The sequence below is a fragment of the Crinia signifera genome, chromosome 4, assembly GCF_055691185.1.
Source record: "Crinia signifera chromosome 4, ASM5569118v1, whole genome shotgun sequence".
Taxonomy (NCBI): Eukaryota; Metazoa; Chordata; class Amphibia; order Anura; family Myobatrachidae; genus Crinia; species Crinia signifera.
Window position 1 is genome coordinate 259283812 of NC_139220.1, and position 288358 is coordinate 259572169.

Consider the following 288358-nt stretch of genomic DNA (forward strand, 5'->3'; position numbering starts at 1 on the left):
GCCAATCCCTTAAGTGTCTGAATAAGGCTGCATAATTATATGTGGTGATGTCAGGAAAATTTATGCCTCCATTGAATATTGGTTGAATAAGTTTTCTCATGGCTATACGTGCCCGTCCATTTTTCCAGATACATTTTCGGAAGAGTTTTGTGATGTTTTGGGTGTCTTTTTTCGTTAGCAGTACAGGGAGCATTTGTATGGGGTAGAGTAATCTAGGGATTGCTACCATTTTCAATAGATTTGCTTTTCCTAGGTATGAAAGCGGGAGATGTTCCCATCTATTGATGTCGTTGGTTAGGGTGTTAATAGCTTTGGTGATATTCAAAGTGTATAGGTTTGCAGGATTACGTGGTAGTAAAACCCCTAAATATGGGATATGTGATGTTTGCCATTTAAGTGTAAGGTGGCTTGCCCACAGGGGGGGGGTATTGGGTCCATATAGAAGCATGGCTTTCGATTTGTCTATGTTAATGCTCAGTCCAGTTATAGGTTCAAAGGATGTTATTTTATCCAATAAGAGGGGTAATGTGGTCTCCGGGTGGTTTACGTAGAGGAGGATGTCGTCGGCAAATGCCGATAGTTTTAGCTCCTGCGATCCTATTTTTACTCCTTTGAATTCTGGCCAATTGTGTAGTGTACGTAAGATGGGGTCCAGTGCGATATTAAATAGGAGGGGTGATAAAGGGCATCCCTGTCGGGTTCCTTTTTCTAGTTTGAAGCGAGGTCCTTTACAACCATTTATTAATAGTGAAGCCTGTGGGTTTTGGTATATAGTGTGAATGAAGTTTATGAATTCTGAGTCAAATCCCCTTCTTTCCAGAACATAGTATAGATGTGGCCATAGTATTGTGTCAAATGCTTTATTTGCGTCTAAGCTTAAGAGCATATTTCTAGAGTGAGGGGAGTCATGGGAAGAGATAATTGCTGCTATTGCCGCGCGTATTGCTTTAATCGAGTGTCTTCCTTGTACAAATCCCATTTGTGATGGGGTGAGTATGTCCGGTAAGATAGATTGGAGTCGTAGGGCTATTATTTTAGTTAATATTTTGTAGTCGACATTTAATAGGCTTATGGGCCTATATGAAGGCAGTAGTTTAGGGTCTCTGTCTGGTTTGGGTATGAGTGTGATATGGGCTTCGTTAAAAAAGGGTGTTTGGATGTTATCTTTGTATATGTTTTGGAATAATTCTAGTAAGGTAGGGGCAATTTGGGGTTGGAGCATACGATAGTATTCACCAGAAAGTCCATCCGGTCCTGGTGATTTGCCATTGGGTAGTTTGGATATTACTAAGTTAATTTCATCCATTGTGATGTTTCCAGTAAGGGCAGCTTTTTGTTCTGGTGTAAGGAGGGGAAGGGCTTCATTGGGAATTAGAGATTCCTGGGCGACAGGGTCTACAGGCGAAGAGGCAAATAAATTTTCAAAGTAGGTTTGGAATTGGGAGGCAATTTCGGAGGTTTTGGTTATAACTTCTCCGGTGGTTGGATGGTTTAGCGATGTGATGATATTGCGTCGTTTGGGTGGCGCAGATATCTTCGCCAATAGTTTGCCAGCTTTGTCTCCCCACCTGTAGTACCTGTTTCTGGTATAGTCTATTGAGTGCTTTGCTTGGGTAGCCAAATAGGTTTCAAATATTTGTCTGGCCTGTTTATATATTTGTAAAGTGGAATCTGATGGGTTAGTGGAATAACTATGGAAGGCTGCTGTCATTTCTCTGTTAAGGGTGTCATGTCTAACCTTGGCTTCCTTTTTCTTTTTGGCAACATATCCAATGATGTGTCCTCGCATGACTGCTTTTGAGGCCTCCCAGAAAATGTCTGGGCGGTCCCAATAGGCTAGGTTTTCGTCCACATAGTTGGTCCAATTGTATGTTAAGTATGATTTAAAATCATCCGAGTTAGACAAGTAGGAGGGGAATCTCCAGATCCGGTCTGTTGGGTGCATATGTGAGTGATTCAGTGCTACCATAATTGGGGCATGGTCAGAGATTATTATGTCATAGATGTCAGCTCTGCTTATGTCAGTTATTAGTTCATTGGCTATTAGGAATTTGTCAATACGGGAGAGGGAGTTATGGGTCAGTGATAAGTGCGTGTGTGTTTTGTCTGTTGGGTTTAGTAGTCTCCAAGGGTCTGTTAATCCTAAATTAGTGTTTAAGGATAGTAGATATCTGCTTTGGAAGTCTGTGGTTCTAGGTAAGCGTGGGGTTCTATCCATTGTGGGGTCTTCTACCATATTGAAATCGCCACCCATAATTATTGGGTATTTGGCTTTGGTTTGAAGGATGTGTTCGAAGCCTTGGATGTATGTGTGAGTATTTATGTTAGGGGCATATAAATTCACAAGAGTATATTTAGTGTTGTAGATTTCAATGTCTAGGATTATGTATCGTCCCTCTGGATCTATGGTTTCTTCTAGAATGGATATTGGTAGGTCTTTTCTAAACAGGATTGCTACACCTCTGGCTTTTCTATGAAAGGACGCAGAAAGGCACGAACCAATCCATGGGGCTTTTAGCATAGCTGGCTCTTCAGATGTCCAGTGTGTTTCTTGTAATAATATTATGTCGGGGTTAAAACGTTTAAGGCGGGTGACTATCCTTTTCCTCTTGATGGGGCTGCGTAAGCCTCCAACATTCCAGGAGATAAGGGTCAGGGGTTTAGGGGGTAGTGCGGCAATGGATGTAGGAGACGGCATGGCTACTCACCCACTCCAAAGATGGCATAGCTGGACTTCTCCATGTCGTGATCAGTTGAGAACGGGCATATGTCAGGGCCTCTGCGAAGAGTAGGGGGGGTCAGTGGGACTGCGGCACAGTGCCAGGGAAATAAAAGAAAAGTTATCAAGATCTGACGGTTGGATGGCATTTTCAATGATTCAAACAATTCAAAAGTAATCATACAATGTCTCACAGTAACATTTTCTAAACTTTTCCATAACTTCCAACAAAGAATTGTGGGCACCATCCTTTTCAAGGGGTGCGCACTTCTAACTATTAAGCTAAGATAACCAATAATATATAGCAAACGTGTGTGTATAAACTTCATCATAACTTTCTACCCTGGGGGTGTAGCGTATTTGGTGATAAGTGCTTGTATCTAAGGCAAGGTTCACCTATTTGGGGATCTTCTAGGTGATTTATCCTGCATGAAGTGGAACCTCGCCTCTTCCAGGTCATTGAAAAATAGCGGGGCACCATTTTCTACCACTCTCAGTTTTGCAGGGTATAGAAGGGCAAACCTCACATTGTGCCTATGTAGGTAAGTGCATACTTCGGAGAATTCTTTGCGTTTTTGAGCCACCGCTACTGAGAAATCTTGAAATATCAAGACTCTCTGGTCACCCATTTTGAAATCTTTTGTTTTGCGGTATGCCGCCAAGATATTCTCCTTTCTCCTATAATCTAAGTAGCGGGCAATTACCGGCCTTGAGCGGTTAGTGGCTTCGTCTCGGGATGGGCCCAGTCTATGTGCTCTTTCAATGTGTGGTATATCAGTGGTGTCTGTGATGCCTAGGGCCCTAGGTAAGTCCACACTTAGGAGAGATATAAGGGCATTACCCGTGACGGATTCTGGGATACCAATGAAGCGCAGATTATTTCTGCGTGATCTATTTTCTAGATCCTCTATCTTTTCCTGCAGTTGTTGTACGATCCCCTCCTGAGGGGCCGCGTCATCCCGATATTTCTGCAGGTCATCCTCTACATCACTAATACGGGATTCTAGAGCAGTAATGCGAGTAGCATTGGCTTCAATGCGTGCCAGTCCCGCATCCACGCTAGCTTGCAGATTATTAAACCTTTGATCTAAGAGTGGTAGCATGAAATCTGAGATTTCTTTAGCTGTGAGAGTGGAAGGCCTCCCTTCAGGTAGGTCAGGGGAGTCCTCATGAGTACTGCTGGGGGAAGAGGGGCCAGATTTTTGGTTTGTACCTCTGCTTCTCCCTGGTTTGCCAACATTAGCAAGTGGTTTAGTAGGCATGTTTTTTTTAATGAACTTATCCATACCCCAGGGGGTAGGGATTATGTGGGTGATTTGTTATTATCGTTTATATAAGTATGATGTATCTTATTGTTACCCAGTAATACAAGCACAATATTTGTCCCAGGTGTAGTATTGGTTGAAAAATCAGGGAGACATTTTGTGTGTTCCTAATACAGTTGAATTAAATAGTTGTGATATACTACCTCACCGCTAGGTGTCAGTATAACATCAGCATCAATGATGTGTACTGAGAAGAAAAATGAAAAAATAGAAAAAAAAAAAAAAAAAAAAAAGAAAAAAGGAGAAATTCAAGCAAATAACTTATGTAATATAGTCAGCTATTATATTGGAGTCGGTTAAGTGACACAATAATTTGGGGGGTATAGTGTCTTACTTCAAAGACCTATCCACGTCCTGGGGGTCGGGTGTGTGCGGACAGGTCAGTTGAAGTAACGTTGGGGTAAGAGTAATAAATTTTCCTCGGTTCAGGGGTGTTTAGAGGTTCGTATAAACACCGGGGTGTAGTTACTTTCTGTTATTCAGCGGAAATAGGAATATTGCAAGTGGAAGCAGTGAATGAGGGTTACAGTTCTGCTGACATATAGTTAAGGGAGCAGTGTTCCTTTCATTCCTGCTGGTGCAATTGTTGATGGTTTGGTTGCAGGGATGATGATAATATACTGCTGTTGGTGTATTGTTGTTAAGTTATTTAGTCTGTAGAGTGTTCCGGGGGCAAGGGTAGTCGGCAAGTTCAGTTTGATCCTCTCCCTGTGCTCTCTCCTGTGTGGGTTTCTATTGCTGTCCACTTTCCAGCAGTCTCTGCCAGTAATCTCAGCTACAGTCTCTGTGCAAGTTACAGGTGGAATGGGCTTGAATGTGGGCTTATAGGTGTTTTAACAATAGCTAGGGGTTAATGGACAGGGCAGCATTGGGAGGCTTATGGTGTTTCTCCCCAGCCAGTTCTTTTTTTCTTTTTCTTCCCTCCTTCTATAGCAGGCAACTTTATCCCTTCACCCACCTCGAATATATGGTCAGGCAGGTGTGTAGGGTACCCTCAGGTCCAAATCTCTGGTCTTGGGTGGTTTCAGGGTGCCCTGACTCCTTTAGGGTCTGTAGGTGCCTTTTCTTTTTACTTGTATGTGGTCAGCACGAGGAGTCCGTCTCCCCGCCTGCTGAGAGTGTTCCTCGGGCGGGTCGTCAGCTTTGGGGTTCCCTCCGCAGCAGGTAACGGGAGGGGGGGGCGAGTTGGGGGCTTTATGGAGGGGAGACAAGGGGGGCTGGTGCGTGGGCTCACCAGCGGTCGCTTAGTGCCTCAGGCGTTCCAGTGCGCCCGTTCAGCGCGTCAGTCCCGGGTCTCCCGCCGTAGCAGCCTGAGGGAGCGTGGACAAGATGCGGCACTCTGATGGAGAGGCGAGGGGGGGACGTCGGGCGGGTCCGGCAGCAGCCGGTCTTCTCCTCAGACCCTCCGGCGCGACTGTGCGGCGCGTCAGCCGCGTGTCATCGGTCGCGGTATCTGGTGATGGTGGGCAGGAGGTAAGAGGTCGTCAGGTTTTGCTGGTCTGGTAGGGGGGCAGGGGAGGGCGTCAAGCGGGCTTACCAGCTGTTGAACGCTGTCGGCCGGGATCCTTTGCACACTCCGGGCACACGTGTAGCCAGCTTGTTTTATCGGGTCCTGGCTTCGCGTCCGATTGCAGGCGAACAGGCAGGCCTCTTGATTAAAGGCCAGACTCCGGCATTAGACTGCTCCCCCGGCTCCAAAAGGGCATCAATGTGGCCAGCACAATGTTGGCTCCTCTGTGATGTGTTTTGAGGGCAGCCAGGGTGTAGCTGGAGGGCGATGATGAAGGATTACCTCCACAGCTACAGGGAGCTCCATTAAAATGCGGCTGCACAAGGCATCCCGCCCACCGGAAGTCTTCTTGTCTCTATTATTAGTAGCCCCCTTGTCCACTGATCTCGGAAGGTGCTGGACTGCTTTTGACTGGTGGTATAAACATCGATATCACACTCAAAAAAATAAAATATTTTATATATATATATATTTATATATAAAAGAAGTGTATAGAAGAGCGCTCTATATATTCACCAAATAATAAAAAGAATGAATAATTATGGAATAATGAATAAAATTTGGACAAATAAAAAATAGTTTATTCCATTTTTTCAACAACAACAAATTGTCAGTTTTTCATAAGATTCCGATTTCTGATCCAACACCTGAATGACATCAATTCATAAAGGAGACCCTACGCGTTTCGTCCAAACTGGACTTCTGCAGGGGTAATCAGGATCTAATCAGATCTAATGAAGGAGATACTTTTTCTCAAATTCAGGAAGGGTAAGTGATGGTCTTAAGAACAGGGTGTGGCAAATGTTGCCATAAATAGAAGAAATTGCTCCTAGTGCCAGAAAATGGGTAGTAACTCAAGTTTAAATCTCCTGACTTTAAATTTTAAACAGAGTGGCATGTGCCTGCAGTCCTGGCCTAGCCACCCAGGGAGAGCCTGTGCTCAGTGTATCATTGTTTTTGAGACTGACATCCCCCTGTTTTTGGGATACAGTTAGAAAGAAATGCACTGGAATATATATATATATATATATATATATATATATATATACATACATACATATACTGGGAGGTATGCAAGAATACACTGTGGCGGCACTCTAACGGATTTGTAATACAAAATGAATGCAGACCTTACTGCAGTTGTCGGTCTGCATTATTTTGTATTACAAATCCATTGGAGTGCCGCCACAGTGTATTCTTGGATACCTCCCAGTATATGATTTCTCTGGAAGGCACCACAGTTGCTGAATTCTTTGTGGAGTGCCGGACCATGCATATATATACATACATACATATATATATATATATATATATATATATATATATATATATATATCCAACAATAGGCAATTTGAGGGGATTGACTCCAATATCTGTGCTGCTTCTAAAAGCCCATACACACTAGACGACAGCAGGCAAACGACGATAAACGAGTCCATTATATTCACCTCCCTGTACGACCATGAAGGACGTCGATCAGGGTCGTTCTGGAGGTGAATCGTTACATATCGTCTACTGTGTATGCCTTCAACGACGGGCGACAACCGATGGTGCGTGTACCCGCCATCGTCCATGCATGCAAGTCAATTTGGCTATGGTCGTTAACATTGTGCAGGGCGAACGTTCTTCTGAATATTTATGATCTTTCACTTTCCCCTTCAAGGGAGAAAGTGAACGATGGTCATTAACGATGTGTCGTAAGTGACACATTGTTGTGTGTGTATGGGCCTTAAGATGTACAGTATATTCTACTACATCAGCACTGTTTAAAGAAAACATTTTTTTCCCACTTTCCACCAGGAGGCAAGGGTGGGCTATCTCTGTGCCCTCTAGTCAAGCTCTGGATATTTACATTTTGCCAGATTCTACAAAGCTTCCAATTCAGAAGTGTTTTACTAGTGCTCAATCATGTTATGAAACCAGATTACTGATGAAGGATTCCCCAGCTCATTCTGTCTGTTCTAAATGTAAATTCCTTCTTTTCTCCCATGCTTTTGTGTTCCCCTAGTTTACCCAGGGCTGCTTCCCTCCCTACTGGATTGTATCTTTATAGCATTTACTGTATATTGCCTTAACAAGGAAAAGGAGCATTGTTGTCCCTAATTTGTGGCTACTTTTCTTTGTATTCCTAATATTCCATTTTCCCTATTTTGTATCACACTTATCTTTGCTTATTAGAAATATTTAGAACCCCCACACTACCACCACCACACACACGCACACTACATGTGGGTCACTATAACAGCAGGCTGGAATACACAGTCCATTCTGCTTGTCTGCAGAGCGTACCCAGTTCAGAATACATAGTTCATCAACTGACAATCAGTTTTCTATAATTACTTAGTTCAACAACACACCCTGATTGAATTTGGTCTAGTGCATTCCCCCAGGCTTTCTGTGTCCCAGTGGGAGACAGACAAGGCTGGATTAAAAAGTAATGCCTCCATGGCTATACATTTTTTTATTTGTGAACACTTTTTTTTTGTACATGATAACTCAGTTTAATCCTCTGTATAATGCACTATTCACTTTTCAACGTAGTCCCCAGGGCTAAAATTTGTCCTGTAGAGGTGATTTCCCCTGACAACGACACCCCCCAATAGACGGAGCCTGGGCTAGTACCAGGGTTTTTGGCACCCCCGTAAATTATTCATTTGTACCCTACCGCCAATACAATATAAAAGGAAGGGTTGTGGTCACATAATAGTAATGCCAATTAAAATAATGCCACATAGTAGCACAATCATATTCACATTACACCTATGTAGTGCCCCTGATTTATATTACACCACATACTAGTGTATCTTATTTAAGTTATGCTACACAGTAGTACTCCTTAAACATAATGCCCACAGTAGCGTCCCTCACACACATAATGTCCACAGTACTACTGCTTATACACATATCTGTCTCTGTCACTCTATCAGCTCACTGTCCCTCCAGCAGCTTCCCCACCTCTATGTGTCCTACCATTTCCCCCTTTTACCCTGTCTTCAGCATGCACAGAGCCTGCAGCTCTTAGTTGCCCCTCCAGTGGCAGATCCAGAAAAAAATCCCCATGGACAGGTTTTTCTGCTGGAATTACTTACAGGGCTGTGGTTATGGTGGAACTCAGTTCCCATACTATTAGAAGTGGTGGAACTCAGTTCCACCTCACTTTAACCCCTGGTAGTCCCCATCCCTTTCCACGCATGTGCGCCAATGCTTGACGAGTCAGGCAAACCCGTCGGAGAAGAAAGCTGGTGGTTGGTGTCAACGCTGATTGCCGATTATACCTTCTAAAACTTATTGGATATAAATATTCCATCTCTTCAATCCATATCCCTCCATTTTAAATGGATTCAGTGCTCCAATAAAGGCTATGGAGGTAAAATATAGCGCTAATGAAGTAAACTGCTGGACTGGTTTAAATTACATGGATTTTTACACACATTGTTGACTATAACCGAGTCAAAAATAATTTTTATACTTTTATACTGACCAGAAATTATGAAAGTTGCTTTTTATAAAAATTGTTTTGATTTATTTATGAATAAGATTGATTGTATGCTTTTTATCTGAGCACTTTCTCTGTATGATTAATTGTTCTAAGAATAGTGTTCCAGTAAACTATTTGGGAGCTGCTGTTTGGATAAAGCATTATATTTATGGGGTTTTTTTTCGGTACTTGTTTAGTTTCACGGCGGCAGTATGGCCGCCGTGAACTTCCAGCTGCTGCGCTCACTAAACTATCAAAAATAAGGTAAATGAACTCTATGCCAATGAAGATAGTTCATACCCCTACTATCCACGTTGGCATAGAGTTAATTTCAGATAGCGTGGCGAGCGCAGCGAGCCACCGAGCCCGCAGCTTGGGCGAGTGAAGCGAGCCCCGCAAGGGGACTCAGACGCACGGCCGCTGCCGCCGTGAAACTAAACATGTACCTTTTTTTATATTATTATTATTATTAATAAGGTATTTTAGAAAGTTGTATATTATATATAAGTACAGAGTGTTATTGCTTGAAAAATGGGGGAACACCCCTATACTGTAACACCCTATAACATATATCCATGTCAGACTTGCCCAAGCTCCTGCTTTTAGCCCAATTATCTCGCTGCCCCGCACATTGAAATGCAGCTCATGTGTATATATAGAGTGCGAGTGCACTGCCCAAGTCCGACTCTGGAATTAACGGGGTCGGGGGCCGGGGCTGTTATGTAATTTATAGCTACTAGGAGCCTATAGGAAGGAGGTAGCCCTGCCCCCCATAACATCACTTACCAAGCGCTTCAAACAGCATGCCACCGGGTTCGGCAGCTACAGAGTCTCAGCAGATTTGAGGAGCTTGTGCTGCTGATGCACAGTAACAGGAAGTTCCTCCAGGCACCAGTCTCCTCATCTGTTCGGCATGTCCAGTGCCAGGCACAGACATGCAGCAGAGCCTCAGCACAGGGTAAGCTCTCTATGCAGACTTTATTTCTTTTACAGGGTCTTACTTTCACTTTCTCCCCTTCTCTGCGGCACCCCCTCCCCCATGCATGGCCCCCTGCTCCCCCATCCACGGCACCCCTGACCCTCCCAACCCCATCCACAGCACCTCTATAACATTTATCCATTTGCGCCCGAACATTAGTCATAACCATTGGTACACACCTGCATATTGGTAGTATGCCTGGAAATTTTACGGGACAGCCCGCTGCGGCAGCACAGCTGAGCCCAGAAAATTTCCGAACATACGACTCAAAAGATTAATATCACGAGCACAGCCTCTTTCCTAAATCCCTGTTTTTAACATTTTTAGCTTCATTACCCTCCATTTGGACGTACGGCAGGACGCCTGTGAGTTACCCAGCAACAAGCCAATGTCAGCAGTCCGGTATGCCCACGGAAGTCTTGACCCGCGTCCAGCAGTCTCCTTCAGCGTTTTGGAAGTGTGTTTCTAAATAAGTCTGTTAATATTTGTTATTCTGCTTGTTTTCTTGCACTCACCTTGTTGTGTTAACTATGTCAGCCGTCCTGAAAAAGGGGCTACGGCCCCAAAACCGTTAACGATACCCTGACCTTTTCATCTTGTTTATTTTATTTTAATACACCGTTATTATTTGGAGAGTGCCGCCACCTGTCTTAATTTTTTTAAATGGAGCACGCATATATATATATATTGTCCAATTAGGAAGACATATATGTGGGGTGCATTGTGCGAGTGCACGGACGCACCCGTGATGTCCCCGGCGTGCTTGCGCAATGCACCCCTGAAAATAAAAAATCCAAAATATTTGTGGTCCCGAGCATTTTGGACAAGGGATACTCAACCTGTATGTGTGTATATGTATGTATGTATGTGTATATATATATATATATATATATATATATATATATACATACATACATACATGAATCTCTGCACGACTCTAGGTCACATTGGTACATGTTGGACACACAATGCACACTACAATGCAGGTAGCACTGTCACCCTCGGAAGAAGTGTGCCCAGTTTACATAACAGTTATCTGCTGCAACATTATGGACACATTATAGACACCTGGCAACAGACCTATTTTTCTGCAGAAATGCTGAATCAGGGGATCCAAGAGGTCACTTCTTGATTTGATTTACACCGTGCAGTTACCAGACACTGACACTAACCCTGCATCACAATTCTGATTATAATCATAATGTACATTGTAGCTGTGTTTGTAGTATCACAAGGGCACCTAGGTGTTAAGTGACAATAATGAGCAATTTGATCATCTGAACAAGGGGGACGGTGGTGAACGGAGATATTAGGCCCAATATGTTCTTACTGAATTTAAAGAGACATTAAAAGATGATTACTTCCCTTAAGGTACCATTAACAATATAGGCTATGCTTCAAGATTTTGTAAGGTTGCTCTAATGTGAATTTAGGTAGTGCTTTGGCGTAACTTAAGTGGAGTCCATGATGCAATGTGCAAATAATATCTGCATAAGTATAATTGAACAATATTTGTGTGTGTGTGTGTGTGTATGTGTGTGTGTATGGATGTTCCACAATAACTCTCGAACGCTTTAACTAATCTTCTTCAAACTTTGCACACTACCTTATCATCTTAAGGGACAATCTAATACCCCTTTCACACCAGCATAAATTCCCGGGTTGGGTCCGGGAACAACCCGGTTCTAGCGCTGGTGTGAAAGGTTCCCGGGACAAATTCCCGGGCTAATTTGCCGGCAATCCAACCCTGCTAGGTAGCAGGGTTGCTCCTGGGTCCGTCCCGGACTACTGGCTGGTGTGAAAGGTGCGGCCGACATGTCCCTGCTTCCCGTGTTGCCTCTGCTGATGTCAGCTAATGCTGATTTGCTAGCAGGGCAACTTCCTGTTGTGCTGGACGCTCACAGACACGCCCAGAGGCAGCATACAGCATGCAGGGAGACAGAGTGCATGTGCTGTGGCACCAGAGAGCCGAAAATTCAACCGCATACATGACCGCAATCGGAATAAGAGTGGGGCTGCAAGGCAAGATTGGATCTTTTATGAGCTGTGCACAGCATGTTTTGGCAACACTGTGCTGAGTGACCCCATCAGCCTGTCATCCTCCAGCTCGGCCACTCCCTCACCAGTGGTTGATGTTGACAGTCATTCGCTGGACAGTACCCAATCTGGGCCAACCTCTCCGATACTAGTCGCAGATGACCCCGATTTGAACTCCTCCGTTAACCGTGCAGATGACAGCATATCCGCCACCTGTACAGATGCTGAGACCATTGATGAGAGGGATGTGCCCACAACACCTCAAGCAACACCCCAGAAAGATCTCCCTGTGATGCGCACCAATAGTAAGTATTTATCCTTGCTTCCAATAATTAAGGTCCTAAGCACTTGCATTCCAATACACAGTAATGCTGCACTATACGCCACCATAACCGTCCACTGCAAAGCTTGGTGTCGCAGAGTGTATCAAGTGTAGGTGGGAGTAGGCCACAAACACATACGATCACACCACTGCTTTTTCTTATGCCTTTTTCTCCTTCTTTTACTCCCCTTGCAGTATGTACAGTTCCCCACCGGAAACGCAAAGTCACCAAAGTAGAGCTTTCAGCACGGGAAATGATCAGGGTGCTCTGTGAAGAACTGCGCGATATGGACAACAACATGCAGTGACAGGAGGATGCCCGGCAACTCCGTTTCATAGAGGCAGAAAGAGAGCTGCAGCAGACCTTCATAATGCAGATAATGGGACACCAAGAGCTCATCTTGCACAGCTACCAAGACTGTCAATTCCAGTTCCTGTAACACATCCTGCCTCGCTTTGTGGGTAACAACATGCACCCAGCTAACCAAGGCCCTACTGTCCCTGAGCATAGCTACCCCCTGTATTCCAGAGGTCCCTACTATGACCCCCCTAACCCGCCACCACCCTCAGCTGAATACCCTATATACAGACGGGTGCCGGACGCGGTCCCGACAGTCGGGATCCCGACTATCAAAACGCCGACAGACAGGTGCCCGACGGCCACCCGCTATTTTTACTTGTGGGGGTCCACGACCTCCATAGAGGGAGAATAGAATAGGTGGTGAGCGTAGCGAGCCACCGTGCCCGCAAGGGGCTTTGTTGCGCTCACCATGCTGTCTGAGTCCGGGCAATCGGGATCCCGGTGTCGGGCTAATGACACCTATATAGTATCTCTAAACTGCAGGCACCCTGTGCGTGGTCAGGGAGGGCAGCTGACATTGGGTGTCCCCGTGTCACGGCCTCATTAGAATGAGAAAGCCCAGCATTCTCATGGGAATGCCCATGAAACATTGGGCGTTCCCATATGCTAATGGTGCCGCCAGGCGCCCCCTGCCCGCTGTTTAGGGTGCATGCACCCGGCGAACAGAATGCACATGCACAGAACCAAATCAATTAGAATAAGGGGTACTCTTTACCTAGAACAGCGCCCGCGATCAGAATCGCGGGCGTCGGGGGTAAAAAATCGCGGTAATCGCGGGCATCGCGGGTACATCAAAATCTGGTACCCGCGATTACCGCGATTTTCCCATAGGGAACAATGTTAAAAAGCCTGATTGACCGCGATTTTACTGTAAAATGCCTCAATGCCCGCGATTTTCCCATAGGAATCAATGTTAAATGGGCTACAGAGCCCAAATAGCCCCAATTAACCCTTAAATGTCCCCCCAATTTTTGTACGCCACCCCACGATCAACGCCAACCCGAAGCGTGGCGAGCGCAGCGAGCCCGCGAGGGGCGGCGGTACGCGTCCTCCGACCTTTTCATGCCCTACTATCCACGTCGGCGTGGAGTTGAGAATAGAATAGTGTGGCGAGCGCAGCGAGCCACCGAGCCCGAAGCGTGGCGAGCGCAGCGAGCCCCGCGAGGGGACGCGGATACCTTCACAGGTAAACGCGTCCCTTCGCGGGCTTCACAGGTGTCCGCGTCGCCACGGACACCTGTGAAGTCCGCGAGGGGACGCGTATAACTGTGAAGGTATCCGCGTCCCCTCGCGGGGCACGCTGCGCTCGCCACGCTTCGGGCTCGGTGGCTCGCTGCGCTCGCCACACTATTCTATTCTCAACTCCACGCCGACGTGGATAGTAGGGCATGAAAAGGTCGGAGGACGCGTACCGCCGACCCTCGCGGGCTCGCTGCGCTCGCCACGCTTCGGGTTGGCGTGGATTGTGGGGTGGCGTACAAAAATTGGGGGGACATTTAAGGGTTAATTGGGGCTATTTGGGCTCTGTAGCCCATTTAACATTGATTCCTATGGGAAAATCGCGGGCATTGAGGCATTGAATGCAAAATCGCGGTCAATTAGGCTTTTTAACATTGTTCCCTATGGGAAAATCGCGGTGATCGCGGGCATCGCGTCGCGGCCGTTTATGTGCTGCCCGCGATGTCGCGATCACCGCGATGGGCGCCGTTCTAGGTAAAGAGTACCGAATAAGGTCCTGTGTACGGATGTGTGTTCCCAACCATGGCCCTTAAGGCACACTATAGCTGGGTATACACATGCAGATTTATCTAGCCAGTCTGTCTGGTGGGAATAAAAATCTGGTAATATATGGGAGCAAATGACAAACAACCAATTCCTTCCAAATGCTGTAAAAACGACAGAAATGAATCTTCTGAACTTCTGATAGATTTGTTAAATCAAACAAATGTATCCAATTTGTCTGAATGGCCATTGCCGGTTTTCTAGAATTGTCTTTTGCTCCCATACATTACCAGATTTTTGTTCCCACCAGACAGATTAGACAAATAAATTTTTAGGTGTATACCCATCTTAATGCAGCATACACACTAGGCAATGTGTGTACCTGGCAACCTGGAGACAGCAGAGACGTGGTACAGTGCCGGCATTGGCAAATGCATACTAGACGAAAAGTAAAAGTGCATTGGCCTTCAATATCTTTTACGTCCTCTCCTGGTGTGTATGGGGCTTCACAATAAAGGTTTTAATGTTGGCTATAATTATTTATTATTTATTTATTGTTTATATAGTGCAAGAAATTTAGTTGCGCTTTCACACTATACTAGAGTTAACTTAATTATATACTATATATATATATATATATATATATATATATATATATATATATATATATATACTAGAGTTAAGTTAATTAGGGGCAGATTTATTAAGCTTGGAGAAGAGATAAACTGGAGATAAAGTGGAGAAAAGGTAAAAGGAGATAAAGCACCAGCCAATCAACTCCCAACTGTCTTTTTTAAACACAGCTGATTGGCTGGTGCTTTATCTCCTTTTACCTTTTCTCCACTTTATCTCCAGTTTATCTCTTCTCCAAGCTTAATAAATCTGCCCCTCAGAGTGTGCCTTAATTAGTTACATATGGAGCTAGATAGAATCGCCAACCTCCAGAAGGAGGTGTGCACGTAGCAACCCCCCTCCCCCAGCTGCCCCTAGCTCCCCACGATCTCTGCCCATCTCCCTGAATTGAAGACAGGCAGGGAAAGTGCTCCCTGCTCTCGTGTTGACGGAGACGCGCGTGAGATGCCTCTCCACCAGCCTGCGCCAGCTAAGAGAATCTGGCGATTCTTAGCGCTGGATGAGAGGCGCTCCATCTTCATTTTAATTTATTAATCTGTACTCAGACATGGATATCACTAACACCTGCGGCCAAATGTAATATCCTCCGGACAGTTTTTTGAGGGCCAATCACTTAAAAGGCATGGTTTTGCCTTGCAAGCGATTGCCTCTTTAACAAAAATGTCAATATTAGGCCGGTAACCCAAACAGTTGCCGATCTCGGCGGCTATTACATTTGGCCCCTAGATTGTTAGGGGGGGGGGGGAATTACTATTATTTGTGTCCATTGAAGAAAATGCAGTTTTTCTCAAATACTGCATCTTGATTTACTAAACACAAAATCTGGCAGAGTTTGCTCAAATATGAAAGAGACACTAACCCCTTTCAGACCGCACCACAGGACCAGGGTTGTTGCCCTGTCAAAGAACCCAGGATTTCAACCCAGGTCACAACCAGGGCTCAACACGGCTCTGACTACTGTGCAGAGTGTGAATGGGTCCTATTCACACTATGGAGGAGACAGAGCTTTGAGACAGCGCCAGCCCCAAGTGCTGCCTCAGATGACGCACTACCGCTCCGACTGGGTCGATGTGCTAAGCTTAAACCTTGCTCCCAGGATGGACCCGTGTGAAAATCCAGGATGCGACCCTGCATTTGCGGTCTGAAAGGAATATAATAGATATTGTAATTAAAGAAGTAACAATAGTACAAAGCAAACAACCTAGGGCTTAATGTAGGTTCCCACACAGTTCTATGAAAATCTCTGTAGTTTAAGAAGCAACGGGGGCGACGATGATGACACAATGGGGGTGTGAGTGGTCCAGACAATGCAGGTGTGCTGTCCGAACTGCCACAATGGCTGCGTGACATCACACACAACCGCTGTGACTACAAAAATTCCAATCCTGCGCCTGCCTTTGCAGCTACGCTAGGCAGCCAGGGGTCAGTTGGTAATGTGCGAGCGCCTTGCTCTGTAGCGAAGCACTTGCAATTTATCGATGTGCTCTAAAAATGTTGCAGCGAGTTGACCTTGGCCGGTTCTGGGTGACCACCCTGCAGCCTAGCGCTGGCAGTTGCAGTTATAAAAAGTTTAGCAAATCTGCAACTGCACTCCACACCCAGGAGAAAACGGTGGCTTACGGTGGGACAGTGCCTCAAAAGCGGGGCTTTCCCACTGAAATTATGACAATTGGAAGGGGGTTATTAGGTGGGCTTCAAAAAAATATATTTTATGTAAGCCAGGAAAGATGTTTTTATAATAAAGAGTGTTGTCTATTATACAACATTTCTGTCAGAACAGGATAATGTTTATCATTTTTGGAGCAGTGTTGATCCTGTTTTGCAGACTTGCTTGAACGCTACCTGCGCACAGCATAATGTCAGCTCAGTGTGGGCAGTGATTTTCCGAGAACACGTTGCTACAGTACGGGGATTCATGTTTCAGGGTTTTGGAGTAAGTTTGCAATCCATAATGCTTCCACGCCATCTAGTGAGCCTGTGTATAATACATTAACAGACACATAAGCGTACTGGGATACAGAAAAACATCATTGACAATTGCAGGATTTCTAGAGTGCCCTTCACTTGCGCCATTTAATAGAATGCGATTTTAGTAACATTTCAAAATCGCACCTTATCGCACTTTTTCAAATCGCTTTTTTTTTCCTAAACTGATTATTTAATGGGATGCGCTAATGCACCCCAAAAGTGTGGCGAAGTGCGAAGAAATGCAATGTGGTGCGATGTGATGTGATTTTATGACACAGTAATGTGCGATTGGAGTATGGAGAGGAGAAATGTCTGGGAGAGGAGTGGCAGTAAGCGCAGGTGGCAGAGACAGCAGCGGGCCAGTTACAGGCAGCAGCAGTGCCAGTGGAGCCAGGGGGAGAGGCAGCAGCGTGCCAGGCAGCATGGCCACACCAAGGCCTGGGCCAGGACGGACCCCAGAGGATCAGGCACAGCAGGAGGAGGTGGAGGACCCTCTTGCCTCCCCATCTCATTCACTCACACAGGAGGACCTGTTCAGTCCGAGGAGGAGCTGCAGGAGGGCCACATCTCTGAGGTCGACTGGCCTGAGGTGGAGGAAGATGGAGGTGAGGAGGAGGAGGGTGATGCTGCCCTGGAGGAGGAGGGAGACATGGCCGCAGAGGAGGTGGAAGAGGAGGCAGAAAGTTGCCACACCCAAAGTGGCCGTAAGGTGCAATTTTCCAACAAGGAAAATGCGGCCCTTGTCCGTGCCATAGTCCCTGTATTTGACAGGCTGCTCGGGAAGCATAACAACAGGACAACTTCGCAGCAGAAGAGGGCCATGTGGGAGTCTATTATAGGCACAGTCAACGCAGTTAGCAGCCACAAAAGAAGCATAAGAAATGTCAAGAAGTGTTTCAATAACATAAAAAAGCTACTCAAAGCCAAGATGGCCACCGAAATAAAAGAGGCCACTCGCACTGGAGGAGGCACCACCCAACCCGTGACATATACATCATATGAGAAGAAATTCAAACGAATAATGCCACCAGAGGTCCTTCATGGGCTCCATGTGGCGGACACGGATAGGCCAGCAACGCCACCCCAAGCTGGTAAGAGTGTTTGGGTATATGTATGGGGAGTTTATGATTAAAATTAAGGACACCTGTGTGAAAATTAACCATTTCTGCATTTGACCAAAGTTGCTTTTGGGTAAATTCGCCCATCAGGACCTGGTCTGCATCATTGGCGATTTTTAGACACTTTTGAATTGCAAATTCCCTTTGCGCATTCCATTAAATAAGCGATTTGTATACTTTTCTATGCGAAAACATCTGGATGCGATAAAAATGCAAATTGAAACTGGCAAGTGAAAAAGTGCAAGTTATCGCACAAAATGTGCGATTTACGCGACTTAGCGCACCCTATTAAGTAAGCGATTTTGCCCAAATGTGCGAAAACGACATTTTGTAGCCTAAAAATTGCACAAATTCAACTAGCGCATTCTATTAAATGTCACCCGGGGTTTCAATTTCTCGATTTTATAGTAAATGTGACTAGCCCATAATACACAGACTTATTTTATCAATTAATATTTGATGAAGAAAAATACTTATTTTGTGGGGAATCTGCAATTATTAAGTATCCCCGGCATGTACATTATAGTGGTCCGCCTCTGTAGACTGCATATTGTGGCCGCAGCTCTAGTATAATCATACTACCATACCTAATAACATGACCCATTCCAGGAGGTACACAATGCTCTGTTTCTGGACTTCCCTCTGATTGCCACCCCTGTTCAAAACAGTTTGATTGATAAGAAAGGTGCTTCACCACAAGTGAAGCCCAGGAGCAGAGCATTCTGTCCCTCCTGGAAAGAGGTCATGTTGGGAAGTATGTACTACTGTATATACTACTGGTATTGTAGTCATGATTTGAGCTACTGGCTGGGAAGAATGGTGTTCATATTGGGGTTCTGATTAACTGGAGAGTGAACCCCCTTATTTCATTTCGACTTACAACCAGAGCAGGATTATTGAAAAGAATTGGGATATAGAAAAATGGCGCAACAAAATACTTGAAGTTTTTTTCTTATGTTACAGGCTCCTCCTTAAGCGAGATGAGGTTGTTCTCACGCAGATATAGATTACCGGATCATAGTGTTCAGTGGAGAAACATAAACAATAAACAATTAAAGTAAAAAATTGTGTGTGTGTATCTTTGTATAGACCATTAATTAAGTGATAATTTAAATAAGGAGGTAGGTTTTAGTCCCACAGGCGTACCAAGACTCACGTTGTTTTGAGATGGTATTCCCCTCATAAAGGTTTCTTTGGTACGATCTTGGGGAACTTCACTTCTCAATAGGGTTATTCTCCGTTGTAAAGTGATCAATTGTTTTCACACGTGCTCAAAGGAAGAAGATAAGTAGTGTCTAAGACTCAAGTGTGATCAAATTTTTTCATTTTAAATTATATGAGTGAACAAAAATGATGAATTTTGACAGCGTACCTCACTTATGTTTTTTTTAAACTGAAGAACACATGTAAAGGTTTCTTTACTTTAGTAAAAGAGGGAGTACCCCTACTCACGATGTAATCAGAAGATTTCAAACCTGTAAAGGTTTCTTTACATGTGTTTCTCCCTGGTGCAATAGGTTATACAACTGTGCAGATCTGGTATACATCTACTGGCCCGGTAACTCCAAAGATCCAGATACCATAAAACAGAGAGTTTCCAGATATAACTCCATACAACAAATCTTTACAATATTATAAATGATTTGGGCACCATATAAAATGGCGTACCTTACTCACCCCTTTTAATGGGGGAAACAAGCCCGTAGGGGTTTCTTTAGCAATAGATCAGCTGCTGGTATGCGATTATGCCAAATAGAGCCAGGAAACCAATTTGATAAAAAGGTATCTCCACAAAGTTTAATCCAAAAAAAGTTATTTATACATGTCCCACACAATAGACCTTGTGGGCCAAACCACAAGATCCAACACGATAATTCACAAACCAAATAATTTTTTTTTAAAGATGAATAAAAACAATACATACATCCAGAAAAGTGTGTGGCTGTTCACTCTCCTCTGACAGGATCTACGCGTTTCGGTCTAAATGACCTTTATCAAGATGTGTCAGAGTGGAGTGAAGAGCCAGTATTTATGTAATGAACAGCCAATAGGAGTAGGACAGGAAGTGACATTAGCATTCCTTCTATACTGTCCATCTCTAATTAAATTTGAATGCAAGTATCCACAATACATATTAAATATATGTTATTTTCCTAAAATGACATTAAAAATCCAAATTATAGTATATTTAGGAAGTCCATAAAGAGTTTGGTGTCCGTTGTCATGGAAACCCGCCCTCACATCCGGTTTAGATGAGGGCATAATATGATGCCTGAAATCCATGTAAAGATTCGAGGTAGCTACAATAAGCCTGATCTCCTGCATACACAAAGGCACTTTCTCAAAGGGAAGGGAAGGCTGGATGTTTGTGGCTTCCGCGATCTCTGTATCACGGAGCTTTTCCGAGACCCGGAAATGCCGCTGGAATGCAGGCGGCCGGAAGTATTGTGCTCCCATTGGATTTCCGCTGTGGGGTTTGTGGCTCGGCGGAAAATCAGTTGAAACGCACGCCAGGAGATCAGATGGAACGCACGCTGGGGGAAAGGCTAGTGCATGATGGGATGTTGTGGGGAACACCTTCCGGATATGATGCCGGGTTTCCACAGCAACCAGACGCCTTTCTAAACACAAGTAAATAAAAAAAGGAGGTTACAATGACATCAAAGATCAGTGCATGCATAATCCTTTATTCCCATAATGAGATATATACAAGTGCTGTCAGCGGCAAATATCTAATCAGCACCTTCATAAAACTCTGTGTATTTAACGTTTATGAGTGGCGCATGCTGTATTCTGAATATCCAGCTGCGACCATATTATCCGCCATTGGATGTGATATATCTATAGCATTAATTTCTGGAATTAATTTACAGGAACCTGAGTACCTATCTCCCAGCGGACCCAAAAGCTCCTATAAGAACCAAATGCATTTTGTACAAGATTGAATCACATCTCGTTCAAATCGCATGACATACGCTACACTTGCGTGCAATTTGAACTATCTGCGAACTAAAAAGTTAAAAACGCATCTGACCCATTGCATGTTTGGGAACAGTAAGGTCTAATTTTAGGCATAGATCAAGAAAACAGGCGGCACCCCTAGGACTTATTGCAGCAATATATTAATGTAAAATTATAATACTGCCATAAAAATTATCAACGTTTCTAGGCCGGAGCTCCGTCATCAGGATTAGCAGGGAGGCGACGTGTAAGTGCTGTTTTAGCAAAAACAGCGCTTATATGTCACCTCATTGCTAATTGTTGCACTAAGTCCTTGGAGTGCCGCCTGTTTTGTTGATTTATTCCTGAAGCAACTGGGGGGTTGAGAGGGAGAAACAAGTGGTCTATGTTGTAGAGGATGAGGGTGCTCTGGACCTTAGGTTGATGTGCCGGGGAACCCTCCTTGAGAAAGATATGCTAATAGTTCTCTGAGCCATGATATTCAAGGAAGAACAGAAGACACTCCACGGACTTAGTAAAAAAAAATATTTTTGCAATTGCATTTGTCATTGTCAGCCTTCCTGAGGCAAGGTCTTTTGCCTTGAAACGTGCTGTAGACGTAACTTCTTGCGGGTGGAGGGGGCCCCTTTCAGAGAGCAGGGCCTAGGGATACTGTACATCAGATCCGGCTCTGCTTACAACAAACATGGGAAAATATAAGCTCCTGAGGCCCAGGTGTCTTCCACTTGCCCTTTATCTGCATGTCCTGTGCCCCTTCGGCTGAATGCCCAACCATTGCAGGAGACACAATGGGCCAAATGTAATAGGGTGAGAGTTTCAGAAAGTGAGAGATTTTGGGAGAGTTTCCCCATGTTTTTTAAAGCAGCAATCAAATTGCTGCTTTAAAAAACATGGGAAAACTCTCCCAAAATCTCTCACTTTCTGAAACTCTCACCCTATTACATTTGGCCCAATATTTCTGGAATTAGCCTGGACCCACGGGGAGTGGCCCGATCTCTCGCATCCACCCAGCTTTCTGGGAATTCCAGCCCTGAATGGTGGGGACAGGGCTAAGAGGCTCATTTAATAACATTGTTTTTACTACAATAATATGAAAAGGGATGTTTTCACACCATTTTTGCATTATTTTAGTATAACCTGAATGTATTGATGAAAAACTGCTCCAGGCCCTTTAATTTGCATTTTTTTCAGCAAGCAGTCTTTAAGATGCCAATAAGTTGTCTGTTAGAGAAGCATTCACTCCCCCCTGATCTCCTACTGGTTAACTGACTTGCATAAATGAGCTATAAATGTGCTATGTGGTACTAAATCAGAGATAGACTTCAAGGGTGACACTCTACGGGATGCGATTTTTTTTTTTTTTTACGATTTTTTTTTTTGCAAAAACGGCCGAAATCGCATGTTTTTCCATTTTCGCATATTTAATGAGCTGCGAAAATGTGAAAAAAGTGCGATTTTGGCCAACAAATTGGACATTATGGAAATGCGATGGCTGTTTTTCGCAGCACATCGCATCCAGATGTTTTCACATTGAAAAGTATACAAATCGCATATTTAATGGTATGTGATTTGTATAAATGTGTCTAACATTCGCCCAAAAATCAGACCAGGGCCCTTATTCTGATCGGTGCGGATATTCCCGCATTCTTACGGTGCGGTCCGCACGCCACGGTGTTTTGCCGCGTGCGGCCATCGTCCGTAGAAACGCCCACGTGTCCTCCGCATTCGGACGGACTCACTCTTTAAGAACAGGGCGTGTTTACGGACGACATACAAACCATGCGTGTGCGGGAGAAACACTCCGATTCGGCACGGTATTACAGAGTATTACAGAGTATGCTCGGGAATACCGCATCCGAACGGGAGCCAAGCGGTGCTACCGCACGTAAGCGGAGTATTTACGCCAAACAACCCACTATGAAGTATCTTCTGCTATACATCACATGACCCACTTATTCAATTACCTATCCTCATAAAAAACTGCTTATTTGGAATTGGAATCAATTAGATTCCAATATATCCTTACAAGCATGCCTAACACATGCATTGCACACATTAACCCTTACAGCAATTGAAGCAGCAATGGTTTCAATTAAAGCACTGACAAGCGTCCTATTAGTGAGTAATGAGTAAAGGAGTAGATTCTATTGGGTTCAGGTGTTAATGGTTGTAGTCATTAGGCGTACGTTCGCCTACCGCATGAACGAGTGGTGTACGCAAAGCAATAGTACACTTGTGGACACCGCACATTTCTGCCCTTTTTGATCACGTGCATTCGGAGTGGTTTCCGAATGTACGCCCCCCAACATAAGTGTACTCCCCCGTGTCCGCCCATGTTTCCGCCCCGTTTTGCCCACTTTGAAACTACGCCCATGTGCCATTCCGCATGACGCCCATAATACGCCCATATTTCCCGACTGATTGCGGCCAACAGTTTTGGACGGGATTTTGCCGAACTGGTACGGAGTCTAGGCGTGGCACATGCGCGTTGCGTTCTCCACGCATGCGCAGACGGCGAAAAGACGCGATCCGTAAGAATGCGGTAAAGTCCGCGTCAATCAGAATAAGGGCCCAGGTTCTGATGGGCGAATTAGACAGAACCCTGCACAGATCATTGAGATCTGTGCATGGTTCTGGTGGAAAAAAAGTGTTAAACAGTTTAAAAAAAACAAAAAAAAACTTGCGGGGTCCCCCGCCAGAGCATAACCAGCCCCGGGCTCATTGAGCCGGTGCTGGTGACATAAAATCACGGTCCCCAACAAATAAGGGTCCCCTTGATTTAATGAAACCAGCACCAGGCTCAAGGTCCGGCGCTGGTTCCCAAAATACGGGGGACAAAATGACTAGGGGTCCCCCGCATTTCAAGAACCAGAACCAGACCCAATCAGCCAGCAGGGTAATGCCACAGCCGGGGGACACTTATTATATAAGGTCCCGCGGCCAAAGCATTATCCCCCTGGCTGGTCAGCATGGGCAGGGGTCCTGGGGAAGTGGGGACCCCCCCCAAAGAAGGGGTCCCCCCCCTCCAGGACTTACCAGCCCATGCTGAAAGTCCAGGGCTGTCCCCGATGCCCCTGGGCGGTGGGCATCGGGCTGATGAAAAGTGTAAAAAAAAGAATAAAAACTACTGTCTTATACTGTAGAACTATGAGTCCCAGCAAGCCTACCCCGCATGCTGGGACTTGGAGAACCACAAGTCCTAGCATGCGGGGCATTAAAGGGCCCGCTGGCACTTGTAGTTCCACAGTACAAGAAATAGATGTGAGGTGAGTGGGGGTTGGTGCGAGGCGGCGGTGGGTCGGTGCGGGGAGGCGGTGGGTCGCGTTAGAAGGCCATAGGCTTCTATGGGGCATCGTCAGATTTTTCTGCCGATGCCCCCCCCCCCTCGCGATAACCCGACAGGTTAGAGCATCCCAAAATGCGGTAAAACCCCAGATAACGGGGGTTTTACCGCATTTTTAGTTTAGAGAATCTCCCCCATAGAGACCCACACACTCTCACACTCACACATCCATATATATATATAGTGCAGAAAATTATGTTGAGTTTTACAATTGGAAACAAAAACGGATAATACAAACCTGGGTAATAACAGGCAAACATATAGGTAGGAGAGTCCTGCTCACAAGCTTACAATCTATAGGATCTAGATAGATAGATAGATAGATAGATAGATAGATAGATAGATAGATAGATAGATTCCCACAGCAGGCTACATAGCTACAGTAGGTGTGTGTGGGGTGAGAACCGCCTATCACACACACAGTGGAGGAGAGAGAGATGGAACGGGGCGTTCTCTTCCAAGGTTTCAAAACATCTAGTAAGTGGGCGTGGCATTGCTTGGGGCGTGTCCTTTGGCCGCGCTCCTGAGCCTCATCCTTCGCGGCAAGCCGATTCAGGAAAGTGCCCGGCTCTGCCCTGTGATAGGCCGCAGTCATGCTGAAGACAGAGCGGATACTGCACCTGAAGACGCAGCGCGGCAGGACCCTGAGAGCCGTGCGGGAACACTATCTGCGGGAGGACGTGAGCTGCGGCAGCCCGCTCTGCACTGCTTGTCCCAGAGGTGACTTATTGTGTGGGCTGTGAGCGCCCAGCCTGTCCCAGGGGTGTGACCCGGGCAGTGGGGCTCTGTGCAGTGAACTGAACAAGAAATATATATGTGTGTATGTTATGTATACGAGCTATAAGATGACCTTTATGCTGCACACACATTACTATATGGTATGGTGGTCAAATACACGAGTGTACTAGATAACGGGTGTCACGCTGCATTTTGGCAGGTGATTGCACATTTAGTCTGCCAGAAAGGAACCTAATCCTTGTTTCCACTATGACATTATTGTGTACATAAAGGATTGGTGTCTAGATACTATTTGTCCCATTAAATGGCTCTGTTAATTGCACCCAGGGATGAAAGCAGCAGGGAGAATGTTGCATGTTTACACTGAGATCTTCAGTGTTTTGGTAATGACGACACGCCTACTTGTATGTCACAGATGCCCATCTCACTGCATTAGCCACGATGCCTGCACTTGTCTATTCTGTGCCAAGTCACAGAAGTATTTGCTGACATCCATCAAATCATGCATAGTGATGGCTAGTTGTCCTTGCATCAGGACCATTCCCGGAGTGTCTGCAGCTGAACGTAAGCACGTGGCTATCAGATGGGAATTGCAAAGCAGCACCTGGTGTCTGGCAACCATCATAAACCCACTATTGATGGAAAATGCGTTCCTATTGTATCTGTAACAATCAATGGTCCCTAAGGTTGCTCAGTATGTCCTCTGCATCCAAACCAATAGCATGTTGCTGTATTTAGCAAGCCCCAAAGCAGGGGTGACACCCCTCCATGTTCTGCAATACACCCTGTCACTGACCCAAAGGCCTACAGTCTGTCAGTCAAGCTGTGTTTAGAGCTGCACCGCGAACACCAATGCAAGATAGTGGTGGAACATGTGTTGTGGAGCTCAAATGCATGCACACATCACCAAATCTGCGACCTTATCTAACCTGTGTCTACCTCTGAGTCAGGCTCATTGACCGCAAGGATCCTTTCGACTGTGCATCCTCTGTTACTGCTTTTATAACATGGCATTGGTTTTATTCTTTGCACTGGGATGATTGGCAATATGTTTTTGGAGTCATCTGTAACTGCTTAATTGTTTTCTCTGTGCTCCTTTTAAGATGGTAAGCTTTTGTCTGAAGAGCTGACGCACTATGTTGTCCCGGACTGCCAAGTGTTACAGGACTACCAGGAGGTGTTGGAGTTCTCAGAGCTACGAGGCATCATCTGTATGCAGACGGCATGCCAAGCCTTGCAGTATCAGCGAGGACGCAGGTAAATTACCCATCCATGTAGTCTCTCTGCTGCCTACAGATAGGAAGGCCCACCTCTTCACAACATCCTACTCTTCAGCATTAGAGAATGGACAAAGGGTACATTTGTTTTGTGCCACCACAGACCTAGTAACATGCTTTTACAATATGGCATGGAGTTTAGTCATGGCACTGAAGCGATTGGTATTGGGTGTGGTGGAATTTGGGCATTCATTATCTTTTCTCCAGTGATAACAATAATTTATACAGGTCGATTATCCCTTGTCCGAATATCCAAATTATTCCGAAAACCATAGGATATGTACAGGGCCGGTGCAAGGATTCTTGGCACCCTAGGCAAAACTTCTGCTAACTGCCCCCCCCCCCCAACACACACACACACAGTTAATTACCCACATAAAAAAAACACATATGCCCCCACATAAAAAAATAATAGCACATCAGTTTCAACCCTTCACCACCTACTTAGGAATAATCATTAGCTTCTGGAGGGGCTATAGTGATGCAGGACGGTAGAGGGGTGAGAGATAGGGTGGTAGGGAGGGGGTAGAGAGTTGCAGGGCAGTAGGGAGGAGAGAAAGCGACACAGAATGGCAGGAAGATGATCAGGAAATGCACAGCTGTAGGGAGAGGATAGAGAAGGACGCACAGCTGTAGGGAGAGGATAGAGAAGGACGCACAGCTGTAGGGAAAGGATAGAGAAGGACGCACAGCTGTAGGGAGAGGATAGAGAAGGATGCACAGCTGTAGGGAGAGGATAGAGAAGGATGCACAGCTGTAGGGAGAGGATAGAGAAGGACACACAGCTGTAGGGAGAGGATAGAGAAGGACGCACGGCTGTAGGGAGAGGATATACATCCTGCCCTTAGTGAGAAAATTAGATACCAAGCGACAGGGACTTGACAGAGAGATGCAGGGCTGCAGGGAGGGAATTGAGAGATGTGGGAGGTAGGAAAGGGAGACACCGCAGCACCTTTGAATAAAATGCAGTGAGAGTGGAAAAAGGCACATATATTCATACATCAGCCTTCTGCTGACTCTACAGCATTTGGCAACAATGACATCCAAAATCTTCTAAAGAACTCTCTGATAACTGATCTGCTGACAGGCAGGAACAGGGGCACCAATGTGGCTGTGCCCGGGCTATGGGTACCATGTGGGTCCACACCTGCTGGTTTCCCTGCATACAGGAAATACAGTACATCCATCCATAAATCCATTGCCTCATACATACAGTACATACATAAATATACAGCCTCCATACATATACACACTGTACAACATATACTGCTTACATACATACATACATACATACATACATACATACATACATACGGGAAACGGTCATCTGTCAGGCCAGACTTAGGTCAACAGTCATTAGGTCGACCCCGGAAGGTCGACTGTCCCCAAGGTCGACAGGGTTAAAGGTCGACATGGGCAAAGGTCGACATGGTTTTAGGTCGACAGTTATTAGATCGACATGAGTTTTTCACTGTTTTTTGAGCCAACATGCAGTATTTCATGCCCTACCATCCACTAGGGCGTGGTGGGAGAATAAAATAGTGTGCCGAGCGCAGCGAGGCACCGTGCCCCAAGCATAGCGAGCGGCTGCGGTTCGACTCCAACTGTGTCCATGTCGACTGTGTCGACATTCGGGTCAAAAAACAGTGAAAAACTCATATCGACCTAATGACTGTCGACCTTGGCCCATGTCGACCTTGAGCCATGTCGACTTTTAACCCTGTCGACCTTGGGGACAGTCGACCTTCCGGGGTCGACCTAATGACTGTAGACCTAAGTCTGTTCTGACCTGACAGATGTACCGCTTCCATACATACATACATACATACATACATACATACACTGCCACCATAAATACACACATACATAAAGTAAATACATCAATACACACACACTGCCAACATACATACTACATACAGTACAATACCTCTCTCATACATGCACAACCATAAAATGCATCCATTCATACATACATATATCCATCCCGCCCAGTCCCCAGTCTGGACACACTGTGACAATTATCACTGCTGCACCACAAAAAAAGTAGAGTAGAGCACCCTACCACTGATCGGCACGGTGCCACGGGGGGGGGTTACTGCACTCCGCTGCTAACTCCTTCCAGCTCCCGATGCCTAGGGCACCGAGAGGTTACTGGTGCACAGCCGCTGATACTGATGATTTGGAAGCACTGCTGCTCCGTGATGCTGCTTCCGGCAGTGGGTTACACTAAGCCGCTGTTACTGCTGCTCAGCCGCTGGGGGGTTAGTGCAAAGCTGCTGCTGCTGGCGGGGAAGCACTGCTCCAACCCTGATGCTCGATAGCGCTGGTGAGGGCGGGCCGCTACTGCCTGATTACTGGAGTGCTTGCCACCAACCCCTGGAAACCAATGAATTATAGTTAATTTAAATGTTGTTCTGAAAAAGGGGTGCCCTCCAGGAGCCAGCGCCATAGGCAGCTGCATAAAGCTGCCTAGTGGCGGCGCCGGCCCTGGATATGTAACTGGCGCTACTGGGGACAGGATATGTAACTGGCGCTACTGGGGACAGGGTATGTAACTGGCGCTCCCGGGGACAGGGTGTGTAACTGGCGCTCCCGGGGACAGGGTGTGTAACTGGCGCTCCCGGGGACAGGGTGTGTAACTGGCGCTCCCGGGGACAGGGTGTGTAACTGGCGCTCCCGGGGACAGGGTGTGTAACTGGCGCTCCCGGGGACAGGGTGTGTAACTGGCGCTCCCGGGGACAGGGTGTGTAACTGGCGCTCCCGGGGACAGGGTGTGTAACTGGCACTACATATGTGCAAAATAATGATTTTTTTTTAACCATGCAAATTCAGTGCCTGAGATATGACGCAAACGTTGGGCCTGATTCAGACCTGTTAGCCTGGCTGCATATGTTCGCCGCTTAGCGAATAGGTAAACTCCACCCGACCGGTGTGGCCACCGCCCCCCCCCCCCCCCCCCCCAAGTGAATCCCCTTGTTTGCATGGGAGGGGATGTGTGCGCTTACACTGACCATCAAATGATTTCTGCAGCTTTCAGTCTGAAACGCAAGTCAATACTTAAATGCCCGCTGATCTACGAATTGACATATGCCACCTGCCCCGAGCAGGCATCGACCTGCCTGCGTTCCCAAGGGAATGCCCAGCATTTTTGTGGGGACACCCATAAAACACTGGGGGTTCCCCTGCTCCTGCCCCGGCCCTCCCTGTCTGGAGTGAACGGCTCAGCAGGTGTGAAACTCGCCAAAGCCATTCGCTCACCGGGTGCGCATACAGACGCCCAGACCCCAAACACCGGGGAAAGGGTCTGAATTCGGTCCCGAATGAACGGGTCTGAATTGGCCCCTTTGTTTCATGTTTTGAAACTTTTTGTCATGTGTTTGATGCATATACAACATAAATGCATTTTGTGTTTACACACCGGTCCTGTCCTCAAGATACCTCATTGAAATGTAAAAATGTTCCGAAATACGGATTAATTATCCAAAATGCTTCTAGTCCCGAGCGTTTGGATAAGGGCTACTCAACCTGTACTGGGCAAAAGTTTTAGGCAGGTGTGGGAAAAAAATGTTGAGGAATGATATGAAAAATAGAAGTGTTAATAGTTAAATTTTTTTCTTTTAAATTTAAATAAATATTTATTTAATTTAGATTTCTCTACTGTCCATTCATTTTGCATTTATGTTCTGAAAAAACAAACCTTCTATTTTATAAACCAGTCATGTGCAGTACTCCCAGGAGAACAAATCCCAGTGGGCAAACCCATTTGTCTTCTCCTATGAGTTCCGCACCTGACTGCTCTGTATAATTTAATCTGTGCAATGTGAGAGCACCAGGATATTGTAATTGGTTATAATTAGAGATGAGCGGGCCCGGATCTCCGGGATCCGACAGATCCGAATATCGCGATCCGAGTCTCTGGAGTTCCCGCCTAAATTCCGGACCGAAAGCGAGGCAAAACGTCATCATCGCGCTGTCGGATTCTCGCGGGATCTGGATTCTATATAAGACGCACGCGCATCCCACCATCTTTACTCCAGCATAGGAGAGGGAAGAGGGTGGTTGTGCTGTGTGCTGTGCTATAATAATAATATATTATTTTGCTGCTGCTCACTCGGTCTGCAGGGGCTGCTGTACACAAGTCCAGTGTACAGGGGCTGCAGTGGCCAGTGTACAAGGGGCTGTGTCCAGGGGCTGTGTCCAGTGTCCAGGGGCTGTGTCCAGTGTCCAGGAGCTGTGTCCAGGGGCGGTGTCCAGAGGCTGTGTCCAGTGTGACGGCTGTGTCCAGTGTACAGGAGCTGTGTCCAGGGGCTGTGTCCAGTGTGACGGCTGTGTCCAGTGTCCAGAGGCTGTGTCCATTGTCCAGGGGCTGTGTCCAGGGTGACGGGCTGTGTCCAGTGTCCAAGGGGCTGTGTCCAGTGTCCAAGGGGCTGTGTCCAGTGTAAAGTAAGAAAAATAAATAAAAGTAATAAATAAAATAAAAACACATTTTTGGAGGATGATGGAGGAGGAAATAGTGGGAGATCAGCAACCTGATAGAAGTGCTGAAGCTGCTACCACCAGTCATGACAAGGCCGATACCTCTTTGTATTTTTTGCTCTTTGGAGCATTTCTCTTTTTTTGGGATAGTTTATTAAACTGTCACCCTGTCTGCCCCTGCAGTGCCGCTCTGCTTCCAAGATGTGCCAGGTTGGAAGTGTAAGGTCCACATGTATGTGATGCCCACTGCTGTCGCTTAGCTTAGTCATCCAGCTACCTCGGTATACCCTTTTGGCCCAACTACAGTAAATGAAAACCATTTTGTAAGCTGTGAAGTGATCAAAATTGACTAGAAATGAGTGGAAACTAATGTTATTGAGGTTAATAATACTTTAGGGGCAAAAACAGGCCCAAATTCTGTTATTTTAGCATTTTTTTCATAAAAATCCAGATCCAAAACCAAAACCCACAAGGGGTTTTGCCAAAACCAATCCAGATCCAAAACACGAAGGGAGATCCAGATCCAAAACCCGAAAAAGTGGCCGCCGCACATCTCTAGTTATAATGGAGTGACACACACTCTTCAAGTGCCACTTATTTTATGTATTGTACATTGGACAGGATACATTTTTATCTGATATAGATATATAGCGCACACACATTCCACAGCACTTTCCAGGGAATGTTTGAACATTCACATCAGTCCCTGCCCCAGTGGAGCTTACAATCTTTATTCCCTACCACATGCACACACACACAGACATTCTAGGGTTCATTTTTGTTGGGAGCCAAATACCCTATCAGTATATTTTTGGATTGTGGGAGTAAACCGGAGTACCCGGAGGAAACCCATGTAAGCACGGGGAGAATATACAAACTCCACACAGTTAGGGCCATGGTGGGAATCGAACCCCATGCCCTCAGTGCTGTGAGGCAGTAATGCTAACCACTACACCATCTGTGCGGCCCATAAAATAGGTCAACAGGGTAATATAAACAAAACTCTATGGGTTGCAACTTGTATTGTGCTGGCACCAGTCAGCAAAATGCATCAAAGGATTAGTTCCCCAGACTAATTTCTGTTTAATAAGCCTAATGCAGTTTATATCTGATGTGGAAAGTGAGTCGAACTGACTGAAACTAAGCATTGATCAATAAATAAATGAACACTTGCTTAACATTAATGAAGTTCACAATTGGTTGAACATTATTCATGTTTTTCAGTCTTGAATGGAAGAAGCCCGGTTTTGTGTTTTACTGCCTAAATATTACACCCGCACGGCTGTTTCTGGAGTCGCTAAGGCTTCTTCTGCCTACATTCCCCTTGCAAACGCCTGCCAGATGGGAAAGGAGGCAGTGGAAATGTGTGTTACCTGTATTTAGTGACCGGGAGACAATGGGGGAAATTTACTATGATGTTTTTTCTACTTCACATATGATATTGCTATGAGCAACCAATCAGATCCTGTCCACGCTCTTCTAGAGGGTGATAAATAAATAAGAAGTAGATTCTGATTGGTTGCTCATAGCAACATCACATGTGAAGTAGAATACACATCTTAGTAAATGTCCCCCAATGTGACCTGTTTCAGTGCGCAATATGCTCCTGTCAGGCTGCTGGAGATCTGGAGTGTAACATTGTAACATTGTAACACCAATGTAGATGAGGTCTGCTCAGCTGGGCTATTCGTCCAATCAATTAGAATGGAAGAAATCAATACTTAAATCAAATGGGAGTCTAAAATAAAATGGATCTGTCAGTTGTAACATTTCTAGGAAATAAGGCACCTTGGACAGTGAAAGGGAATTATAAATGAAGGAAGTTAGCAGTGCAGATTATTGAAGGCTAGAAAATATTACTACGGTAGCAATGCGGGAAAGATCCTGTAATCGTCATTGCATTAGTGTGTTCTGCATAAGGAAGAGAACGTGTTTTTATAAATCAATTTCTTTTCATGCTGATTAACGTGAGGGACTCAAGATGGGAAAATCTGAGAAATGTCATCTGAAGATACAAATGCAGAGATATCCAAGTGTTAACTGAATTAATGTTCTGGTACTTGAGAGCTGTTTATCTGGGTCTTGAGGCTTCTATTATGGGGTATTAATAGAGAGAAGGTGGAAGTGCACTATTGGCAATGTCCTACCAGATGTTGTGTCGAACAAAACAAATTTGCAGCAGTTCATTAAGAGTGTACTCTGTATGTATGTATGTATGTATGTATGTATGTGTGGGAACATAGGGACTGTGTCCCAGGTCAGTACAGTACATCTCCTTTTGTGTGCACTTTGGGTGTTCAAGAGAAGATAGCTGAAACTAAAGATACCTTTATGAGAAAGTAGGGCTTGTCCCTAAGGTCAGTGTCAACCTATGAGATTGGAGGGAACAGACTTAAGGGATAAAAGAAACCTTTATATGAACATAGGCACCAGTATCAAGGTCAGTGTGGCTCCATAGCTTACACTTGGAGACAAACCTGATATTGGTCACCATCATCTGGTAGCGCCCTTTGGATCACACCTTGTTGGTAGAGATTGCAGCAGGGCCCTTTTACCTTTTTTAAGTCGGTCTATTGTTACCCAGTTTGTTTGATCACTGTCAACATTTGTAAAGAGCAATGGAGTCTGCTGCGCTATATAAGAAACTGTAAATAAATGTTATGGAGTGTTCAAGGATCCGCAATTTTCACAAACCATAGCACTCAAGAATGCAGTATCTCCCCTATTGCAGATAACAAGGGAAGAGAATGGAAACCGACATGGTGCAGGTCAATTAAATAAAACAAATTTTAATTTGCACATTGCACTTACAATGAAGTTACTTGTAATAAAAGCCAAAAGGTCCCAGGCAAACAGCAGGCAGGCAGATGTTATGGGGTCCACAGCTACAGTCCCTCAGTCCGGACAGGAACTCCAGTCAGTGATCCCAGCCAGTACAGCCTCCACACAGGGTGCCGCAGGTCCGCATAAAGACAGTACACACGTAACCCGTTTCGGTTATTTCCTTCGTCAGAAGAGTGTATAGAATGTCCAGGGTTGTAAGTATCTTAACACCGCTGATGGTACTCACTGCTAAATGCAGCTCCCAACTTCTGATTCCTAATTTCTCATTTATTCAAGATGGCCGGAAGTATATCACCACTTGCGTTCTAGCAAGCGGAAGTAGCTGTTGTATCGCACCTGAATTGCTCCCACCTCTTTTCAGAAGACTTGATCTATTTAGAACATAATCAAATGCTCATAATACTTAAAATTACTAAAATAACAGCATTTAACATCCAAATATAAAAACTTTAAATTTAGTAAATCGGAACTTGTTCACAATAATGGCGGATTCAGGGTGGTTCATAGTACTGGGAAAAAAAAATCAAAAATACATAATTAATATACCAAAAAACAACAGGATAACACCAACACCAGTAGTATATCGTGTGTGAACTTAGTTATAGGGTGGAAAAAGAGAGTTTTTAGGTAAGGAAAGATTTTAACTCGGAATCACCGTTCAGGCGCATTGGTACAAGGGTACCCAAGCGATAAATCCACCACACCTCCGTTTCCAATAGATATTGTGATGTGTATGGCCAGTATTCAATGGTTCACGCACGGCAGCGAATTCTGTTTAGGATTCGCCAGCATTCTCCAGTCTGGACGATTCGCAGCCAGCCATCCCTCCGCCCCAGTGGCGTAACTATGAATTGGGCGCCCCCCCCCCCGCCGTTAATGGGGGGGCTCCCCCATCGCACCCCCGTCCGCAGCCTTACCTGTCTTGCTGGTTCCGGCTCCCTTGCTGGCTTTATTCTTCTGCTATGGAGACGGACCAACACAAAATGTCCGCCCCCATACAGCAGACAGTTTCAGAGAACAGTCTGTTATATGGGGCGGACATTTTATTGTGGTCCGTCTCACTAGCAGAAGAATGACCGTCCACCACTGAAGACAGTTAGGGCGGCGGATGGACGGGCGGCGGGCGGGCAAGCGGCGGACGGGAGGGGGCTAACTATAGCACCGCAGCCCCTCAGCGCCCCCACATGCACAGCGCCCCCCCCCCCCACGACCGCGGGGGCTGCGGTGCTATAGTTACGCCACTGCTCCGACCTATTCAACGCGTCAGGCGAATTTCATGCCCCTGATGGTGAATTTGTACCCCCCCCTTACCCGGGGAATATCGCACAGAGCCGGGAGGACGGTGGAAGGCAGGGAGATGGCAGCACGCTGCACACAGCAGCAGCAGGGGGAGAAGGAGGGCTGGCGGGGAGACAGGTAGCAGAATCTGCAGCCCCGAGGAGACAGGGCAGGCGGGGAGGTGCAGGGAGCACTGTGCTGGTCCCACTCGTGCATATGTAATGAGCGGGACTCAGCGCAGTGAATATTAATGAGCGGGTCCCCACCCCCTGCTTACCTTATGCAGTATGTATTTAAATAATAAAATTACTGATTTTTTTTTTTTACACCAAAAAAAGTAAAAGAAAACCTTTTATTTTAAAAGAACACATTCCAGTTCACCTAAAAAGATGTTGAATGCAAAATGATGAAACTCAGCGAAAATCATGGTGAAAACAGTTCTCCATTCTAGCATTGAATACACTCTTGGCGAATTAAAGTCAAAACCCCCTTGATATACACCATCGAATTGCAGCGACTATGAAATGGAGAACTGGCCAGCATTCACTGTTCGCTTTTGTCAAGCAGTGAACATTGAGTACAGTGAATATCATTTTCGGAGAAAAAATTCAGTTTCACTGGAAAATAGTCCAGTTCCCCGGGAAAAAGTGGTGAATCAAGAGCATTGAATACTGGCCTTTATCTGCAGTACGCCATTTGGGTTGAATTTGCTCAATTCTCCAAAAAATTGTTATATAGCATTCTTTAGCCTGATGAACCAATTTTCAAACACTGTTGTTTCCGAATATTGTATACGTGCTCGGCCGCACGGACCTTCAGTTGTCTTGATGTCTTACCGACATATGAGAGTCTGCAGCTGCACTGTAGCTCGTACACAATATTTTTAGAAGTTATGAATTGCATTATATGGAAACTTTTTTTTTGTTTTCTCCGTTTTACAGGGAACCACAATGGTAAAACCTCTTAGTCCTGATACTATGAGGAGTAGCAACCTCAGTATAACTCCGTACTAGGTAGTCCCTCAAAGACCTCACCCTCCTATAAATAAATTGTGGTTTGGGGGCAATTTTCATCCAATGATTGGGTCATTTGTAATAAATGCCAGTTTTGACGAAAGACTTCGTCCACATCCTTGTGTATGTAACTATATTTACTGATGAATGCCCATTTATATCTATCCTCATTAGAGTCAGATTTTGATTTATTGGTTTGTAAGGTGGTACGGTTAATCTGATCCACGCTCAATCATGATTTGGTCAAAAGTTCCTTTGAGTAACCCTTAACATCAAGTCTTTGTGTGACTTTATCAAATTGAGTATCGAAAACATTTTCATCTCTGCAGTTGCATTTTATCCGCAAAAATTGCCCAAATGGGATGGCATCCAGCCAGTTTGGATGGTGTTGGCTTGAAGTTTGAATATAACTATTTGAGTCCGTGCTTTTCCTAAAAAAAAATATGTTTTTAGGTTATCGTGCTCCACATAAATATTTAAATCCAAAAAACAGTCTTACTTCTGGCTTAAACTAAATGTCAACTTAATGTTCATCAGGTTATTGTTTAGGAATGAACAAAAAATATCAAGCTTAGAAAATAAATACTTATGTGGACCACGATAACCTAAAAACAAAAACTACGGACTCAAATAGTTATATTCAAACTTCAAGCCACCCTGGACATTCTATACACTCTTCGGACGAAGGAAATAACCAAGCGCCTTAAACGTGTTCTGTCTTTATGCGGACCTGTGGCGCTGTGCAGGCCTGTGTTACATGTCCATGTCCTAATATGACTTATTTTATATTGTTTTTTTTTTTTTCTAGGTACACACTGTGTAATGTTTGATTAATGTAGTCTGTGTAGCACCTCACAGCATTAATCCCACATCTCAAAAGTATACTTTAATAACTTTCTAATTTATAAGTAACGCAGTTTCTTGTGGGGATCAATAATGTCTGTGCAGTTAGGGCAAAGCCGCCTTGCTTACCAGGTCCCTCTCCGCTATGTGCCCGCAAAAATTTGCATAAGTGTAAGCACATGATGGCAGCTCCCTGGCTGGAAGGCCATGTTTCAGGTTGCAGTGTCTGCATGTGATGTCACGAAGCCGCCACTGCCAGGAAGCACCTGCATTTTCCAGGCTACTCCCACAAAATAACATGTCCAGCTCCTGCAACGTCACCGATCCCATTGGAACTTAAACTGTGATTGCAGTTTAAGTGTTCGCACACTGGCGCATACGCAGATGTCCAAAAATCACGATCTGCGATTTTTGGACATTTTTAATCAACTCTGAATAACCCCCACTGTTCGGGATTCATATTAAGAGGGTAATATTCCCCCATAGGCATTTTTTGTGTTGGAGAACATCACCCTTGCAGCTTTATGTTTTGCTTGGGGTACCTCTTTGAACTCTTTACTATTCATTTTGTGGATATAAAGACTTGTTGTTCCTGCCGTGTATTGTCTTGCTGACTAGAATTGTAACTCTTGACTTGAAGCAGTATTTCAGTGCACTGTTGAAATTAATATTTTGTGAGCTTTGCTAACATTCAGGACGTATTATCTAGTGCTGTGTTTTGCTTGCCATAACATTGAAGGGGTTAATCTATCTAATAAAGGAGTCCCTCCAACATCTAAGTTTGCCATGCTGGCCAAGAGACATACAAACACAATTAACATTCATTGCACACTCCATGGACAGGGTTTTATCCAAAGTGGCCATAGGAATGATAAATATGCACTTTATCTCTGCAACAAATTTGATTTGTGTAACGATTTCCGTTCAGATATGGCTATCAGTGATCCTCACAGCTCTCCCGTTTTATGGCAGCTGATGGACAGCATCCAGTCCCAGAGACGTGCGCTGGGAACCCTACACTTCTTTATTGAGCTGTGGTTTCTCTGCCTGTTCAGTTATGTTTTTAGCACATTTCTAATTGATTAAAAAAATGAATAAAATGCTTTTTACACCTATGGTAATATTCGGAAAGATAAAGCTGAAATGTAGTTGACCTTAATCCAGTTCCCTTGGGATTTCTGAGTGTTCCATGATTTAGTCAAAAAGAACTGCAGTAATAACCCTTCCACTGTCACTAGTTTCTGCTAGAATAATGGGCTGCATTCATGTGGCCGCCACTGTCTATAGGTGGTGATAAGGGCTCTTTAGGAGCCTTATTATAAGTGTGTGTGTAATAAATATGCCATTCTTGGGTGTACACTGCTCTCTGATATACAGACGCTTGCATATAGAACAGTGCGGGTGCACTCCCTAGAGGTATATGTATCTTTTAAAATGGTCCCTGTTGTGATGAAGTAGTCAGTGGCATAACAATAGCTCTGCAGACCCTGCGGTGGCTTGGAGGCGCTAGGTAAGTTTGTGCACCGCTGGGTATGTGGAAGATATTGGTAATGGGGGCGCTAACGATTACCTTTGTTGCTGTGAGCCGCCGGGACCAGCAGAGCTTCCTGCTGTCTGCAGTCCCGACGCTCCTCCGGCGTTTGTTAGAATGTCACTTGCAAAATGGCCATCCCCTCACAGCAGAAGGTTATTAAGGATGCTAGAGCAGGCGGAGACCTCCTTTGCATCCTAAATAACAGTCTGCTGTAAGATGGCGGCCATTTTGCAAGTGACATTCTAATAGGAGGAGCACCACGCTGGGAGGCAGACAAGAGGATCAGGCGGCAGATGCAGGGGAGAGGGGGGGGCTCGCATATTTTATCGGCAGGGGGGTGCCCAAATTGTAGTTACGCCACTGGAAGTAGTTTTACATGGAGATGATAGGGTTAAACATATACATATGAGGAGGAAAAAATAACTTTGTTTAAGTGTTTTTTGTGTTCTCCTTTACTAGTAAGCCTGCTCGCAGCAAAAGCTTTGAAAGCTAGTCTGCTACCTTCTATGTTTGTGCATGTGTGAGAAAGAGATGTAGTTTCACTCTCTGCCAGCAGATGGCAGTGTTTTAGAGACTCACGGACACCCCGATGAAGTAATTTAAGTGTTGCTTTCTTTGAGCATACTCACCTGCCAGTGCTGACATCACTGTTATGTTATTTTGTCATTTTGATGGGCTAGTAGTTTTTAATGAATAAACATTGCCAGTTATCTTTGTGAGTATTGATGTCTGGTCTTTTGCGGTATGTTGTAATTCTGCCATTTTTTTTTTTCTTTCTGTATCATATTTGTTTTTTCTGTCCAGTGAGGCAGGGATGGGCCACTGTCAGTTAGGTGGGAATGGGCTGCTGTCAGTGAGGCGGGGATGAGCCACTGTCAGTTAGGTGGGAATGGGCTGCTGTCAGTGAGGCGGGGATGTGTTGCTAGTCTGTGAGTAGTGTCTCTGTGAGCTTTGCTATTGTTTAGAGTTGTGAAGTGATACTGCTGTGACTTTGTGATGACATTTTGATCACCGTGAGAAATAGTTCAGGCGTGCGGTCAGGGTAGAGGTGTGTGGTTGTTGAGAAATAATGCACAATCATGTTAGTGGGATTTCCATCATTTTAGCAGACTTTATAAGTATGTATATTTTTTTTTTCTGTGCTTGTTTGACTGTCTACATTAATAACTTACAATAAAATCTTTTATTCTTCTTATTTCCAGGCAGTATAAGAAGCTACGTTCCCTGCTTCGTGATGCCCGCCACGATTGCATCTTTTTTCCAAATGAATTCCAACATTATGCTTATCTCCCCCGTGAGATGGGGGAGTCTGTGGAAGACTGGCGGACAAGGTATTATTCCTCAGAGGCTGCTGCACGTACCTCCGACTGAATATCCTGGCTTAGAACCTTCCTCATTCTGACTGTCATTACATAGTCACCAATGTCATACTGGTCTTTGTCCCTCTGGCATTCCCAGGTGTATTTACAACTCCTGCGTCTGGTACTATCAGCACTGCCGGGCAATGCTACCTGTCATTATGGTGACTGAGAACACAGAGGTGATAAGAAGATACAGCAATGAGACTGAAGGTGTTTATGTCTTATCGTTTAAGGTCAGTCTGCATCAAGAATGACATTTAGGAAGAAGCATTTTGGGTATTCAGTGGTTCTCAAACGCAGTCATCAAAGCACCACATCAGTTCAGGTTTTAGGGATATTCCTGCTTGTGCACAGATTGTATAATCCAACTAACTGAGGGTACTAATTAAGTCACCTGTGCCTAAAGCTGGGGCTTCACACTGTATTTCTTTTTACAGGTATGCACAATGATCTTATTAACCCTTTGCAGTCCAATTTTTTTTTGCAATTCAAACAGTCTGGTTTAAATGTTTAATTGTAATTTTTTTTTTTTTATTCAAAAATGGTATACATTGAATGTTGGACGATGTCCAATCACAGCAGCCCCTGTCAATGAAGCACTTCTAGAAGTACTGCATTTACCACTGCATTTACCATTTACTTTACTGGGCATTTTTAGCCAAAGGCTTAGCCCCGCCCACTGGCGCTTTATCCCCTTATACACTTGTTAATAGGAGGCACACTTATCAGTGCCTCCCAAACTATTTTACATGGTACAAATAACCATATGGTACAAATACCATGTATAAGCCTACTTTTTCAGAACATTTTTTATGCTGAAAAAGCCCCCCTCGGCTTATACTCTAGTGAGGTCCCGCTTGAGTCAATACGTTTTCCCAGGTTTTTTTTGTAAAATTAGGTGCCTCGGCTTATATTCGGGTCGACTTATACTCGAGTATATACGGTAATAAAATAATATAGAAAATATTTCTTACACAGAATGTGTGCCATGGGTATATTATTTTAAACAAAATGACAGGGGAAGCACTACCTACCCTGGGTGGTGGGGATCCGGCAGGGTGTGGCGGGGGAAGCGGAGACAATACTGCAGCATTGCCGTTGTTAACAAGGACCTCTCTTGTCAGGACAAGGGAGGGGGTCGTTACCTATGCACAGGAGCTCACATTGTTAACGATAATTGAGTGTATATAGATTTAGTCATAGATATCGCTCAGGAAACTCACTTTTACTATATCTTCTAGTCTGTATGGGGCTTATGTCCGTTAAATAACTTACAGCCCTCTATAAAGACCATTCTGATTTAGATGTACTGAATGATCTTTTTAACAGAGTTACTTGGAGACCTTCTGGCCAGATCTGAAGGGTGCGCTGGAGCTATATGAGTCTCTCCGACAGGCCCAGCAGGAGAGAGAGATTGTGACCAGAGAGGGTAATGGTAAGGAGTACCAGGAACATCTTCCCGTGGAGATTCTGGAAGCTGGCATAAAGTCTGGTAGATATAAGCAGGTAAGTTGTGTATTCTGTTGCTCACATGTAAGTAGAGAACAGTTACTTTAGGATGCACTGAACTTCCTGTCTCTGTGCAGGGTGTACTCAACGTGAACAAGCATCGCTCTCAGCTGGAAGCCTTTGTACGACTCCAGGGCCTCGGAGGCAAAGACACAGGTTAGAAAGGTGCACCGCTTTCCACAAATTTGTAGTCTTAAAATATTAGGGTTGCCTGGAACAAAAAAGTTTTAACTTTTTTTTTTTTAAGACCTCTCAAAATGGTGAAGGGCTTCATATCTTTTCGTTTTGAATGGAAATTTTATTTTCACTTTATTTTTCTATATCATAAAATGTACATCTCCCTGTTTCAAGGGATAGGGTGTAGTTACTATGGGCCTGATACAAATTTGTAAGTAAAGTTAAAAAAGCAAGTAATTGCGTGTCTGGAACAAACCATATTGCTAAGCAAGGGGAGCAAATAGTTATATTTTTTTCTATGCATGGTAAGTACTGGCTGCTTTTGCATGTAGCTCACTGACCACTTGCATGTAGTTAGACCACTTTTTATTTTTATACTGCAATTAAGATTTCTGTTTGAACATACTCCACCCAAATCTAAATTCCTCTGCACATCAGAGCCACTTGCAGTGCAGCATGGTTTTGCTCAGTTGTTTTGCATTTTTGCTTTACTTCCAAATATGAGTTCTGCCCAATACTGTATATCTGGGTTAATAGTTATTGTGGCCAGAGTTGCAGGATTTATTTCTTCCCCTTTCCTTGTAATTCATCATCTCTCGTCTTGTCCTGTTCCTTATCGGGCTGTCGCCATTTCTCCATTCCCTATCTTTCTTTCTTGACCAGTGTTCCCCCCTCCCTTTTTTTGTCCTATTTCATACATCCCATACACAGCTCCCACTGTATTTGCTTCTGCCTTTGTTCTGATCTAATGGGCCCCATACATCAGCAATTAATTGTGACAATCCTCAGATCTGGAGATGATTGTCATAATTAATCTTTAATGTATGGGCTCCCCTTTTGGCGATCCCGATCAAAAATTGATCGGGATCGCCAATCGATTGCTGAATCAGATTTTTAAACATGTTTAATAATCTGGTATTATCTGCGGTTCTTTTTTTATATGTGTGGGCGTTCCCGTCTGGTCTTCTTCTTCTATTTAAATTATGAAAAGAAGTAAAACAGCTGAAATGACAATCGATTGAGGTGATGTATGGGCACTTTCCAGATATGAAGATGCAATCTTTAGATGGAAAAAAAAATCTGCCGATCACTGAAATAAATCTGTAATGTGTGGGCAAATCAAATAGATTGTAGAAACCATTTATCTGGCCAAAAAATCCTGGAAAACCATTAATTGTGATTGCTGATGTATGGGGCCCATAACTCTCAGTTGAGGTAATGAGCCCCATACATCAGCAATCACAATTAATGGTTTTCCAGATCCAGGGATTTTTTGGCCAGATAAATGGTTTCTACAATCTATTTGACTTGCCCACACATTACAGATTTATTTCAGTGATCGGCAGATTTTTCCCATCTAAAGATTGCATCTTCATATCTGGAAAGTGCCCATGGTACTTGTGTATTATCACGGCGCCCCCAAGACTTTTTAAATCGCATCGGGTGTATGGCATGCGATGCGATTTAAAATTGTATAAACCCCCTATACAATTTTCAATTGTATAAGCACCCTAATGGGTGCTTACAATGTTAAATGCACCCCCACGCCACCCCCCAGTATGAACGCCAACCCGAAGTGTGGCGAGCACAGCGAGCCCGCGAGGGGCGGCGGTACGCGTCCTCCGACCTTTTCATACCCCCCCACTATCCACGTCGGCGTGGAGTTGATCTTATATAATGTGGCGAGCGCAGCGATCCACCAAGCCCGAAGCGTGGCGAGGGGACGCGTATTACTTTACAAGTATTCTGCGGGGCTCCCTGCGCTCGCCACGCTTCAGGCTCGCTGCGCTCGCCACACTATATAAAATCAACTCCACGCTGATGTGGATAGTGGGGGTATGAAAAGGTTGGAGGACGCGTACCGCCGCCGCTCGCCACGCTTCGGGTTCACGTTCATCGTGGGGGTGGCGTGGGGGTGCATTTAACATTGTAAGCCCCCATTAGGGTGCTTATACAATTTAGCATTGCATCGCATTGTATGCCATATACAATGCTATACAATTTTAACATTGTATGACATCGGGGGAAATCTCGTCGCATCGCATCGCATGCCTTATGGTCTGCGATGCGATGGGCGCCGTGATAGTACACAAGTACCATGCCCATACATCACCTCAATCGATTGTCATTTCAGCTGTTACTTCTTTTCATAATGTAAATAGAAGAAGAAGACGAGACGGGAATGCCCACACATATAAAAAAGAACCGCAGATAATACCAGATTATTAAACATGTTTAAAAATCTGATTCCGCAATCGATTGGCGATCCCGATCAATTTTTGATCGGGATCGCCAAAAGGGGGAGCCCACACATTAAAGATTAATTGTGACAATCCTCTCCAGATCTGAAGATTGTCACAATTAATTGCTGATGTATGGGGCCCATTAGATGAGCACATCCAACCTCAGAGATGGGTGGGAGAGACCTGATGCAGCCCACTACACCTACATCCAGTGGACTTCCTACTAAGAGCTGTGCGAGGAGGTGGGTCTCCTCATCTGTATATTTTCCAAGTGTGAAACTTGTTTTTATGAAGGATAAGCAAATGATTAATGTAAAATCTAATTAGAGCTGTGCTCCATGGTCTGCATCGCCTTACCATCTTGTAGCTGCCAGCAAATATGGTGATTTTTACTAAATATGAGTCACTTAAGATGTTCTGCATTCAGCATATGAATGCTCATCCAAAATAACCTAAACGCAATGGAATTTTTTTTTATTTTTGGCGTCTCAATAATTCTTAAAATGCAGCCACATGCATTGTTCTATCCTCCCGAACCATTACAGATAGGACATGTTAGGAATCATGTCACTGACCTATGTTTTCTCCCGCACGTCGGCCTTTTCAAATACAGCTCATTACTTAAGCAATTTTGTGTGTGAGAAGTCCGCATACAGGCCTCCTAGATAGAGACCCACCTGGTACAAATGTAGACACTTGGCTATATCTCTCACAGACCTGCAGAGTGATGTTCTCATCCATGGTACCAAGACCCGGAACCGAGCAATCCATGGGGATGTGGTGGCTGTGGAGATTCTTCCTAAATGCGACTGGAAGGGGAGGACCAGAGCACTGTGCGAGAATGAGGCAGATGAGAGATCTGGGGAGGCGCAGAACGAACTGATGATGACTGGTAGGTTGAAGAGCAGTGAAATGTGGATTTTTGGGAAGGTGAGCCAATTTTCAGTGCATTGGGTACATGAAGAGGGGCACATTTAGCGTCACTTTGTCATGTCGGTTTTCAGGTCGTGTGGTAGGAGTGCTACAGCGGAACTGGAGGGATTATGTGGCTACTTTTCCATCCAAGGAGGAGATCCAAAGCCAGGGCAAAAATGCCCAAAAAGTACTCGTAACCCCTTGGGATTATAGAATACCTAAAATCCGGATCAGCACCCAACAAGCAGAAGCTCTGCAGGCAAGTCAAACACACATGTAATCTATGTATAACTAAATAGAATGTGAGTCGTTGGGGTAATCTCTTTTATGTTTCCTCTAGAACACTCTGACCATTGCTTCCACACTGAATGAATAATGATACACCTTTGTTTTGGCTGTTTAGGATTATCGTGTTGTTGTAAGAATTGACTTCTGGGAGTCCTTCTCTCTGTATCCAAATGGACACTTTGTGCGCGTCCTAGGGCGCATTGGGGACCTGGAAGCAGAAATAGCAACTATTTTGGTGGAAAACAGTATCAGTATGAAGCCGTTCTCTGAGGCTCAGGTCGGTTCTCTACTCATTACGGGCATAGTTCTTACAGGCTATAAAAAGGAAAATTACCATATAAAATAGCCACTACTGCTGTTCAGTCTGTTGGTTTGGAACCTGTAGTTTTACTATACAACTTAATGTATTCTGTGAATACCAAATCTATGTTCGTACAGCATACCCAAATATGCCACCTATCATACATTGTATTAGTATGTAATGGATCTGACAGCATGTATCTGAGGCATGTTAGGCCCTTGGTACTGCATGTTATTTCTTGTCTGCTAACACCACAATATGGCATATCCACAGCTAGAAGAAATGCCAACTAACACACCAGAAAGCCCATGGAGGGTTGCAGCAGAAGAAGCCGGTCGTCTGGATTTGCGAGAGACCCATTTAGTATTCAGCATTGACCCAAAGGGCTGTGAGGATGTGGATGATGCCTTGTCCATCCGGGCACTGAACAGTGGGCACTTGGAGATGGGCGTTCACATTGCTGATGTTACACACTTTGTGAAGCCTAACTCGTACACAGACCTGGAAGCAAAGTCCAGGTTAGTGTGAACAGATTGTAACATGCGGTGGGGTTTCAGTGCTCCGCCATACAGCAGCTAAACTGGCAGAAGTGTTATCTGCTGAGCTAGTCAGTGTAACCACTGTGCTGTAAAGGACCATGGGGTAAATTCAATGGATGTCGAAACTGCCGTCTTGCCGAAAAGACGTCCGTTTTTTACATGAATAGATCAGAAGGGGTTCCGATCTATTCAATGCTAGCTGTTTTTTTTTTGTTTGTTTTTTCTGGCAGGTCAAATGTTCCGACCTGCTAAAAACCAGGTGGATTGACGGAATAGCCACTAATCCACCTGCTTTTGACGGAAATGCAGCCAAAACTGAAAGGTTTTGGCCATGTTTCCGACAATCTCAATCTGACATGAAAAGATGTTGGATTGAGCCAGGAAGGACGGCGCCGGGTGGGCAGCAGCAGCTTACACAGCGCCATCCTCCTGTCCGCCACCTCCCGTACTCACCCACCGCACTGGGTGAGAATAGCTCACCCTGCCCTGTCCCGGCTCCCGCCGCTGCGCTAACCTGGTCCCCGTGCTGGCCGGGTGAGCATCGTTCAGCAGCCAAATACGACATCCGTATTTGGCCGCTGCATTGAATAATGGATGCCGGATCCATTCCATCAAAAGAATTTTGGAATGGATTCGGCATCACTTGAATATATACCCATGCCATCTAATAAAGGCATCCCTTAACACTTACCAATGTGGATAAGCTATGCCGGTACATGGTACTGTGTGAAATTTCATGTGCTCTAGCTGCGGGATAACCTATTGCCCTGTTACTTTCTTCTTTAGAGATTGGAGTGGCTTCTCTGTTGCCATGTATGATGGCAGTCTGATGAGCATACATTTCCCACAGAAATCATAGGAATGTTTTAATAATCTACAGTTCTGATCAGTTTGTTACTTGGGGTTGTATCATTCTTTGAGATAGGTCTGTCATATTGTGTTGTCTTTTTTTCCATAGAATGGTATTTGCCGGATTATCCAATTGTACTATATAATGGGAAGATTTGTTTTTTACACTGCTTTAGATCGGTGTATTCTTTACTTACTCCTACTCCATAGGCTTGTCTGATGAATCCAATTCTCCTTCCCTCTTCTCTGTCCTTATACAGGGCCACCACGTACTATCTTGCTGACCGTCGCTATGACATGCTGCCTCCTATCCTGAGTGCAGATCTCTGCTCCTTGCTGGGGGATGTTGACAGGTAATACTGTTTAAACTGTAAGCTTTATCCCATCAATAATATAAATTCAAAAACAAGATCAAGTAGTGTTGGAAATAGGCTTGACTCAAAAACAAAAGTGGAAGCATCAAATTGGGCTTTATTATTCCCTCCCCAAGCTACTCTTACGTATTGCCACCACTGGCCAAAAGACTCTCCATGGACCTAATTCAGCCTGGATTGCTAATCAGAGGATTTTTAGTGGACCGGGAGCAGAACGCAAAGAGAGCAAGATAAAACGGCTCTTGCAAAATTGCTAATGCATCGCAAACAACAATGTTTTTGCAGATCCATTCCAACTTTTTTTTTGTTTTTTTCCCCATCAATGTCAGTCTAGGGCTTCCACTAATCTGCAAAAGAACCAGGCTAAAAGTGGTCATTGCTGAAGTCTGAGATCCACACAAAAAATGCCCGGGAACACCTGTGTTTTCACAAACTCACCCTGTAAATGCCATGCGTCCGCCCCTAAACACCGGTTTCCTGTCAATCAAACTTCTATATTTATGCATACAAATATTTTTTTGCTATTTGGGCCTGCGCATACACAGAAGTTCGATAATTGCTTGATTTGAAATTCTCTGATTAGTGATACAAGCTGAATTAGGCCCCGCCTACTGTAATGAGATGCCACTTCTGCTTTACATTAATAGTTATGTATAAAATTTCATTTATTGCAATACAAGAGTGCCACCTACTGCCATAAATCTGAGCAACTTAAACCCCCATTCAGGACTTGTGCTTCACATAACCAAAAAAAACATGTACCTTCTCATGTGATGTGTGTTTTTTAATATTATCATTCATTGACATCTATGCAAATAAAGTATTTTATGCTGACTTTTTATTTGTACCCAGGTATGCAGTGAGTGTAATATGGGAGCTGGACCGCACAACATCTGAAATCCGGAGAGTGTGGTACGGCCGAACTATCATCCGCTCTCGCTACAAGCTCAGCTATGAGGTGGCTCAGCAGCTTCTAGATGGTGATTTAGAGCCACTGAACACAGAGCCTGAGCTACAGCCTCTCTTAAAGGACTCTGCTCAGCTGGACCGTCTCCTATGGGCAATACGTAATCTGACTGAAGTTGCTCAGGCTGTCCGGTCACGGAGAGATCAGGGTGGAGCACTGGAACTTGAAGGGGTTGAGATTCGGGTTCAGTTGGGGGAGGGAAATAGCATTGATGACTTGGTCCCCAAGCAGCCTTTGCAGGTGCATGAAACTATAGCAGAATGCATGATCCTAGCCAATCACTGGGTGGCAAAGAAGATCTGGGAGTGTTACCCTCAACAGGCATTGCTCCGCCTCCACCCGCCTCCACGGCAGGACTTCTTCAAAGAGTTGAAAGAGAGTGCACAGGCTAAGGGGTTTCATATCGACACACGGTGAGTTACTTTCATCTAGGCCTATGGATTATTACATGTGTTGTCTACCAGCTGCTGGGGATCTAGGTCTCTTATGGAAAATGTGAATAGAAATAATGGGCTCATGGGCCTAAATTCAGCCTCTGAACAGCTCCTTAAGCGGTACAGGTCAAGGAGGGAACAATTACGTTTGGGACTTATTACTGAAAATCTTTAATGTTAATATACATTGTATACACCTTCTTTGTCTCCATTGTCCACCCCAGATCGAATAAGTCTTTGGCTGATTCTCTAGATAAAGCGATCGACCCATCTGATCCTTTGGTGAACCGGTTGCTGCGAGCGATGGCCACACAAGCCATGTCCAACGCCCAGTATTTCTCCACCGGCTCGTACACGGATGATGAGTTCTACCACTATGGTGAGTGGGGCGTGAAGAAACTGGGTGGGGAGGTACAACGTCACTTGACACATGCACACTTTAAACAGTTCATGACTTTACTAATGTTTTTCTGACCTTCATTTGCATTACATTATGTTCTATACTTTGCAGTAATGCATGATACTACAGCTACCACGGCTTTGCATATAAAATGTAACCAGGTCAGTTTGCAGTACAATCAGATGTGTGCTTGTACACCAGTGCCGCACTTCCTTCCTGGTGCGACAGGTCCCTTGTGACTCCTCTTGCAATGAGAGCGTTTCTGTCACATATTTTTGTCCCATGTTTACATTTTAGTCCCAATGCTATGTGACAAAACTGCACCACACTGCTTTATTTCTACACTGCAATATAGATCTCACTTACAATTAGATTTGGGTGGGGTTTTTCTTCAAAGTGAGATCTATATTGCAGTGTAGAAATAAAGGAGTCAGTATTTTCCCTGCACAGAAACAAAACTCACCCAAATCTAACTCTTTCTGCACATGTTATATCTGCCCCACCTACAGTGCACATGATTTCGTCCATTTGAGAAGGAATTTGCCTCTAAGAGTGAACTAGAATAAGGCCCATGGTGAGGGATGAGGAGACTTGATGGTGCTTGACCTTAAATGATATATGGTAGAAATTTGCGTCTTGGTTTAACATGAAATGTATACTCAAGCTTCTAAAACAGTGATGGTGTTGCCTATAACAACCAATCGGATTGTCTATTGTTTTCTAGAATTTAAAATAAATTATAGCTAGAATCTGGTTGCTATGGGAATTACCACCACTTTTAATTTTTAGGCGCTTTAGTAAATCTTTCCGTAAGGGTGCAAGATGTAAGAAGAGGGTAGCTTTACAGAGGAAAGTGGTAAGTCCGTTCACGTTACCTCTGTTCCAGTAGTAACCTTGATAGTGTTGGTCCTGATTTACATGGAATATACATAGTTTATCTTTGATTTTCCTTGTGTGTACATTGCTCTGGCAGTTAGACATGTCTGTTGTGTGACTTTGTTCTAGGCTTGGCTCTTGACAAATACACCCACTTCACCTCCCCGATCCGCCGTTACGCTGACATTATAGTGCACCGGCTGCTTCTAGCTGCCATCTCCAAAGGCCCAAAAGATAGTCTTCTTGGAAATAAGGACCTGGAGGAGCTCTGTCGTCACATCAATGGTCGCAATCGGGTGAGCAGAACAGCGAAGTCTTGCACGTTAAACATGCATTTCCTACCCAGATATAATGTTTTCTCTAGTGACAAAAGAGTATTAACTGCCTCGCCTAATTGAAGGTTTGACTTGTAAAGTGAAGGGTCCTGCAAATGTTCCAGGTGTTCTAGTCCTAATATTTGAAAGTTGTATTTCATGACATCCAGTCTTGCATCTGTATTTGAGGAAAAGAAGACTGGGTAGTGCTTCGATAAGATGTAACTGTTCCTTTTACACACTGCAGGCAGCCCAGCACTGCCAGAAACAGTCCACGGAGCTTTTCCAGTGCATGTTCTTCAAAGATAAGGACCCGGACAGCAACGAGCGCTGCATTTGTGATGCAATGATATACTCCATCCGCACCAATGGAGTGTTACTTTTTATCCCAAGGTAAATGCAATGCTAATAATGTGTATAACTGCTTTTGGCTGCCACTGAAAGACATGTCCCAGATTGCAGTAGTGACCATGTAGAGTTGATCTGGTAAAGATCATTCATTAAGAAAATTAAAAAGAAATTCTGTGTATCTGGGACAACCATGTGTTTTGAGGTGTGAAGATGTAAGGGTATGGTCACCTAGGGTACAGCACCTTATTGCAGTACCCTACCCAAACTGTGTGCCTAGGTACCCTGTGGTGCCTGAAGACACTTACAGGAGTGCCCTGGGTTGGTGCTAATTTTAATTAGTTATGATCAATGTAACAGACAAAACCAGTGCTGGTGGCTGCCAATCATAACATAATGCTGACAAATCCAAGCAATTCCTGTCCCTTACTACATAACTGATGCTAAAATTGGCTTATAAACAATATTTACTGTAATAATTTTTTCTGAATAAGAAACGATTGGCCTAGGCGTGCTGTGGTTAAAAAAAAAAAGTTTGAGAACCAATGCTTTAGTGTATCCCGTAGTCACACGTATAATGAAATAGGATCTAGCAAAATTAGGGCCAGAGACTAGAACTACAGAGGTTTCCCATAGATTATTTTAGAATAAAGGGTAGGGGTCATTGGTTCAACCAACCCAAGGTCGACCACTGATTTTCAACATCGCTTAGATCAACACCTGAAATATTTCGACATGCCTAAGGTCGACATGGGTGGAAGGTCCACAGTCAAATGGTCGACATGGGTTTTTCAGTTATTTATTTTTGGTCCAGAATGTCGACATGGACATTGTATCGGTGCACCGCTGTGCTCGCCATGCTTCGGGCACTGTGCCTTGCCATGCTTGCCACACTATTCTATTCTCCCTCCACACCCTAGTGGATGGTGTGGAATGAAATACCGCCTGTCTGATAAAAAAAAAAGTGAAAACCCCAAGTCTACCCAGCCATTGTCGATCTAAAGCTTAGGCATGATTTACAAAAAAGAAGAATGTGACAAAGTGCGGTCTGCGCTCAAATTAGCGGCTTTTCATGAATGATACGGTTTGCTATAAGGATAAAAGCGCTTGGATTTGGTAATGTTATGTATAAAACTGTGCTTTTCCGCTCAAAAGTAAAAACAAAAGTGAAAGTAAAAACAATGCAATTACAATGTTTACAGCCCTCCGTGGGTAATTTGTGGGGTTGTTGGTCAGAGTAGTGGTTCAGATATGTGGCACTATCTGAACCACTTCTCAGACCAACAACCCCACAAAATACCCACGGAGGGCTGTAAACATTGTAATTGCATTGTTTTTACTTTCACTTTTGGTCCTTAGACATGTCAACCTAACCCAACTTCAGTGGTCGATCCAATCCTTGTCAACCGAACGACGGTATACCAGAATAACTTTGCCATTGAGTGTAACCAGGGCCGCCGAGAGGCAGGGGGGGAGGGTACATTTTACCGGGGCCCGGGCCTGTCAGGGGGGCCCGGGTCTGGGGACACACAGCCACACACTTGCCACACAAATGTAGGTAGCCGCCGCCGGGTGGGAAGGGGGGGGGGGCGGGGGCACCGGGGAGAGCGGGACAGCACAGCGGCAGGGGTTTATATGTTGCTGCAGTCTGTACACAGTGAGAGGACGACGTCCACCGCTGCGGAGCTTCTGCAGAGACATTCTGGCGAGATGATGATTTCATCACCTTTCGAGTCTGTGTGTCTGCACTCTGCAGCAGCTTGCACAGCAGCACATTAGGGGGAAAGGTCAGGTCAGGTGCCCACGTGACTGATGAGAGGGGAAGGAGCAGTGATGGCTGGAGCCAGAGGAGCTCCTGAATCGGTCTGACTTGACAATCCTGCCCTGTAAGTTAAATTTTTCTGCCCTGCCTGGCTTAATATCGATAGATACATCTATATATCTATCTAGATATATATATATATATCTAGATAGATAGATAGATAGATAGATAGATAGATAGATACATCTATCTATATATCTTTATATATCTATATCTATATATATCTATATCTGTGTGTATGTATATGTATATATATATATGTGTGTGTGTGTGTGTGTGTGTGTGTGTGTGTGTGTGTATATATATATATATATATATATATATATATATATATATATATACAGAGAGAGAGAGAGATCGATTGATTGATCTATCCATCTATAGATATATTGATATATGGGATATAAAATAAAGGCAAAGACCTCTTGTATAGTAAAAAGGATCTGTATAATATCACTGCCCCCCCCCCCCCCCCCCCCCACGTGCCCGCTGCAGGAAAGGAGACAGGACCCAGCCACAGATGCTAGAGTGGAAGAGAGCAGGACAGGTATCTAACTTTACTCCATCCTCTGCCTGCCCCACCGCCAGTATGCTGCCGGCCGCCCGCTTTTTTTTTTTTTGTGGCCTGCCGACGTCTTGCCGATTGCTGCTTCTGAATGCCCGGGCAGACAGAAGCAGCCACAAGTATACAGTATGTATCTTGTATGCCTGTCTCCTTTTGGTAAGTTCCACATGTGTATTGTTCTAGTATGCGTGGCACACTACCCTCAAGGACACGCCCCTTTTAAAGTGGCCACGTCCAGTTTTCTGGAGCGCACGCGCCTTCGGCGTGCACATAAAACAAACCTTCATTTTCCCATACACCCACTTTACATTTTCCACTTTGACCATATATATATATATATATTCCAAAGATAGCGGCACTTGGTCAGACGGCAGCAGCCACCAGATCACACACCCCCCCCCCCCTGTGGAGCGTGTGAGCGTCGGGCCGCCTGGGGTGCTCGGGTGCCACGCACCAGCGCCGGGAATGGGGGGGCCCTGGGAATTTGTTGTACCGGGGCCCAGGATTTCTCTTGGCAGCCCTGAGTGTAACTTGCAATCACCCACCATGTGCTCGGTCTATAAGGAGTGTTTCCTGCTTAGAATCCCAAACTGTGGCACTAGAGATTGTCTTTCACATTAACACTAACTTGAGACTAATACAAGTGTGATTTGAAGACCAATAGAACTATTATATACAGTTAAAACTGTATTGTACTAGCATGGCAACGTATTACTAAACATGGTGGTCACGGACCTCCATATAGCCTAACCTGTTTGTCTAGTGTCAAAACATCCCGATAGACGCTACTCGCATTAGTAGTTCAACCAGAACAAAAGAAGTACTGTGACCTGTAGTTGATACTGACTTGAGTATATGCTTTCCTACAGGTCCATTTGCATAATGTTTACAATAGCTATTAATCTATTTCTGCACATGCTTGTATATCCCATGTACTAACAGATATGGCATAAAGGGAGCAGCCTATCTGAGAAATACGGAGGGACTTGTATTATCCTTTGCTGGCAACGGATGTAACTGGACACCTGGAACCTTGCAACGTCAATCTGACCGAATCACAGTGGTGACCGAGGGAGGGGAGCAGACCTCATTCTGCCTTTTCGACCATGTGACTGTGAGTACAAATGTTTTTGTTATACTTGGCCACTACTGCACCACTATAACCATGATCATTATTGCAAAATATGGGACATCTGTTGGGGTAATAAACATTGGCCGCTATCTGGTTTACAGATTAAGTGAAGCTGCTTTTCAACATTTTACTGTGTATTGCTGAGTATTTATACATAGCTAAATATGTCCACCATAATCAGGGCCTAAATAAAGGTCCCCATACACTGTGTGATTTGGGCCTAATTTCACCCAATTCGGATGGATTGGGCCATGAAATACAATGAATGGGCAGCCAGAGGCTTCCCATTCATTTGTATGGGCTTTTTTTTTCTTGGCTCCTTGCTCCCTCTGCCCGGCTCTCTGTTCGCCGGCATCCTCCACCCACCGCTTCTCTGCAGCTCCCCGGAAGTTGCAGGAACCATCAATGGTTAGAAAACATTCTATCATCTACTATTGAGATGCTGCGCATGCGCAGAAGAAGCTTTTTTTCCTCTGCGCACTCCCTGGCGGCTGGTTGTTATGTGTTCCCATCTTCTCTCCTTCTCCCTAACTCAGCACGTCACAGCTCACTGGGGATCCATACAGTGCAAGGGCTGTCACTCATTGTGTTTCTAACACCAACCCTCCCATTGCCTCTTAGGACCAGCTAATCATAGATTTGCATTGTAACACATGGTGCTAAAACAGCCATTCACTGTCCAGCGTTGGGCAGCAGCCTGAGTATCCCCCCCCCCCCCCCCCCCCCCAGATTACCTCACTGACGGACAGGCGGCTGGACCAATCGGGAGGCTCTTCTGTGTCTGGGCACACTGTGGCTAGCCAGTCAACATGCAAAGCAGCGGGACTCATGACTTGTGTGACTCTTGTGAAACTCTCTCTGCCCAGTGTTGAATTTGCGGCCATTAATGCCAATTTGCGCACCGCCTGCCGGCCGTACCTGGCCAGGTTTGTAAATATGTGGGGCTTTTTTTTTTTTTTTTAATAGGGAATCCTGGGTTTAAAAAAAAATGCCCTGGGAATGGCTTCCCTAAATGAACTAAATCATGGATCAGAAGCTTTCTATAATCGTCAGTCAGGGAAATTCTGTATGTTAAAATTGGCGATCCAAATCATTTTTGGCCTGCATGGGAAAATCTGGAAAATTGTACATGTTGAATATTCCACGTCCCCCACTCCATGCGTTTAAGTTTAATTGGTTGTGTTTGTGCTGATGCCCCCACATAAGTATAGTCTCTGCTTGAAGATCTCCAGAAAACAATTTTGTCACTGTAGCTAACTGATGAAGTTACATAGAGGTCTACAATAAACTCTTTAATCTATTTTTTTTTTCCCCCTTATGGTAGGTAAGAATTCGGACACAGGCCTCCCGGTTTCATGCAGACAGTATTCGCTTGGAGATGATTAGCAACAAACCTCATGTTTCCAAGGAAGAACAGCCCTCCATAGCTAGCTCCAACCTTGCCAGGAATGACCTGGTCAGGGAGGTTACTCGTACAGCAATAGAGGCCCAGCTAGCAAAGGAAGAGGAGGCTGCAGCAAACAGAGCTGGAAAACAACACCGAGAGTACAGGCAAACCCAAGGTCGCAGTCTGTACTCGCTACTGGTGGAGCTGCAAGACCTGGCATTGCTTGATGTGGCTGAAGAATAGTGGCACAGCACAGGACACCAGCCTTTTTATTGTAAAGTTGTACAGTAGAGAACGACCTGTTCTAATGGGTTCCCATTCTTACGCAGTGGTGATCATGGCGCTTTCCATTTTGTTTTTAGGTGATTTTTTTAAGTTTGTGTAAATATTGCAATGTTCATAGCAATCATCAGCACAATATAGTTCTCACAGAGGATGTTACAGCCCAAGGCTCTGACACAGGAAGTGGAAGAATCCATTTCTCATTTGTACAGGGGATAGAACATTTTATAGACGCTCTTAAAAGTTAGATATTTTTCTATTTTTTTTTAATTATAATAAAGGATTTAATTTTTATTCTCCTGCTGTTGTGTGTATAATTTGTAATGAAATCTCTGTTGTAGTTTCTCCTGTGCCAACAAAGCCGTGTTATATGCTAAATGTTATCAAGTAGTTCTGACCTAGCAGCAGTATTGGGATAAAACAATAGAAAGGATAGGCTAGAACCTTACCACACATTGGGGTAGGTGTATGAAGGGGTGATAAGGGAGGGGAAGCGGCCCATGGTAACCAATCAGCTGCTCTGTATAATTTTATATTATGCAAATTATAGATGTTACTTCAGTGCTGATTGGTTGCCATGGGCCACTTCTCCTCTGGATCATTTCTCCTGCCTTATCACTGCTTCATACATCTACCCGAGTCATCTGCAATGCCCACATTCATGTAAATCAGCCATGATTTGTGACACTGAAAAATTCACAAAGAATAATCAGGTGCTTTGACAGGGGCTGGATTTCTGGGTAAGCAGCTGCTCAGAAGAGGGGCGGGGGGGGTGTAGTCAGTCCCCACGAAACAAAAAATACACACACAATCACGCACAAGGCATGTGAGCAGCGCTGTAACATAAGATTCTATAGTTCACTGGTGTTTGATATAATATTAGTTTTACTTAAATTTATGACCACATAAAAAGAATAGAATGAATCACATAACAAAAAATATTGATAAAATTAATTACACTTTCACGTCTCAGGGAATGAATCGGGGGTATAGATAGGGGCCCAGGTCACAAGGTAAGTGCACTTTACCAGTTCTTGTGTATCGATATCAGTGAGGTAGGCTCCACTCCTCATGCAATAGTAGTCCTCACTATGGTTACGGAGCTGTGGGCTGCCGCTGGAGGTGGGTAATTCAGGCTTCCGCACACAAAGACCAACGTCCTCTCACACAGGTGGCCAGTTGGAATTGTAAGCCACCGCAGGGGTCCAAGGAGTGGTGTCTGCCAATTTTGGAAGCAAAGGGGAGGCAATGATGGATGGAAAAAAACGGAGCCAAGATGTGGTGATTTGTGACACTGCATGCATCTAAATCTGTCACGTGACTCATACATCCCTCGATGTCTACTGCCCAGTTCCACGAGCATGTGCAGGATGGGTCCTCTGCCAGGTTAATAAGCAGAGGTGTTCAGGAAAATGGGACCATGTTGCAAGGGCATGGCAGGGTAAAGGACTGCATCATGAGCACAGTTTCCTTGGCCTTGCAAGGGTCCCTGCAAACTGGAAGCCTGTGTAAGGTCAGGGACATCACAACTACTTTTTGCAATCACAAATGCAGGCAGGTGGTGTTGTATATCCATAGCCATACGTAGCCTGCATGGCTATGAATTATATTGCCATAACTGCTGCAAGCAGCTTATTATATGCAATCGGTGCTGAATCAGGCCCACAGGCCTAAAACAGATTGAACAGAATTGGCGTTGGAAAGTATTGGGCAGACATAAGATATTCCATCTGATGGGTTTGTTGCAGGAGTGGTTACAAACTCTGCTGCCTAATTACAGTAATGGTTATACTCTGGCTGAGATTCTGCCCTTAGCATAGGATGATAATGCTCCCTCAGCAGTAAAACCGTTTCTTATAATCATGGAACCCTAAGAAAGTGTGTCTATGAAGCTGGGTACAATCCAATCTGTCTGATGGGAACAGAAATCTGGGAATATACTGTAATTGCGCAAATGCCAATCAACCAGTTGCTCCCAAATGCTGGAATACAAACAATTTGTTAAAGCCTTCTGATTTAACAAGTGTCCAAACATTTCTTTTTTTATTTTATCCATTTTCCAACATTTGAGAGCAAATGGTTGTCATTTGCTCCCATATATTGCCAGATTTTTGTTCCCACCAGACAGATTGGACAGATAAATCTAGGTGTGTATCCAGCTTAAAGTAGTCTCAGGAATAAGAACCTGCATATTTAATATATAAAGCTAGCTACAGGAGGGAGTTAAATTGGGAGCAAGGTTTAACCAGGCAAAACACATTGCACGCAATTTTGGATTCCCACAGGTATGAACACACTCTACATTAATGGTAACCAATTGAAAACCAAGCAGAGCAAGTGAAAAATAAATAATTCCCAGCTCCCCAAAGGGAAGAGCACTGGACAGGTAGATTTAGTTCTCCCAGCAGCTGGCTTCAGGGGACATGACCCTACATGCAGGGGTTATACAATCACACACTACAGTCACCACTGCTTCAGAAGGTGAGTAATTAAGCTAATTGGAAACCTTTCTAGAGATTTCACCATGTTCAATTTTATGTCCTTCACATGAATAACCAAACCAACACCATGGGGTTTTTTCCAATCAGCCAAAAGGGGATACTGGGACTTATGGGGTATGGTGGACTGGAAGACAGACACCAAAGAGAAGTGCAGAGGCTCTTCCTTCCCCATAACCTCTTCTCTAACCGCCAAATTTGATTATTTTATTTTTTTAACTTTTTTCCACCACCAGCTTCCAGGAGCCTTTGCGTGGATCTTACAGCTGCTATCATCCACCACCCCCGGCACTTTGAGGAGTGGTGGCTAATGTATTGAGAGCAGAGAAGACTGCTCTCTATTCCGACGGCCGTCAGCGCAGCTACACTGTGGTGCAGTTATTTGAGCCACTGCTAGACCACCAGGATCGTTAGACTGCATACAGGAATATTTGAAGCAGCGTGTCTCAAGTTCCAGGAAGGGATGGAGCCTTCCTTATAGCTCTGCCCCCACCCCGTGTCTTGTCCAGGTTCCCCACCAAGGGGACTTCTCTCCTCCTTCCACAATGGGATTGGTGGACATTTTACTGCACTGGGGACTGGCTGCCCATCAGAGAGGAGTGCAAGCTTTGTTCCTTTAGTTTATACCTCACTGCACCGGTGTCCGGTTGAACTGTCCCTCGCCTCACTCCTTTGTGTTGGAGTAGCACCATGAAGTGCCTTTACCGTTTAACATATATATATATATTTTTTATTACTATGTGTTTGTTTATATTATTGCTGCCTGCTGTTTCCGCTAGCAATAGCACAGGCTGTGTTGGGGCCGACTACAGTACCCAGACACTTATTTCTTTGTGTTGTGTGTGTGTATAGTGCTCTTGCCCATAGAGGAGCTGCCGGGGAAATAGGGACCTGGTCCAGATCACAAACTGGTTGTTCTGATGTATGGCCAGCTTTAGAGAATGAGGTGTGGAGACAAGCTGTCTGGGTCCTGTAGACAATGGCGTGTATAGGGTCAGAATACTGGCAGCTCCATACATTAACTATTTACTAAATGGGGTGGACTTTCCTCAAACACCGCAGGTTCTTGGCTCATCTTTGCATGTGAGTCTCTGGCAAGATGATCCCGTTTCGACATGATGGAATATGGCCAATGCCATTATAACTCTAGCTTCTCTGGGGCTGGAATCACTCACAACTATGCCTCGGGTTCTCACACTATCTCGGGAAGCGCATCGCTTGCTACTATGGTGGCTCTTCTTACCACAGACGCCAGTCTCCGAGGATAGGGAGTAGTGATGGCGAATCGAACTATTCAAGGTTGGTCAACCCAATCAATGTCCTGGAACTATGCACAATTTACTGTGCTCTCTGCCAAGCATGGTCACTTCTCAGTAGCAGGCCCATACAGATTCAAACTGTTAATACAACAGCAGTTTGTCAGCTGTTTACATTCCAAGAGTACAAAACTGGGAAGTGAACTCTCACAGTAGGCAGGACGTCCATTCTGGGGAATGGTCACTTTACCCCAAAATGTTCCAACGCTTGGAAGTTTGCAGAGGTTGGCCTCAGGTGGCTCTAATGAAGTACCGAGACAACCACAAACTTCCATTGCACAGGTGCAGAACCAGATATTCAAAAGCTGGTGGACGTGCTTTCGGCTCCTTGACCCTTTCACAAGGTATCTTTCATTCTCCCTGATTACCCTTCATCTGAGGATTTTTGCAACGGTGAAAAAGAAAGTAGGTCTTGATTATTTGAATCACCACTGACAGGCCTAGTACTGATGCTTTAGCAGCCTGTCCATAGCACCTCCATGGTACCTGTCACAAGGTCAGCGTCTTTCCCAGTTAGCTTGATGGGGTGGCTATTGAGATGTCACTCATGAGCTAGGGGTTTCTCCCATTCGGTCATCCAGACCATGCTAGCAACCTGAAAACCTTCTTCCACTAGAATCTATTATAGAGTCTGGCACAAATATTTCCAAAGATGTGGTGCCTGACATTTCAATCCGTGAGTATAGTCTTTTAAGAGTCTTGTCCTAAATCTAAGCCAGACTGAAGAAAGGTTGTCAGTCCTATTGTTGCGGCTCCAATTAAGTGTATCTCATTCTTCTACAATGCATACCTTCTTACAGGAAGTGTTGCATCTCCAGCCCTCCCCCACCTCCCTTTTCTCACTCCGGTAAATCAGTAGGCTCTATCCCTCATTCTTCAGAGACTGCAGAGTGCTCCCTTTAAACTCTTCTATCAGCTGCCTTACTTATAAAATATGTTCCTATTGGCTATTGCCTTGGCACGCGTAGAGTCTCTGATTTGGGTGTGCGGACTCATCGTCCCTTTTTCTCTTGTTTCATGAGGACATGGTAGTTCTACACACTCTGCTAAACTATCATCCCAAGGTAATCTCCGGTTTTCATGTCAAATTGTAGTACTGGCTCTACAAACTTTAGACTCTGTTCCAAGTGGAGAATCTCTGGATGTAGCCCTGAAGATAAATGTTCGCAGGATTACACCATTAAGAAAAACTGACTTTTCCTCTACAAACATGGTTGACCAGCCTCTAAACCAGGGACAGGGAACCTTTGGCCCTCCAGCTGTTGTTGAACTACACATCTCAGAAATGCTTTGCTACATTTTTAGCATGGCCAAATAGCAAAACTGTAGCAGTGCATGCTGGGATGTGTAGTTCAGCAACAGCTGGAGGACCAAAGCTTCCCCATCCCTGCTCTGAACAAATGTTGGTTATGTTTCACCATTTGGCAGGCTTATCTGTTAGCTCGGAGGATAGTAAGGGCTTATTCCACTCTGCAGCTGGTCACCCTCAAAAGACCAACAGACAGAGTTTTGGCAAAGCAGTCTTGGTCTTTTGCAAATACCTTTTATAAATTGTATCATTTCAACACCTTTGTCTCAGCAGATTCTGCTTTGGGGCATGGTATCTTAAGTGCACCTCAGTAGCATTTCCGCTCATAATGGGACAGCTTTATAACATCCCGTAAGTCCCAGTATCCACCATTGGTAGGATAGGACAGAATGGAAATTTTGTCTTGCCTGTAAAATCCCTTTTATCCTGAAGCCATGGTGGATACTGGGCACACTCCCCACGCTCTTTTTGGGGCAAGTTTATTTTCAATGTTCACAGACTGACTTTGTATGGATGCGTGTCCCTCTTTCTTTCCCATTTCTTCCTTCCTATAACTGTTACTAGGTTTGTTAAATGTGACTGGCTGTTAGGGAACAGGTGTGGAATGGAGTTGGAGCAGTCTCTGCCGCACTTCACAGAAGCTTTAACTCCTTGGTGCCCAATTCCTCCGGTCCACTATACTCCCTCATTCCCAGTATCCACCATGGCTTCAGAAAAAGGATTTTACAAGTAAAACAAAAAATACCCTTTTTTAATTTCCTGCTCTCCCACAGACTACACGATAATCTGACCAATAAGCAGTTGTTCAGTTTGATAATCATGTAGGCAAAATAGGCAATACAATGGTCCAAAAACTAATCCTACCTATTATCAGGAATGAAACAATAAGGCCTTCACATGGGGAGATTTTGCTGAGTATTCTGAACAATGTTTGATCGCTCAGCACACAGCGATGTGTCAGGGCCTGTGTTCTCCGATGACAACACTGGCCCTGACCGGCGATGTAACTAGATTTATCCAGAATGCTGCATATTAATGGCCGGGCAATGTCGACGCATGGGGCCGCTCATTGCTATGGCCCCTTGTAGGGATATTTTCTAAGCGACCTAGTGAGATCACTTAAGGTGCGTACACACGGGGCGATATATCACCGAGTGATATATCGCTCAATGTCTCCTTTTCATCGGCAACCAGAGATGGTCGCTGATGAAAAGAAACCTCTGTCAGCGGAGCCGCAGAGGTAATCAGCTGGTCGCAGGAGCATGCGATTATAATGGGGCTGAAAACGGGAGCACGCACCCGCCGATTTATCGCCAGGGACACTCCAATCACTGGCAATATGGTCGCCAGCGACCATATTGCCAGCGATTTCAGCACATATTGCTGCCGTGTATAGACTGCTTAAGAAAATGCAATAAAATCGCCCCAGGTGTTGGCTTCATATGGCAGTCATGATCTAACAATACTCTTTAGTGTTTGGTCAATCAAGATAATTAAATTGTACAGTTGATCAGATTGATAGTAAAATTGCTTGTTAATAACCACCTGTACTAGTTCTCAGACAGGGTTTAAAAGAAATAAAAAAATAATAATAATTATATGATGCATTTTAAGAATAGCTTTTTTGGGGGGTATATTAACGAAGGCTATCACTCAAGCTTGTGTGTTGTATCATGAAAGCAGCTGGTGAACGAGCTTTGACACCTGAGCACCATATCATTTATAAACTATTAGAAAGCTCACAGGCTGGCAAGGATGTATGCAGTATGTTAGACACATAGGGCAATATGAGGAGTGGTCTGCAGCAAATAGGTTCAGACACTTTTTAAAGTGTTTTGGGGAAACGACAATCAGAATAGAGATACTATTGTTTCTAGCATTTTTTTCTGTTGTGCTGTAAATATCTAAATCCAGTTCTCAAAAACAAAATCCAGAGTTTTTCAAAAGTGGTCCTAAAGGCACCCCAACAGTTCAGGTTTTAGGTATATACCTTCTTGTCCAGAGGGGATTAGTACCTCAGTCAGTTTGATTTAACCATTTGTACTAAGTCATGGATATTCTGTACTTAAAACCTGGACCAAGGTTGCCTTGAGTTCAGTTTGGGATCCTCTGAACTAACCAATAACCCATTAAACCTGTATTTTATATATGCAGATGTCCGGGCTGCAGCTGCCAGCTCAATCTTACACAAAACTGTAAGCTTCCAAACCATATTCCTTTCATTGTAAAGGTGTGTACACATGTTCAGATTTATCTGGTGGGAACAAAAACCTGGAAACGTATGGGAGTATGACAATCAAAAATTTCCACGCAAATGCAGGAAAAAAATATATGCTTTGATCAATTTGTTATATCAGAATGATTGAAACAATTTGTCTGACTAATCATTGTTTGTTTTCAAGCGTTTGGGAACAATTGTTTGATTGTCATATGCTCCCATACATTTCCGGTTTTTTATCCCACCAGATAGATTGGACAGATAAATCTGTACGTGTGTATGCACCTATAAAGTAATGACCTTGGTTTACTGTTTGGATTTTTGTTTTTTATCCTTTTGTTACATGAATATTTCATGCTTTACGTGCATGTTATTTTATTCTAAGTCAGCAAGAAGCCCCAGTCTTGCAGCAGCTTTATTAAATACAGAAGAGGAATACATCACCTATGTGTAGACAGTAAACACTTACCAATATTACTAAAAAAAGTGAAAATCTGCACTAAAATTGAAGTACAAGGTAGCAGGTTGCTAGGTGTAACAGATTAGACAATCACAGCAAACATCTGCTCATGCATTTAGTGCACATTTGCACCAATTCATAATATGCATCACAAACAATCTTCTAGACGTACATAACTGTATAGGTGAAACATTAAATAAAATGGTTTATTAATTAACATATAAAAGATACATTAATCTTCAGTGTCATTTGACATCTCAGAACAGATTACTGTGGGGGGCTGTTCCTGAACTGTAGGACTTTCATCTGTCCTTGCATTACTGGTTGGCAGCTCTGATGGTGGGGGTAAAGTTTTCCCTGCTTCATCTACAGCCTCAACCAAATCCACATCCAAATCCTCAGGAATCTCCTCCAGATCAGGTGTTGGTGCTTGAGACAGAACCAGGGCTGAAATACAATGCAGGAAAGATCAACAATCCATTCTCCATCTCTCCCATAAACTGACACTCATACCGATTCACAATAACGAATGAGAATCATCTGGGCTGCATCTGTTTGGTTATTCTACCTCTACAGTACTTGCCACAGGTTAATTGGGACATATACTGTACTGTGAATGGGATTCAGTATTAAATCCCGGCATTCAGAATCCCGACACTGGAATCCCGATCGCCGAAATCCCGACAAGGGGGGGGGGGACGTGGATCGCCCCCCCTTGCGGGCTCGCTGCGCTCGCCACGCAGCGGGCCCGATGCCTCGCTACACTCGGCACACTAATTTATTCTCCCTCCGGGGGTGTCCACGGGAGAAAGTGTCAGGATTTCGGCGGTCAGGATTTCGGCAATCGGGATTCCAGCGTCGGAATTCTGAACGCCGGGATCCCGACCGCCGGGATTTACACTGCATCCCTGTGAATGAGAGGTGTTAATTCAAGCTATTTTTGTGTAACACCTCCCAAATAACAAACAGGATTTTTATATTCATTATTATATATTTTCCCCCAATTTCATGGGGTTCACTGTAAAAAAAGGTGTATAGAGCTGCCAGTGCTAACACTCTTCTACCCAAGCAATGGTAATGCTAAACGGTCTTACATGTCAGTTCACGACTCCAAAGGTTCAAAAAGACCATGACCAAATCCAAAGGGATCCTCACAGGAATAATAGGGGGCTGTAAAGGTCACATCCCTATTAAAGGTGCCCATACACAGTACAATTTTTGTATACAATATCGCATCTCATCGCATAGGTTTTGATCTAGTACAAAAAGTATGTGCAGCACATACTTTTTGAGCTGTGTGATGAGGTGTGACAGGAGCGCGAATCTCATCGCACCCAGTAATTGTACTGTGTATGGACACCTTAAGCCAACCCTGAAAAAGGGGCTGGCTACGGGTCAGCGTACAGAATAATGCCCAGTTTCCGGACATTTGAGGGGGGTTAACACTTTTCTCTGAAACATAAAAGGAACACAGCTCCCAAACCTCTCTGACTGGTATCCACTATAATTTGCATTCAGACTCAGATGGAGAGTGGCTGATCCCTGTTGAGGTTGTTGTGACTCAACCAAAGAGACCGATGTATCCTGGTTGTTAGCTCACAACACTGACGTTACCTACAAGTGACATTTGCCCCATTTCTAGAAAACCTTTATCAAAAACAATGTCATTGCGCCATTTCAATAGTGGACCACATCCTTTGGCCATTAAAAGAAATGCCCTTTTCATTTTCAGGGTTAAACATGCTGAGGAGCAACTTGCTAAATATGCCCCCATACATTTTTGCTGTAGGTTGTCAGTGGGTTTAGGACCTGGATGAATGCCTGCCCATGGACAGCTTCCTTCTAGCAGTTGCCCGTAGGGTGACAATCTGCCACACAAGGTTGTATGGCTCCTTGCTGTGCACTTTGGAAGGCAAAACAGAAAGCCAGTGAATTGTAACTGTTACTTAAGACAACAGAATTTTAGAAAGCTGTGGTGGGAAGTAATTAGAACATTGGCCCTGCTCCCTTGGGAACTTAGAATCTATAGATTCGCCCCCTACAGGAAAAGCAGGATGCTGCATCTTTGGGATGTTCCTGGACTGTCTTTTGTAAAAATGGGCATAAAGGATGTCGAGATGTATTGCCTTGCTATGTTCAGGATATGATCTCGCTTCTTTAAATTGCTGACTTTAAGATAAAGCTAAAACAGATTTCATATTAAATGATCATATTATGCTCTGAACCTCTTTATTCCCCAAAGGGAGATCCATCCTCAAAAGGAAGAGAAACTATTCTTTGGCTGCTAGTCTGCACCCATTGGCATAACCAACTCTCATGGCTTACAGGTTCACACATAAAGCTTTGAATCTGGCGGAGTCGTTTTCTATGTGACACACAGAAAAATAAACAGATGCCATGACCACACTGGTTTCTACACTAGAACCCAGACAGAAGATAATTTAGTTTAAAATATATTCCATCAGTAGCATCCCTCATAGGAATGCCATCTTCTAATGGATTCATTGTATTTAATAATAAATCAGCAAAAGCTGAAACAATTTTTGGTATAAAAATCAGATTTGTCAAATTATTAGGCAAAACTGTAGATGAGATCTAACCTCTTTGCATGGAATTGCCTATTAGCAATGAGACTCCACTTTTTATCCCAAAAATCCATAATAATTATTTAATGTATCACAAAAATAGATGACTTATCCAATTTTTCACCAAAATAATCTTCCTGAGCTGCCAAATTGGTTGGAAGATCCAGTGCCGCCAAGAGAGGGGGGTACTAATTACCCAGGCTCAGGTCTAATGGAGGGGCCCCAGTTACCTGGCATTAGCTGCTGCAGCTACCTTAAGCCAGCAAATGGGCATGCGTGCAGGGAGGGGCTTAAAGTACTATTTTTTTTCTAAGGATGCATGGCCAGGCTCTCTACTGCCCTGGGAAGATGCTGATCTCCATAGCAGGGGTTCTTGGTCCTCAGAACTCCACACGGTTCATGTTTTCTAGGTCACCCGGCAGGTGCACTCATTACTCATTGATACATATTAGAAGATCCACAGGTGGAGCTAATTATTTCCCTTGTGATTCTGTGAGGAGACCTGCAAAGCATGCACTGTATGGGGTCATGAGGACCATGTTTGAGAACCTGCGCCCCATAGTACTTACATTTTCTTCTTTAGTCTCACCTTCTGTACTGTGGGGGGGGGGGGTATTCAATAATAATCTCAAAATCAGACACCGGAGTTCAAAGCTTTTCCTCTTAAATCGAAACCAGATTGTGACCTACCCCTATCCTGACTGCTTTGGGACATCATATTTTCCTCTTTTGAGGCAAAATATTTAATTAATCAACTTATGAAAGGTCTTTGTTGCTCAGGAATGGATTTTCTAGGAATGCAGCTACAGTAATGCTGATCACTGTGACCCTATGGAACAGTCTCATCACAGGCACCACAGACCAAAATACCTGGTATTGCGGCTCTGCTCACCCTTAACTAGCGGCATGCTACCTCACGTGATGTGTGCCCATCAAGCCTCTGTCTGCACTGCATCTATTATTAGTATAGTTCAGACTAGTGACCTCAGCATTACCACCATTCCACCTCAGTGGTAGAAGCACCAGGTGATGTCCTGCCCCCTGGTGCACTGACCATCTACTGAGAAGACCGGAAATTATCATCTCTCTTTGTAGATGAGGATTTAACATATTAAGACAGTATTGCTATGAATTCTGTAAAAACAAACACATGAATATTGTTTATTTTAAATGGGCATAGAATATAGCTGTGGTCAAACATGCCTTTCCATAATGGTCATAAAACACAACTAATCATACAACTTTGCTTAGCCTCTGTTTTATAGCACAGACGTCTCATGACATTATCAGATACTGTAGAATGATGGGAAGAAATGGACCCCGTTCAGTGTATATTTAAGATTTTTTTTAAATAGACCAATGCATAAAACAGCTAAAGTTTTCCAATCAGTTTTAAAAAGCATTACAGGCTTAATGCCAAACAGTTTTTGTTACAAAGTTCTGTAAAACTGGACAAAGCGTGAAGGAATGTGTCCTAGTGTTGTCGGAACAACAATCATGATCCAAGGATTATATGAACAAAATGCTTTTGTAACCTGCTTAATGCGACTTTCCAGCACTGAATGGCGCAAATATTAAAATAGGGCTTGGATATTGGGGATTTGGAGTGAAATACTGCCCTTTCTACCATTATAACATCACAGAAAGCGCAGTCTGGTGGCAACTGATGCATTATACATAGACCTAGACAAACACAGCTTTGACTATTGAGGATCATATCAATCTCGGTTTAATCATGACTTGCGGTTTGCATACATACCTTGACTATCCACTTGGGCCTGCATCCTCTGCATTCTCTTCTCCAAGGCCAGTTTTCTGTTTCTTTCTATCCTCTGAAGGGTCTCCTCACTCAGTTCAGCTGTGCTGGGTTGTGAGCGAGATGGGGGAGATTCAGGGGGTGCAGGAAAGTCTTCAGAGGCTAAATCCAGACTGTTATCCTCCATCTGTACTACAACTAAAAAAAAAAATAGAAACATTTTTTTTTTTTAAAGTACATGAAGATGGTATCCATAGTTATGCTGCCACATTACCCCTGTGTGTGTGTGTCCGCTAAATTTGCTGCCTAGGAACAGAATATAAGAAAGCAAGACCCAGATCTCCCGAAATCGAGGCGTAAGAAAAACACCATGTCGACCTTCCCCATGCCAACCTAATGCTGTGTCGACCTAATGACCCTGTCAGCCGTATCCCCCTATGAAAGCAGCCTCACATATGGAAAGCTTACAGTTAAAAATGAATAAACCGTTTCAAATAAAGGCTTGAGATAAACTGAGTATACTGTAGAGATACATACATATGGAAGTTATTCCATACGGACAGAAAGGGTCAGTGATATAAACACAGACAACTCCCAGTGACAGGACAAAACACAATACATAATAAGGAATCTGTTGTGATGTGCACTGAACAAAGCCACACTAAACACAACAAGCATATGGACGAATACAAAACCTCAATATTGGTCTTTGTCCTATATGCACAATACGCAAGACATAATAGGAGGAATGTTGACGTAATTGAATTCATAGTACGCAGGAAACATTTAGGCACAGTATACAGGAAATATTTTATCTACTAAACATCAAGCATACATATGTAGGTAAGCTTTACTATTGTAAAGCGCAACGGAATCCGCTGCGCTATGTGAGAAACTGTAAATAAATAATAAATATAAAAAAAGGCTGCCAGACAAGGTGCAGCCAACAGCTAGCCATTGTATACAGCCTGTTTCTGGGCCAATTCCCAGTATACCTTATAACAACCATTTACCTAGCTAATAAACAAGTGTTAAAAATGTGGCCACATTGGGGAAATTTACTAAGATAGGATTTCTATTTCACATATGGGCAACCAATCAGATACTATCTATTCTCTTCTAGATTGTGTCAAATTTGCAGTCTTGCAAATCCACCAAACCCTGCCCACCCATCCCCCACTCACAGCGTGGGTTCGCCCGCACAGGCTGCGAATGGGTGTTTAGCATAAACATCCATTCATATGCCTTGGGTAACCGCCCACATCTTTCGATGGTCAGCGACCATCGAAAGATGTGGAAGGTACACGCATATAAAAGTGACTTTTAAGTCACTTACTTATGGGTGTACGCTGGCACAGATATGGGGGGGGGGGGCAGCTGTCAGCTGTCAGCCCCCTGCTCCCGCGTCACCACCTCATTACCATGAGAACGCCCAGCATTCTCACGGGAACGCCCATGGAACACTGGCCAGTCCCATATGGTGATGGGGCAGCCCAGCGCCCCCCGCCCTTCTCCACCCCCTGCACGCCGTCATGGGTGCACGCACCCTACGTCTGCACATACACGCACAAACGCATCTGTGCAGACGCGCAACATCGGTCCTCCGTGCCAATGCACGGAGGACCGAAGGAACTTGTATAGCCCCCTCTGATTGGTTGCCCATAGCAACATTTCATGTGAAATAGACCTCCCATCTTAATAAATTTCCCCCATTGTCGCTTAAGCTGGCCATACATTTGTCCATGGTGGCAACTTTTCACCTGAAATAGGTCCCGGACTGCTCAAGGGGGATCGGCTGTGACTTCCCCTTGGAGAAGTCACAGTAATGTATGGGGACCTTAACACAGAACATACTGCCACTGGCTGTAATAGGTCAAAAGGGGTGTAAAGTTTTAAGGACAAGATGCACAAAATATTCCGGTTTTGACTTTGGTTTCTGTGGTGGCAGAGCTCTTTATTTGATTTTGTTCATCATCACTTTACATCTTCTCAGGTCTCATAATGAGGATACGGATGCTCTTTCAATGCAGTCTCTTGCGAGTTTAGCATAGTGGGGTATAGTCATGGGGGAGGGGACATGGCAGGCCCATACACACCCAAATATATGACAGAGGTAGCAGAGACAACACCAACAAGGGATTCACAAAACGACATTGATTGCGTACATTCATTCCCCTGTGCTAGGCACAATTAAGCACAGGGCAATTAAGATGTTAGTCTATTTGTATGTGCCCTAAGAGGCCATCAAAACAATTCTAAAACCGAATGTATGGAGCCATCGCACAGGAAGCCCAATATCTCTTCAGGTCCTGTCGGCAGGAACCATTTTGTCTGTGTGGCAGAGTGAAGTCGCATTAAACTGCTCAATCAATGCAACTATGAAATATCTGCCACAGAGGTGTTATCAGGGGATTGAACTCAGAACCTTCAGCATTCCCCATAGAAGCACAAACCAGCTGAGCCACAAGTAGGACAGACAATCATGCTATTGTTTCAGACTGTGTCATGGGAACAAAGAAACCACCTCCTTACATAACACCTGGGAAAACACCCTGGCACCATGCAGCTCAGAGAAATAATATACTATAAACAAAATATAGTATACATTTTAAATGATATATAAAAAAAGAATTGAAAATTGACAGCATTCAAGTGGTATAAATACACAGTGAATACCAAATAAATGGATATTAAAAAAAAAAATATAATATATGAAGATGTTTATAATATTTCTAATCCCCCAAGCCCAGGTACCAAAACATAGTGCACAATGCCACAGCAGATTGTATCATACCCTCAGATATGCCCCATACATATTGTGCGATTCAGGGTCACTTTCAATTCGATTTTGACTATATAGTAAGGGGTTAAAATGAAATTTTCTCCTTTTAAATTTTAAAAATTCAGACCGCTTTCTATCCATTCACACAATATTATAATTTATAGTATACCACTGTTTCCATTTGAGTTCCATGGACTTGACCTTTACTATTGATTTTAATTGGCTGGTTTTTAAGCACGGTTTGACTTCAGCATCCAATAATATGAGCTACATTTCATTGTGACATGGGATATAGATTTTTCCCCTCTGAGCGCTATGATTATTTTTCCCCGATGCTGTGCAGGTGTAGTTAAGTTATTAGGACTTTGCCAGCTTGTGCTTCATTCATTTAAATAAATAAAAAAATACCTTCTTCGCTGTTAAAATCATCATGTACAATGGGCAGATCCATGCGTATTCTTTTTAAGCAAGTCTAAAAGGGGGAAAAAAAAGGTTATAAAGAGGTACAATCTGGCATCTAGATGCCATGTCACAGGTTATGTTTACTGTAGTACCAAGGTAGTCTGGATACAGGGGTGGAGAAGAAAGCAGTTAAGCCGGAAACAGAAGTGCGCTGAACAGGCAACGGACTGCACCGGTGCCAGGCGCACTATCCGGAAGTAGCGGCTACGCCAGACCCCCGCTGGAGATGTCACTACACACTGGCTGGACCGCACTAGGCTCCACACAGAATGCAGTTTGTCCGAGCCACTGGCATCCGGATGCAGAGTGGGTCCAGGGTAACAGCGCCGCCGACCCCGCCCCAGATACAGCAGCAAAACCGGCCTACTGCAATAATAAGGTAAAAACATTACGCCTATCCTGACTACTCACTAGCTGGAGACTGGAAAAAAAGACTGGGAGGATGAGGGAGGAGCAAAGTTATCTATCTGAGGTGGGCGGACCCTAAGAAAATTTTTTACCTGTCTAAAAATGGGGAAAGGGGGCCTAACTCAGAGGTTCCCAAAGATTATTTAATTACAGCGCACCCTGAGTATTAGAATTTTGTTCATGGCACCCTGAGGCCAAGTTTCTCAATTATAAAATTTGAAAAAAATATTAAAATTAAGTAAATTGTGTTTATATCTCATCCTTAGGGCCAGTGATGTGGTAATGGACATGATTTACTTCTATTTGTCCACAAGTTTCCTATTACATCGGTCATAAAAAAAAAAAAAAAAAAAAAAAACATTTTAATTTGGTCATGAACTACCAAACCAGGCACCCCTGAAAGTCCCCTAAGACACAGTTTGGGAAACAACCCATTTGAGGAGCTGCCATGAAGGTTGCCAGCCAGGAACAACTTCCTTCTCTGGGCTGCAAAGTCTCCACAGAAATTAGCAACCTTTGACTACAGACGTCTTGCATGGAAATGTGACAAAGTTCTTATATGTCGGAGCAGAAGTTGCAGACTTGCTGTACACTGCTGCAGTTAACTATAGTCACAAAAAGTAGATCATTTGTGACTGAAGACAAAGGGATCTTCTAGTACCAAAACCCACTTTAGCCTATAGGATACTTTTGGGGTGATTTTGTAAAGCGATTCAAAAAAACAAAAAAGCTAGCACAAAACAAAAATGAAAACAGGAAAGTGTGTGGGAAGAGTTCTACCTTCTGAAGCCAAACGTAACAGTATTATCAGTACATGATACAGGTACTCCTATACAGGTTACACACATACCTGCACTTCCTTCTTATTCCCCAATGTTTCTAGACGACTGAGAAAGTCCTCAAACTGCAGCTTAGGAAAAAGCCTGTTTGCCCAATTCTCCATCTGCCTAATGAGAACCTTCAGGTCTTCAGCCTGCCAGACATGAACAAAAAAAAAGCAATTAAATTTTGTACAATACCTTCTAAAATGCTAGTAAGAAAGCCCTCTCTAAATGGAGTAGCAATGTCACTCAAAATAGTTTTTCCTTATTCAGTATACTGCAACTCACTGGGATTATACATAATGTTAGGAAGAGGACTTTTGCATGAAATAACCTGTTGAAAACCGAGAAATACACTATTAATTCCAATTAAAAGATGGGATGCTAGGGAGCGGCCTGGAAAAAATGACAAGTAAGCTAGTGAGCAGCTATGGCAGAACAGAGTGTTGCGGGCCGGGGGATTTGTCCATTTACGTAAAAAAAAAATTCCTTAGCCATGCCGGTCAATTTGCCCTGCAAAAGGGGGCTGACGGCAATGCAAGGGGAAAAAAAAAAATTGGACACGCAGCGCTGTGTGTCAACCAAAACAAGGTCCTTTGTCTCTCAGTTTTTAGCAGGTGATATAAGGAATGCATTATGAAACTTTTAAAGTTTAAAAAAAAAAAATAAAGATTCTCTTTTAAACATACGGTATGTCCTCTTGTTCATTTAATAAAGACATTTGGTAATGGCAGCTCACCTCATGTCCTTTGCCTTTGAACTTTGTGTTATCAAACATATGCCGTAAAGCAGGTAATCCACGCTGTGAAGTGAGCCTGCACAGGACAATAAGAGAGTGAGATTACTGGATGTAGTTTAGCATTATTAATACAGCTATCAATTTAACTATATATTATACGGTTAATGTTCAGGCAAACACAACGGAATACTGTATAATGACCAGACAACCTAGTTATTTGCATGGTAGAAGCAGGGCATGAAAATGAAGCACTGAGCTCTGGATAGAAAGATTTCTAAGTAAAACCAAATTATTTTAATAAAATAAGCAAAATGTCTTGGATGTGACAGTTTGTGTAATTATTCAGAACCCTTCCAGGAACCAGTTACAAGCCAAGGAGCAGCTTACCAATTACCTATATGAGTGGAATAGAGCTTAGTCACAATCATATCCAAAGTACAGGTAGGTGTCTTCACAGTCATTTTATAAACCAGCAGTGGTTCCAAAGCTGTGTCGTGGCAACTCGGGACCCTTGCAGGGTTGCCTCGGGATGGTGGTCCAGAACCAATTCAAATTAATTATGGTCTGTGTAATAGGCAAAAACAGTGCTTGAAACTAAAGATACAAATTGCAGAGCTTGGCGGCGGGTTCTGTTTCCTCACCAGACTCGCCAAACAGCAATTTCCACACTTCTGCGCCTAACTATACCCGCCTCTCTTCTTACTCGTTAATTGTTCATCCTGTCCAATGGCAGCTCACCCCTGGTAGTACATGTACAATGTATTTGAATCCCTAGAGCTCAGCTATATTGCTAATTGTTACCTGGGCTCTGTTTTGGCTTTTCAACTACTGTAATGTTTATTTCTGTGTACCCTGTATTGTACTATGGCACTGTGAACAGCAAGGAATGGTCGGTTAGGTTCACAGCCCTCTGCCACTTCTGCACTGCAATTCCAACAGCCTTGATTTTGAGTAGATTTGGGTCTGGGGCGTGATGTGTCATAAGTGCTCTGCCCCACAGTGCTTGTTTTGGCACAGTCTTTGTTTCTGGGAATCCTCTGCTCCAGGCATTTTAGGTTTAGAAAACTACTTTTATTAGAATATAGGGATTCACATAATACAATTAGTGGCTAAGGTCTGTATTGCCGTACATGGATGGCCACTAGAAGCCCTACATTTGCTGACTGGCGTCGGCTAATGAATGAAGTGGTGGGGCATAAAATAAAATTTCTTTATACGAAGTGTAACTTCATAAATAAATATGAAAGCAGATGGGGTTCTTGTAATGCTTCTATTCATTATGTTGCTAAGGGGAGTGGGGACCCCCCCAATGGAGGGTTGGTGCTCAGCAAGACAATCACAATGATGCTTCACGATTTCTCGTGATATTTAATGTACGATTGTTTATTATCTAGACAATGATCTTGCATATAATTAGGTATTTCCTGTTTTTCTTTTTGTCGAGGCATTGACTTTAACGCAGGCATGTCCAAACTGTGGCCCTGCAGCTGTTATCAAACTACACATCCCAGCATGCCTTGCCATAGTTTTAGCATCCCTAATAGCAAACCTGTGGCAAGGCATGATGGGACCATTTGTCTGTATTGTGTGGGAGGAAAGTTTTCTAGCTAAGGGGACGGGAACTATAGTCACATATTTTGCTAGGTGATGCAGCAGCTATTTATTGTACACAATTGGTAAGGTTTATAAATACACACTCAGCATAGTTAGATGGAAGAAGTCTCTGGTTTGGGAGCACAAGATACACACCGCAGAGCATCCAGTTTAGGCTGTGGCCTCTTTACTGCCCTTCTAGCTGGTTTAGATTCTTCTTCATCTGTCTTTTTCTCACCCATGCCTTTTGTCCAGTCATCTTAGAAGAAAATACAAAGTATAATTAATTGCTAAAGAAAAGCGAACACCAAGACAGGATTAATCAATAAAAGGCCTGCCAGCTGAAATGATAAAACTAGCAAGCCGTGCGACAGTTTTTAAATGCCCATACAGGAAAACAAAGACAGAGCATGCTGGGATGTATAGTTCCACAGCAGCTGGAGGGCCAGATAAAAAGACGCCAACTGTTTCATGGTAGTTAGAAAGTGGGTCTCCAAGGTATTGTTCAGACACAGTGACATTACATAAATTATATGACTATACTGTACATACAAACTGGAGAATGCCACTGTGTGGCCTGGACCAATATTAATGAAAATGCAGTCTATTTACTAGAAACTAGTGACATTACTTATGTTTGCGGTACAATGCGGCTACCTTTATTGTGTGCATGGGTATGGATCATTCGATCTACGGTTAGATGGTTGATGGTCTACAGTTAGATGGTTGACATGTCAACATGGACACTGAAACATAGCACCGCGTCCGCTCGCCATGCTTCGGGCTATTTGATTTTCCCTCCACACCCTAGTGCAGGGAGGTGGAACCTTTGGCCCTCCAGCTGTTGTTGAACTACACATCCCACAATGCTTTGCTACAGAATTAGCATGGCTAAATAGCATAACTGTACCACTGCATGCTGGGATGTGTATTTCAGCAAAAGCTGGAGGGCCAAAGGTTCCCCATCCCTGCCCTAGTGGATGGTAGGGCATGAAATACCGTCTGTCGACATGGACACTGAAACGTAGCACCGCTGCGCTCACCATGCTTCGGGAACGATGCCTCGCTATGTTTGGCACAATATTTTATTCTCCCTCCGCGCCCTAGTGGATGGTAAGGCATGAAATACCGCCTGTCGGCACCAAAAACAGTAAAAAAAAACATGTCGACCTTTTGACTGTCTACCTAGAACCATGTCAACCTAATGGTGTCGACCATCTTGCTGTAGACCTAATGACCATATCCCGTGTGCATGTTCCCAACTCCAGTCCACAGGCCTTGTGACAATATGACAATTAGTGACTGAACCGGACAAAGAAGTACGTTAAAGGCCAGTGCCAGTATTCAATGTACTCTTGCATTTTAGTTTTGTTGCAATAATGAAGCAAATAAGTCACATATTTTGAGGAAAAGTCTCTGGCGGGACACTTGGCATGGGAAAGAAAGAAAACAACTGGGCTATTAGGCCTAAACAAAGCTATTTTTTTTGTGAGCTGAGTAAAGCTGTATGTGGTCACAGTTGCAATGGACACCAGCAGCGGGATATAACGGAGTCCAAGATCCCCAGACGTGCAGGATGCTGGATGATATTGGATGTTTTTTAAAGGGGCAATCATTTACAAGAGAAAACCATGCATTCTAAATGATTGCCCCTTTAAAAAAAAGTCTGATAATCAGCCGGTATCCTACACGATATCGGACTCCATTACATCCCACATCTTTATTTACCTACTGTACTGTAAAGCAACCAAGTATCTGAAAGGATTCCATTTCTGTCAGGCTACCTTCCAGTTCGTCAGCATCTCTGTCCAATGCACCAGGAGAGTGCGGTGCTGGTAATGGTGGGAAATCTTCATCTTCTGTGTGCTCATAATCAGGCAGGTCAAAAAGGCTTTTTTCCAAAGGATCCATCGTTTGTGCAATGGGGACTAAAAAATAAATCGATTATACAAATATATTATTACAGTTGCATTGATCTAATCTAACATCCCCAGTATACTGCATTGATCTAATCTAACATCCCCAGTATACTCACATAGATGAGTGAAATCAGGGACATCCATCCTTTATATAGCACAAGCATTTTTCCTTAGCCATTTACAATTCCGCTATTATATTTTACAGTGGAAAGACCTGGACAGACTGAGCAATGTGCTTCTGTTGCTCTATACATGGAAAAGTAACCTTGTGCCTGCCAGGACTAAGTAGCCTGACTTGCCTGAAGCACAGTACTATAATGCTGTGTAGTCAGACAGCCTGTCCCTATCTAACAAAGCTCCATCACGCAGACAGACAATGTGACCTATCAGCACAGCCCGGAGAACATTGTGGACCCAACAGGAAGACTCACATGGAAGGAGAAGTGGGTCAGCCAGAGCTTGTGGAACCTTCTTACCCACTAGCAATGTATGAGCAGCAAGCATCTCTAGGAGTATGGCAGCCATGTGTTTTGACAGTCAAGGTTTAGCAGCCATACAGAAATGAATAAACAAAGCTCAAACAAGTGTCTTGTTACAAGACTGTTCTTGCACCTTATGTAAAATCAATTTATCCTGATGGTGTGTTACTCCCTGGGAACATAAGCGGATAGCCAGCACCATGCTCAGCATAATTGTTACAATATTTTTGTAAAACCATGAGAGAGGACATTTTATTACAAGGCCAATTTACTGGTTCAAACGGGGTTGGGTATGAAGTTACAGCAGCCAGTGTCCTGACAGTCATAATACCGACAGCAGGATCATGATCAGAATCCACACTGAGGACTGCATTTGTACTCTACCCCTGCTGTAGCCCAACTCTGAAGGCCCCATACAATAGGGTGGTTCACACCCAATGCAATTTGGGATTTTTTCATTTGATTGTGGCGACCAATCACGAATCGGGCTGGGAAAATGCACCAAATCGGATGTGTTAAACATTTCATCCAATGCGTACGGGTCCGCGCATCGGGTCGCACCCTACAGACTGAACCTACTGCAGGTTCAATCTGTCGGATCGGACCCATCAGCTGCACATCGCGGGTGCTTTTTAGCGCCCACGATGTGTTGGTCTGATCCGTAGGTGTGTGCAGTGTTTCTGCTAGGCTGTTTTAGCGGGGTGCTGTGCCCTGCCCAATTTTTAAAGGGCAAAATTCACCCTGCCCCTTTTTGTGACGGCACAGCCTGGGCACGCCCCTTTAGCGACCTTGGCGGGCCGGTCCGCCCCCCTTGCAGCAGCACCCTACCCGCCCTGGTTTAGGTGTGTGCCAGCGATGAAGCACCGCTGGCACACACCTATAGTGTTCATTCTAGCACCTGCCATCTTTGAAAACCCATGCAGTTCCTGTTCCCTTACTGGGGTGTCACTGTCTGATGTAGTGCTTCTAGCATAGGGTGGTCTGTATCTCAGCACAGTTAAGCAAACCAGACCTGTGCTAGAAATACCACAGCAGAGACCCAGGAGAGCTGGGCAGAGTCACCTTGAAACGCATTGGTGTTACATTTTAAGAAAGGTACATGTATACAGTCCAGGATCTGTGTAGGGTGAGCGTGTCTGGGTTAATTTTTAGCTTATTGCAGTAAATCCTGTTACACTGTATTCCATCATATGTGGTACCTATATTTTTACCTGCATTATGGAATAACTTTTTTTGAAGTCTAAAGAAACCGTGATGAGGATACACAGCAAGCTGGTGTGAGCATCTATGATCTGTGTATGACATATGCAAGTACTAGAAAGAAACCTTTACAGTATATGCTTAAAACCAAAGAATGAGTGTAAGCTTCATGTGAGCTACTTTTCGAGTGAAGACACTGGGGTGATCCAATAAAAGGAAAAGATTTGACACTACCCATAGTGGGGGGACTTATTGGTACTTGTGTATTTTGGCGGCGCCCATCGCATCGCATACCATAACGCATACGATGGTATGCGATGCGACATCGTACGATAGTGTACGATGGCATACAATTTTGAAATTGTATGCCATTGTACATGGCATACAATGCCATACGATGCGATGCAATTAAACATTGTATAAGCACCCTAATGGGTGCTTATACAATGTTAAGCACCCTAATGGGTGCTTACAATGTAAAATGCACCCCCACGCCACCCCCCCACTATAAACGTGAACCCGAAGCATGGCGAGCGCAGCGAGCACGCGAGGGGCGGCGGTACGCGTCCTACGACCTTTTCATACCCCCACTATCCACGTCGGCGTGGAGTTGAGAATAGAATAGTGTGGCGAGCGCAGCGAGCCCGAAGCGTGGCGAGCGCAGCGAGCCCCGCGAGGGGACGCGGATACCTGTGAAGCCCGCGAAGGGACGCGTTTACCTGTGAAGGTATCCGCGTCCGCTCGCCACGCTTCGGGCTCGGTGGCTGCAATGAACACTACACCTATGTGAAGGGGGGGGGGCAGCATGAAACGCCCGGGGGGGGGGCAGCATGAAACGCCCGGGGGGGGGGGGGGGGCTGTGGGTGCAGTGGTGGGACGGGCAGTCCGCACGAAAAAAAAAAAAAAAAACTGGGCGGCGTGAAACGCCCGGGGCTGTGTCTGCAGTGCCCGGGAAGTGCTCAGTGACAGACACTGTGGACAGTGGCAGCAGAATTTGAAAATTCAAAAGATAGGCCAGTCGCTGATTGGCTGAGTGTGCTCTCAGCCAATCAGTGGCTGGCCTATCTTTTGAATTTTCAAATTCTGCCGCCGCTGTCTGCTCACTGCGCTTCCCTGACACTGCAGACTGCCCTGAGCGTGTGCTGATAGGTCACATTGAAACCCCTTTCAAACTAGAAAATGCAGGGACTAGGCTGGTGTTAAAGGGGCCAACCCGGGAATGCATGATCCCTGGACTGTATTCCAGGTAAGTCCCTGCATTTTCTGGTGCGAAAGGGGTATAATTTCACTGGATAGCAAACACAGACAGAAATCGTACAAAAGTTAGCCAGGCCTTTTAATTATTCAACACGCTTGTTCAGCAGCAATATGCAGTAGTAGTGTGCTAGAGTTTGTACAAAAAAAATATATTATTCAAATACTCATTTTTGTGAAATCAAAATAAGTGTTGTCTTGACAAGTCTACACCATTATATGACATACGAACAGCCTGCTACTGGAGAAGAAGTGTGTACACATGCACACCCGGTCATCTTCTGCATCATGCAGAACATACTGGAAGTATAAATCCATGGAGAGGTATAATGCTTTACCATGCATGCGCTTACAGGATAGAGAACTCCATGGCCCGTGCGTAAAGTGTGCAATAATTACTAACAAGCGTAACAAGTGCTGAATTTTCCAGTCTCTGAAGAACTATAGGTCCCAGCAACCCTCCCAAGCAGCAAATAGGCTGTTACAGGACCGGAGAGCCTCAGGCATTTTATTTCCCCTAAACCAACCGGCCCCACACGCCGTGGAGATCAGTAACCTCTGTACCTGCCAGTGCGTGCAGCGGCAGCCCGCTGCTCTGTTCCAGACCGGAGTCCCCTCTCCAAAAAACGCGCGCCTTCCGGGTACGTGACGTCACGCACTGGAGGAGGAGCTCAAACCCTGGCTGCAGTGTTGCCAGGTAACGGCTTCTACAGACCGGGAAGTTCTAGCACTCTGCTGCTCTTCTCGTTGACCAATGCCTTTACATTCTATCTACGCGGGTATGCTCTCTAGCAAGAGCAAAGGTGTAGATACTGTATCAAACTTTTTTACCTATAGGACTCGCCCTAAATAAGCTTCTACCTGATATTTTATGGAATGTATGTGATAAATGGTAGCAGCTGTTTGCTATGGGCAAAGTCTCCACTCTTTTCAGAAAGTACTTAATATTTCTTTCTGTAAACTGAAGATTATTCAAGTAGTCTCCCTGCAACCCATGAACAGAAGTAGTTAGATGGATCTCCTGAAACCCCGCCCGGCCACATACAGTGCTATATGGAGGGGGTGGGGCGAAATAGGGTGAAATTGTGGCCTTAACCCCCCCCCCTACATTTTGCAGAATGGCTTGATGGGATGATCCGGCCACACGGCCTGGCTGTCCGAGCAGTGCAGCCTACCTGCACTCAGCTAGGGATGGCCATCGTTGCCTTTGCCATCGAAGGCAATAGTGCAACTGGCCATCGATTGTGTAATACTATGCAATGGATGACCATCAATGTTTTTACATATCGACGGTCATCCATTTTCTTTGGCTGATTGGCCTGTGGGCCAATCAAAATATGGGGTGAGACATCACATGTTTTGGGGGTGATGCTATGCTCTGTGTCCCAGCCCCTTGGGGGTGGAGCTATGCTCAGTGTCCCAGCCCCTCTGTCCCGGTCCCCATCAAAGGCAAAACTATTCTACATAAGCCATAAACAATCGATGATGGTCAACCCTACACTCAGCTCGGCTGCCTATATAACAACAGATACTGTGTCCTGTGCAAGCAGACTACTGACAACACATCTAAGGGAGGTTAGTTGTTGGGCCACATTTAGTAAATCTGACAGCATCGCAACCCCCCAAAGAAACCTATGCAGCTATTGTTGGAAATGGAGGGACCACAGCAGCTACTTCAGTACTTCCTCATCTTTGCGCCCACTGCCTACGCTACAGAACTTACGTACCCCTCGAGGGCTCTCTTCGCTCGCCATGCTTCGGGCTCCGTGGCTCGCTCTGCTTCGCTCACCACAACCTTTTAAAGGTCATAGATGGTGGCGTGGACACAGGAGGATGGTGTGAAAGTACCTTTAGTTCTTGGAAACAGATGGCCAGGCCTCAGCAATTGCTTTCAGAATAGCGGCTAACGTAGCTGGCGTAGCGGTGGCCGCAAAGATGAGGAAGTACCACTACTTCTTCATACATTAGGGCAGGGGTAGGCAATTATTTCAGATGGGGAGCCACTTAAAACATCCAGTACCATGGCAGGAAAAGGGGTCGCAGGGGGGGATGGGTGATTTGCATTTACACTCTTGGAACAGTGGGTGGGGTGCCGTATCTGTAAGACGGGAAGGTGATGGATAAGAGAAGCAGGTAGTGACAGGTGACAAAACACACACAGATGGTTGAATAACAACCTAAATGGGCGCTGTGGTGGGTTGTAATGTGGAGCAGCTACTAGGGGGGGATTGAGAGTCCCCTGGGATAGACAAGAAATATACAAAAAAATAGTAGCGCTAAACCAAAGTAAAAACAATATCACATTTAATGTATAAAGTGCACAAACAATTTAAAATGGACTAATTCATAAAACAAATGCACCAGCACCTACAGAAATTAATTGCCTGGGAATAGGGTCCATTCCTATAAACGTCGCCTGTTTCCGGAAAAGTAGAGAGTCTCTTCACATAAAAGGTATGAATGATATTTACCGCAGGTAGTCCCAAATGTGGTTCTTAATCCTTCTTAGGATGGCATTAGAGCAAGGTCCAACAATTGGTTTTGAGGGTGTTACCTCAGGACTCCATTTCAAACGGTTTGCCATCCTAAGAAGGATTAAGAACCATATTTGGGACTACCTGCGGTAAATATCATTCATACCTTTTATGTGAAGAGACTCTCTACTTTTCCGGAAACAGGCGACGTTTATAGGAATGGACCCTATTCCCAGGCAATTAATTTCTGTAGGTGCTGGTGCATTTGTTTTATGAATTAGTCCATTTTAAATTGTTTGTGCACTTTATACATTAAATGTGATATTGTTTTTACTTTGGTTTAGCGCTACTATTTTTTTGTATATTTAGTGACAGGTGACAGACTGATTGTGAGAGACTGATGTACAGTAGAGGCATAGGGTGATACATACATGCACTGACGCTCTCATTCATCCATCCATACCCTGACACTCTCATTCATCCATGCATACCCTGATCCTTTAATATATACATACCCAGACGCTCATTCATACATATACTGATGCTCTCATTCATACATACCCTAACACTCTCATATATACATACATACATACATACCCTGACACTCACATACATACATACATACATACATACATACCCTAACACTCTCATACATACATACATACATACATACATACCCTGACACTCTCATACATACATACATACATACATACATACATACATACATACATACCCTACCACTCTCATACATACATACATACATACATACATACATACATACCCTGACACTCTCATACATACATACATACATACATACATACATACATACATACATACCCTGACACTCTCATACATACATACATACATACATACATACATACATACATACATACCCTACCACTCTCATACATACATACATACATACATACATACATACATACATACATACCCTGACACTCTCATACATACATACATACATACATACATACATACATACATACATACATACATACCCTAACACTCTCATACATACCCTGACACTCTCATACATACATACATACATACATACATACATACATACATACCCTGACACTCTCATACATACATACATACATACATACCCTAACACTCTCATACATACATACATACATACATACATACAAACATACATACCCTAACACTCTCATACATACATACATACATACATACATACATACATACATACCCTGACACTCTCATACATACATACATACATACATACATACATACCCTAACACTCTCATACATACATACATACATACATCCATACATCCATACATACATACCCTGACACTCTCATACATACATACATACATACATACATACATACATACATACATACTGTACATACCCTGACACTCCATACATCCATACCCTGATGCTTTCATATATACATACCCAGATGCTCATTCATACATATACTGATGCTCTCATTTATACATACCCTAACACTCTCATACATACATACATACATACATACATATATACATACATACATACCCTAACACTCTCATACATACATACATACATACCCCGACACACATACATACATACATACATACATACATACATACCATTCATACATGCACTGACACTCTCAAGCAGACACACTGTACACTGACACTCTCATACATACATACATACATACATAGGGGGAGATTCTCTAAGCGAAAAATGCAGTAAAAACCCCGTTATCGGGGTTTTTACCAGCATTTTGGGATGCTGTAAGCATCCCCCGCTGGGTTAACGACCCCCCGCCGCCCCGCACGGACCCCCGCCGCCCCGCATCGCCCCCCTCACCTATGTCCGGGCAGCACAGCGCAGTGCTGCCCGGACCTTTGACCTCCTCCCTGCACTGATCCTCTTCCGGGTGCAGGGAGGAGGAGAGCCCGGCGCAGCAGCAGCGCCGTGTGTGTGAGGGAGGGGGGAGCCGCCGGGACCTGCTGGGACCCGGCGACTCTCACTGTAAAGGACAGATCTTAACGCAAGAGCTGTCCTTTGCTATAATTATTGCATATGTTAGAACATATGCGATAATTATAAATGCGATGGGCGGCGAAGGGGGGCGGAGATTCTTAGAGAATCTCCCCCGTACATACATACATACATACATACATTTATTTTATTTATTTACAGTTTCTTATATAGCGCAGCATATTCCGCTGCGCTTTACAATTGGAAACAACAGTGATTAAACAAACTGGGTAGAAACAAACCGACATAAAGGTAGGAGGGCCCTGCTCGCAAGCTTACAATCTATAGGACCCTGATGCTCTCATGTGCTTTACATACACTGACACTCTCATGCTCATACATACCCTGATGCTCTCATCCATAGACTGACGCTGTCATTCATACACTGACACACTTATTCATACATACACTTACGCTCTCATTCATACATACTGGGCCTTATTCTGGTTGGAGCGGCCGGGCCGTACGCGGACGTCCCGGGGTTTTTTATGATCTGCACATGCGTACATTCGCTAATGCGCAGGCGCGAACACTCCACAACGCTTACGGACGGGTCTCTACGTGCGAAAAAACCTGTACGCGAGTGTACGGGCATTGGGGGCGGCATAGGGGCGTGATGAGGGGAGCGGCCGAAATAATGAGGGAAAATGGGCGTAAATATGGGCGTACACGGGGGTGTGCACAAAAAATGAGCGGTGCTACTACCGCACGATCGACTACAGCACCGTTCATTTCGGACACAAAACAGGCGGCCGCCAACCGCCACCTCAGACCACCCCTACAGATACCGCATGCCAGCGTGCGCCTGGGTTTGCTAATTTACGCTGCTTACTACCAAACACATACACCTGAATGTAATAAGCAATGCTGCAGTCTATTAAGTCCAAACCATGATTTCACTACCTGCAAGCCACACACAGCACTCAAACACATTGGAAGCTTATCTTTCCATACTTCTCTACATTTAAAGGTTTGTTTAATTTAAGGTAAGAATCTTTTTAAGACCTGCTTATATATGCTAAGGTAGGTATTTGTTAAACAGTTAGACACATTCACTATGTGCTTTCATAGACTTTACCCAGTAGCACACTCAATCTACACAAGTCGACATGTGTCAACGTGTTCACTCTAATACAAACATAGGTTTTGTATTTATGATACAATAACATAAACCACATCTAACACCTACAAAGGATGTTTCAGCAATGTTTTAAGCCCATGCCCACTATTTTGCACATTAATTAATTCAATCAATTAATTAATTTTCATAATTATAGTTGAAAGGCAAGATTTGCAGGTCCATATATGTGAAGGGTATGTCAGCGTACACGGACGTACGCTCACTCTCACGAGCGGTGACATAAGCTGACTTTTCTATTGAAAACTATAGGGACCCGTCCGTGCAAGCTGGCGTACGCTCAGATAGCCGCAAGAAGTCGGTGGGAAGACGGCCGAGAGACGTCCGTAAACGGTGGTGTACGCTCAATTGTACGCCAGTTGTCGGAGTGTAAGGGCTGGCCCGTCCGTGTACGTTGGCGTACGCACATTTGTACGCCACTCCCCTTCGACGTTGTTTCTGGCCGTACGTATGCGGCTGAGTTGTGGGTGGACTTAACCCCAACGGCCGCGTGCGGATAGCGTACGTTAATAGCGAACGTACGCACGTTTGGCCGCTCCAACCAGAATAAGGCCCACTGTACACTGACGGACTTATTCATACATACCCTGATACTCTCATTCATACACACATTGATGCTCTCAGTTATACAAACCCTGATGCTCTCATTCATACACTGGCACAATTATTTATACATACCCTGATGCTCTCATACATACATATATACAAACATACATACATTCATACATACATACATACATACATACATACACTGACGCTCTCACTCTTACATACCCTGATGCTCTCATTCATACAATGACATCTCACTCTAACATACCCTGTCACTTTCATTCATATATACCCTGATGCTCTCATACATACATAAATACACTGATGCTCTCATTCATCCATACATACCCTGACGCTCTCATTCATACTGTACATGGACATTCTCATTCATACACTGACATTCACATGTGATGTTGCTATGGGCAAACAATCAGAAGCTACTTCTTATTTATTTAGCACCCTCTAGAACAGGGCTGGGCAACACCGGCCCTCCAGATGTTGAGGAACTACACATCCCAGCATGCCTTGCATCAGTTTTAGCATGACCACATAGCAAAACTAATGCAAAGCATCCTGGGATTTGTAGTTCATTAACATCTGGAGGTCCGGTGTTGCCCAGCCCTGCTCTAGAAGATAGTAGCCAGGATCTGATTGGTTGCCCATAGCAACATCACATGTTAAGTAGAATACACATCTTAGTAAATTTCCCCCACTGTGTCTCTCTCCTCTGGACGCTGCACTCACTTCTCGCAAGCCCAGTGTCCGCAATGACACGCAGCTCAGCCAGTCGGGTTGCTTGTCATTGCGCACTGGTGGGGGGCAGTGGGCTATGCAGGATTGGGCCGTATGTTGCCCACCCCTGGGTGATGCTAAATATTTGCTGATGTCCTGCAACTATTTTTTTATATATTCTTTATTTTAGTTTTTCAGAAATAAAATCATTACAGACATTTCAAACATGTAAAGATGTACAGACTAAGATATTATCATGACAACATACAGTACAACATTATATTTGCAGCAGTACAGTGAGGGCAATCATTTTAAATCATCCAAAGATACAATAGATTTTGTCCTTGTACATTAGAGAATAACTCTATTTATATAACTAGTTTGATGGAGCACTTAGAACATAATGCTTTGAAACTTTAGTCGTATTAACAGCAAAATTGACAAGACAAAGGAGATAGAAAGGGGGAGGATAGAGTTTGGAAAGAAGGGGAGGTGGAGTTATGGGCATAGGAGAAGGATAGTTGAACCAGTTGTGTTTGGTAGGTAAAACTTTCTCTGGCCTGTTTGATTTATATTGGCAGCCAGAGTTATGGGGAATCTATTGGTATATGGCAGCGGTTCTCAAACTGTGGGTCCTGACCAGAAAGTGGGTCCCGACCTTCTCAGCATGGGGTTGTGACTCCATGTTGCTGATCATCAGGCTGATGACTTTTCTAATCTCAGTCATGCTGCTTTCAGACCGCAAAACTGGCTTTGACCAGGTATTTTGAAACGTTTCCAAAAACGGGTCTGCCAGGAAAAAACCCCTTTCACACCGCATCTCTTAAACGGTATATTACCATTTAAGTGCGTTTTTTTTTACACTGGCAGACCCGTTTTTGGAAGCTTTCCAAATACAGGGTCAAAGCCAGTCTTCAGCGCGCCGCCCCCCCCCCCCCCTGCCGCGGGTTAACACGCACAATCCCCCCCCCCCCCCCACAAGGTACCGGACAGGGAGCCCCGGGACGGTATAGGGGGGTGGGGGGGCAGTGATGGTACATTACCTGCACCCGCCGCCGCCGCTGTGTCCGTATCCCTATCGCCTGGTACCGGAGAGTGAGCCCCAGGACGGTATAGGGAGAGCAGTGATGGTACATTACCTGCACCCGCCGCCGCCGCTGTGTCCGTATCCCCGCCGCTGTGTCCGTATCCCCGCCGCTGTGTCCGTATCCCAGCAGCCGCCGGACGCTGGACGTTGCTAGGGAGCGTTGCTAGGGAGCGTTGCTAGGGAGGTACTATGTGTTCCCACCTCGGGCTGATGTATGAACAGGGAAATGTGGGCACAGGAGCTGACGCTCTATTGGGAGGGAGATGTATGAAGCAGGGAAGTGTGGGCACAGGAGCTGATGCTCTGAGGGGGAGATGTATGAAGCTGGGAAGCATGGACACAGGAGCACATCGTGGGATGTTAACCCGCGCGCTAGGGGGGGGGGGGCTCGGGGGGGCGGCTCCAGTGCTATGAATATTTAATGAGCACTCATTAAATATTCACTGCACTGAATTTAGGACCCAGCTCATTGGCTGGGTCCTAAATACCGTTTCAGACCCGATTTTGATGCCAAAATACCGGGTCTGAAAAGGGTAGGACCCTCCATTTTAACCGTTTTACAAAATCGGCTTTTGTAAAACGGTAAAGTGGTCCTGCACCTTTCAGACCGCACAGATTACCGTTTTAAAACGGTAAAAAAACGGCAATATACCGGTTTTTAAGTGCGGTCTGAAAGGAGTCTGGAAAATCTGTTGAATTGTCTGTTATTTTAGACTCCTCCCATTATGTTGTGCCTCCACAATGCTGCCATGTATGTGCTGTCTGTTGACTACACATGTGATGTGATGTGATGACCTTCTGCAGTAACTTGCTGGGGTCCTGCAATTATTTTTATTGTATGATCGGGTCCCAGAACAAAATAGTTTGAGGACCCCTGGTATATGGCCTTTATAGGTGGTAGTGATTTTAAAGTTGAGCCAGGTGGCTGTGTAATCTGAGTGATTTTCTAATGCTGAGTAATATATATCTTCCATGGCTCTGTAGAACTCCATTCTCTGGAACCATTCTCAAACCGTGGGAGGATCTGGAGACCGTCAATGGACCAGAATCACAGCTCTCACTGCGTTGTTAAGGTTTTAAGAAGTGATTGCTTGTATTTTGATAGAGGGTAGTGTGGGAGAGTAGCCAGAAGTCCAGATTAATGGGGGTTTGGAACCCCAGTATTTCAGAAGAAAGTTAAATAACCTTATTCCAAAAGACCGTAATCAGGGGGCAAGCTCAACATATATGTATAAGGGTTCCCCGTTCCCTGCCACATCGCCAACAGAGGGGGGAGACTAAGGGGAAAAGTTTATGCAGGAGGGGTTAAGAATGCCTAAGTATTTAATATGGTTGGATGCCATGTGAAGGGGAACATTGGGCTTAGGGACGAAACGGTACTTATATGTTAGTTGGATGCCCACTATAGTTAGTACGCTCATACCCCCACTATCCATGTCGGCATGGAGTTGATTTTTTATAGTGTGGCGAGCATAGCGAGCCACCGAGCCCGAAGCGTGGCGAGCGTACGCGGAAAACTAAGCAAATAGCTTAGTGGGCACCCAACTAAAATATAAGTACATACGAAACTAATTCAACAGGTAGAGAAATATTTAGAGCTGTAAAACGGGAGAATTCCTTCATAAGGTTGGGCAGGGACACCGCAGGATTTGTAATAACTGCCAGGAGGTCATCAGCGAACAGAGATATGCGGTGTTCTGTATTACCGACTGTCAACCCGTTGATATCTGGATTCATTCTAATGGCTCTAGCCAGAGCCTCCATACATAAAACAAATATTAACGGTGACAGTGGTCATCCTCGTCTGGTTCTGTTTGAGATGGTTATTGGGCTGGAGAGTAGAGTGTTAACTCTGACCTGAGCTTTGGGAGATCGATATAGAGCAAGGGTTTCTTGCAAAAATATTTCACCTATTCCCAAGCATAGCAATGTCGCCTCCATGAACACCCAGACTATACGATCAAAGGCCTTTTCAACGTCCGTGGAAATCACAGGGGTCTTGGTCGACTGGGCATGTTCTATCACATCAATAACCCTTATGGTGTTATCTCTTGCCTCCCTTCCATGGACAAAACCAACCTGATCTGGGTGAATCACCCTTGGTATCAGTGGAGTTAGGTGGTTTGCCAATAATTTGGCATATAACTTAACATCTACGTTTAGTAGGGAGATGGGCTGGTAGCTGGACAGCAAAGATGGGTCTTTGTCTTCTTGCGGTATAATGGTAATATGGGCTCTCAAGGACTGGGTAGAAAAGGGGGACGTTAAGGAAACTGCATTACAGGCACGGAGAAGAAGCGGCAGGAGTTTATCTTGAAACGCTTTGTAGTACGTTATTGGGAAGCCATCAAGGCCTGTACTTTTGCCAGATGGGGAGGACTTTAGGGCCGCCACCAGCTCCCTCTCTTTGAAAGGTTCTTCTAGGACAGACGTTATGTTATCAGGGAGAGCAGGAAACGCTGTCTCCTCCTATATGTCCCCTCCTCCTAAATATTTTTTTACTGCAGTCTCATGTACTAAGAGCTTACAAAGGGAGCGACGGGATGACAAATTATAGAGAGCTGTATAATATTTATGGAAAATCTCTGCCATCTTGTTGTCAGTGACATGTAATGCACCAGAAGAACCCTTCATTTCTTTTATGTAGGTTGGGCTCGTAGGGCTCTCAAAAGCAATTTCCCCGGTTTGTTTCCCCATCTATGGTATTTATGGCGACAGCAGCGGAATGCCCTACGGGTGCCCTCATTCAATAAATTATTTAATGATGATAGTGCTTCCTGTAGTTCCACCAGAATGTCAGGGGTTAATAAGGACTTATGTATTAGTTCCAACCTTTTAATCTTGCTAATAGCCAAGAGGTGTATCCCGCACTAGATAAGGGACCTAGTTTATTTCTATAGTGAGCATAAATATGAGAACCAACTGTTAGTGATACATTTTGTAATCAAATAATTTTAAAGTGGCTGGAGGTTCCCCCAGAAATTTGAATATATAGAATTCATACAGAGGATGAATATATGCACCACGGTTGAATACATTTTGTGAATGTGTAATCTGATTGGAATTTATTTGATCGCGAACTGAGGTCAAAGACAAAGAAATTTCTTGGTGGAGGCATACTTTTAAACTTTAGAATAGTGGATAATTTAAAATATAACTTTTATTACACTCATGCTAGAAAGAAGGTTTTAAAAACATACACTTGATATATGACCTGTCTTGGAAAAGGCTCCAATGGACAATATATAATTCATATAAATTCAAAATCAGATTAAACATTCACAAAATGTATGCAGCCGTGGTGTATATATTGAGATACATAGTAGATTCACTCCAATTCATAGGATGCTGACAATGTACTATAGTAAAATAATCTATAGTACATTGTCAGCATTCTATGAATTGGTGGGAATCTACTATGGGGTGAATTCAATGCAGCCGGCGAGGGGGTTAAACAGAGGGGATCACCAAAAACAAGCAATCCTCGCCGTTTAACCCCTGCGATGGCCGCTCCCCATATTTAACATTCTGGGAGAATTCTCACTGTCGGAGGACAGCCAGGATTCCCCCAAATGACTAATGCAGGGAGCCTGCTGCATTTGGCCGCAAGTCTCACTGTTTTAGCGGCCACACACACCATTTCCCCCTCGCTCCAAAAACCTAACGAGGGGGAAACGCATACTTGCCTACTTTTGAAAAGCAAAATGAGGGAGATTTTAGATGCTAGCAAAATGCACCAAGCGCAGCGTCGCGCACCATTGAAGGGGTGTGTCATCAACCAAATGGCGTGTCTAGTGACTTGAACTAAGGAGATGCAAATATCAAATTTACTTTTTAAATGCATGAACAAACTACATTTTCTTGATGTATCAATCACTAAAAAAGGCTAACACTTTGCAGACGTTTGTGTATACAAAACCGACAGATTGCAATACATTATTGTCGGCATCTAGCTTCCTTCCCACACCCCTCAAAAATGGTCTCCCCTTTTCTCAATTCCTCCCGGTCCATAGAATATGCAATGATCCATCTGATGAACTGCTACAAATGAATAGGATGAAAATGAAATTTGTACAGAGGGGATACCAGACCATGCACATATGCCCCCCATACCCACAGTCACCGCCCAGCATTACACCTCATATATACACACCTGGGCACACCTTCTAAATTCTCATGCCTGGCACATATACCCCCATACCCACAGTCACCGCCCAGCATTACACCTCATACATACACACCTGGGCACACCTTATACAGCCTCATGTCCGGCACATATACCCCCATACCCACAGTCACCGCCCAGCATTACATCTCATACATACACACCTGGGCACACCTTATACATCCTCATACCTGGCACATATACCCCCCATACCCACAGTCACCACCCAGCATTACACCTCATACATACACACCTGGGCACACCTTATACATCCTCATACCTGGCACATATACCCCCCATACCCACAGTCACCGACCAGCATTACACCTCATACATACACACCTGGGCACACCTTATACAGCCTCATGTCCGGCACATATACCCCCATACCCACAGTCACCGCCCAGCATTACACCTCATACATACACACCAGGGCACACCTTATACATCCTCATGTCCAGCACATATACCCCCATACCCACAGTCACCGCCCAGCATTACACCTCATATATACACACCTGGGCACACCTTCTACATTCTCATGCCTGGCACATATACCCCCATACCCACAGTCACCACCCAGCATTACACCTCATACATACACACCTGGGCACACCTTATACAGCCTCATGTCCGGCACATATACCCCCATACCCACAGTCACCGCCCAGCATTACACCTCATACATACACACCTGGGCACACCTTATACAGCCTCATGTCCGGCACATATACCCCCATACCCACAGTCACCGCCCAGCATTACACCTCATACATACACACCTGGGAACACCTTATACAGCCTCATGTCCAGCACATATACCCCCATACCCACAGTCACCACCCAGCATTACACCTTATACATCCTCATACCTGGCACATATACCCCCCATACCCACAGTCACCGCCCAGCATTACACCTCATACATACACACCTGGGCACACCTTATACATCCTCATACCTGGCACATATACCCCCCATACCCACAGTCACCGCCCAGCATTACACCTCATACATACACACCTGGGCACACCTTATACATCCTCATATCTGGCACATATACCCCCCATACTCAGTCACCTCCCAGCATTACACCTCATACATACACACCTGGGCACACCTTATACAGCCTCATGTCCGGCACATATACCTCCCATACCCACAGTCACCGCCCAGCATTACACCTCATACATACACACCTGGGCAAACCTTATACATCCTCATGTCCAGCACATATACCCCCATACCCACAGTCACCTCCCAGCATTACACCTCATACATACACACCTGGGTTACACCTTATACAGCCTCATGCCCGGCACATATACCCTCCATACCCACGGTCACCTACCAGCATTACACCTCATACATACACACCTTGGCACACCTTATACATCCTCATGCCCGGCACATATACCCCCATACCCACAGTCACCGACCAGCATTACACCTCATGCATACACACCTGGGCACACCTTATACATCCTCATGCCCGGCACATATACCCCCATACCCACAGTCACCTCTCAGCATTACACCACATACTGTACATACACACCTGGGCACACCTTATACATCCTCATACCTGGCACATATACCCCCCCATACCCACAGTCACCACCCAGCATTACACCTCATACATACACACCTGGGCACACCTTATACATCCTCATACCTGGCACATATACCATCGATACCCACAGTCACCTCCCAGCATTACACCTCATACATACACACCTGGGCACACCTTATACACCCTCATGCCTGGCACATATACCTCCCATACCCACAGTCACCGCCCAGCAATACACCTCATACATACACACCTGGGCACACCTTATACATCCTCATACCTGGCACATATACCCCCCATACCCACAGTCACTACCCAGCATTACACCTTATACATCCTCATACCTGGCACATATACCCCCCATACCCACAGTCACCACCCAGCATTACACCTCATATATACACACCTGGGCACACCTTATACAACCTCATGCCTGGCACATATACCCCCCATACTCCCAGTCACCTCCCACCAAACAAAAAAGCAGGCTTAGTGGGTGGGGGGAGAGAGGTTGCAGACTGTTATACTTACCGCTAGTCGCTGCTCCCGGCTCCCGCTGTCACTCACAGTCCCGCTGCCATGCACAGTTGCTGCTCCTCTCTGTCCACGGTGCCCTCCTACTCCGTGCGCTTCCCGGCTTCCGCTCACTCTGCTGCTGCCGGATACCCACACAGCCCCGCGCGGTACCCGGCATGCAGCTCAATGACACTAGGGCCCCGCCCCCGAGACATGACGCTCGCGCATGCACAGTGCATTTGGGGGGGGGGAATGGAACAAAAACCGGGAGAAACGGATGGACTTGAGGGAGAGCGGGAGGAGGAGTGAAAAATCGGGAGACTCCCGCTAAATGCGGGAGGGTAGGCAAGTATGGGGAAACGACGTGTGCAAGAGGTCAGTTGAATACTGGCCCTGCGAGCTGTGACAGCTCGCAGAAAGCATTGAATACACCCCTATGTATCTAAATATATGCACCACGGTTGAATACATTTTGTGAATGTTTAATCTGATTGGAATTTATATGAATTATATATTGTCCATTGGAGCCTTGTCCAAGGCGGGCTATATATCAATTGTATGTTTCTAAAACCTCTTGCTTGGAGAACTCAGCCTGTAAAAAAAAAAAATATATATCAATTCTGCCGCTGCTGGCTGCAGTTCGGCTCAGCGCTTCCCTGACACTGCTCCTCCCGACACTGCATCGTCTCCGCCGGACGCTCAGCGCAGCCCGGACCCTGCCGCTGCACAAAGGTGTGTGCCAGCAGTGCTTCACCGCTGGTATACACCTACAGATCGGACCAACACTAAAAAGCATGCGCGATGTGCCACTGATGGGTCCGATCCAATTGGACCTGCTGCAAGTTCAATCTGTGGGGTCTGACTCAATGCGCACAGATCTGCTATGTATTGTCACAACAGGATTTGCGTCAACCTCAGAATCTGGCTCACGTGATCACACTGCTTCCCCATCCCCCACCCAGCTTTAAAGTGCTTCTCATTCTATTTCTTATTCTCTACTTGTTCAAATTATACAAGTGTATAATAATGTAAATTCGCATCCATTCATTTACCTTCACATACAGTATTTGTATAAATGCTTTTCTGTACAACATCGATACCAGCAAGGCTCAAGGTTGTTTCCATTTCTCTACATTTCATTGTTGTATGCAAAAGTCATATGCAAAAACACATATATAGACAGAACAAGATTCAAAACTTTATGCAAAGTGCTATACGGACTTCATATACTTTGTCAGTTTCTTATTGTTAAGTTTGGATATCTATATAATATTTTAATTTTGTCTGATATACTCCTTGTATGTGAAAATGAAAATAGCTGTATTCTGTATGAGACATATTGTAGATGGAACAGCAACTGAGGGCCCGATTCAGAGATTCCGTAAATATTATATTTATTTAAATCTCCAATGTTTTATGATCTGCGGATGCTCAAGAGCGGCACCTGCACATATGTACAGATCAGGTACTGCAATGCCGCTCGCAGCGACCCAAAAGCTGCAGCATGATTGACATGTTGCTAGTGTTTGAGGGTAGTGATGAGGAACGTTCCAGGGGTTTGGGTCATTGGGTCAACACGGTGGGTTTTTTCGCGGTGGTTGACGTTGATGGCTTTGATCTCCATGCTTTGGGCACGGTGCCTCACTACGCTTGGCACACTATTTTATTCTCCCTCCATGCCCTAGTGGATGGTCGGGTATGAAAAACTGCAAAAAATCCTTTTAAAAACCATGCCGACTTTTGTCATGTCAACCTAAAGTCCCTGTTGTCCTATACCCCATGTCAATCAAAGCCATGTCGACCTTTTATAGGTGTCAACCTAAGGGTGTTTATACACCTAATAGGTGTTTGCCCACACCCAGTTTTATTGGACTGTTCCAGACCAGCCTTGGACCCTTTCTTTTTGGACCACTCCTTGCCGCACTTTGGTCATTGCCCACCATCTGGAAGGACTCCATTAACATCATTTGGACAATCAAGCTCTGGGTGACTCCCCTACTTTGGAAGGTGACTCGCCCCAAATTCCAACTCGGGCCTTGAGTCCCAGGGAGAGACAAACTACACACCCCAGCCTCCTATCTACAGGTGGACGGTAACCCTAAACCCTTTGTATGCATTTGCACTTTATGGTCCTGACCCCAGGCACGATAGGAATGGACAGTCCTCATATTGCTTTTTAAACCCCCCCCCCAAAAAAAGCCAGTTACAATTTGTACCGGTTGATTTATCGTTTTTATTGGTAATGTTATAATAAAATGTATTGTTTCTAAATTGTACAATCAGTCCAATCGTTATCACATACATTACATAGCCAGCGCTGCTTCCCCCTTTTTTTTTGTATTGCACAGTTCGGGTCTGACTAACCCGACATCTAACAGCAGCTGCTAGTGAATCAACACAGGTCACAGCGCTACCTTCCCCCTCTCCTTCCTTGTGGAGGAGTACCTTTCGTCAACCTAAGGGTGTCGGCCCAAAATATGTTGATATGTGTTCCAAACAGAGCTTCTGAGTAACACTTTTGCCCCACAAAGTTAGACAATGAAGCCATTTAACGACCTACTAGATTGAGGTAGCAGGCTGAGGCATGCCCCAAAAATGGTCCTGACATGCATGCGTTTTTTCCACCACTGCTGCATACAAGTGGCTCCTGACTGTCACTTTTGTAATAAGGCAGTTATTCATACTTAATCGCTGTTGTGCAAATTCATAATCCTATGGATTATATATTTACAGTTTCTTATATATAGGGCAACATAAACAAACTGGGTAGATGCAAACCGACATGGAGGTAGGAGGGCCCTGCTCGCAAGCTTATCAAATGACTGCGCATGCCCAGGGCCATCCTAACTTATGGGCCCAATGGGCAGCTGCCCAAGTTCCCCCCAATTCTAGATGCTTTTGAGCTGGGGCAGATTGAGTTGTGGTTATCTTCCTTCTGAGCTTCAATCCTGCCATGATTGTGAATCACACACAAACAGAGCGACCAAGCAGCATTCTCTTCCTGCTTCATGGCTGAAGCTATCCAGAGTGCTGACATCATTCACTGTATGGAAGCATATGGAGAGGTGGCATGTGACTACCGGAGGGGCATGTAATTGTTTGGTTTTGTTTACATTTTTTTCCCCATGAAATGGGTGTGGAGGGGACTCAAATGCACTGATTTGCCCCATGTCATGTAATGTGTATAGGGCTCTATGGCCTAATTCAGACTTGATTGCAGGGCAATATGTTCTCAAAATAGACAAAACAATGTGCCATGCAGGTGGGGCAATAAATAACATGTGCAGTAAGAGTAATGGGGCCTACACACCGGTTGATTTCAGGGCATTTTCTATGTGCTCTCACTAGATGCCCTTACATCACTCCATGTGTAGGGGCCACAGCGATAGCCATGCACAGCCCTGCGCATCGCTTACTCCTGGCAATTAATATCCAGCATGCTGAATAAATTTACTTAATCGCCAGTCAGGGGCCATTGTTCTTACAAGAGAACACTGGCCCTGACAGATCGCTCAGAACGCTCAGCAAATCTCCCCGTTTGTAGGCCCCTTTAGATTTACGTGGGGTGTGTTCAAACGGAAATCTATATTGCAGTCTTAAAATAAAGCAACCAATATTTACCCTGCACAGAAACAAAATAACGCACATAAATCTCTCTCTGCACAGATTACTTCTACCCTACCTGCAGTGCACATGGTTTTGCCCGTTATAAGAACTGCGATCAGGTCTGAATTAGGCCCTTAGTCTCCCTCCTGTTCGGTAAGAGAAGCTGCATTCATCGCTGTCACAATAACATCACATAAAAACTTTTTGGCAATTCAGTCACCCCTACCTAGCTGTCACTGTGAGAAATGTGCTGAGCGGTACCTACTGGATTTAGTACAGCTAAGGCTGTAAATATATTCATCACTTTCAAAGCTGGAGGGTCTGTGATCAGGAATATGTGTTTGAGTCAGTTCTTTACAAATGGTCAGAAAATGTAGTGACAGCGACATTAAATAATATTTTTATACATCAATCGCAAAGAAAAAAATACAGAATGGTAAAAATCTACTATCCCATGACAATGCATCAGTCAGCAACCAGTGTAAGGACTACAGAGTATATTTATTATCCTGTGATTAGCCCAAACTCCATAGGAAACTAGCACAGGACAGCATATTCGCACATGAGGATAATGTGGATGATCCAGTCCAGGTTTTGGAGCAGCAGCAGCAGCAGCAAGGAAACTGTGTCAAGGTTGGGCTGATTAGCAGCACCTTTGCTCTCCTGATATTAGGGTTTCCAGGGCAGAGGGTCATTGCTCTTGTTGGTGGGTTAGCTGCCCAAGTGATCGGCTGTGGTGTTGGCTACAATAGGGACCACTGGAGCTTCCTGAAGTGTTTGTACTATGCGGTGATTCCTGCAATGCTGTAACCATTCTTGTTGTGCCGATTTTCCTGGTATGCTGTTCACCTGAAACAAAAATCAAAACCAAAAGACCAAGACTTCTTCTGATCCAGTGTATGTGATTCCCTATCACAAGTTGTTTCATTAAAAGTGCACTCAATAACAGATTTATCTGTGCGTAACCCAAAGACATCTATGGGCACGTTGGAAATAGATAATCACGTGGCAAAAGTTAAGCCATTTCGCTAAAACCTAATGATCTTCTTAGGATGACATTAGCTATGTCTGTCAATGGGTTACTTTATCCAGGCGTGGACAGTAGCCGCACATGCGGATATGACTTCTTCCTTTCATTGGCTGCATGAAACTGCCATTGAACAGCAGCAGGATTTTCACTGGGGCTCCCGATGCAACTATGGCATAGGGCCCGATTCAGACATCATTGCTGGGCTGCGAGTTTCTGAGCCCATCGATCAGGTAAATGCCGTCCACCAAGCGCACTACCCCCACACATAGGGTTACCACCTTTCCCCTTTAATTCCGGACACATATTAATTACACAGGTTCTGTTGAAGTTTAAAATCAGGTGAAATGGAGTCTTGAAGTCAGCCAGCCACAGAACCTGTGTAATTAATATGTGTCCGGAATTAAAGGGGAAAGGTGGTAACCCTACCCACACATGTGCACAGTAGCTAATGTGAACGCAGCCGAGCACATGAGGAGAAAACCATTCAAAAGCACTCACCATCAGATTCTAATGGTTTTCCTCTCTGTTCGCAGTGCCGAGTAAGCCAGGACTTACTCCATGCTGTGATGGCCATGTGGGGAAGGAGGCCACTGATGACGTCAGCGGCCCTCCCTCCCAACGACTAGGAAATGCCTGCGTTATCTGGGGAACGCCCATAGTAAATAGCAGCGGTACATTATTACTTATTACTGTGACATACAGCAGCACTTAATGGCAGTTACAGCAGCCATTGAGTAGACAATGATAGAAAGAGCCTAATTCAGACCTGCTCGCTGGGCTGCAAATTTTGGGAGCCAAATCCATTTGCAAGCTGCTCACCAATGAAGGATTTTATCACTGTGTGCAGTCTGTGCGTAGCCCAGGACTAAAGCCCCGTACACACAGGGGATATATATTGCTCAGCCATATATTGCTAGCAATATATGGCTGAGCCATATATTGCTCAGTTTCTCCTTTTCATCAGCGACTAGAGATGGTCGCTGATGAGAAGGAACCTCTGCCGGGGGGAGCCCGGCAGTGGTAATCAGCTGGTCGCAGGAGCATGTTCCTGCGACTAGCGATCACTACAGGGGTAAAAACGGGAGCGCGCACCCGGCGATATATCGCCGGTGCACACTCCCATTGTGGGCAATATGGTCGCTTAGCGACCATATTCCCCGCGATATTATACAAAATCGCCCCTGTGTGTACGCACCTTTACTCAGCAGCTGCAACAGAAACAGACTGTTCAGGCCGGAGCTGATGTCACACCACTTCCCCTCAAATGCCTGGGCACACCTGACACTCCCAGAAAACAGGCAGCCACAAAATCCAGCTTCTGTCAATCACCTTGCGTTTGGCCAGTGATAAATGGGTTATATGGGCTGTATGCATGCGCAGTCTATTGATAATTGCTTGGTCTACAATTCGCAGCCATGCGATCAGGTCTGAAATAGTCCCATAGTCGCATTTGAATTTGAAATTCAAAACTTGGCAGTGCGGCCCTCCAGCTGTTGATGAAATACACATCCAAGCATGCCTTGCATCAGTTTCAGCATGGCCAAATAGCAAAACTAAGGCAAGGCATGTTGGGATGTGTAGTTCATCAACAGCTGCAGGGCCACTTATTGCCCAGACTCATAAAAAGCCATTAGTCCCATCTATTGTAACCAGCGGCGTAGCTTTGTTTGGGGCGCCGTTAATGGGGGGGCGCCCCCCCTCCCCGTCCATCCGGCCGGCCCCCCGTGCCTGCCCCTCCCCCCATTGCCACATGCTTACCTGTCCGCGCGTCCCGGCTCCCCTCCTGGCTTCAATAAATTCTATGCAGACGGACCACGATAAAATGGCTTCCCCCATACCGCAGACAGTTTCAGAGAACAGTCTGCTTTATGGGGCGGCCATTTTATCGTGGTCCGTCTCCATAGCATTGATTGAAGCCAGGAGGGGAGCCGGGACGCGCGGACAGGTAAGCATGCGGGGGATGGGGGGCGGGGGGATAACTATAGCACCGCAGCCCCCCCGGCGCCCCCATATGCACAGCGTTCCCCCGCGACCGCGGGGGCTGCGGTGCTATAGTTACGCCACTGATTGTAACATAGAAATATATAATCCTAGAATTTGACAGCAAATAAGAACCACTTGGCCCCTCTAGTCTGCCCCCTTTTTTAAACATGTTACTGCAAACCATACTTGCCTACCTGACCCTCTCCATGAGGGAGAAAATGCTCTGTTCCTGGACTTCCCTGGTAATGTACGATTGTCATCACCTGTGGGGAGCTAGGTAATTGATAAGAAAGGTGTTTCACCACACGTAATGGCAATCGTACATTACCAGGGAAGGCCAGGAATAGAGCAATTTCTCCCTGAAGGAGAGGGTCAGGTAGGCAACCATGCCTAAAACCATATTTTATCCTTATTTCTTTGTAAGGATATCAACATGCCTATCCCAAGCATGTTCACATTGCTCTACTGTATTTGCCTCTACCACCTCTGATGAGAGGCTATTCCACTTATCCTCTACTCTTTCTGTGAAGTAATTTTTCCTCAAATTTCCCCTGAATCTTCCTCCCTCTAGTTTCAGTGCATGTCCTCGTGTTCTGTTGCTCCTCTCCCTGTGAAGAATGTCTCCTTACTAAAGTGTGCTGCAGCCCAGGAGCAGCAGAGCAAAATAAAGACAGATGGAATTGGGGGCACAGGGGGTAAGTTACCTCAGCCCACCACTGTCAGGCTCCCAAGTGTTTTACCAACCCAGCAGTGCAGCCAGGGGCCCGAAAAGGGGACGGAGCTACACGGCACTGTAATGTACAGTGTACAGCCACGCCCAGGGCCGGTGCTAGGCACCGGAGCGTCCCAGACGGGGAGGGGGGTGGGCGCCCCGGTGCTCAAACACTTACCCGCTCCAGGGGGGCCACGCTGCCGGGTCCAGTGATGCGGCGCATGGCGCCGTGACCTTCGCAGGGGCTAGCTGTGCGCCGCCGCGACTCTGCCCAGGGAGGGGAGAGGAGGGGGGTCCAGCGCTGTGACGTTCCATGGGGGGGGGGGTGCTTGCCGTGCGATGCCCAGGGATGGGAGGAGAGGGGCCGTGACTTTCCAGGGGGGGGAGCTTGGCGGGTGGTGCGGGTCGCAGCGACGCAATGCTCCCCATGGAGGGGGGGCGGCTTGCTGGGTGATGCGGCGCGGACCAGCTCCAAACTGTCGCCCTCCAGCAGCCGGCGCCCTAGGCAAATGCCTAAGGCTGCCTAGTGGTGGCGCCGGCCCTGGCCACGCCAGTCAGCAGCATGAGCAGGGGAGGAGACCTCCAGCACCAGCCAGAGCCACCTTAAATGGTGAGTGTCACTTGTGGCAGAGGCATTGTATGTGTGTGCTATAACTATAACAAGCAGAAGGTCCGGCACTCCAAACGGGTGTGGATCGTATTGTCGACAGTCATTAGGTCGACACCGTTGGATCGACAGGCATCTAGGTCGACAGGGTTATAGGTCGACAGGTGTCTAGGTCGACATGGGACAAGGTCGACAAATGCGTTAGGTGGACATGGGTTATGTCGACAGGTCGCGTGGTCGACATGGTTTTTTCACTGGTTTTTTTTAACCCGAATGTCAACACAGTCGACATGGACACAGTTGGAAGTCAACCGCAGCCCCTCGCATTGATCGCTTCGCTCGCCATGCTTCGGGCACGGTGCCTCGCTGCGCTTGGTACACTAATTTATTGTCCCACCACGCCCTAGTGGATGGTAGGGCATGAAATACCGCCTCTGGGCACATGTCGGCTCAAAAAAAGGAAAAACCCATGTCGACTTCGCGTCCTGTCGACCTAACCCATGTCGACCTAGCGCATTTGTTGACCTAAAACCATGTCGACCTTGTCCCAGCCTAGGAGTACACTTGCAGCAAGGTCTTCTAACATGGTCAGTTACGCGTGAGTCTCTCCTTTATTGGTAATGCTACGAATCAAATCATCATCAACATAACTGATGACAGTAATAATACATGTAGAGGTAAATATACTAAGATGGGAGTTCTATTGAGGATGGGATTTGGCCCATTAGCAACCAATCAGATTATACATCTTATTTATTTAGCACCTTCTAGAATATAAGAAATAGAATCTGATTGGTTGCAACATCCATGCCACGCATGCGCAGTGTGCATCGAGGACGCGATCCAGGACGCATCTAACAGCTCTTCATCAGGACAAGACAGCTCCTATCACAGCCCATCTCCTGCCAACAGAAAAATTATAAATATGCTTCAAAATTTTCATAGTGCGAATCTAAAATTTCGCATTGTTGTAAATATGCCGCTAAAAAGGAGACATAAGAACACTCTTTGAAATAGTTGATTTCACTGCAGGTTTCTCTTCTATAGATAGGGAGAAGACAGAAATCGGCTAATTGCTGGAGAAAATACATTTTTATGTTACAATAGTAGAGACCTAACTGTAACTGTAGGTCCGAGTCGTCTCTTGTAGCCAGCAGAAGTGTGAATGTTTGCGACTAGGGGGCGCTCTCCCTCTCTTCTGCCAGCACAGGGTGACGCGCTTCCGTGGTCCCTGTGTATGTGCGGCGGCTCCGCCCATTGGCTGCTGATAGCAGAAGCCAGGGAAACAATGTAACACAACAAGTGTCCCCGCCCCCCGGATGCAGCAGCTTCAGCAGCAGCGAAGAGAGAGTGACAGCAGCAGCAGTAGCCCGGGGACACCCGCCAGCTCTCCTCCTCCTGCATCACCAGGACTCCTGCACACCACTCTGAACAGCAGCAAGAGATAAACAGCAGCAACAGCAGCCATGCCTAAGAAGAAGCCTATGCCCATCCAACTCAACCCCACCCCTGATGGCACTGCTGTGAACGGGACCCCAACTGCAGAGTAAGTGACCCAGCAGTCTGGCACCCGATGCCAAGGAGGAAGGGTCTGCATGATGGTGATGTAACTTCAGTTAGTTAGCGATAGGAACCTCTGGTTGCACACTACATATCATACATGAAACATCAAGGAGTAAGTGGCATTGTCCTGTTGCATGTCCTGTCTCTGCCAATACTGGTACTGTGCTGGTCAGTGACTGGATGACAGGGACCCTGGATCATGTCAGGAGCCTGCAGATGCTACAGGCAGAGATACCTTTCTACTACTGCAGGACAGTGACAGATGCAGTTGACCGCAAATGCAATCACTGCAGATTACAGGTCAGGGGTTTTCCAGTGCATATGCACAAACACTGTCACTGATTATCCTAGGCTTAATTAGCATAGGGGTAGCAACGAAAAACACATTTTAATTGTGTGTGTGTAGTTCCTCATATTCTGTTATGAGTCAATACGACTTAAGTATTTACAGCGCAGATAATGACCACTTGCATGGGCACTCAGGCAGGGTGGTGTCTCATTTTAACAAATACAATGCACTTATACATGCACTTGATTTACTACAGTAACCCCTCACTGCATATTTCTTACAGATTCTCTAATGATGAAACTTAATTCTTTTGAATGCATTTTTTAATGTAAGATGGTTTCGATGACTTCTCTATAACCGGTTGTAGTATTGACTATTTGATGGCCATGTCCAGTAATGCATAAGATAGAATTACTGCGGGATATAAAAAAAAAATCACTGTAACCTCTGTGAAGCCCTTGAGGTCACATAAAAGGATGAATTGGTCCAGTGCACTGTGGTGCCTGGTAGTATGGGATCTAACGGGCGCTCCCTCCTACCTGGGTGTGTCAGGCCTGCAAGGTGTGGAATGAGCAATCTCTGGGACATGACAGGAATGTGCGCAGTACAGTGTCTAAGCTACAGGTTTCTTAAGTGTTCAGACATGCAGTGCTGGGACCCTCTGTCAGTCATACCAATGGTGCAGTTAGTGTGCAGTTAATCACGCATGACCAGGTCAGATATCCCAGAAACTCAGTTTCCTGTTTATAGATTTCTCCGTACAATGTGTTTGTGCCCATCATGCTAGGACAAGTCTGTAGACTGAAATTACTGCAAGAATCTAGCAGCGCAGTAACCACATCAGCTGTCAATATGGTCCCTAAACTGTGTATCTTGATGAGAGTGATTGTATTTGCAATGTGCAGTATCTGTTGGAGGAATCAGCAGCAAGTACTTATTAGCTGAGCCTTTCCTCCTTTACTGCCCAGCCCATTTTATGCACCCTGCGGGTATACTATGCCAACACTGCACTGTCGGAGGAAGCAGATTTATATGACTAATAATCACATGGCTTCCTAAAGCTACTGATTTGCACTACCGTATGTTTTTGTTTGCATTGGCTTTTTGTTGTAAAGTCTTGCGTAACAAAGCGGAGACGGTGCTTTCATATATTTGATCCTCTTAGGAGTTTTGAATCAGATATATAATCTGTTTCCATTTCTTCCGTTCCTAGCACCTGTGTTATGTTCCTCCCCTTATCTTGTCCCTTAGGATACTGATTCGCTGAGAGGAGAGGTATGCAAGATTGCCATCTAATTAAAAGACATTTAATTATGACTATTATGGAGCGATCTCTGTAGGGCTCGTTTATATCTTTGAGCACCTGTCTTGCTATTTGCTTACTTGTATAGCTGTATTCGGTATAAAAATTCTACCTTTATTCAGTCTACCATCTTAATTCTTCCAGAAGTTGTTCTCTAAACAATACCATATTTCTAAAAAAAAAGTCCACCACAGACTCTACATGGTTCTTGCACTGTTAGGACTTCATAAAATTGTATTTATTTTCTGGGTCTGAGCTTAGTAATTGTGCAATGTATCAGCTCAGTATATTGCGTAAGTTTTTTTTTTTTTTTTCTGTACGCTTGACAGACTATTTGTAAGCGCAACAAGATGTATATTTCTATCCGTGAAAGTAGAGAGGGGGGAGGTGCAGTTGACTAGGGGGCTATGGTGTGTGGATGTGCCTGTTATTTCCCGTTGCTTAGCAACTGAGCCATTTCAAAAGACCAGAATCCTTATAAATACTACTCTAGAAATGTCTTTCCACCTACAGAACACATTAACACTCCTCTCTGCAGAACAACATTAGCATGTTTTTTTTTATGCTCAGCAAAAGTATTTATGCAATTATATATAATAGAACAAATCTCAGCATTCAGCGTTACGACATGAGACAGGCGTTAAGTAGCTAGAAATTTGCTTTCTCCTTTATTTCGTATTCTGTCTTGAACGCTATGTGCACATAAAGAGTTAAAAGAGTATGGGTTAATATTACTCACACTGTGGGCGGGATGCACTAAAACCCCCGCTTTCGAATGCACTAAAACCAGCACCCCAGGGTAGCGCTGGGGTATCTCCTGCTTATATGGGCTTATCTCCACAGCGATGTGGCTGGCGCGGTCACGCTATGCATGCGCAGAGGGACTACAGGGTCTCAGACCCAGAAGTTCAGGGATGGCGCCTCAATGCACAGGACAGATCTTACTGCAAGAGCTGTCCTTTACGTTAATAATTGCATATGTTAATGCATAATCAATTTGTTATGGATGAGAATGCCGGTGAAGTGGAGCCGCGGATGTTAGCGCATCCCGCCCTGTATCATTTTTCATACACATTATGTAACAGTAGCAGGAAAATGAGGGCTGCAAAGCCCATACAATGTGCATGTGTGAGAGGATTGGTTTAGCTCAAACAGTTACATGGAGAAGTGGAAATAAAAATTCTGGGCAGGTTTATATACAGGTTTATATATACACAGCATTATTCTGCTGGGCACTCCTTAAACTGCCTGTCGGAGCCACACCAGTAATCAGTAACCATAACCATTTAAGGTTACACAGGTCAGACCAGAGCTGATTTATGGGGAGTGGGGGGGCACGTGCCCTGGTGCCCTTTTTTTCGCAAGGGGTATACAGGATCACCGGTCTGATGTCCCAATCCTAGAATGCACAGTGGGTTATTTGCATCAGCCACGGACTGCACACTCAGCGTCGCTCACATTTGTTATATAAATTCAAGAAAGAAAAAAAAAAAAACCTTTATAAGGTAAACATTACAGTTCATTATGATGGTTACAAATGATTGAGTGGCAATTTTCACACCTATTTTGTCAAATTCACTTGGCACTCAAAGGGTTAAACATACAGCACAGCGCAGGAGCAGATTCATGCAGAGCAGCTTAGCCATGCCCCCTGCGGAGGTACCACATAGACACTACTGGACATGCCGCGGATTGAGCTTGTAGTATTTTTTTTTCTCATTAGACTCCCAGACTGGTCAGATGTGGGACAAAAATCCTGATGTGGGGTCTTCTCAAATGGTTGCTAGACTGTGCAAGTTATAAACCCCCAATGTTTGTCTGTTACAGCCTGTGAAATATTCTACATGACCTTGAGACCTATTACATGATGACACTGTATTTTTATTGCCCCCCCTCCATAAAGTCCTGGGCTTTCCAGCTGCGGTTCAGGCAAAAGTAACCTTGTATATCGCACTCATTGAAATAAATATCCGCCCATAATACGCAGAGTATTCCCATGGCCCAGCGCCGCCACCTGCCCTCCCTCCCCGCTGTGAACAGCCCATCAAATGTGTAACTTGCCGCTGCCGTTTGCTGTTGGGGTTTGCACATGCGTAAACCCCGCCCATTGTGGCAGGAGCCGAATTCGGATGACTGCAAGTGATCCTGAATCGGTCCCTTTGTACAGAGAACATAAAGGGCTGCTGCACACCTCACCATGCATTCTGCTGACTCCAAGCGACATATACTAGTAAATGGTTGCATTAACAATGTATAAGATTCAGGATATACCTGGTATGGTCAATGTTGCCATATTTTGAGCAAGATCAGAGGATTGTGTTGCAGTAAGAAGATGCAATTAGGTTATCTGCCGCCAAGGGTTGCACTCAAAGTATTGTCTTTACTAAAGTCTTTGAATTTGTTTGATATGAGGTTTTTTTTTTCTTTTTAAATAACCATCGATTTGAATGGACTTCCACTAGTTTGCATATGAATCTCATTGCCATTCAGGGCATTACTTGCATTATACTGTGATGTGCACAATTTTGACAGTAAATAAATAATTATTTACCTTTGCATGACTGCTAATCAAGTGCATTTGAACAGTTTTTTGATACAGATTCTGGTACAGCCGGCAACCCCTCATCCAAAATCATTGTAAAAAGAGCTTTGGGATTTTGGAAGAGATATGCAGTCTAATTGCTGGAGAACCAAGAGATCAAGTTATAGGCAGGTATTCAATGAGAGATATCGCTGTGTGCAGGGAATCTTGTTTAGGATTCACTGCACATTCGGTGACTTTTAACCCCCGCGGCGAATGCTGCAGGTAGCCGGGGGACGGCGGAAGGCAGGGAGATGGAAGCCTCCCTGTCTGCGCCGGACACTGTGGGGGTGAAGGGAAAAAAAAAAAAACTGTGAATCGCGGCGAAAATCATGCTGAAAGCAGTTCTCCAGCCTAGCATTGAATACACTCTCGGCGAATCACAGTGAAATCCCCATTGAAATACACCAGAGAATTGCAGCGGGCATGAAACTGAGAACTGTCCGGCATTCACTGTTTGCTTTCGGCGAAAAAAGATTCACTGCAGAGAGTGAAAACAACCTGTTTCGCCAGAAAATAACAAAATGGTGAATCGGGAGCATTGAATACTGTCCTTAGTGTATATTTCCAGTGTTAAAAAAAAAAAAGAAATGTTTATTATATGGTAAGGGGCTCACTATACTCTATCCACTTCATAAGCATGTCATTTGAGCACTGTAAATTATGTTCTTGTTTGCACTTATGCAACCCATATGTCAGAGCTTAGGAGCCCTTGTGGCACCGTATATTTAAGATACTCATTAATGGTGACACTAGAAGGTTCCTATAGCCCCTTTTACTCCAGAGGACGACTGGCACGTGTCATCCACATATACCTTTAAAACGGTGGATTAGGAGTCCTGCTCATCGGCGAAAGTAAAATGCCCACTTCTCACCACCGGCAACAATGGATGCTGGGGAGACTTTTGGGACAGTGCGGCTGGTTCTGATGCAGTACCTCCTCTTTTTTTTTAATTATTATTATTATTACTACTGTATATTGCCGTCTTAAGAGTAGCGACTTTTAGGTCTCAACTCTGGCAAGTAGAGAGATGGGGGCACCCGTGTTCTACAAAAAGTTCATTGTGTGTATGTATGTATATATATATATATATATATATATATATATATATATATATATATATATATATATATATATTCCAACCTGACGTGGGTCTTAAGCTGAGAACATGAGGAATGTTAAAATTTCGATATTTCGAACGCCAGACACTTAAATCATAAGAATCCACGGTTATTACAGATATGTAGCAGTGTCTTTTCCAGGCACATGAATTCATAGAGCACAGAGATTAGGCTAATACGGCCTACACACATGCCGATATTAAGGCATTTTCTAAGCGATTTTGCTTAGTTTGGCAAAGTCGCTTAGAAAATGCCCTCACATCGATGTGTGTGTGGGGACTATATCGGCAGCAATGCTCTCGGCCCGCGCGTCTTTATCGCTGGCCGAGATTGATGGACAGTGTCCATCAATCTCGGCATCGGCAGGGTTCTCCCACCGGAGAACACTGGCGCTGTCTGCTCGCTTAGCACACAGAGCTGACAGCTCGCTCTGTGTGTGGGCTGTCAGCTCTGTGTGCTATGCGATAGCGGCGCAGCACAGCCCAACCTAGCATAGCTAGGTCTCCCTACACACATTGCTATGCGTGTAGGGCCCATAATACATTTTTTAGGATTTATTGTGAAAATATTTCCAAGGTTAATGATAAGGAAAACAAAAGTATATAAACAAGAAAGACATTTACGGAATGCACAGATTATCTTCAGTAAATCAAAAGGAATAAAAAGGCAGAACCATAGAATTACCTAACGGTGCTGATACACAATTCCGATATAGCGAGTGAAATCGGCCCAAATTGGTCGTGGCTGGATCTGATGCACATTCCCGTGCGCTTCAGATCAGATTCTGCAGATCATATGTGCAGCACATATGATCTATCGCAGTGGTGGCTAACCTTTACACTCCAGCCGTCGTTGAAGTACACATCCCAGCATCAGTTTTTTTTAGCAGGGCATGCTGGGATGTGAAGTTCAACAACAGCTGGAGTGTCAAGGTCAGCCATCACTGATGCTTTTTTAGAACTTGAACTCCCCCCGCCAGCTCCCTGTGATTTATCACATGTAAAAAATGTGCCAAATCAAGTTCCAAATAAATATGTAGCCCTCTCGGAAAGCTGCCAGGGAAGTTGAAGGGACCTGTGCATGGGATAAGTTGGACCTGTGTATGGGGGCCTTTACTCTGAGTTTTTGGCAGTCTACGTGGGGTCAGACCACATAAAGCAGAAAAATTGACCACTCTTACCACAAAGTGACTCATAAACACAGCCTCTCTCCAGCATTCCCGTCTCCACAAGGTCTCTGGCTGATTACATCAGGAGCCACCGCCCTGGAAGGACCAATCAGCGGCTTTTGGATTTCAAAAACCCGGGTAACAGCCGTTTCCACTGCTCGTCACCTGTGTTTTACACGCTAAAACCCCTGTTCGTGTCCCAGGAAAAAATTTGTGTCCCAGGAAAAAAAAGTCACTAGACCCGGGATTTTTTCCTTGTAGCCTTTTCCACTGAACTGAGTCCTGGGCCAACTTAGCAAAAACATGGGTTTTTAGACCGGTGGAAAAGGTATAGTAGAGAGTGCTTCTGATCCTTACAGTTCTACATCCCCCTAGTAGGCCCCATCTCAGGCTATGCAAGAGCTTGCTTTGTTCTCAAAAGACCTATGCAGATGGAATTAGGTGTCTCCAGGTACACCACATCATATACTCCTACTGGTATACACTATTAACGTCGACAGGCCTTAGATTGACACAAGCATTAGGTCGACAGTCAAAAGATCAACATAGGTTTTTAATTATTATTTTTTTTCTTTGCAGACATGCGCGTCGACAGGCGGTATATCATGCCCTACCATCCACTAGGGCATGGAGACTATAATAGTGGGGAGCCATGCAAGGGGACACTGTACACTTTTTTGGTGTGCATGTTGACATTAGGGACAAAACCCCCAGAAAAACTAAATGTCAACCTTCCCAATGATTGCGACCTTTTGACCCTGTCAACCTTAGACATGTTGACATTTTCATGTGTCGACATAAGGCCTTGCGCAGCCTTATTGTCTACAGAGACCACAGTTGTAAAGGAACGTGTCACATACACTGGACCTCATTCTGTCTCCGCACAACCAAATGCTTAGCGCAGACCCTGGCTAGTTATTTACAGGCTTGTGCAGTAGTTTTATCATGAGAGGGCATTTGTCATACAGAATACACATTTTGGGAGCACTATATTAGTTTAGGTCATGGTCGGGTTATTAGGGCAGGATGCTGACCACCAGGCAGGGTGTGACAATTTAGCAACCATTTCCGCCAATGCAGATTCGGCTTAAAAAAAAAAAAAGGTCTGCTAAATTGTGGAATTTGTGGCTGTTTTTCGCCGATCCGCAGCCACATTGAGTAGGTGTGTGCCAATATTTCCACCTGTCAGAGAATACCCCCCCCCTTGGTGATCATCAACAAACTGACACTTGAAGTGGAATTACTGATCGCATAGGATCACTACCACTTTTGATACCTCTATGCCTTTAAGAAATTGTTGTGGGGCTGCACTGGATATAAGAAGACACACTTCTCTTTCCCATCTTGTCAGTTCTTGGGGGGGGGGGGGGGGGGGTAGGATTCCTCATGGGGCCAAATGTATAATTTGGGGGCCTTTTTTTACAGGGGCATTCATTCACAAGGCAAAACCATGCCTTGTAAATGATTGCCTCTTGAAAAAAAACCTCAGAGTTCGTCCGGCGTCCTGCACCGCAGCTGAACTCCGCTATTACATTTGCCAATAGTGCAGGACCACTGGTGCACCTTTTCAGATGAATTACCAGGCACATGGAGGTAACATTTTGTCACCTTTTGCTTATGGCAACTATAAGCCTTCTGTATCATTTGTTTATTCATGAACTATTCCTTATGTAGTGTTAGCATGTTCTGTTGCATTTACAATTGGAACATACAGTGGGGATCAAAAGTTTGGGCACCCCAGGCAAAAATTCATTTTAATATGCAAAAAGAAGCCAAGGAAAGATGGAAAAACCTCCAAAAGGCATCAAATTACAGATTAGACATTCTTATGACATGTCCGGTGGGGGGCAGTGGATGGTCGCATGGACATGGAGCTCCGATCTCCCATCCTCGGCCCCCGGAGAAGTGAGGTGGACGGAGGGGAGGAGGAGGTAGGACGGAGTGTGCAGAGGAGACTGCTGAGTGTCTCCGGCGCAGGACGCGGCGACCCCCCCCGGCGGTGCCTCGGCCCTGGGATTACCGCCAGATGAGGCGACCACCATTGGACGGAAGGATCCCCTCGATGAAGACCACCGGGTACATTCCACCCCAGCAGGATCCCCAGCCGCGGCTGCAACACCTGGTTGCGACACCCGGCTGGGACAGTAGAGGAGATTTCCGTCCAGTAGGCCCCAGGCCGCAGACCTCCAGCAGACTGAGGGAGCCCGTCTGCCTCCACTCCACTCAATGTTCCAGTTCTGGGCAAAACCCAGGAGGAGCCCCAAGGGAGGAAGAACGGTTCCACTGTTGGAGGGGAGATGGCCTTTTGAGTCCTTCGACTGCTACTCTGTGAGTAGCAATGTCAACATGGTGCTACTGGTGGCTGCCTACGATCTGTCCACTTTTTCATTCTCTGCACCCAGTTTGTGCACTGAAGAAAAAATGTGCGACATTGCTGTAGTGCCTGAAAACTATCGGGTGCACTCTGCAATTAAATAAGAAAACAATTTGCAATTTTGCACTATGGAAATAATTCCTAATTGAATTGACCCCTATACTGCACTTCACTAAACCTTTCAGCAAAGATTTATTTACCATAGAAAACTCATTTACATATAGCATAAACAGCATCTTTACTCCAGTTCATTATATTGTACAATATTCTTATATATGTTAAATTCTTTCAGTTACAGATGTTTTGTAGGAGTTAAACTGAGTTCTTGCATTTTTACTTTACTTCAAATTACAATAATTTTGGCCCATGTCCACAGGAAAGCGTCGGTAAAAATCATCAATATTTGGAGGCGTGGAAAACCAAGTAGGTTAGTAAATCTACCCCATGACTGTAAATGCTAAGCCAGCAGCCATTTGCAAGCATGGAGTATTTATTAATTGCCAAAGTCACCTTGCGGACATGGAGGAAGTGGTCGGCTGTCCTGTACGCACGGATGCACTATACATTGCAAAGCTGGAATCCACAATTATGTGAACGTTGTTTTACTGTAGGAGAAGGACTCCACACAGTGGCGGAACTTGTAGGTGGTGAGCCCATGTGCTAAAATATAATTTATGCTCCACCACAACCCAAGTTGTCAATATGCAACATAGCAGTAGGTGACAGGGGCAGCAGTGGGCCCCTTATCCCTCAGGCACCCCAATTAGGGTGGCCAATCCCGGGATCGGCGGGATCCTGGGATTTGGCTCCAAAAAGTCTGGGATTTCAATCCCCGGGATTTCTGGATTAGACTGCGCATGAGCAGTCTAATGCTGGTCAGCGTCTGAGCACATGCTCAGACGCTGTCCGGCTGTTCTGACCCCCGGCTTGCGGCCTGCGCAGCATAACCATAAGAGGTCACCCTGCGCAGGCCACACCACCCACTCTGCTGCCATCCTGTAACTGTGCCCGCCCACTCTCTGTTGCTGCCATCCGATGGTGGCGTTGCCCACCCCTTCTCCAACTGCTGAGGACGTGCACGCGCCCGGAGGCACGGTGCACTTCCGAACCCACTGATGTTTGCTCCACTCCTGGCCGGCCACCCGCTCGCCAACGTAAGTAAATGTGCAGGTCGGCTGGTGTTGGGCTTGGTATGGGAACACGGCTGCTAACTAGGGATGACGATCCCGGGAATCCCGGGATTGAGCATTTTTCAATCCTGGATCCCAGGATCTAAAAAAATGCCTGGGATTGGCATCCCTAACCCCAGTGCATTGCACCTGCTGCACCAATGGTAGTCCTGCCCGTTCTAAAAAAGACAATGGGTGGTGGTGCTCATCGCATCTAATCTGTTTCTAGCTATTTTTCTTCATTGCACCCTAGATAATACTGAACAAAATGTGTCGGTTGCCATTGGCAACGCCAGTTGTCTATTTTGAATGTATGCATATCTGTGACAGCACAACCGCTATGCTCTGTTAAATGTCTGCCATCATTAGTGGGGTATACTATTCCAAGACAGAAAAAAACAAACCCTTTAGAAATACTTTTACGTGTTTAAGTTTCTTAAACTCCTGTGGCTTTATGCTAATCCCGCGTCTGTGACTTTATGCTAATCCTGCTACAGAGTCCTTTCCTGGTGTATAGCTGTACTTCCAAATGTGCAGGGTGCACACCAGCTGGTGCAAATTTTGAAGAACCCTAAAACTTGCACCTGCTGTGTGGTGGGTTCAGTTTCCACAGTTTGGGCATCTTTAAACGCAACTGCTTTCATCAACACTTCCATAAGACACAACAGGGTTTGTTTACTAAGATGGGTGTTCTAGTGAAGATGGGATGTTTGATATGGGCAGCCAATCAGAATCTACCTCTTATTTATTTAACACTTTCTAGAAAATAATAGAATCTGATTGATTGCCCATAGCAACAACCCATATTCACTAGAACTCCTATCTTCGTAAATAAACCCCAACTTCTCTGTGCCATCCAGTCTCCACCCTGGAACACTCCTCACATTTCTGCTGACGTGTGCCCAAATTTATTCTGAAACCCAAAAAAACAAATTGGGAAGTATGTGGCTCAGGTACATGCGCAGAGGAATACAGCTGCTGTTTGTGTGGTTATCGGCCTAGAGTATGAATCAGATTTAGGCCGTGTATCATGGCATCAGAAAACGTTTATTTCACTTGAATTGATCCTCAGTGAATCTGAATTTTTCTACTTTAATCTTTAAATCCTCAAATTATTTTTCAAATCACTTCAGACACACACTCACAGAATTACCGGATTTTCTATTTACGGGAGACACTTGGGGTGAAAACCCAGTTTGGTTTGCAGTGTAAATGATTGCCGCTTTAAAGAAACTGGAGGTTTCTTACCAAATCTCTCACTTTCTGATTCTCTCACCCTATTACATTTCACCCTTGATGCGGAAGCTGGATACAGACATTTGCAGCATGTTGATTAATACTATGTTCGCACTGCTAGTGTGAACTACCCAGCTTTTACCCAGCATTTAAATGCAGGGGGACTGCATCGCCGGATCCCTGTTTTTACGGCTAGGCAAATTACCGAGTGAAGCAGCTCTACCCGGGGGTTGGGATCATTTAGTCTACAGCAGGCATGTCCAACCTGAGGCCCTCCAGCTGTTGTGAAACTACACATCCCAGAATGCCTTGCCATAGTTTTACTATTAGGGAATACTAAAACTATGGCAAGGCATGCTGGGATGTGTAGTTTCACAACAGCTGGAGGGCCACAGGTTGGACATGCCTGGTCTTCAGCATGATGGTCGATAGTCATTAGGTCGACATGGGAAAAGGTCATAAGGCCATTAGTTCGACAGGTCATTCGTTTGACAGTGCCTAGGTTGACAGTCAAAAGGTCGACATGGGGTTTTTCACTGTTTTTTGACCCGAATGTCAACACAGTCGACATGGACACAGTTTAAAGTGTACCGCTGCGCTCTCGAATGCTTTGGGCACAGTGCCTCGCTACGCTCAGCACACTATTTTATTCTCCCACCATGCCCTAGTGGATGGTAGGGCATGATATACCGCCTGTCGGCACTTGGGTCAAAAAAACAGTGAAAACCCCTATGTTGACCTTTTGACTGTCAAACGAATGACCTTTCGACCTAGACCCATTCGACCTAATGACTGTTGACCATCATGCTGTAGACCAAATGACCTCCCTATCTGGTAACATGCTTGACTTGACATGTTTGACCCGGGAATTTGCCTAGCATTAAGAACGGGGTATAAATCTAGTCCTAACCATTAGTAACTCCATGCCTTTTAATTAGCAGGTGTCTTATCTACCCTTCCCAAATTCTATTGGATGATGTTCAGCAGGGTAGAAGTAGGAAGCGGTGATAAGGGAGAAGTTATACAGTGCCTGGTACTTTATCAGCGGCCAATCAGATCCTAACTGTCCCTTTTTTAAACCCAGCCTGTAACTTAACAGTCAGGAGCTGATTGGCCGGTGATAAAGTACAAGGCACTTTATCACTTCTCCTCCCATATCACTGCTTCACACTTCTACCTCCTGATCGCAACTTGGGTTCATAAAAAAACCAAACCTCTTTTTGTGAACCATACAGATTTGGCATACACAAGTCTCTAGCTGCACATGCTTTTGTATGACTGTAGACATAGGCTCTTATTCTGGTTCTCTCGCAAAGAGAAATTCCTTCTCAAATGGACAAAACCATGTGCACTGCAGGGGGGCAGATGTAACATGTGCAGAGAGATTTAGATTTGGGTGAGTTATGTTGTTTCTGTGCAGGGTAAATACTGGCTGCTTTATTTTTACACTGCAATATAGATCTCACTTTGAAGTAAAAACCCCACCCAAATCTTATTCTCTATGCACATGTTACATCTACCCCCCCTGCAGTGCACATGGTTTTGTCCATTTGAGAAGGAGTTTGCCTTTGCGAGTGAACCAGAATAACCCCCATAGATTCACAGCGAGTTCTTGCAGTACACGTTACGAACACATTACAGTTAATGGTTGGATAGAACAGACAATGGTATTCAAGTGCATTGGTCAATCTTTAACACAAGTTTTATTTAAATGACAACACATAAATGTATGCACAGACTGCTCCTATACTATCTGAATTTGGAGCATTTTAGTTGTGTAATATGAGTTTTATTGTACATTGTAACAATATTATGAATATTAACTCCAACAATGTATACATGTTCTGTATTCAAAGGGGGGAATTCAACTGGTAGCGACTTGTTTGAATTCTTACAATCTTGCTCTGATGTTTGGTACTCACCGGCAATTGAATTCCCCTCATGGCATCAATAAGCCTCAATTGGGTTGATTCTATTCAGCGTAATGTGAATAGTGCTGGGAGGTAGCTCCCGAAGCTATTCCAATGGCGTGCTGTTGTCCGACTTGTGGATTTCTGCTCTCACCCCTCCTGGACAGGGAGACCTAACCTCTTTTAGTTAGTGCTACAGGGATTGTCTCTTTGGTAAATGAGACCCTAAAGCTGGCTATACACTATTCCTATTTGGTCACTTTTCAACCGATTTCGACTGATCAAACCAAGAAAAATGGCCACATCCCATGTGTTTGACATCCGATCCAATGCGCGGTCCCTTTCACATCAGAGTCGGACCTGCTGCTCATCTTGAGGTCACATGATATATCACATGCAAAAGGACCACATTCTCAAGGGCTATCTGCTGTAACCTCTCTGAGGGGAGAAGTCACAGTAATGACTTTGACCTACAGTATGACTTTCTCATGGTACCTATTATTATTATGTTACTGACATTGGTGCTATAAATATGCTTATTATTGCTGCTAAATCGCAGGGCACATTGCAAGGAGGAACCTAGCTAGAAGGGCGGATGTGTCCTGTATGGGGTGCCCCACTGCAGACTACCACTGGCAGTTGCCGTTTTGTGAAATTTTGCTAAACTGCAACTGAGTCTGAATCAGGCCCATTGTTTGTTTGTTGAATTGTAATCTAGCTGCGGCTTTATTCACCCGTCCGTTCCTGTTTTCAGAGGCATATTCAGCATAGTCATTCTGAGTGACGGTGATAGAGTCTTGTGCCCGCTGCACATGAGCAGGTCTTTGCAGAAATTGCACGGCAGTCCTTTCTCCTGCCAATTCTCCTACTGCACATGCATGAAACACCAGGGAAATGCCCACTGTGCCGTGTTCCCGGTGATTTTGCAGGATTGCTGCACCAGACACTGGACTCGGAAGAAGGAGAGTACTAGACAAATGGGTAGAGCGTGTGGTTTGACCCACCCCTGGACCCGGGGGGTCTGTGTGCGCCTCACACACTGTACCTATTATAGATAAACCACTGCCTGTTATGTATTTATTTCCCAGTTGTTATTGGGTTTGCAGATTTTCCCCTGTTCTTGTGAATTTCTGCAGATTGACTTTGGCAGTAATTAGCGCTAGTTCTATTCCTTCAGGGAGATATTGGAACTGATGGAATATGGGCTTTATACGCCCTCATGGCTCTTGCCACACCCACGCACACAGCACCAGTCTTGCCTCCTCTACTTCTCTTATAAGTAGGCCTTGATTTTTTTTCATTCTCTGGCCCATGTGGTCCTTTATCTGGCCCTGCATTGCACATGGCTATGTGACTTGTAGAACCCCGCTGTAGACGTTTCAATACGCTTGTATTAAATGTTGTGACTTTTAATGTGTGTGACCAATCAGACACTGACATCATCACTGCTGCATTTGCACCAGGTAAGAGCACCTGCAGCACACCTATGTGTGCTGGCCATTGTACAGTAGCAGCACTTTGCATATGCACACCCTCACCACGCCCTTTATATACTTTGAGTTCCTAAGCATGCTCATTCCAGCCCTGATCTGAGCTCTATTACAGGTACAGCGCATGCACATTCATAAAAAAAATCAACACTGGTAGTCGCATTTCCCTCTCACTCTGAATAAGGCCCATTGTGACAAACCTGTTATGTTGTAATTAGAAACTTAGAGACCATTGTGCTCTCCCTTGGATGAACTTCTTAGGTTCCATCAATGAGACCTTTTCACTGTGTCCTGTGATGCCTTACAGAGGTTCTTACTACACACAGGGTTATCGTGAAACAAATTGTTTCTGATCACCAGGTTATAGGAATCCTTTTTGAGAAGTACAAAAAGGTATCACATATACCAGGGGTGCTTATAGAGAGGAGGGGGCCCACGTGCAGACTCCTTTGGGGCCCCTCCTCTTCACCTGGCTTCACTGTAAAAAAAAAAAAAAATCTTTGCATGCACAAAACATAATTTTCCTGTTGAGTTCCACAGTGTTGCTGTGTGGGGCCCCTGTGCACCACACACTCTATACCCAATATAAATATGCCTATGACAACATATTCAATTGTTTTCTTTGTCAGATAGATTATTTATATATATATATATATATATATATATATATATATATATATATATATATATATATACATACACACACACACACACACACACACACACACTCCTTGTAAATCAATTCAACAGCTACCGCGGTGCACAGCCCAAAATTTTCATACAGACCAGTTCAAAGGGGCAGCACCCATTGGTTTTAGCAGCAAAGGAATCTCACAGTGCAGTTAAAACATCGCTGTGTGTTTTTAATAATTTTGAGGCATCAAAAAGGAGGATCCCGCTAATTACAGACCTGTTAGTTTAACATCAATAGTGGGTAAACTATTTGAAGGATTTTTAAGAGATGGTTTCCATGAATATTTAGACCTTCATAGTTTACTCAGTCATAACCAGCATGGGTTCGTGAAAAATCGTTCATGCAAAACTAATCTACTTGGTTTCTATGAAGAGGTTAGCAAAAACCTTGATAATGGAAACGCTGTAGATGTGATTTTCCTAGATTTTGCTAAAGCCTTCGACACAGTACCACACAAGAGGTTGATAAATAAAATGGAGGACATGGGATTAGGGGCAAATATCTGTAGATGGGTAGGGAACTGGCTGTGTAATAGAGAACAAAGAGTGGTCATGAACAGTGCCATATATAATATGATACCAGTACTAAGTGGAGTGCCACAGGGTTCGGTTCTTGGGCCCATTTTATTTAACATTTTTATTAACGATATTGGGATGGGGTTACTCAGCAATGTATCCATCTTTGCGAACGATACAAAACTGAGCAGAGTTATTAAATCATCAGAAGATGTCACCACGCTTCAAAATGATCTTGACAATCTAGATGAGCGGGCAAAAAAGTGGAAGATGAGGTTCAATGTGAACAAATGCAAGGTCATGCACCTTGGGAGACATAACCAGTGTGCTAGTTATAACCTAAGTGGGGATGAATTGGGTAAATCAGTACTCGAAAAGGATCTAGGAGTCCAAATAGACAACAAACTGGGGTGTAGTGCTCAATGTAATATGGCAACAAAAAAGGCCAACAAATTTCTTGCATGTATTAAAAGGGGCATGGAAACTAGGGACTCAAAAGTAATTAAGCCTCTGTACAAATCATTGGTTAGACCGCACCTCGAATACGCAGTGCAGTTCTGGGCCCCGCACTATAAAAAGGACATCATAGAATTAGAAAAAGTCCAAAGAAGAGCAACAAAGCTTATTAGGGGAATGGAGAATTTAAACTATGAGGAAAGCTTAAACAATTTGGGCCTATATTTACACTAGAGAAAAGACGTTTAAGGGGGGATATGCTCAACTTTGTATAAATATATTAGGGGATAATATAAGGAACTGTCAAACACCCTTTTTTCTACTAGAAAGGAATCTAGGACGCGAGGGCATGAGTTTAGATTAGAAGAAAAAAGATTTTGTTCATCTGTAAGAATAAATTTCTTTACAGTCAGTCATATGTTTAAAATAAGGTTGGATAAACATTTATTGGTTAAAAACATCCATGGGTACGAATAAGTAACAAAATCTGTCTTTAAAATATCATAACATACTATACAACAAGGGATAAGCGACTATAAACATAGGTTGAACTAGATGGACGCAAGTCTTTATTCAGCCTCACCTACTATGTAACTATGTAAAATGAATATATCAAGACTCAAAATTTCTGTAAATTATTAAACCCACAGCGATGTTTTAACTGCATTTCAAGTGTGGTGAGTGCTTCCCAACTTTTAGGTGGAATCCAATTGCTCATTGAAATGTAATTTATTGTGCTCTAAATGATCCCCCAGAGCTACCCAGTTAGCCCTGAAGGCAGCCTGATGCACCTATCAAGGATTTTTTTTTTTGGGACCCGTTGAGGTCCTAAAATAAATTCCCCCAACAGTGCCCAGTATTCGACGTTACGGACATGAAAACACATAGGTCCAGGAACTTTTCCCGATTCCTATATGTATTTGCCTGAAAACTGTATGTTCTGGAATGAAAAAGGGCTAAAATTGCAATGCACCCACAAAAAAAAAAAAATTTACCAAAATAATTCTAGCCACAAATCATATTAGACAGTATTTCAGAACTGTATAGGAGGAAATATTGTTTATGACATTATAATGTAGAATTTTTTTTTTCTTTTGTACTTCATATCATATCTTTTGTTATCTGCAATGACTGGACTGACATGCGTTTCCAGGATTTTCCCTGATTTTGTCATTTGCTTCCATCCTCTCAGAACAAACCTTGAGGCCCTGCAGAAGAAGTTGGAGGAGTTGGAACTAGACGAGCAGCAGAGGAAGAGGCTGGAAGCATTCCTCACTCAGAAGCAGAAAGTTGGAGAGCTGAAGGACGATGACTTTGAGAAAGTTTCAGAGCTTGGTGCCGGCAATGGTGGAGTGGTCTTTAAGGTTTCCCACAAACCCTCCAGTTTAATCATGGCTAGAAAGGTGGGACATTGCCATTCTCTCTAAGTCAGTTTGAGGGCCAAAAGACTTAAGTCGAAGTTTGCAAGGGCCACATCTCTTCCAAGAAGAGCTGTATATATTTATTTATTTATTTTATTTACAGTTTCTTATATAGCGCAGCATATTCCGTTGCGCTTTACAATTGGATATATTCAATGTTTCCACTTCTTTCCGATTTTCAGAAGGAGATTTCACTATTCAATCCCGGCCGTTTTTCTCCAGGAAAACTACCAGGATTCGCGTTTACAGTTGTGGCTCTTTGAAAAACTGAATCTACATTTGTGGAAACGGCCGCTAAATTTGTGGATTAGCGTCTGTTTCTGCAGAAAAAGATGTGGATTCGCAGGAAAAACATTGAATAAGCAGGGACAAAATAAAGTCATAAACGGTCAACACATGGTTTGGGAGTTTTCACATTTTAGCTACATTTTTATTTACTATTCACGCGGACATCTATTGGGAATCGTAACCACTAGCGAGTGAAGCGATTCATATTGCCCAGCATATGGCGACCATGACAAACCTGTGAGGGTACACTTTTGTACTGATGGTAGTCACATAACATTACATTACATATACAAAAAATCAAAATTAAATTGTCAACCATTGTCATGTTGATATTCTGAACCTGTTGACCTTTATCAAAGTTGACCTTCATCTGTCGTTCTTTTGTACATGTCGACTTGATGCATTAGTGTTCACTTCACTAGGTCCTGGGTGCTGATCAGGGTGGAGGGCATATTTAAATTTTGATGTTTGTCAGCTCCCTGCCCCTAAAGCCTTGATGGCTAACTTTGACACCCCAGCTGTTGTTGAACTACACATCCTAGCATGCTCTGCTTCAGTTTTGCTATTTGGCCATGCTAAATCTGATGCAGAGCATGCTGGGATGTATAGTTCAAAAACATCTGGATTGTCAAGATTAGCCATGAAGGCCCTAGAGTGAACCCTATGCCTGACTGTCAGCCTAATGACTGTCCACCATTAAATTATTGATCCACACCTGTAGTCTAGATGTGCATTCATTTCCTGGACCCTGTCCAGGAAGGGCATTGTAGACAAAATCAAGGGTGTTATTCAGACCAGCCGCAGTTTGACTGACAGGAAATTGACGTTTGCGGGTGGTAACTGGACATTTTCAGATATCAGGAAAAATGCAGGCGTGAGCGTGTGTGACGTCTGCTTCAGCCTCAATCAGCCGGTCTCTATCGCAGACTTGTGGAAGTGTCAGATTTCTGCACAGTTTACACTGGCAATATCATTCCATGGTGAGGGAGTTGCAAATGGATCTGCAGCTGTTCGACAATCAGCGATAGTTTCGCAAGCCATTCCCAGACTTGCACAAAGCTGGTCTTCACTCTGTCTGGTCAGTGGCTATCTGATTGCAGGGCTCTGCATAATCGCATGGCAGCGATCAGGTGCGAATAACCCCCAGAAATTATAAATCCGGCCCATGGTTCACTCCTGTTTTGTGACACAAGTTGTTTCTTCTTGCAGTTGATCCATCTGGAAATAAAGCCAGCAATCCGGAACCAGATTATAAGAGAGCTGCAGGTTCTCCATGAGTGTAACTCCCCATATATTGTCGGCTTCTATGGAGCATTCTACAGTGATGGAGAGATTAGCATCTGCATGGAGCATATGGTGAGTAGAGAGGCAAGGTTGGGGTTGCTTGGCAGAGTAAGAGCAGCGGTGCAGTGAGTAGAGACTCAATTAGATCTGCAAATGTTCAGAAAGATTTTTGAAGATTAAGGAGTCCATACAAATTAGGTGCAAGTTTGTGAAAGTTAGTTTGTATCACAAAACTTATATACATCGCCACAATGCTCGCACCCAAGAAATGTGGTATCCAATTAGAATTGGCAGTTGACTAGTCGTGGCAAGATTACATTTTTGGGTGGGGTGTACCTGAGGTTCTGCACTATGTACCTGATTCAGGTCCCTAAGGATCTGTGGCATGAGATGCAAATGACCAATATTTGAGGTAAGGTTATTATTATTTTATTTATAGGGCGCCACAAGTGTTTTGCAGCGCTGTACAAAGGAACAGTACAGGGAGACAAAACATAACATTATAGTAAATAAATTACAGAAATAGATTACAGGAAAAATGAATGCCACACAGTTCAATACACATTACAGCTTAAAGAGGACTTGATCAATGTGCTACTAGGGACAGGTGGTCAAAGATGGACACTGAGTGTTTGAGTAAGGGAGAGCTGTGAGTGAAATGTGAAGAGAAGAGGGCTTAGATGACAGGAGGGAAGAGGGCCCTGCTCTGAAGAGCTTACAATCTAGTAGTAAGAGGCAACAGACCGATTACATGAGGTGCAAGCAGGAGGGAGGAGGGTTGATGGCAGCATGTAAGCAGGCAGAGACGGTCAACGTGGTGTGGCAGGGGTCAGAGGACAAGCCTCAGGACTAAGTTATGCATCTGAAGGGTACGCTTTGATGAATAGGTGAGTTTTCACTGCCCGTTTGAAGCTTTGCGAGGTCGGGGAGAGTCTAATGGAGCGAGGGAGTGCGATCCACTGAAGGGGTGCAGCATGGGCAAAGTCCTGAACTTTAGCGTGGGAAGCGATGATCAGGGTGGCGGAGAGTCGACAATCGCCGGCCGACCAAAGAGGTTAGGAGGAAGTATGAATGGAGATAAAGTTGGAGATGAATGGAGCAGTGGAATTAGAGATGGCCCTGTATGTGAGTGTGAGGAGTTTGAAGAGGATTCTGTAGGGGAATGGGAGCCAGTGCAGATTTTATTTTGTTGAAGGGGAGTGGCTGAAGTGGAGCAGCGTGAGAGGAAGAAAGGCCTGGCTGAGGAGTTAAGGGCAGATTGGAGAGGAGCCAGTTGGGAGCGAGCAAAGAGAACATTGCAGTAGTCCAGCCATGAGATGACCAGTGAGTGTATGATAAGGTTAGTTCCACTCTGGGAGAGTAAAAGCCTGATGCGGGCAATGTTGTTCCAATGACATCTGAATCAGGCCCTTTGACCCAACATTTGTACCTTTTAAAATTTAGATTCTATTTTCCTCCGCTTTGTACTTGTTTATGGGGGTGTGCACAAAAACCAGTGAATTTTCTTTGAAAAAATGCAGTGCTAGTTTCAAATTTGAATATAAAATTACAGTGCTAGATTACTGCAAGACAGGACCCAATTGGAATGACCCCAAAATATTATATCCATAAAAACCACTCAGTTAACAAGAACACTCCAGGAGGGACAAAATGTTCTCTACCCGGACTTCCTTTTAATGATCGCAAGCACTTGTGTTGAAATCCCTTTATTATAAATGAAATAGTTCAACACAGGTGACGCCAATCATATATTAAGAGGGAAGTCTAGGAACAGAGTATTTTGTCCCTTCTCGAATTGGTCATATTTGGAGGTATACTTAATCTTGTATACCCACTCCCCCTTCCCCTGGGCCTCCTGTCTTAAGTGCCCTGCTCGCCCCCCCCCCCCCCCCCCCCAAGCCTTGATCCAATGTCAGTTTGATATAGTTTCTAAAGGGTACAAAATGGTTATTTATAATCAGTTAAGCTGTTGCTACTGCTGCTGCTTAGCTGCAAACACTTCGCAAGGGTCCCATTTATCAACAAGTGATAACACTTGTTATGTGGTATAAATGGTGCTTCAGCCAATTTGCTCGCAACTGCTGTTTTCAAACACATGGCAGTTAGGGGCTGACTGACTGGAGAACCATTTGCCATATGCAGGTTTTATCAATCATTGATTAAATAAGCCCCTAATGCTGAAATGATGCTGGTTCAAATGCTTATATTTGTTCATTATCACCTTTGGAAACAGATTTCTCTGTATCATTGAAACCGCATCGTGTAAAAATAGTATGCACTAAATAACCACAGCAATTTACATTGATTTTTAGGTGTAGCTCAGATATGAGAGGCTGAAAAAAAAAAAAAATCTGTATGTTAAATGCTTTATTGGCAAGGTCGTAGAACTAATGCTATGTGTGTAGGGCTTCCTAGCTATGCTAGGTCAGGCAGTTCTGCGCCTCTGTCGCTCAGCACACAGAGCTGTCAGCTAACACATAGAGCCAGCTGTCCATTCTGTGAGCTGACGGCGCCAGTGTTCTCCGGTCAGAGAACACTGGCGATGCTGATATTGATGAACATTGCTCATCAATCTCGGCCAGCGACCGCGACGCGCGGGGACGCACATTGCTGTCACTATAGCCCCTACACACACACACACACACACACACACACACACACACACACACACACACACACACACACACACACACACACACACACGCACACACACACAGATGTAGTAGCAAACTAAGCAAAAGTCACTCAGAAAATGCCTTAATATTTGCACGTGTGTAGGCCCTATAAGGGTAAATTTACTCAGATGGGAGTTCTATTGAAGATGGGATGTTGCCCATAGCAACTAATCAGATTTTAGTAGAATCTGATTGGTTGCTATGGGAAACATCCCATCTTCAATAGAACTCCCATCTTGGTATATTTACCCTTCGTGTCCATTGGATGGAGCCATGCAGTGATGATGAGTAAAGTACCAATTTGACATTATGACAATTGATGGCTGCTTACTCAAGTCTTGTACTTGTTCCATCAGGATGGCGGCTCGCTGGATCAGGTGTTGAAGAAAGCCGGGAAAATTCCAGAGAAAATCTTGGGAAAAGTCAGCATTGCAGTGAGTATTGCCCAGTAGTGTGATCATATGTCTGGCTCTATGCTGATAGAAATCTATACAAGAACAAAACGACTGTTGCCTGAAATCATCTGATAAAAACTCACATGCATACCTATACCTATGTATTTGGCCAGTTCTGAATAACTGACTTTTCTTTGCAATGAGCAACTGATCTGATTGTCAAATTACAGCAACAGTCTTTATCTGTGTTTGCAATAGCCAATATCAGTGTAATGGGGTGATTTCAGAGCATTTTCAAAATTCCCCTACATCGCTCCATGTGTAGGGGCAATAGCGATGCGTGGCTCCATGCGTCACTATCACCCAGCGATTTAAGATCCAGCATGCTGGCTAAATCTAGGTAATCGCTGGTCAGGGTCAGTGTTCTCACTGGCCCTGACAGATCGCTCAGCACACAGCACTGACACATCGCTGTGCAGCGCTGTGTGCTGAGTGATCTACATTGCTCAGATCGCTCAGCAACATCCCCCTTGTTTTGGCCCCTTTAGTCCTGTAAGTTGTAGTACCTAGAATAGTACTACTTATATAAAAGACACCAATCTGTTCTCATTTGTGTGACCCTTTCAAGTCCATTTTAAATCTGTCCTTTTAAACTACACTGGGAAGACCAGAGGAATGTATAGTGCATGCAGTTTTTGTAGAATGTTCATTTTTTTTGTTTCCTTCATTTTAATTTAGGTTATAAAAGGTCTGACTTACCTGAGGGAGAAACATAAAATCATGCATCGAGGTAAGAATATGGTTTAATATATATATATATTTTTATATTGCTTACATTTTTTTGGAACTGAATAAATTAATAGTTGTCACAGAACATTTGTCTGCTGTGGCCAAAATATGATTCAAGTAAACCTATTCTTGATCAGTAATAAATCAACTCCTATGGTCTGCCACCATCTTTGCCACTAAGTTGCACCATGCATCCCGCCACTTTTCACAAAATATGCGTCTTATTCCCATTAGTGGCATCAGGTGAAAACATGTAACAACTGCTTGGATGGTGTCACTGAGTAGCAGAGAGCATGGGGAAAGGCTGGGGGCTGCCCATCTTCAAGAGCACCGGGCAAGCCTCTAGTGCAGGGGTAGGACAATAAGTGGCCCTTCAGCTGTTAAAGAACTACACATCCCAGCATGCCTTGCATCAGTTTCAGCATAGTCAAATAGCAAATCTAAGGCAAGGCATGCCGAGATGTGTAGTTCATAAACAGCTGGAGGGCCCCTTATTACCTACCCCAGCTCTAGTGTAACAAACAATGGGAGATGTGCCATGTGACCACACCATGAACAGGCATACACTAGGGGGTGTGGCTTCTCTGGTGCAATGCCATGCCCCCTTTCAGGAGCCCCTTCAGAGCGCTCTAAAAATTCTACTCTGGGGGTGACGGGGTGAGATACCGCACTCGGGTGACACCCACTCTAGTGACGCTACGGATGTGCATGGGTAAACTTGGTAAAAAGGAGGTCCTATACATGGTGGGAACATTGGCACAGCTCATTTGTATTGTTATGCTTAATCTTCTACTTTATACAAAAAATGTTGTGTCAAAAATACTGATTCTAAGTACTTTGTGCACTATAAGCAACTTTGTGTTTGTATACAATGTGCATAAGGTGCAAACCGCTAGCCGTGGCAGAACTTAGGGCTGTGCCATACATTTTGCACCATATAATGCCAGAAGGAAATGATACAAGCACACCTCTATTTACTCATTTTTTTAACCTGCACAAAATGTGGGTTGAATTACAGCTAAATTCCATCAGCTGCCATGTGGTAAAAAAAACTATTATAAGCAAATTAAATAAAACGGCTGAATCATGATTTCTAATTTAAAAACAAACAAACTTCATAAATAACATTCTAATCATAAATCCCCCAAAACACTGTCTGGAAAGTGCTTAGTGTTAAGGGTCTGACTAGTGCTCCAGTAATGACCCCAAACCTTTCATTGTAGTAGGACAACCTTATGAAAGGAATAGTCGGGGCACTAGTGATCATTCTAATCGTATATAGGCCCTTATTCTGGTTGACTTGCTCTTGCGCGAATTCGCAAGGTGGATCTATGTGCTTGCGCAGCAGAATTTCCGCGGATGTATATACTCCGGGTGCGTGTGAACTCGGTGAAAAATCTGTTTCACACATTTATTCACGTTGCGTGTCATGCAGCACGCTCCCTGCCTTTCGAGCAGGGGGTGAAGAGAGCCGTGGGGTGCTGTGCAGGACATTAGCATATGTGATATGGGCGTTCCCACGAAAACAATGGGCATACACATGGTAATGCGTTTGTGACGCACGTGCGGGTGGCGGACAGCTGACATAACCGGATGTCAGCTGCCCACCCAATTCCCTGGATTTATTCACCACCCTTACATATGTGCCTTCGTGTGCCTTCAACATCATTCGATGGAGGGAAAGATGAAGGAGGTTCCCACTGGCATGTGAATGGATGTTTACGTAAAACATCCAATAGCATGCCGGCCAAACAAACCCGGTGTGCGAAGGGGGGCGGGCTTTCCAACATTCGCAGGGTGGGTTCTGGTTGAGTCGCAAGGGTGCAAATTCACACCCGAGCGAGTCAACCAAAAAAAGGACCATAGTGTATGGTTATTTCTCAAAATTAGTACAGCTGTGTGCAGAGTAAAATCTAGCAACTAATAGTCCAGAATATAAATAAATACATATGAATGTACAGAAGCGGGGAAAGTTACATAACGGCTGTGACCTCTTGTATTGCTGTTTGTGATTGAAGGAAAGAAAATACTCCTGCACACTTCAATATATGACACGACTACAGTGACAAATTGCCATACATTGTGAACAATTGATTTACCTCTATGCAGACTCTGCCTGTCGGAGGAAAACAAGCACTTTACACCTTTCCATAAACAACGCTCAGCTTTTAAGAGTTATTGCTGTGAGTTATTACACTAGGTCCAGTCTAAGAAATAAGAATAATATACTTTGATTGCTGAGCACTTTGGATCTTCCATTTACTTTGTCACTATGGAACACTAGAGCGGCTGAGAATGGGATAACTGCGTTTCTCTGTGCAGCAGCAGCAGCGTTAATCTACAAGTGCTTTAATTGCTCCCATGGGTAAATCTTTTTGAGCATCTGTCTCCTAGTAACGGAGACATATTGTTGGTAGAGAATTCTCTAAATACAGGGTTTGTACAGGTCGGGATCTCAAATGAACGGAACCCTCCAGCACTGGTGCCATCATAAACCTCCGTTAAGCACCAGTGCAGTTATGTTACTATTATCTGATTCTCCCTAATTACTGTGATTTGTTTCCCGTGTTGCAGATGTGAAGCCGTCTAATATTCTTGTGAACTCTAGAGGTGAAATTAAACTGTGCGACTTTGGAGTCAGCGGACAGCTCATAGACTCTATGGCCAATTCCTTTGTGGGGACAAGATCCTACATGTCTGTGAGTGTCCTAGTGCCCGTTAGCATGTAAGGGATTCTTATTCCAGCACTGTGTTTCTACATGTTCTCCTCTGGCACCATCCGCTGCACTCACGCAATACATGGTTACAGAGTGATGCGGAGTCTAAACGCCTTGTGTTTTACCCTTGTATTATGTCATTTTCTCAAATTGCCATGTGGCATACCAGCTGTATTCTCCCTGCACGCTGGTTCACATTTACTCACGTTGTGTGTCACGCAGCAGATGGAGCGTTAGAGTGTCCTCCCACACTGAGGCTGTGTGTGTGTAATAACAGCTCTTTCCGATACATTCTGAGTGGGGGGATACTTGCTTTGTCTCTCTTAGAGACATTTGGATTTATTGCAGAAAACAGTTTAACTCCATGTTGCTGGGGGTGTGCAGCAAACACTACTGTGACTGTGTACCATTTATCAGTTGTACAGTGGTGACATCTGCTGGAGTTTTATGTGTAGGATGGAGTATATTTACGGACGGGATAAAGGGTGTGATGTTAGTAACATTACTCAGTGTAGGTACTGTACTGTATACCTAACATGGCAGAGTCATGGCTTGTTCTCTAGTATTTTGTTTCACCATCTCTGACCTGACTACAATCTGAAAATCCATCTCTGTTCTCCTCTCTCAGCCGGAGCGGCTACAGGGCACACACTATTCCGTGCAGTCTGATATCTGGAGCATGGGGCTCTCGCTGGTAGAAATGGCCATTGGGCGTTACCCAATTCCCCCTCCTGATGCCAAGGAGCTGGAGCAGATCTTTGGCTGTACTGTAGAGGGAGACCCTACATCATCTGAGTTGTCTCCTCATCCCAGGCCACCAGGACGACCCATCAGCTGTAAGTGCCACATGGGAAAAGGTATTAAACATGCTCCAGCTGCTGTGGTGCTACAGATTCCAGCATGTCCATGCACAGTTTTAGCATGCCCTAATAGCAAAACTTTGGCAGGACATGTAGAGATGTGTACTTCCTCATCAGCTGGAGGGCCGCGTGTTGATTAACCTGCCTTTGAAGGTCATTGTACTGCCTGCTATGCTAACCTCTCCATGTAGAGTAATTGTACTCAATGAATTCACAACACTTATTTATTTATTTGAAATGAACACATTATTGTCTTTGGTGGCAAGTTAATTGTTCCCTAAGATGTAAAATGAAACACAAAGATGCTGTTAAACTGTGTTCAACTTTAATAAAGCTATGAACGATCCAATTGGCCGACCAAGTTAGACACTGAGCCTATCACTTGGCAGAATCAGTCTTTCCTTGGTGTTGAAAGTAGATGGTACACCGTAGCAGCAGAGGACCGGTGATCCCCTACCAGTACAGTACATATGGGGTACACGGTGTACCGTAGCAGCAGAGGACTGGTGATCCCCTACCAGTACAGTACATATGGGGTACACGGTGTACCGTAGCAGCAGAGGACCGGTGATCCCCTACCAGTACAGTACATATGGGGTACACGGTGTACCGTAGCAGCAGAGGACCGGTGATCCCCTACCAGTACAGTACATATGGGGTACACGGTGTACTGTAGCAGCAGAGGACCGGTGATCCCCTACCAGTACAGTACATATGGGGTACACGGTGTACTGTAGCAGCAGAGGACCGGTGATCCCCTACCAGTACAGTACATATGGGGTACACGGTGTACCGTAGCAGCAGAGGACCGGTGATCCCCTACCAGTACAGTACATATGGGGTACACGGTGTACCGTAGCAGCAGAGGACCGGTGATCCCCTACCAGTACAGTACATATGGGGTACACGGTGTACTGTAGCAGCAGAGGACCGGTGATCCCCTACCAGTACAGTACATATGGGGTACACGGTGTACCGTAGCAGCAGAGGACCGGTGATCCCCTACCAGTACAGTACATATGGGGTACACGGTGTACCGTAGCAGCAGAGGACCGGTGATCCCCTACCAGTACAGTACATATGGGGTACACGGTGTACCGTAGCAGCAGAGGACCGGTGATCCCCTACCAGTACAGTACATATGGGGTACACGGTGTACCGTAGCAGCAGAGGACCGGTGATCCCCTACCAGTACAGTACATATGGGGTACACGGTGTACCGTAGCAGCAGAGGACCGGTGATCCCCTACCAGTACAGTACATATGGGGTAGTGGGATCACACGGTGATGATGCTTCAAGTATCACAGAAGCTAAGTGACGTCAGTGATATTGCAGCTAAATTTAAATTAGCAACCAGTTCTAAAACTGTATCAGGCCGCTTTAAATTGAACTAAAATCAACCAAGTGTTTTATACTTTTTAAAGTACATTTACATTTCCCTAGGTTGAGATTCAGAACTAGAACATATTGATTATTGCTGTCAGAAATGTGTTTAAACCCATATTTTAGGTACATACTAATATTCTCCATGGAATATAATATAAGGTGTTAGAAATTGGACATTTAATTGTATCTGTTTGGAAAGTGAATGGCATTGTGGTTTTCTTGCACACTTTATACCTCCTTTTATTATTTCAGCATACGGCCCAGACAGTCGACCTCCCATGGCCATTTTTGAATTGCTGGATTATATTGTGAATGAGGTAAATTTTATAGGAAATTTTCCAAATCTTGGTGTGACGAGGTTTCATGTATGCATTGGACACCTCCTGTTCTCTCTATGGGCCAGATGTATCAAGCTACAAAAAGTGATAAAGTGGAAAGGTGATAAACAACCAGCCAATCAGCTCCTACGTGTCATTTTTCAAATCCAGCCGGTAACATGACAGGTAGGAGCTGATTGGCTGGCTGTTTATCACTCCACTTTATCACTTTTTGAAGCTTGATACATCTGGCCCATACACCGCATTTATATGGATATGTATTTTGTTTCCCCAAGCCTCAATTGCCATGCAACGCTAGCCCGATCCTTGCACATATGTCATACAGGTATACACTGCAGTCTGAGATGATGGCAATTTGCCTTTAGTTGTAACCTATCCATGGGCCCAATTCAGACCTGATCACACAGCAGCGAATTAGCAGCAGCCAGCAATCAGGTAGATGCCACCCCGCCATGGTGAAATCCCGCCTTGCTAATGAATGCGCACGCTGTACGAATAGATATGTACAGCTAGCAAAGAATTCAGAGCAAAGCGAATATTTCCAAATCCATTCGTAAGCTGCTCACCATCGATTTGAGTTTTCCACTGGTCAGCACTCATCCCAAGTGCATTGTAGCCCTGGACTTATTCGGCGGCTACGATGAAATCTGCCTAATGGAGGCCGGAACTGATGTCACACACCCTCCCTTACACCGCTCGGGCACGCCTGCGTTTATTCAGTCATACCTGCATTTTTTTGGCACTCCCACTAACTGGCCTGTTACAACCCCAGGCGCCTACTTCCTGCCACCTTGCAAAGGGCTAGCGAATGAAAAAAGTAGCAGGGTTTCTTCGCTAGCAGGCGTTGCGGCACATGCGCAGTCTATCGATTTAATTGGCTGCTAAGAAATTTGTTGCAGATCATTTTGCACATAAGAGACAATGGTGGACATGGCACACATATAAGAAAGACACGTGGTTGTTGTTGTTGTTGTTGTTGTTGTTGTTGTTGTTATTATTATTATTATTATTATAATTTTATTTATAAGGCGCCACAAGTGTTTCGCAGCGCCGTACAAAGGAACAGTACAGGGAGACAAAACTTGAATTACATTGAATAAATAACAAAAATAGAGTAAAGAGCGCCACAGTTCAATACACATTACAGCTTAAATATAAGTACTGAGGACTCAATTAACATACGACAAAGTATGTGCGGACAAAGATGGTCACTGAGTGTTTGCGTATGGGAGAGCTGTGAGTGACATGTGAAGAGAAGTGGGCTTTGACAACACTGTTTCTGGTGACAATGACTTACCTTACCTAACAGACGGAAGTGCTGATATCTCACAAAGCACCGAAATCTGGTGCAGTCCCTCTCTTGCTGTATGCAACAGTCTCTTACTATATTCTAGCCATTCCATGTTCCAATGCTGTTACAATGTAAGGATAATTGCATGTGCCTTGTGTTTCCCCATCTACAGCCGCCTCCCAAGTTGCCTACCATAGTGTTTGGAGCAGAATTCCAGGACTTTGTGAATAAATGGTGAGTTTCATCACCACACGCCACTCACGTTGATGATTGCATGAAGGAAGGCTGGCAGTGTGCCCTGTGCTGTGTTACTTATGCAAGTGAATTCTTTCTAGCATCCAGATGGCAGCTCCATATTCCTATTTTAATCATCGATAACATAGTTTAGCAAGAGGTGTAAAAGATGTTGCTCATATATTTCTAAGCCGAAAACTGAGTAATTGTCTATAGTGAGTGATCCATAGACAAATGTTAGCTAAGAGTTGGGGTGGGTGGTTTGTTGGATAATTGGCTGTTAGTAAGAATAATCATTGAATACTGGGATAGCAATACAGGGGTACCCGTTACCCCAGCATCCTGGGACTAGGCTGGTGGTGATCTGTGGGGAGAACATGTTGCACTGTGCTTCCCCTCATTGCTTTTGCTTTGGGTGGTCTGCATTCAAGCAGAGGGACCTTGATGTGGATTGAGGCCAGATGTATTAAACCTTGGAGAGAGAGAGAGCGAGAGAGAGAGAAATCTTCCAACCAACCAGCTCCTGACATTTTTAAAACACAGCCTGCAACATGGCAGTTAGGAGCTGATTGGCTGGTACTTTATCATTCTCCACTTTATGACTTTTCAAGGCTTAGTACATCTCACCCCCAGGGAGAAAACACACTGATCATTTTGAATTTGAATCAGTTTGCTTTCATGGTACACATTTTAAAATGTATAGTGTGTGTGTGTGTGTGTGTGTGTGTGTGTGTGTGTTGTGACAAGGAATCACATACACTGGACACAGATGCAGTCTTTATTTATAGCAGGTAACAGCATTCCAGTATGTTCACAGGGTTACAGTACAGCAGCGTACAGGTGTCAGCAGCACAGTTCACCAAAATTCTCATCCCTTCCAATCCTACCGTATCCCGCAACCCCAGCCTATCACCTGGGCGGCTCTTCCACCATCAAGAGCCATTACCCTCTGCCCTGGACACACATATAACGGAAAGCCACAGGTGCTGCTAATCAGCCAAACCCTGATCACATCAGCCTAGGAAACTTTTACTGAACCCAATTATCCAACTGCTGACATACTCCAGCCACATGAGGTCTAGCACCAGCATATGGTCTCACAAGGGGTCTGAGGATCTCATCTCGGTACCTAATGGCAGTCAGGCTACCTGTGGCGAGCACATGGAAGGCTGTGCGGCCCCCCAAAGAAATGCCACCCCACACCATTAATGACCCACTGCCAAACCGGTGATGCTGGAGGATGTTGCAGCAGAACGTTCTCCTTGGCGTCTCCAGACTCTGTCATATGCTCAGTGTGAACCTGCTTTCATTTGTGAAGAGCACAGGGCGCCAGTGGTTAATTTGCGAATCTTGGTGTTCTCTGGCAAATGTCAAATGTCCTGCACGGTGTTGGGCTGTAGCACAACCCCCACCTGTGGACATCGGGCCCTCATACCACCCAAATGTAGTCTGTTTCTGACCGTTTGAGTAGACACATGCACATTTGTGGCCTGCTGGAGGTCATTTTACAGGGCTCTGGCAGTGCTCCTTCTGTTCCTCCTTGCACAAAGGCAGAGGTAGCGGTCCTTCTGCTGGGTTGTTGCCCTCCTACATGCTCCTCCACGTCTCCTGATGTACTGGCCTGTCTTCTGATAACGCCTCCTTGTTCTGGACACTACGCTGACAGACACAGCAAACCTTCTTGCCACAGCTCGCATTGATGTGCCATCCTGGATGAGCTGCACTACCTGAGCCACTTGTGTGGGTTGTAAACTCTGTCTCATGCTACCACTAGAGTGAAAGCACCGCCAGCTTTCAAACGTGACCAAAACATCAGCCAGAAAGCATAGGAGCTGAGAAGTGGTCTGTGGTCACCACACGCAGAACAACTCCTTTATTGGGGCTAATTGCCTATAATTTCCACCTGTTGTCTATTCCATTTGCACGTGAAATTGATTGTCAATAACTGTTGCTTCCTAAGTGGACAGTTCGATTTCACAGAAATGATGAAATGAAGTGATTGACTTGGAGTTACATTGTGTTGTTTAAGTGTACCCTTCATTTTTTTAGCTATATATATATATATAGTGTGTGTAATGAGCTGTACTGTGTATGAAGTTCGCAATGTTTGCTTATCAGAACATAATGCAGTTTTTACTTAAATGCTACCTGCTGCTTGAAATCAGCATTGCATGCCCATTAACATACTATTTTGTGATACATTTGGGCAAGATGCTTGTTTTAGTTTGAGCTCATAACTCGTAAATGTTGTTAAAGTCAGACACCATCAGATTTTTGCTGAATAAAGCAAGTTTGAAAAGAAAGGTTTGGCCTCATCCTCTTCCCATTTCTTACAATGGGCAGACACAGTTTCTTCTACTTTGTTGGAAAGCTGTTAGCAATTACGGTGGTATCATGGGCAGCGCTGCTTTTCAGCTAGGCATCTGCAGCTCTGTATCATTTCCTTAGTGATAAATGCATTGCAGCTAAGGGGCAATGTGTAATACCATCCTTTGGGCTACAGAAATGTAATTTTAAGCTTTTGCAAGATACAAATGAAACTAAAATGCATAAAACTAATGGATATTTTATTTACGTTTACAATCTTGCAATCGGTGGTGTTCTTTGTGTTTTCCAGCTTGGTGAAAAATCCAGCAGATAGAGCGGACCTCAAACAGCTTATGGTAATCAACTTTTTACATTGATTCTGAATAAAAACAACATTTCCTTCATTGACAGCGGCAGAAAAATAAAATTCTAGTGAATATAAGATTCAATTCTATTTAAAAGAACTTGATAATCAGAATTGAATCTTTATTAAAAATAAATAATATATAAATAAAATCACAACTATGTACATTAACACACAACGGAACCTACGGGTGACAGATAAACTCATAATTATAATCATAATCCTTTAGGAACTTTAGCGTACTGCGCAGTTAATAGGATTACCATTTTGGGTTGTTGGGGATCCTGGTTTATTATAGATAGGCAATAACCTTATCCAGGTCATTTACATCTCAGATCTTATAGGTTGAACTTGATGGACTTTTTACAACCTCACCAACTATATTTTGTCTATGAACTTGTCACTTTTGTAACCTTGATTCCAAAAAATTACTTTGGACCAGATGTACTTTAGGCTTGAAAAGTGATAAAAAGAAGAGTTAAAACCCACAAGCTTCTAACTGCCATGTTATAGGCTGGGTTTGAAAAATGTCAGGCAGGAGCTGATTGGTTGCTGGTTTATCACTCTCCATTTCATCACTTTGCAAGGCTTACTACATCGCGCCCTTTGTTCAAATGAATGGGTACAGACTTGGATAAATTTCTCAGCCTCCCAATACATCACTCTCATTATAGTGCAGTAAAAAAGTACACTGAACATAATCTATTAAAGTGAATAACAGAATAAAAGACTGAGTGGTTTAATGTAGAACATGCTGCAAAAGTTGAGAGTACAGCTTCACTTTACCACCTGCTATATTGTTCTTATGTTTTATTGCATTTACGAGTGGAATAGTTCACTTTTGCCTCTCACTCTAATCGTTTTCTCCCTACTCTCAGGTTCACAGTTTCATTAAGACTGCAGAGTTGGAAGAGGTGGATTTTGCTGGATGGCTCTGTTCCACTATGGGCCTAAAACAACCCAGCACCCCTACTCACGCCGCTGGTGTGTGAGCGAAACGCAATGAGAAATTGGTCCAGGCAGAGAACCACCACCGACATATCCTGAGCCTGCCACCCTGCAGAATGTGCCAAAAAGAAATGGTTTATTTTCATTCTTGTTACCCCCCTTCAGTCAAAGAAGGGCCTGCAGGGCACGGGTCACAAATAGATGTATTCCCCCATGTCTCTTGTGGGCTTATCCTGCAGTAAGATCCCTGCTTTTATCCCATGATGCTTTGTGGTACCTGTGATGCTTTCAGGAGAAACCCCAGTCTGTGATTTATTGAACTTTCCATTTTAATTTAGCAACAACGGTTTCAGTGGGTCAGCCTCATGTGGAACCGATCTCGGTCAGACGCTGCATTACATCTTGTATTGTAGTTTATTTGTTCAGGTTGTATAACCAGAAAGATACAATATAGTTTATTTTCGAATGATAACTAGCTAGCTATTTTTCTCTAGAAAATATTTTTCTTCACATTCCTGGTCAAATCGGCTTATACTGGTAGCCCACAAGATTGCCAAGCACGCTATGAATACTTACCAGACTGGCAAGCCTGTAATTTGTGCCATCTGCCGATATGAGCCATGCAAGTTCCATGCAGCTAGTTGTAACTGGCACCCAAAGCCATAACCAACATCACCTTTTAAGAATTTGCCTTTCGTGGGGGGATTGATTCAGGAGAAGTGATCTCCTCTCTGCCGGAGCACTGGCCTGTCTGTTGCACTTCATCTCTACTGGTACAAACCACTCAATGTCTTTATATTTTTGATGAATTCAAGTATAAATTATAAAAAAAAAAAAAAAAAAAAAGTGAATTGTTATAACTGCCAAAGTAAATGTATTGGTTGCCATGGTGTCTACATTATATACATACAGGAAATAGAAATGACTTCTAATGAGAAGACCTGCATGGGCTCCGGTAGAGAGGTTGCACGTGTCCAGCTGTGGGTCTGCCTCCTGTTTGTGCCTCTTCACCTGTCCTATCTTTTCATATTTATTTTATATTTGAATGTGATGTGATGAAACAGCGCCCTCTTGTGGTGCCAGGCTTCTCTGCCTCATTCATTTCCTACATGGAGTGTGTGTAAGCATCCTGCTTCAGTGAACACTGCCATGCAATGGTGGGGAGGCTAAATCTACCATCAGAAGCATACAGTCCTTATAATCTGTACCTCTGGAATCTTCAGATGTATTAATTTTGCCTATAATAAATATATTACAAATACTCTGGTCTGGGCTGTATGAGTGTGTAAATATAGTGACATATTTGTGCTCTGTTAGCATTATGAGTCTGCAACAGGCAGATCACTAACAAGGATTCTCCTGGTGTACTTACTCCCTGTAGTGGGCAGAGGCCAGCACTGATGTCACACTAAAAGATAGGACACTATAGTGTGCAGGTGATTTTATGGAGAGAATATTTTGCCCAACACTTATCCATTTCAATTGCTTTTCCTTGTGCTGCAAATAAGAGGCAATTCATACGTGTAATGAGCTGGGAGTGTTGCCTAGCATCTCCTTAGCCATAATGGGCCTGATTCAGACCTGCAAATTCACAGCCCAAGGGATTATTGAGCCACTGTGCACAGTGCGGGGTCCCCCTGCAAAGAAAACCGACATTGCTGGCCGTTCGCAAGATGATTGACGGACATTTATGAGTGTCACGGCAGTGTTTTCTGGGAGTGTCCCAGAAAACGAAGGTAGCGTCCGGCTGGAGGGCTGCTGACGTAGCGGCCTCCATCTCCCCACAGCAATCGCAGCACCAAGTCCAGACTTACTTGGCGGCTGCAAAAAGGGGGAAAATCATTAATTCTAAGTGATTATGGTTATCCCCCTGTGTGCACGGCAGCCATGCACATAGTCGTGAGGAATCTCTGGCAGGACAATGTTTAGCTGATCGACGGGTTCCGAAGATTTGCAGCCCAGGGATCAAGCTTGAATTAGGCCCAATATCCCTTTAGGGACACCTATAATTATCATGGGGTGGCTTAATTGAGTTCCCCTAGTTTTAATCAGCCACAGAACCTGTATAAATCATAGGTGTCCTGGATTACAATGATGATTATGACAAGCAGTAGCTCTGCACATACTGTGCTAATGGAAAATGAAAATGTTGCCTTAACTTCTTACCGATATAGGGGGTTATTCTTATCCATTCGGTCCTCTGTGCATTCGCACAGAGGACAGACGGTGCGCACAGGCGTGTTTCTGCGCATGTGCAGACATAGGGTGCGTGCACCTACGGCAAACTTTGGGTTCGTCGGGTGCACATACCCATGATGGCATGCGGGGGGCAGCGATGGGCGAGGGGCGCCAGGCTGCCCCATTACCATATGGGAACGCCCAGCATTCCATGGGCGTACTCATGGTAATGAGGCAGTGACGCGGGGGGCGGGTAGCTGATATCACCGGATGTCAGCTGCCCGCCCATATCCGTGCCAGCGTGCACGCATATGTAAGTGACTTAAAAGTCAGTTATATATATGCGTGCACGCACCACATCATTCGATGGTTGGCGACCGTCGAAAGATGTGGGTGGTTACCCGAGGCATGCGAATGGATGTTTATGCAAAACATCCATTCGCAGCCTGTGCGGGCAAAGCCGCACTGCTAGGGGGCGGCGGGTGAGCGTTCATTCGCCGGGCGGGGTTTGGTGGACTCGCAAGGCTGTGAATTTGCAGCCTTGAGAATCAACCAGAATAACCCCCATAATCCGGATAGCAAACACTTTCTGATATAGTGAAGGAAAACCTTTCTGTGAACGGTACCAAAATCTTGCCAAACTATTTTCCTGAACTAGTGAAATCACTGGTATAAAGGATAAACAGGAGAAAAGCAAAACACAAAAAGGTGTCGATTCAAAAGGGGATTGAATGTTTAATACGGCGAGCGGCCGGCGCAGGGGTTAAACATCGAGGATCGCTTGTTTTCTGCGATCCCTGCCGTTTAACCCCCTCGCCTGCCGCATTAAATACATAGAATAATGTCATTGCAAATTGGTAGGTAATGTTTTTATATGCAAAATTCCCTGCACTAAGAAACTGCAAAACATTTGCAAGGGCATAAGTAGATTTAATAGAGAAGCAGTATTGTTTCACTTAGCAACCAATCCCATTCAAGCTGTCCTCTCACCATTGCATCCTAGAAAATTATACAATCTGATTGGTTTCAAGGGGCGAAACAACTTTTAATATTAAGCTTTAGTAAATCTACCACTGCAAGTTATTAGCCTGTGTGTAATGGGTGTGGTATACACATTAGACACTCTGAGGTAGATGTATGAAGCAGTGATAATAAGGAAGGAGAATTGAGCCAGAGGCGAATTGGCCCATGGCAACCAATCAGTACTGAAGTAACCTCTATAATTTGCATAATATAAACAGAGCAGCTGATTGGTTGCCATGGGCCACTTCTCCCTTATCACTGCTTCATAGAACTACCCCTCTATGCCAGCATTACAAATCTACACAAGCTTGTAGATCTGAGTCTCTGAGTTGACCACAGCCCTGACATTGATATGTTCATAATGTAGACATGAATAATGTCAACATTATTCATATGTTGTATCTGACAATAGTTAATGAAGTTAATCTGAACCATTTGCGATTTGTATCTATATACACACACTAGGCACTGCAGACAGAAGAATCTTCATACACATTTTATTTACATTGCACAGGTCATGTATAATTGCTCAGCGCTGAACACTGTGTCTGTTTGTTTTATACGGTTACCACACACTGCATATCTATTACGGGCATCGCTTCTCGGCTTTCTATTGAGTCACAGCTGCAAAGACCTCGAGTCCTTCGCAACAAAAATTGTGCTTTGCAAGAGAAAAAAAATGGTTCCATCAAAACGGATAGTTACAGAATTCTAGAGGAGCTCGCTCCTGTCATATCAACCCCTGAGATGACAGTCTTGCCCCACCCGTATCTCCAGAGGCAGTGTACCCATACATGGGGTTGCTCAGAACACACTGCCCCATGAGTCATAATTAGAAGGTAAAGATTCAGTGCAATCCTGGTGACAGAATGATGACCATTGTGAAAGCATTGCTCACATTTGTGTAAACTTGCAATGTGCTGTTCTTAATCTAATGGCAGCATTTATAGATCTGAACATTTTAATTGCCAAGCAGCATTGAATTCCCTGTTAGAAAGGGTGCTACAAATGGAATACATGCAAGAAATGACATTACAGCCGTTTCCCATGTAGTAGGGAAGGCTATTAAGGCCTTTGACTTATACAAGAACACAGCTCAGTTAATGGGGATATTACTACAGTCTGCTTCTTGTGACATCTTCTAGGTGTCCGAATCTTCTTCCTCCTCCTCTTCCATCTCCTCCTGGCTGTAGTCTAGTGTGCTAAGCTGCAGTTCCGTCTGGTTGATCACATCTTCATCATCCACATTGAGTGTATCCTGCAGTGTTGCGGAATACAATCAGATTGTTATTTATACCACATCAAGGCAACACATTACAGGTCGAGTCTCCCTTATCCGTATATTCCAAAAGCCAAAATATTCAGAAAACCCTGGTTTTTCAGAATATTTAAAAAATATATATATTTCCCACCACAGTCCCCTTGTCACCCTGTGAGGTACCTACTACATTATATTCCGGCAACACATTTTGGCCCTCATTCAGGTTGACCCGTAAAGCTGGAAAATTCACAGCTTGCGGGTCATCTAAACGCTGCCCGCCCACAGATTGCACCCGCAAGCATGCGAATAGATGTTTTGCATATACATCCATTCGCAGCTTGTGTGCGGGGACAAAACCATTTGATAGTCGCCGACAGTCAAATGATTTTCCAAGCGCTAGCAGATATAAGACACCTCTCTGGTGTCCTACATCTGCAAGCGCCCTATGCGGGCGGCAAGCTGACATCTGATGACCTCAGCTGCCTGCACCCTCGTCATGGGCGGGTTTTCATGGGAATGCCCATGAAACACTGGTCGTTCCCATGGGTGCAATGATGTGTTTTTTTTACTAAGATGGGAGAAAACTCAAGATTTTTGCACATCAACCTGGGTGTTTGTTCAGTGTATCAGGGTCCCCCAAAGAAAATCCAGATCCAGTTACCAAGGAATCAACATGAGGAAACTTGCAGGGTATGACATAGGTAGGCCTGGGATGAGAGGCAGTGTAAACGGGTAACTTGGGTCATCTGTCCCGGGACCCATTTACAGGGGATGCAGTCAAAATTCAGACGGTGTCAAAATCCCGACATTTAAAATCCCAACATGGTCAAAATCCCGACATATAGAATGTACAGGTGAAACAGTCTACATGACTTTCATTCGACAGGTGGTATTTTCACCCGACATGTGCTGACAGGCAGTATTTCATGCCCTACCATCCACTAGGGCGTGGTGGGAGAATAAAATAGTGTGCCGAGCGTAGCGAGGCACCGTGTCCGAAGCATAGCGAGCGAAGCGAGGGGCTGCGGTTCACTTCCAACTGTGTCCATGTCGACATTCGGGTAAAAAAACTGAAAAAACCCATGTCGATCTCGCAACCTGTCGACGGAAAGTAATGTAGACTGTTTCACCTGTACATTCTATATGTCGGTATTTTAAATGTCCGTATTTTGTCCTTGTCGGGATTTTGACCGTCGGGATTTCATACCGAATCCATTTACAGCATACGGAGAACCTACACCTCTCGAACCACAATGTTCTGCAGGAGGTTGGGGGGCAAGGCACAGAATACCACTGTAATACTAGTGGTCACCTTTATAGAGATAAATACATTGGGAACATGCAATTCTTCACGTTGGGAACATGCAATTATTTTTTATTTAAAAAAAATGCCTCCATCTCCCTCACTCATCGGTGTTATTAGAAGGAACGTTACTGGTTATTGCTTAGTTATAAATAAGGCTCATGGAAAGTGACAGCAATGAGGTGAATTAGAAGATGAGCTTGTGCTGTTGGGTTATACGCGCGGTCACACTTATGCGATTTGGTCAGATATCACCCGATTCCGATGGATGGGGATCTGAAAGCAGCCCAAATCGCATGTGTTTGACATCGCATCCGATCCGATGTGTGGTTCTTCTCGCATTGGATCGGAGTTGGAGGTCGGAATTGCCTGGACGTCTGACCTCCAATTTGGACCTTCTCTCAGCAGCAGGGAACGTGGTCGCATGCAATGTATCCTGGATGGGGGTGGTCAGCTCATCACTCAGTAGATGGGCTGTTTTTTTTATGTCCGCTGCAGCTTGAGAAGTTTGGAAGATAGGCCACCCAACTACCTTCACTGGGTTAAGTAGATGCTAGAAGGGAGGGGGGTCTTCCAGCGCATATGCACAGAAAAAAGGGTTTCACATACAGTGATGTATGTAAATAAAAGCATGCTTAATTGTCACGGTAGATTCTATCATTCATAATCTGTAGTAGGGTTCATACAGTTTTTTTTTTTAAGGTAATGGTGTGTTTGCAATCAGAGTATGCATATACGTGTAACAAATATATATGTAATAAACAAATGCATAAATTATACCATACCAATACCATATATTACTATATACTCTGTGTAGATCACCCACCTCCTGAGGTTCCTCGGTGTGAGATTGGATATCCTGTCCTTCTCTAGAGTTTATCATGGATTGAAGAGCCAGTTCCTCAACCTGAAAAGTACATCAATAGAAAATGTTACTTTATTTAGACGCAAGAATGATCCAATTGACTTTTTTATCAGTAAAACACAGTGATTAAAAAATCATCTACAGACACCATGGTTACCGAACGTCCATGTCAAAATGATCAGGAATGATTTGAAAAGCATCTGCGCGTCTGCTGTATACCTGAAATGCTGTGTAGTATTGAATAATATTGTTTAAATGGAGTGTTTACACTTAACTAAATGCTTCCAGACAAGTTATATATTACTCCACTGCATTAGGTTACCAAAATAGGACAGAATTGCTCCAAAAGCCGTAACTAGGTGAATGCAATATGGCGGCACTAGGAGTCAGGTTTTGGATTTTCTTATAAAAAGTTGCTGGCTCTGGTTTATATATGGTTTATATATGGTTCTCTGTGGTTGGTCCAGAGTGGTTTCTTTTCTTTGCCTTATACAGACCTGCCCCAAAACCTCTGAGCTAGGCTGATGCTTCTTGATGTATTGTTAAATCAAGACACATTAGATATAATTTGCAAAAGTGACATTTAATTCATCTTCTACTTTCCACTAATAAACTTTCACAAGTCTCAAAAAGCACACAATGACTGTATCTGTGGTCTCTACAGCAGAACTGTCCATGCAGGCTAGGAGAGTCACATCTTGTGATATTGCTAGTTTTTTTTTCACTTAATGGGGCCTACACACGTAGGTATGAGTGTTCTATATGATACTAGATCGCTCAGCACACAGCGATGCATAGCAATGTGCTGCTAAACGATCTGTCAAGGCCAGTGTTCTTCGTGAGAACACAGGCACTAGACTTATCCAGCGTGCTGGATATTAATTGCTGGGGCTGAGCATCGTTATCACTATGCCCCTACACAAAGAGCAATGATGGGGCATTTTATAAGTGATCTAGTGAGATTGCTTAGAAAATACCCCCTAACGCTACATGTGTAGGCCCCATAAGTGCCCTATTCTTGCCTTTCCGAGCTAGCGGGTTCTATCACGAGAAATAAGCTAACGAGAAAGCATGGAGATATAAAGGAAAGAAAATACAGAAGAGAAGAAAACAGCAGGAAAAGATTGCAGTGAGGGAGAGGTGAGAAAAAAATGCATTGGTTGCAGGTAAATAGAGAGGCTTGGACATATTGGCAGAATTTATGAAAAAGAAAAGATCAGTTCCTAAAATAATGTAGCAGATGTCAAAGATTTTGGCAGGTGAGACACTGGATAAACATGGCCGTTGCTAACGATCCAGGGAAAGGATGCAGATATTGGGCAGGCCAGATCAACTTGCCAGAGACAAAGATGTGTGAAAAAAGGCACACAAAGCAGCTATACAGAGACACTGACACAGATATGCTGATTTTCTTAAAGAGAAAAAAGTCAACTTATAGCTGCAATTGGCAGAGGACAACCAGACGTCCAACCAGGAAATTGCAGAAGAGAGCGCCACTGTCCCCGAACAATGGAAAACTTTACTTTCCTCTTGGAGAGGGAGGTTACACCAAATTCATGCTTGCCACAAATGCTGTTCTTAAGGAAATAGTGGCAGTTAAAATCATAAAGAAAAGAGCACTATTCGAAAGTGCAAAGAAGAGAGAATTACCAAAACATGAGTACGTTTTGGCCAAATGTCGGGTACATCGCATGTGGTCATTTCACATGCGATGCATCACATGCGACAACGTTCCCTGTGGCTGGGAAGGGGGCCGAGTCAGAGGTCAGCCAGGCAGCAGGTCCAACCTCCGGATCTGAACCAACGCACACGGGGCATGGATGTCATACACGTGATTTGGGCTGATTTCACCCAATTTTTCATGTTAAATTGGCAGTCACTAGTTTCTGTCTATGCAGTTGTTCTGAACTACAACGTAAATTGGGGATTAGGGATACTGGCGACACCCGATTTAAAAAAAATGACTGGGCAGCCACCTCATTGGTGTGTTGGAAGAGCTGCTAATAAATTGAAGAGGTAAACCCAGGCAATACTGGGAACTCCAACTAAAGCTTAATAAAACAAAGCTGTACATTAAACTTAAGCTGGGTACACACTGAGCATTATGTCATCCGATCAGGCAGATCCAACTGGGCCATGCTGTGGCCCCCCCGCCACCCCCCAAAAAAAAAAGTATCACCCATAGGAACTTGCCTCTTGTGCCTAATGGGAAATCCACCATTGGGGAAGATGGGTCTGGGCAGTGACAGTGGAGGTTATTCAGATTGATTTGGGCCTCCATGCGCACGGAGGACCATTGTTACTCTTGTGCACACGGTGAACAGAATGTTCGGCCACCACTGCATGCGGGGGGCATGGGGAGGCTGCGGGTAGTCGTTCCCATGGGAACGCCAAGCATTTCATGGGTGTTCCCATGGAAATTACCCAGTGATGCGGGTGGCGGGCAGCTGACATCATCCGATGTCAGCTGGCTGCCATGTTCTTCTCGAGAACGAACGCAAAACTAAAACACCTCAGAGTGTACACACTCACTGGGCTATTCGTTGCAGGGAGGGGCAGAAATGGGGCTCGCCCATGGGAACACCGAGCATTTTATGGGCATTCCCATGGGGCCAATGCCAGCTGACATCACAGGATGCCAGCTCCTACCCCGTCTTCGGCGGCCACTGAAAGAAATGAAAATCGGTGACCATGGAATGATTTCTCCTGCTTGCAGACGCATGTGAGGGGATGTTAGCGAGCACATCCCCTCACATGGCACCGAGGGGATTCGGCGGCGGTGGCAGCAGCGGGGTGAGGCTGGCATTCGGCGGTGAAGCGCTTTAGTGATTTACGCTGCTTACTGAGCCAAGCTGTATCAGGCCCATGGTGTATCAGTGTTGCTCGCACTGACATATATGTAATATATATATACCACTCTTGATTGTGCTGTCGAACTCGAATATATACACGCCTTGATGTGTGTTGCTATGCACAACGCCAAAAGCATGCATATATCAGAGTGCGAATGTACGCCAAATCCATTGGTTGGGAATTATAAGTGCTGAGATGAGGTTACTCCCACAGATGGGAGTACTGACATTTTTCCACTATACACCGACCTCTAATGAGAAGAAGCTCGATTACGAACATATATCTATTCTTCAACTTTAATACATATATGACCCCCGCCCCGTGCCCTCTGACCTTTAACCTGTTGAGCTGATCGTGCAATGCCGCCTTGATCTTTAGTAGAGTCTCTTCCTCCTTTCTCAGCTCCTGCAGGCGACTCAGCATCCTGCGCCCTTAATCGGGTCACCGACTACAGCACCTCATCGCCGAGGCATCCAGCCATTCACAATACCTGTCACGAAGATCGAGACGTCATCTCAACGCGCGGAATCCCGTGACGTAAACAGTGCCGAGCCATAACAGGCTGCCGGGCGGCCATTTTTGCTAAGGGCGCACTGGCGCCAACGCGTCATTTAAGGGCAAACCGGTGTTAGCATGTATTAAATGAGAAGGACGCCACAGCGCCACCTCCTGGCTGGAAATATGAAGCGATGAATCATCACAAAGAAGTATAGGAAACGCAGTCTGATTTCGGAAAAATACAGGAATCGGGTTTGGACTGGAGCAGGTTTCTCGAAAACCGCTCCAAAAGCCATTTCATACATTCAAGAGATACAACACAACCAACCAAGTCAACTATTACTTTATATTTTCTGCGCTAATTGAGATATATATAAGGCTGGTATGGAGGAATCAATACAAATAAGCCATAAAGGATAAAATACAAATATTTATTAATTGCATCCGGTTAGTGAACTAAAATGTAAACCCAATATATTTATATAATGTGTACACATCAAATTCTAACATATATACATATTTATTTATTGGTACTTGTTTCCTAGCACGGGTCCCATCAGGTCCCATCGCATACCTTAACTTAAGGTATGGGATGGGACCCGACCAACCCGATTTCGGGCTTTTTTTTTAGGTTTCCCGACAAATGTAAATTATAATGGCATGCGATGCGACCGACCCGATTTTACATTGTAAGCATTGTATGTAATGTTAAATTCCTATGTAAAATCAGGTCCATTGTATGCCATTATAATGAAGCGAAGTGTGGCGAGCACGAGCCCCGCGAGGGGACGCATAATACCTGTGAAGTAATGCGTGTCCCCTCGGGGGGCTTGCGGCGCTCGCCATGCTTCGGGCTCGGTGGCTCGCTGCGCTCGCAACACTATATAAAATCAACTCCACACCGACGTGGATAGTGGGGGTATGAAAAGGTCGGAGGACACGTACCACCGCCGCCGCTCACCACGCTTTGGGTTCATGTTGATCGTGGCGTGGCGTTAACAATAGGGGGGGGGGGCATAGAATGAAAAATGGGGTCTGGGGGCATTTAACATTGGGGCCAATGTAAAATTGGGTCTCAAAGACCATTTAACCTTGGTTCCAATGTAAAAAATCAGGTCGGTTGGGTCAATCGCATTGCATGCAAATTGGTTGCATGCGATGGGCCCGATTTTTGCAACCCGATTGCATACAATTAAAATCGGTGGCGCCGTGCTAGGAAACAAGTGCCTATTTATTTATTTATAAAACCCACAAGCAAGGTGAATTGCTAATAATCTCAGTAAGTTCTTACCGGAGATATGAATATGTCCTTATTCCTTTCATTTCATATATCAACGGTGCACCAATAAATATTCCAGAATTTTGGAATGAATGTAACTTATTGTTCTGTGAATTCATATTAATACTGAAGCACTGGAATTGAAAAAGCATTCAATAAGCGATATATTGCTTTACATACTCTCCATCGTGGAAATATATATCACTTCAGTCCAGTTCCCAGAATCCTCCTCTCAGCCCTGAGGGATCGCTGTGATTAACCCCCTGGCTCAGTTTAAGCGTGATGCGGTGGAAATAAAACTGCACTGGATCTCCTCTTTCCATGGCAGTGTGTGGCTAAATTCTCCGCTAGTATCAATCTCGGACCTCTGTACCGGATCTCTGGCTTCTCTTGTAATTAGCTGTTTTGTTCTCCAGACTACATTTTGTCACTTAGTCCATATATCAATACCAAACTGAGGTCTTTATTCAATAACATGTTTCGCTCCTTGCATGGAGCTTTATCAAAGATAAAACTAGCCAGAGATGCCATACAGCTGCACCTTTATCACTGTCTTCTGAACACCATTGAGCAACATGTTTCCATTGAAGTTCTTTGCTCCATGGAAATGCCTATTCCATTAGATGCCAGATTTGCAATTGTAGCCAACAATAACATGCCTTCATCCAATGCCAATTAATTAGTTGTTTATGAAAGATTCTATTATATTCATAAATAAGTAGTTGCTACTTTATAAGAGACTGCATTAATTTGAAGTAGTCATCATTGTAGTGAGTAGGATCTTTTTTAATTGCATATTACCAATTTTCCATGTTTATTGTGTTATTATTATTGGATTCTTAGTGCTAATAAATGGTTTTTTATTAGTATTTTTGAAGTGTTTTAATCTATCATATTTACTACATTTTGGTAAATTAGTGTCACATGTTCATTACTCCATATACATATTTATTCATCTTTACTAGCTTGTTCAATAAGGTTTAGTTGCTAGGCGCAGTCCATGGTGGAGATAAAAGCTGTTGCCCTACTGACAGCTTCATGGGCACCTTAAGGACAGTCCTGGGGCTGGATGTAATGAAATCCGAGGTCGGCAGCCATGCGGGATGCAGGCCGAACTCAGACCTTTTTGATTAATTATAAAGTAGCAACCATTTTTGAAACATAGCTTAGCCTTTTAAATGATTGCCCCTTTAAAAAAAAAAAAAGTTAGAAATTGACCTGCATGGCCTCCGAACATGGATTTCATTACATCTGGCGCCAGGTGTTCACAGCCAAAGAGGGCTGCTTGGAGTTGGAGTGGATCTGGTCCTGGAATTCTTTTCCAGTGCAGGTAGTCTGATATCTTTCCATCTCCGGTAGGTTGGCAATGAGAAGATCTCTGAAAAGCAAATTCTCTAACGGACTACAAAACCATGTTCACTGCAGGTGGGGCTGATGTAACATATGCAGAGAGTTAGATTTGGTTGTTACGTTGTTTCTATGCAGGATAAATACTGGCTTCTTTATTTTTACACTGCAATATAGATATCAGTTTGAAGTACAAACCCCACCAAAATCTAACTCTCTCTGCACGTTACATCTGCCGTGCACATGGTTTTGTCCATTAAAGAGAATTTGCTTTTGCGAGTGAAATCAGGCCCCTAATCCTGACAGAGATGCACTCAAATCTGGCAGTCAGAGCACTGAAGGAAAATACATGGACCTGATGGTTATGTTGGGACCCCACTGGTAGCATTTGGGTAATGTCTTTGCTAGGTGTAAACTATTCCATCCAGCATAATGCAACATAGGGCCGGATTCAGGTTGGCTTCTAAAGCACATTTGGTTTGCAGATGTTCAAAACCATGTGCGCTGCAGGGGGGGGGCAGATGTAATGTGCAGAGTTAGATTTGGGTGGGGTTTGTACTTCAAACTGATATCTATATTGCAGTGTAACAATAAACCAGTCAGTATTTATCATGTACAGAAACAAAATAACTCACCCAAATGTAACTCTCTCTGCACGTTACATCTGCAGTGCACATGGTTTTCTCTATCAGCAAACCAAATGTGCTTTGCAAACCAACCTGAATCATCCATATAGAACGCCAAAGACCGCTGCCTCACCTGATACCTTTTGCGAGGGGAATATTTAAGCTACGGAAGTTATTACTCAACATGTCAAGACCAACTAGAACAATGCTTCATGTGCACTCTCAAGGTGCCCAGTGTGTATGGTGAGAGATGGGGAAATCACTGGGATGAAAAACGCACAGCACATACACATTGAGGGTTTTTCACCTGTTTTGGCAAGATTCCCAGGGTGGACGACTTTCCATAGCAGGTTATACCAGCAGATGAGTGGCCAGGCCATCAATGATGTGGGAGCGCGCATCAGCACTCACCGCTGCCCTGTACCCTGTCCTGGACCTTCTGCACACATGCTCAGACACTTGCCAATGGCTTGAGTTCTTTTAGGTGTGTGCTGCCCTTGGGTCAGTCAAGGCAGAACAATAGTGGACATTTAAGGCTATTCATGTTTAGGCTACTTAATTAGTACCTCAGTCAGTATGAATATATCATCTTTACATGTGCATAAATAGTCTTAAAATCTGGACTATTGGGATGTCTTGAGGACCATATTTGGGAACCATTGTCTTAGGTACTTGCCATTAGTTGGGAAATCTCTAAAAGGAATTTCTTGCTATCCCTCATTAGATCAAGGTAGAGGAACAGCTTTATCATTGTGGGTTATTTTACCCTGCATATGATCTTTGCAGAAGATAGCAGACACTTTGTGTCTTAGAGTGGGATTCCTAAGTGAGACCCTATATAATCAAATTGTGCAGTACATGAGTGAACCGATCTAATGCTTTTGGGTAGCGACCTCTGTACCACCCACATTGTAGGCTCTAGAAGGGATCACAGGTGTTCCCAAGATTAAAAGTTTTGGGAAGGACAGGTTCTGGTTGGTTGGGAACAAACCATATTGTCTTAAGGTACAGGTGGGACAATAGCCATTTGCTACTGATAATAGGAGCACTGAATACTACAGGTTGAGTATCAGTTATCCAAAATGATCAGGTCCACGAGCATTTTGGATAAGTGATTTTTTGGTTTTTGGAACTGCTGCAGGTAGGATCTGAAGAACGACCATACAGCAGGGTGCGGGTCACCATCGGATCGGACACGCTCACAGAGCACATCGTGCCCCCCCCACGAGCAGGTCGGACGAGACACTGACGACCCGCTCACGATGTGCATCGTGAGCGGGTCGTCGTGGTGTGTACCCTACATAAGAGTTAGGACAGAGGTTCCCAAACAGTCCTCAGAGCACACCATCAGTACAGGATTAAGTATAGCCATGGCTCAGCACAGATTGTTAAACCAAATTGATTGAGGTATTAAGTCACCTGTGGCCTTCCATACTCTTAAAACCTGGACCACTGGAGTGTACAGAGTACGGTGTTTGGGAACCTACGAGTTTGGGACTGCCTTGCCAAAGCAAATCAAGTAGCAGGGTATTGGTCCCATGCAGGAAATCAAACTCCAGTCCTCGAGAGATACCAGCAGCTCACATATTCCTTGTCTCCTCACTGAATCAATTGTGGATTTTTAAGATGTGTTAGCCAGTAATGCGTGCAACTGAGGTGAGCTGGAAAACGGTAGCTCTCGAGGACTGGAGTTGGCTAGTATAAATAACAGCACAATGGTTCATGGAAAGAATTCTTTCAGTCCACATGAAATTAGCACGAATGCCAGAATCCTTGTTTAGTTGCAAAAGGATAATAATCATTTGAATAACATTTCCCCACACGTCCCCTCCCCTCAAACCGATCATGCTTTTAAGGTTTGCTAATATTTTAAACAACAAAAGTCCTCAATATTAAACAGCATTTATTGGGAATAAATCCATAGCACTGAACTCCATGACAGATTTAGGATTTCTTTGCTGCTGCGGCTTTAGGTTTCTTTGCGGCTACAGCTTTGGGTTTCTTTGCTGCAGGTTTCTTTGCAGCTACACCTTCGGATTTCTTTGCAGCTACAGCTTCTTTCTTGGTTTGTTTTTCCTTAATCTATAAAGATTAACAGTTAATTATACTGTAACGATAGGCAGCAAGTTGCTTTAAAGGCCCCCCATTCACTATGCAATTTGGACCAGATTTCAATGGATAGGACTTAAATCAGCATGTGCGGTACTTGCGGTTGTTTAAAAAAAAAACAAAAAAAACACCCCATACAAATGAACAGGCTCTGCTTGCAGCAAAAACATCACACGCAAAGCTTGGCACATCAAATGCCTAATCCTACGAGCCCTCCTAGGAAAACCAGGTCCAACTTGTCTTAATGTATGGGGGCCTTTCTACTAATCATAAAGAACACTCATTATAGTACCAATATCTGGACACACTGCAAAATCTTTTTAAGAAATAAAGATACTGTCCAGTTGTTCCCAAAAGCAGTGATCAAAAGACCCTATGGACCCAGGATCTCTCAAAATTACCTGTTGGTGGTACTTGAGAACCACTAAAATAAAGGGTTGTAGTACAGACTACTAGAAAGTGTTATTTTAAGCATTGTAACAGTTGGATTTTGTAATGTTAAACAGTGTTGGTATTCTGGGGTTGAAATTACACCATCAATTAACTACTTTCAAAGAGGCTTGGTGCAATATGGCGAGTGCATACTTACATTCTCAGCCTGGCGCAGGATGGCATTGCGTCTTGCAGTCTTCGCATATGGGTTCAGCCTCATCATGATCCTCAAGTTCTTCAGTGGGTTCTTCTTGAGTTGTCTGCGCTTTATCCTTTTACTGTAATTATGCATTTAGTCTGTTAGTTTTTGCTATTCACAGCTTTTAACTGTAAAAAACTTTCATTACTTTAGAAAATCAGATCTTCCATTCAAGTCACAAAGAATCATAAACACGGACCAGTGAAGTGGAACTCATCATGAATAATTAAGTTACAGTTCATAAAGAACATTAACCAACTGAAGTCACCTGGGACAGGAAGTTTAGACTTACAATGGTGCACGCAGAGCCTTCTGGATCTCCTGACTCTTCAGAATCCTGCTCAGGTCTGTGTTTGTCATTTTGTGCATGGGGAGGCTGTGAAAGGGATTTTGCATTAGAGAACAGCAAATAGCAGCAAGTAAGCACTGGTTCTAATACAACTAGAAGACAGTCTAGGCTGCAACTCAGAACTTCCACAGAAATCACAGAGTTCATAAACACGGACCAGAAGTGGAACTCATCATAGAACAGCTAAATGTTTGACAGGACACAGTTAGGAGGGGAACCACCACAAACTAGCATCCTTTGAGTGGTCAATATGTACATACTTGTAATCGGCTTTCAGGGTAGCAGATTTACGCCAAGTGCCATAGAGATCATCCAGTTTGCGGAAAGCACATTCTGTCCAGATGCAGAACCGTCCGACGTGACCACCTGGTGCCAGCCTCAAAAGATTCAGTTTGTTTACATTGAGAAGCGTGATTCCTAAAGTGACCAAACAAGAGATCCATTATTTGCTTTTCCACTAATGTCATCTATGCAGTATCCATAATGTGGTATTGGCATTAATACAGCTCTAGGATTGGCTGCCCTTTGTGGTCAGAACTTCCATATAGATCACAGGTTTCAGAAACACGGACCAATGAAGTGGAAGATCATCATTCCAGGGTTCACTTATGAATCCTCAGTACCTGGGATATTTCTGAAGGCTTTGACAATGCCGTTATCTTCGTTGTAGATGACACATGGACCTTTGCGCTGGATGCGACGGCGGTTTCTCATCTTACCCTTACCGGCACGCATACGCTGTGATGCATAAACCTGCACAAAAGAATAGCCATCATAAATGGAGATTTGTGCTAGTTTTTAAATCCCAGGACATCTGGCAGTTTAACAAAGGCGGTTTTAGGAGACAATACCACATCCAATATCATGCTGTGTGAAAATTGCAGGTATTCCAATTTGTTAAACCCCATTTACACAGCCGCAAAAACCTAGGTAAGCAGCGGTGTAAATGGGTCAAGCCGTGTCCCTTTACATGGAACTTCTTCCCAGGTCCTGACCTGGGTTGAACATGGCTAGGACCTGGGTAGAGGGCAGTGTAAAAGGGTACGCCGGGTCATCCGAGCCAGCTCCCGTTCACATCAGTAGGGGGAATCCCAACCTGCGGACCGCAGTGGCTGCAGGTTGGACATGGGGCAGACAGCAGTGGAGGAGGTGAATGGATGCCTGTGTTCCGCATCCATTCAACTCCTGGACGAGGGCTGGGGGTCCATGGGAGCTGAGGACAGCCTAGCATCTTACCTTGGTGCTAGGCTTGCCATCAGCGCATTATTCGGCTGTCGCGTCGCTCGGAGACTCGTCTCCAAGCGCCTTGGGAACCAGTGCAAAAGGGACCAAACGGTGGGTCGCACTAGAGTGCAACCCAGCGTTTTGGTGTAAAAGGGGTATTACTCGTCTCCTTTACACAGTTACATAAGTTTTCTGTGAACACCTCTACATGTTCTCATTTTTACCTGCACTTGTAGAACTATTGTTAAAGAAATTACCAGAGATGACCCAAGGTACTAGCGCCCTCACTAATATCAATCTAGAACATCTCCACTAGGGGGACACCCATAATAAGGAAACTGATCTTTTGGAAACACTCCTCAAAAGGTTAGAATACAGGACATATCACATACAGCTAGCAATTTTGTACCATGTCCAACTCACCTTCTTGATGTCATTCCATGCTTTCAGTTTTTTCAGCAACAGGACAGCCTCCTTTGTCTTTTTGTAGCTTTCAACTTTATCTTCAACCACCAAGGGTACCTCTGGGATCTCCTCAATACGGTGACCTGCAGAAAGTATACAAAAAAATGTAAACATTACCCCCATTTAGAATGATGGACCTAACATTTTACAGGAAGTAACCAAGAAGGGTATATTGCGTTGGGACCAGCATTTAGGATCAAAAGTTATGTTTTTCACCTCAGAACTTCCACAGAAATCATAAGTCTCAGAAACACGGACCAGAAGTGGAACTCATCACAGGCACTAAGGGCCGCCATCTCTGCAGATGTAAGTAATTGTTACCTAAATGCTCTCAGACTCACCTTTAGACATGACAAGGGCAGGTAAGGCTGTAGCAGCCAGTGCAGAGCAAATTGCATATCGCTTCTGGGTTGTATTAACCCTACGATGCCAGCGTCTCCAGGTCTTGGTTGGGGCAAACATACGCCCTCCGCGGCACATCTAAAACTCTTGTTAAGAAAAGGTTTTTAAAGACGCTTTGTCAAAGATCCAAATGGCATGCACTCATTCATTTTGATCTGGCTCAGAAGTTAGATTTTCGTCAGCCATCCATACTAGCATAATGACAGAAGGCAACTGTCGCCAAGTGTGGAGTAAGACGCAAATTACGACATCACAGCAAGCAGAAGAAATTATGCGTATATGTCAAAGAGGGTCAAAAGGATACGTTTCCAAAGGCACCCTGACCGGAGCGGTGAGTTCCACCCCCACGGACACGGGGAATACGGGCGACTGCCCTACCAGTTCCCCATGATTCAGCACTGGTTTGATGGCCTGAAAATAGGAAGAACTGTAAACATTACACTTAAAGAGCAGATACAAATGGAGTAAATAAAAATAGTAAAATTGCAACATCAGAACTTCCATAAATATCATTAGTTTCAGAAACACGGACCAATGAAGTGGAACTCATCATATGGAATCACAAATAAGAATAAACATAGCATTACTATTGTAAAGCGCAACAGAATCTGCTGAGCTATATAAGAAACTGTATATAAATTAATAATAAATAGCATTAGTGGACAAAACCACTTCTAAACAAGTGCAAACATTAGAGAATGTGTGTTCATTCTTGGATCTACAAAGTATTTGGAGTATGGGCACATTATATAAATAACTAGTATGTTTAATGGTTATACTCTAGATTTTAGACCATAGATGGCAGGGTATACTGCGTAACATACCAGCAAGTTTGCTCACTGCATATGGCTGCCTGCTGTTCTTGCGCAGATTGGTGTGGACAAAGTTGACTATATCCGGGCGTATAGGCGCCTTAAAGACAGCCGGCATGGTGACATTTTTGCCAGACGCTTCCCCCTTCTCGGAGTACACGGATATCAGAGGACGGGCGCAGGCCTAGGGAATGCAGCACAAAAAAAAAAGTCAATGATGATAAAGTGCATCCCTACAAACTTGTACACAATGCATCATACAGTATGCTCAGACTCATGTCTCGTCAGCCCGTGGTATCCGCTTAATGACAGCAGGCTACTGTCGCTGAATACACGGTAAGTCGCAAATTACACCATCATAGCATACACAGTATATAAGCCTACCTTACATAATATTAAGACTAGACTGCCACTAACTACTGTTCCTACAAGGGAACATTGCAATTTGCCTTTACACAGCACTAATAAGACATCGGGGTAGAAGATGGGTTTTATATAGTTATCAAATAAGCTGCAAGAATAGGAGAACACAAGTTAGAGGCCAGTAAGGGACCATCTGCAGCACAGGCCTCTCCCACATGTGGGTCACAGCCACGGGCAGCACCTAAGGACTGCAGCACTATGGCTACAATAGGGCCTAGTCCGCAGCATCCTATAGCACGGCTGAGTACGCGGAGATCCACAAGTGGATGCCGGCCAGCATTGTATATAAAAGACGGGCACGAACTACTACTAGCCCCGGCTGCACTCCGGCCTCCACACATGCGGCACCAGCGTGGCATCAGGAAAGAGTATTCATGCAGCCAGGCGGCGCCGTGGACGGGATCAGCCCGGAGTAGGGACGCTTAGCAACCTGGCAGGCCGGTTATATTGATGACCGGCACCCCGCTACAGCCCTGTACCCCGCTCACCATGCTGACGGCCGGCTCCTGCCTGTTGCTCGATGGCGGCCACAGAGAGAAAAGGGAGGAGAAGGGGCGCCGCGCCGCTATATCCCCCCGCCGGGAAGAGGAGGGGCGACTGGCCGGGTATCGGAGGGGCAGGCTGTGCACAACGCAACCGGAACGCGGCACACCACGCCAGAAAATATACGTGTAGCCGGTTTACTTCTCGGAGAACCGTTATCGAGGGCGATGTGACACAGAGGTCGGGAATCGGTGCATTGTTGAACGGACTTTTTTTCCCCCTCGCGGATGAATATTTATGCGCGTCGACAACACGCTTCCGGTTGACGCTGAGTGGCTGAGAGACGGAACCGAGTTTTATTTCCGGGGCGGTGACCCGGCTGTGACAGATGCTGTAGCCCGCGCAGTTTGTAATTGTATTTACCGATTGTGTCTGGCTCCGGGCTCAGACAGCTCGGGTGGAAAAGGAGGATGTGGAGGGAGAGGCATAGGGCGGCCGGGGAGCTGCAGCTCTTCCTTAGCAGGTGTGTGTGTAAGGTGGCGGACTTCTCTGGCGGAGGAGGTTGCACAGTTTGCACATCTCCATACACATCTTATGGGACAGTCACATAGGAAGATTTAATCGAGAGTCTTCTGATCAATTTAGTCTAGATCTCCCATAAACCCTGTACACGGGGAGACGTGGCTTTTTGTGCTGAGCGACACAAAGCGATGCAGTGTGCTGAGCAGGGCTTTGCCTACTGTTATAATCGGCAAAGAACCACGATCTGGGGAAAGACAGTGTAAGCACCCAGTGATACTGACGGGATCGCACATCAACATCATATACAGGGAGCATTCCGTGCTTTTTTTGTAAGCGATCTAAACGGGGAAAATTGGCTGAAATTGCCCCGTGTGTATGCCCCTATACACACTGATGAGATTTCTGTTGAGTGACTTAGTATAGGAGATTTGTATTCAGTAAAAAAATAATAATAATAATAATAGTAGGTTGGTATTACAGGGGGGGGGGGGGGGGGGTGGCATAAAGCGCTCAAATCGCTTCTTAAAACACAGGTCATTTGCAGTCTCTTGCTAAGTGATCTGGCTAGATATATATACTGCATGCATGAATGATCTAGACTGGCAGTAGTGACATGCATTGCTATAGGGCAGGGGTGTCAAACTCAAATTCATCGGGGGCCGCATCAGCAGTTTGGTCACCCTCAAAGGGCCGGTTGTATAGGACTATGCGTCCACTCTTTATTATCGTAATAAATTATTGTCACTGCATTCAATTATTACTGTTTTGTAAGTAATAACTAGGTCTTAAAGCAGAAACATAGTCATAATAATGACAAGTAGATATTCAAAAGTGCAATTTATTGAAAAATGATTTTTGGTAACAAACAGTAATTATTTTTTTTTTTTTTAAACATACAAATATTGCCAACCACTGTTTATTACACATATGGAAAACACAAGGCATTAAGGCCCTTATTATTGGCAACCAAAACCACATATGGAAAACACAAGGCATTAAGGCCCTTATTATAGTTCACTCTTAGAGGCAAATTCATTCTTATATGGACAAAACCATGTGCACTGCAGGGGGGCAGATGTAACATGTTCAGTGAGAATTAGATTTAGGTGATTTTTTTATTTGTTTCTGTGCAGGGTAAATACTGACCGCTTTATTTGTACACTGCAATATAGATCTCACTTTGACAAAAAACCCCACCCAAATCTAATTCTCTCTGCATAAGTTACATCTGCCCCAACTGCAGTGCACATGGTTTTGCCCCTCTAGGGTGGAGTTTGCATCTAAGGGGGTTATTAGAATTCACTCTTTCTGAGAAAATTCTTCTTAGAAGATGGACAAAACCATGTGCACTGCAGGGGTGCAGATGTAACATATGCAGAGAGAATTAGATTTGGGTGAGTTATTTTGTTTCTGTGCAGGAAAAATACTGACTGCTTTATTTTTACACTGCAATATAGATCTCACTTTGAAGTAAAACCCCACCCAAATCTAATTCTCTCTGCACAAGTAACATCTGCCCCACCTGCAGTGCACATGGTTTTGTCCATCTAAGAAGAATTTTGTCAGAAAGAGTGAATTCGAATAAGGCCCTAAGAGTGAAGTTGAATAAGGACCTAACTTATTTTTTAAGTTTTCTGACTAGATTGCTGACATCGTTTTCCTGAGGTCAGTCCATCGATGTCTGGTGTTAGGTCTTGTGCTGTAGCAATCCGCAAAACAGCATGGAGGTTATCATCAGTGATGCGTGATCTGAGCTTTGTCTTGTTCAGATTCATGACCGAAAACATCTGTTCACATAGATAAGTGCTCCCAAACATGGACAGAACACGTGCAGCTTGAAGTCGCAGCTGTGGCATCAAAGCAGGGGGGAGGAGACGGTAAAAGTCGTCGACTGTCGCATCCTTGAACTTCGCTTTCAGGCTGCTGTTGCACTGCAGTTCTATTAATTCCATTTGAAGGTGATGTGGTGCACTGTCAACATCGATGTTGAAGGGATTGGCAAAGCTGGCAAAGGTTGCATTTTGTTCTTTAAAGTCATAAAAGCGTCGATTGAATTCATCAATCAGCCGATTCACTTTGGTACCCAATCGAGCACACGAAAAAGTACCTGGGAATGAGGTTGACATTTTCTGGCAGATAGGAAAGTGGGCAAGACTGTCAGTTTCAAGCTGTGACTTCCATAGGCGAAGTTTCTCTTGGAAAACTGTTATTGCGTCATACATTGAGGTTATGACTTGTTTGCGGCCCTGCAGCCTCAGATTCAGTTGGGCAAGATGCTCTGTTATGTCACACAACATGGCAAAATAGCACAGCCAGTTTGGATCTGACAGTTCTGACAAGGGCTTCCCTTCACTTTGCATAAAAAGATTAATTTCTTCCAAAAGCTCAAAAAATCTCTTGAGAACGGTGCTCCTGCTCAGCCACCTTACTTCTGTATGGTATGGCACATCTGTATGTTCCATGCTCACCTCCTTCAAAAATTGTTGAAACTGACGATGATTCAGACCCCGTGCACGCAGAAAATTCACTGTTTTCGTGACTGTGGACATTATGGGGGTTATTCTAGTTCACTCTTTCTGACAAAATCCTTCTTAGATGGACAAAACCATGTGCACTGCAGGTGGGGCAGATGTAACATGTGCAGGGAATTAGATTTGGGTGGGGTTTTACTTCAAAGTGAGATCTATATTGCAGTGTAAAAATAAAGCAGCCAGTATTTACCCTGCACAGAAACAAAATAACTCACCCAAATCTAATTTTCTCTGCACATTTTACATCTGCCCCCCTGCAGTGCACATGGTTTTGTCCATCTAAGAAGGATTTTGTCAGAAAGAGTGAACTAGAATAACCCCCTATGTTATCTAGTTGCAGAACCTTGCCACATAGAGCTTCTTGGTGGATAATGCAGTTATAAGTTACCAGCGGTGTGTGGCAATTCATTTCTTTCAGTTTCTCTTTTAACAGCCCAACTAAGCCATTTCTCTCTCCACACATTGCTGGAGCGCCATCAGTAGTAAGTCCCACCAACTTTTCCCAAGGTAATTTAATTTTATTTACGGATTCCTCCACTGCATGGAAGATGTCCCTCCCAGTTGTTGTCCCATACATGGCGACCACATCCAAGAGCTCCTCACTGACAGACAAGTCTTCCTTCGCACCTCTTACAAAAATAGCTAGTTGAGCTGTATCAGTATTGTCAGTGCTTTCATCAACAGCTAAGGAAAATGCCAGATAACTGCATGCCTCTTCAGCCAACTTTGTTTCAATATTACAGGCTAGGTCCCTGACTCGGTCTGTGATGGTGTTTCTTGACAAACTGACATTGTTAAAAGCCTGTCTCTGCTCAGGGCACACCTGTTCACATACCTTCAGCATACACCGCTTTACGAATGCACCTTCTGAAAAGCACTTTGAAGCTCGCGCAATTTCTTCAGCAACAAGATAGCTGGCTTTCACTGCTGCATCATTCTTTGCTGTCATTTTTGCAAAAATATTCCTTTGAGAATGCAGCGTACCTTTTAATTCTTTGGCCTTTCGTTGCTTTTCCTGGTGGCTAAGGTTAGCAAATTTGGGCCCATGTTTGGTCTCAAAGTGCCGGCGTAAATTGTATTCCTTCATGACCGCAACTGCCTCATAGCAAATAAGACATACTGGCTTGCCTCCATTAATCACAAACATGTATTCACTTTCCCATCTCTCCTGGAATTGCCTTCCCTCTGCATCAACTTTCCTTTTCTTGGACATTTTTGGGGGATTTGATTGTAGTTTAGGGTCCCTATACCACTGTAAAGTGACATGGGAGTGGTCAGTATATCCAAAGTTTACCGCTCCGACTTTATTGGCGACTGCTCAGACCAAATACCTTCTGCCTGAGCAGTCTCCAATAAAGCTTTCTTGTGGATGATATCAGCAGTGTGCAACCTAACTACTACTAACATACATCATATCTACTTACAGTACAGGAGAGAAGTTTTCAGGCAGCCGTTGGATCTGTCACATCACAGGATGGCATGCGCTCAATGTAGAACGGGCAGTGCCGCTAAGCAGGGATTGTCAATTTTCTTTCAAATCTAGGAGCCAGAATAAAAATGCATGAGCCAGAAAAACTAATAGTAAACCAAATCTAAATCTCTCTGTACATGTTACAGATGGAGCGGGTCTTATTATTGCTGGCGAATCGCCAGCAGCATAGCGCTAGCAGTCCGCCAGCAACCCGGCTCTCCATCTGACTTGGGCGCGCGAGACCCTCCCTCCAATAAAGGTCTCCATCCCATCCATGTCACCCAAGGTCTGACTCTGAAGTGAATCCCAAAACTAATATGCTGGTGGCATATTAAAATAAGTATATTTAATGTACTTATTTAATAAATAACTATATATATATATATATATATATTATATAAATAATATACTTATTTCATACACCAGCAATACAGACCACCATGTCACCATGTGACAAGACTCTGGGCTGGGCTGTATTGCTGGTATATGAAATAAGTATATTTAATGTACTTATTTAATAAATAAGTATATGAAATATACTTATTTCAATATGCCACCAGCAGCCCACCAAGCCACCATGTGACAAGACTCTGTGCTGCAGCTTACAGCAGGTGTGTCACTGCATAGCCAGCATCATTCATATATTTATTATAACACACCTACTGCAAGCTGCAGCACAGAGTCTTGTCACATGGTGGCTTGGTGGGCTGTATTGCTGGTGGCATATTGAAATAAGCATATTTCAAATACTTATTTATTAAATAAGTACATTAAATATACTTATTTCAATATGCCACCAGCAGCCCACCAAGCCACCATGTGACAAGACTCTGTGCTGCAGCGTGCAGCAGGTGAGTCACACCATAGCCAGCATTCTTACATTTTTATTATATATTTTTTTTTTTTTGAGGGAGAGCCACTTACTGCAATGATGTGTGTGGCAGCAGGCAAAAAGATCCCCCCTCCGTCGCGCGCCAGGGCAGGGCAGCCGTCACCGCAGCCGCACCCCACGCTCCTTTGCCTGAGGCTAAGCATACTGCGCGGGCATGACGGCATGACGCAATCGCGCACGTCGCCGGGCAGCGCAATGGACTCCTGGGAACGCTCAGCACCACAGCGTTCTCAGGAGGCAGCCGGCTTTATAGACTGGCAGCGCAGGCCAATAGACTTGGTCTGGCGGCGCGGGCCAGTAGAGTTGGTCTGGCGGGCCGGATTCGGCCCGCGGGCCTTGAGTTTGACACCTATGCTATAGGGCATACCCACTGAGCGATTTGTGCTTAGCCAAAACACTTACAAATTAAGCAGAAATCTCCCTGTGTGTATGGTCCATTACCCTGCTGTTCTCTACACTACAGGGTATCTACATCTTGTTACTGATGGGGGGTGCTACTCAGAATCTGGACTATTGTGTGTGCAGTGTGCACCAGAGCCTCCATGGACTAAGGACCCCACATTATTGCCCCTGTCACCCACTGTTTTTCCCTATCACACTCTGCCTCCATCTGCCTCTCACTCTCACCTACTGCCATGGTTCATATTGTGAACTTGGGTTAAGGTGGAGGAGAGGGGCCCAAACTATATTTTTGCACCTAGACCCACCCACAAGATGTGTCTCTTGTTACAAGGAAGGGGTTGCATAAAACCTGAAGTTTGCAGAAGTTGCAATATACCTACAGACTGATTGGGCTGCCTGCTGTCATGACTGATGTCACAAATTGGTGGGCGCATTTACGTGACTGTCCATTGAGGTGTCATTAACCACCGGCTCTGGTTTATGTGTATGGGCAATCGGATCACCCGTACCCACAGCATGATATTGGCCATCAGCTGCATTGCGCTGCCAATGCAATATGTCTTCGAACGATGCTGTTCAGACATATCGCTGGTACACACTGGCAGAACCATAATGTTTTGGTGCCGTTGTGGGGAATAGGTGACATTATAGAACATTGAGTTAGGATACTTATAATTGGCTAGTTTTAATGTCAATTGATTTAACCATCTGTGCTCAAGCATGGATTTCTTTAAAACCCGGATGGTTAGCTCACGTTGAAGAATGAGGCTGGAAAACACCACTCTAGATAATAGTAGTAATAATAAAAAAAAAATTCAGTCTGGATGGCTTTCTTTGTAGCGTGCATCTGTGAATATGGGGGTTATTTTGGTCTCTTTCTGACAAATTCCTTCTTAGATGGAAAAAACCATGTGCACTGCAGGTGGGGTAGATGTTACTTGTGCAGATAGAATTCGATTTGGGTGGGGTTTTACATCAAAGTGAGATGTATATTGCAGTGTAAAAATAAAGCAGCCAGTATTTTCCCTGCACAGAAACAAAATAACTCACCCAAATCTAATTATCTCTGCACATTTTACATCTGCCCCACCTGCAGTGCACATGGTTTTGTCCATCTAAGAAGGATTGTCAGAAAGAGTGAACTAGAATACGGCCCTATGTTACATTTTGGTCCTTACTTCAATTTTACGTGGGCCATCACATAGCTCGCTGCCCTCCTCCATTCCATCCCTTCTTGTATAAGGAAGTGCAAGTCATATGGATGTATATACGTGCGTGCGTGCGTGTGTGTGTATTCATGTGCTTTTTGTGATGATGGAACTTTGTGTTTTACCAAATTTTTTAACTTTATATCGTTACAAGGTTCCACATTGTGGTTTGAATTTGAGTCTTGTATTGAAATTGTGGTTATGGCCAGTAGGTAATGTAGCGTCCACTCTAGGATTTTTTTATTTTATTTTTTGGGGGCAGGGTGTTGACCACTGTGTAGAGCACATTTGTAAATCGGGAGGGCACAGTTTAAATTAGAAATATTACATTAGAAAAAATATATATAAAAAAAAAAAATTGCACACTGTGCCAGGATTGTCCGTTACACATTATGGCTCACACAGTTCTGACCAGTACACATTATGGCATACATAGTTATGCCAATTACACATTATGGCACACACCATTATGGCAATTACACATTATGGCACACACAGTTGTGCCCAGTACACATTATGGCGCAAAAGTGTTGCTTACCTACATGCTCGTTGCCAAGGTTTTCATGCTTGTTGCCCAGGAAGAGGGGGCTTAGCCAGCAGGAAGCAATGTGAGCAGATACCATTGGCGGCATTTCAGCACAGTGGCTGGCATTGAGTGGTGGGGTGCAGCTGGAAGAGCTGACACGCAGCTTCCAGCAGAGTGCAGCAAGTCAGTGAGGCAGGGGGTGGTGGAAGCCGGAAGAGCTGACAGTCGTGGAAAGGGCATATCAGCGTGGCTGGGGGCAGGGAAAGGGTGCACAACTGCACACAAAAGGGGTATGCCTAGCACTTACTGAGATGATCTCCCTGCACTGTGTGCTTGCGATCTTTTCACTGGCAATGAACGTTAAATTGCAACTTTTCTCACCTGTGGGACACTGCGGCCTGCGTGTGGGGATGGCAGAAGGCAGGCTGTTTCAGAGGGGACCTCTGTAGGGCCAGGGTATTTTTTTGTCATTTTTAAATCGGCCAATGAGCAGCGTCCACACCCACACTATTAAAAAGGCTAAGGCCTGGTACACACCAGAACGATCCTGATTGTTAGTAGATTGTTAGCAGATTGTGTGATGCTCGCACGATCTGTTGGGTGCACACAATCTGCTAACGATCTGCATCCAATCTGATCCCAATCCGATCTGAGTCTGTATCCAGTTGAATTGATCTTTTACAGATCCTCACTGCAGATCTGAGTCTGTATCCAGTTGAATTGATCTTTTACAGATCCTCACTGCAGCAGGTAGGATCTGTAAAACGACCAAACGACAGCGGGGACGCGTATCGGATTGGAATCGGATCGGAATTGGACCTAAACATGCCCAATCTACATACAATCTGCATCCAATCGGTCGGAATTGGATCCAGATTGATGGAATTGAGCCCTAATCGTTCTGGTGTGTACCCCCCCCCCCCCCCCTTACATAGGCCCACAGAAGAGAGAGAAATCCATATAGTGAAAAAAATAAGTCCATCATGTGACCAAATATATGCATGTTGCTGAACACTAGAGGGAGCAATACCAACAATATACTGATATGTTATTGTTATGAATTTACATTTATGAGATGTACAAGTGCACAGTACTACACTATGGGCCCGATTCAGACCTGCTCGCTGGGCTGTGTGTGTGTTCGGAGCCCAGTGATCAGGTTAACGCTGCCCCCCATCAGAGTCCCTGTGCAGCTCTGTGAATGGATGCATATGGGTACACATCCGTTCACTAGCGGCGGCACAGAAGAGAAACCATTCGATGGTTACGGACCATCAAAGTACTTCTCCTCTCCCTGGTGCTTGCAGACACCGCATGACCCAGGAGTCACTGCACGGATGTACGCATCATCGGGGTGGGCACCTACATAATTTGCCCGCCACATATCACATGGCGATCTGGTCCATCTTGGTTTTGCTTTTTAAGTGATTGGCACTTAAAAATGTAGGTCAGCCTCGGCCAGATGTAGTCATGAGCAATTTCAGTATCTGCTCTCTCAGCTTCCCCCAGTGGACTTGCGGGTAGATGTATGAAGCAGTGATAAGGGAGAAGTAATAAAATGCCTGGTACTTTATCACCGGCCAATCAGCTCGTAACTGTCCAGCCCCATCACACTCTTTGTGTAGGCCTAGATATTAACCCTGGCATTCTAAATAAACAAGATACCGTATATACTCGAGTATAAGTCGACTCGAATATAAGCCGAGGCACCGAATTTTACAACAAAAAACTGGGAAAACTTATTGACTCAAGTGGGACCCTCACTCGAGTATAAGCCGAGGGGGGCTTTTTCAGCATAAAAAAAATGTTCTGAAAAAGTAGGCTTATACTCGAGTATATATGGTACCTACAAAAACATATTTATTTTTAAAGCATTTGCTACTGTAGATCCCCAGGTATATGTAATCATGTCCATGATTTTGACTTTTAGCGTCCATGAACAAGTGAAGAATGGAGACCAGTTGAGCCCTTTTTCATACAAGGTAATAACGTTCTGTTATAGCTACATACACTTATTTCCGTTAACTTAAAAGCTGGAAATCTCCATGGGCAGTAGACTAGGAGTACCGTGTCTAATGCTAACATTAGCAGCCCTAAATGCTGTAAAGTTTCTAAGTATAGATTGATATGTGTGTGTGTGTGTGTGTATATGTGTGTGTGTGTTTATAAATCTTACTACCAGTTATTTATATAGCACACACATTTCCGCATCGCTTTAAAAAGAATATTGAGGGGGGCAACTCCCCCAGGGTCCCGGCCTTTGCTGACCAGCCATAGGTTGATGCTTTTGCTGGGGGAACTTGTATAAAGTGTCCCCCAACTGTGGTATTAGTCTGCTGGTTGTTTGTGCCCGGTGCTGGTTGCCAAAAAACAGGGGACCCCCTACTTGTTTTGTCCGCCATATTTTGGGAACAGGACTCGTCCATGAGCGATTCCAGACAATAGTTGCTAATGGGCTACATTATTTGGAAACATAATGTGTGTAAGCAGGGCTGGTGGAGATATTTTTTTATCCCTGAACATTATTTTTCTGTAGTGTAGGGCTATGGCTCTCTAATCCAGTCCTCAAGAACCACCAGCAGGTTATGTTTCCTTTAATTATGCACATGTTAGTTTGCATCCACATATTCAAATCCTGAAAATATTAGCTTATAAGGAGTACGTGAGGACTGGAGTGGAGAATTAATCTATTGATCAGAATCACTTTATTGGCCATTGTATGCTCTCGTATGCTAGGATTTTTGTGTGGATACAATGCAGCTTCAAGCATGGTATAAGAGGGATGAAATGACATACATACATACATTGCATCAGTTGCGCATACAAATGACAATTCACATGTTATGATTTGCAAGGTTAGATAGAGCAGTTAGGTGTTTAGATTAGCAGTATCTTACAGTACATTGTTCAATAGCTGAATAGCTGTCCGGAAGAAGCTTTTTGCGGTTCTTGCCGATTTAGCAGGGATGGACCTGATGCATCTACCTGATGGGAGAATATCAAATAAGTTATGGCCAGGGTGGAGTTTGTCCACCACGATCTTCCCAGCTCGCTTCTTGACCCTGCTTATGTATTGTTCCCTTACAGGGGGAGGTCTGTCCCAATAATAGTCTCTGCTGTCCTCACCACTCTTTGCAGGCTTTGTTTGTCAGATGCATTGGCCCCTCCATACCAGATTGTAATAGAGGAGCATAGAACGGACGCCACAACAGCAGTGTAAAAGAGCCGCAGCAGCTCCTGCGGAATGTTACATTTGCTGTTGAATTCATTCTAACACACTGTGGGAAATTTACTAAGATGTGTATTCTACTTCATGTGTGATGTTGCTATGGGCAGAATCTACTTCTTATTTATTTAGCCTAAATAAGATAGTATTTAGCACACTAAATAAGATAGTAGACAGGATCTGATTGGTTGTCCATAGCAACATCACATGTGAAGTAGAATACACATCTTAGTAAATTTCCCCCTCTATCTTTTATAGAGGCATCTAACTGGGGAGAGATTCAAATGAGGGGTCATCCAACTCTGTAGTGCTGCAACAGGGGTGACCCACATTCACATCTGGATGTGGTTCATCCCAGTCCTCTATTATTTTCAGCAAACGCTGCTACTCACCTTCTGTTCAAGTTCAAGTGATTTGCGTGCCGGCAGCCACTAGATGGCACAGCGCACCATTCGATAATTGTTTGAGCTGTGAGTTTGTAGTCCAGCGATCAGGTCTGAATCGGGCCCATAATATGAACTGCTTTAATTTTCCTAAAAATAAAACTGAAAAAAAGTGTAGCTAAAGGTGCCCATACACGTTACAATTATTGTATACAATATTGTATACAATATCGCATCTCATCGCATATCGGTTTTGCGATGAGATCAGATGAGATGTGCAGCACATACTTTTTGTACTAGATCTCATCTCATCTGATCTCATCGCAAAACCGATATGCGATGAGATGCGATATTGTATACAACAATTGTAACGTGTATGGGCACCTTTAAGAAGATGTTCTCAAGCTTCCTAAGCATAAAGCCGAGCAGTACAATAGGTTTGTTTTCATAAATGCTGCACAAAATACTTTCAGCTGTGTATAATATCGTGGGTAATAAATACCAATAAACGTTCAGCAGAAATAGCATTTTTATACATAGAGAGTAAGGAAAATGGTTGCAACTTGTTTAACCCCTTGGGAATGAGGAGTTACATTGCTGCACATGCACAGTGACTGTATATACAGCATTGTACACACACATAGATGCTGCTATACTCGCAATTGCTAGGAATGGGGTGCAAACGTTCTTTTATACTATGTAAGGCTAAAGCTATATATATTATGTATACGCACACACCCCCCAATCTACTGAAGAAAATTAACGAGTTTATTTTTTTCTTTCCCCCTCCACCATCCACCCAAGGATGACCTGCAGGTTCATATGGTCAGTCCTGCCAAGTGCACGTCATTGGAGTATTTCTGTAATGGAAGTGACATGGTTTTTGTCATGGAGAAAAAGGTACATTTGCTAAATGGCAAATTATGTGTTTTTTTTTTAATTTCATTAATAGTAAATACAGATAAATATTCTACATCCTGTTCTACAGCCAGTCACGCTGGAGGAAAATATACAGGACGAATCTCCCTCGGCTGGTAACAGCTGCTCCTTCAATCTCTCTCTGGAGAAACCCTGCTTACCATTGCCTATTTCCACCATGAAAGCTCGGTAAGTCCTCTAAGTCCATATTGGTGAGTAACACCATGCATTCACATCAAAGTGTGGGTACTTATTTCATCTAGATCACTGACACTTATTTCTTAACAGTTAATTTTATAAAACATACATATCCCACAGGTGTACACATAATGGCTCTGGATGCTGCATATCCGCAGACTGGCGAGCTAGACTTGCATTGAATGATTTTCTCACATGTTGACCAGCCAAGCGAGTTCACATATTGCCACTTTTTAGCAGCTGCGGGACTGTGAACCAGCCGGGATCATTTTTTGGGGTGGCATGCTTTCTAGAAATTAAGGGGGACATTTATTCTAAAAATAGGTGATGTTGCCCATAGCAACCATTTAGATTCTATCATTTCTTTGTTGCATCCTGGGAAATGATAAACATACTCTATATGCTGTGGGCAACATCACATCTTTTCTATTTAAGAACTTTTAACAAATTTGCCCCTTAGTATGTATTTGTGTTTTGATAGGGAGGTGATTTTTCCTAATTTTAACGGTTTTAGGAAAAATCAGACTTGCTCCTGAGGTTACTGAAAATGGAACCCCGTAGTTTCTATAGAAATTACTGCCTCCCGTTTTTAGTCTATAAAAACTCACCATCTCCCATTTTCAGTCCCCTGACTGAGGGGTAGATGTATGAAGCAGTGATATTGGAGAAGCGATAGTGTCCAGAACTTTTTCACTGGCCAATCAAGTTCTAACTGTCCCTTTTTAAAACCCAGCCTATAACTTAACTGTCAGGAGCTGATTGGCTGGTGATAAAGTACCAGGCACTTTATCACTTCTCCTCCCTTATCACTGCTTCATACATCCACCCCATAGTACCAAATCCTTGTGGCTGTTGAAAAATTCCTGCACCGTGGGGTTTTTCAAATTTCTCGCCAGCAATAGAATATGGCCCAAGTGGATAAATTTCCCATATGAACCAAAAGGCTTCTAGCTACAGTATCGTTTTATCTAGAACATTGTATAAGAAAAAATAAATGGTTTTGTTGCTATGGGCAACTTCTCACATTATCTTCTTGAAGGTTTAATACATCTCCCCCTTAATCAAATTAATAGAAACTAAACCATCCCAGCTCTGAAATACTTCCCTGCAAGTGGTATTATACAAGGAGAGGCACTGTAGAGCTTTCCAGTATGTCAATCTTCATTCCATTAATATAGTCTGCCAAGCAGGAGGGTCTATAGTGCATCATGGGTGTCCCTGTAGGTGAGTGGTGTGTGGTTGCCCCTTATCGATAGTCCTCACTAGGTGACTGCAGAGTGCAGCACAGTGCTGTAGTTTTGAATGTGGAGTCACTGCATCCCCACAGCATAGGTTGCTCTCTAGTTCTATAGCTACTGTATCCCTCCATTCAGTGTGTGAACGTAGACACTGGGAATAGGGCCTCTTGACCCTTTGCCGATGCAGACAGCTTCATTATCCCCTGAGGTGGGATACAGTATAAGAATACAAGGAAGGAATGTGCCCATTCACATAAACTGAAGTTATCAGATGTAATATAATCAGTAGCAAAATGAGCAATACATACATGCAGTCATAACCAAGTTAATGAAGTCATCTTGTTGTGTATTCTTATGGTCTATTGTTTTTCTGATCTGACGTATTTATTTCAAGTAAAGTCACACAATTGAGGCATTAAGCTAAATCATTTTGTTGTGTATTATTATAATCAGAATAATGTTTTCCTCTACCTCCCCATGGCAGCATACATATGGGTTACGCCCTCTTGGGTAGATATCTGGAAAGGAACACAAAAAAACAGACACTGCCCCTATATAAGGACCTCCTCCCTTGGGCTCTGTGTCTTTTTTTCCTTTCCGGGTAGATGTGCATGGCTTACCCTGTGAAGTGGCTGAGAAGAAGGCTGGCTCCCCTGCCGAGTGCAGTAAGGGGTAATGGCGTTTTTGGACCCCCGCTGTCGAGGGCAGTTGGGACGTCCATCTGCTGGAGTGCCCCGCCGCCAGGAGCGGTTGCGGGTAACGACGCCGGCATCAGCAGCAGGCATGCATACAGAGGGAGAGGCGCACTTCCGTGACGCAGCGCGTGATGACGCAGAGCGTCACGCGTGGTACATAGGAGACGCCTGAGAGCGTCTGAGGTCATCGGAAGGCGTCTCAGAGTGTCTGGATGCCGGTGATCGTGCACAGGACTGTGTCCATACGGAGGTGCAGACAAGCGGAAAGCGTGTGTTTGATACCAGCAGACTGGGGTAAGGTCCCGACAAGCAGCAGCGCTGCTGGGACTTGGTTGTTTTACTTACCTTTAACGGAGGTCTCATGTTGTTTCAGTGAGTCTGTGATAAAAATAATAATGGAGGAAGAGAAAAAACAGCCGAGTAAGCCAGGGTAAGCCACATTGAAATAGCGCTGTTTTGGCTAAGGAAAATTTTTTTTGTTTTATGCATATAACTAAAATAGGGTTTTCTTGCTAGGTCTGATACTGGCAAAGAAAAAGGAGAAGTTAAGGCTAAGCACAAAAGGAAGTGCTCATCCTGTGATAAAGTATTACCTGATAAATGTTCAGGTCCTGAATGCAGCAAATGCAGGAGCTCGGTGCAGATGGGATCTATACAGATAACTGATTTAGTGAAATTGCTTAAAACTGAGCTGGCAGACACCTTTATGTCTAAAGATGAGTTTGTCAAGTCCTCAGGGAAGAGGCCTAGAGCAGTGCGTTCTGACTCCGAAGGATCAGAGCCAGGCCCCTCTGGGAAGCCAGAGGAAGAGATGGAAGAAGGAGAAGTATTCCAGGAAAAAGATGGGGTGGAGTTTAACCCTGACTTACTGGAGAACCTACTTTGCTTAGTGCATAAGTCACTCAACATAGAGGACCCTCAGGAGGAGGGTAAGCTGCAGGATCTTTTGTTTAAGGACAAAAAGAGGAAAAATAAAGCCTTTCCATTATCTAAAACGCTACAAGAGGTAGTAGAAGAGGAATGGGGACACCCCGATAAAAAGGTGGCAGTACCCTTAAGAGTATCTAAGATGTACCCCTTTGACCATGAGCAGGTCAAAAAGTGGGATGAGGCACCCAAGGTGGATGCGGCTATAGCACGCATCTCAAGGAAAACGACGCTTCCATTAGAGGATGCGAACATATTTAAGGACTCAATGGAAAGAAAAATTGAGATGAGTCTGAGGAAGCAACATACCACAATAGGGGCTTCTATGAAGGCTTCATCAGCAGCAGCAGTAACTACCAGAGTCCTAAGATCATGGTGCCAGGACCTGGAGTCCGACATGTTGGATGGCATTAAGAGGTCAGAACTGCTGAAGGTGGTACAAAACATACAGGTTGCTGTAGAATTTTTATGTGATGCTTCCCTGGATATGGTACGGTTGGCGGCCAGATCTAACGCTACAACTGCGGTAATAAGAAGGGCCTTGTGGCTGAAGCCTTGGGCGGCGGACAGTCAGTCCAAAAACAAACTTATCTCTTTGCCCTTCCAAGGGAGTTACTTGTTTGGGCAACAATTAGACGAAATTATCACTAAAGTATCAGGTGGTAAGTCGGTATGGCTACCGCAAGATAAGGCCGCAAGAAGAGGGTCATTCAATAAATCATCCCGGTACCAGTCCACGGACTTCAGAGAAGCGAAAACATATAGGCCAGGCAGAGGCTTTCGCAGGCCTTGGCTGGGTAACAGATATAATTTTCGTGGACAAAGAGGCAGAGATGGCAGGTTTGCCTTCAGGCAAAACCAGCAATGACGCCAGAGAGAAAGTAGGCGGCAGGCTGATGCAATTTCAACAGGCTTGGCATCAGTCAGTACAGGACAAGTGGGTATTGGAAGTAGTCTCATCAGGCTACAAAATAGAATTTGTCACAGTACCAGGAAGCTGGATGGAAGTGTCACCTATCCCCAGCAATTCGGAAGAAAGAGCTGCCTTATTCAGCAGCCTACAGACCATGATAGAACAAGGAGTGGTCATAAGAATTCCCAAACAAGACGAAGATCTGGGATGGTTTTCAAGATTCTTTGTCGTGAAAAAACCGTCAGGGGGGTTCAGAACTATATTAGACCTAAGAAGGCTGAATACCTATGTTCATGTGAAACGATTCAGAATGGAGTCAATCAGATCCATCATACCAGATATAGAAAGAGGGATGTTTCTAACAACAATCGATCTAAAGGATGCATACTTACACGTCCCGATATTTCTGGGACATCAAAGGTTTCTCAGGTTTCGCCTAAGACAAATAACATACCAGTTCACATCGCTGCCGTTCGGCCTGTCTACATCCCCGAGAACTTTTACAAAAATTCTGGTGGTTCTGGTGGCCAACTTAAGGGTGTTAGGCATTGCAATCTGGCCGTACTTGGACGACCTTTTGATTGCGGCAGATACCAAAGAAATGGCGGAAGCACATACAAGGATAGTGCTAGACTACTTGAGACAACACGGATGGTTAATCAACATCCAAAAAAGTCAGCTAGTACCGACACAAGAGGTGAAGTACCTAGGGGTCATTCTGGATACAAAAGAAATGACTATAAAATTAACAGAAGACAGACGCCTAAAGCTTCTACAGGAGGTAAAAGGGATGTTAAGGAAAAAGGTGGTGTACTCAGAAGACTGCATGAGGGTACTCGGTATCCTGTCGGCCGCATTAGATACGACCAGTTGGGCCAGGTTCCACATCAGGACGCTGCAGAATTGCTTCTTGAGACAGTGGAACGGGGATGCGAAGGACCGAAGACAGAGAATATATCTGTCAAAAGGAGCGATAGAAGATCTGCTCTGGTGGTCAAAAGCACACAGGCTGACCAAGGGGAAGTCATTCGCGACCAGTCCACAAGTAGTGGTGACGACGGACGCCAGCGAGACAGGATGGGGCGCGTTGTGCGAAGAGCAGTCGACACAAGGAGAATGGGACCAGGCTATGGGCCGGCAGCATTCAAACGTAAGAGAGATGCGGGCGGTGTTCTTGGCATGTCAAGAATTTCAAGAGCTAATAATAGGCAAAGATCTGATAATAAGATCGGACAACCAGTCAGTGGTCATGTACCTGAACAAACAAGGGGGTACAAGGAGCCGGAAACTGATGGCAGAAGTCACGCTTATCCTGAAATGGGCAGAACGTCATGTCAGGAGCATATCTGCAGTGTTCGTGGCAGGAAGAGAAAACGTCAGGGCAGACGCTCTGAGCAGGTACAGGCTAGTCCCAGGAGAGTGGGAGTTGTCAGCAGCGGTGTTTACACAACTGACGAAAGAATGGGGGGTACCAGAAGTGGACCTGATGGCGACGGCAAGCAATGCAAAGGTTCCAAGGTTCATCTCCAGACACTGGGAGCCGACAGCATGGCGGACGGACGCTCTCACGGCGAAGTGGGGAGCGGAGCTGGTGTATGCGTTTCCCCCGTTTACAATCATCCACAGATTCCTGAACAAAGTACAGCGAGAGAGTGCCACGGTAATAACAATCCTGCCCTACTGGCCAAGAAGACCTTGGTTTGCCAAACTAGTAAGGATGGCGATAGCGGGGCCATGGTTTCTACCCGACCACGAGGATCTCATCGGGCAGGGTCGGTTTCATCAACGACAGCCAGCAAGCTGGAGCCTGGCGGCTTGGTTACTGAGACCAGGACACTTAGAGGGAAAGGGTTTTCCCAGAAAGTAGTCGACACATTACTGAAAGCAAGGAAGAAGTCGACATCCGTGACTTATTATAGAATATGGAGCAAGTATGTATTCTTCTGTAAAGAAAATAACAAAAACCCTAAGTTAATACCTACCATTCTGGACTTCCTGCAAGCAGGATTAGAGAAAAAGCTGGCGGCAAATTCTTTAAAGGTACAGATTTCGGCCATTGGGGCGATGTTAGATACAAAAATTGCGGACAATAAGTACATCCAGAGGTTCGTTCAGGCGATTAAAAAGATCAGGCCAACCTTCCACAACCCTATGGCCCCGTGGGATCTTAATCTGGTACTTAACACACTGACGGAGGCTCCATTCGAGCCTATAGAGGAAATATCGCTCAAGTATCTCACGATGAAAGTGGTTTTTCTTATAGCCATTACGTCAGCAAGGAGAGTATCTGAGCTCCAGGCCCTGTGGGTGCAAGAACCATTTTTAAACTTCTTCGAAGACAGGGCAGTGCTGAGGACGAATCCTACATTTTTACCTAAAGTAGTTTCCAGCTTCCATCTCAACCAAGAAATAATCCTTCCTTCATTCTGTGCGAATCCTAAGAATACTAAAGAAGAAAGGCTACACAATCTAGATGTGACGAGGGCCTTAAAAGCTTACATAAGAAGGGTACAGGCTTTTAGGAAATCAAAAAGGCTGTTCGTACTGATGGAAGGCAGGAATAAAGGGCTGGGAGCTACCAAAACTACCATTTCAAGATGGATTAAAGCATGCATCAGTGAAGCATACAAAATTAGGAAAGTGGAAATCCCGGTGGGGCTTAAAGCCCATTCGACCAGGTCCTTGGCGGCATCCTGGGCCGAAAGGGAGTCCACATCAATAGAAGAAGTATGCAGAGCAGCGTGCTGGTCATCTGCACACACGTTTACCAAGCACTACAGGGTAGACGTCACAGCATCCCAAGATGCCAGCATGGGGCGCAAAATACTGAGCGCAGTCGTATGATAGTAATACGTACAAGCTACAGACGGAGGTGGTGAAGTAACCGTATCCTTTCATAATTATGTATGTCCCACCCAGTGAAATAAAACTGCTTGGGTATACCCATATGTATGCTGCCATGGGGAGGTAGAGGAAAGTACAGATTAGTACCTGTTAATAGGCTTTCCTCTACTCCACCATGGCAGCCGTTTTTCCCGTCCCATTTAAGTATTTAAGTATTATGTTATAAGGAGCTGTTTAATAAGACACAGAGCCCAAGGGAGGAGGTCCTTATATAGGGGCAGTGTCTGTTTTTTTGTGTTCCTTTCCAGATATCTACCCAAGAGGGCGTAACCCATATGTATGCTGCCATGGTGGAGTAGAGGAAAGCCTATTAACAGGTACTAATCTGTACTATTTATTTCTAGGCAGCTACTTTCCAGTTACACCTTGACACACAATCCTAACATGAGCCAGCTCAGGAATGGGAAGTCGGTGACGGTTCTCCCGCACCTGTGGGTGCGATGTGACGCCTCTGACGCAGAGGGCACCTGCTGGCTTGCCGCTGAGCCTATTAAAACAACCCGGAATGATATAATGGGAATGAGCTTCCGCATGGTGACTTGTGCAGGTAGCTGATGGAGAATAATAAGCCATATAGTCTACAAATAACAGGCTACACTTCTCTATCAAAGTGTTCACTAGATTTATATACTGCAACCAGGATGTAAAATACCATATAGAGTATGTGTACTCACTGGGCTGTCTGCCTTTGAAATCTTCAAGTATGTTGGCTTCAATGTGCTTTTAATCCTTTTTCCTGTGTAAAATACCTTCTTCTAGCCAGCACTTAACTACTAAATAAACAGTGCCTGCTGTACCGCTGAAGTCTTTTCCGATACCATTTTAAGACCATATAGATTTTCTAAAGACCTGACAGCTGAAATATGGAGATCAAGAAGCCTCTATATGATTTAAGGATCTATCTCCATATATGCATCTGCAGTAGATGACATCTCTTATGTGGGAATGGCTGACTTTAAGTTTCCAGACATTCTTTTTTGCTGGTGCTGACCAAAATGAGGGTGACTTATTTTTGATGTTGAATTGTTACCATCTTCACCTCACCTGCCTGCAGTGACCCACTGACACACATGGTTCTCCTCTTCCTTTTTGATTGATACCAAGTCTTGCTTCCAACCTACTCTTTGCACCTTTGGTCTATATTCACTTCTGCTGAAAGGTGCTTGAAGCTATGATCTCCATGGTTGAATGCCTGATCTGATATCTACACAATGTATCCATTATTGGCCCACTGTGCATGTGTCTAGTTTGCACTACACATGTTCTGCTATGGTCATGAGGGGATATGAGGGGATATCTTTGCAAAGTGATTGACAGTCCGGAACCATTTGGGTGCTTTCTGGGGCCATGCCGTGTGACCATAGGACTACTCAAAAGTTTGATAATTGACTGATCTGGGATCAAATGGTTGTTTGTATGCAGCTGGTGGGACTGGCATAGTCACAGATGGGCGTCTCTATACAATTTCAAGTGGCTGCAGCTTGTTTATGTTTTTTGCACAGTTGCTACATAACACTCGCAGCTGCGGTGGCATTGGCTTACACTGCGTACTAAATCAGGCCTGAGTAAGTATCTGTTATCCCAGATATAGGTCCTCAGAGCTGTGGTTTTTAAACTCAATGGCAGATGATAAAGTGGCCAGTGATAAAGCACCAGCATGCATTTCAGTTACTCTTGCCTGCACACATTGGAGAATAAGGACATATGTATGAGCCATAAATTTGTATGAAAAAGTTACTTGTTATCTGCTATTTAGCCACAATTTCATTCTCAGGTCCAACTGCAGACAAAAGCTGTTTTCCAAATCTGGATACTCTCAAAAAATCCCACAAGGAGAGACATCATTCATCTGCTGTAAGTATGAGCCCTAATTTCAATAGTGAGTGCTTTACACCTTACACCCTAATAAGTATAAGCCGTTTGTACAACTATTGTGGTGTTCATTCTAACACCCGCCAACTTTGAAAACCCATGCAGTTCCTCATTCCTGCCTGGGGTGTCACTGTCTGCTGTAGTGCTTCTAGCACAGTGTGGTCTGTATATCAGCACTGATATGCAAACCAGATCTGTGCCAGAAACACCACAGCAGACAGCGACACCCCAGGCAGGGAAGAGGAACTGCATGGGTTTTCAAAGTTGGCGGGTGCTAGAATGAACACTATATTGTACAAGGCTCCCTTCATATATATGTCTCCCTAAATTACAAAAATGTAGTAAATGTGTAAAATAAGAATGCAATTTTAATAATTATAGTTTAATGGCCAACTATATCAGCTGGTGTCTGTCAGGTGATAATCATGCTATCATGATGATGGGCCTATTTTTATGTGGAGCCCTGGAGCTACAGCTCCCTCCATCCCGTTGTTACTCTGGCTCTGTATATAATGAACTAGTTACCATCCAGTTACAATGACAGAACAACAACAATAATGTCGGTGCCAGCGGCTGTCAGTGCCCTAATGGTGCAACACTTGAATTTCTCCATCAGATGCCATCTAGTGGTTGCAAACATGCAAAACACAGTGTTAGCCTTTTATTATATACAGTAGGACTAATTATCCTGTAAGACCATTGATAAATGTTTTATGAAGACAGATTATTGTCCTATTGCAGTGCATTACATACTTGCTGTACATGGACACAGTAAATCGCAGGCTGTCTTGCAGCATGTCTTTAATTGAAGTTCTCTCTTTTTGGTGGTATTAACCATAGATCTGCAATTCTTATTTCATTTCTACTAGATGCAGACAAAAGGATTCGCGCAGTATGATTTATTTAGCCACTGCACAGTGGAAAACTCCATTATAGAATCACAAACAAATGTCACAGTGGACTTTGTGTGGCATGGAGTGGACCACATCCTACAGATTCCACCGCTGACGTCTGCAGCAACACTGGTATGATAAATACAACTAATTTTTTTTTTTCCTCCTCCTATCTTGGACTTGCAGTAGAAGACTCAACTGTGCGCCAGTCAGAGGATGTCTGCTGCTTCATGCGGTTATGATACTCCATGTAGTACACAGTAATATGCCGTTTTGTGCCTATGGTGTTACGGCTCATGCCAGCTTTCTTTTTGCCACCTCCAATAAAAATGCCATCCCCAGCATTTATGTTTCACATGCACCTCGTATACACAGGCACCTCGTATACACAGGCACCTCGTATACACAATGATCTGAAGGACATTTTATACAATATTGTTAGGATTTTTGTGCATTCAACGAGAACCATCAGAAAGTCAAGTTGTCACAATCTAATTCTTGTTAAGAATATTTTTTTGTAGATTTCAAAATGTTTTGGTTATGGGAGACTCATCCTGTATGTACAATTGTTACTATACAGAATGTAAATTATGTACAGAGTGTTATATAAATGGCAGGGTATTATGCACAATAACATTGCTTGGTATTGACCTTAAGTCATTTTTCCACCTTTATAATGTTTTGATGATCTGATGTGCTATACAGATGTATTCTTTTATACCCCTTTCACACCAGAAAATGCAGGGATGTACCTGGGAATATGGTCCCTGGATCATGTAGGGACATTCCCAGGATGTGACAATAAGGACATATGTACGAGCCATAAGCGTGTATTAAAACGTTTTTGAAGATTCAAAAGATAGGCCGGCCACTGATTGGCTGATAGAGCGAGCACTCTCAGCCAATCAGCATCGGCCTATCTTTTCAATTTTCAAATTCTGCCGCCGCTGTCCAGTGTCTGCTCATTCAGCGCTTTCCAGACACTGTGGACTGCCCGGCACGCACAGCCCCCGCTTCACTCTGCCCAGACCACATGCTACCCAGGGACCACCTCACCTCCCCCTGTATCCAACCCTGGCTGAGGAGTTGGCGCCCAGCACAGAGAGATCAGGAGATGCTGCTGCATGTCATCAGCAAGCCCGGAAGCTAGGTCAGTAGCTTTCACACCAGCCAGTAACTAGCTAGCAGAGTTGAAATCCCGGCAAATTTTCTCAGAAATTTGGTCCGGGAACCTTTCACATCTGTGCTAGTCGTGGGTTGGGCCAACACGGGAATTTTGGCTGGTGTGAAAGGGGTATAACACTGCTGGCATGCGTCTCCAACTATAAATGGGAGAGTCACGGGTGAGAGATTGCAGCATCTCCTGGTAACAAACTAAACAAAAGTATAAGAGGGCACAACTGTACTTCACAATATGTGATATATGGATCACTAGCATTCAAACTAATACAGCTCCAGGGAAATCCTGCAATCGCTCCTTATATAATGTAATGTTTCACCTTTATAATGCACTTATAATACAAGATCAGTCCCCAGGGCTTTGCATTAAAAGATTTGCCGCACCTGCAATCAGGACATTTAGGGGGTGATTCTGGTTGGCTCGGTAAGCCGCGAGGATGGCAGCTTTCTGAGCACCAGAGATGCCGTGCACTGACCATTGAATGATTTCTCCAGTGCCGGAACGAATACTGAGCAGGGAGCTGGCATCCTGTGGCATCAGCCGTCCGCCTCCGGCAGGCTTCTACCCACCTGGGTACCCATGGGAACACACAGCATTTTCACAGGGACACCCATAAAACGCTGGGTGTTTCAATGGTTGGCCCCAGTCCCTGTCTTCCCGCCCCTTCGAACGGCTCAGCGACTATGCAAGTCGCCGAGCCATTTGCAAAGAGGACTTGTACATTCCATGCGCAGACCCCCAAACATCAGAACCGGGACGAATTCGGCCCAGACCGATTAAACCTTAATGCTGATTTCGGCCCGCGCCTCCTCAGACTCAAGCAGAAATCTATGTTAATTGCAGCCTGCTAGCTATAATTGAATAGCCCTGGCAGATAAATTCACCATGGTAGTTCGATAGGTTGAACTCTATGGACTAAATTTTTTTTTTCAGCCTTAATCACTGTGTTGCTATGTAATTAATTGTGGTTAATTGAATGTGGCACAAAGGGCGAGGAGCATCTTCACTGTAACAGGACTGGGCACATTTTCTGTCTTTCAGTAGCATTCTATACTATGCAGGGATTGATATAATGAACGTGTGTCATTAAAAGTTTTAATAATGTATTTGGGTTTATTTTATTTTATTTTTTTTTAGACTAAAAAAATTGCAGATATAAGCATTGTGTCTTTGTGTGGTCATTACTTTCTTTTTCATGTTTCAGAATATCAAAGTGGAGTCTGGAGATCCCAGAAGTCCTGTGTACCCTGTGTATAAAGAGCTGGATTTCCTACTGGTAGCTACAGAATCGTTTAAAATTCATTCAGATATTCTGAAGTTTAATGAACATTTCACAACCATTGACGCTGCTTAAAATAGCAACAAATGAAGACCTGTAAATACAGGAAAATTCTAGGATGGCAGAAAAACTGCAATAGTTCATGATCACTAACAGATGATTTCTGCTTTGTTCCCACCTGACAGGTTTTGGCTGAAGGTTTAAAAACTGGGGTAACAGAGTGGCCGGAGACATATAATCCCAAATCCGCCGTAGAGATGGTTCAGGAGCTACTGAATGGTGATTACACTTTGTGTTGTGACATCGGAATATTACACAATCCTTTCAAGTGTCTATAACTGATCTATGAGGAACAGATATGTCATGAAACAATTCAGGATTCTTGCCTTACAACTGATATTAATAGTCAGAGCACACAACCTGTGCATAACTAGTGAGAAACTGTGCATGAAACCTTTTAGGGGGTATTCAAACTCCCACCGCTATTCCCGACGGGGGGGAAATAGCGGTGGTGCACTATTCAGTGCTATCTGCCCCCACAGCATTGACCTGGGATCTCGGCAGAATGGACCCGACTTTAGAAGCAGTTGGGCCCGTTCTGCTGAGAATGCCCGTGGATTGTCAAACTCCCAGAAGCAGCTCGAGGATCTACGGCCGAATCTCGTGGCTACGCCCACTTTTCGGCGTCCGACATCGATTCCCGCCTGCTGATTGCCAGGCGAGCCGGCCGAGAAAAAGACAGACTCACGGCTATCGTGACTGGGATTGAATGTCACCTATGACTGATGCTGGCATTACATCCTGCAATATTACAGGAGTAAAGGGTGCAAAACGTATGCAGGTTTTAGGAGCGATTGATCGAGGGATCGTATGCGCTATAAAACACATACGATCTGCTTACGACCGCAATCAAAGCCAACTGATCATACGTGCAGCACATATGATCAGTGGAGCGACCTCTCCACTTGCGACGCATCGCACCGATATTCCTCTCGATGTGCACTCAATCGCACGGGGTTATTCAAAAATAAAGAGTAGAGAACTGAGAAGTGCAGAAGTTGTCAACCATTCAGCTTTTGAAGTAACATTTATATAAGCGTATTTTATATAATTATACATAGCAGAATTTCCATTGGCACACTTATCCACTGTTTTACCGGGATACATACGGCATGCTGACAGTCATAATACGACCCTGGTATCCCGATGGTATAAATCCCGACAGTGGCTCCAATGGCATCCTAACCCCTTTCCCTACTCCGTTAACCCTAACCTTCTCTTATAGAAGCCTGACCCTAACCCTCCCCTCAAGTACCTAAACCTTTGGTTCCCAGACTGTGTGTTGCAGCACCCTCTAGACCAGGCTTTCCCAACCACGGTCCTTAAGGCACACCAACAGTGCAGGTTTTGTAGATATCCAGGCTTCAGCACAGATGGTTTAATCAGAATCCCTCAGATACTAATTAAGTCACCTGTGCTCAAGCCTGGATATCTTCAAAAACCTGCACTGTTGGTGTGCCTTGAGGACCGTGGTTGGGAAAGCCTGCTCTAGACACTTGCAAGGGTGCCTTGGATTGGTAGTCCAAGACCAATTCAAATTGTTTATGGGCAATTAAATAGGCACATTAATATATGCTAGCTGCCAATCTTGTCCCTCACCACATAACAATCTACAGATCACATTTAAACACTAGTTAAATTAATAATTTTTTTGTAAATTTCGCAATTATAAACTTTTGTCCTAGTGATGCCGTGAAAAGATTGTAATCTCTTGGGCACCGTGATTCCCAAAAAATTGGTAACCACTGGCCTAAACCTAACCCCCCCCCCCCCCCCCCTCACAGCCTAACCCGCTCCCCTGCTTGGTGGATAAACCCTAACCCCTCTCAATTAAAGAGGAAATATGTGCTCCCTAGGGTGCACAGACAGGCGCTACCAAGGGTGCCTCACTAAGAGCTGGCACTTAAAAAGGGGTTGTCAGCCCCAATGGGCCAAAACAAAAAGAAAGAAAGATGAAGTGGCGCTGGTTTGATGAAAGGTGTATAAACGTTTAATAACAATTAAAAGTCATAGGTACAATTGCACAATATGAAAATAAAAATGAAAAATAAAAAACAGGTAAATAATAATGGTAATAAATTATTAGATCTGGACCGGAGGCTGAATTGGTGGATTAATTGATAGAAACAGTCCCAATGAACGAAGGGGTGTAACAGTGAATGAAGAAAGTGAAGGTGCCCGATGGGCTAATAGTTACCACACAATATCTCAGATGGTCCAATCCCAGGTACGATTGCGAGGGTATCCTCAAATAATTGCGGTGGTGGGTCCACAGTGGGCAATGACCCGATGATGACGTGGGGCTAGGATTGTATATAGCCAGGCTTTCCCACTTCGCTAGAGGTCCCAACTTTACGGCTGGTAGGGAGCAGGTTTCCTCAAGGTTGGTGGACTTTGATGATAATGAATTAAAGTAGCCAACCTCAATTCCTGCACTCGCTGTACAAAAGATGTCTGGCTGGGATGGTGACCGATGGTTGTGGAGTTGATGAAGATGAAAGAGTTTCACTGTCTTGGGGTGGACCTGGGATCGTACCTGCGATTGGACCATCTGAGATATTGTGTGGTAACTATTAGCCCATCGGGCGCCTTGACTTTCTTCATTCACTGTTACACCCCTTCATTCATTGGGACTGTTTCTATCAATTAATCCACCAATTCAGCCTCCGGTCCAGATCTAATAATTCATTACTATTATTATTTAGCTGTTTTTTTTATTTTTCGTTTTTATTTTTTTATATTGTGCAATTGTACCTATGACTTTTAATTGTTATTAAACGTTTATACACCTTTCATCAAACCAGCGCCCTCTCAATTAAACCCTAATCTTCGCCAATTATTTTTTTTTATTTTTTTTTTACAATATGGTTGTTCTACTAGACATTTTAAGACCCTGGACTTTTAAACACAAACAAAAAAACCTTAATGTTAACTAAACTATACTTAAAATCAAATTTCTCCTTTTAGTGTTAAGTGAATTTGTCAAAATAGGTGCGAAAATTGGCAAGTACACATTTTTTATTCAGCATAATGGCCTGTAATGCTTACCTTAAATAGGAAATATTATCTTTTTTACACATTTTTCATTTGAATTTATATAACAAATGTGAGCGACCCTGGCATTTTTAGAGGATATTTTGAACCGGGTTCAAACCAGGGTTATCATGTGGCTCATTTCACATAAGAATGCAAGTAAGTTCTGTACACAGTCAAAGGCACTGATACAAATGACTCAGTCCACCTGAATTAATAAATATAATCCTTTATCATATTGATGAACTGTGAAGATATATAAAATATTTGAATTGCACAAGAAAATTCAGTCACTCACGTTACACGTGCTGTGTGACTCATGGTTACAATATATTTAATGGTTTTCAACAACTTCCATACATTTTCAGTGTTTTACACAAGTGGTTAAACAATGCCAGATAAATAGATATCTTCAATTATTACGCAATAGTTTACGATAATTTTATTTTATTTTAAGCAGCATACTATAAAGTTAAGGATTATGTGGAATTTTGATTTAATGTATGTTCGTATATTTCAGTTGGGCAAAAGCCCATTTGTTTGTATATATGTAGTAGTGTATTATAAGCTGCTTAGACACCCTGGGTTGCCTTGAGGGCCTTTGGGTTGGTGGTCTAGGGGCTGCTAATCATAAAATGTGGACAGTTGGAAGCACAACCCTGTCTTTTACCACCAAATTCAAGCTAAGGATGACAGGTAGGGCCAATTTACTTTTAATATTATATTTTTTTCAAAAGATATCAATAAAAGTTTTGTCTTAGAGGTGTCATAAAAAAATAGGGATAGTCTAGGGCACAAATGTTTGTAAACCACTGAAATAGCGGTTTGTTGTAGTGCCACCTGGAGTTGAGCGTGCAGCTTTGATGTTTCCCACATAAACCCCTTTCACATCACAAAAATAACCCGGGTCAACCTGGCACACTGTGCGATGTGAAGGGGCCTTTTTAAAATATCTTGGTACCAGCAACCCGGCATTCCGAACCAGGTTAAAAGAAGGGTTAATCCCGGGTCGGACCCGGGTTGCTGAGCATCGTGAACGGGTGAGCCGGATACCATTTACACTATGGGGAGGCAACGCTTGGAGACCGTGTCTGCTCAATTGCTGCCTCCTCCCCCACCACCAGATAATGCGCCTCTGCCCCACCCCGTCTGATGTCAGCGACCCAGCTTATTGCCGGGTTGCTGTGGGGAGCGAAACCTTGCAAATGTTGGGTTACTCCCGGGACGGACCTGTGTCCAAATCTTGGGTGCGAAAGGGGTCACATTTGGAAGACCCACTGACAGTACATAATTACATTGCCTTCTAATGCTTTATAGATGCAAACCCAGCAGACTGCATATGGGATTAGTCCAGTGTTATAAATGCTGACCGTGCAGTTCTAGTAGTGTTAATGTTTGGTGGAGCATTTACCTTCTTGAACATAAGAGCACCATTCCCCTGGTGATTGTTAACAGCCCAAAACAATATTCTCTTATTCTTCTTTTGTATAACTAGCTTATACTAACTCATTTTATATTGTAAATTTTTTTGTTAATAGCTAGTGGTATGCAATGTCATGGGAACATTTGTATAAATACCAATAAGGAATGCTCTAGTGCAGTGGTCTCCAACCTTTTTCGGGGCGGGAGCTACTCACGACAAAATAAACCGCCCAAAATTAGAGGGTTCACCTACTACCGTGGAACTCCTGCGAGGCTACATCCCCCATTTTTTCCAATATGAGGGCATGGTCAACTCTCTAAGAGCTACAGCCACATGGGGTGCGGCCATGGAACACATATGCCCCCAATAGTACAGTGCCAGATACACATGACCCCAATAGTGCAGTCCCTGATGCCCATTATACCTATGCCGCATACTGTGATGCCCATTATAAATATGATCCGCACCGTGATGCTCCGTTATACATATGCCCCCCACATGATGCCCATTATACATATGCCCCACACCTGGATGCTCATCATACATATGCCACACACATGATGCCCATTATACATATGCCCCACAATGTGACGCTCCATTATGCAAACGTCCCACAGCGTGACGCTCCATTAAACATATGCCACACACATGATGCCCATTGTACATATGCCACACACCGTGATGCTCCATTAAACATATGCCACACACCGTGATGCTCCATTAAACATATGCCACACACCGTGATGCTCCATTAAACATATACCACACACATGATGCTCCATTATACATATGCCACACATGATGCCCATTATACATATGCCACACACATGATGCCTATTCTACATATGCCCATTCTACATATGCCCCACAACGTGATGCCCCATTATACATATGCCCCACACATGATGCCCATTATACATATACCCCACACATGATGCCCATTATACATATGCCCCACACATGATGCCCATTGAACATATGCCCCACACATGATGCCCATTATATATATGCCCCAAACATGATGCCCATTATACATATGTCCCACACATGATGCCCATTATACAGCAGTGAAAGCTGTATGCGGATGGGAGTCACAGGCAAATGCGCACTGCAGAGTTTAAAAAAAAACAGCAAAGCAGCTACGGGAGGTGGTGGCGGCAACGGCATGGGGTGAAGGCGTGTAATCTCCTGCTGGGAAGTCCCGTCACGCCGCACGATCGTGGAGCGGCAGGAAGTCACTTTCTGACCTCCTGCCTCCAAGCGAGGAACCAATACACGCCGGCAGGAGGTCACTATCTTGCGCATTTGACCTCCTGCCGCAAAGTGACGCCGCGAGCTACCGCATAACACCCGGAGAGCTACCCGTCGCTCGCGAGCGACGGGTTGGCGATCCCTGCTCTAGTGCACTTCACCAATCATTTCTGCTCTCCAGGTGGTAATGTGGCAGATCATGCCACATTACTTTTCAGACACTGTTATGCTGCCATTAGACGCACTTATGGTTATTCCATTGGTTAGGTTGGAAATACCTCTGATAAACAGAAGCTTAGTGCCAGATAATGAGATGGATGGGGGCATGATCTGGGGCAAGTACTAGTGACCAGTGTGACATGTCTGCAGCGGTTTTGTATTCCCTGCGTTGCTGTAATTTCTTATAAGCAGCCCATACACGCTGCTATGAGGGCATGCTGTACTAGCACGGATCACATTGCATTGCATTGCATGTGCATCCGTTGTGCATGCAATGCGATGCAATGTGAGGAAACCTAAAGGTGCCCATACACGTTACAATTATTGTATACAATATTGTATACAATATCGCATCTCATCCGATATCAGTTTTGCGATGACATCAGATGAGATGAGATCTAGTACAAAAAGTATGTGCAGCACGTACTTTTTGTACTAGATCTTATCTCATCTGATGTCATCGCAAAACCGAGATCGGATGAGATGCGATATTGTATACAATATTGTATACAATAATTGTAACGTGTATGGGCACCATAAGTACAAAAAGTATGTGCTTGCACATACTTTTTGTACTTAGGTTTCATCACATTGCATCGCATTGCATGCACAACGGATGCACATGCAATGCAATGCAATTTGATCCGTGCTAATACAGCACGGAAAGCACGCCCTCATAGCAGCGTGTATGGGCTGCTATACAGCGCAGCAGGTTGTGTTGTGCTTTACAATTACAAACAGGGATAAAAAAAACTGGGTAATTACAGACAGTCAAATAGTAGGAGGGTCACCCGACCCTGATCAAGAGCAGGGTTGGAGTTCTGGGGTTTAAGACCCGTGTTGATCCTTTCACACCACCGAAAAACCCGGGTTCTTCAGCAAATTACTGGGAAAACCTTTAACCCTGTAATTTGCGGGTGGTGTGAATGAGGTCCGGCTGCACCCGGCAAATGACCCGGCACTCAAATATGAAAAGCCTTAACCCGATAATTTGCTTCTTGGTGTGAAAGGGGTATTAATTAACCTTAAAAATGCTTTGGCATGTCCTTATGTTATTGTGATATTACTGCCTATTTAAATGAAAAAATAATAATATAGGTAACAGCTGCCCAGCAACCTGTTATATTGTGTAATTGCACACGGTTAATCTCGCAAAGCTCCAATAACATCTGCAGTAAGTTAAAGCAATATCTGGCGAGGCTGTCGCACCTCTCAGTCCTGCTGCAATAGTATTATCTGGTGCTGGTGCTGGGTCTTATCAGACCAATCACACCTTTTGGTTTTATGCTTTTCTAGCCTTTAGGGAATTTCCTTGTGTGTGTTGGGGGTTGTTTATGAAATGAATAAATAAATTGTATGCCCTAGTAGATGTAGAGATTTGCTGTGGTAATAGTACATATCATTTTGTCTACAAATAAATGTTTGGCAAGGGCTAGGTTGCTTTGTGTGCTTTCCTGAGCGGTCTCATTGTACTAAATGTACCTACTGAAGGGTAAAGACCTTTCTTAAGCCTCAAATATTTATTTAATCTAAAGGCTAGTTTATTTCTAATGGTCATTCATTTTCCTGACCATGATCTCACTTGCACGAGTGGCCAGGCCTCCGTCACAGTGCCTCTAGCTACTTGTGGAGACCTCATTCTGTCACCTGCATGTGGTTAATACACCGTTATGTGACTACGCTTCATTGGACTTCATAAATCTGTTCCTAAACTCTAACAGTCTTCTGGAAATGTCCCGTGTGGGAGAGAGATTCACATGTAACTTGTCCAAATGACACCTAAACAGCCAAATAGGCTTACTGCTAGGTGACTTGCTGATAATATTTGCAAATATGTATATTAGAAAAGATTGGAATTGAGTATATTTCAGATCACTGCAGCATGGTCATGCAGGCAGAAATTTTCCCAACACTGTAAATTCCCTTTCGGTGACCCCATCAAAGGTCACAGCAGTCAGAATTTTGGCATTGTGAAGTAAAAGCCAACAATAATTGGCACCTAGTATAGTAAATGTAAATATAATACAGAAGGTTCTGTCACAGTGAGTGAACTCCTGCATATGTGTACTTGTGTATTATCAGGGCGCCCATCGCATCGCATACCACTAATTAAGGTATGCGATGGGACCCGATTTCCTGGTCCACAGACCCGCACTGTACGATAAAATATTGCATCGCATGCCATTAGAAATGGCATGCGATGCGATATTAAATTGTACAAGCACCCTGATGGGTGATGACTATGTTAAATGCACCCCCATTGTTAACGCCACCCCCACTATCAACGGCCACCCAAAGCGCGGCGAGCCCGCGAGTGGCGGCGGTACGCGTCCTCTGACCTTTTCATACCACCACTATCCACGTCGGCGTGGAGTTGATTTTATATAGTGTGGCGAGAGCAGCGAGCCACCGAAGCGTGGCGAGCGGACGCGGATTACATGTGAAGTAATCCGTGTCCCTTCGCGGGGCTCGCCACGCTTCGGGCTCGGTGGCTCGCTGTGCTCGCCACACTATCTAGAATCAACTCCATGCCGACGTGGATAGTGGGGGTATGAAAAGGTCGGAGGACGTGTACCTCCGCCCCTCACGGGGTTGCTGCGCATGCCACACTTCGGGTAGCAAAACAATGGGGGTGCATTTAACATAGTAATCGCCCATCAGGGTGCCTGTACATTTAAAAATTGAGTCGCATGCGATGCGACCAAAACTATGTCGTACGATGGAAATCTTGGGCGCCCTGATAATACACAAGTACCAAATATCCTGAGTGCCACCACCATTACAACATGTGCAAAGTAATTAATGAGTTCTAAAAATATTAGCGGCTTTCCAGGTGGAACTTAGTTTGCTTTGGTTAGGTTGATGATTTGTAGCCTGGAGACAGGTACGCTTCAGGAGTTTGAACTGTAAAGGTGGCCAATCATCTACAGATCGATTGTCAGATTGGGCTGGTTGGAACAAAAACCTGGTAATGGATGAGAACAAATGACAGTTGATTATTTGCTTTGAAATGCTGGAAAACTGTCAAAAACGGTCATTCATCCATTACTAGGTTTTTGTTAAAACCATCCCAATCTGACAATCAATCTGTAGGTGTATGGCCACCTTTACTTGACACTGAGCAGGAAGAAATATGGCAAAGGCCCTGGATACTAAGTATGCAGGACACACTTGTGGTCTACTGTTTGGAAAAATGTCTTCTCTGTAAGGGACGGAGCACAAGCGGGACTGACCCTGGTGTGCCATTCTAAACATCCTCGTGCCACCTTGGGACACTAGTGCTGTCTAACCCTGATGTGGAGGGTGCCTTGAGGAGTTGGTACTGTTAAAAACATTCAAAATAGAATGTTTTTAACCAAACCTTCCCTTTACATAGCACCAGTGGGAACTACCTTTTCAGAGTTGTTCCCGAGAGGTCAACCTGTACTTGCCGTTTTACTGACCAGTTACTTTATTTATAAATTCTTAATGTTCTCATAGAAAAATTCAAAGGGACAATTAGGCCACTTGTTTTTCTCATTTGACAGTCTATTAGAGGCTTCCAGTTCCTTTCATTTTAATAACCCTTTTCTAAGGAAAATTTGGACAATAAGGAAAAATCACATTCCTATAGCTCATTTATCTAAACACACTTTTATCCTAATTATTACCAGTGCAGCACCTCTAAAGAACAGGACAAATTGGAGATGTTTGCAAAAGTCCATTGTTGTGTCTGAATGGGGTCACTTTCTGTTCAATGTTGCAGCCGCTTGGTCAAATAAAGTGATGGAACATCGGTCAAAACAAAAGTGTCTGAGGGATTACATTCAGGAGTTTCCAGAACAGATCTTTTACCTTATTTGGATCAGACCAAATATGCCTTGACGCATTTATCAGACAATTTTAAATAGATGCAGCTCTCAGCCTTCCTATTACCCCTTTCACTTTGCACCTTGGACCAGGGTTATTGTCTGGTTGGTGACAAATGGACCCGGGTTGAGGTGCGGTATGAAACCTGGGTCGACCAACCCAGCAAATCGACCCGAGTTATAAGAAAGGTTAAGCCCGGGTCACCCTCTGTATAAGTTCAGTGTGAAAGTACCGGACCCGGCTTTGTGATTTACAGGGCTATATCATTTCAGCATTAGTCACTGCAGGTACTAAGATGGGAGTTCTATTTCAGATGTGATGTTGCTATGGGCAACCAATCAGACTACTTCTCTACTACTTAGTTATCAGCTTCTAGAAGAGAATAGATAGAATCTGATTGTTGCCCATAGCAACATTCCATCTGAAATCGATCTCCCGTCCTAGTAAATAAACCCCTGCAAATCGGATGCACGCGCTGGATAAAACATTGCGAAACACATGCTGAGTCCAGTAGGGGCCAGCAACACACATTTTTACTGGATCAGTGCTGTTTAGACTATGACTAGACACCATTATTTCAGAAGCTAAAGGACAGAAAAGTTCTTTCTTACCAGTAATTAAGTTTTTTGTTGAGTTTCTGATCAGCGTTTTCATTCCTTTTAGGTCTCTAATAAAACTAGGGGAAACCCGACTACAGTCTTTTCAGGTGGACCCAGAAGATTAACTTAGAACTTAGCACCCAAACTAGGGCAACCATAAAGGAACTAAAGTGAACCACTTTCGGACAGAGCATTTGACCCACAAATTGGGTCAACCTGGGTCCTTTATCTGCGTGAAAGGTTCTATCGAAAATCTCCAGGTCCTCGAGCCTGGTTGCTGCCAGGGTTATTCTCTGGACTGGCAGCTGCTTTCTGAAAGGGTGTCATTTGGGTTTTTAAACCTGGATCTTGCTTACATGGAGCTGATCTGTGGGTCAGGAGTGCCGACACATGACTAAGCCCCGGATTTTTAGGATTTTATAGGTTTTACAAAATCTCAACTTTAGGAATTTATGCATTGCATGAAAATAAAACAAAACCATGCAACATATCATTGACTGTATTACAGATGCATCGGCCTCACTTAATCCTTCCACACCCAGTGTAGCGGCCGCTAAAAAAAGGGATTGTGGCTTTGCGGAAGGGTCGTGGCTAAGTGTTGCAACCCCAGTTTCCGTCACTCCGGATGTCTGGAAGATGTGGACTGTATGTAGTTCTGGCTTCTACACTGTAATAAGGCTGTAGCAGGACACATCCGTTTTATATGAATTGCATCTGAAAACTAATCATTCCACACATTTCCATAGTAAATGTATGTATTTTCAACTGAAGTAATATAATTGGTGTTTTAAACAATAAAACAAAATAGGTAATTTAATGTAGTAACACTCAGAGTAGATCATTTTAAGCCCCATAGAAGTTAAGTATATTGTTCCCTGGGACTTAAAGGGAAATTAATATTTTGATTGTAATAGGAAAGCATTAGAATAGGTTAGAACCTAGGAATACTGGACTTACTATGACTCATCAGCCTGTGACGCCCACTTCTGATGATTACACTGTGTTGCAGGGCTGACACTGGTTCAGCGTGAAATCAGTCAACCCGGTAAAAGTTGCGGTATGAAACGGGTATAAGAGCTGTGACCTGTTTTCAAAATCATGAAGGAAGGAGGCTTCTGTCTGAAAGTGGTGTCTGGTCATCAGCTGTTCTTGTGGCTTCCATTGCAGATAATTAGATGGTAGCTATTTTTAGGTGGGGACACTTTGTAAGGTCCTCCATAAAATTATTTATTTGCAGTGCCAATCCCATAGATGCCTTAAGACGTAAACTCTCCTAGGAGGTATTTAGTCACTACTAGTTTCAATGATCTATCTTGGAGAACATGGCTAGTAAAAGCATTGTCCTTTTTAAATGTCAGGCATAAACCTGCTCAGAAGCTCTGGGTTTTAGAACCTGTCACTTATCTTTTTACACCAAAATCCCTGGTGTTCGAACACAGGAGTATCCAGGGTCGGAACCAGCTTCATACCACAGCGCATCGATCTGGGTCGGACCCGGGTCTGCGCTGTTTACACTGAACCTGGGTCAGCCCTGCTTTTCCCTATGATTGCCAGGGATCCATGCTTGTTGCCAGGGGGCATTCCATGTCAGTTGCTATATGGGTTACATGCTCATAGCCAGAAGGGGATTGCAGGTTCATTGTCCAGGGGGAGTTTGTTGCCTGGCCGAGAGTGTGTACAGATGTCCCCCCCCCCCCCTCCCCCCCCCACTGAGCTATATACTGGTGTGTGGCTGCTGAGTGTAGGTTAGGAGGGGGCGTGGCCAGGTCAAGTCACTCTGAGAAGTGGGCGTGTCCGACAAGTCTCTGCTCCAGGAAGTGTCTGTCAGCTGTGCTCAGTGCAGCAGCAGTCTGTCAGCTGTGCTCAGTGCAGCAGCAGCTGGATCAGCAGCATGGAGAGCGGGGCATATGGGGCGGCCGAGGCCAGCTTTTTAATTTGGAGCAGTTTCTCAAGCACCCGGAGACGATATTACAGATTCTCAGTGCTGTGAGTACTATGCACACTCCTTTTATGGCCAGCGTAGTACCTCCCCCGGCCCCCTGATTGGGCAGCGGCTACTGAGTTGACTGCCCTGTCATACTTGGATGTCCCAACCCGCGCTGGGACCATTTAAACTGGCCTCTAACCAGGCCCTGCCCATGTTCCACCCTGGTCATGACCTGGGTAGGACTGCAGTGTAAATGGACACGGGTTGACCCCTTTTACACCACCACTGACCCGAGTCCACAAAGCCAAACCCCTGTTTTTTTGCGGTGTTGTAAAAGGGGTATTATTAAACATACCCCACATGTTTTGCTCTTAAAAGCATTGCCTTTTTCAATTGTGTGCCTCAACAAGTTGCTGCTTAGTAAATAAACTCTTAAATGTTAAAACATGTTCTAAGTGGAAAGTAACTGTTTATATAGTCATTTTGCTTGAAGAATGTTTTTAGAGGGCCAATAAATCTTAAATTGCAAATAGTTTTATATACTTCCAAATATTTATATAAACTATAATTTAGAAATAAAAATGTTTCAGATTAGTTTGAGATAATAGGAGTAGATTGGGTTCAGTCAGCCTTTTCTATTTGTATGAAAAGCTGTTTGGACAATAGCTTGTACTCCGCGCCATTAAGGCCTCCATACTGATCTTAGTAGACCACCTCTATTGTGCATGGAGGGGCTCCCTTTCCTTGTGCTGTAGGAACAGCTGCTTCTGCTAGAGTAGAGGGGTAAGAACAATCGCCTCTCTTTGCCATCTGGAGGAATCGGACTTGGGAGAGAGGACGTTCTACTAATATCCACCACTTTAAGCTTTAACCCCCCCCCCCCACCCCAAAACAAAAAGTTATTGTAAAAAATACTAATGTGTCTATTTCTTTATCAATCTTTTTCCCCTCCCAGAACTAAAGAATAAACTGGACGGTGTTAATAATCCAGCGCCTAAGAAAGATGCGGAGGTGAGCACAAGTTATACTACTTACAGCTGTTCTTGGTGCTTTGCTGCGGCAATGACAGGGTGCCTGTTTTGACAAGGTCACCATAAAGCGGTTTCTCTCCTGGCTGCATGTTGTAGGTAATACTCAGGAGTAATATTGCAATTATTAAACATGGCAATTACACTGAGTGATGCACATTCTGACTGCACAATTCAGCTGCTGTGCCCCAGGGTGCATAAAATAAAAGAAAGGAAACCTAAATAAAAATTGATAGAAAGCCGCGAAACAACAAGCGGGCCCGAGGGGACATAGTTTAATGTCGAGGTCTGTTGCTTGTAGACTGCTGAGGATTTACTCCTGAGGCTGGAAGGGGATCCAAACAGCCTCGATAAAATAATTTCCCAGTCATTCTGTTCTGCTCATGTATTATGTATGCCCTAGTCTCGCTGCACACATGATGGATGTGGACACTTAATTTCTTTTAGGCATTTTTCATATGTATTGCTCTTAAACAGGTGACTAAGCCATTTACGCGTGGAACGGAGCCGGTTAACGCTTTCATTGCTGGAATCCCAGCTGTTTCAGTCGGGTCACATACATTTTAGCCAAGGCTCGGCTGCCATCCATAGTCTGTGTATTTGTGTACTGCAGTGGTCTCAGAAGCGGGTACCAATCCAGTAACATTTGTGCCACAATCCTTATGTATTGTAAATAAAGATACACATTGTTTGAATTGTCATTAAAGAGAATAGAATGTTGATTAACGATAATAATTCTATGGTTGGTATTATAAATTGAGATGTAATCCTTACACGCTCAGTGTACTGTATGTTACTTATATGGTTAAAGTCTAGTGTGTGGAGACTTACACTGCTCATTACACCCTTACAGAAAGTAAAGAGTGACACTTCTGTGGTGGACAGCTCCATCCAGTCTTTTATCACAGAGCGCGGGGACCTGGACTTTGCTGAGATGCTGTGGTGCAAGATGAGGAAAAGTAAGGCTCGTCATATCTCATTGTAGTCAAGCAACAGTATACGTGTAATACAACAGTTAACAAATATCCCAATATCGTTTCCTGAAGTACACTACTATACTAAGGCTGTCAATTCAGCCATGCGTGTTCCTGTCTGATCTTGGATATCCAATTAGCAGCAGTAATTTACTGCTGCTAATGGATTAGTCAGGGGCTATCCTATTGGCCGTAAAGCTAGCACGCATTCCCCCCCATGTTATCACTTTATCGGGAGATATGCACAATCAGCCATCAAAGCCTCAATAACGCATGCATCTGGAAACTTATCTGAGGTGCCATGCATTATTGCCTGAAACAGATTTCTTTTTAGGCTAAACAAAAGGGGCTATAATTGGAAAGCCCGCTAATAACCATTAGGCTGAAATCGCAATATCTTGATTTTTTGGGTGGCAAAAAAATGTAATAATTAATAGGATATTGCCCAAACTGTAGCATGTGATGTGACATTATTTGATCACTTTTGCCCTGCAGAGTGCAATAATAACAATAAAGTATTCTCTACCTTTTGTGTTATGAAGGCGTCACTTCTTATCAAGATGTCACAAACTGCTTCTCTCTCATCATACAGTCGCTGAGATATGGGGAGGTCCACCCTTGGGTAAGATGACTGCACACCTTCATATTTGTATCTTTTATATTATTTTTCAGTTCTATTCTAATAAGCACAGCACTCTGAGTAACATAATAAGAAAAGTAGCATTAGTTAAGTACTGGCAGAGTGTTGTACAGCCTGAACGGCAGTGCTATTGAAGTTTAAATAATAATTTACTACCAAGTGAGAGACGTAAAATAGTGAGAGGTGAAGGTGGGAAATGAGTTACATTGAATCAAAACACAGGATAGGGAAGAAAGTGAATATGAAAAATAGGTAACATAGGTAGAGCAACACAGATTAGCACCTATTTTTCATATTCACTTTCATCCCTATCGTGTGTTTTGTTTCAATGTAACTCATTTCCCACCTTTACCTCTCACTACTTTATCTCTCATTTTGTTACCTCTCACTTACTTACCCCTGCCATTTTTAACAGCCTCTCTCACTAACCTATCCTCATTTTTTTACTATGTATTTTTTTCACTCTTGTGTTACCCAGCTGCTTCGTTTTGTGGTGCCCTGTGCCCTAGATTTGTATCCCCCCCCAAAATGTTAGGGACTTGCCTGACTAATGAGGTCACCTGGACGCGGTGGGCAAGCCATTACTTATGGCCATAACTATGCGAAGAACCTCGCTAAAGATGCAAAATTTTATTGCAATGTTTATTATTAATAAATTGGGATTCTGAATTGTGCACCTGCAACCTTGTCTTTGTATGCAGTACTACTGAAAGGTCTCCACATGGTCGCACCTCTCAATTGGTGTGCAGCCCAGGACCCCACCCCTGTATATCAATCCAATAAGCCAAGATGATGTCGCAGGAACACTTTAAAGCGGCCCAAATTCGCACAAATATGCTAGCTGCACTATGGGGCAACGGGCAGCGAGCAATTTAGTGCGGGTTAGGGCAGAAAACTGTGACGGGAGCGAGATCGGATGCACATCACTCCCTTCACAGTTAAAACTATTGACCCCATTGAGTGCAAAAGGTAATTATTGCACACCGACAGTCCCAGATGCTGCCACCTCCTCTCAGTAGAAGCAAAATGGAGTAGATACGATACATAAGCTTTCTCTTTCATCCATAGAAGTCACTGGAACTGTATGTGTAAATGGAGCTGGAGAAATCTGGGGACCAAAAAAGGTTCATCTTTGAATCCGCACAGGCTTCTTTTCCTCTGTACTCTTGCCCCTTCCAGCAGAAGCCATTTTTGTGCCTAAATGAGCTGTGCAGAGCAGCTGTACTATTTAAAGTGTATTTTCTACTTTTGACATGGGTGTTCTGCGGAGCTGCTGCAGGCCACTTGCTTGGAGTGCTGCTGCCACAGTAGATGTCTTCAGAAGGTCCTCAGACCACACAGAGGGGGGCCTCAGCTGAAAAATGGAGGCAGCAAGTAAATGGTGGCCCAGTTCTCCACTACCCCAATGGAGGACCAGGAACTTATTTGTAATGGGGATGCTGTTAAAACTGTGGCAAGTCACTGGGGTCGACCATGGGGGTGGAGCCTTTGCCCAATTTACTGCTGCCCCATGAGCATTTTGTTTTATAAGAGTTATAATTCTGTACTCTTAATTTGGTTCTTTTTTAAAAGTACATTTACCGAGTTATTTTTATTATGAGAATATTTGCATGAGACAGAATGTATAGAAGAAAGCATTCTACTACAACTTTTTTAATCAAATAAAATATAATACACAGTAACAATTTCCGATGTCACGATTATCTCATCAGGTAGATCCCCAACATCCCTGATATTGACCTATTATATACAGTTATTCAGGTCTTACCAATCATAGTCCTTATGTTTTTAGAGTTTATTACAATTGTTTTGATTACCAGACCTCCCCTCTTTGAGCCTCTGTAATCTGTGTGCCACCATTGGTTTACGTGGAAGTTTTCCTTCTTGCTATCTCCTCTGTTTTGAATTTAGTGGTTTTCAGCAAAAAAAAACAAAAACTTTTTTTGATCTTCCACCCGGATCATACGGTGCTTTTAACTAGAAGAGATTCCTTATAAACCACAAAATTTTGGACCCTTCTCTTCCAGAGACTGTATCATCGGCAGCCTCGTTAATCCTTTGCATCAATGGACATTTTGCTGGCCCTCTGTATTTACATTGATAGGACCAAGATCTTCTGCCATTTGACTTAGCTGTTTTTGTTGTATGATGTCCAATAGAGTGGTTGGCTTGCTACCAAGCAGACTCTTGCTTGCTGGGTGAATATAGTCATCCAGCAGGCCTACTCTTTGGCCAAAAAGACAGTTTTGGACTTTAAGGGCCGAATTGACCCAGTCGGTTGACACTTTCTGGGTTGCTTGGCGAGGTGCCCAGGCGGATCAGCTTTGCAGGGTGGCTACATCTTTCTTGACATACACCTTCATTACATTCTGCTATTTTGACAAATTTGGATGAAGGGATGCTAGGTTTTGGGGAACAGTCCTACGCTCCCTTAGGGGATAGATTTTGGATGTCCCATATTTCCAGTGTCCTCCATGAATGAGTGATAAAATGGGATTTTGTTTCTTATCTGATAAATCCTTACTTAAGTCCCTGGCTTGCTCTTCTTCTTTTTTTTTCTTTTTCTCATGATTGAAGCTGATTTCTGTGTCAACAGACAAAAGTCAAACGGCCTGATTCTGGTTCACTCACAAAAGCAAACTCATTCTTTAATTGACAAAATCATGTGCACTGCAGGGGAAGCAGATTTTACATGTGCAGGGAGAGTTACATTTAGGTGAGTTATTTTGTTTCTGTGCAGGGTCAATACTAATGGCTAGTGTTCACGCTAGGATTTTTTTAGCGCAGGGTGCTGATCACTGGGAGGGCATACCCAGGGCCGGTGTAAGGCTTCTCAGCACCCTAGGCAAAATTTCAACCTACACCCTTCCCCCCCCCCCCCCCCCCCCCCCTCAATTATTTTTTTAAATCATGTGATCCTCCCATCTCCCTAACCCCCTCAAATCCCCCTCCCCCGCCCACAACAGAGTTCAAGGAGGAGGGGGTAGCAATTTAGGAAGTATGACTCAAGGGAAAGTATTGAGGTATTAGCAGTTCACATCCACCACCTGCAACAGGATCCTCATAGACATCCTTGATTTTTTGATTTTCAGACTTGGTGGCGCCCACCTAGATCCCGGCGCCCTAGGCAGCTGCCTAAAGCTGCCTAGTGGTAGAGCCGGCCCTGGGCATACCTTCACCATAAGCACACTAGGCAGAAAGGGTGTGTGGCCTTGTAGTAGGGGTGTGGTCCCAAGACAATCCCCATTCCATTACTGTGGGGATTTTGCGACTGGCGTAACTAGAAAATTTGCACCCTTTTGCCAAAAAAGCTTCGTCACCCCCCCTTCCTCTCTCCCTCATTTGGGTAAAACAAACAGGGCGGTTGGTAATTTGACTCACAGAGCAAACAGTAAAACTATGAACAATTTGTGCATACCTGGTGTGGCCATTCCAAAAGGGTGTGTGGCCTTGCTGCAAAGGTAATGACCTCACTACAAGGTGTATGGTCTTGCAACATACAGTAATGCTCATTAGACAATATGCCACACATCATAATGCCCCTTACACATTAGGCAACACCCCATAATGCCCATTACACCACACAAAACAATGTCCAATACACATTATACCACACACCGTAATCCCCATTACATTATGCCCAACACCGTAATGCCCACTGCACATTATACCACACATCAAAATGCCCATTACACATTATACCACATATAACCCCCTAGCTAGATCAATATCTCTATCGCCACCCCCCTTCTGCAGCTTAATGCCTATAACCCACTGCTCAATCCTTTTATCTTGAGACCCCCCCCACCACCACATACAATGTAAGATCCATATACCTTTAACTTTCCCTTGCTTTTTTGTGACTTTTCCCCAGCTTGGGCTACTTTGGTTTGCTTGATTTTGGATTGCAAGAACTAATCTTGGATGGATTTGCAGCCTGGCGGAGCTGCCCGAAAAGGCACCAGCCGCAGCTGCACAGGCAGGATGTGTGTAATGATGCTCGCCCCGCAGCTCAAACAAGAGCACAACACTTCCTATTGTAGGTGCTGCTGCCTTTTAGTGTCAAAGAAGTGCAGCGGTGGCTGGCAGCAACACCATACTCCTAAAGGTGCCTGTACTTCATCCTGGACCCAGCGCTCCCCGCAGACTTCGCTGGTGCTGGCTCCCCCCAAGGCTGGGCTGTGGCCGGACGCCTGTACGTTCCTGCTCTCAGTCTGTCAATCAGCTTACTTCGGGTCGGGGAAAAGTGCAGGCATTCGCACACTGGGCAGGGCGCATATCGTCATGTAGAAAATGAGCAGGGTGCGGCGCCACACTAAAATTACCTAGATGAAACGCTAAATAGCTTTATTTTTACACTGCAGTATAGATATCAGTTTGAAGTACAAACCCCACCCAAATCTAACTCTTGCTACACATGTTACATCTGCCCTACCTGCACTGTACATGGTTTTGTCCATTAAAGAAGGAGTTTGCTTTTGCGAGTGCACCAGAATTGGGCGTAAAATGTCGTACATGTTTTCTCTATGCCAGGTTTTTGTTTTTCTTTCTCCTCTCCTACTGTTTGTTCTTTATTAATGTTGATGTGCAAAGAGGCGGTGGGGTATAGAGGAGGATGAGCCTGTGCAGTGTAAAGCTAAACCTTCTGGTGCCAAGACGCCTTCAGCTTCACCTGTACCACCGTTCCAGTGTCCCCCATTGTATCAGAGAAAAGGATTTCTCATGTAATAGCCAACTCTCACATTTTTTTCCCCAAAATGAAGGAAATATTTTACTGTATGCTTTTCACAAAAGTACAGTTGTACACTTTGAGGTACTAATAACAAAACTTTTCACCATCCTGCCCTTGACATTTTATTTTGCTGATTAATCTAGATCCATCGCGGGAGCAACAGTACCCTGAGCAAGCTAATTCAGCAATCCTACCATGGAAACATGCAGAGCATCTCCCTTTCAGGCACCACTCCCATCCGCATGTTGCTAGAGATTGGTCTGGATAAGATGAAGAAAGATTATATGAACTGCTTTATAGGTTAGCACCAACTGCACCCTCAAACCATCAGCATACAGCCTTATATTACACATCTGTATGTAGCTTTATTTAAAATGCGGCAAGATAAATTGTATATTATGCAAAATAATTCCTAATGGGAGTCCGATTCATTGGTCATCACAATGTATGTTTAGGATTTCCCTGCATTATACTTGGTTTAATGTCTGTTGGGTTTTACATTCCTTGCCAACATGACACTTGAAGTAGTAGATTCAAGTAGCTCTGGGGCTCCTGGGTTCAGTAACCAAGGCCATTCAATTACTTACTTAGCAATTTCCACTTATGGCAAGCCCACTGCTAACCAGTCTTATCTCATAGCTCACAAGTTAAATTACCCAGAGTGCACTTAATGCAGCAAGCAAAAATCCACTTTAAGTGCACCCTCTGGGGCTTATATTGTGGGGCAGCTGCAGTAATTGAATGTATCAGGGAAAATCTGCAGTTGTGAGGTGAAGACTTGCAGCCAATTGAATCTGCCCTACATATTCTGTGAACAGCATTTTGGGAGCTGACCTGTGCTTATTTTAATGGAGTCTTTGTTTTGACAGGTCGTGAACTTGCAACTTTTAACTACCTGGTAAGTTAGCAGCAAATATCGCGTCCCATAACAATGGTGGAATGTACACTTGCATTTACTTTGAACAGAGCAGGTCTAGTACATGTAATATAAAAACGGGAGCAAATATCAGAAATGCTGGTTATGGTCCATTGAGTGCTCATGTTCTTACGGCTATTGCGTTGAATATCCCATCTATAACAACAGTAGATTTATTGTAGCTAGTGTGTAGTATTGTGAAATGGTATACCTTATTGTTCTTTTTTTTTATACACCATTTTTGTAGAAGATTGTTGTTGTAGAAGAATGTGTTTTTGTTTTTTTAAATACACCAGTTAATATTCGTTACTGGTTTCAAGAACACCTCTCTATCAGTTGAATAGAAATAATGATTTTTTTAGGAAAATGTATTATTTATTTACAGTTTCTTGTATAGCGCAGCAGATTCCGTTGCGCTTTACAATAGTAGACAGAGATAAAACAAACTGGGTAACAACAGACAGACTTGGAGGTAGGAGGGCCCTGCTGCAAGCTTACAATCTATAGGGATATAGGAGGGAAACACAAGGACAGGCACCAGTAATAGCATAGCAGTCCCACCAAGTTGCAAGTCCAGAAGAAAAGCTATATAATACATAAGTGCCTCAGAGGGTTATGCTTATGGAACTTAAATATGATAGGCTTGCCTGAAGAGGTGAGTTTTCAGGGAACGCTTGCAAGTTTGGAGGCTAGTGGAGAGTCTTATTGTGTGTGGAAGGGCATTCCATAGGATGGGAGCAGCCCGATGAAAGTCCTGTAATAGTGAATGGGAGCTAGTGATCCATGCAGAAGAGAAACGCAGATCTTGTGCAGAGCTTAGTGGCTGAGATGGTAGATATTTTGTGATAAATAAAGAGATATATGCTGGTGCGGATTCAGTATGAAATCCCGGCGGTCGGGATCCCGGCGTTCAAAATCTCGACGCCAGAATCCCGACCGCCGAAATCCCGACAAGGGGGGGACGTGGATCGCCCCCCCCTTGCGGGCACACTGCGCTGGCCACGCAGTGGGCCCGGTGCCTCGCTACGCTCGGCACGCTAATTTATTCTCCCTCCAGGGGTGTCGTGGACACCCACGGAGGGAGAAACTGTCGAGATTCCGGCGGTTGGGATTCCGGCGTCGGGATTCTGAACGCCGGGATCCCGACCGCCGTGATTTCAACTGCATCCCGCTGGTGCAGTATGGTTAATAGCTTTATATGCGAGTAGAAGTGTTTTATGTTGAATACGGTAAGATACAGGCAACCAATGGAGGGACTAGCAGAGCGGATCAGCAGATGATGAGTGTCTTGCAAGGCAGATCAGCATAGCAGCAGCATTTAAAATGGATTGCAGTCTGTTCTTAGGAAGACCAGTTAGGAGACTATTGCAATAATCAATGCGGGATATAATGAGTGCATGGATAAGCGATTTAGTAGTGTCTTGTGTGAGATACGGTCGTATTTTGGATATGTTTTTTAGATGCTTGTAACATGATTTGGAGACAGATTGAATGTGGGGAAGAAAGGATAGTTCAGAGTTGAGGATGACCCCTAGGCAACGAGCTTGTGGGGTAGGCTAGATTGTTGAGTTGAGTTTTGGGGAAAGGGGAACGTGGGGCAATCAGTCGCACAGGTTTTATCAAAGCAGTATTGTTCTCATTTACCCTCAGTGTATTTGTACATCGGTTGGTTAACCGTGAGTAGGGAGGGTGTGCTATGCTACCACTGGACACAGGTTTGACAATTTTTGGAAAGAAGAGAAAGTATGTCTGTGTGGTGCACAGGTTATTAAGAAAGTAAAATGTAACTTTTATTTGGATATGTTTAAAAGAATGTAGCGAAATATAGACAGACAGTGACACATAAAGACACACACAGTGTAGGTTTAAAAAGGATAGAAATCCTTACTCGGTGTGATCCAACTCAATATCCTCCTAGATGTTGGTTAGATTCTATGTATTAGTAATAATGGTTTATTGTACAGTTTTCCACAGTGGAATTTTGTGCGTTTAAGTCGCCTATTACTGATCTGCTGGTAACAAAATGATCTGGGTTTATGTTCCCCTGTGATGTTACTGATCAGATTACTTCACTTCACAAATAGGGTAGGCAATATGGTGCCCCGCGGGTCACCCCTCAAGCGGTGCGTGTCTGGTGAGATCTGCCACCTCTGCACCAGCACTGCGCGCCGCAAATGAGAGGGAGAGCCGCGTCAATGAGGACGTGTACCCTGCAGAGGAGCTCCGGCGTGTTAGAGTCAGCGCCGGAGATCTCCGTCTGTTAGGAGTCAGATCTGAGCGCTGCGGACGTCACGCAAGTAGCGCCTCTGACTGAGCGGTCCAGTGAGAACTGGCATACCGCTCCGACTAAACGATTTTAAGCTAATACAGATCAAAATACATGTAATGGGGATAGGGGAGAGGAGGAGAGCACGCTGAGTGTCTAGGTCAGCGTACGCTTCGCATTGGAGCTTCGTCAGGACCCACTGTGGAAAACTGTACAATAAACCATTATTACTAATACATAGAATCTAACCAACATCTAGGAGGATATTGAGTTGGATCACACTGAGTAAGGATTTCTATCCTTTTTAAACCTACACTGTGTGTGTCTTTATGTGTCACTGTCTGTCTATATTTCGCTACATTCTTTTCTCTTTCAATGGTCCTGGTGACACAGCTCAACACTGGGATGTAGGAGGGTCCGAAGGAGCCAGGCACCTATCCTAAAGCTTTAGAGGGTAGGTTCCTCCCCTACTGCATCCCTGGACTCTTCAGTTCGTGTTAGGTGCCCACTGAAGTGGGTGCTATTCTAAAGGGCTGCGGGAGCAGCCGAAGAAATAGAGTAGTTAGGGAATTTTTTATTGTTTTATTAATTTTCACCCTAGCTAGGTAGGCACAGTGTGAGGATTCTCATAGTGAATCCTCACACTGCTAGCGCAGCAGGAGCTGACAGAATCGCGTCCTGTCAGCTCACTGTGCACAGGGGAGACGCTGTCTGGCCTCCCTGTGCAGCGCTTTCAGCCTCTATTAAGAGGCTGCCTGGGCTCCGGAGTATCCTGAAACCGGCTCCACGTTTAGGTGGGGATCATGGGGGACAGGCGCTCCGAGATGGCGGCGGCCATTTTATGCGGAGCTTACACGCTGAGCTCCTATATGAGAGGACAGCAGCGTTGTGACAGGCATGTTCCAAGTGGTCCCCAGTCGAGGGGGAGACACTGGAACTAGGAAATCCTACCTAAGGAGCGGCTGACTGGGGGTGGTTGGCGCCAAAAGTCACGGACCCCGCAGCAGCAGGGACATTTTGGTCTCTTCCTTCACTCTGACTTTGGCGCCTTTCAGAACGCTTGCAGCGGAGCTGAGCTGGCTTACTGATCCTGGCAGAGTGACTTGGATTTCCTGGGCATCGTTTCCCCGCAGTTGAAACCAACAGACAGCTAAGTGATTGGGTGCATTGACTCTGTATAAACGCTTGTACATTGTTTGCACTGTGTATATTGATATATATATTTCACTTGCATCATGTCTGAGCATCAGGCTGTGGTTTTGGGGGAGGGAGCCCTTAGTGCACTGAGCGCGTGCAATGTTTGCACACAAAAGTTTGTCCCTGAGCAGATGGCCAAGGGGGGCTTATGAATTACTTGCGCTGATGTGAGACCCATGGGCAGTGAACCCCATAGGGCAGAGCAGAGTGAACCTGCGTGGGCCAGTGCCCTAGGCAGGTCAGTAAACGCTTTGGTGCAGCTTCTGGACAGGCAGAGTGATGTGTTGGTAGAATCACAGAGACCTATGCCATCATCTCAGCAGTCTTCTGGCTCCTTGCCTCTTACCCAGGCAGATCCTGCTCTTATTCAGGTGATGCAGGATACTGCTAAGGGGATCAACAGGTTTAGTGAAATACTGGACAAAATGGATGTTGATGTTGCAGGGACCCCTAAAAGGTCTTATGCTATGCCTACTGTGGTAGATGAGGAGGAGGGAGCGTATTCTGATATCCCCTGGGATCAGGGTGATGATTTTGAAGAGACCTCTTCTGCTGGTATAGAGGATCTTATTGTAGCTGTGAAACAGGCTTTAAAACTGTCTGTGGAGGATAAGACTCCTGTTAAAGGTGTTTTTAAGCGACAGCGGAAGGAGGCTGTTACTTTTCCTTCAGATGAGGGGTTACAGGAATTGTTGGAAGGGGCTTGGTAAACTCCTGATAAGAGGCTACAAATGCCTAAGAGATTCCTTAGTCTGTACCCCATGCCAGAGTCTCATGCGGAGCTCTGGGAAAAGGTGCCAGTTGTGGATGCTTCAGTGGCACGTTTGTCCAAGGCTACTGTATTGCCAGTACAGGGCGGTGCAGCTTTTAAAGATTCTGTGGATAAAAAGCTGGAGGGTAACCTCAAGGCTATTTTTGAAGGGGTGGGATTCACTCTACGCCCCCTTATTGCTTCAGCCTGGGTCTCTAAGGCCATGATTGAGTGGGCTGGTGAATTATGCACCATGCTGCAGACTGACCCTGGTGCATTGCTGCTAGCAGAGAAAATTAAGGCAGCTGCAGAGTATGTGGTGGAAGCAGAGGAGGAAGCTATTAAAATGGCGACCAGAGTGTCCACAGTCTCTATTAATGCCAGGAGAGTGCTCTGGCTTAAGGCCTGGGAAGCGGACAATGAGTCCAAAAAGGCCCTAGAAACTTTAGCTTTCAAGGGGAAGTTACTATTTGGATCTGAATTAGAGGAAATTATTAAACAGGCCACGGGCGACAAAAGTACATTTCTGCCGGCTCCCTCGGCTAAGCAGACTTCCAGATTCTCTGCTTTTAGGCCGTCCTTTCGGCCCTCCCCTAGAGGTGGTGCGTCCTTTCGAGGACAGTCTTTCAGGGGAAAGTTTCAGTCCTCTAGGGGCAAGACACAAAAGTCCAAGTTTGGTTCCTTTAACAAGAAGCCTGCCTCCAAAGGAGAGGACAAACCCTCTGCATGACTGTCAGGGGTTTTTTGCCCGGCAGTGATAAAGGTGGGGGGGCGTCTCACACATTTCAGGGACGCATGGGCTTCTCTAGACCTAGACCAGGATGCCTGGGTATTAGATATTATAACCCAGGGCTACAAAATCCCTTTCAGAGGTCCGCCTCCAAAGAGGTTCATTCCCACATCCTTACCAAAGGAAGCGCTGCTTCGTACAGCTCTTGTGAAAGCAGCTCACTCCCTTTTGGAGAAAGGGGTGGTTACCCCGGTTCGCAGGGCAGAGTGGAAGAAAGGCTTTTACTCCACTCTGTTTCTGGTGCCCAAACCAGAAGGGTCTTTCAGACCAATACTAAATTTGAAGTCCCTAAATGTTCACTTATGGGTAGACCATTTCAAAATGGAGTCCCTACGGTCAGTACTCCTGAGTCTGGACCAGGGAGAATTTTTGGCGTCCATGGATGTCCAGGACGCATATCTGCACGTCCCTATACACCCGGAGCATCAGACCTTGTTGAGGTTTGCTATAGGAGACCTGCATTTGCAATTCCGGGCGTTACCCTTTGGGCTAGCAACCGCACCAAGGGTATTCAATGTCAGTGATGGCGGCGGTGCTGAGACTCAGGGGAATCACAGTAATACCCTATTTGGACGATCTCCTGTTCAAAGCAGAGTCAGCAGCCATGCTTCAGAGTCACTTGGCAGAGGCCATCAGTTTTTTACAGGCTCACGGCTGGATTTTAAACTTGCAAAAATCTCACTTGGTACCATCACAGCGGCTCCAATTCTTGGGAGTCATACTGGATACCCATCTCCATCGGGTATTTCTCCCGGAGGTAAAGGCCAGGGATCTGGTCACCTTAGTCCTGGAGATTCTCAGAGCTCGGAGCATTTCAGTATGGAGGTGCCTCAAGCTCCTGGGGAAAATGGTGGCGTCGTTCGAGACGCTTCAATTTGCCAGGTTCCACTCTCGGGTGTTCCAATGGAGCATTTTGTCAGCCTGGTCAGGAAACACTCTGACCATGAAGTCGGAGATGATAGTGCTGTCTTCGGACACTCGAGACTCCTTGAAATGGTGGACAGAAGTAGATTCCCTTCAGTGGGGTCGGTCATTACAGACCTGGGACTGGTTGGTAGTAACTACCGACGCCAGTCTCAGGGGCTGGGGGGCAGTAGTCCTGGATCTCAGGCTGCAGGGCCTGTGGACGGCAGAGGAATCAGTGTTACCAATCAACATCTTGGAGCTGAGAGCTGTCTGGAAAGTGATTTCCTTGGCGGGAGACAGGTTACTGAACCTCCCTTTGAGGATTCAGACCGACAATGCCACAGCTGTGGCGTATCTGAATCACCAGGGCGGTACACGCAGCAAATTGGCCATGTGGGAGGTGTCCAGAATCTTCCTATGGGCGGAACAGAATGTTCCAGCTGTATCGGCTATATTCATTCCCGGAGTAGAGAATATAGAAGCCAACTTCCTGAGCAGGGAGGAGCTCAAGGAAGGGGAATGGAGCTTACACCCTCAGGTGTTTCATCAGATCACCTCGATGTGGGGAACTCCGGATGTGGACCTGATGGCATCCAGGTTCAACCATCAGGTGCCCAGGTTCTATGCCAGAACGAGGGATCCACTAGCGGAGGCAGTGGATGCCATGACTATTCACTGGCAGGGAGATCTCCTCTATGCATTCCCACCAGTACCAATGTTAGCGAGAATTTTGAAGAAAATACAGGGGCAGAAGGTTCCGGTGATCTTAGTGGCCCCAGATTGGCCAAGGAGGTCCTGGTACTCGAGGCTTCAGAGGTTGTCTGTGGACTCATGGCGTCTACCTCTGAGGCCAGACCTTCTAAGACAAGGCCCATTCAATCACCTGGATTCCGATCGATTGATTTTGACGGCTTGGCTATTGAAACCGCCATTCTGAAAAGGAAAGGTTTTTCTGAGGCAGTAGTACAGACTATGATAAAAGCCAGAAAAGCTGTATCTTCAGCAAATTATTATAGAGTCTGGAAGACTTACATTCGATGGTGTGAGAGAAGAAAGGCTCACACATCTCTTTTTAAGCTATCAAGAATGAGGGAGTTTTTACAAGATGGTTTTTCATCGGGCCTAAGCCTTCAGTCATTGAAGGTGCAGATTTCGGCCTTGTCCATCTATTTCCAGAAAAGGATAGCCATTTTACCGGAAATTCAGACCTTTTTACAAGGGGTATCCAGGTTGAAACCTCCTTACAAGCAACCAGTAGCGCCTTGGGATCTGTCACTGGTTTTGGAATGCCTTCAGAAGGCACCCTTTGAGCCTTTAAGGTCGGCTGACTTTAAGTTTCTCACATGGAAGCTAGTGTTCTTGTTGGCAGTGGCATCTGCTAAAAGGGTGTCAGAGTTGGGAGCTTTGTCATGCAAATCTCCCTTCCTAATTTTTCATGACGACAGGGCAGTTCTGAGAACAGTGCCTCAGTTTTTACAGAAGGTAGTCTCTGCCTTCCATGTAAATCAGGAGATAGTTCTACCTGTGTTTCAACCCCCTGAGGGTTCTAAGAAAAGGGACAAGTTGAAGAATTTGGATGTTGTGCGTGCTTTACACATCTATGTGGACAGAGTAAAGAGTGTCAGAAAGACTGATACTTTATTGGTACTGTATGACGTACACAAGATTGGTTAGCATGCATCTAAGCAGACTATTGCTAGGTGGTTGCGATCTGTGATAGCCTTTGCATACACCAAAGTGGGTAGGCCTGTACCGGCCAGAATAAATGCGCATACCACCAGGTCAGTTGCCACCTCTTGGGCGGTTCGACATGGGGCCACAGCTGAGCAGGTTTGCAGAGCTGCCACTTGGTCATCTGTTCATACCTTTGCCAAATTCTATAGATTCCACGAGTTCGCGTCGGAGGACGCATCATTCGGGCGAGCAGTGCTGAGAGCTGCAGACCTGAGCGTACCCACCCAAAGGACCGGCTCTGGATCGTCCCAGTGTTGAGCTGTGTCACCAGGACCATTGAAAGAGAAAAAGGGATTTTTGTAAGAACTTACCGTTCAAATCCCTTTCTCTGATATGGTCCTGGTGACACAGCGATCCCTCCCTTACGCTCAGTAAGTATGCCAGAAGTTCATGATGTTCATGTTCAAATGGTTAAAAGTTAACAGTTTCTGTAATAAAATGTGCATATAATATGTGCAGGCGTTTGTACTGAGTTGATGTATTCCAGTGGCTTTGAAAGATTGAACTGAAGAGTCCAGGGATGCAGTAGGGGAGGAGCCTACCCTCTAAAGCTTTAGGATAGGTGCCTGGCTCCTTTGGACCCTCCTACATCCCAGTGTTGAGCTGTGTCACCAGGACCATATCAGAGAAAGGGATTCGAACGGTAAGTTCTTACAAAAATCCCTTTTTAAACATATCCAAATAAAAGTTACATTTTACTTTCTTAATAACCTGTGCACCACATAGATTGTTGAGTTGTCAACAGTGATGGAGATATCAGGATAGTAACTGTTCTTGGTTGGTGGGAATATAAGTAATTCCGTTTTGGAAATATTGAGTTTGAGTTGGCGAGAAGACATCCAAGATGAGATGGCAGAGAGGCATTCAGAGACTCGGCCCCAAACCACTGGTGACAACTCTGAGGTTGATAGATCGATTTGAGTATCCTCCACATATAAGTGATACTGAAATCCGAAAGAGCTGATTAGTTTTCCAAGTGAGTAAGTATAGATTGAGAAAAGCAGTGGACCTAAGACTGAGCCTTGCGGAACTCCAACTGACAGAGGTAGTGAAGAGGAAGTAGAGTCAGAGAAGCGAACACTGAAAGAGCGATCAGATAGGTAAGATGAGAACCAGGAAAGGGCTGTATCATTAAGACCTAGGGAGTGTAGTGTTTGTAAGAGAAGAGTGTGATCCACACTGTCAAACACAGCAGAAAGATCTAGAAGAATAAGTAGTGAGTAATGGTCTTTAGACTTAGCAGTTACCAGATCATTCACCACTTTAGTCAGTGCTGTCTCAGTGGAGTTTTGGGAACGAAAGCCTGACTGAAGTGGGTCTAATAGGGTGTGATAGTTAAAAAAGTGTGTGAGGCGAGAGTAGACAAGTCTCTCGAGTAGCTTGGAGAGGCAAGGGAGCTGAGAGATAGGACGGTAGTTAGAGAGAGAGTTATGGTCAGAATTGTGGTTTTTTTCAGAATGGGAGTAATCACTGCAGTGTAGGAAAAGTACCAGTAGCAAGAGAGAGATTGCAGATTTTGGTTAAGGTTGGAATAAGCACAGGAGATAGTTTTAATGACTTGTGCAGGTATAGGATCAAGAGGAGAGGTAATAGAATAGGTGGATAAGAAGAGTATAGGATCAAGAGGAGAGGTAGTAGAGTAGGAGGATAAGAAGAGTGTGGATACTTCCTTTTCATTTGTGGGCTCCAATGCAGAGAAAGTGCCAGAGGGCTCAGCAGGGGAAAAAAGTGGGTTAGAGGTTGAGGAAGAGCATACCATTTCATCTTGGATGTTATCAATCTTGTCCTTTAAAGTAGGAGGCAAGTTCTTGTGCACTGATGATAGCCGGTGGGGGAGGAGGATAAAGAAGAGACAAATGTGTTAAAAAGTCGCTTAGGGTTGGTGGCATGAGAAGAGATGAGAGATTGGTAGTATGTTTGTTTGGCAGTGTCCAAAGCATTGCTGTAGGTGTGGTAGCTAGTCTTATATGTGAGGAAATCAGTCATATTATGAGATTTACGCCATTGGCGTTCTATTTTACGTGACGGATTTCGTAGTTGTTTTGGAGTGCCACGGTTGGCATTTAAGCCTACGTGGGGTGTAATCGGAGACTGGTGCCACTTCATAAAGGGCTGTTTCAAGAGTCTGGTACAGGTGGGAAACAGCAGTCAGGAGAGCTAAATGTAGAAATTAGTGAGAGCTGTTGTTGCAGGGAGGTGGTAAGTTGTGGAAAATTAATAGCATTAGTATTTCTGCAGGTTATAGTAGGCTTGCATGATTTCAGTGTCAGTGAGCAAGGGGTAATGGAGGAGAGTGAGAGAGTAATGAGATTGTGATTAGAGAGAGGGAAGGGAGTGTAAGTAAAATCAGAAACTGAGCACAGCCTGGGGAAAACAAAGTCAAGGCAGTGGCCTTCCTCATGAGTAGAGGAGTGGGACCACTGAGAAAGGCAGAGGGAAGAGGTTAGAGAGAGGAGTTTGGAAGCCTGCAGAGTTGGTGGACTGTTAATAGCAATATTGAAGTCACACAGGATGATGGTGGAGATGTCAGATGATAAGAAGTGGCGGAGCCATGCAGAGAAATCTTTCAGAAATTGAGATTTGGGAAGCCCAGGTGGGCGATAGATGGCAGCAACACGCTGAGAGAAAGGGGAAAAAATCCTAATAGAGTGAACTTCAAGTGATGTGAATGTGAGTGAAGGAACTGGTGGTAGAACGGAGTATGTGAAGGATTGGGACAGTAATATACCTACCCCACCTCCTTTACAGTTACCAGGCCTGGAGGTATGAGTGAAGTGGAAACCACCATGTGACAGTGCTGCAGGGGATGTAGTGTCTGACTGTGTGAGCCAGGTTTCTGTAATGGCCAGCAGGTTGAAGGTGTGAGAGATAAAAAGGTTGTGGATGGATTTGTTACAAACAGAGCGTGCATTCAATAGGGCACATTTAAGTTGCTTGGTGGGAGGGATGTGATATTTATGAGGTTAGCTGAGTTTCTATAATGCTTGGAACCAGTTAAATCTGAGTGGGACAGGTGGTTGTGATGAACATTGTATTTTATGGACAGCAGATCTGTTCACTTGTGCAACTTGTGGTGTTGTGTAATTGTAGTATTGTCTCTGCCTCAGGATTACTTCATCAGCACATCTGTGGATCTTCAGGAGCAAGTGCATCGTATCAAGAAGCTGCATCATATGCTGGAGGTGGTTGTAAACTGCAATGCATTCCTCAGCCTAGAGCACGAGAACCTATTCCCCCTCACACAGTGAGTCTCATCCAAGCAGTGTGTTATTAGTTGTAGTCTGAAACAACTGAAGGGACCATGAGAGCAAATTTATTCCTCTGTAAAAGTATGGCTCTCAGTAAGTCCCCACCTACACTACTAATAAAGAGGCCTTCTTTACCAACTGTAACTTGAAACAGAAAGAACCCAATTGCTGTTGGTACTCCTGCATTTTGTACAGGTTGCAGGTAATAAAAAGAGATTTTCTGTACATAGATGGTGTCATTAATTAGCCACAGCTCCACTATAGAGGTAGCTCACAACAAACAAATATGTGATTTGGTTACATTTTCTGAGGTAGAACCAAAGTCTAATTTCTTTCTTCCTGGCCAGGATCTGTTTAAAATACTACAAAGAGAACCCATGGAATGAACAGCACGAGTTCCACCTTCCAATTCGACCGAGTGTGATCAGCGGCTTCTATCAGAAGTAAGTCCAAGTGTTTCTAATGTGATGGAGAAGTGCTTTTTTATTTTTTTCCTATATTCTGCCTTATTTTTTACAACAGATATGACCAGGGCGAGTAAATATAAATGCTTGAATATACTGTAAATTTAACCTTTATCATACTGACTATATTGAACAAATGGTAGCCTGCATTTCCTGTTCAGTTGGAAAAGCTGGTTATAGAAAACTAGTATTTTAGATGAGTCGGTCAATGGGTCACTAGCTATTGTGCAGGCTTTGTACCCCCTCTTTTTCAGGAGCCTTGCCATCTCCTTCCACTGGCAACTGCTTGATTGACGATATGTAGATTCAACAGTTATGAAGCCTGCTTTGTCTCTACCTAATGTATACTGAATGGTGATGCTTGATACAAATGTTTCTCTGTCATGTGTTAGTGTGTGTGTAATAATAATAGGGAAATCAGTTTTTTTTGAAGTATCCCATTCCCTTCTTCCAGTGCACACCCGCAGACATGGAGAGTGGAAATCTTCAGTGGACATGGGCAGAAGGAAGTTAACACTATGTGGCAGCTGAGCTCCAGGGCACCTGTAGACCACATAACTTTTGATGTTCCAGGTATGGAAACTAACCTGTTGGATAAGTCTATATTGTGTCTTACCAGATGAAGCCTGTAGATCAGCATAGTCATTTCAAATCAAAACATGCACAAATGACCGCTCTTGACCAAAGGGCCTAATTCGTAGATGTATGCAATATGATGGTTAGCGTACATTTTCGATGAGTAACCTATGGTTTTAGGACACAGCACTCAGATCTGCATTGTAAGTAGCAGACTTCGGCATCTTTTCCCCTTAGGCACCTTTAGCAGAATTAGCATATTTTTTACGTCACTGCTTCATCCATCTCTGAATCTGGCCCATAGTTGGCTGAGACATAATTTGGCTTCCCAGTGTTGAAAGCCTTATGATTGTCTATACTAAATTGATAGACTACATTCTCATGAAGGTGTGTATTGATTGGAAATGTTTTCTGTAAACATGCAGCAGTAATGATATTATTGTGTTCCCCTTAGATGTACAGGCTGATGTGACGGCGAGCATTGACAATGAGGAGATCCGTTATTACCTGGCACAAATCAGCAGCAGTCGCGTGCAATTCTACTGACCGCTGATACCAGGTAATTGCAGTACAAGTTGTGGTTCTGTCTTCTACAGAATGGGTTGTTTACAAGAAGTTCAGTGGAATGTCCAGCACACTCCAAATATAGGGCTAGATTTATCAGTAAGTACTGTATGGCGAGAGATGAAATACCAACCGCTCCTGTCATTTTTAAAACACAGAGTGTAACATGAAGATTTAGAAGCTGATTGGTCGGTACTTTGGAGGTCATATGGGTTGACTCGCAAAGCTGCAACTTTCACAGCTCTGCAAGCCAAGTAAACTCCGCCCGCACAAACACCCGCCCCCGCTGGATGGCGACTGTACCCAGAGGCATGCGAATGGATGTTTTGCATTAACGTCCTTTTTCAGCCATGCAAACGTCCATTCACACTCCGGTGGTGTCAGATGCCTGCCCAAGGAAGGCAGGAAGCCGCCCCGGTTCACGAACAGGGATGCCCAGCTTTTTCGTGGGAACGCTGAGCGTTTGCATGAAAACACCCCCAGCACGCCTCATTCAGCCCCACCCCGGAGCAGGCGCCACGGAGACTGCATGCCTGTTGACCTGCGCCAGTGCAACTAATGGTGTACTCCAATACAGATGAGTCTTCTAGCCTACCCATGCCCTGAGAAGAACTGACATATATGAAGTATTGGGGGACCTGGGAACTGGCCATATTGTAACACCAAATCATAAAGATCTGGAAAAATTGGAATGTAATTGTAAATATGCAATTATACAGCAATTTGAAAATAACATAGAACATCCAGAAACCTTCTTCCTTTATTTGTATGCGCAGCATGTTTTTATTAGTGTTACCATGTTGCTTGTTGTCACAATTATGGCAGTCCTTGGCGCAGAATAACAACGGTGTATACTAATTTTATACAGTCATAAAAAAAAATGTAATGATGCCGTACAATGAACAATGTGTGTGCGTTCCCTGATTTGTGAGATATCTATGCAGTTTTGTCTGGACCTTTAGGTTATTATAGCATTGGTTATCGCACAATATTTCAGTAAAAATTGCTACCAAATCAAATGTGTTTACCCACAGTCCTCTATAAACACCATGTAGTGGGAATACTCATAGCACAGCATGTCCTTTCTTTAGCAGGAAAACAGAAGAGGAGAGATCACACAAGTCTTCGGGTGGGGGAGGAGGTGACGGCACCTGTCACGTGGTGACATTTTCCCTGTTCTGCAGACCATATACTAGCTCTGTTTGCGCAGGAGGATCATCAGAAGCACAGCAGCGATTAGGATGCACAGTGTGCAGACTGTAGGCACCACAATCTCCGTCACCATTTCCATGTGCCTTGTCATCGGGTCTAGGGTATCAGAAAAGTCATGTATTTCAACACAGTCATGCACACAGTGTCTACAAGGCACAAATGGATGTTCTACTGTTGTGGGCCATAACGTATCCCATAAAGCTCTCACAGGAAATCCAGTTGTTTTACATTGATTGGATTACATGGAAACAACCTGAATAATTCACTATCCCACTCATATCTGACCGCCTCGATCCACGGAGTAGTCAGTGGTCCTTTCTAGTTAGAAAAGCTTCACATGCCCTGCAGCTGTGTAACCAAAGGAATAATCTCATATATAATTTGTGAAATAATATATAAAGATGGGCTTTATGGTGCTGTCCTATAGTAACAAGCTCTCCTGGCCAGCAGATCAGTGAGACTTTCCCCTGCGGCCGCGGTCATTACTGCAATAAAGGTATGGCTGTACTTTGTAGGGATCGCAGCACTTCTCAGTTAGCCGGTCTGTTATATTTACTGCCTCCAGCCTGTTTGATAATACAAAGGGGGAGGTCTACACCCTTGTTACCATGATTACAAGTAGCATGTACTGATACGTTTCTAGAAGCACATCTTACCATAAATAAGCCGCAGTAAATTTGCAGCCGCATTCCTCTGCTCCTCTGATTTTTTTTTTCAAGAAGAAAACAGACAAAAGGGGAGGGAGCGTGAATGTCTGATGATATGACGTCCTGTACAATCCAGGGTTGGCACAGCTCCAGGTAAACACAGTTTGGAGTACTACTAGTTACAGCATTGACTCTTGAACTTGCCCTCTAGGTTCACCACCAGCGCACATTTTTGGCGTAAATGACCACATCCAATTGCTTAAGCCAGCGCCTATTCCACCTGTGCTTCTGTAAGGAGGAGGCTCTATATAACGTGCACTGGTGGTGTGGCTAGAGCACAGGCTTGGGAGCCATCTGGTTAGAGAAGCACAGAGAGCAGCTCTATACTACAGATAGTAGTGATATTCACACTTGGAACCGTCACACTTGGATCCCCACACAATACCTTGTTTCCCAGGTTTCATCCCATCCAGGTTATCTTTACTTTCTACCAATATTTATAGGACAGTAATACTGTAGTTATGTTTTAAACTGAACTCTAAGAATCCATTCGATCTGCTGCAGAAACCCAGCGTACCTGGTGTGCAGGCATAACAAGCTGATCACAGAACGTATTACAGCTGCACTACCACGTGCAGTCACTCAGTTACCTGAGTAACTGCACATGTTTGTCTGTGACCTGACCTGTTCCTCCTTTACTAACCATTATGCTCCATAAGTAATCAAAAATGGAGGATGTATGGATTTAAGCATAACTATATATACGAAGGAGTATATTTACTAAAGTGGGGATTTATAGAAGTGGCATAGCAACCAATCAGATCGTAGCTATTATCTTCTTGAAGGTGATCGATAAATAATATGTAGAATCTGATTGGTTGCTATAGGCAGCCTCTCCACTTCTGTAAACCCACCTTTTAGTAAATATACCCCTTAAACTCTTCACTGATTGGATTTGTGTAAGTTACTGTATATGTATTTTTACTATCCTTTTAAGCAGTATCTAGAAAATGCTTTCATGACATTACAATGCTTACATTATGCTGCTTGTATTTATATTACGGACACCCTTTTCAGCATATGTATTAAGTGATTGTTTGGATATATAAATAAATACTTTTGACTAGTCTGATCCACATGTGTAGTGAATAGCAGTATACTCTGTAGTAATGGGAATCCTACATTTACTACAGAGGGAGCCCTGTGCGTTCCCAGCCAGCTTTTACACTTCACCGTGAAGGGGCCAAACTTTTACCACACCTGGCTGAGCATTATTTCCCATAGTTGTGCCTAAACAGGGCAGGACAAACATAAAACTCTATTAGATTTCCAGTAGCAGAAGATTGGAAATGATTTGGCTGCCTGAGAGCATATTTTCATAATTTAAGTATATTATTTTCTACCAGACCTGCCCTACATAAAATACATGCATTAAAGTCAGGGGGTGTGGTTTAGGGTTCCGACAGTCGGGATCCCGACAGTCATTAGCCCGACGTCGGGATCCCAACTGCCCGGACTTAGACAGCATGGTGAGCGCAACAAAGCCCCTTGCGGGCTCACTGCTCTTGTCACGCTGCGGGCACGGTGGCTCGCTACGCCCGCCACCTATTCTATTCTCCCTCTATGGGGGTTGTGGACCCCACCAGGGAAATTAGCGGGTGGCTGTCGGGCACCCGTCTGTCTGCGTTTTAACAGTCGAGATCCAGACGTCGGGTAAATGACTGTCGGGATCCCGACTGTCGGGACCGTGTTCGGCACCAAAGTCAGGAGGGGCACTGCAGTAAATTGGATTACTGCCTCACTCCCTGGAGTTAGTTGCACAGCAAACTTAAAGATACAAGTAGATAAGTCCCTTTACCTGCAGCCAGGAGCTGGTTGGTGGTAGAACAAGTCTCTGTAGCTGTACGATGCCAATTTTCCACCTGACAAAATGAAGTTTCATTCATTTGTATCAGGATAGCCATGGTTGATCACAGGTGAATTAATTGGTACCACGGTTACTTTGATTAGACCATATGTGTTCAGCCATGGCTATCCTGGACTGTTACAGTACCTTAAGGACCATGTTTTGCAACCACTGCACTAATGTTACCTTCCTAATGTGTATGAGATTTTTTTATTGCTCTCTTTCCATCTGAGCATTATATTGTAATTGAGGCACTAAAATTGGTCTAATAGATTTTTAAAACCCATTATGTGGTATAATAAGTATTACTCATTATATTATGCTGATTGTGTCATCATAAGACAACTGAAATAGGCACTTAAGTATAGTGTGCTACTACTAGCTTCTATATGTAGAAGGTGAACTAGTGAACTATATGTAGAAGGTGAACTACTGTAGTAAAACAGAAGGAAAGCATAGCTGTGAGGAAAGGGGGTGAGTGACCTTTGACTTAATCTGCTTGATTGCTTTGGGGGCAGTGGTGGATACCTCATAAAATGCCTGTACATTTCTGCATTTCACTCACACACCCTCAAAATGCTTCATACTAATAACAGAGTAAACAAAAATATATGGTATTACTGGTACTAACTAAACTATTGTACTTTGGAGAAACAAATGTCCTCCTATTTTTAATTTTTTTTCTACTACAGAAGCTCAGCACCTCTGGTACACTGGTATTCTATTGCTTTGTGTGCTGGCTCTTACCTCACGGACATTAGGAAAGCCATTGGCTCTGATGATCTTTTTGTAGAACTGAACAGATGCCTTTGGATAGCGAGGTTTGTTTTTGCTCTTGAATTCAACATAGTAGAGTCCAAATCTTTCCGAGAAGCCTTCATCCCACTCAAACTTATCCATCAATGACCAGGCAGTGTATCCCTGTATGTTCACTCCATCTTTTATCGCTGCCACAAACACAGAGACTCAGGACGTCAAACAACAGAATAGGAAATGTACAAGTGCACTGTGTATTCCAGTGGGAAATTAGAGGATGATACTGGGATTATGAGAATGCACATTTATACATTTTCAAATGGAATCTAGTAGTTGTGTCTACAGTATGTGTACATCTGTGCAGACAGATCGGTCTAATACACTGGTACCCAATCTTTGTCTGTTCACTGTGCCCCTAGTCTAAATAAACTGTATCAAACGGGATTCTTAATTTAATTCTGTGTACCAAGGATTATAAGGCTCATTGTGCCCTGAGCACTAACTTGGGGCTAATTCTGTTTCGCCCACCACTTGACCCCCCCAGAGTGATTAGGAGGGGGACCAGTAGTTTGCCCCCCAGATTGAGAATAGGGATTTCATCTTTCTTTAAAAAACAAGGTAGTTACTGTGATGTGCTGCTTAGCAAAGTACAGCTGATTAGGATAGCATTGAATGTAATCCTGGTCAACATATAGCTCATTCAAAACACACACTATGCAGAATTCCATGTTTTGTCCCTGGACAGTTGGGAAAATCTGCACAAGGAACTTGCACCTTTTAGCATCTCATTGATGTAACCCCTGAGGTACTGTATCCTCCATTCGTCACAAAGCTGGGCACATTGCATCTTCTCCGACACCCCATTCTCTGTAACAAACACCATCGGGTTTCCATACTGGGTCTAAGAAAGGCATACTGGTTACATCTGGATGCTCCATATAGGCAGTATTACATTTATATTGGTAAATATGCTCAGATTTTGTAGAGAAAAAATAAATAGCATTAAAGTCCTAACAGTTTGTACATGAGTAAATGACGCCACTATTCTGCCTCAAATCTACACTAAGGAAATAATGTTTTGAAAAATAGTCCTAAGTATATTCGCAGGGTCATTCCCAAATTTGGGACTTGTCAACCCCTCTTCCTTTTTCAGTTCAATACTCTAAAGGCCCTAACTTCCTTTGCCTCTCCCCAGCACCTCACCCATTTGTTTCTAAATGTTATTAGTTCTGGATAGCATTCTAGCCTGTAAGCTTATACAGCAGCGAGTGAATGAATTGTTAGTGTAGTTTCCCATCTGACTGAGGTCACCTTGTTGCAATATATTTATATGGTCAAAATGAATTATAGCCATACGTCTCACAAATAGTTTAAATTGTGACTAAGCTCTTTGCGTGTTCATTCCAGCATCAGTTTCAGTCATATTTCTTTATGCTGAGATGTTTTTTTTTTTGGGATCTCTCTTCTCCTTGGAAGTTTCCCCGAGAACATAAAAGAGAATGTATGCAACAGGTTATGTTCTGTTATTTTTTTGAAACAATAAAGATTCTTCAAGTTCCAGAAGTGTAATGATCGGGCGTACCCAACTCACTATTAGAATAGGATAGAAGTACATATAAAGGTATCTTTTGTGCTTGATAACGCACCAGTACTCACGATGTTCGTGGCTGTGTGACACACAAAAAGGTATCTTTCTTGTCTTTTTCTCACAAAGGTATTTATTTCAGGGACACAGCAAACAATAAAGGATAAAAATCCAAAATATATAATAAAAAGTCCAAAAAGATAAAATACGCTGTTTGAACCACAGTTAGGTTTACAGGTGGTGATAATAATGTGTGGTCAACAACTTAAACCGGTGTTCCGGATCCCAGAAAAAGAGGACCAACACATATACACTCACCTGATCCAAAAGGTAGTCCTTCAGCTCATGCACATTCAGTTAGAGTCGACATGTTTCAAGACAAAAAGTCTCTTCATCAGGGCTGATGAAGAGACTTTTTGTCTTGAAACATGTCGACTCTAACTGAATGTGCATGACTACCTTTTGGATCAGGTGAGTGTATATGTGTTGGTCCTCTTTTTCTGGGATCCGGAACACCGGTTTAAGTTGTTGACCACACATTATCACCACCTGTAAACCTAACTGTGGTTCAAACAGCGTATTTTATCTTTTTGGACTTTTTATTATATATTTTGGATTTTTATCCTTTATTGTTTGCTGTGTACCTGAAATAAATACCTTTGTGAGAAAAAGACAAGAAAGATACCTTTTTGTGTGTCACACAGCCACGAACATCGTGAGTACTGGTGCGTTATCAAGCACAAAAGATACCTTTATATGTACTTCTATCCTATTCTAATAGTGAGTTGGGTACGCCCGATCATTACACTTCTGGAACTTGAAGAATCTTTATTGTTTCAAAAAAATAACAGAACATAACCTGTTGCATACATTCTCTTTTATGTTAACCCCTTCCCGACATATGACGTATATATACGTCATATGTCGGTTGCGGGGGAATCAAGCCAGCTCACGGAGTGAGCTGGCTTGAAAGAGAGCAGGTAATGGCTGTATATTACAGCCAGGTCCCTGCTCTCACGGCCACGAGCGGCGAGTTCGCCGATCGTGGCCGTTTAACCCTTTAAGCACCGCGGGCAAAGCGCCCGCAGTGCTTAAATAGCTGATCGGAGGGGGGGCGCCCCCCTCCGGCGCCGATCGGGGCCCCCCGCAGCGAGATCGGAGGGTGCCGATCGGTTGCCATGGTAGCCAGGGGTCTAATGTAGACCCCTGTGCTGGCCGTGTATGCATACCTATTACATCCTGCCTCAGGCAGGATGTAATAGGAAGTGCATAAAATCACTACGTTCAGCCATAGAGCTCTATGGCTGAACCTAGTACAGGCGATCGCGCCCCCTAGTGGTCAAGTACACTAGGGGGCCTTGTAGTAAAAGTAAAAAAAAAAAAAAAAATTAAGTTAAAAAATAAAAAAAAAATAAAAAAATATTAAAAGTTCAAATCACCCCCCTTTCCCCATTTCCCAAATAAAAATAAATAAAAAATAAAAAAAATAAACATATTTGGTATCGCCGCGTTCCTAAAAGTCCGATCTATTAAAATATAACATTAGTTATCCCGCACGGTTAAAGGCGTAAACGGAAAATAATCCCCAACGCCAAAACTACGTTTTTTGGTCGCATCGCCTACCCAAAAAAAAATAGCTAAAAGAGATCAGAAAGTCGCCCATATCCCATAATGGTATTAATTAAAAAGTACACTTCAGCCCGCAAAAAATGAGCCCTCACCCAGGTCCGTAGGTGGAAAAATAAAAAAGTTATAAGCCGCAGAACATGGCGACGCGACGCAAATTCGAAAAACCGTAACATATTCTATTTTTTTTTTTAGTCGTAAAACGTAACGAAAACTATATAAGTTTGGTATCACCGGAATCGTAACGACCCATAGAATAAAGATAACCCATCATTTTAAACGAACTATGAACTCCAAAAAAACCGTAACCAGCGCAAAATTGTGGAATTGCGTTTTTTTTTCTTTTTACCCCACATTGAATTATTTCCTGATTCCCCAGAATATTATACGGTATAGTAAATGGTACCATTAAAAAGTACAACATGTCCCGCAAAAAAAAAGCCCTCATGTGTCTATATAGCCGGAAAATTAAAAAAGTTACGCTTATTTGAACGCAAGGAGGAAAAAAAAAAAAATACCTTAAAAGGCAATGTCGTGAAGGGGTTAATAGAGATCCCAGCCTAAATTAAAGAAGAAACTAAGAGAAACAAAAGAAAAAAGTTCTTGGAAAAAAACTCCACTCCCCGACCAGATAAGGGAAGTCATTCATATATTTTGTTTCTGTATCGTCATTTATGTCTATTTAGAGAGCGCCTATACTCAGAATTTCATCACGTACTAGACCATTTACTTATATTGGGAGTCAGCAGGGTAAGACTCCAGGAAGTTCTGAAGGGCGAACTTGAAATCATCCAGCGCCACGCTAACCTCCATATCTATCTTTACCTCATATACAGTGTAACCAAAAGGGCCGAAAAGTGTGGATTTTTTTTTTTTGCTTTAAGTTTCAAGAAAGTGAACTAAAAGCAAAGTGGTCTTTGCTTTGTTATTACCTTTTCAAAATTGCAGAAAGCAGAATTCCTTGAACAGGAAAAGAAAATTCTAGAGCATATTTTTAATGCTTCTTTTAATTATGTTTTTCCTTCTTGATTTAAAAGTTTAGGGTCGATCCAATTAGGCTTGGCTTGGGCAAATGTATGCTACGAATTGCATTTGCAACCCAATTCCAAGCACGCACCGCTTTTTCTGAGGAAAGTCCATGTTTATTTTCTGTGTGTTTGCTCCCCCTGAGAGTATGAGAAGGTAGGGGGAAATCTTTTTATTTTATGGGGTTAAAATTAATGAGCTTAAAATACACAAGAATCAATTTTTATTAGATTATGCACCCCAAATGTAAAACAAAAAAAATTGTTTCCAATCTTTCCAAAAAATGGGGCAGATGTATTAAGCTTTAACAAGAAATAAATGCAAGGATGATATGTAGAGATAAATCCCCAGCCAATCACCTGCTAACTGCCGTGTTACAGGCTGTGTTTGAAAAAAGAAGCTGATTGGCTGGACGTTTATCTCTCCTTATCACCCTTGAATTTATCTCTTGTTAAGGCTTAATACATCTGCCCCAATGTCTCCTCAAATTAAGCCAAAGCCCCCAACCTTTTTTCTTTTGTGTTTGGTTAAATTTGTAAACTTTTTACTTTTTTATTCTTTGTTTACTTTTACCGAAAATTGCACAATTAAGCAATCTTAATCACAGACCCTCACCATTAAAGAAAGGGATTTTTGTTAATATAATATAATTTATTTTTATTTGACACGAGATGGAGACTTTGGGCAATTTTTTTTATTTAATATGAGATTTTAAATAATGTTACAGAGACGCTTTCAAACCATTTGCCCTCCATCTATATATGGTAGTGTTCCTCAAGTCCAACCCTCAAGTGTCAAGAAATATATAATAATAGGCTGCCCTCACCATCTTCACTGTCAATTGTACCCCAAGCAAGTTACCTTCACAAAATTAAGCAGCCTCCGGAAGCCCCAGGGGACAGAGTACAGCCACTTAGATTCTGGCTCTGGCCATTTGGGATCCACCAGCTCTCTCAGGTCTCGGTCAGTGAAGTAACTCGGACCCTGAGTATATGGAAAGTTCCTGCTTGTGATGTATCTTGTGGTGAAATGGCCGACCCCAAGGAAGTCACTTGTGCCTTTAATGTACCCCTTCTCCTGAGACGTAAAGGTAGGCAGTCTGGACATTCCCAGACCTTGCTGAGCACTTTTCTGTCCTGTAAGGAAAAGACATCTCACATGCTGGGAGATGCTCTGCAGCACTCTATTCGGGCGGCGCACACACCCACCTACAAATCTCAGCATTACAGACTGGTGATATAATTGTGCTTGCAGATTATTTAAATAAAACACTATGCAGAGTCTACTCCATAAGTCTGATGCCCTGTGTATGTATAATGTGACTTGCCTATATATTCTTTCATGATCTGTGGATAATCTCCATTGTAGATGGGATTAGCAAACCATCCAAAATTAAACTGGACAAATCTCTCTGCAGCCTCTATGTCCTTCTGACTGGAGATGTCCACAGGTTCCCCCCACTCGGTGGTAAGTGAGATTCCCACCATTCCTGAGGATCAGAGAGAAGTATGCAGAGGTTAAGTGGCACAAACCCATGTAGCACAATGCGTTGGTTATTGTTTTTATATACAATAAGATGTGCATATTACTCAACACTTCATGTTATCACTTTAGTTTAAAATGATGTGATGCATTGCTTCAATAAAATATTTCATAACATTTTTTTTAAAATTTGATCTAGGTAGAATGACATTACAAACCCACGTGTATTCATAAATGTAACCAGTATGGGGGTATTCAATCCCCGCTGCTCTTTCCGACATGGGAAATAGCGGCAGGTGCTTATTCAATGCTGAAATTTTCCAACAGCATTGAAGGACGGAACTTGCCAAACCAGTTCTGACTTTCAAACCAGTCGCATCTGTTATGTCGGAAACGGACGTGGTTTGTCGAGTTCATGGCCGGATCTCGACAATCCATGGGCTTTTATTGCCAACACGCCTCCTTTTCGCCTTCAATGCAGAACATTGAAGTCCACCTGCCGTTAAAACTGTCGAACTGGCCAAAAACGGGACTGGATTCCGACAATCGGAATCCAGGATTGAATACCCCTTAAATCTTTAATTACATTTATAGGTCATATTCTAAAAACTGTTCTCAAATCATTCTCCACTTGGGTTCTGGCGGGCAGCCGATTTGCGTTATCTGTACCTCCAACATGTAGAGCGCCAGGCGGTGCTCAGAGCCTGTGTGTCCTTTCTCTACTCCCCGTTCGCTGCCAGGATCAGCAGTGCTTGTACTGATGTCCCAACCCATGCTGGGACCATTTACACCTGCTTCTACCCAGGTCCTAGCCGTGATTCACCCTGGGTAGAGGTCCTGTGTAAATGGATACAGGTTGACCACATTTACACGAGCCGCTGACCCGGGTCTGCCAGGCAAAAACTCTGGGTTTTGCGGCGGTGTAAAAGGTGTACATTGAGGGTCGATGTTGTGAAGGTAAACCAATAACAAAAAAAACAAAAAAAAATTCTAACAGATTAATAAGTAAAAGTAAAGTAATTGATCAGAAATAATTGGTTGGATTTTGATTGTGTTGACAGCCATATGTTTGGTCATAGGCTGATGTGATTGACTGCCCAGTAACGGAATGGGCCACAGTCCACAATTCTGCTCATCTTGTGATAAGTCTAAATGGCCAGATGTAAATGTGATCGTTTCAGATTTATAATGATATAATTACTCTAGTATTAATGCTCAAGTGAGATGTACCTCAAATAATGTTTGCATAATCATAGGGTGTACATACCTTTCTGCCTGTTGCGCCAGTGTTTGCTGTAACTGTGCCACACCCTGGCATGTGCCTATAAGCAAAATGCATTTTAACAGTTGTATATTTCACATTAGAGCAGAGATTTGATTGTGTAGTTTACTGGAAAAAGACATGGCGCAGTAGGTGTCACCAAGTAGTGCAGGAATTTCTTCGAGATGCACCCACTCTGAAATGCCTTACCATGTACAATAAAATGTTCCCCTAGTCTTCAAGCGTTCCCTGAAAACTCATCTCTTCAGGCAGCTTATCACATTGCTGAAGCGCTCACTCAACCATCCAATCATATCCCCACTGTACAGGACACACATATCCTCCACATATATTATTTTTGTTCCTTCTGACCCTGGTTCATCATTGCCATGATGTGATATCAAACAGCCCACCTAGAACCCTTGCAGTCCAGTAGACACCTATGAAATAGATAGCACCTATCTTTATGTATTAATGGCAATTTCTTATAGATTGTAAGCTTGCGAGCAGGGCCTTCCTACCTCTATTACTGTAATTACCCAGTTTTGTTTTATATATTTGTCCAATTGTAAAGCCCAATGGACTTTGCTGTGCTATATAAGAAACTGAATTGAATGTTGATGTATTCTGTGGCTGTGCCCCCTCCACAGTAGCATTTTCTCATTCCCCATTGAGTGTCCCCAGTCCCTTCCACAGTATGGTGGTCCCATATCCCTGTTTTACAACATCACTGCACTACAGGGAGCAGGTTATAATAGAGGGTGGTTTGGCAGAGGAGAAGGAGGTGGTTTGACTTTCCCTCTGGATGGGAGGTAGCAGAATACAGGGCAGCATTGTAGAGAGAAAGAAGGGGGCGTACTTGTTTCTCTCAATGGGAGGGAGCAGGTTAGAATAAAGAGAAACAGGGCAGTGGAAAAGGAGGGGGTTAGCTTAGTCTTCTGGATGGGAAATCGCAAACTAGAGGGGAGCATGGTATAGAGCAGTAGTGTGTGTGTGTGTGTGTGTGTGTGTGCAGAGAGGGGTTGCAGGATAGTAGCTGTAGTGTGTGTGGGAAAGGGTTGCAGGATAGCAGCTGTAGTGTGTGTGGGGAGGGGTTGCAGGATAGCAGCAGTAGTGTGTGCAGGGAGGGGTTGCAGGATAGCAGCTGTAGTGTGTGGGGGAGGGGTTGCAGGATAGCAGCTGTAGTGTGTGTGGGGAGGGGTTGCAGGATAGCAGCTGTAGTGTGTGCGGGGAGGGGTTGCAGGATAGCAGCTGTAGTGTGTGTGGGGAGGGGTTGCAGGATAGCGACTGTAGTGTGTGCGGGGAGGGGTTGCAGGATAGCAGCTGTAGTGTGTGGGGAGGGGTTGCCGGATAGCAGCTGAAGTGTGTGTGGGGAGGGGTTGCAGGATAGCAGCTGTAGTGTGTGTGGGGAGGGGTTGCAGGATAGCAGCTGTAGTGTGTGTGTGTGGGGAGGGGTTGCAGGATAGCAGCTGTAGTGTGTGCGGGGAGGGGTTGCAGGATAGCAGCTGTAGTGTGTGCGGGGAGGGGTTGCAGGATAGCAGCAGCAGTAGTGTGTGTGCAGGGAGGGGTTGCAGGATAGCAGCTGTAGTGTGTGCGGGGAGGGGTTGCAGGATAGCAGCAGTAGTGTGAGCAGGGAGGAGTTGCAGGATAGCAGCTGTAGTGTGTGGGGGAGGGGTTGCAGGATAGCAGCTGTAGTGTGTGTGGGGAGGGGTTGCAGGATAGCAGCTGAAGTGTGTGTGGGGAGGGGTTGCAGCATAGCAAGCTGTAGTGTGTGTGGGGATGGGGTTGCAGCATAGCAGCTGTAGTGTGTGTGGGCAGGGGTTGCAGGATAGCAGCTGTAGTGTGTGTGGGGAGGGGTTGCAGGATAGCAGCTGTAGTGTGTGTGGGGAGGGGTTGCAGCATAGCAGCTGTAGTGTGTGCGGGGAGGGGTTGCAGGATAGCAGCTGTAGTGTGTGCGGGGAGGGGTTGCAGGATAGCAGCTGTAGTGTGTGTGGGGAGGGGTTGCAGCATAGCAGCTGTAGTGTGTGTGGGCAGGGGTTGCAGGATAGCAGCAGTAGTGTGTGTGCAGGGAGGGGTTGCAAGATAGCAGCTGTAGTGTGTGTGGGGAGGGGTTGCAGGGTAGCGGCAGTTGTGTAGAGTGTGTGCGGGGAGGGAAGTGCAGAGTACTTGCAATTTAATATGTGGGGAGGAGGATGCAGGGTATCAGCAATTTAGTGTGTGGAGAGGGGGTTGCAGTTTGGTGTGTGGTGGTGGGGTGCAGGTTAGTGGCAGTATGTGCGATAAGAAAGGGATCAGGGTAGTGAGGAATGTGCAGGGAAGGGGGTTCAAGGTAGCAGCAGCAGTGTGGGGAGGGGGTTCAGAGTAGCAGCGGTTGTGTGGGGTGTAGTGTGTGAGTGGTAGCGTATATGCAGTGTGTCCTGTATTTCTACTAGGGCGCAACATTTCTAGTTTGCAGAAGAGCACCAAACACTCTAGCATCGGCCAAGGTGTACTCTGATTCCCTCTATAGTTTACGCAGCTGGTGGTGTTGTGATTGGAGGCAGTGTTTGGGCTCTGATTACAGTGCAATGCATGTTGTTAATAATCCCTGTGCGTGTTCATGACGACTAACCTTAATAAGGTGATGAGCGGCCTTATATGCTCCAGTCCCTCGTAGCTTCAGGCCAGGGGCGTGCTCGCCTGTCTCATACCCTTCAACAGCCACGGACTAGAAGATAAAACATCATTTTTGTTCTTTTGAAAAAGGTGGGAAGACTGGTAAGAGATAAGGGGCAGAACAGGCCTGTGTTGTTTATCTGCTCCATATCTCTAGCAGTATTGCTGCAAAAAGTATAATAGTAGTGGTTATATAAACATGCCACATTTTATGGTTTATATTCTCATTATACCATATAGGCAGCAGGTTGTGGCTGAGTGCCACCTGCATCACTCATGTCACTAGCTCCCAATGAATTTTCATGAACACCAGCCCACAAAGTTACTGCCAGTACTGTGCTGTACGCAACAAGTACACTTCAATATTCTGCAGCCTCTGGCACAATTGTCATTTCCTGTAGGTCACACTCACCCAGGGATTGCTGAATGTGATCCAGTGCTTCACCCGGTCTCCAAATCTCTCAAAGCACAGGTTGGCGTAATCGTTAAAGTATGTGACCATACTGATGTTCTGCCAGCCTCCGAACTTGTCTTGCAGGGTCTGCCAGGTCACACGCAAAACATTACGGGTAAAGCATGATATGATTGCACAACTAAAGGGGACACAGCCCGGTCATTACGTCTTTATAATAATAATGTTATTTATATAGCACTATCAGTTTACCGCTGTTGATATAGAATAATCTGTGTTTTTAATATTCATAATTACTAGGCAAAGAAAAAAACAAAAAACTTAGATAAAACGTAAAACAATCTTATCTGTTTTTTATTGCAAATGTCTGTTTCTAATTGGCCGCAAAGCTGTAAGAGCCCCTCCTCCATTTATGCAAATGAGATGGGCATTGGTGTAGTAACACGCTGGAGAGACAAAAATGGTATATTTACTAAAGTGGGCCTTTTTAGAAGTGGATATTCTATTTATCCATGTTCTAGCAGATAATAGCAATGATCGGATCTGTTGCTATGTGCAACACATCCACTTTTAAAAAGAAAGCAAAAACCCTGCACTTTAGTAAATATACCATAAAGAGAGTGTTGCCGGGCTCTGAGACATCTGAAGACTATTAGATTAGGAATAGAGCATCATTTCAGTGTTATAGTTTAATGCAGGCATTTCCGATATCGGTCCGCAAGGCAAATTGGCTGCATCTCTCTGGACAGATCGGCAGCTTGTTCTCCATACACACTGCCCGATCCGTTGTGACCAACGTCACAACTTGTTGGGTCCAGTTGAGCTGTCAATCGCCACTGGCTCCTGGTGCGGGTGTACGGGCTGTCTGCAGATATATCGACCATCGCAAAGCCTACACAAAATGTCTGTGAACGACACAGCTTACAGAAATATCACGGATATACACTGGCTGGTCACCAAATAAAATATCGGCCAATCAATTGATCGGCCAATAAATAAGCCAGTGTGTTCTCAACTTGTGTGTTTTGAGGCCCAAGAAATGCCTGGTTTATAGCATTGAATATGTGGTTCTCTGACCCAACCCTCAAGTTCACCCGACAGTTCATATTTTGAACAATTCTGTCTGGATGCAGGAGGGATAATTAGTGACCCAGCACAATAGATGAACTCACCTATGCATGACTAAAATCCTTTATAAAACATTAGCTGGTTGGGGGTACATGAAGCCTGCAGTTGAAAACCACTGCATTAAACTATTCAATGGGTGAAGTTATCTTTACAGATGTAATAGTGTTATAATATTCATAAATTTTTGTCAACTTAGACCCAACAAACTTTAAAAACTCATGTCAACCTTTATGTCGACCTATTGGTGTCTACCTTTCCACCCCCACCCACTACTGCCTAGCAGCAGTGTGTTACATGTTGTGGACTAATACTTCTTTCTAGCAGGGTCATAGGTGGTATGGATTAATGCTTCATCCTACCAGGGTGTTACATGTTGTGAAGTAATACTTCAGCCCAGCAGTGTGTTATGTGTTGGGGAGTAATACTACATCCTTGCCGTGTGTGGGGGGAGTAAACATCCTTGAAGTGTGTCGGGGAGTAATACTACATCCTCGCCGTGTGTCGGGGAGTAATGCTACATCCTCGCCGTGTGTCGGGGAGTAATGCTACATCCTCGCCGTGTGTTGGGGAGTAATACTACATCCTCGCCGTGTGCCGGGGAGTAATACTACATCCTCGCCGTGTGCCGGGGAGTAATACTATATCCTCGCCGTGTGCCGGGGAGTAATACTACATCCTCGCCGTGTGCCGGGGAGTAATACTACATCCTCGCCGTGTGCCGGGGAGTAATACTATATCCTCGCCGTGTGCCGGGGAGTAATACTACATCCTCGCCGTGTGTCGGGGAGTAATACTACATCCTCGCCGTGTGTCGGGGAGTAATACTACATCCTCGCCGTGTGTCGGGGAGTAATACTACATCCTCGCCGTGTGTCGGGGAGTAATACTACATCCTCGCCGTGTGTCGGGGAGTAATACTACATCCTCGCCGTGTGTCGGGGAGTAATACTACATCCTCGCCGTGTGTCGGGGAGTAATACTACATCCTTGCCGTGTGTCGGGGAGTAATACTACATCCTCGCCGTGTGTCGGGGAGTAATACTACATCCTCGCCGTGTGTCGGGGAGTAATTGTACATCCTCACAGTGTAGTAAGTGGTGTGGCATGGCATAATACTCCATATTAGCATTGTAGCATCTTAGGTAGTGGTGAGTGTTTGTCTGTGTGACACAGAGCATAGCTGTATAACCAGGGTGTTTGGCACAGACGCGGACCTACCTGTGGCAAGTCCCAGTGATATAAGGTGACCACTGGGGAAATGTTATGTTCCATCAGGACGTTAATTAAATCATTGTAGTATTTTATTCCTTTCTCATTAACATTTTCACCTGCAGAGATAAATACCAGAACTTTATAACTGTAAAATGAGGGAACTTTATTACAGGTTCAGTAAGATACGGTCACTTATAGCTTCACTTATTTAAAGAAAAGCAAACAAACTTATTTCACACTTTACATTAAGTGACATTTTCTGGAATCATTGGGAATCTTCCATATCTATGGCTGTATGTTCAGTTTGTAATCCAACTCCCATGATATAGATGCATCTGAGCTATGCATTGGCATATTGTAAATAAGTGCCACATTACCACTGTAAGGATCACTTACAGGACCATTGGTAAGTATTAATACACACAGGAGTTGTGGAAATTACAGGTGTTAAGATATATTAAATTTGCTGCCCATGGAGCATGAATATCAGCCCTTATTCAGATCTGATCGCAGTACAAATTTGTTCTCAAAATGGGCAAAACCATGTGCACTGCAGGTGGGGCTGATGTAACATGTGCAGAGAGAGTTAGATTTGTGTGAGTTATTTTGTTTCTGTGCAGGGTAAATACTGGCTGCATTATTTTTAAACTGCAATTTAGATTAAAGTTTCAACACACCCCACCCAAATGTAACTCTCTCTGCACATGTTACATCTGCCCCACCTGCAGTGCACATGGTTTTGCCCATTTTGAGAACAAATTGTACTGCAATCAGATCTGAATAAGGGCCATAGTGTGTGGTGATACTCCTTTTGGTTTTGAAATCAAGAGTAAAGTCTTCCTTAGAATTTTAGAGATCTTTAGTAGATATTGGTTATCAGTGGTGGCTCCAGAGGGGGGGGCTGCAGCACAGTTTAAAATTCAAATAAGAGAGCCACACTCACTGCCATTCCAAACTGACTCACTAGCAGTGGATGTGGCTCCCCTATTTAATATTATACTGTGCTGCAGCCCCACCTCTGAAGCTGCCACTGGTTATAATACAATGTTCCCCATACTATAAAATACAGCTTATAGCATCAGAAGTCTAATTGATATATCATTATATTTGCAGCTTGTCATAATTGGAGGGCTCACCTTTAATACCCGTTGGAATTAAACGAGGCCAAGAAATAGAAAGACGATAATGAGAAACGTTCAACTGCTTCATCAGATCTATGTCCTCCTGTAACATGTAAGAGATTTATGTAACGCGGGAAGAGCAGTAGAATCTGGCACACAACCCTCCAGTCCTTTACAGCCCTCCAGTCCTTACCTTGACTTTGTAATACCCATCACATGAGGAATCTGCAGTTTGATTCATGAATACTCTTCCTTTTTTGTGTGTGAACACGTCCCAGATACTTTGCCCCTTTCCATCCTTGTCCCATGCACCCTCTGTTTGATATGCAGAGCTGCCTACACCCCATGTGAAACCTGCAGATAACAGAGAGAAAGACATGTATGAAACCTTCTTAGTGGAGAAGTTGGATTTCACAAACAATCTGCTTCTACCTATCACTACATGGAATGCACATAATAAATGCTACATGGGAGCTGATTGGCTGCTGCTCTTTAGAAGGTTTGATATATCTCCCCCACAGCACTTTATTGTAGACCACAGGCATTCATTGTTCAAATACCAACTTACTAGACGGGAATGTGCCATAATAAAATGATCCACGTTCACTCTGTGTCCACTGGAATTCCTCTTCTCCATGGCTACATGTTGCTAGTAGTAACAGCTGGGTTACACAGAATGCTGGAAACATTATTCTGCTGCAGGGCGTCACAGAATCTATTAAAAAAAAAGTATATTATGAGGGAATTATTCAATACCTGGCTATCACAATAGACCCCAGATCATATTTGCCTAGCTGACCCTCTCCAAAAAAGGAGAAAATGCTCTGTAGGATTGCCATCACCTGTGATTAAACACCTTTCTTATCAATTACCTAGCTCACCACCAGGGCCGTCTTAACAGTAGTGAGGGCCCCTGGGCAAACTAATTTACCTACCCCTCCCCCCCATTACTGGGGCATATTACTATAATAATATGCATCCCTTAGGCCTGGGGGATCCCCAGCAGCTACAGGAGGCATATGCACTGAGCAGGCTTGCTGGGACTTGTAGTTGCATCGGTGCTGAGGAGCCACAGGTGGTCCCGGCATACTCAGTCACTGCTGGCAACAAGCACCAAGACGATTTTAAAATTGTATATGAAGGTCTTAAAACCCGAATATCGGTTCCCATCGCATACCTTAAGAAATGGTATGCGATGGGACCCGACGGGCGCCACGCTAGGAAACAAGTACTTATAAGTGTAAATACACAAATATACTAATGTTTCATATAAACCTTATACACATAACCTAAAAGTTATTGTATGCAATATTTGAATAATTTTGTCCATGAAACAAAGTTTGTGTGCAATGGACCATTGGATAGCAAACGTGTCACTATCTTATTCCAAAAAATGTGCTTTTCTAATATGGGAGAGGCAACTTGTTGTAGAAGAAATCTCGCCCGATTTTTATTTTTTTACATGAATAGACCAAAGTATCGACACAATTCACAATGGCATCATTGACTACTGTACATTGCACATAAGTATCAATTATCGCATGCAGGGGCAGATCAGGGGCCGAGCTTGAGAGAAAGCTCTGTTCCTGTAATGGGGTATTTTAACCCCCAAAAAATTGCCTGACCATGAGTGGGGCATGCGCTGCTGCCTACACTGCGACACTATCGACGCCACCAGCACCTCCCTTCATGTCGCAACATGGAGGAGAGCAGCTGATCACACTGGCCCAGTCTCTGCACTGCATTTTCTGCCTAGGGGCAGGGAAAGTGTGCTGGATTGGGTATTACATTTTTTTTTCTAAATGTGCTTAGAACCCATTATAAGTATGGTAAATGCGATTTGGTTACTAAAAAAATGTGAATTAAATATTTTGGAGCAGTTTTTCAAACTCTATCCAGTACAGAACTAGAGGTAAGTTTTAAAGATTTAAATATCACAATTTAATAACTTAAATTGACTAACTGCACAATAAATGTTCTTTATTTTGTGCATGTTAGATGCAGTACAGTATGTACTATATGTTCTTTACGTACTTACTTAGGGATAGATGTATCAAACTTTTGAGAGCATGTGATAAAATATATAATAGCAACTAATCTGTGCTTATGTGACAGTTGACAGGCTGTGTTTGAAATCGGCAGGAGTTGATTGATTGATACTTTACCTCTTTCCAATGTATATCTCTCAAAGCTTTGATACATCCACCCCTTAATAATTATTGTAATTGAGTATTTAAAGTGCAGAAATGTATGTTCTAATCAAATCCAATAAACAAGACCTTTATGGGGACTGTAGACGACATATCTTGTGCACAGTGATTGAGTACATCGGCCCAGCAGCTCACTGGCCCTCTCTCTCTCTGCATGTCAGGCCTGTTCTTACCCTAGTGACGTCCATAAGGTTTCAGCTACGGCTTTAAGTCTTTCACCTGAGCCCCCACAGGTAATGGACACAGCCTGAAACACAAAGACGTCAGTGAATTGTTCAACTGCACAGGATTATCATGGGCAAAAGGAATCTTAAATCTTTTTAGTTACTGTTTCCAAGAGCTCTATTTACAGACAAGAGGTGGGGAACACGCATGTCATACTGTTCTGTGACATAAATCACCCAATAAACCGCAAGATGCTGATAACATCTGTAATGACCCTCACGTTGTTGCCTTCTGGGTCGGATTTCTGAAATGAGAGGTCTTTCGTTCATTCAAGGATCTACATAGTTGAAATAGTCTTTTTAGCATTTTTATAAACTGTTGTGGTTTTAAGCCACGCAAGAGACCCCACATTATTAATTTTCAAGATAAGTACGTACTGTGATTATGTAGGACTAGGAATGACTGCCCGGAACATATTAGTCAGATTAACAATTTGGAATGGAAGTAACAATGCTTGCCTGCAAGCCATTCAGATTTCTCTTTCATGTTTATTTGTGCCAGGCAGTGATAAGCAAGCCTCAGCTCTCCATCTGTTGTTGAACTACAGATTTCAGCAAGCCTCGTCAGCCAAAGCTTGCATAAACGAGAATTTTCTACCTTTCCCTCAGACTCTCCACCTCTATGCCAAACTACAAACAGGCTCTGAAGACCTATTTCTTCACCGAACTTGGCCAAATCCCATTTTAGCCTCCTGTTTCACACTCACTATCTACCCCATCTGTGTCACTGCTGGCTGTCTGCCCCTCCACTTTACAATGTAAGCTCTCTCGAGCAGGGCCCTCTCTCCTCATGTGATTTCCTTCTCTTAAATCGCTTTGATGGCACCAAATCCTGCAGTTTTCTGCCATCCTGATACTTATCGAAGTGTTGTCTGCTGGTGCAGCTATGTTTACGAAACCTGTGCTTGTCATTTAGTTCTGCTTATTTGTTTATGTACTCTGTAGTTGGGCACTGCAGTTCCCTTGTGGCGCCATATAAATAAAGGATAATATACTTAATGGACAAGAAAGTGGGGATTTCAGTTGTTGCCTGTGGTAACAACATTAATGCAAAGTATCTAATTGTACCACACTTCCCCACATTCTAAACACAAACCGCATTCACACTAGCAGGTATTAGAGAACCACATATACTTATAACAATAGGTAGATATATGTGTTGATGTGTCTAGAGTAGGGGTGGGCAACATACGTGCCGCAAACTGATCCTGTCTGACCCACTAGTCTGCCCCCCACCAGTGCACAATAACAAGTAGCTTAACCGGCTGAGCTGCTTGTCGTTGCACTACAGCATGTTGCACTATTGAGGAAACCTTGTTAGCGTCATGGAGGCGGGTGGCCTGGATTTTCTTTGTGACATCAGATGCTGGGTGTTGTGGGGGTGTAGCCACAGCACAAGAGAGGATCTAGAGCCGGCCCTAGCCTAAATGATGCCCTAGGCAAGATTTTGGCTGGTGCCCCCTAGCACCGCCACTAGTTCCGCCTCTGACCCTTCTCCCCTTTCCCAGCACCATCAACCCTCATCATAGCAGTCATCATTTTGGTGCTTCTACCAGCAATATTTTAAATAGAAACAGTGCACACATTCAGTGCGCAGCCCAAACAGGGGTGTTTTCTTGCTGGGAAGGGGCATGGCCCCACAATAGTACCCCCAATTCAAATTATGCCACACAGTAGTGCAACTTTATTCACATTATATCATGCGATGGTGTCCCTTATTCACGTTACATCACACATTAGTACCACTTTACCTTATGTAAATTACTCCTCACATTATTCACATTATACCCTTAGAAAAAAATCCTGAGAAAATGTTGTATTTTAACCACCTCCATGGCCACACTGCAACCCAGCACAAAGCAGTGTGTGCTGGGCAGCGGAGAAAAGCTGCAGCTGCTGCTGTCACTTAAGGGGAGGGGGCCCGGGGCCCCCACTGGGCCCTTCCATCAGACTTTGGCCTGGGTAATTTGTACCCCCTACCCCTTTCTCTCGGCACCCCTGATACCACACAGTAATGCCCCTTACTCATAACACACATTATTAATGTCCTTATAACCATAATGCCCCTTACACATTATGCAAACCTTTATTAATGCCCTTCATACACATAAAGACACACATATGTTGCACATTATTAACACCCTTATACACATGACACACATAATGCCCATTACACATATGTTGCACATTATTAATGCCCTTATACACATGACACACATAATGCCCATTACACATATGTCGCACATTATTAATGCATTTATACATGACACACATAATGCCCCTTACACATATGCCGAACACTATTGCACAACCAACCCACCCGCAGACAGCACTCGCACAGCCGCTAACACTGTGAGCTCTGCCTCTGCTTGGATACAGATGTTTCCTCATACATCTTGCCTCAATAGGCCATGCAGCTCCTGGCCAGTTCTGCTAACGTTGGGTGCCTTTTTTGCTGAAAATTTGTCTTATTTGCATTGTTATGACCAGCACACACAAGGAGCTTCCGATGATTAAAATATTATGCGGCATGCCTATTGTCTGTGTGCGACTGTGGCTGTACCTGCATATGGAATGCTATGTTACAGTAATTTCCATGAATACACTATTTCATATGCAGATACACCCTCACTCACACAGAATATAGGCATGCTGCATATCATTTTAATCAGCAGAAGCTGCTGATGCCCTTAGGCATTCCAAATGCCCTAGGCAATTGCCTAGTTTGCCTATGCCTAAGGCCGGCTCTGAGTGGATCACAGTGGCACATCAGTTAAACTCCACTCTCGCACTTTGGCTCTGCCACCATTGCCGCCCTGCGCAATCCCAGAAATCCCGGCCAGCTGCCCCAGTGACGCGAACAAGGTTTCCTCGGCGGCGCTGCATAACTAGTCAAATTTTAAAAAAGAAAACAGCACCTAGGAACAAAGGTAAATGCCACAGGCCTGCTCCCAGCGCAACCTGTCTGCCAAGTTTCTGGGTTGCCCTGTATGGGGATAAGGCTGCTATCTGTGCCCAGTTAGGGGTAAAAAAAAATGTGCCGGGGAGGAAGGAAAAGCTGAAAACTTTGCCAGACGAGTGGGAGTTAGAAGCTGCTATCTGGGTCCAGGGGAAAGAGGAGGGAGGGGAACTGGTATTTGTGTCCAGGGAGAGAGTGGAGTTGCAAATATGATTGATAACCGCATGGTACTGGAGGCTGCTGTTTTCATAAAAAAAAATTATTACTGGATTATATCATGTGAATTTTGGTTCATACTGTGTGGCATAATGTGAATATTGGCTCATATTGTGTGGCATAATGTGAATTTTGGCTCAATCGGGGGTGGCATAACATGAATTTTGGCTCAATCTGGGTTGCATAATGTGAATTTTGACTCCTTTCATGTGAGTTTTGGCTCATTCCGTGTGGCATAATGTGAATTTTCGGGTCAATCAACGTGACATAATGTGTAAGTATAAGCGGGTCTTCTATTGTGTTGCATAAGTGGTATACAGGGCCGGTGCCACCACTAGGCAGCTTTAGCATTTGCCTAGGGCGCCGGCCACTGGAGGGTGGTGCTGAGCCGCCAAAGAGAGCAGAAATAAAAAGTTGCAGCAAGGTACACAGGATGGAATTCACCCCAGTAGGGAGCAGGTGAGTTGTATTCAACCACCCACCCACCCCCCGCCCCCCCCCTGCCGGGATCAGCGTTAATCCCTCGCACTCACACCCCCTGGAGTGCCCATGCTGGACAGTCAGCGGCAATCTCCGCTGCAGGCGCCCGCTGGCTCACACGCCCCTCGTGCTGGACAGTCAGCGGCAATCCCCGCTGCAGCCACCCGCTGATCCCCCCCCCCCGTGATGCAACCTGCTGGGGGCACCCGCTGACTACCCCCCCCCCCCCATGGAGCGCGTTAATCTGCGGGCGGTGCGAATACCCCCCCGTAGGAGCGGGTAAGCAGAGCGGAGAGAGGGGGGCGCCTGGGCGCTGACAGGTCTGGCAACGGCCCTGGGGGTATATGGTGTTGCACACTACACTCAATTCGATACACCCTGATGATGAAAACAATACACTGAGCAATTTATTGCTGAGAGAGATTCAGCCAAAATTTCTCAGCGACCATGAGTCACGAGTCACAGAAATAAAGTTGCAATAAATACTTGTTTAACCATATAACGTTTTAACAAATAAAGGTTAGGCACTGCATAATGTGACACGTAGCGATTTAGGGGCATTTTCTAAGCGATCGCACTAGATTGCTCAGTAAATGCCCCTATATCGCTCCATGTGTAGGGACCATAGCGATGCATGGCCCCATGTGAAGCGATCACCCAGCGATTAATATCCAGCATGCTGGATTTTAATCGCTCAGGGCCAGTGTTCTCACTGTAGAACACTGGCCCTGAGAGATGGCTCAGCACACAGCGCTGACACATCGATGTGTACTGAACGATCTAGCATCACCCAGAATGCTTCAGCATCTCCCCATGTGCAGGCCTCTTAAAGGGGCACACAGACATATCTACCTGGCTTTTTAGCTGAGCAATGTGCTTAAGCAGGATTGAGCAGCATACATCGCAGTGCGCTGAGCGATCATTTTGAGCGGGCTTTACCAATTTTGAATAGGCAAAGCCCTGTGATCTAGGGAAAGCCAGTGCAAGCAACGGCTTTCCCTGCGGACAATAGCGACACGTGGGACCAAGCATCGCCATCGCTGCAGGGAGCGATCAGTGCGCCATTTCTAAGCGACCTAGTCAGATCACTTAGAAAATTGAGCTGAATTCCCCCAGTCTGTATGACCCTTAACAATAATAGGTAAGAGGCACACAGAAACTTTATTACGCCTCCCATAACAAGAATATGAAACTTTGTCATAACCATAAATTAATGAATGAGTGATTGTGCTAAATATGGTTCACATTTGCACTTTGCACTGTGTCATGGTCATTGGTCATCACAGAACTATGGGAGCACATATTTTCCCAGTGATGTGATTCTCAAATATGGCACCTAAACACTGACCAGTTAGCTCGCTCATCCAGTTCAAAAGCAAACCGATTTAAATGTGAGGTCAGCTAAAGTATCTACTTGTGCACAGGTGAGATCACACATTTGGCTCAGTAACTTCCAGCTTGGCTAGGAGAGATTTGGGGTCTCTATCTACAGCCAACATTCAGCTTACCTCCACTCTTCAGGATTATATTCATTCAGTTCTATCCATAAGTTCAGCTCCAGCTAATTGTCCCACAGGCAAATAGAGAGTGTCACTGCCGCTCAGGCTGGTAGAAACCCACAGAAGTGTCTCGTCCTAAAGTCCCCTAATTGCAGCACAACTCCAAACAAAACAGAACTATCCAGGCTGTATAAATGTGCTGAAGCCCACAGAATGCGCTGCAAAGGCTGCTGGGAGAGAGGCCAGTGTAAGCACAGCAATGGTTGTCAGAGGAGGTTCTGGGGGCACTACACAATCATTGCGTGCTGATTGAAAAACTATTGTGCACTAGTAATTACACTAAGTTACACTCGAAAAAAAACAAAAACTTGTAACTACTTTGTGTATAGAGCTTGGGACATATGATGCATATATTGTGTTTATAAGGGACAGTCCCAGTTTAAGATGGCCACCCTGAATATTGGGGTAAATTTACTAAAGCTTCTTAAACGAAGACAGGTGCTTTGTATCATTTCTCGATTGTATCCTAGAAAAGGTTAGAATATGTTTGGTTGCTATGGGCAACATTGCCTCTCTTCCTGGATTTCTGAGAGATTTGCTGCTGACTATTGCTCCTTCATTGCTGCATATACCAGCATTGAAGGAAAGGAGGCTTTGCACAGCCTCACAATACCAAGGAGCTGGGCACACCCTTGGGAGGATGATATGCCATGCCTGTCACACATAGCTGCCATATCCTAAATCAGACCTGAGTTGAGGTGTGTACATACTAGACCATATATTAAACAATATGCACAATAACGACCATCATTGATGATATTTTTGTCCTTTATCGTCTATTCTAGTGTTAACTATGCCCACTCCTACATGGCGTTAGCGATGTCCCTGTCGTTTGTACATGCAGGATGGCGGAGAATATCGCTAGCGGGAGCCATGCTTCGGAATGCAAAATCATTCCTCCCACCTTGATATGTTGCAAGGAGGGACTATCTCGCACTCCTGAAATTTAGGGGTGTGGTATCACAACCAGGGGGCATGGTCTATAGTTGCGGCCCACCCAAGAGACAATGCCTCCGTTTTAGCCACTGTGAGATGCATGGCCAGAACTCTGTGAGCCACTGACAATGCCCCTAGGCTAGTCCAAAGCAGCACTGACAGGGGTGACCACCAACTGGACAGTTGGGAGGTATACAAAATGGCTCTCGCTACCCCTGCCATCGCTCGGCATCGGCAGATGTGTATGCACTTGCTGACGCCGACTACCCCGCCGCGCCGTGTCCCATCTCTTCTGATATTGCCTTGCACTGGGCACACATCGTCTAATATGTACCAACTTAAGGTTTGCAATGTGATTTTTAAAATCATTATCAGTCGATTACAGGTTTAACGAGCTGACACAAAACCTCACACAAAATGGTTTGCTAGTTATTAATCTTTTATGATTTTAAACTACATGTTTCTCTTTTATTTGGAAGTGTTGACCGGATGACAACATTATTGCCAACCTTTTGATTACAGTCCCTTTGTATGTCCTAAATGCCTTGTGGCTTTATTAGTAACAGTTTATTATATAGCGCACACATAGGCCCTTATTCTTGTTCACTTGCAAAGGCAAATTCCTTCTCAAATGGACAAAACCATGTGCACTACACGGGGCAGATGTAACTTGTGCAGAGAGAATTAGATTTGGGTGGGGTTTTACATCAAAATTAAATCTATATCGCAGTGTAAAAATAATGCAGCCAGTATTTACCCTGCACAGAAACAAAATAACTCACTCAAATCTAATTCTCTCTGCACCTGTTACATCTGCCCCACCCTGCAGTGCACATGGTTTTGTCCATTTGAGAAGGAATTTGCGAGTGAACCAGAATAAGGGCCATTTTCCGCAGCGCTTTGCAGTGAATATTTGAACATTCACATCAGTCCCTGCCCCGGTGGAGCTTACAATCTATGGGACCGCTTCAGGATCACTCGTAGTGATCTGAATTCGTACCCCAGCCCTGATGGTCGGGATTTGCGCATGTGCAAACCCCGACAGTGAACTGCTTTGACAAGTTACACACACGTTGGGCCGTTCACTGTGTGGACACAGGGCTGGACCAGGGGAATGCCCAGCGATTTATGGGCGACCCATAAAAACCCTGGGCATTCCCCTGGAAACAAGGGCAAGCCGAAGCCTGCCAAGGGTGGGTAGCAGACTTCGCAGGACATCAGCTGCCCGCCCTTTCTTTATCCTATCTCGTACACATCCCCTCGCATGTTACCTAGGGAATTTGGTGGCAGAGAGGTGGGTGTTCGGATGGGCGACGGACATAGTTAAGCCACTCGCTAAGATATTCCCTACCACATGTACACACACACACACACAGATCATTTAGGGTAAATTTTCTGGTAGCCAATTACCCTAGCAGTATATTTTTGGACTGTGGAAGAAAACCGGAGTACCCAGAGAAATCTCATGCAAGCACGGGGAGAATATACAAACTCCGCACAGTTAGGGCAATGGTGGAAATCGAACCCATGACCTCAGCGCTGTGAGGCAGTAATGCTAACCATTACACCATCGGTACTGCCAAATCTTGTACGGTAGCTGCATTTTAGCGACCAACTGTAAATTGGAATAAAATTGAGAGTGATAAACAACCAACCAATCAGCTCCTGCCTGACATTTTTCAAACTCAGTCTGTGACATGGCAGGTAGGAGCTGATTGGCTGGTGATTTATCACTTTTGAAGCTTAATGCATCTGTCCCGCAATCTCAATCTAGCCATTGAGAACCATGACTAAAAATGTGCGTCATTTGTGTGTTTTTGTACAGCCTCTTGGTACATTGTGTCATGTATATGGAACAGCAATGTTGTACTTTGTGGCCTCCTTGACTGAAGAAAATGCAGCTTGATGTGTGTTGTATGTTGATATGTTCCACGGTTTAAGAAAAAAAAATATTTACATTTTAGCTTGGGGAATAATTAACACTTATATCCTGAACCTCCACTTTGACATGGCAAACCCAGGTTCGACTTCGGATTCTGAACCTAGGTCTGACTTTTAAACACTGAACCCAGGTCACCCATCATACACAATGCAACCCAGATGTATCCCTTCTTTTATCCAAGGTTGTGGGATTGCTTGACCTGAGTTATTCACTTTGGTGCTTTAGCACTTATCTCAACCCATGTGGACTGGGCAATAACCCGGGTTATTTGTACGATGTGAAAAGGGTACTAGTCTGCTTCTCCATATATCTAGAGACAGAACTCGCAAAGGGTTAAAAAGGACCTTTCTCCTGATTTATTTATTAATACAATAAACTTTTTTTTGTATTTCACATACAGAACATCTGCTGTCAGGCTCTTCTCACTATCCATTTCTTGGAGCAGTTTTACAGTATATAATTTACAGCATATTCCATTTCAATCAGATCAAGATATGATTATATGAATTTTAAAAAATTGAATTGGTAACAAATTGATTAAAGTGCTAATTTAGCTACTAGGTGGCGCATGTGTTACACTTTGTGGAGTTTTCGTTATACAGGATTTGTCAAAATATGATATCGTCCCTTACAGCATCTCTGTTATCCAACGTAGGCTACCCACTACATTTTACCAAATAACTTTATTTCTTTATGTATGCCAATCAACTCCTTATATAATATTCCAGGCAGAGCTTGGCTTGTGAACACATCTCCAGGCCGTGAGGTATTTTTGGCTCACATAGAAATCGTTTCCTGGTGAAACCACTTAAACAGGCTTGATGTCGATGTCTCTTTTAAAGTGAATGAACCAGTGTTTGCATATTAAGCACTTTGAATCGAAGCCTTATATACTGAGGGGATTAAGTGTCCTGGTTATTGAATTTTACCTATATTGAACATGGTGTTACCTCATTAAAATTTATTTAAATACGGAGTATAAGAGGCCACTTGGATGGGACCCTTATTTGTTGGACCCTAGTTTCATTTGATCATATAAGGTCTGGTCATTTAGACCCTGATTATTCTAGAACCTCATTTAATTTTTTCACGTACTTGGTTGAGTTTACCAAAATGCTATTGCTAACCCCTGATGATGTCTCATTAGAGACAATACGCGTTGGGTGATGCGGCTCATTATCCTCGAATGTATATTGAAATACCTTCATTGAACCTTTTATCCACAGAAAAAAGAGACTTTAAATAAAAATCTTCTTTATGGACTTCGGTTGTGAAAATGATTTAAGACATGAAATAGAGGTGTATAAAGGACTAAAAGAAAGTTTATAAACATACCAGGCACCATCCCACAATTGTTTGTATATTTGTTGTGTCATTCCCTTGCCAACAGGGAAGTTTGTGGGTAAGGCGCCCTCATCCAATATCTTTTATTGTTTATATTTAAACCATGCTTGAGTCAAGGGTCTGGTTTTTATATATATATGCAGAGTGTGTGTGTGTGTGTGTGTGTGTGTGTGTGTGTGTGTGTATGTATGTATGTATGTATGTATTATATATATATATATATATATATCTCATATATGAAGATGTAGCTTTACCAACGTTTCCAATGTATTTCTATATAATCTTCAAGGGATTTTATTTACAGATTTTACAAAAAAATAAGAATAAGAAAAATAAGAATTTCATTATGTAGCACTATAGGCACTGGCAGGCTAAACTGGCTGGATTTACTATCACTTGTAGAATCCAAGGCCTGTTAGGACCTGGGGTGCCAGAGAGCAAATTAGTAAAAATAATTAATAAAAACACAACACTTACACCAATTTAAAAGTTATTTACTTTAAACAGAAGGAAATATTCACTGGGAATATTCAGGCGCTTTGACAATGAGCTGATCCTGCAATGTAAGCAGCTGCCTAGGTGTGAGGGTAGTCACTCCTCACTGGTACAAAGAAAAAAGGATACTCACACAAGGCGAGTTTAGGCAGCGCTTATATCAATGAATGAAAACAAAATTTGTTTATAAAGGTATACATTTTTTACTGATTAAAAATGCATATATATATACACAATACAATAATACGGTCATGAAAAATAAAACGATGATTACAACTTAATAAAATTGAGAAGGTGGGGAATAAAAGTAAATTGGAATTAACGAAATGAACCAAATAAGGGGATATCCCGCCTCAAAGGACATATATTTGTGAGCAGATTTGTGTGATCACTTATTTGTGGAAAGCAGGTAAGTGCACTTTACCAATTAGAAGTTCTGGATCTTTCAGAAGAAAAAGTGGTTAAAGCTGGATCAGTCCTCTCGATATGTGCGGCTGCTTTTTGTGCCGCTGGAGGGGTCAGGGATCGCTGGATGGAATCAGTCCTCTGTAGTGAGGTGTGAGACAGATGGTAATTGTCTCCAACACCGGAGGGATGTTACTGTGGCGATATGACCAGAGGGGTTCCAGCAATAGATGGAGTATGGCTTCCGTGACCAAGAAAGTATCCTCACCGGTATGGATGTTGGTTACCAGCGGTGTCTGGGAGCACGGTGTCCGCCTTTAGTCTGGTGTCCAGATAAACAACGGTAGATGGATATCCACAATGGGGTCGATCTCACAGCTTTGTCCTGAGGCAAGGATAGGGGTAGAAGTTCACCTAACGCGTTTCACTGCGTCCTGCAGCTTTATCAAAGGTGTGGGGGACTGTGTACCTGGTTCAGGTATATATACCTTCCTTAACGAATAAGTTAGTGCACCTGTGAGGTGCAATTTAACAATGTAAACACAACAAATAGATAAAAAAACAGTATAGAAAGTAGGTAGGCAGACATATATCGACTGGAGTATTATCAACACTTAGTGCACAATCAGAAAATGTGTAGCAACTGTCTAAAATAGTAGTTTTTGTTATAATCAACTCCGGTCATGTGACTAAGATGGGTCACGTGATCGGGATATCAACACCGTGCATAGAGGGATATTACACCACGGGAAAGCATTTACAAGTGTATTTATACAAGTGTCCAACGCTGGATATCATAATAGGCGCTATTAGGATGATTGAAGATTATATAGATGTGTATAAATGCGAAAATGCACCTAGCGCGGTATTTGGAACGCATAATGCGTTCCAAATGTAATGGTGACCAATTACTTCCGCCTTTAACCCGGAAGTATAAGGCGGCTTCAGCGTGTAGAAGTTGTGTGGTCACATGTTAGACGTGAAGAGTCGCGTCATACTGCGGCGCCATTCTCTGTGCACATCGATCATGCACAACATCCTGTGATGCAGGAGGACACATGAACGGGATCGTCAATCATCCCAACTTTCTCTTCCTGTATCTGGAACGCATATGCGTTAAATAAATTAAATAAAATAAATTTACCAAAAATAGAAATAATGATAATTTACCAAAATAAAGAGCCTATATATGAATCTTGAGAACACTTTAGGGAGCGATATTAAGAATTTAATATTTTGATCAAGTGCTGAAATTAGTACCAATATTTATAAATGTAATATACAAAGAGAGCTGATGATATGAGGATTTTTTCAGTAAGACAAAATATATAAATACATAGACAAAATAAGTGGATAGGGACTTCTTCCCATATACATGATGTGATCCTCAGAGGGTATAAAGATGGTACAAGTTTTTTGTGTCTCTATTCTGTTCTTTATCTTATTCATGTATATAGGAATCCATATTAAATATATAACCATATAAATTAATTTTGATTATATTAGTAATGACATACTCATGCTTGAATAAAAAAGATGTTGGGCATAAATCTATGTAAACAGGGGAAGGGGGGGGGGGGAGGGGGGGGAAGAATAAAAGAAAGGGGAGGGGGAAAGGGATTGAATTGAATTCACAAAATATATAAGGGCGGGCAGTTTCTTTAAAGAACAATGTTGAGCTCCATTGCTTCATTCAAGCCTCTGGGAAAGAGCGAATCCATTTTGAATGTCCAAAAAATCTCCTGTTTACACAGAATCCGGAACCTGTCGCCGCCCCTCTTTGTGGGCGGCACATGTTCCAGTCCTGTTAGTTTTAAGTCCTTGGGATCATTTCTATGGCATTCAGAAAAGTGTCTGGAGACACTATGGAGAAGAGATCCTTTTAAGATGTTCCGACGATGTTCGAGGAACCTGGACCTCAAACATCGTGTGGTTCTCCCCACATATTTCAGTCATTGTATTAATTGTTGTCAATTTATTAGTAATGAAATTGCACGTTATACAGTGGTTTCCACCACACTTATAGCAACCCAAAGGTTTTATTGGGAGCCAATCTAAAGAGGGGGTTGAAATTTGTGTCGTTGTTTTTAGACATTTTAGGCCACTTGGAGCTAGCAAGTTTTTTAGGGACTTGTTTTTCTTAAATATGAAGGAGGGATGAGGGGGAAGTGCTTCTCTCAGTAAGGGATCTTGTTGCAATATCGAATGATTTTTATCTATAATTTTTTTGATTTCTTTATAGTCTCTATTAAATGTGGAGATGAAAGAAATGCGGTTTTCTCTACCATTGGAGAGATCTACAGGACATCTGTCTTTTGGACATTTGCCCTTCAGAAGAGTGTCTCTGTCTCTCTCTCTACTTGAAATGTATGCATCCTGGACAAGTTCGGGGGGGTATCCACAGTTCAGAAATGCAGCTGTGAGGCCCTTAGCCTGGCTGTCAAAAGAGTCTAATTGTGAACAGTTGCGTCTGAGGCGCAACATTTGACCCTTCGGTATATTTTTTACCCAAGGGGGGTAATGACCACTTTTAAAATGTAAATATGAATTAGTGTCTACAGATTTTTGGTAATTACTGGTATGAATCGAGCCATTAGCACTCCTTAGAGTAAGATCAAGAAAGTTAATAGAATGGGGGTGATGTTCGTGCGTAAACTTTAAATTAAAAGAATTTGAATTTAAATGTGAAACAAAAGAAGTGATAGATGTGCAATCCCCGTCCCAAATAAAGAATAAATCATCTATATAACGGCCATAGAGGACCAGGTTCGCGCCAAAAGAGGACCCCCAAATGAGTTGGTCCTCAACCTCCCCCATGTAGAGGTTGGCATAACTTGGCGCGAACCTGGTCCCCATGGCCGTTCCCATTACCTGTAAATAAAAAGTGTCTTGAAATAAAAAATAATTGTGTTTAAGGATACTTACTGAGAGAAGCACTTCCCCCTCATCCCTCCTTCATATTTAAGAAAAACAAGTCCCTAAAAAACTTGCTAGCTCCAAGTGGCCTAAAATGTCTAAAAACAACGACACAAATTTCAACCCCCTCTTTAGATTGACTCCCAATAAAACCTTTGGGTTGCTATAAGTGTGGTGGAAACCACTGTATAACGTGCAATTTCATTACTAATAAATTGACAACAATTAATACAATGACTGAAAAGATAAAAATTAAGGGATTTATTAATTGTAATACTTCCTATGTTATATACTTACTTACTTGCACGTGCAATTTGAAATATGTGGGGAGAACCACACGATGTTTGAGGTCCAGGTTCCTCGAACATCGTCGGAACATCTTAAAAGGATCTCTTCTCCATAGTGTCTCCAGACACTTTTCTGAATGCCATAGAAATGATCCCAAGGACTTAAAACTAACAGGACTGGAACATGTGCCGCCCACAAAGAGGGGCGGCGACAGGTTCCGGATTCTGTGTAAACAGGAGATTTTTTGGACATTCAAAATGGATTCGCTCTTTCCCAGAGGCTTGAACGAAGCAATGGAGCTCAACATTGTTCTTTAACCCCTTCCCGACATTTGACGTACATTTACGTCATGGTCGGGAAGTACTTCCCGACACATGGCGTAAATGTACGTCATGGCTTGTAACTGTCACCGCGTCTATAGACGCGGTGACAGTTTCAACATGTCTGCTGTCCCTGACAGCAGACATGTCCCTGCATGCCCAGGGGGGGCTGCGATGCCGCCCCCCCGTTGGCGATCGCTGTGAGTGGCTGTTCAGTGTGAACAGCCAATTACAGCGTTTTCTGTGTCACCGGCGAATAACGTTCGCCGGTGACACGCGATCGGAGGTGATTGGTGCTGTAAAGTACAGCACCAATCACCGCGGGGTGTAAGGGTGACACTGGTGTCACCCCACCTCACCCCGCCCGCCCCCAAAGGCCGTGATTGGTTCGTCGGACCGACGGACCAATCACAGCCAAGGAGGGGGATTTAAACTAACGGTGACTGCACTGCAGACGCCATTCCGGTCTGGAATTGCGTGCAGTGCGGTCACCGTGCCTAGCTGCCGCAGTATACTGACCTGAACCGAGCAAAATACTTACCTGATCACTGCTTCATCACTGCTTGTAGTGTGCTGGATGCTTCCTGGATCCTGTACTTGTGACTTCCTGTGTTGTGAACTTGTGCTGCTGCAGTGTAATAGCGTTAGATAGAGAGAGAGATAGATAGAGAGAGATAGTGTCAGAGAGTGCTATATTTTGTGCTGCTGCAGTGTGATATAGTTATAGAGAGAGAGAGATAGAGAGATAGTGACAGATTGTGCTATATATTTTTTATATAACTGACTGCTGCCCCCCCTTTTGTGCTGATCAGTATAAATTAACTGATCAGCAACTTTTTGGGGGCGCAGGTTTTTTTTTATATATATATATATACCTGTCAGTGCTGCTGCTGCAGTGTTATAGAGTGATAGATAGTGAGAGATAGAGAGATAGTGACAGAGAGTGATAGAGACTGCTATATTTTGTGTCTGCTGCCCCCATTTTGTGCACCCCCAGCAACTTTTTGGGGGTGCAGGGGTTATTTTTCATATATATAACTGTCAGTGCTGCTGCTGCAGTGTCATAGAGTGAGAGATAGAGAGAGATAGTGACAGAGAGTGATAGAGAGTGCTAAATTTTGTGTCTGCTGCCCCCGCCTTTTGTGCTGATCACTATATCTGAGGTGATCAGCAACTTTTTGGGGGTGCAGAGGTTTTTTTTTTTTATATATACCTGCCAGTTGCTGCCAGTTGCACTGTCAGTTGCACCAAAGGTTGTGCACCTGCTGCCCCTCACTGGTAATCAGTGTCGCATCACTGATCACCTTTTTTTTTTTTGAGGCTGCTGTGGGGTCTTTTTTTAATTTTTTTTTTACACACACTGTGATTTTGTGGGTGTCCTGTGGCCACTGTGCGCTGATCAGTGACGTACATCACTGATCAGCTTTTTCGGCACAGGGTTGATCTTTTTTTTTTTTTTTTGATCAAATTCCTGTTGCCTTTGAGCGCTGTTCAGTGACGGACGTTACTGACCAACATCTGTGCTCAATTTTTGGCGCAGGACCTTTTTTTTTTTTTTTTTTTAACCCCTTCAATTTTTTTTTTTTTAACCCCTTCAATTTTTTTTTTTTGTATAAAGTATTTTTTTTTTCTGCACTACATACACACTACACACTACATACCCCCCGGGTTGAAATAAAGTTTGTACCCCCCCCTACACTATACACGTGTTGAAACATTTCACTACCAGTAACACAAAAATAAAAATGTCATCCCAAATGTCATCCCAAATGTCATCCCAGTCATCCAGAAGAATGTATTCAGCGGAGGAGGCATATGCCATGCTTGCCTCTGACTCTGACACAGCCAGTGATGCAAGCGGGGAATTTGAAGGCTTCGTCTTAAGCTCCTCTTCCTCCTCTAGTGATGAGGGACCCCCTCAAAGACGCCCCCGTAGAGCAGCTGAGACCCCCCCCCCCCCCCAATAATTGATCTCGTATGGACCCCACCACCAGACAATTTTGAGCCCCAGGTTCCTGAGTTTTTGGCCATGCCAGGAATCCAATTTGATTCCACAGGTCTCAGAGAAATTGACTTTTTCAAATTATTTTTCTCTGATGATTTTATAAATTTAATGGTGGACCAAACTAATTTATATGCCCAGCAGTTTATTGCTCAAAACCCCACGTCATCATTTGCTAGGTGGACCCCTGTAGATGCAGTAGAGATGATGACGTTTTGGGGTCTGGTGTTTCATATGGGCATAGTAAAAAAGCCAGAAATTAGGCAATATTGGAGTACAGATGTTCTGTACAGCACCCCATTTTACCGTATGGCCATGCCCCCGGCTCGATTTGAGACGATCCTTAAATTTTTGCATTACAACGATAATGCACAGTGCCCACCCAGAGATGATCCCACCTTTGACCGGCTATTCAAAGTCAGGCCGGTCATTGATCATTTCAGTGCCAAATTTGAAGAGATGTACATCCCAGATAAATTCATTTGCATAGACGAGTCCCTTATACATTTTAAAGGAAGGGTTAAATTCCGCCAGTACCTTCCCAGTAAGAGGGCAAGGTATGGCATAAAAATGTATAAGCTGTGTGAAAGCACCTCAGGGTACACCCACAGGTTTAGGGTATATGAAGGGAAGGATTCAAGAATTGAACCGCCAGAATGCCCCCCCTCCCTCGTAGGTGTTAGTGGAAAAATTGTCTGGGATTTAGTGCACCCCTTCCTGGATAAAGGTTATCACCTCTATGTGGATAACTTTTACACCAGCATCCCCCTGTTTAAGGCCCTTGGTTCAAGAGGTACAGCAGCTTGCGGTACTGTGCGCAAGAACCAAAGAGGCCTCCCAAAAACGCACATTGCCCAAGTAATGAGAAGGGGTGAAAGCAGGGGATTATGCACCGAAAATATGTTGTTGGTCAAATATAAGGACAAGAGGGATGTCCTTATACTGACAACAATTCACGGAGACAGTACCACCTCCGTCCCTGTACGAGGTACCAGTACCCACACCTCAAAACCTAAATGTATCCTGGATTACAATAGGTACATGGGCGGAGTGGATCTTTCAGATCAGGTACTGAAGCCGTACAGTGCCCTGCGGAAAACAAAAATCTGGTACAAGAAGCTGGCCGTGTATATCATCCAGATGGCACTGTATAACGCTTACGTGCTATTCCGTTCTACCGGCCAGAGGGGGACATTTATGCACTTTCAAGAGGAAGTCATAAAGGGCCTAGTATTTGGGAACCAGCAGGCAGAGGGCCCCAGTACTTCTAGTACTGGCCACCGTATTGTACCAGGGCAGCATTTTCCTGATGAAATCCCCTCCACTGGAAAAAAGAGCAGGACACAAAAAAGGTGCAAAGTTTGCTATAAAAAGGGAATAAGAAAGCAAACTATTTTCCAGTGTGACACTTGCCCCGACAAACCCGGCCTATGTATAAAGGAGTGTTTTAAAATATACCACACATCTATGGATTTTTAGGTTCATCATTTCACCGTGCTTCGGGGGTCTTGCTAATGCCACATAGCACCCACCATTCATTCCACCAGAATCTGAGCCGCAAAATCCAAAAATCACTCCTTCCCTTCTGAGTCCTGCCATGCACCCAACTGGTATTTTTTGGTCACATGTGAGGCATTGCCGTACTCGGGAGAAATTGGGGCACAGATTTTGGGGTGCTTTTTCTCCTTCATACCTTCTGAAAATGAAAAATTTTGAGCCAGAACTGCATTTTTGTGTAAAAAAATGTAATTTTTCATTTTCACTGCCCAGTTGTATCAAAATTGGTGAAACCCCTGGGGGTTTGAAATGTACACTATACCCCTAGATGAATTCCCTGAGGGGTGTAGTTTGCAAAATGGGGTCACTTGTGGGGGGGTTCCACTGTATTGGTGCTTTGGGGGTCTTGCTAATGCGACATAGCACCCACCAACATTCCACCAGAATTTGTGCTGCAAAATCCAAATATCACTCCTTCCCTTCTGAGTCCTGCCACTTTTTGGTCACACATGAGGCATTGCCGTACTCGGGAGAAATTGGGGCACAGATTTTGGGGTGCTTTTTCTCCTTCATACCTTCTGAAAATGAAAAATTTTGAGCCAGAACTGCATTTTTGTGTAAAAAATGTAATTTTTCATTTTCACTGCCCAGTTGTACCACAATTGGTGAAACCCCTGGGGGTTTGAAATGTACACTATACCCCTAGATGAATTCCCTGAGGGGTGTAGTTTGCAAAATGGGGTCACTTGTGGGGGGGTTCCTAAATTTTAGCATCTTATGGTGCCTAGAAACCTACATGGTGCCTAAAAAATAATCTCATAAAAAGGAGGCTCCAAAATCAAGTAGGTGCTCCTTCTATTATGAAGCCTGTGGTTTGGTCAACGTGCACACTAGGGCCACATATAGGATATTTATGAAAACAAAAGAATTGGGTGAATCAATTTTTAGTCACATTTCTCTAGTAAAATGTACTGTGTTCCTTAGAAAAATGTATTAAAATTGCAAATCTGCAAAAAAAATGAAATTTTGAAATTTCACCTACACTTTGTTTTAATTCCTGTGAAACACCTAAAGGGTTAACAAACTTCCAAAATGCTGTTTTGAATACTGTGAGGGGTGCATTTTATGAAATGGTATCATTTATGGGGGTGTCTCACATACAAGTCCCTCAAAGTCACATCAGAACTGAACTGGTCCCTAAAAAAATCAGTGTTTGAAATTTTCTTGAAAATTTGAGAATTTGCTATTCATATTGTAAGCCTCCTAGTGTCCAAAAAAATTAAAAGGAAGTTGAAATAATGATGGAAACATAAAGTAGACATATGGTCTATGTTAGTTATTAACTATTTTGAGTGGTATGATTATTTGTCTCACAAGCAGAAAATTTAACATTTTGCAAATTGCTAAATTTTCCATTTTTTCACGACATTTTGGTATTTTTCACAAAAAAACACAGACTGTATCGACCCAAATTTACCACTAATTTGAAGTACAATGTGTCACGAAAAAACAATCTCAAAATCACTGGGATAAGTAAAAGCAAAAAAAAGTAATCCCCACTTAAGTGATACATGTCAGATTTGAAAAAAAGGGCTCTGTCAGGAACGCAAAAACTGGCTCTGTCAGGAAGGGGTTAAAGAAACTGCCCGCCCTTATATATTTTGTGAATTCAATTCAATCCCTTTCCCCCTCCCCTTTCTTTTATTCTTCCCCCCCCCCTTCCCCTGTTTACATAGATTTATGCCCAACATCTTTTTTATTCAAGCATGAGTATGTCATTACTAATATAATCAAAATTAATTTATATGGTTATATATTTAATATGGATTCCTATATACATGAATAAGATAAAGAACAGAATAGAGACACAAAAAACTTGTACCATCTTTATACCCTCTGAGGATCACATCATGTATATGGGAAGAAGTCCCTATCCACTTATTTTGTCTATGTATTTATATATTTTGTCTTACTGAAAAAATCCTCATATCATCAGCTCTCTTTGTATATTACATTTATAAATATTGGTACTAATTTCAGCACTTGATCAAAATATTAAATTCTTAATATCGCTCCCTAAAGTGTTCTCAAGATTCATATATAGGCTCTTTATTTTGGTAAATTATCATTATTTCTATTTTTGGTAAATTTATTTTATTTAATTTATTTAACGCATATGCGTTCCAGATACAGGAAGAGAAAGTTGGGATGATTGACGATCCCGTTCATGTGTCCTCCTGCATCACAGGATGTTGTGCATGATCGATGTGCACAGAGAATGGCGCCGCAGTATGACGCGACTCTTCACGTCTAACATGTGACCACACAACTTCTACACGCTGAAGCCGCCTTATACTTCCGGGTTAAAGGCGGAAGTAATTGGTCACCATTACATTTGGAACGCATTATGCGTTCCAAATACCGCGCTAGGTGCATTTTCGCATTTATACACATCTATATAATCTTCAATCATCCTAATAGCGCCTATTATGATATCCAGCGTTGGACACTTGTATAAATACACTTGTAAATGCTTTCCCGTGGTGTAATATCCCTCTATGTACTGTGTTGATATCCCGATCACGTGACCCATCTTAGTCACATGACCGGAGTTGATTATAACAAAAACTACTATTTTAGACAGTTGCTACACATTTTCTGATTGTGCACTAAGTGTTGATAATACTCCAGTCGATATATGTCTGCCTACCTACTTTCTATACTGTTTTTTTATCTATTTGTTGTGTTTACATTGTTAAATTGCACCTCACAGGTGCACTAACTTATTCGTTAAGGAAGGTATATATACCTGAACCAGGTACACAGTCCCCCACACCTTTGATAAAGCTGCAGGACGCAGTGAAACGCGTTAGGTGAACTTCTACCCCTATCCTTGCCTCAGGACAAAGCTGTGAGATCGACCCCATTGTGGATATCCATCTACCGTTGTTTATCTGGACACCAGACTAAAGGCGGACACCGTGCTCCCAGACACCGCTGGTAACCAACATCCATACCGGTGAGGATACTTTCTTGGTCACGGAAGCCATACTCCATTTATTGCTGGAACCCCTCTGGTCATATCGCCACAGTAACATCCCTCCGGTGTTGGAGACAATTACCATCTGTCTCACACCTCACTACAGAGGACTGATTCCATCCAGCGATCCCTGACCCCTCCAGCGGCACAAAAAGCAGCCGCACATATCGAGAGGACTGATCCAGCTTTAACCACTTTTTCTTCTGAAATATCCAGAACTTCTAATTGGTAAAGTGCACTTACCTGCTTTCCACAAATAAGTGATCACACAAATCTGCTCACAAATATATGTCCTTTGAGGCGGGATATCCCCTTATTTGGTTCATTTCGTTAATTCCAATTTACTTTTATTCCCCACCTTCTCAATTTTATTAAGTTGTAATCATCGTTTTATTTTTCATGACCGTATTATTGTATTGTGTATATATATGCATTTTTAATCAGTAAAAAATGTATACCTTTATAAACAAATTGGTACTCTTTACCTAGAACGGCGCCAGCGATTGAAATCGCGGTCGTCGGGGGTAAAAATCGCGGGCATCGCGGGTAAATCGGGATGCCCGCGATGACCGCGATTTTCCCATAGGGAACAATGTTAAAAAGGCTGATTGACCGCGATTTGACTGTTAAATGCCTCAATGGACCCGATTTGGCCCTAGGAATCAATGTTAAATGGGCCACAGAGCCCAAATAAGCACAATTAACCCTTAAATGTCCCCCCCCCCAATTTTTAACGCCACCCCACGATCCACGCGAACCCGAAGCGTGGCGAGCGCAGCGAGCCCGCGAGGGGCGGCGGTACGCGTCCTCCGACCTTTTCATGCCCTACTATCCACTAGGGCGTGGAGTGAGAATATAATAGTGTGGCGAGCGCAGCGAGCCACCGAGCCCGAAGCGTGGCGAGCCCCGCGAGGGGACGCGGATACCTTCACAGTTATACGCGTCCCCTCGCGGGCTTCACAGGTGTCCGTGGCGACGCCGACACCTGTGAAGCCCGCGAGGGGACGCGTCTACCTGTGAAGGTATCCGCGTCCCCTCGCGTGGCTCGCTGCGCTCGCCACGCTTCGGGCTCGGTGGCTCGCTGCGCTCGCCACACTATTATATTCTCACTCCACGCCCTAGTGGATAGTAGGGCATGAAAAGGTCGGAGGACGTGTACCGCCGCCCCTCGTGGGCTCGCTGCGCTCGCCACGCTTCGGGTTCGCGTGGATCGTGGGGTGGCGTTAAAAATTGGGGGGGACATTTAAGGTTTAATGGGCTCTGTGGCCCATTTAACATTGATTTCTATGGCCAAATCGGGTCCATTGAGCCATTTAACAGTAAAATCGGGTCCATCGCGCCTTTTAACATTGATTCCTATGGGAAATCGGGAGCATCGCGTCGCGGGCATCGCGGGTACATTTATGGCCGGCCGCGACGCGACCGACACGATTTCCATGTTTAACATGGGTTTCAATGGGAAATCGCGGGCATCGCGTCGGTCGCGTCGCGGCCAGACATAAATGTACCCGCGATGCCCGCAACGGGCGCCGTTCTAGGTAAAGAGTACCAACAAATTTTGTTTTCATTCATTGATATAAGCGCTGCCTAAACTCGCCTTGTGTGAGTATCCTATTTACTTTAAACACACTGCATTCTCTTGTTAAACACTGTATTTTAATACTAAAGTAAAATCTTCTTTTTCCATCTTCTGATTTCTTCTTTCTTGCATGTAATTGTAAAAAATAAGGAGATGTATGACTCAATGGCAACCAATCAGCTTTGAAGTAAAATGTATGTACTACCAGATTACTGTATGAACCCCACTGTACTCCAGAGTTCCCCACCCTGTTCCATACACCTAACATCAACAGAATATGTACTTAATTCCATAAGTCATTGCAAACATCTAAAAGATCAACTCCTAGGGCCTGATGCAGTGTGGAATGCAAGTCGGACAACATTTTTACCACGTTGTGTGGACAAAGCTAAAGTCCCGTAGACACTAGAAGATTCCTGTCGACGCCGATATTGTCAATGGTGGTGACCAGGCACCGGCAAGCATGAGGCAGACCAGAGCCATTCCATTATTCTGGGCACACCCCCCTCTTCATAGACCTGAAATTCATGGAATTATGCCCTTCCCCTATCCTGCCCATTCCATCCACTCTTCCAGTTGCCATGGGTCTCCCTGTAAGTTTGGAAGTCTCTTGGACCTACTGTGTAACTGGTGCAGAAGATAAATCTGAAAACAGAATGGTTTAAAGGTTTCCTCTATAAAAGTTAACATTTTGTTCTCTGCAGACTCTTCTAGACACATTGCAGCTGATGTACACAGGCATGGAGCTTTTTTAGCCTCTTTCACCTGTTCCGGACCATCGCCAACACCATTGTGGATGAGAACCCTGCCGTCTCCGCTGTTTGCCTTGCAAAGTTCCATTTGCTTCCAGATGGAGTTGAAATATCTTCGGTATAACTATAACACCCCAAGCTGGGCATTATACCGGAACTTTATATTACTGGTACACAGCAAAACCCAGCGCTGCTCTCTAATTTTACATTTGCTCCTTTTTCGTCTAGAGGGTCGTTACACTCCCCTCCTGAGCAGCAGCTTAGACAGCCCCATAGATACAGTATTTTTCCTTTTTGATGTACACATCAGTTTGACAGAGCTGGATTAAGGCTTTAATGCAGTGGTTCCCAACCTCAGTCCTCAAGGACCCTCAACAGTTCATGTTTTTCACCCAGCAGGTGCACTCATTATGCACTAACACATTTGAAAAGATCCACAGGTGCAGCTAATTATTTCCCTTGCGATTCTGTGTGGAGACCTGGAAAACCTGCACTATTGGGGGTACTTGAGGAGCGAAGTTAGGAACCTTCTTAAAGGCCAGGTTGGGCCCCCAAAAAAAGAGATCCAGACCCCACAAAACTACCATTTTTGGAGGAACGCCAGCCCCCCCAAGCTTGAACATTCCTCAAAGCGGAAGAAACCTCCTATCTAGGAGTGGAGAAAGGGAAAAATCCATGTCATACAAACTACTTCCCCAGTATTGGCGGACATAATTGGTGACTATAGTTTCCATTGTTCTCAACAGCGCACCACTGCAGTATAACTTTTAATACTCCATTTCATTTTTAAATTGTGTTTTTATCAACTTTATTAAATTTATTACATATTGAAATTGTTACATGCCTGATACCTTTTAGCACAGTTACCATTCTTCCTGTTTTTTCTACATAGGGGATAGCGGTGGTTGGACAGGAAGACAATGGGCCAGATGCACTAAACTTCAAAAATGATAAAATGGAGAGTGATAAACAGCCAGCCAATCTCAGCCAGCCAGCTCCTACCAGACATGTCACAGGCTGGGTTTGAAAAAATGTCAGGTAGGAGCTGATTGGTTGGTTGATTATCACTCTCCATTTTAAAATTTTTGAAGCTTAGTGCATCTGGCCCAGTTTATCCATGAGCAGCTGGCCCAGAAAAAGTGTTTGTGTTGCCACAAATGCTTAAACTATGGGCCCAATTCAGACCTGTATGCATGGCTGTGAATTCACAGCCCTGCCAATTATTGAACAACCGTGCATGCACACATTTCGTAGTGCGCATGCGCAAGGTCCCCGTGCGAGCAAATGCAGGAGGGACCTGGCCATTTGTTGTGAGTGTCCAGAAAAATGCAGGCGGCAACCAGGTGTTTTATGGGAGGAACTCTGACTCACTTTGGCCCTGATCGAGCCATCCATTATCACAGCTCCGAGTAAGTCACATGCTACTCAGCCGCTGCACACATAGAGAGGGGGGAAAGCTGCAATGGTGCCATGATTGAGGATGGATTAGCTAATATTTGCATTGCTGAGAACCTATTCGATGGACACCGCAATTTTACTCTTTGTCTAGTCTTCTAGGTCAGGGGTTCTCAAACTCGGCCCTCAGGACCCCACATAGTACACGTTTTCCAGGTCACCCGGCAGGTGCACTCATTACTCACTGACACATTTTAAAAGATCCACAGGTGGAGCTAATTATGTCACTTGCGATTCTGTGGAACCTGGAAAACATGTACTGTGCGGGGTCCTGAGGACCGAGGTTGAGACCCTTTGTTCTAGGTGGATTGCCCCGATGCTGAGTAGCACTGGAAATGTAGAAAATGTAGGTGGTAAAGCCAAAGTTCACATGGTTTGTCCAGACCTGGGGTAGCCAACCCTAGTCCTCGAGAGCTACCAACAGTGCATGTTTTGCAGGTCTCCTCACAGAATCACAAGTGAGCTAATTAGCTCCATCTGTGTATCTTTTATAATGTGTAAATTATTAATGAGTGCAGCTGTGCAGCAGCTAGGTTGTCTGGAAGATGTGAACTGTTGGTAGCTCTCGAGGGCTAGGGTTGGCTACCACTGGTCCAGACCATGATGCACAGAGTGGATGTGATTTTATATTTTATCCTGCCAACTAGAAGAAAGTATATTCTGGATTTTATTTTATTTTCATTTTTTTTATTTAGGATTGCGGATAAGTACAACATAATTTACAATTGCAGTGAAACCTGCTAAATCAATACAGTCAAAACAAATAATTTTAAATGTATGCGAGTTGGAACACAATTAACAGTGAGAAGGTGTATAGTTTTAAAACATTGCCTTCTGCGGTCATGCCCGTTGGAAGGTCTATTGGGTTAAGTCCAGTGAGGACACGGGTCTCGTACCACTGAGTGGAATGGAAGCATTTATGAATTTGTAATTTCAGATCATTGGACAGTGAGTCGATAAAACCCTCCCATAGTTGGATGGACATTTCTGTGCGCTCTTCTTTTTGGAGGGATGACTCCACCCACTCCATATGGAATAGCTTAGCTCGAAACAGAGGTATACATGGAGGGTCCTTATGTATCCATTGGTGTAGGATATTTTTGCCGTCTACCATTGATATGATGAGCATCATTTTTTTTCTCTCCTGTTGAATTGGCTTCCAATGGGGAAAGCGCCCAGGATTGCCCACTCTGCCGACAGGGGAAGACGATTTAGTAAGAATTTAGTGGAAAATCCCTGGACCTGTTTCCAAAAACATTGAATAATAGGGCAATCCCATATGAGGTGATAGAATGTTGCGTTAGGACTGTCGCATTACGGGCAGGTGTTTGTTTCTGAGATGCCCATTAAATATAGTCGGTGTGGGGAGAGGTAGCCATTGTGGTAAATGTTATAAAACATCTCTCTGTACAGTATATCCTGTTTTAAGCTGAAACCTTTCATCCACTGAGTGTGTACCACCTCTTATTTACACTCACGTGTGATATACAGTCCTCATTGTGATGTCACTTTTTTATGTAAAATTTTGCACTTTATGCTAAATTAACTAAGCCCAGATCATAAATTGGGAAGATTGCTTTTAGTACAGAGAATACCAGCAGTTCTCTTGTACATTTGGGTTGAAAAGTTCCGGAGGAAAAATCTGATAATCAGGGACAGTTGGCAACTTTGCAAACACAACCCCTGCTCATCATGCATACTACTTTGTCAGGGCACCAAGCAACATTCTTCCCACACAAAACGAGTTAAGAAGCTGAATTAGATCCATATCGAGAGAATTACCACTTACTGTTCGAGCTTCCGGCTAAAGGACACCGCAGCTACTAAACAAGATGTCTAGTGACCGGTAGGGCAGATTTGCCTGATGGTGAAAACTGTGTGTTTAGTGTTGCAGGGCCTGAGTGGAATGGACAGGACGTCTGAGAGAGCGGGGGATGTAGCCCACCCTCCCAGACATTATAATTAAAACTTTCCTGTCTTAGAGCTTGTGTTGTTGGTGGAAACAGACCCAATTAAGGGCACTCGAAAGCTGGAATAGGAGAGAGGCCAATGTCCTGCCTTTATAGAACAGGAAAAATCAGTCCGGCTCTAACATACTGAGCCATGAGTGATAATGCTGTACAGTATCAGAGCCACTTATATTTCTGTTTGGAGGCATATATACTTACAGACTCTAATCTATGCTTTCATTATATCCCACACAGAAAAAGACTCACCACTACAATCCATTCTGAATACAGCTGCAAGGCTAATCTGCCTCGACATTCATCATCTGTGTATGATCATTCATTCATCAACTATTACTCACACACAAGGCCATTAACCAAACCACACAACTTACATCTCTTTAATTATCTCAAAGTATCTTCCAACCTGACCTCTTTGCTCCTCACAAGATCTGTCTCTCATCCACACTCATTATTCGCTCCCACTTACAATTGCAGGACTTTCTGTGGGCTGCTCCTACTCTGTGGCATGCCCTCTTATGTACAATAAGACTATCCTCTAGTCTCCAAACCTACAAGCTGTAAAAGCTTGGAGGGGTGCCACCGAACCTTCCCCCCTAACTCTGTTGCCCCTGACCATGGTCGGTGAACATGTGCAGTGCTAAGCTTCACCTTTAACAGCTGTGTTCGAAGAAGCTGGTTATGCCGGCTCCGACCCCCATGCCGCCAGGCCTTATGAGGGACAACATGTTCACTGAGGCGATCTGAGTGCAAGAGGAAAGCTAACTAACAATGACAGGGCAGGCTGGGATACCTCTAAGGTCTGCCCAGGTGCAGGGAAGCACCCCCGGGTGCAACAATGCACAGAGGGGGGTAATATACACAATACTGGTGCAACAATGCACAGAGATGGTAATATACACAATACTGGTGCAACAATGCACAGGTAATATACACAATACTAGAGAAAAGGCTGCAGAGGGAACCCCTGACGTATCAGGGAAGATGTTAGACCACAGATGAAGTAATCCAAAACTGCAATACAGGCACAGGGACCAGCAGGCAGTGAGGCTTCAGACAGAAACCAGGAACACAAAACAGAACTCCAGCTAGGCAGGGTCAAGGACACTATAACCGGCGCCTGTCAGCCCAGTCGGCTTTTATTCAAAACTGCCGCCTTCCCTGGTGGAAGTGATGTCGGGGTGCACTCGACAACTGTCTCCCCCCTGCTGCCGTCCGCGCGGCGTAAGTTAGGGGCGTTGCTTAGAAATGTCACAACACTTCCGCCCTGAGCTGTCCGGCGATCGCCAGAAGGTAGCCCCTGTGCCTGCAGCGCCGTAGCTGATGGGGAAGCAGGGACGCAGCGATACCCAGACCGGTGCATAACACAAGCGTTCCCTGAAAATTCACCTCTTCAGGCAATTCCAGAATTACCCTCATAATCATCATAAGTGTTCCAATTCAACTACATTCCCACTGTACACATTCTCACATAAATTCTGTATCTTTACTTTCCTATCCTCCTGACCCAGGCCCACATTACTGTGTGACCATATATTACAACCCACCAAGAACCTTTATTTATTTTATTTATTTACAATTTCCTATTTAGCGCAGCATTTTCCGTTGCACTTTACAATTGGAATCAACAATGATAAGACAAACTGGGTGATTACAGACATAGAGGCTGGAGGGCCCTGCTTGCAAGCTTACAATATAGGGAGAAAGGAAGTATACACTATGATAGGTACTATCTATAGTATAGCAGTCCCAGCAAATTACCAAGAACAGTCCTGATGGGATGTCATGAGAATGAAAGCTTTAGACGGTGGTTTAGGAAATTGATAGGCTTGCCTGAGAAGGAGAGTTTTCAGGGAACGCTTGAAAGTTTGGAGGCTAGAGGAGAGTCCTATGGTTTGTGTGGCATTCCATAGGGTGGGTGCTGCCTGATGAAAGTCCTGCAATTGTGAATGAGATCTGGTAATGTGTGGATGAGAGACGCAGATCTTGTGAAGAGCAGAGAGGTCGAGTTGGGAGATATTTTGAGATAGGTGAAGATATATATGTTGGTGTAGTATGGTTAATAGCTTTATATGTGAGAAGAAGTATTCTGAATTGAATATGGTAAAATATGGGCAACCAAGGAGGGATCAGCAGACGATGAACATATAGCTAGGTAGATTAGCCTTGCAGCTGCATTCAAAATGGATTGTAGTGGTGACAGTCTTTCCTTGGGAAGACTGGTGAGGAGACTATTGAAATAGTGAACACAGGAGATAATGAGTGCATGGATAAGAGTTTTTGCAGTGTCCTGTGTAAAATATGGTCGCATTTTAGATATGTTTTTAGATACATGTAACAAGATTTAGAGACCGATTGAATGCGTGGAACAAAGGACAGTTTAGAGTCAAGGATGACCCCTAGGCAACGAGCTTGTGGGGTGGGGTGGATAGTCCAGTTTTCAACAGTTATGAAAATATCAGGCTGGTAGCTAGTCTTGGCTGGCGAAAAAATAAGTAATTCTGTTTTGGAAATGTTGAGCTTGAGGTGGCGAGATAACATCCAAGATGAAATGGCAGAAAGACATTCAGTGACACGCACCAATACGCACCAATACAGATGGTGGCAAATCTGGGGAGGATAGGTAGATTTGAGTATAATCTGTGTACAAATGATACTGTAAACCAAAGGAGTTGATTAGTTTACCAAGAGATGAGGTATAGATTGAGAAAAGCAGAGGACCTAAGACTTAAGGTCCCCACACACAGCACAATTTTCAGGCACTTTCTGAGCGATTTTACTAAATCGCTCAGAAAATGCCTGAAAATGCATGTAAATCGCTGTGTATATAGCCCACACAGCGATTTACATGCGCGCCCCCGCCGTTCTGAATCTGCACAAGATTCAGAATGGCCCGGTCAGTCAATCCATAACAGTCGCTGAGATGCTCCTGCTCATCTCACGCATGTGTGGCGCGGGGATGAGCAGGGCCATCTGAGCGACTGTCATGCCGGAGCACGCTGCCCAGATGAAGCCCCGCTGCCACCGACCTTGAAGCCCCGCCGCCGCCTGGAAGCCCCGCCGCCGCCGCCTGGAAGCCTCGCCGCCGGAGCCCAGCTGAAGAGATGCTTCCTGGACCTGCCGGGTGCCGCGCCCGCCCTCTGCAGTCAGATGGAAGCTGCAGTGAGAGGACGCGACGCTGGAAGACACCGGAGTTGGTAAGTATATTCTTTTTTTTTTTTTACACTGTGCCACCAACGGTTGAGGGGAGAGGGGGATGCCACACTATACCACCAACGATTAAAACTTTTTATGGGGGACTATGATTAAAACTATGAAACTGTGTATGTATATATATATATACTGTGTATGTGTATATATATATATATATATATATATATATATATACATACATATATATATATATATATATATATATATATACTGTGTATGTATGTATGTGTGTATATATATATATATATATATATATATATATATATATATATATATATATATATATATATATATATATATATATAGCGCAGTCTGGGCAGGCACATCCAGAGTAGCCAGCTGCACAATGTCACAGTCGTGACAGATTTGAGATCTCCCGTGCTGAATCTCCCAATTTGAATCTCTGACACAAATCTCTCTGTATGTGGCTCATTGTCTGAAATGAGCCACAAGAGTGAAATCTCTTGTGCTGAATCTCCCGTTATGTATCTCTGGCACACATCTCTGCGTATGTAGGGCCCTTTAGCCTTGTGGTACTCCAACTAATAGAGGTAGGGATGTTCACTTGCACTTTTGCAATCAATGGCAACTGTCGATGGCAAAGGCAACGATGGCCATCCCTAGCTTGGAGAGACAACGGAGCTGAGAGATGGGAAGGTAAGTAGAGCGAGAGAGAGAGAGTTTGGGTCCGAATTGAGTTTTTTTAGAATGGGAGTGATCACTGCATGAAACCAGAGAAGGAAAGATACCAATAGAAAGAGAGAGAGAGATTACAGATTTTAGTTAAGGCTGGGCTAAGCACAGGAGACAGAGATTTACTGACTCTTAAGGGTATAGGGTCAAGAAGAAAGGTAGTAGAGTAGGAGGAGGAGAAGAGTGTTGTTACTTCATCTTCACTTGTGGGATCAAATGAAGAGAAGGTGCCAGAGGGTAAATCAGACAGGGAATTGAGCAGGTCACTGGATGGGTTAGAGCAGGCATGTCCAAACTGTGGCCCTCCAGCTGTTGTAAACTACACATCCCAGCATGCCTTGTCATAGATTTAGCATTACCTAATATCAAAACTGTGGCAAGGCATGATGGGACTTGTAGTTTCACAACAGCTGGAGGGCCATAGCTTGGACATGCTTGGGTCGTTAGAGCTTACCATTTCATCTCTGATTTTCTCAATCTTGTCCATGAAGTAGGAAGCAAGTTATTGTGCACTGATAGGGGATGGTGAGGGAGGGTAAAGAAGTGATTTAAATGTTTGAAAGAATCAACTTATGTCGACAGTCATTAGGTCGACACCGTTGGGTCGACAGACAACTAGGTCGACATGGGTGAAGGTCGACATTGTTTTAGGTCAACAAATGTGTTAGGTCAACATGGGTTTTTTTCACTGTTTTTTGAGCCGACATGGCAGTATTTCATGCCCTACCATCCACTAGGGAAGGCATTCCCAACCACGGTCCTCAAGGCACACCAACAGTGCAGGTTTTGTAGATATCCAGGCTTGAGCACAGGTGACTTAATTAGTATCTGAGGGATTCTGATTAATCCATCTGTGCTGAAGCCTGGATATCACTAAAACCTGCACTGTTGGTGTGCCTTGAGGACCGTGGTTGGGAATGCCTGCACTAGGGCGTGGTGGGAGAATAAAATAGTGTGCCCGAAGCATTGCAAGCGAAGTGAGCGATGCAAGGGGCTGCGGTTGACATTCGGGTAAAAAAACTGTGAAAAAAACCCATGTCGACCACGCAACCTGTCGACTTAACCCATATCGACTGAACGCATTTGTCGACCTAGAACCCTGTCGACCCAACGGTGTCGACCTAATGACTATCAACCTAAGTCGGGTCGACGATATGATCCACACCCCATGAGAGCACGTAAATAATATATTAATATAAACCTCTAAACCAGGCATGTCTAAACAGTGGTCCTCCAGCTACACATCCCAGCATGCCTTGCCATAGTTTTAGTATTCCCTAATGGCAAAACTATAGCAAGGCATGATGGGACTGTCACATCAAATTTAATTTTAATTGAACTTTCATATAAAAACCAATAAAAGGAAAATACAATAAAACTGTGGTTGTAAATTAGCATTAGCGTTATGGGCCTCAAACTTTGCACATCCCGCTATGGGATCTGAATTACTCCCTATAGCTCCTATGTATACACAGTATATGTGGGCAATGCTAGATTAACAATAGGGTGGAGAGAGCTGTAGCTCCAGGCCTCCACATAGAAATAGGCCCATCATCATGACTGCATGATGATCACCAGCCAGAAAACAGCTGGCCACATGGTTGACCATAAATCATAAGTATTAAATAGAATTTCTATTTGACAGATTTATGCAATTTTTGTACTTCTATATTTTTTTTGTTACACCTCCCCTCACATGTTAAAGAGGGGAATTGGCGGTGGCGGCGGGGGGCACTTGGACAGGCGGTGTCTCTATTGCTTGGTAAACTGCAATCCTCACAGCTTACTGAGCCAATCTGAATGACCCCCACTGAGTGCGAACCAGTCAGCCACATTAGCAGTGTTCAACAAATGTATGCATTCACTGCACCAAATACCAATTAATGGAAATGTTAAATGTATTCAGTAGATTGGGTTTGATTCCTGCAGTCTGTCTTGAGTAGGGAGAAACTCATAATGGGTGTCAGTAATGGCAAGTAATGGGTCATACACATGGGTTGATTACAGCCCCATTTATAAACGATCTGTCTAGATCACTGAGAAATGAAGCACGGATTGATCTGTGTGTATGGCCCCCGGCAACAGCGATGCGCGGTTCCGTGTGTCGCTATCGTCTGACTAGATTTATACTGCATGCACTGTCAATTCAAGCACGTTTCTCAGCACACTGCTCCTGTCACCCTGTGTAAGATTGCTAACCCATGGTAAGGATTCGGTATGAAATCCCGACGGTCAAAATACCAACAGCTATTGACAGATGGTCAAAATACCAACATTTAACCCCTTCCTGACAGAGCCAGTTTTTGCGTTCCTGACAGAGCCCTTTTTTTCAAATCTGACATGTCTCACTTAAGTGGGGATAACTTTTTTTTGCTTTTACTTATCCCAGTGGTTTTGAGATTGTTTTTTCGTGACACATTGTACTTCAAATTAGTGGTAAATTTGGGTCGATACAGTCTGTGTTTTTTTGTGAAAAATACCAAAATATCGTGAAAAAATGGAAAATTTAGCGATTTGCAAAATGTTAAATTTTCTGCTTGTGAGACAAATAATCTTACCACTCAAAATAGTGAATAACTAACATAGACCATATGTCTACTTTATGTTGACATCATTATTTCAACTTCCTTTTAATTTTTTGGGACACTAGGAGGCTTACAATATGAATAGCAAATTCTCAAATTTTCAAGAAAATTTCAAACACTGATTTTTTTAGGGACCAGTTCAGTTCTGATGTGACTTTGAGGGACTTGTATGTGAGACACCCCCATAAATGATGCCATTTCAAAAACTGCACCCCTCACAGTATTCAAAACAGCATTTTGGAAGTTTGTTAACCCTTTAGGTGTTTCACAGGAATTAAAACAAAGTGTAGGTGAAATTTCAAAATTTTTTTTTTTTTGCAGATTTGCAATTTTAATACATTTTTATAAGGAACACAGTACATTTTACTAGAGAAATGTGACTAAAAATTGATTCCCCCAATTCTTTTGTTTTCATAAATATCCTATATGTGGCCCTAGTGTGCACGGTGACCAAACCACAGGCTTCATAATAGAAGGAGCACCTACTTGATTTTGGAGCCTCCTTTTTATGAGATTATTTTTTAGGCACCATGTAGGTTTCAAGGCACCATAAGATGCTAAAAGTTAGGAACCCCCCCACAAGTGACCCCATTTTGCAAACTACACCCCTCAGGGAATTCATCTAGGGGTATAGTGTACATTTCAAACCCCCAGGGGTTTCACCAATTGTGGTACAACTGGGCAGTGAAAATGAAAAATTATTTTTTTTACACAAAAATGCAGTTCTGGCTCCAAATTTGTCATTTTCAGAAGGTATGAAGGAGACAAAGCACCCCAAAATCTGTGCCCCAATTTCTCCCGAGTACGGCAATGCCTCACATGTGACCAAAAAATACCAGTTGGGTGCATGGCAGGACTCAGAAGGGAAGGAGTGATTTTTGGATTTTGCAGCTCAGATTCTGGTGGAATTTTGGTGGGTGCTATGTCGCATTAGCAAGACCCCCCAAGCACCAATACAGTGGAACCCCCCCACAAGTCACCCCATTTTGCAAACTACACCCCTCAGGGAATTCATCTAGGGGTATAGTGTACATTTCAAACCCCCAGGGGTTTCACCAATTTTGATACAAGTGGGCAGTGAAAATGAAAAATTACATTTTTTTACACAAAAATGCAGTTCTGGCTCAAAATTTTTCATTTTCAGAAGGTATGAAGGAGAAAAAGCACCCCAAAATCTGTGCCCCAATTTCTCCCGAGTACGGCAATGCCTCACATGTGACCAAAAAATACCAGTTGGGTGCATGGCAGGACTCAGAAGGGAAGGAGTGATTTTTGGATTTTGCAGCACAGATTCTGGTGGAATGAATGGTGGGTGCTATGTTGCACCAATACAGTGGAACCCCCCCACAAGTCACCCCATTTTGCAAAGTACACCCCTCAGGGAATTCATCTAGGGGTATAGTGTACATTTCAAACCCCCAGGGGTTTCACCAATTTTGATACAAGTGGGCAGTGAAAATGAAAAATTACATTTTTTTACGCAAAAATGCAGTTCTGGCTCAAAATTTTTCATTTTCAGAAGGTATGAAGGAGAAAAAGCACCCCAAAATATGTGCCCCAATTTCTCCCGAGTACGGAAATGCCTCACATGTGACCAAAAAATACCAGTTGGGTGCATGGCAGGACTCAGAACGGAAGGAGTGATTTTTGGATTTTGCGGCTCAGATTCTGGTGGAATTTTGGTGGGTGCTATGTCGCATTAGCAAGACCCCCCAAGCACCAATACAGTGGAACCCCCCCACAAGTCACCCCATTTTGAAAACTACACCCCTCAGGGAATTCATCTAGGGGTATAGTGTACATTTCAAACCCCCAGGGGTTTCACCAATTTTGATACAAGTGGGCAGTGAAAATGAAAAATTACATTTTTTACACAAAAATGCAGTTCTGGCTCGAAATTTTTCATTTTCAGAAGGTATGAAGGAGAAAAAGCACCCCAAAATCTGTGCCCCAATTTCTCCCGAGTACGGCAATGCCTCACATGTGACCAAAAAATACCAGTTGGGTGCATGGCAGGACTCAGAACGGAAGGAGTGATTTTTGGATTTTGCAGCTCAGATTCTGGTGGAATTTTGGTGGGTGCTATGTCGCATTAGCAAGACCCCCCAAGCACCAATACAGTGGAACCCCCCCACAAGTCACCCCATTTTGAAAACTACACCCCTCAGGGAATTCATCTAGGGGTATAGTGTACATTTCAAACCCCCAGGGGTTTCACCAATTTTGATACAAGTGGGCAGTGAAAATGAAAAATTACATTTTTTTACACAAAAATGCAGTTCTGGCTCAAAATTTTTCATTTTCAGAAGGTATGAAGGAGAAAAAGCACCCCAAAATCTGTGCCCCAATTTCTCCCGAGTACGGCAATGCCTCACATGTGACCAAAAAATACCAGTTGGGTGCATGGCAGGACTCAGAACGGAAGGAGTGATTTTTGGATTTTGCAGCACAGATTTTGGTGGAATGAATGGTGGGTGCTATGTTGCACCAATACAGTGGAACCCCCCCACAAGTCACCCCATTTTGCAAAGTACACCCCTCAGGGAATTCATCTAGGGGTATAGTGTACATTTCAAACCCCCAGGGGTTTCACCAATTTTGATACAAGTGGGCAGTGAACATGAAAAATTACATTTTTTTACACAAAAATGCAGTTCTGGCTCAAAATTTTTCATTTTCAGAAGGTATGAAGGAGACAAAGCACCCCAAAATCTGTGCCCCAATTTCTCCCGAGTACGGCAATGCCTCACATGTGACCAAAAAATACCAGTTGGGTGCATGGCAGGACTCAGAAGGGAAGGAGTGATTTTTGGATTTTGCAGCTCAGATTCTGGTGGAATTTTGGTGGGTGCTATGTTGCATTAGCAAGACCCCCCAAGCACCAATACAGTGGAACCCCCCCACAAGTGACCCCATTTTGCAAACTACACCCCTCAGGGAATTCATCTAGGGGTATAGTGTACATTTCAAACCCCCAGGGGTTTCACCAATTTTGATACAAGTGGGCAGTGAACATGAAAAATTACATTTTTTACACAAAAATGCAGTTCTGGCTCAAAATTTTTCATTTTCAGAAGGTATGAAGGAGAAAAAGCACCCCAAAATCTGTGCCCCAATTTCTCCCGAGTACGGCAATGCCTCACATGTGACCAAAAAATACCAGTTGGGTGCATGGCAGGACTCAAAAGGGAAGGAGTGATTTTTGGATTTTGCAGCTCAGATTCTGGTGGAATTTTGGTGGGTGCTATGTCGCATTAGCAAGACCCCCCAAGCACCAATACAGTGGAACCCCCCCACAAGTCACCCCATTTTGCAAACTACACCCCTCAGGGAATTCATCTAGGGGTATAGTGTACATTTCAAACCCCCAGGGGTTTCACCAATTTTGATACAAGTGGGCAGTGAAAATGAAAAATTACATTTTTTACACAAAAATGCAGTTCTGGCTCAAAATTTTTCATTTTCAGAAGGTATGAAGGAGAAAAAGCACCCCAAAATCTGTGCCCCAATTTCTCCCGAGTACGGCAATGCCTCACATGTGACCAAAAAATACCAGTTGGGTGCATGGCAGGACTCAGAAGGGAAGGAGTGATTTTTGGATTTTGCAGCACAGATTCTGGTGGAATGAATGGTGGGTACTATGTTGCACCAATACAGTGGAACCCCCCCACAAGTCACCCCATTTTGCAAACTACACCCCTCAGGGAATTCATCTAGGGGTATAGTGTACATTTCAAACCCCCAGGGGTTTCACCAATTTTGATACAAGTGGGCAGTGAAAATGAAAAATTACATTTTTTTACACAAAAATGCAGTTCTGGCTCAAAATTTTTCATTTTCAGAAGGAATGAAGGAGACAAAGCACCCCAAAATCTGTGCCCCAATTTCTCCCGAGTACGGCAATGCCTCATGTGTGACCAAAAAGTGGCAGGACTCAGAAGGAATGGAGTGATATTTGGATTTTGCAGCACAAATTCTGGTGGAATGATGGTGGGTGCTATGTCGCATTAGCAAGACCCCCAAAGCACCAATACAGTGGAACCCCCCCACAAGTGACCCCATTTTGCAAACTACACCCCTCAGGGAATTCATCTAGGGGTATAGTGTACATTTCAAACCCCCAGGGGTTTCACCAATTTTGATACAAGTGGGCAGTGAACATGAAAAATTACATTTTTTTACACAAAAATGCAGTTCTGGCTCAAAATTTTTCATTTTCACAAGGAATGAAGGAGACAAAGCACCCCAAAATCTGTGCCCCAATTTCTCCCGAGTACGGCAATGCCTCACATGTGACCAAAAAATACCAGTTGGGTGCATGGCAGGACTCAGAAGGGAAGGAGTGATTTTTGGATTTTGCGGCTCAGATTCTGGTGGAATGAATGGTGGGTGCTATGTGGCATTAGCAAGACCCCCGAAGCACGGTGAAATTATGAACCTAATATTCCATAGATGTGTGGTATATTTTAAAACACTCCTTTATACATAGGCCGGGTTTGTCGGGGCAAGTGTCACACTGGAAAATAGTTTGCTTTCTTATTCCCTTTTTATAGCAAACTTTGCACCTTTTTTGTGTCCTGCCCTTTTTTCCAGTGGAGGGGATTTCATCAGGAAAATGCTGCCCTGGTACAATACGGGGGCCAGTACTAGAAGTACTGGGGCCCTCTGCCTGCTGGTTCCCAAATATTAGACCCTTTATGACTTCCTCTTGAAAGTGCATAAATGTCCCCCTCTGGCCGGTAGAACGGAATAGCACGTAAGCGTTATACAGTGCCATCTGGATGATATACACGGCCACCTTCTTGTACCAGATTTTTGTTTTCCGCAGGGCACTGTACGGCTTCAGTACCTGATCTGAAAGATCAACTCCGCCCATGTACCTATTGTAATCCAGGATACAATTAGGTTTGGAGGTGTGGGTACTGGTACCTCGTACAGGGATGGAGGTGGTACTGTCTCCGTGAATTGTTGTCAGTATAAGGACATCCCTCTTGTCCTTATATTTGACCAACAACATATTTTCGTTGCATATTCCCCTGCTTTCACCCCTTCTCATTACTTGGGCAATGTGCGTTTTTGGGAGGCCTCTTTGGTTCTTGCGCACAGTACCGCAAGCTGCTGTACCTCTTGAACCAAGGGCCTTAAACAGGGGGATGCTGGTGTAAAAGTTATCCACATAGAGGTGATAACCTTTATCCAGGAAGGGGTGCACTAAATCCCAGACAATTTTCCCACTAACACCTACGAGGGAGGGGGGGGCATTCTGGCGGTTCAATTCTTGAATCCTTCCCTTCATAAACCCTAAACCTGTGGGTGTACCCTGAGGTGCTTTCACACAGTTTATACATTTTTATGCCATACCTTGCCCTCTTACTGGGAAGGTACTGGCGGAATTTAACCCTTCCTTTAAAATGTATAAGGGACTCGTCGATACAAATAAATTTTTCAGGGATGTACACCTCTTCAAATTTGGCACTGAAATGATCAATGACCGGCCTGACTTTGAATAGCCGGTCAAAGGTGGGATCATCTCTGGGTGGGCACTGTGCATTATCGGTGTAATGTATAAATTTAAGAATTGTCTCAAATCGAGTCCGGGTCATGGCCATACGGTAAAATGGAGTACTGTACAGAACATCTGTACTCCAATATTGCCTAATTTCTGGCTTTTTTACTATGCCCATATGAAACACCAGACCCCAAAACGTCATCATCTCTACTGCATCTACAGGGGTCCACCTAGCAAATGATGACGTGGGGTTTTGAGCAATAAACTGCTGGGCATATAAATTAGTTTGGTCCACCATTAAATTTATAAAATCATCAGAGAAAAATAATTTGAAAAAGTCAATTTCTCTGAGACCTGTGGAATCAAATTGGATTCCTGGCATGGCCAAAAACTCAGGAACCTGGGGCTCAAAATTGTCTGGTGGTGGGGTCCATACGAGATCAATTATTGGGGGGGGGGTCTCAGCTGCTCTACGGGGGCGTCTTTGAGGGGGTCCCTCATCACTAGAGGAGGAAGATGAGGTTAAGGCGAATCCTTCAAATTCCCCGCTTGCATCACTGGCTGTGTCAGAGTCAGAAGCAAGCATGGCATATGCCTCCTCCACTGAATACATTCTCCTGGATGACTGGGAGGACATTTGGGAGGACATTTGGGAGGACATTTGGGATGCCATTTTTATTTTTGTGTTACTGGTAGTGAAATGTTTCAACACGTGTATAGTGTAGGGGGGGGTACAAACTTTATTTCAATCCGGGGGGTATGTAGTGTGTAGTGTGTATGTGGTGCAGAAAAAAAAAATACTTTATACCAATAAAAAAAAAAAAATGAAGGGGTTAAAAATAAAAAATTTAAGGGGTTAAAAAAAAAAAAAAGGTCCTGCGCCAAAAATTGAGCACAGATGTTGGTCAGTAACGTCTGTCACTGAACAGCGCTCAAAGGCAACAGGAATTTGATCAAAAAAAAAAAAAAATAGATCAACCCTGTGCCGAAAAAGATGATCAGTGATGTACGTCACTGATCAGCGCACAGCGGCCACAGGACACCCACAAAATCACAGTGTGTGTAAAAAAAAAATTAAAAAAGGACCCCACAGCACACACACAAAAAAAAAAGGTGATCAGTGATGCGACACTGATTACCAGTGAGGTGCAGCAGGTGCACAACCTTTGGTGCAACTGACAGGTATATATAAAAAAAAAAAAAACCTCTGTACCCCCAAAAAAGTTGCTGATCACCTCAGATATAGTGATCAGCACAAAAGGCGGGGGCAGCAGACACAAAATTTAGCACTCTCTATCACTCTCTGTCACTATCTCTCTCTATCTCTCTATCTCTCACTATCTATCACTCTATGACACTGCAGCAGCAGCACTGACAGGTATATCTATATATAAAAAAAAACCTGCGCCCCCAAAAAGTTGCTGATCAGTTAATTTATACTGATCAGCACAAAAGGAGGGGGCAGCAGTCAGTTATATAAAAAATATATAGCACAATCTGTCACTATCTCTCTCTATCTCTCTCTCTCTATCTCTCTCTATCTCTCTATAACTATCACACTGCAGCAGCACAAAATATAGCACTCTGTCACTAGGCCTCTCTATCTATCTCTCTCTCTCTATCTCTCTCTCTATCTATAACTATATCACACTGCAGCAGCACAAAATATAGCACTCTCTGACACTATCTCTCTCTCTATCTCTCTCTATCTCTCTCTATCTCTCTCTATCTCTCTCTATCTCTCTCTATCTCTCTCTATCTCTCTATCTCTCTATCTAGCTAGTACACTGCAGCAGCACAATTTCACAGGAAGGCACAAGTAGCAACAGGATCCAGGAAGCAGTGATGAAGCAGCGATCAGGTAAGTATGGAGCAAGTATGGAGCAAGGTTCTGGTCAGTATGGCGGCAGGGGGGTACGGTGACCGCACTGCACGCTATTCCAGACCGGAATGGCGTCTGCAGTGCAGTCACCGTTAGTTTAAATCCCCCTCCTTGGCTGTGATTGGTCCGTCGGTCCGACGAACCAATCACGGCCTTTGGGGGCGGGCGGGGTGAGGTGGGGTGACACCAGTGTCACCCTTACACCCCGCGGTGATTGGTGCTGTACTTTACAGCACCAATCACCTCTGATCCCGTGTCACCGGTGAACGTTATTCGCCGGTGACACAGGAAAACGCTGTGAATGGCTGTTCACACTGAACAGCCAATCACAGCGATCGCCGACGGGGGGGCGGCATCGCAGCCCCCCCTGGGCATGCACGGACATGTCTGCTGTCAGGGACAGCAGACATGTTGAAACTGTCACCGCGTCTATAGACGCGGTGACAGTTTAAATCCATGACGTACATTTACGCCATGTGTCGGGAAGTGCTTCCCGACCATGACGTAAATGTACGTCAAATGTCGGGAAGGGGTTAAAATCCCGACAAGGTCAAAATACCGACATATACAATGTAGACAGGTGAAAAAGTCAACATGACTTTTGGTGGATATGGGTTTTTCACAGTTTCTTTACCCAAATGTCGACACAGTCGACATAGGCACAGTTGGAAGTCAACCGAAGCCCCTCGGCACACTAATTTATTCTACCACCACACCCTAGTGGATGGTAGAGCATGAAATACCGCCTGTCGGCACATGTCGGGTCAAAAAACAGTGAAAAATCCCATGTCGACCTGTCGAACGAAAGTCATGTTGACTTTTTCACCTGTCTACATTCTATGGGTGAAATTTAATAGGATGAGAGATTCAGAAAGTGAGATTTGGTAAGAAATCTCCAGTTTTTTAAAGCGGCAATAATTTACACTGCAAAACCAGTTTGATTTTGCAGTGTAAATGATTGCCGCTTCAAAAAAACTGGAGATTTCTTACCAGATCTCTCACATTCTGATTCTCACATCCTATTCAATTTCACCCTATATGTCAGTATTTTGTACTTGTCGGGATTTTAAATGTCGGTATTTTAACCTTGTCAGGATTTTAAATTGTCGGTATTTTAACCATGTTGGGGTTTTGACCGTCTGTCAATAGCTGTCGGGATTTTGACAGCATCCCCATGGTAAGTACTAGCTAGAATAAATAAACATAGAAACATAGAATTTGACGGCAGATAAGAACCACTTGGCCCATCTAGTCTGCCCCTTTTTTTTAAACATGTTACCTCAAACCATATTTGATCCTTATTTTTTTGTAAGGATATCAATATGCTTATCCCAAGCATGTTTAAATTGTACTACTGTATTTGCGTCTACCACCTCTGTTGGGAGGCTATTCCACTTATCTACTACTCTTTCTGTGAAAAAATTCTTCCTCACATTTCCCCTGAATCTTCCTCACTCTAGTTTCAGTGCATGTCCTCGTGTTCTGTTGCTCCTCTTCCTGTGAAGAATGTCTCCCACCTGTACCTTGTTAAAGCCCTTGATATATTTGAAAGTTTCTATCATGTCCCCCCTTTCCCTTCTCTGCTCTAAAGTATACATATTAAGATCTTTTAGTCTTTCCTGGTACTTTTGTGATGTAGGCCATGCACCATTTTAGTTGCTCTTCTTTGAACAGTCTCTAATGTATTTATATCCTTCTGGAGATATGGCCTCCAGAACTGAACACAATACTCTAGGTGAGGTCGTACCAATGACCTATACAGTGGCATTATTACTTCTTTCTTTCTACTGCTGATACCTCTCCCTATGCAACCAAGCATCTGACTTGCCTTCTTCATTGCTTTGTTACATTGCCTACCTGCTTTTAAGTCCCCTGAAATAGTGACACCTAGATCCCTCTCTTCCTCAGTAGTTTCCATTATAGTGCCATTTATACTATATTGAGTCTTTGGATTTCTGAGACCCAAGTGCATGATTTTGCATTTTTTGGCATTAAACTGTAGTTGCCATTCTCTTGACCATTTCTCTAATCTGCCTAGATCCTCAATCATTTGTTTTACCCCTCAAGGTGTGTCTACCCTGTTGCATACCTTTTGTGTCATCTGCAAAAAGGCACATTTTACCCTCAATTCCATTTGCAATATCACCAATAAAGATATTAAAAAGCACCGGTACAAGTACAGATCCCTGGGGTACTCCACTTGTAACCTTTCCCTCCTTTGACTGTACTCCGTTTACTACAACTCTCTGTTTTCTGTCCTGCAACCACGCTCTTATCCATTCAACTATCTTAGAATCCAATCCCAAGCTTTCAAGTTTATTTAACAGTCTGCGATGTGGGACAGTGTCAAAAGCTTTACTAAAGTCTAGATAAGCTACATCTACAGCCCCACCTTGATCTATTACTTTAGTCACCCAGTCAAAAAAGTCAATAATTTGTTTGACATGATCTTCCCCCAGTAAACCCATGCTGTTTTGGATCCTGTAAATTGCTGGTTTTGAGATATTCTACAACTCTTTGTTTTAAGAGTGTTTCCATCAATTTCCCTACTACTGATGTAAGGCTCACTGGTCGATAGTTGCTTACCTCTTCCTTGCTTCCACTTTTGTGCAGTGGGACTACATTCGCTGTTTTCCAGTCCTCTTGGATTACTCCAGTAGCTAGTGACTGGTTGAATAATTCTGTTATTGGTTTTACCAGCTCCCCTTTAAGCTCTTTTAGTATCCTTGGATGTATCCCATCTGGCCCCATTGATTTATCCACTTTCAGTTTTGAGAGTTCTGTGAGGACTTTCTCCTCTGTAAATGTATTTGTCTCTCCCTCAGTTTTCTGACTATACTTGCAACTTAACTGTGGCCCCTTCCCCTCTCTTTCAGCAGTAAATACTGAGCAGAAATATTTATTAATATTATCTGCTATTACATTGTCCCCCTCAAGAAAACTTCCACTCTCTGTCTTCAGTCTAATTATTCCACTTTTTGTTTTTCTCCTTTCACTTATATACCTAAAAAAAGTTTTCCCCCCTTTACCCACTGACTGGGCCATTTTCTCTTCAGCCTGTGCTTTTGCACATCTGATTACCTTCTTAGCCTCCTTCTGTCTAACAAGATACACCTCTTTGTCCTCATTCTTCTGCGTCTGCTTAAATTTCTTAAAGGCCAACTTTTTTGCTTTCACAATACTTGCTACTTCTTTTGCAAACCACAATGGCTTTCTTTTTCTTGTGTTTTTCCTAACTCTTTTGACACAAAGTTCTGTTGCTTTTAGAATTGCACTTTTAAATGTTTCCCACTTATCCTGCACTCCTTCCAAGTTCTTCCACTCTGCCAAAGAATCCCTTACAGAGTTTCCCATCTCTACAAAATAAGCTGCAGTTTTTCACCAAACATGAAAACATACATTTGGTTCATACTTGCAGACCTCCTGAATGCTCTCTCCGGGAGCGTTCCTATTGCATCATCAGCCGCCCACTTTTAGGATATGGGTTGTGCAGAGAAGTCGGGAAACTTGCCTACGCAGGGCCGGGAGGATCACTTGGTTTTCGGGAGCTTCCTGGCCGATCTGCGAGAGTGGGCAAGTATGATTTGGTTGTTTAGGGTGATGTTTTTTTGAACCATAATATCTTATGCTGTGAATGCTTTCTACCAGAAAACCAGGACCCAATGACATTAACACAAAACATGAAATAAGGTCCATTTTTAGGGGAATTTGACTAGGGTCAGATCATTTATTGTATGCTTTATCTCCTGCATGTAAATGTGTAATCAGCAGCCAATCCGATTTCAGAATGTTCAGAGCGGCTCAGTTTATTTCAGTAAACCAGTCTCCCTTATCTCAGTGATGGAAAACAGTGACCCGTCCACTTCAGTCACTATAAGAAGGGTGAGGGCTGGATAGTGGCAGTGTCATGAGATAGAAACAGACAGACACAAGCATTATTTTCCTTAAATGTCTAATATAGATCTTGGGGTCAGAATTACAAGCGGGACAAACGTCCTGACTCCTGATAATGGTCCTCCAAAAGTGTGAACAATTGGCATATATGCATTTATAGGGGTCAATCCTATGGGTGTGGATGATTTGCGAGCTCGGGGTGCACTTCATGTTTTGCTGAATTTGCTTATAAGCGCTCACAGCTCCATAGGGGTGTGAGCAATTTTAAGCGAATTCGGCCCAGCGAAGGGTGCAAGATCGGGCTGAATTGGGTGCCGTTTCCAGCATTTAAACGTATGAAAATTTAAACGTATGAAAATGGCACCTCGCACCCTTCAGACCTGATAGGATCGACCCCATAGAGAGAACCTTGAAATGCCATATTTTATCATTACATTTTTGGTGCAAATTTCATCCAACCTTCCATAAATAAGCCTTTATATAATCACTTTTTAACTCATGTTCAGTAAAGAGTTATATCGATTTCTTCCAGCAGAGGGCACTGTCCTTCCAAAAGCCCCGAGAAAATATCCAGTATGGGGTAAGAAGAGATGAATTATAAACAGACACTGAATTTATGATGCAATATTTGTGCATTTAAAAATGAAAAGGTTAGTCTCAATATATTAGAAAATCTGACATCAATGTATGTATAAGTTTCAGTAAATAAATATCTGTATAAGTGAGTAGCTATAATCACGTCATTTGTAATAGAGATTTATATATTTTTTTCTCCAATATAGTTTTAAAAACAAGCAAAAAGTTCATAAAATAAATGGTAAAAAAGCTAAAATTAATAATTATAGTAATGTTCTGACTACAAAATTGCACTAGCTGCAGAAAAGTCCCTGCCTAGAGAGTTGTGATTTGTACAAGTCTTGCACTAGCAAAATGACGTAGAGTCCTCATTACCGGTTGGCGACTGTGATTTGGCTTGACAAATGAGGGGGTGGGGCCTAACATCATACTTGCTGACTTTGTAGACACCCCCTTTGAGAGAGTCCCAAAAGGGGGCAGCAATGTCATTGTGGCCCCGCCCCCTGCTGTTCATTTTATAGCAGGGGAGGAGCTACATTAACACAATTCAACATAAACTGAATCATTTAACCGTTTAGGCTGCCCTGCCACTTCAGTCGAGAAATGGGTGGCAGGATGTCGGTATAAGACCAACACTGCTGGAGGCCTGAAAGCCCCCTTTGTAAATTCATGATTTTCCTGAAAATTCTGGAAGAGTTGCCGCCTAAAAAATGTAAATATTGAGTTGGACATGATAGAGTTTTTGCTGCTCTACTAGTTCCTGCTGTGTACTAAAGCAGCAGTAGTATTCTGTATACAATATTCCAATACCCTCAACCCCATGGAGTTCTATGCCCCCATCTGCTAACACTAACCGGGGTAGGGGAAACTTTGGCCCACCAGCTGTTGTTGAACTACACATCCCAGCATGCCCTGCAACCGTTGTAGCATGGCCACATAGCAAAACTGTAACAAGGCATGCTGGGATGTGTAGTTCCACAACAGCTGGAGGGCCGAAGGTTTCCCATCCCTGATATAAATGAATGGGATCATCATCTGGATAGGTCAGCAGTCAATAGATCCACAAGCACATGGACAAAAGATCAACACAATCATCGACACATGAAAAGGTTGACATGAGTTTATTAATTTTTTAAACTTTTTTATACTTGCTCATCCACGTAGACTATGACTGGAAATGGTACAGTGTGCGAAGTGCAGCAATGCATACCATTCCCAGCAAGATTTTCACTTGCCCGGGCAGTCACACATTGAGTGGCTGCCAGGGGGTGTTCCTGCTCGGGGCGGGCGGATGATGTCACATGACGTCAACGCTGCCCCAAATTCTTACAAAAACGTGCAGCCGAAAAGTAAGTCCTGGGCTACTTTTTGGCACTCAAACAGAGGAAAAATCATTTGATGCTAAGTATCTTCGTCTAACCAGCTACCTTTCTACATATTCAGCAAGCTTGAAACAGATCAGTGACCTTGGAAAAATTGCATTCACTTTCTATTATGGCATCTTTTAGCACACAAATGAGTAATTTGGTCCTTCGAGTGGCCTCTAGTGGCCAATGGCGGTACTTCACCTCATAGAGGTTAGTGCTAGTACTAACCCTGTGGTAAATGCAACAAAGCAGTATAGGGGCTGTTCATTGTTTCATAAATAGAGTACTAAGGGGGAGATGTAATAAACCTGGAAAAGTGATACAATGGAGAGTGATACACCACCAGCCAATCTGCTCCTACCTGTCATTTTTCAAACACAGCCTGTGACATAACTGGTAGGAGCTGATTGGCTGTTGGTTTATCCATTTTATCACTTTTCAAGCTTAGTACATCTGGCCCTGAGTGCCTTACTGCTATATCCCTGCCCCTGTGACTTAAGGTGCGGGAATCAGGAGGATGTACATTTCTTCAGCGGTCAATGTGGTCGGTGCAGATTCCAGGGCACAGCATGAGCTCAGCGCTCTGGCATAGCCGTCGCTGCCAAAATGACAGAAATTCCTGCAATTTCCGAAGGAACTGTGCGTCCCATTCAGAAGTGGAGATTACCTCATCCCGACCACCGCACCTGGGGAGAGGAGGTGAGCAGGCCAAAAACCTGGGGTGGAAGGATTTAAGGTACCCTGCCAAAAGCCAGATGCTACTAGTGCAAAATAAGAGTGGCTAAGTGGACCAATGTGAATAGCTGAATAATGTCTTGGAATGTAAAACAAAATAGTACATAAATCTCGTGCAAAACGCAGCTCTGAGGCAAGAACGCACTTTCAGCCCCAAAGGACCCGAGAGAAAGAAAAAACTGCATTTCAGCCCATAATGCTCATGCGCTGTAAAAGGCCCGGCTATACCAGTGCCAGCGAGAGCAACAGTTTGTTGTTTCTATGCTGGCCTTTTTGCAATGCACTGTACGGAATTCTCTGGCACCGTAAGGGCGAACAAGATTGCTGGGGCTGTGGAAAGAAACCAAAGTGAATGATTTGGATCAGCAGAACAATGCGGACATTCAGTGATGAGGCAGGTTACAGGAGCAGAATCAGCATCTTCTGAACATCTCAAACATCAAAGGAAGGAGAAGTCTTCAGAGCCAAACCTCACTCTCACCCCCCTCTACCCCCTCCTCCTCCTACCCCCCAGGACCTCCTCTGCTTTCTGTCACGGTCACAGCCACAGGCAGTTCCAGCTCCATCTATTTCTGATTATTTCTTCTGGTTATTTAACCTGCCTGGAATGCTGCCTGTGAAATCACATTAAACTCTGCTTCTCTTCAGAGGGCTCTGGGCCTGGCTGTGCTCGCTGGAATCTGTAGAACCCTCTCACTCAGCTACTACTGAAGTCAGGGGATTCCTGCCCTGGGATATGGGCAGGAGTGACAGCAAAACATGAACGTGGACTCTTCTTTTTCATAATGTGCATTTCATGTAGAAAAATCTATCTGTGCAATATCAATTTACTGCGATTTCAAGCATAATCATGCACTGTGACCCCTGGGGGATCTCGACGGTCAGTATCCCGATGTCGGAATCCCGGCTGCCAGTGCTCCGACAGGGGGATCCCGACTCACAGGGGCTATTCTCCCTTGTGGGGGTACACGACCCCCATAAAGGGAGAATAGAACCTGTGGTGAGCGAAGAGAGCAACTGAGCCCGCAAGTGGCTTCTTTGCGCTCGCCCCCCTGTTGGAGCACCGGCAGTCAGGATTCTAATGTGGGGATACTGGCCCTTATTCAGATCTGATCTCCGTACAAATGTGTTCTTAAAATGGGCAAAACCATGTGCTATGCAGGTGGGGAAGATGTAACATGTGCAGAGAGAGTTAGATTTCTGTGAGTTATTTTGTTTATGTGCAGGGTAAATACTGGCTGCATTATTTTTTACACTGCAATTTAGATTTCAGTTTCATTACACCCCACCTAAATTTAACTCTCTCTGCACATGTTACATCTGCCCCACCTGCAGTGCACATGGTTTTGCCCATTTTGAGAACAAATTTGTATTGCGATCAGATCTGAATAAGGGCCACTGACCGTCGGGATTCCCACTGTCGGAGCACCATACCATACCCGACCCCTGAGAGGGGTACACAATATAGGACCATCTTGAGAAAAGAGAGATGCAAGTATATTATACAGCCCCCCACATACTGACAGATTAACCCTGATCTCACGAGAGTTCATGTTTGTAGAGTGTGGGAAGGAACCAAAGCACTTGGAGGAAACTTACACAAATATGAGAACGTACTAACTCCACACAGAGGGGGCCATGGTCAGGTACATACTTAATTCCGATTACTACTGGTGTAAACAGTGTAATTGTACTCAGGAAAATACAGAGAATATTTTGATCGTATAATCTAATACAGAAATTCTAAAATATTGTCAGTTCCCATTGCTGGAAAACTTGCAGCTTCCAAAATAATCACTGGTGTAAAGGTCAGTTAGACACTCTGGAAAGTTTACATGAATACAGCAATCAGTGTAGATGTCTTCATGGCTCCGCTGACCTGGGAATGCTCCCATGTCTGTGTACTTTTAACCACTTGATTCTCATTTAAATCACCCACAAATTGAAAAGGAATCTTATTCTTGCATTTGGCTGCAATAAAAGGTGTAATAATAATTACCAGTGGTAGATGGTAGGCAGTGGTGTAGCCAGGTGCCCAGAGCAAGGGCACCCCCCCCCCCCGGCCTAACATTATACCACACACCGTAATGCCCATTGCACATTTTAACAAACTTTGTAATACCCAATACTCATAAGGCCACATGCCGTAATGCCAATTACACATAAGGCCACACATGATGCCCATTAAATACTATATAACAAACCGTAATGCCCATTACACATTTTGACACATAAGCCACTTACCTTCATGCTCGATGCCAGGGGCTTCATGCTAGATGCTAAGGGGCTTCATGCTCGTTGCCAAGGGGGATTTAAATTGCTCGTTGCCAAGGGGGACTTAAATTGCTCATTGCCAAGGGGGACTTAAATTGCTCATTGCCAAGGGGGACATAAATTGCTCGTTGCCAAGGAGGAATGCAGCCCACTCCCCCGCCCACCCAGCTGTCCTGCTCCACACTGTGCCCGGCTGAGCCAGAGCTCAAGTCTCCAGCTGGACCGCTAGCCAATAGGCGCTTGCAGTCCAGCAGCCAATGCTGCTTCTGATTGGCTGCTGGACCGCAAGCACCTATTGGCTAGTGGCCCAGCGAGGGACACCGTCTCCTGCTGGGCACAGCGGGGAGCGGGCGAGCTGGAGGAGCGGGCAAGCAGGGTCGGGGAGCTGGCGGCAGAGTCCATGGCTCCGGTGCCCTGTGATATTTCGGTGCCCTAGCTACGCTGCTGAAGGTAGGGGGGGTTTGGGGTAATGCCACCTCCAAAGGGGCATTTAGGGTTCATGCCACTCCTAGACACAACTCCCATAGTATAGAATATAATTTGCCTACTCTTACCCCCAAGTAGGTGCTGTAACACGGGTGTGGTATGGCGCTCCGACAGGGGGGATCCAGCTCTACAGCTCAGTACACACAACCTCATATCTGAGTGACCATATCCCCGGAAATAATGGCTAAAATCGCAGCCTGTGTACGGGGCATTGCTCTCACACATACACACTGTATTCTCCAACATGACCTATTCTATTAGGTAGAATATGCTCTTTTCCTGGAATTCCCTCTTAGGACATGAATCAGTATCACTTGCTAAGCAGCAGTCGCTCGCTGCCCGACCGCGCCCCTCCCGCCTAATCCCCTCAGTAACATGTGAACACATCCCTCCCCCCCGCCCCCCATGTGGCCGAAGGGGAGAGAAATCGTTTGATGGTCGCCGACCATCGTGTGATTTCTCTCACCTTTGGACTTAAAAGACTAAAATGAGCTTGCCGAAGAGGGGGCGGGCGGCCCGCCAGGGGAACAGTCAGCATTTTCATGGGGATGCCCATAAAATGCTGGGTGTTCCTCTGCTCTGGCCCAATGTCCACATCCCCCCCCCCCCTGGAGCGAAAAGCCGTTCGCTCCCAGGTTCTGCGCATGCGCAAATTCACAGATGCGCAGACATCCCACCACCGGAGCAGCGCCGGACTCGGGCCCATCCGATCGTTACTGAATCACCCCCTTACAATCATACAGATTGCCATCACCTGTGTTGAATCACCCTTCTCAACAGAGCAATTTTGTACCTAATGGAATGGGTCATGTTGGAGGGTATGCACATATATGCTCCAAGCCACTTTCCCTTATACCAGGCATTCCCAACCTCGGTCCTCAACAGTGCAGTCACATCAAGAGTGCAGGTTTTAATGATATCCAGACGTGAGCACAGGTGACTTAATTAGTACCTAAGTTATTATGATTTAACCATCTGTGCTGAAGACTGGATATCACTAAAGGTGCCCACACATGGTGCGATGTGCTACGTGCGTTCAAAATGCATGCCATACACTACAACAACGTGCGTTTTGCGCTAGATACGTTGAGATCAAGTACATGCTGCACATACTTTTTGTACTTTGCGATGTAATGTGCACTGCGCGCGCATTGCATAACAAGCCCAAAACGCACCATATGTGGGCACCGTAACACCTGCACTGTTGTGTGCCTTGAAGACCGTGGTTGGGAATGCCTGCATTATACATAAAGATACCCTAGCCTTGCCGTAGCCACCTTTAGAATGATGCATTCTATGCATGGTAGCTCTACCACACATAGAAGCTATGATACAAGCTACGTATGCGTGATAGGTCTACCCCGCATACACACACATACACATAGTGGCATAACAATAGCCACCGCAGACACTGTGGTGGCATGGATGCGCTTGGTAAGTGTGGGTCTGTGGGGGCTATTGCTTCACAACTGCTGAGACCTGCAGATCTACTTGTCTGGGTTCCCGGTGGTCCTCCTGTTTAAAATGGCCCTCACAAAATACAAAGCCTTCAAAAAGACAGCAGTGTGCTGTCGAAACGCGTTGGGTCACAGAGTGACTGACCATTACCATTTTGTTTGTCCTGGGCAGACGGCCTTGGCCCCCACTCAGGTACTTGTTTTTATTTTCTTTTATCACACGTTTTTTAGACTTCAGTTTGGTAGTCTTTTGTCTTTATGTAATAAAATACCCTTTACTAAAGACCGGTTCCTTTATATATTTTTCACGCCCACACTCTTTAACGAGTGGTGTAATTGTAGACAATCCGGAGGACCCTTATTTAACGGAGTTACCCTGCCATCCGTGCTGTAAGTACGGTACACTCCCATTCTTTTGAAGCATCCCACATCTGGTGTTATCCTTAAAAGAAACCTTGATAGGCACGGTATTACACTACCCATGCCATTTTGGTCTCCCATGTGGTATATATCCTTAAGTTGCTAGATCACAAACTAACCCACTTCCTTCTTTTTCATGATACATGTAAATGACGCTTTAAAACAAATGCGGCATGGAGAAAATAAATTGTTGTATATAAAGAAACCGTTATAGTCCAAACAGTCCTTCTCCCTGTGAGTACGGTACGCACCTGTCTTCTACACTTTCTGAATAACGCTGGTGTTCCCATAAAGATACCTTTACACACGGGATCTCACACGTTATCTTGTGAGCTCGGTACTAAACCACTCCCCCCTTTTTTTGTTTCAGCACATCCTTATAAATTGTTGAAACCTTATACTGTTTTATTTTTATTTTCATATTGTATGATCATCACACTGTACACCATACACAGTTTGTCACAATATCGACGAACACGGAGTCAAGTGCCATCAATGTTTCTTCCAGTTAGATCGAAGCGGGGCCTATAATTTAATTCTTATAAGGGCCGGTGATATATGGAAGACCGCTTTCAATACTGGCGTTAGCCACTATGAGTACCTAGTGATGCCATTTTTGTCTCAGTAGCGCTTCTGTGGTGCTCAGACTACACCACTTTGCTAGCAATGATCTGAAATTTGCTGTAAAAATGGTGCAGCTATATTCTTCTGGAGATATGCACATACGTAGTAGGGTCTGAGTGCTCTAGTGCTCAGACTCTACAGTGCTGCACTACGGCTGGCATAGAGGAGGTGGCCTGGACAGTGGAGGGTACACATGGGCCTCCTTATCTCTCAAAACACCCCTGGTAGGAGAGTGAGCTTTCCTGCTCTCCCATGCTTCACTGGATACTGCATGGGCTAGTCAAAAGCCTATGCATTATCCAGTGAAGCCCCATCCACCCCCTGGTTTCTTGCAGCCCCAAAGAGGAGCCAGACCAGTCAGGCAGCCACAGCGGTGAAGTGTCTCTGCATCATGATGTCACTGAGAGGAGGCCGGAGCCACTGACTCAGTAGAACGGGAGGCTATGAGTAAAGGAGTCCTAAGGCAAGTAAACTGTAATAGTTAAAGGGGATGTTGGGGAGCCTGATAATTATATCATTATATATAAAGAACCACTAGGTGTATGAGGTTTGTGGACAGTAAGGTTTTCTATTTATTTTTATTCTTTTAATAACTTTCAAATGTGGTGTTTCATGTGGATTTCAGTCTTCAGTGAGTAAATAGCAGAAACAAAAAGTTTTAGATCCACTGCTTTACAATGTGGACAGTGGAATAAACATAATCTTGGAGTGGGATTGTGGGGCTTGGCTGACATTATAGCAAAGTACCACATTCCCAGCCCAGTGCAAACATCCTTCAATACCACACATGGCCCAGATTCAGCTTGTGCTTACAATAGCTAGTTAGGGTAGCCTGAGTCCACTCGCACCTCCATAGACTGCAGACAAAGTCAGTCATCTGTGAGGTAACTGGCAATCTGATGGCCTCCATACCTAACTGAATCGGCCCCATGGAGGAGGAGCAGCAGCTGTTCGCTCTCCTTTGTGTCAGCTGCAGGTCTTCATGTTGGAAGCTCCTTGTGGGCATTAAAAACACTGTATGAATAACAATATTTTATTTATTCATTGTTTACAGGAGCTTTCTAACCACTGGTACCCTAGGTCACTGCCTAGGTTTGCCTAATTGTAGTGCTGCCCATGGAGACCATAATGCTGTGTCACGTAACAGATAATAGTACATCTAACTCATATTTACTCCTTCTAATCAGCGTTAAGGACATTTCAGGGTGATCTTCCAGGATCCCTAGTAGATCACACCATTGTATCCCTTCTTTTTCCATGGTGAAGGGAGTTGGATTGTGACCATATTATTAGCTGTGAATTTTAAAAATTAAGGCCCCACTACCGTACCCAATGTATTATATTGCGGGGCTGTTAGAAACCCACTATCTGTGCTACACCAACTACACATGCCCCTGGGACCTCCCCATTTTGAAGTCCCACAGAGCTGGCAGCTATGATTTAGGCCAGTGGTTCCCAACCTTTTTTCTCTCCCATACCCCTTGATTGGGCTTTTCATTTATAAGAACCCCTTCCTCTCAATTTGAAATAGCCACAGTACTTACGAGTGGATTGGAAGTAAGCGGCATGCATGTCCTTATATTAAAGAGTAGCGTAGGAGCAGGGTTGCCTACCCTCCCGGAATGGCCGGGAGGGTCCCGGAAATCGGGTCCCCCTCCCGGACCCCCGGAAAGGGGGGCAACCCTCCCGCTTTAACCCCAATCCCCCGCGATCCGCCCCTCGGTGGGGGGGTCCGTGAGTAAAATGACGCGATCGCGTCATTTTAACCCCGCCGTGCAATGCCTGAAATACCGGCATTGCATGGCGGGGAGTGGCTAAAATGACGCAATCACTGTAGGCACGCCCCCCAACAAGAAAG

At 44.2% G+C, this 288358-nt stretch overlaps 8 protein-coding genes and 8 non-coding genes across 18 annotated transcripts; 4 read left to right on the forward strand and 12 right to left on the reverse strand.

Moving 5' to 3' along the window:
• Positions 1-24960: 24960 nt before the first annotated feature.
• On the forward strand, positions 24961-55861 carry DIS3L (DIS3 like exosome 3'-5' exoribonuclease). The gene is made up of 17 exons (XM_083184354.1): positions 24961-25196; positions 26318-26471; positions 39682-39810; positions 39938-40073; positions 41170-41346; positions 41427-41505; positions 44485-44661; positions 44774-44943; positions 45088-45249; positions 45547-45791; positions 46922-47014; positions 47888-48415; positions 48661-48815; positions 49842-50008; positions 50274-50419; positions 53704-53875; positions 55218-55861. The coding sequence occupies exons 1-17, from the start codon at positions 25070-25072 to the stop codon at positions 55521-55523; spliced, it is 3123 nt and encodes a 1040-aa protein (XP_083040480.1). The 5' UTR covers positions 24961-25069; the 3' UTR covers positions 55524-55861.
• A 7439-nt stretch (positions 55862-63300) lies between these two features.
• Positions 63301-80035, reverse strand: TIPIN (TIMELESS interacting protein). The gene is made up of 8 exons (XM_083184355.1): positions 79926-80035; positions 76294-76437; positions 74666-74768; positions 72917-72992; positions 72207-72329; positions 70895-70958; positions 67708-67902; positions 63301-63810 (listed from the first exon to the last, which is right to left on the reverse strand). Exons 2-8 carry the CDS (start codon positions 76418-76420, stop codon positions 63596-63598), a joined length of 903 nt encoding a protein of 300 aa, XP_083040481.1. The 5' UTR covers positions 76421-76437; positions 79926-80035; the 3' UTR covers positions 63301-63595.
• Positions 69969-70098, reverse strand: LOC146076863 (small Cajal body-specific RNA 14). Its single transcript, XR_014474254.1, has one exon.
• A 22784-nt stretch (positions 80036-102819) lies between the features above and the next one.
• MAP2K1 (mitogen-activated protein kinase kinase 1) lies at positions 102820-137975 on the forward strand. The gene is made up of 11 exons (XM_083184361.1): positions 102820-103092; positions 120609-120819; positions 122335-122481; positions 125441-125518; positions 126218-126269; positions 128843-128967; positions 129614-129821; positions 131485-131549; positions 133034-133095; positions 135713-135758; positions 136645-137975. Exons 1-11 carry the CDS (start codon positions 103013-103015, stop codon positions 136756-136758), a joined length of 1188 nt encoding a protein of 395 aa, XP_083040487.1. The 5' UTR covers positions 102820-103012; the 3' UTR covers positions 136759-137975.
• A 2421-nt stretch (positions 137976-140396) lies between these two features.
• SNAPC5 (small nuclear RNA activating complex polypeptide 5) lies at positions 140397-146721 on the reverse strand. The gene is made up of 3 exons (XM_083184363.1): positions 146531-146721; positions 143306-143386; positions 140397-141173 (listed from the first exon to the last, which is right to left on the reverse strand). Exons 1-3 carry the CDS (start codon positions 146618-146620, stop codon positions 141057-141059), a joined length of 288 nt encoding a protein of 95 aa, XP_083040489.1. The 5' UTR covers positions 146621-146721; the 3' UTR covers positions 140397-141056.
• A 5112-nt stretch (positions 146722-151833) lies between these two features.
• On the reverse strand, positions 151834-157086 carry RPL4 (ribosomal protein L4). Its single transcript, XM_083184362.1, has 10 exons — positions 156851-157086; positions 155952-156123; positions 155432-155538; positions 155067-155205; positions 154684-154808; positions 153660-153789; positions 153297-153453; positions 152980-153063; positions 152646-152766; positions 151834-152029 (listed from the first exon to the last, which is right to left on the reverse strand). Exons 1-10 carry the CDS (start codon positions 156851-156853, stop codon positions 151892-151894), a joined length of 1176 nt encoding a protein of 391 aa, XP_083040488.1. The 5' UTR covers positions 156854-157086; the 3' UTR covers positions 151834-151891.
• On the reverse strand, positions 152841-152912 carry LOC146076814 (small nucleolar RNA SNORD18). The gene has a single exon (XR_014474209.1). It is a non-coding gene; the product is annotated as a small nucleolar RNA SNORD18 (small nucleolar RNA).
• On the reverse strand, positions 153149-153217 carry LOC146076813 (small nucleolar RNA SNORD18). Its single transcript, XR_014474208.1, has one exon. It is a non-coding gene; the product is annotated as a small nucleolar RNA SNORD18 (small nucleolar RNA).
• Positions 153564-153635, reverse strand: LOC146076812 (small nucleolar RNA SNORD18). Its single transcript, XR_014474207.1, has one exon. It is a non-coding gene; the product is annotated as a small nucleolar RNA SNORD18 (small nucleolar RNA).
• Positions 154939-155007, reverse strand: LOC146076810 (small nucleolar RNA SNORD18). The gene has a single exon (XR_014474205.1). It is a non-coding gene; the product is annotated as a small nucleolar RNA SNORD18 (small nucleolar RNA).
• LOC146076838 (small nucleolar RNA SNORD16) lies at positions 155285-155385 on the reverse strand. The gene has a single exon (XR_014474231.1). It is a non-coding gene; the product is annotated as a small nucleolar RNA SNORD16 (small nucleolar RNA).
• LOC146076808 (small nucleolar RNA SNORD18) lies at positions 155615-155685 on the reverse strand. The gene has a single exon (XR_014474204.1). It is a non-coding gene; the product is annotated as a small nucleolar RNA SNORD18 (small nucleolar RNA).
• Positions 156205-156303, reverse strand: LOC146076839 (small nucleolar RNA SNORD16). The gene has a single exon (XR_014474232.1). It is a non-coding gene; the product is annotated as a small nucleolar RNA SNORD16 (small nucleolar RNA).
• On the forward strand, positions 157047-232805 carry ZWILCH (zwilch kinetochore protein). Of its 3 annotated transcripts, none has more exons than XM_083184358.1 (19): positions 157047-157368; positions 166328-166379; positions 168811-168906; positions 168995-169113; positions 176144-176346; positions 177574-177653; positions 178541-178696; positions 180949-181020; positions 181209-181302; positions 194340-194395; positions 195266-195371; positions 195929-196008; positions 200902-201058; positions 201628-201656; positions 212426-212562; positions 212914-213009; positions 213485-213603; positions 214061-214165; positions 215265-217161. In XM_083184358.1, exons 1-18 carry the CDS (start codon positions 157316-157318, stop codon positions 214150-214152), a joined length of 1797 nt encoding a protein of 598 aa, XP_083040484.1. In that variant the 5' UTR covers positions 157047-157315; the 3' UTR covers positions 214153-214165; positions 215265-217161. The 3 variants fall into 3 exon arrangements, with proteins under 3 accessions (XP_083040484.1, XP_083040483.1, XP_083040482.1); XM_083184357.1 differs by lacking the exon at positions 215265-217161 and adding an exon at positions 232192-232805 and having other exon boundaries at positions 157048-157368; XM_083184356.1 differs by having other exon boundaries at positions 157048-157368; positions 215262-217161.
• On the forward strand, positions 171230-172995 carry LOC146075291 (uncharacterized). The gene is made up of 2 exons (XM_083184359.1): positions 171230-171485; positions 171572-172995. The coding sequence occupies exons 1-2, from the start codon at positions 171268-171270 to the stop codon at positions 172848-172850; spliced, it is 1497 nt and encodes a 498-aa protein (XP_083040485.1). The 5' UTR covers positions 171230-171267; the 3' UTR covers positions 172851-172995.
• On the reverse strand, positions 214924-233890 carry LCTL (lactase like). The gene is made up of 14 exons (XM_083180232.1): positions 233881-233890; positions 232768-232914; positions 232393-232553; positions 232215-232302; positions 231085-231194; positions 228739-228867; positions 228283-228378; positions 225678-225732; positions 224256-224417; positions 223790-224064; positions 219466-219592; positions 218683-218882; positions 217888-217951; positions 214924-215478 (listed from the first exon to the last, which is right to left on the reverse strand). The coding sequence occupies exons 1-14, from the start codon at positions 233888-233890 to the stop codon at positions 215363-215365; spliced, it is 1740 nt and encodes a 579-aa protein (XP_083036358.1). The 3' UTR covers positions 214924-215362.
• Positions 233891-288358: the final 54468 nt, after the last annotated feature.

What these genes read in the sequence shown, in the direction of transcription:
- LOC146075291 (XM_083184359.1), top strand. Translation starts at nt 171,268, where the DNA reads ATGCCGGTGATCGTGCACAGGACTGTGTCCATACGGAGGTGCAGACAA. An exon ending in AAACAGCCGAGTAAGCCAGG is followed by an intron (nt 171,486 to 171,571) that starts GTAAGCCACATT and finishes TTTTCTTGCTAG; the next exon opens with GTCTGATACTGGCAAAGAAA.
- DIS3L (XM_083184354.1), top strand. Translation starts at nt 25,070, where the DNA reads ATGCTGAAGACAGAGCGGATACTGCACCTGAAGACGCAGCGCGGCAGG. An exon ending in GAACGAACTGATGATGACTG is followed by an intron (nt 44,662 to 44,773) that starts GTAGGTTGAAGA and finishes GTCGGTTTTCAG; the next exon opens with GTCGTGTGGTAGGAGTGCTA. An exon ending in TTGCTGGGGGATGTTGACAG is followed by an intron (nt 47,015 to 47,887) that starts GTAATACTGTTT and finishes ATTTGTACCCAG; the next exon opens with GTATGCAGTGAGTGTAATAT.
- TIPIN (XM_083184355.1), bottom strand. Translation starts at nt 76,420, where the DNA reads ATGGATCCTTTGGAAAAAAGCCTTTTTGACCTGCCTGATTATGAGCAC. An exon ending in AGATGCTGACGAACTGGAAG is followed by an intron (nt 74,769 to 76,293) that starts GTAGCCTGACAG and finishes TTTTCTTCTAAG; the next exon opens with ATGACTGGACAAAAGGCATG. An exon ending in TGATTTTAACAGCGAAGAAG is followed by an intron (nt 67,903 to 70,894) that starts GTATTTTTTTAT and finishes TTTTTTTTTTAG; the next exon opens with TTGTAGTACAGATGGAGGAT.
- RPL4 (XM_083184362.1), bottom strand. An exon ending in TGCAGTGAGCAAACTTGCTG is followed by an intron (nt 155,539 to 155,951) that starts GTATGTTACGCA and finishes TCCTATTTTCAG; the next exon opens with GCCATCAAACCAGTGCTGAA. An exon ending in TGCCCTTGTCATGTCTAAAG is followed by an intron (nt 154,809 to 155,066) that starts GTGAGTCTGAGA and finishes TACTTTCTGCAG; the next exon opens with GTCACCGTATTGAGGAGATC.
- ZWILCH (XM_083184358.1), top strand. Translation starts at nt 157,316, where the DNA reads ATGTGGAGGGAGAGGCATAGGGCGGCCGGGGAGCTGCAGCTCTTCCTT. An exon ending in GGTTCAGGAGCTACTGAATG is followed by an intron (nt 181,303 to 194,339) that starts GTGATTACACTT and finishes TTCCCCTCCCAG; the next exon opens with AACTAAAGAATAAACTGGAC. An exon ending in ATGGGGAGGTCCACCCTTGG is followed by an intron (nt 196,009 to 200,901) that starts GTAAGATGACTG and finishes TGATTAATCTAG; the next exon opens with ATCCATCGCGGGAGCAACAG.
- MAP2K1 (XM_083184361.1), top strand. Translation starts at nt 103,013, where the DNA reads ATGCCTAAGAAGAAGCCTATGCCCATCCAACTCAACCCCACCCCTGAT. An exon ending in AACGGGACCCCAACTGCAGA is followed by an intron (nt 103,093 to 120,608) that starts GTAAGTGACCCA and finishes CCATCCTCTCAG; the next exon opens with AACAAACCTTGAGGCCCTGC. An exon ending in ACATAAAATCATGCATCGAG is followed by an intron (nt 126,270 to 128,842) that starts GTAAGAATATGG and finishes CCCGTGTTGCAG; the next exon opens with ATGTGAAGCCGTCTAATATT.
- LCTL (XM_083180232.1), bottom strand. An exon ending in ATCACTGGGACTTGCCACAG is followed by an intron (nt 228,868 to 231,084) that starts GTAGGTCCGCGT and finishes GTGACCTGGCAG; the next exon opens with ACCCTGCAAGACAAGTTCGG. An exon ending in GGCTGCTTAATTTTGTGAAG is followed by an intron (nt 219,593 to 223,789) that starts GTAACTTGCTTG and finishes TGCCTTTCTTAG; the next exon opens with ACCCAGTATGGAAACCCGAT.
- SNAPC5 (XM_083184363.1), bottom strand. Translation starts at nt 146,620, where the DNA reads ATGCTGAGTCGCCTGCAGGAGCTGAGAAAGGAGGAAGAGACTCTACTA. An exon ending in ATCAGCTCAACAGGTTAAAG is followed by an intron (nt 143,387 to 146,530) that starts GTCAGAGGGCAC and finishes TGTACTTTTCAG; the next exon opens with GTTGAGGAACTGGCTCTTCA. An exon ending in ACACCGAGGAACCTCAGGAG is followed by an intron (nt 141,174 to 143,305) that starts GTGGGTGATCTA and finishes GCAACACTGCAG; the next exon opens with GATACACTCAATGTGGATGA.